General features: G+C 38.0%; 31 protein-coding genes, 1 long non-coding RNA gene and 2 pseudogenes across 46 annotated transcripts; 17 read left to right on the forward strand and 17 right to left on the reverse strand.

Moving 5' to 3' along the window:
- Positions 1-15,764: 15,764 nt before the first annotated feature.
- LOC121801079 lies at positions 15,765-18,604 on the reverse strand (annotated as a pseudogene).
- A 2,142-nt stretch (positions 18,605-20,746) lies between these two features.
- LOC121799742 (putative E3 ubiquitin-protein ligase RF4) lies at positions 20,747-25,558 on the reverse strand. 2 transcript variants are annotated; one of them, XM_042199200.1, is made up of 4 exons: positions 25,252-25,558; positions 24,906-24,949; positions 21,792-23,633; positions 20,747-21,562 (listed from the first exon to the last, which is right to left on the reverse strand). In XM_042199200.1, exons 3-4 carry the CDS (start codon positions 23,451-23,453, stop codon positions 21,068-21,070), a joined length of 2,157 nt encoding a protein of 718 aa, XP_042055134.1. In that variant the 5' UTR covers positions 23,454-23,633; positions 24,906-24,949; positions 25,252-25,558; the 3' UTR covers positions 20,747-21,067. The 2 variants fall into 2 exon arrangements, with proteins under 2 accessions (XP_042055134.1, XP_042055133.1); XM_042199199.1 differs by having other exon boundaries at positions 21,792-23,636.
- A 1,310-nt stretch (positions 25,559-26,868) lies between these two features.
- Positions 26,869-33,722, reverse strand: LOC121799744 (choline transporter protein 1-like). The gene is made up of 10 exons (XM_042199202.1): positions 33,016-33,722; positions 32,140-32,498; positions 31,872-32,017; positions 31,467-31,650; positions 30,455-30,528; positions 30,136-30,249; positions 29,075-29,431; positions 27,871-28,131; positions 27,270-27,497; positions 26,869-27,191 (listed from the first exon to the last, which is right to left on the reverse strand). The coding sequence occupies exons 1-10, from the start codon at positions 33,213-33,215 to the stop codon at positions 27,006-27,008; spliced, it is 2,109 nt and encodes a 702-aa protein (XP_042055136.1). The 5' UTR covers positions 33,216-33,722; the 3' UTR covers positions 26,869-27,005.
- Positions 33,723-36,992: 3,270 nt separating this feature from the next.
- Positions 36,993-42,565, forward strand: LOC121799745. The gene is made up of 5 exons (XM_042199203.1): positions 36,993-37,169; positions 37,860-38,066; positions 38,186-38,419; positions 39,239-41,629; positions 41,790-42,565. The coding sequence occupies exons 1-5, from the start codon at positions 37,130-37,132 to the stop codon at positions 42,350-42,352; spliced, it is 3,435 nt and encodes a 1,144-aa protein (XP_042055137.1). The 5' UTR covers positions 36,993-37,129; the 3' UTR covers positions 42,353-42,565.
- Positions 42,566-42,998: 433 nt separating this feature from the next.
- LOC121801604 (putative pentatricopeptide repeat-containing protein At1g12700, mitochondrial) lies at positions 42,999-44,690 on the forward strand. Its single transcript, XM_042201130.1, has one exon. It carries the CDS (start codon positions 43,065-43,067, stop codon positions 44,631-44,633), a length of 1,569 nt encoding a protein of 522 aa, XP_042057064.1. The 5' UTR covers positions 42,999-43,064; the 3' UTR covers positions 44,634-44,690.
- Positions 44,691-45,204: 514 nt separating this feature from the next.
- LOC121801303 (ALA-interacting subunit 1-like) lies at positions 45,205-47,363 on the reverse strand. Its single transcript, XM_042200771.1, has 8 exons — positions 47,239-47,363; positions 47,066-47,124; positions 46,885-46,959; positions 46,656-46,766; positions 46,507-46,577; positions 46,126-46,426; positions 45,486-45,775; positions 45,205-45,389 (listed from the first exon to the last, which is right to left on the reverse strand). The coding sequence occupies exons 1-8, from the start codon at positions 47,291-47,293 to the stop codon at positions 45,341-45,343; spliced, it is 1,011 nt and encodes a 336-aa protein (XP_042056705.1). The 5' UTR covers positions 47,294-47,363; the 3' UTR covers positions 45,205-45,340.
- A 562-nt stretch (positions 47,364-47,925) lies between these two features.
- Positions 47,926-51,219, forward strand: LOC121801302 (rhodanese-like domain-containing protein 8, chloroplastic). Its single transcript, XM_042200770.1, has 8 exons — positions 47,926-48,383; positions 48,863-48,916; positions 49,126-49,275; positions 49,607-49,766; positions 50,094-50,191; positions 50,342-50,445; positions 50,527-50,784; positions 50,877-51,219. Exons 1-8 carry the CDS (start codon positions 48,048-48,050, stop codon positions 51,019-51,021), a joined length of 1,305 nt encoding a protein of 434 aa, XP_042056704.1. The 5' UTR covers positions 47,926-48,047; the 3' UTR covers positions 51,022-51,219.
- Positions 51,220-52,023: 804 nt separating this feature from the next.
- LOC121801280 (TITAN-like protein) lies at positions 52,024-55,071 on the forward strand. 2 transcript variants are annotated; one of them, XM_042200734.1, is made up of 7 exons: positions 52,024-52,499; positions 52,589-52,715; positions 53,179-53,479; positions 53,620-53,696; positions 53,839-53,881; positions 53,992-54,410; positions 54,714-55,071. In XM_042200734.1, the coding sequence occupies exons 1-7, from the start codon at positions 52,216-52,218 to the stop codon at positions 54,753-54,755; spliced, it is 1,293 nt and encodes a 430-aa protein (XP_042056668.1). In that variant the 5' UTR covers positions 52,024-52,215; the 3' UTR covers positions 54,756-55,071. The 2 variants fall into 2 exon arrangements, with proteins under 2 accessions (XP_042056668.1, XP_042056669.1); XM_042200735.1 differs by having other exon boundaries at positions 52,592-52,715.
- Positions 55,072-57,590: 2,519 nt separating this feature from the next.
- Positions 57,591-64,410, forward strand: LOC121799746 (cytosolic purine 5'-nucleotidase-like). Of its 2 annotated transcripts, none has more exons than XM_042199204.1 (17): positions 57,591-57,960; positions 58,042-58,139; positions 59,836-59,955; positions 60,539-60,628; positions 60,693-60,808; positions 61,063-61,162; positions 61,597-61,668; positions 61,753-61,800; positions 61,875-61,952; positions 62,071-62,190; positions 62,360-62,465; positions 63,108-63,271; positions 63,353-63,487; positions 63,655-63,785; positions 63,859-63,921; positions 64,014-64,092; positions 64,172-64,410. In XM_042199204.1, exons 1-17 carry the CDS (start codon positions 57,699-57,701, stop codon positions 64,241-64,243), a joined length of 1,854 nt encoding a protein of 617 aa, XP_042055138.1. In that variant the 5' UTR covers positions 57,591-57,698; the 3' UTR covers positions 64,244-64,410. The 2 variants fall into 2 exon arrangements, with proteins under 2 accessions (XP_042055138.1, XP_042055139.1); XM_042199205.1 differs by having other exon boundaries at positions 57,839-57,960; positions 58,026-58,139.
- Positions 64,411-64,899: 489 nt separating this feature from the next.
- LOC121798043 (protein TRIGALACTOSYLDIACYLGLYCEROL 4, chloroplastic-like) lies at positions 64,900-70,524 on the forward strand. 2 transcript variants are annotated; one of them, XM_042196863.1, is made up of 6 exons: positions 64,900-64,916; positions 67,856-68,153; positions 68,222-68,435; positions 68,718-69,069; positions 69,408-69,733; positions 70,095-70,524. In XM_042196863.1, the coding sequence occupies exons 2-6, from the start codon at positions 67,882-67,884 to the stop codon at positions 70,287-70,289; spliced, it is 1,359 nt and encodes a 452-aa protein (XP_042052797.1). In that variant the 5' UTR covers positions 64,900-64,916; positions 67,856-67,881; the 3' UTR covers positions 70,290-70,524. The 2 variants fall into 2 exon arrangements, with proteins under 2 accessions (XP_042052797.1, XP_042052798.1); XM_042196864.1 differs by lacking the exon at positions 64,900-64,916 and having other exon boundaries at positions 67,841-68,153.
- Positions 70,525-71,065: 541 nt separating this feature from the next.
- LOC121799748 lies at positions 71,066-74,281 on the forward strand. 3 transcript variants are annotated; one of them, XM_042199207.1, is made up of 4 exons: positions 71,066-71,181; positions 71,400-71,798; positions 71,903-73,759; positions 73,899-74,281. In XM_042199207.1, exons 2-4 carry the CDS (start codon positions 71,443-71,445, stop codon positions 73,990-73,992), a joined length of 2,307 nt encoding a protein of 768 aa, XP_042055141.1. In that variant the 5' UTR covers positions 71,066-71,181; positions 71,400-71,442; the 3' UTR covers positions 73,993-74,281. The 3 variants fall into 3 exon arrangements, with proteins under 3 accessions (XP_042055141.1, XP_042055140.1, XP_042055142.1); XM_042199206.1 differs by lacking the exon at positions 71,066-71,181 and having other exon boundaries at positions 71,194-71,798; XM_042199208.1 differs by lacking the exons at positions 71,066-71,181; positions 73,899-74,281 and having other exon boundaries at positions 71,194-71,798; positions 71,903-73,763.
- A 545-nt stretch (positions 74,282-74,826) lies between these two features.
- Positions 74,827-76,015, forward strand: LOC121801080 (late embryogenesis abundant protein D-29-like). Its single transcript, XM_042200542.1, has 2 exons — positions 74,827-75,400; positions 75,495-76,015. Exons 1-2 carry the CDS (start codon positions 74,827-74,829, stop codon positions 75,665-75,667), a joined length of 747 nt encoding a protein of 248 aa, XP_042056476.1. The 3' UTR covers positions 75,668-76,015.
- Positions 76,016-77,377: 1,362 nt separating this feature from the next.
- On the forward strand, positions 77,378-80,678 carry LOC121800219 (50S ribosomal protein L3-2, mitochondrial-like). Its single transcript, XM_042199803.1, has 5 exons — positions 77,378-77,829; positions 78,413-78,622; positions 78,991-79,095; positions 80,046-80,159; positions 80,277-80,678. Exons 1-5 carry the CDS (start codon positions 77,506-77,508, stop codon positions 80,448-80,450), a joined length of 927 nt encoding a protein of 308 aa, XP_042055737.1. The 5' UTR covers positions 77,378-77,505; the 3' UTR covers positions 80,451-80,678.
- A 25-nt stretch (positions 80,679-80,703) lies between these two features.
- LOC121800218 (pectinesterase-like) lies at positions 80,704-82,829 on the reverse strand. The gene is made up of 2 exons (XM_042199802.1): positions 82,044-82,829; positions 80,704-81,683 (listed from the first exon to the last, which is right to left on the reverse strand). Exons 1-2 carry the CDS (start codon positions 82,613-82,615, stop codon positions 80,825-80,827), a joined length of 1,431 nt encoding a protein of 476 aa, XP_042055736.1. The 5' UTR covers positions 82,616-82,829; the 3' UTR covers positions 80,704-80,824.
- A 2,613-nt stretch (positions 82,830-85,442) lies between these two features.
- Positions 85,443-88,508, reverse strand: LOC121801398 (pyruvate dehydrogenase (acetyl-transferring) kinase, mitochondrial-like). The gene is made up of 6 exons (XM_042200881.1): positions 88,106-88,508; positions 86,827-87,085; positions 86,503-86,683; positions 86,186-86,333; positions 85,882-86,092; positions 85,443-85,803 (listed from the first exon to the last, which is right to left on the reverse strand). Exons 1-6 carry the CDS (start codon positions 88,346-88,348, stop codon positions 85,745-85,747), a joined length of 1,101 nt encoding a protein of 366 aa, XP_042056815.1. The 5' UTR covers positions 88,349-88,508; the 3' UTR covers positions 85,443-85,744.
- A 1,586-nt stretch (positions 88,509-90,094) lies between these two features.
- On the forward strand, positions 90,095-94,627 carry LOC121799750 (novel plant SNARE 13-like). The gene is made up of 10 exons (XM_042199210.1): positions 90,095-90,576; positions 91,057-91,149; positions 91,450-91,543; positions 92,307-92,344; positions 92,989-93,083; positions 93,349-93,428; positions 93,506-93,562; positions 93,641-93,733; positions 93,930-94,004; positions 94,220-94,627. Exons 1-10 carry the CDS (start codon positions 90,497-90,499, stop codon positions 94,325-94,327), a joined length of 813 nt encoding a protein of 270 aa, XP_042055144.1. The 5' UTR covers positions 90,095-90,496; the 3' UTR covers positions 94,328-94,627.
- A 1,572-nt stretch (positions 94,628-96,199) lies between these two features.
- On the forward strand, positions 96,200-101,557 carry LOC121799751 (squamosa promoter-binding-like protein 1). Its single transcript, XM_042199211.1, has 11 exons — positions 96,200-97,235; positions 97,314-97,495; positions 98,208-98,368; positions 98,441-98,830; positions 99,164-99,238; positions 99,318-99,425; positions 99,587-99,704; positions 99,797-99,938; positions 100,031-100,181; positions 100,285-100,884; positions 100,982-101,557. The coding sequence occupies exons 1-11, from the start codon at positions 96,745-96,747 to the stop codon at positions 101,393-101,395; spliced, it is 2,832 nt and encodes a 943-aa protein (XP_042055145.1). The 5' UTR covers positions 96,200-96,744; the 3' UTR covers positions 101,396-101,557.
- Positions 101,558-102,013: 456 nt separating this feature from the next.
- On the forward strand, positions 102,014-103,515 carry LOC121799753 (MATH domain and coiled-coil domain-containing protein At3g58360-like). The gene is made up of 6 exons (XM_042199213.1): positions 102,014-102,158; positions 102,235-102,364; positions 102,435-102,604; positions 102,674-102,965; positions 103,044-103,210; positions 103,297-103,515. Exons 1-6 carry the CDS (start codon positions 102,014-102,016, stop codon positions 103,500-103,502), a joined length of 1,110 nt encoding a protein of 369 aa, XP_042055147.1. The 3' UTR covers positions 103,503-103,515.
- Positions 102,315-102,841, reverse strand: LOC121799758. Its single transcript, XR_006050361.1, has 3 exons — positions 102,740-102,841; positions 102,524-102,617; positions 102,315-102,451 (listed from the first exon to the last, which is right to left on the reverse strand). It is a non-coding gene; the product is annotated as an uncharacterized LOC121799758 (long non-coding RNA).
- On the reverse strand, positions 103,442-104,739 carry LOC121799756 (proteasome assembly chaperone 4-like). The gene is made up of 5 exons (XM_042199216.1): positions 104,511-104,739; positions 104,185-104,253; positions 103,997-104,072; positions 103,855-103,919; positions 103,442-103,701 (listed from the first exon to the last, which is right to left on the reverse strand). The coding sequence occupies exons 1-5, from the start codon at positions 104,631-104,633 to the stop codon at positions 103,636-103,638; spliced, it is 399 nt and encodes a 132-aa protein (XP_042055150.1). The 5' UTR covers positions 104,634-104,739; the 3' UTR covers positions 103,442-103,635.
- A 3,720-nt stretch (positions 104,740-108,459) lies between these two features.
- LOC121799755 (probable E3 ubiquitin-protein ligase RHA4A) lies at positions 108,460-110,507 on the forward strand. Its single transcript, XM_042199215.1, has 3 exons — positions 108,460-108,929; positions 109,012-109,088; positions 110,134-110,507. The coding sequence occupies exons 1-3, from the start codon at positions 108,711-108,713 to the stop codon at positions 110,348-110,350; spliced, it is 513 nt and encodes a 170-aa protein (XP_042055149.1). The 5' UTR covers positions 108,460-108,710; the 3' UTR covers positions 110,351-110,507.
- A 1,213-nt stretch (positions 110,508-111,720) lies between these two features.
- LOC121799754 (EEF1A lysine methyltransferase 4-like) lies at positions 111,721-114,393 on the forward strand. Its single transcript, XM_042199214.1, has 9 exons — positions 111,721-112,018; positions 112,169-112,282; positions 112,484-112,552; positions 112,643-112,662; positions 112,754-112,806; positions 112,911-112,941; positions 113,075-113,150; positions 113,791-113,924; positions 114,077-114,393. The coding sequence occupies exons 1-9, from the start codon at positions 111,814-111,816 to the stop codon at positions 114,101-114,103; spliced, it is 729 nt and encodes a 242-aa protein (XP_042055148.1). The 5' UTR covers positions 111,721-111,813; the 3' UTR covers positions 114,104-114,393.
- Positions 114,394-114,660: 267 nt separating this feature from the next.
- Positions 114,661-126,235, reverse strand: LOC121799752 (kinesin-like protein KIN-12C). The gene is made up of 32 exons (XM_042199212.1): positions 125,594-126,235; positions 125,354-125,509; positions 125,112-125,195; positions 124,902-125,021; positions 124,706-124,819; positions 124,495-124,587; positions 124,252-124,412; positions 124,108-124,182; positions 123,414-123,501; positions 123,228-123,286; positions 123,079-123,142; positions 122,945-123,010; positions 122,686-122,853; positions 122,474-122,578; positions 122,163-122,398; positions 122,010-122,079; positions 121,865-121,933; positions 121,713-121,771; positions 120,499-120,565; positions 119,139-120,299; positions 117,711-118,997; positions 117,529-117,636; positions 117,275-117,438; positions 117,106-117,193; positions 116,948-117,022; positions 116,326-116,562; positions 116,018-116,116; positions 115,855-115,929; positions 115,726-115,784; positions 115,458-115,569; positions 115,091-115,355; positions 114,661-114,998 (listed from the first exon to the last, which is right to left on the reverse strand). Exons 1-32 carry the CDS (start codon positions 126,086-126,088, stop codon positions 114,967-114,969), a joined length of 6,111 nt encoding a protein of 2,036 aa, XP_042055146.1. The 5' UTR covers positions 126,089-126,235; the 3' UTR covers positions 114,661-114,966.
- An 8,712-nt stretch (positions 126,236-134,947) lies between these two features.
- On the reverse strand, positions 134,948-136,044 carry LOC121799784 (1-Cys peroxiredoxin-like). 2 transcript variants are annotated; one of them, XM_042199253.1, is made up of 2 exons: positions 135,938-136,044; positions 134,948-135,852 (listed from the first exon to the last, which is right to left on the reverse strand). In XM_042199253.1, exon 2 carries the CDS (start codon positions 135,812-135,814, stop codon positions 135,356-135,358), a length of 459 nt encoding a protein of 152 aa, XP_042055187.1. In that variant the 5' UTR covers positions 135,815-135,852; positions 135,938-136,044; the 3' UTR covers positions 134,948-135,355. The 2 variants fall into 2 exon arrangements, with proteins under 2 accessions (XP_042055187.1, XP_042055188.1); XM_042199254.1 differs by having other exon boundaries at positions 134,948-135,863.
- A 494-nt stretch (positions 136,045-136,538) lies between these two features.
- On the reverse strand, positions 136,539-142,446 carry LOC121799760 (probable inactive DNA (cytosine-5)-methyltransferase DRM3). The gene is made up of 12 exons (XM_042199217.1): positions 142,340-142,446; positions 141,939-142,003; positions 141,235-141,354; positions 140,960-141,056; positions 140,499-140,545; positions 140,025-140,114; positions 139,424-139,522; positions 138,984-139,083; positions 138,538-138,647; positions 138,318-138,420; positions 138,122-138,192; positions 136,539-138,029 (listed from the first exon to the last, which is right to left on the reverse strand). Exons 2-12 carry the CDS (start codon positions 141,939-141,941, stop codon positions 136,680-136,682), a joined length of 2,190 nt encoding a protein of 729 aa, XP_042055151.1. The 5' UTR covers positions 141,942-142,003; positions 142,340-142,446; the 3' UTR covers positions 136,539-136,679.
- Positions 142,447-146,036: 3,590 nt separating this feature from the next.
- Positions 146,037-150,687, reverse strand: LOC121799761 (YTH domain-containing protein ECT3-like). 3 transcript variants are annotated; one of them, XM_042199219.1, is made up of 8 exons: positions 150,393-150,687; positions 149,583-149,646; positions 149,274-149,412; positions 149,050-149,123; positions 148,499-148,972; positions 147,861-148,391; positions 147,509-147,721; positions 146,037-147,132 (listed from the first exon to the last, which is right to left on the reverse strand). In XM_042199219.1, the coding sequence occupies exons 2-8, from the start codon at positions 149,628-149,630 to the stop codon at positions 146,497-146,499; spliced, it is 2,115 nt and encodes a 704-aa protein (XP_042055153.1). In that variant the 5' UTR covers positions 149,631-149,646; positions 150,393-150,687; the 3' UTR covers positions 146,037-146,496. The 3 variants fall into 3 exon arrangements, with proteins under 3 accessions (XP_042055153.1, XP_042055154.1, XP_042055155.1); XM_042199220.1 differs by having other exon boundaries at positions 149,583-149,659; XM_042199221.1 differs by lacking the exon at positions 149,583-149,646 and having other exon boundaries at positions 150,393-150,685.
- A 551-nt stretch (positions 150,688-151,238) lies between these two features.
- LOC121801081 lies at positions 151,239-155,855 on the reverse strand (annotated as a pseudogene).
- A 4,768-nt stretch (positions 155,856-160,623) lies between these two features.
- Positions 160,624-168,291, reverse strand: LOC121799762 (DEAD-box ATP-dependent RNA helicase 40-like). 2 transcript variants are annotated; one of them, XM_042199223.1, is made up of 9 exons: positions 168,094-168,291; positions 166,528-166,684; positions 165,405-166,456; positions 164,986-165,213; positions 164,130-164,198; positions 163,331-163,600; positions 162,895-163,245; positions 162,189-162,466; positions 160,624-162,015 (listed from the first exon to the last, which is right to left on the reverse strand). In XM_042199223.1, exons 2-9 carry the CDS (start codon positions 166,577-166,579, stop codon positions 160,956-160,958), a joined length of 3,360 nt encoding a protein of 1,119 aa, XP_042055157.1. In that variant the 5' UTR covers positions 166,580-166,684; positions 168,094-168,291; the 3' UTR covers positions 160,624-160,955. The 2 variants fall into 2 exon arrangements, with proteins under 2 accessions (XP_042055157.1, XP_042055156.1); XM_042199222.1 differs by having other exon boundaries at positions 165,405-166,684.
- Positions 168,292-181,980: 13,689 nt separating this feature from the next.
- On the reverse strand, positions 181,981-185,120 carry LOC121797637 (polygalacturonase At1g48100-like). Its single transcript, XM_042196274.1, has 6 exons — positions 184,603-185,120; positions 184,348-184,515; positions 183,795-183,839; positions 183,501-183,708; positions 183,336-183,417; positions 181,981-182,672 (listed from the first exon to the last, which is right to left on the reverse strand). Exons 1-6 carry the CDS (start codon positions 185,002-185,004, stop codon positions 182,171-182,173), a joined length of 1,407 nt encoding a protein of 468 aa, XP_042052208.1. The 5' UTR covers positions 185,005-185,120; the 3' UTR covers positions 181,981-182,170.
- A 9,011-nt stretch (positions 185,121-194,131) lies between these two features.
- LOC121799764 lies at positions 194,132-230,787 on the forward strand. 2 transcript variants are annotated; one of them, XM_042199225.1, is made up of 63 exons: positions 194,132-194,365; positions 195,750-195,831; positions 196,022-196,125; positions 196,949-197,044; positions 197,165-197,212; positions 198,741-198,791; positions 200,161-200,264; positions 200,375-200,492; positions 200,785-200,886; positions 200,977-201,177; positions 201,780-201,937; positions 202,967-203,122; positions 203,780-203,872; positions 203,981-204,329; positions 204,449-204,562; positions 204,708-204,803; positions 205,499-205,566; positions 205,971-206,088; positions 206,165-206,374; positions 206,464-206,691; positions 206,764-206,873; positions 206,980-207,076; positions 208,151-208,249; positions 208,345-208,470; positions 208,612-208,680; positions 209,555-209,983; positions 210,079-210,405; positions 210,529-210,660; positions 210,747-210,860; positions 211,649-211,833; positions 212,397-212,505; positions 212,582-212,725; positions 213,447-213,722; positions 213,874-214,491; positions 215,588-215,806; positions 216,112-216,215; positions 216,787-217,082; positions 217,290-217,374; positions 218,089-218,793; positions 218,886-219,204; positions 219,284-219,442; positions 219,520-219,683; positions 219,791-219,971; positions 220,057-220,326; positions 220,422-220,628; positions 221,045-221,099; positions 221,480-221,610; positions 221,687-222,172; positions 222,260-223,066; positions 223,179-223,255; positions 223,795-224,242; positions 224,334-224,420; positions 225,336-225,488; positions 225,569-225,753; positions 226,199-226,735; positions 226,902-227,079; positions 227,157-227,299; positions 227,402-227,528; positions 227,876-228,097; positions 228,324-228,680; positions 229,265-229,417; positions 229,495-229,782; positions 230,115-230,787. In XM_042199225.1, the coding sequence occupies exons 1-63, from the start codon at positions 194,351-194,353 to the stop codon at positions 230,256-230,258; spliced, it is 12,633 nt and encodes a 4,210-aa protein (XP_042055159.1). In that variant the 5' UTR covers positions 194,132-194,350; the 3' UTR covers positions 230,259-230,787. The 2 variants fall into 2 exon arrangements, with proteins under 2 accessions (XP_042055159.1, XP_042055160.1); XM_042199226.1 differs by having other exon boundaries at positions 218,886-219,111.
- A 4,349-nt stretch (positions 230,788-235,136) lies between these two features.
- LOC121799765 (eukaryotic peptide chain release factor GTP-binding subunit ERF3A-like) lies at positions 235,137-241,857 on the forward strand. Of its 4 annotated transcripts, none has more exons than XM_042199227.1 (20): positions 235,137-235,368; positions 235,455-235,496; positions 235,680-235,751; positions 235,958-236,032; positions 236,147-236,209; positions 236,604-236,696; positions 237,321-237,432; positions 237,655-237,700; positions 237,816-237,887; positions 238,319-238,381; positions 238,472-238,626; positions 238,708-238,772; positions 238,878-239,028; positions 239,138-239,243; positions 239,559-239,694; positions 239,993-240,057; positions 240,155-240,319; positions 240,704-240,776; positions 240,865-240,937; positions 241,405-241,857. In XM_042199227.1, exons 1-19 carry the CDS (start codon positions 235,335-235,337, stop codon positions 240,918-240,920), a joined length of 1,644 nt encoding a protein of 547 aa, XP_042055161.1. In that variant the 5' UTR covers positions 235,137-235,334; the 3' UTR covers positions 240,921-240,937; positions 241,405-241,857. The 4 variants fall into 4 exon arrangements, with proteins under 4 accessions (XP_042055161.1, XP_042055163.1, XP_042055162.1 ...); XM_042199229.1 differs by having other exon boundaries at positions 236,150-236,209; XM_042199228.1 differs by having other exon boundaries at positions 235,961-236,032.
- A 1,265-nt stretch (positions 241,858-243,122) lies between these two features.
- Positions 243,123-245,796, forward strand: LOC121799768 (30S ribosomal protein S1, chloroplastic-like). Its single transcript, XM_042199233.1, has 7 exons — positions 243,123-243,566; positions 243,864-244,139; positions 244,327-244,407; positions 244,729-245,010; positions 245,088-245,198; positions 245,305-245,391; positions 245,497-245,796. The coding sequence occupies exons 1-7, from the start codon at positions 243,270-243,272 to the stop codon at positions 245,596-245,598; spliced, it is 1,236 nt and encodes a 411-aa protein (XP_042055167.1). The 5' UTR covers positions 243,123-243,269; the 3' UTR covers positions 245,599-245,796.
- On the reverse strand, positions 245,766-260,395 carry LOC121799767 (E3 ubiquitin-protein ligase UPL6-like). Its single transcript, XM_042199231.1, has 26 exons — positions 260,104-260,395; positions 257,352-257,449; positions 257,067-257,194; positions 256,733-256,844; positions 256,284-256,464; positions 254,856-255,035; positions 254,375-254,554; positions 253,384-253,456; positions 253,111-253,229; positions 252,673-252,974; positions 252,466-252,562; positions 251,876-252,019; positions 251,638-251,721; positions 251,440-251,526; positions 251,180-251,320; positions 250,926-251,051; positions 250,370-250,468; positions 249,878-249,945; positions 249,114-249,180; positions 248,343-248,513; positions 248,075-248,164; positions 247,788-247,868; positions 246,920-246,993; positions 246,527-246,598; positions 246,343-246,432; positions 245,766-246,257 (listed from the first exon to the last, which is right to left on the reverse strand). The coding sequence occupies exons 1-26, from the start codon at positions 260,260-260,262 to the stop codon at positions 246,191-246,193; spliced, it is 3,090 nt and encodes a 1,029-aa protein (XP_042055165.1). The 5' UTR covers positions 260,263-260,395; the 3' UTR covers positions 245,766-246,190.
- A 7,917-nt stretch (positions 260,396-268,312) lies between these two features.
- On the reverse strand, positions 268,313-268,847 carry LOC121801082. Its single transcript, XM_042200543.1, has 2 exons — positions 268,832-268,847; positions 268,313-268,719 (listed from the first exon to the last, which is right to left on the reverse strand). The coding sequence occupies exons 1-2, from the start codon at positions 268,845-268,847 to the stop codon at positions 268,313-268,315; spliced, it is 423 nt and encodes a 140-aa protein (XP_042056477.1).
- Positions 268,848-278,877: the final 10,030 nt, after the last annotated feature.

Consider the following 278,877-nt stretch of genomic DNA (forward strand, 5'->3'; position numbering starts at 1 on the left):
TAAAGATCGTTTGGATCTACCTAGCCTCTAAGTTGGATTTTATGTAGTTTCCTTGACAATTTGGATGGACTAGTTTAATTATTTTTAACTTCAATAATACCTTTAAAATTATTATTAATATCATTAACCTCAGACATTATTAACCTCTCTACCGCTTGACCAACTCACACACACAATATAGCTCTTCTCTGTAGTTATATGACAGTATAACAATATAGTTTTTTTTTTTAGTTTTTAAAAGTATTCCCTATCAAGTCTTATAAATTTGTTTAATATATTTTCCTAAGAGTGTCCAAAATGACATATAGTTAATATCTGTATATATTTTATAATAGAGTAATATATAAATACGAGATTATGGAAAGCTGTGTGGACTAATGAATCTCGAGTTTGGTGGGCATTATTTATTCTTGAAAACCACTGAATAGCCAATGACATCTCAACAGGTGTGGATATTATCGACTTGGTGATATATAATTAAGATTCTTTTTGTGCTTATTATTGGTATTTAAGCCTTTAAATATATGTTCTTAGTACGTCATTAGCAGACAGGTGCTATGCTACTAATATCATCGTTTCAAATTTATATAAAGTGGAGATTAAATCAATTGTAGCTTTTTGAGTTATTCCAAAGGGCAAGAATGAGTGCTGCTACAAAATTGAAAATTCATCATATCATTTTCAAGGAGAAGAAATAATATCAAGAGGGCGTGCCTTATATTTGATGGAAAATGATGCATATTCCATTATTTTTAGCAAACTATTTTTTCTTATTTTCAGCCTGTTCGGATCAATATTTCTCTTATGTGCCGAGATATCTCAAGAATCCATTTCTATTTTATTTGCTAAAAATAAATGCTGCATAAAAATATTGTGATCCAAAGATATCTCAAGAATCCATAGTCATTTATAGTTGTATGAATGAGATGTTTTCAGTTATTCGTAATACATGATTGATTTGAAATTTGCTAAAACTTGAGAGTTAATTATTATTTTTAATTGCAGGATCAAATGGATCAGCGATTATATACTATCTGATTCAATGCAACCCCCTTCAAATATTTTAATTTTAGTTATTTTAAGATGTCATAAAAAGTAGATTAGGATAAGATGAAGATCATATAGTAATATTTTAACTACATAATCTCTTAATTAATTGAGATTATGGAATGTGTGAGGGATGCCAACGGGCAGAGGCTTCTCTAGAAACATTAATTAGCTTTATGATCACGACATCCACGTTGTCGAATCTAATGAATCTCATAACAATTTATGATATACTATTAGTGCAACAACTAGGGATTTTCTAATATTTTCTCTCTTTTCTAACTCATTACTATGTCTTTGGGTTTAATGTAGCCATTATAAAAAGGAAGTTATAATGGACTCGTGCCAAAGGTTTTATTGTGGGCTTCTACACTTTAAATACTATTTTGATCAAATCTCTTGTGATATGAAAGTCTTTAGTTTATGTTATCAATTAGATTGCTATAGATATGGTAGAATTTATTTGGTCGAGTTTCTCTATCCTGCAAAAGTGGTATTTATTCTGTTACATCTATTCACATGAGTCTTCTTGATAATAATACTGTTCCAAGATGTGGAAAATTTCAAATTTTTTATGTGTTTTGGAAAAATATTTCCATGAAAGGGATTTTTTTTATTTGCTTTCTATAAATTGGAAAAAATGTCAATCTTATTGGCGTTTTTAAAAACGCCTATTACTATTAGGATGACGTGTTATATACGCTATATCATTGGCGTTTTTTCAAATTATTATGTATGAAAATAGTTATTTTAATTTCTAAAATAATTGAAACCTGTACTTCAATGGTGAGGAGCCCTTTGTACGAAACTGAGACTTGGGGTCAGAACCTGCTATTGACTAAAATATTTAAATTCAGAAACCAAAAGGTGATAATGTGAAACTGAAATGAATGTTGGCAATAACTTTGAAAATACAATTAGATCTCTAGATATAGTAGCTATGTTATGTTTTGACTAGACATGATACAAACATTGATAATTATTATAGTTTTGGTTAATTAATTTATCATTTTTTTATGAATAAATAAATTAAATAAAATCGAACCAAACGTTTACATCATACACTCGGGCATACCCGAGGAAAGGACAAGTGAAAAGCCACTCGTCAGCTAGAGCAGAGTAACATGGTAACGACCAAGAAACGAAAAGCAAAGGGTTAGGCCCCAACAAGAACAACCACATTTCGAATCACCCATCTAAACCCAGAGTGGGTGGGCCTCGTTAAAACCCCTTGGGGATAAAACCACATGGGATAAAACTCCCCAAGGGGAAAAAGAGTACTCTGATGAGTGACACAAAGTGTGTCGACAACTAAAACATCCAAAAGCTGTGAACACCATCATCTGTCTGGAAGGTGGAGAAGAACCTGCTCGTGTGGAAAGTGTGAGTACAAGATGTTGTAGGTAGCTTCTTTGATCCCAAAGATGACCCTATCTGTGTCCCATCCCTTCCCATCGAAGATAACCTTGTTCCGCGTTCTCCAAATGATCGTCACTGAAGCCATGAGTGCAATCCTCTTCGCCGTCTGAACAACATGTGATCCTCTGATCTGCCGTCCTGCCCATTTGATGACACTCCTGATCGTCATCGATCTCCTTGCAATGCCAAGACAAAGCATGATCTTACCACAAACTGCCCAAGTCTTCGAGCATTTGAAGAAGACATGGTCTGCTGATTCCTCCTCCCGGCGGCAAAGCTGACAGGTAGGGTCCATGTTCTCCAAGAAGTGGAGGCGATCCCGTGTGGAAAGGCTTCCTCGAAGTGCTAGCCAAGTAATGAATGAGTACTTAGGAGGGACAAAGTCCTTCCAAACATACTTAGCCCAGAAACGCCTCTCAGCTCTCGGCCTAAACCACTCATATGCCTCGTGAACCCCTTTTCCCGCGAACCAAGTACTCCAGAGTGCTGTGATCTCGTCTCGAGTGCATCTGTCATATTTAGATGTTTGGTAAATAGGTTACAAATAAAGATAAAAATGAGTATTGTCAATATTATCCTCATTAATTTAACTTAATGACTCTAAACTATCCTTATGTTACCTTCATTTTGGGTGATTTGGTGACAATGAAAACAACCCAAGCATACCATTTCTTATTATATAAAATGCTAAAAATGACATGTAATCATAACTTAAATTTATTAATTTTATTTTTATTATATATATATATATATATATAATATCCGAGCATATCATTACTTATTATATAAAAATGCTAAAAATGACATACTAAATAAATATGATCATTACTAAATTGTTTACTTTTATTTTATTATACTATATTTTATGTATATTAAAAATACCCAATATATCATAACTTAGCATGTCTCATTTTACATTAATTATATGAATTATTATATACTCCATCTGTCCCCAAAGAATATGCATTTTGGGTTCGGCACGAGTTTTAATGCAAAATTAGTAAAGTAAGAGAGGAGTAGAGAGAAAAAGTAAATAAAATATTGTTAGTGGAGAATGGGTCCCACCTTAATAAAGGGAAGAGTTTCCAAAATTAAAAAGTGCATATTCCTGTGGGACGAATTAAAAAGGAAAGATTGCATATTCTTGTGGGACGGAGGTAGTATAAAATAACTCTTGTTTTACTATATTATTGCGCATCATTAATTACATTAATTATTATTCGTTATATTGAAATATAATTAAAGTATGTATGTATATAAATTTAATGTATATAAAATTGATGGGTAAAATTATATTTTCCTACAAGTAACTAGGTGGACTAGATATGTAACCTAGACAAATGGGTAGTTACATTGCTACTTGAAACATAGGCTTTTGAGTGGGCTTCGTCCGAGTCAGATACAAAACACGGGTTATGCAGATTTGTAACATAGCTACCAAACACACAACTAAACCCGCTTACAACTCATTATCTAGCTGTGACATAGCTACCAAACGGTGTCTTACTGTTTTTTCTATTTTTGTTCCCCTTATTCATTAAAACTCGTGTCATCTTAAATGTCTTTATTTTTATTGGACGGAGGGAGGGAGTATATAAATTGAAGGTCCAATACCTATCTTGAATTTCCAAGTATGATGACCTCCATGAAATGCCATAGTTAGGTAGAAAATAATCTGAAACTGAATGGAGTAGCTACTTTGAATATCTTTGACTGAGACCTTTGTCCTTTGGCATGCACTTCCATATTCTCTTGTAATTATCATGACAGGTAAAAAGTTCTCTGAACTCTATTTGAATAATGTCTTTCTCACCCACCTTGTAATAAAGGTGGCTGGATTGTAAAATTGGTGACAGCACCATAAGACAAGTGATAACCAATCATCTTGAACAATGAGCATCACTCATACCAAATAATCAAGTCTAAGTTGGATCTCATCAATATAACTCATGACTACTAAAAAGTTCACACCTAAATATACATCTTTCTGCTAGAATGGTTGACTTATCAAACTATATCATCCAATAACTAAAATACCAATTGATTATTACCAAAGCTATCAACAAAGAAAACTCCACAATTTTAACTAAGGCAACAAATTATAACTGTGCTATCAATCAGTAGCACTGAGACACAAGGCTCAATGCCCAATATATAAAATCCAAAAATAAAAAAGAAAACATCTGTTATCAAACTTGTCTTATAATCACTTGAGCAGTGTGAGATGCTTTTGGCATACTCATCACCTTCTCCTCTGCCAAACTGAACATCTCTGGTTTCAGTGGTTTGCCTCTAGCGTTACACGATTGAATAAATCGAATAACCATGTTTTCAAGAACACCTCCATTTCTCAAAAGAACTCGTATAACTGGAATTATTGAGACGTCGCATATCAACCTATTAATCTCAACTCTCTTTAGATGGAGCAGAGGCGGATTCGGGAAATTAGACTCCTCGCCACTCTCATCATCACTCTACAATGTTTAGTTCAAGTAAATGTATCAAACCGATAATCCGAAACAGAAAAAGAAGAGCAAATTAACCAACCTTATAGCCTACATGAAGAAATAAGGTCTCCACCTTAGGAAACATCATCTCAACAAGATGGAGCACAATCGCGAAGGGATAGTTTAGTAATGGTGGAACATGAATACAGAGGCGGGGGTGCCGAGTATCTGTGGAAGTGATTGATTGACGGAGTATATGTAGAGATATATAGCTCTTCTACTTGCTTTTCGATGGCGAAAAGCAGCCACGAATCGACGTCGCTAGCATCGCCAGTCCATAGCAGCTTCCAATTAAATTTGCGCATCCAAGAAAGCCACTCATAACTAAAGTAAACATGTAGGTTGAATTTGAGAATGGTGGGAGAGAGAGTTTGAGTGTTGTTGGGAGAGGTCGAGGCAGGGGATGGTGATGGTGGTCCATAGGTTTTTCCAACGTTTGGAGAGAAGACTCGTGGCGACGGCACCTTTTAGCTGCGTCAATGAAAGAATTTCAACGATTAACGAGTCTGGTAACTCGCTAATTCGATCAACAACACACTTTTCTTCCTCCATCTCAACAAATTTTCAAACTGATAGGGTACGTACTAAACAAGCCCAATAGCAGTGACGGCCCATCAGCCCAAAGCCCAAGGAAGAGTATCAGTTCGGCATTACCAAAGAGTTCGGCCCCAGCCTACAGCTCGGTAAAAGCCGACCAATCAAGCTCTACTCTCAGATCGGTAAAAGCTGCTCGGCAATAGTTCAGCAGTTCGGTCTCAGTATTCGACCGAACTGGGAGATAGTGGACTCATGCAGAACCTCCACGACCTCCACTACACGATCTATTTAGTGGTGTCAACTCATGCAGGATCTCATGCAGGATAGCGGACCAAACAAAGAGATAGTGGACCCATGCAGGATCTCATGACCTCCACGACATCCACAACCTAGTTAGTGGTGATGTAAGCCACGACCTAGTTAGTGGTGATGCAAGCCACGATCTTAGTTCAATGTATAAATAGAACTTAGATCAGATAGACTAGGAAGAGGAAAGCTCTCTAGACATCAAAGATCATATAGCAAGTCTGTATTTGTAAGCTGTAAACCAGATCAAGCAATACAATCTTGCCCTCCGTTCTTCCCGTGGACGTAGATTTACCTCAGTAAATCGAACCACGTAATTCCTTGTGTCGTGATCTATATTTTCTTTTACCCGCATTTGTTACCATCAAAAATTCGCCCAACCATCACTGGCGCCGTCTGTGGGAAACAGAGAACCAAATCTGTGATAAAAGCGAGTTTTTGATCCTCTTCCACCAAAAAAATGCATACCAGATCACATAACACCCATAATACCGTTCGTGATAACCATGAGGAAGCTAGTCCAGCCCGCAGGTCTGGAAAACAGCCTCGGGAGAAATCTACTTCCAGTTCTCACGGAGAAGGAACAAGCCGCTCAAAGACTCATCGCACCGAGTCTTCCCAGCAGCCCGATTTGAACGAGGCTGTCAAGTTGTTTTTGGCCGAGAAGCAGGAAGAATTCTTAATTTTCCTGCAAAAGGGCCAAAAGCCGGAGACGAAAACGGTGGATTCTCCCTCCTCATCCAGACATGAAAGTCACTACCGCAGTAGTGCCGTGTCTTCCAGGAAGAAGAATCCTCAACCCCGACATGTTCCTGTTCCTCCTCGGTACCGGAATCACAGGAGAACTCCATCTCCTCCATACCGAAGAGATGTCGGGTTCGCCATGTACGGAGCATTGAAGACTCCGTTCTCGGACGATATCACCCGAACTCCCTTGCCACAGAACTACCGAACTCCGTCGATGACTTATGACGGGTTAGTGAATCCTCATGACTTCCTGGGACGCTATCAGTATAACATGGCGAACCAGGGTCTCAATGAGGTCCATATATGCAAGCTGTTTCCCGAGCTGCTTATCGGGAACGCAAGAAGGTGGTTCGATAGCCTCCCCCAAGGCAGCATTAGATCTTACCGAGATCTAATGGATGCTTTCCACAGGAGGTTCTTTCAGAAAGCGGAAGCCCGAATCACTTCGGCTCAGCTGCTTTCTATACGTCAAGGTCGCGACGAAAAGATCAGCGACTTTATGACGAGATTCCACAAGGAATGCCTACAAGTAGATGATCTCAATGATCTACTTGTCATTTCGGCATTCCAAAATGGAATCCTGCCCGGAGCTCTCTACAGAAAGCTCGTGGAATGCAGTCCGCAAACAGCTCAAGAGATGTGGGACATTGCGGACCAGTTCTCCCGTGCCGATGAGGCAGACCGTCGCAAACGGTCTTTAGACAGCTCATCCCGAGGAGACAGGAGGAAGCCCGATCATAGCGATCAGAGACATCCTCGCCGAACTCCTTTTGGCGATCAGGGACATCCTCGCCGAACTCCTTTTGAAAGGATTCAAAGGACTCCGGTGCAAGACCGATTGGGGCCACGTCTCAATCCTGAGAAGCCGACCGCTCAGTTCGTACCATTGAACAAGCCAAAGGACAATGGGTAGAAAATCTCCCTCAAGTCCTATGGTCCTACCGAACTACACCCAAAACCTCCAACGGTGAAACTCCGTACAGTCTGGTGTACGGCACTGAAGCCGTGATTCCGGTTGAGATCAGCGTACCCAGTCCCCGAACTCTAAATTTCTCCTCAGAAATGAATGATGACGGACTGAGAGCCGAACTAGATCTGGCCGAAGAAAGAAGAGAATTGGCCTGCATAAAAGCAGCCAAGTACAAGGAGCAAGTAGCCCGGTATTATAACCAAAGGGTGAAAAAGCTGCAATTTCAAGTGGGAGATCTCGTCTTGAGAAACAACGAAGTAAGCCGAGCAGAAAAGCTGGGCAAACTCGAACCCACATGGGAAGGTCCATATCGGGTGTCAGAAGTCCTCGGCAAAGGGTCTTATAAATTGACCCACATGTCAGGAGAACAAGTACCCCGAACATGGCACATTTCCAACCTCAAGAAGTTCCATTTGTAAGAGACAGTCCGGTCAGTCAGTCTTGTGTCTAGTTCGGTCCTAGGGGTATGTGCTTTCTTTATTTTTTACTTGTTTTTCGTCTTTTTTATTTGTCTATGTGCGTTTTGTCTGTCTATGTGCGTGTCGTCTCTTACAAATGTTACTGAGGTATCTTGTTCTTCGAAGGCTGATCCCCTTTTTAGAACATATATAAGCCAACGATTGTGAGTCCAAGCTTCTAAGGAGGATACAAGACCACAATTCAGCTTAAGAAACAAGCAGTTCGTCTGAAACGAACTGCAACAAAGGGAAAGTCCGATCCACGCGATAAAACTCGCCGAATTAGGACAAGGGAAAGTCCGATCCACGCGATAAAACTCGCCGAATTAGGACAAGGGAAAGTCCGATCCCCAAATTAGGACAAGGGAAAGTCCGATCCGAGCGATAAAACTCGCCAAATTAGGACACAAGCTTAGTCCGGTCAAAGAAATTTACTTCATAAGACCAAAGACGAGTCCGGTCAAAGAAGTTTACTTCATAAGACCAAAGACGAGTCCGGTCAAAGAAGTTTATTTCATAAGACCGAGGACCAAGTCCGGTCAAAGAAGTTTACTTCATAAGACCAAAGACGAGTCCGGTCAAAGAAGTTTATTTCATAAGACCGAGGACCAAGTCCGGTCAAAGAAGTTTACTTCATAAGACCAAAGACGAGTCCGGTCAAAGAAGTTTATTTCATAAGACCGAGGACCAAGTCCGGTCAAAGAAGTTTACTTCATAAGACCAAAGACGAGTCCGGTCAAAGAAGCTTACTTCATAAGACCAAGGACGAGTCCGGTCAAAGAAGTTTACTTCATAAGACCGAGGACGAGCACGATGAAATTTTTTCGCTGAGCTGTAAATACGCAGTGATAGAAGCGAAATGAAGATTTCATTTATTAAAACTTGTTCGGCATACAACTCCGCTGCCCTACGAGAAGGCGTTACGCTATTACAAAGGACTATTCTACTGTCCACGGTTGCTAAAGTTGAGCCACCTATTCAAAAAATCCTCGTGAAGCAGAGTTCGGGCGTTCCGGGCAGCTGAAGAATAAGCAGGTCGACGAGATGCTCTGATCGACCTACCGCCTCTTCCTTGAGTCCGGGAAGTTCTGGCACCTCGGCGGCGAAGAGTCTCTTCACGAAGCATTTGTTGATCTTGCTCACTCATAATCACAACTCCTCTACGAACTTCAGTCCGTCCTTGTCTTGACGTTTCCGGTTGCTCCTGAGTCCGTTCTCGTCTTGACGTTTCCGGTTGCTCCTGAGTTCGTTGCTGATTTGGAGTAGGATTTTGAGCAAGTGGATCAGAGGTTTGAGCTGGAGTGTGAGCATCAGTTGGCGGGAAATGCCTAAGGAATCTCTCGATTGAAGGACGCCGGGAAAGAACGATGTCGTATCGAGAAGCCCAGCGCCGCAATGATTTCACAACTTGTTGGCAAGCCGAGCTCTCCAGCGCATTGTTCCTCCGGAGTACATGAAGCTCCTCCCACAGTTCATCAACTTGATTCTGAACTTCAGAGATGGTCATTCCCCCGCGCCTGCAGATGAAATCCTCATACGCAGTCCTCTCAGCGACGGCAGTGTTCAGCTCGGCCTCCAGATCTTTCTTTTCGGACTCTAAGTCCTTATTGTCGGCCTCCAGCTTCACTAAACAAGCCAAGAGTTCGTCATTCTTCATCTGGTCAGCTATGGCTTTTTTCTCAGCTTCGTCTAAAGCGGAAGAGTACAGCCGCTTCCAGTGAAGTACCTCCAGCTCCTTAAGAGTTAAGAATACAAAGCAGCTATGTCAGTTCGGCATTTCATTTTACTGAGCAGGTAGTAAACCACAACAGGAGTAAAAGAGAGTACGAAAAGCTATACGAAGACACAAGTGTAGAAAGAAGAATTTTTTCATTCATAAGAAAAAAAATTTTTTACACAAGGAGGGCTTCAAGGCCATTTTACAAGAAGGAAGAAACTAAACTAAGAGAAGGGAGACGAAATCATACTCCGCCAGCTTCGTCTCCGGCTCCTCGGTGAGGTTCAGCTTCCTTCTCCTTGTCTGCCTCAGCTTCAGCCTCGGCCTCCCTGCTCCCCCCAGCCTGCTCGGTGCCCCCATCACCGATCAGCAGCACCTCTTGCTCGGCCTGCCTGTCTCTGGTCTGCTGATCAAGCTGCTCGGTCTCACCCTCTCCGTGGAAAATTGGAGCGGGTGAAACTGGCCCTAAGGAGGCAAAGATAGCCTCCATATTCTCGTCCCGATCAGCTCGGCAACTACGAACTCGGTCAGCAGAAAGCAGGACCGAGGACGAAGCAAGCTCCTCAAGGAGCGGCAGACTCTGGAGACGAGCTGCTATCTCTCGGCCGTACAGCGGCAGGACGACTTCGGGCCCTTGCTCGGCATTATCGGTCATCAGTTTCAGCAGATCACCGACAAAGGCCGAAAATTGATTGCTCAGAAAGAGTTTCTCCGCGAAAGCACGGAGAACCTCCCCTTGGGCAACCACGGCGGCAGCATCCCTCCGTTTCGTCTGCTCTCGCTGGATGACGAGCTGGTTTTTGGCAAACTGGGCTTCATCCTGGGCCGAGATCCTAGCAGCTCTGGCCTTCTCAAAGTCTGCCTTAGCCTGTTCGGCCTGGTGACGAGCAGCCGCCAACTTCCTCTGCATCTCAGCATAGTCGCTGGACGCTTTAGAGAGTTCGACTGCGACGAGCTTGCTGAGCATGCTATTCCTCTGAAAATGGAAAAAGGAAAGAGTCAACAGAGGGGCCACCAAAAAAACATAGGAAAGAAGCAAAGCCAAAGAATCAAGAAGAGAAGTTACCTCGGCAAAGTCCGTTGGCCATGCAAAAGGCTCACAGACATGCTCCGAAGGGGGCGCCAAGACGATGTCTCTCTCCGGCGCTCTTGGGGGCTTCTGGGTCTTCCCCTTCCTATTTGCCGAAGTCGACTCCGGCTTTTTTGGATCCGAAGAAGAGGTCTTTTGCCTCTTCGGATTCTTCTCGGCATCAGGCGCCGAGCTGGTAGCCTTCTGTTTCTCCGGCTCCTTAAGCTCGGAGGATTTGCGGCTAATCTTATTTAGCAAGTTCACTGCCAAAAAGCAAGAAAGCAAGGTTAGTTTTCGCCACAAAAGCAGTAAGGCACAAAAAAGAATTCCTCACCCTCGGTCTCTTCGTCCGAAGACGAGGAGTCGAACACGAAGTCGCCCTTGACGAGCTCAGACTCCAGGTACTGCTTCCTAATCATAGGAATCTTATTGAGCTCGCCCTCGAGCTCGTCCAACGGTTATAACCGAGGATGAGGAATCACGGACTTCGGCCCTCTCCAGGGAAAGCCCGGAGCCGCTGTCCTATTATAAAAAAAGAAACGATTTTGCCATTTCGGCCATTTGGTTTTACAAAAGGCTCTAAAGGGCTGTAAATGGATCAAGTAAAACCAAGATCCCTTCCTCTTAAACTGGAAGAAATTAAGGATTGCCCTCAGAGACAGATCCTTATCTAGCCTACGCAGTTCGGCAGCAAAGGCCGATAAGTGCCTCCAAGAGTTCGGAGTCACCTGACCTAAAGGGAGTTGAAAAAAATCAAGCAGCTCTACAAAGGCAGGGGGAAGAGGGAAACGAAGCCCGCATTCCAAGCCGGCTTCATAAACGGTGGCGTAACCCTCCGGCGGCGAGTCAGCCCTATGAAGGTCGTCGGGAATCGCAACCTTCCCCCCAGGAAAAAAATATTTTTCGTGTAGGGATATCACAGTATCCTTACTCAAGATGCTGTGAAAATACTCTACGGTCTTCTCCCCGGATTCTTTCCGGCTAGAAGACCCCTTACCCCCTTTCCTACCGCTACCTGACTCAGAAGAAGAAGAAGACATGGTTCTTACTCTTTGAAAGTCTGAAGAAATTCTGAAGAAATTCTTGAAAGCGGAAGGAAATTTTTACGCAAAAGAGAGAGAATGCAAAAGAAGCAATAGCAAAAGTGTTCAAATGATGAAGAAAGGACGTATTTATCAGATTCGGAGAAGATTTCAAAATCATCGCACCGTTTCGAATCCCACCTTTTCAGGATTCAACGGCCGGATTTTACTGTCGCATTTAATGCAGTCACGCGCAAGGCACGTCCCCTGACGTCAGCCTCCCCCGTACCTTTATCCAGAATGCCGAAGTGACTCGCTTCGCCGAAGTGATTCACTTCGCTTTTCGGGGGGGGTAGTGATAGGGTACGTACTAAACAAGCCCAATAGCAGTGACGGCCCATCAGCCCAAAGCCCAAGGAAGAGTATCAGTTCGGCATTACCAAAGAGTTCGGCCCCAGCCTACAGCTCGGTAAAAGCCGACCAATCAAGCTCTACTCTCAGATCGGCAAAAGCTGCTCGGCAATAGTTCAGCAGTTCGGTCTCAGTATTCGACCGAACTGGGAGATAGTGGACTCATGCAGAACCTCCACGACCTCCACTACACGATCTATTTAGTGGTGTCAACTCATGCAGGATCTCATGCAGGATAGCGGACCAAACAAAGAGATAGTGGACCCATGCAGGATCTCATGACCTCCACGACATCCACAACCTAGTTAGTGGTGATGTAAGCCACGACCTAGTTAGTGGTGATGCAAGCCACGATCTTAGTTCAATGTATAAATAGAACTTAGATCAGATAGACTAGGAAGAGGAAAGCTCTCTAGACATCAAAGATCATATAGCAAGTCTGTATTTGTAAGCTGTAAACCAGATCAAGCAATACAATCTTGCCCTCCGTTCTTCCCGTGGACGTAGATTTACCTCAGTAAATCGAACCACGTAATTCCTTGTGTCGTGATCTATATTTTCTTTTACCCGCATTTGTTACCATCAAAAATTCGCCCAACCATCACAAACCCACAGATCAAGTTTCAGTTTTGGTATGATGAATTTAGGGTTATACCTCCAAATCTCGAAACAAGTCAAACTTTGGTATGGATATACTATACATCGTCATAAAGATTACTAGTAGATGAAAAAGTGGTAACGCTCAATTAGTTAGATTATTTTATTATACTTAAAACATGAATTAATTCGTGAAGTCTAAAATCAAATTAAAATTGAAGAGCTCAACTCCACGCAATACGATTATTTCTCAAAATAATTTCCGAGCATATGTTTGCGAGCAGTGTTGTTTCTCGTAGTGGAACTCTTCTAAATAGTGCAAATTAGGGCAATTATTCTTTCACTCCTCTCTCTCTCCAGCGCCGATCTCCCTCTCTCGATATCCCCCCATTCTCTCTCGCCACCGCCACCGAGAGCCTCCCCGCCCTGCCGGTCTCTCTATTTCTAAGGTGCAATCCCTTTCTCATTTGATTTTGCTTTTGCTTTTGACGAATTATGTTTCGCTTTCGTTAAATTTTGGTGCAATTGGGATGCATTGTTGTGCTTTGAGTTATGTTTCGCTTTCATTAGATGTTTCTCATCTAACGTTTGAGTTATGCTATTAGAGACCTGATGGTGTTTGTGAGTTGGATGTGTAGATTAGATAAATGCGAGATTTACAGCTTCTGCTCGGGAAAGAGTAGAGGAATGTTGATTAGGTGTTCTTATTTTAGATCGATATTCCTCTTGCATTTGATGCGGGAAGAAGCTTGACAAAAAACTTTGTTTTATTAGACAAGTGGACATGTAAAAATGCATTTTAAGCGACTTTTAGGTCATCCGCAACGCTGTCTCTTATTCGTCTCTTAATCGTCTCATCTCAACTCTTCATGGGTCCCACGGTACTTTTTCACTCCATCTCTTAACTAAGAGACAGAACCTGCAACTCTCCATCTCTTATCATCTCATCCCTTAACTATTCATTCAATTTCATTTTTTATTTTTATTTCCAACAAATTCAATTAATAAAAACACACTTCATTAAATAAAATAAAATTACAACTTAAAATCCTAAAAAAAATACATAATTAAATTTGTGGCAAAATAAATAAAAAAAGACATAATTTAAAATACAATTTTATAGAAATTATAAAAACTACTCTGCCGGCGAATCATTTCCCGAGGGAGGCGGAATACCAAGTTGTCCTGCCAGATACACAATGCCGGCATGATGGGCTTGAAATTGGGCAGGCGTTATGCGGGAAGTGTCCGCCATCGTGGCAGTGAAGTACATGGACATTAAGGAGGAGGGCGGCCCTTGGGAGCCCGCCTGGCTTGATTCGCCTAGGCCCCTCCTCCTTCCAGCCGCCTTCGCAGCCTTGGTCTCTTGCGGCCGACGGCGCCCACGGGAGGACCCCCCTACATCGTCCGCCGTGCTCTCAACCTCCTGCGTGGCAACCTCTTGTGCGGCGCTGCCCGAACCACCCCCACTAGACGAGTATTGGTCGCCCGCCTTGTGCTTCGTGTGCTTTGAGGTCGACCCCGAGCTGGACCGGACACCGCCGGCCCACCTTTCCTCATCTTTAACGACCTCCCAAATATCGATATGTCTGAATTCTTTGCCGGTGTCGTCGAAATAGACTCGCAAAGCCGATCTCAGAATGTCGGCTCTCGTGGCTCCGCTTTGGTAATGAGCCGCTTCGTTCTTGTAGATGCCGCAGAATTTTTTGACCTCTCTGTCGACTCGGTCAAAGTGAGCGCGGAGCATCTTCAATGTGCGGCGGCGGGACCCTTCGGCTTAATCTCGTTGTAGGCCTCGGTGACCTTTTCCCAGAAGCACTTCCGGGTTTGTTGATTCCCGACGATGGGATGGTACGAGACGTTGATCCAGGCGTTGTACACAGCCATCGTGTCCTTGCTGCTATACGGATGTCAGCCTACATCCTCCTCCTCCTCGGCCGCCTCCGCCTCTTCCTCCTCGGCGTCGAATGCCCTGGAGCTTCCACCGCCCCGTCCTCATTCCGGAGTGGGTTCATCCGGATAATTCTTCCGAATTTGGGGTAATCCCTGCGAATACCTCGGGGCGGAGGGACGAGCATATGCATCAACATCAAAATGGGGTGGTTGGTACCCTGTCGGCGTCGACGAGCCCTGGGTGTCCGGCGTCGACGAACCGGAACCGGAACCACCCAAGACATTGTACATGCCCCCCAGTCGCTAAACGCGTTGATGTCAAACCCGCCAGAGCCGCCCTCGTTTCCGTCGCCGGACATTTTGTGATGAAAATTGGAGAGGAAATGGAGATGATTTGGGAAGAATAGATGTGTGTTTGTGTGTGTAATGAGGATGAAATAGGAGTATTTATAGAGTTAAAAAAAAAAAAAAAAAAAACGGTCGAAAAAACAGTAATGTTCACATTAAATCTAAAGTACTTGAAAATATTCTGACAAGGCAATACAGAATACTGTGTTCAAAAAGTGCACGAATCTCCCGTTTTACCAAACTGTTAAGCAAATTTGGTCCTCATGAGCAAGTAATGCTATATCAAACATAGTGATGGATCGGTACGGTATATCGTACCGTAAGTGTCATACCGTATATCGTACCAAAAGTTACGATATGACAAAACACCATACCGATATCGTATCGAACTTTTCGGTATACCGGAAATTCGGTAAGGTAGTTTTTTATACCGTTATCATACCGTGTTTTCGGTATACCGTATCGCATTTCGGTATACTATACTTTTGCGGTATACCGAACTGCGGTAGGACATACCGTTATACCTGTTATACTGGAAAATAATTTATTATACCCAAAATATTCAGAAAAACAATTATATTTTTTATTTTCGTATAATAGAGAATTTTATTTTAAATTTTAGTATAAATCTAACATATATATATATATATATATATATATATATATATATATATATAGTATGTTTATATACATAATAATCAATCGGTATAGGGGTATACCACGGTATACCGAAGTGTCAGTATATATCGATAATTCGGTATGACGGTATGTACCGGTATACCGTGTTATAGAAAATCTAATATTGTTACCGTATCGAAAGATTCGGGACGTTATCATACCATCCCGAAAAATACGGTTTACCGAAAAATCAGTATTTTCGGTATTTTTTTTGTCACGATAAGTCCGGTATTTCGATATAATTCCCCACCTCTAATCAAACATTATATGCTGATTTGATCATGTAAACATGACATTCTTCAAGCAGATGTTTAATTATGTCACGTGTCCAAACAACCCATTCAACGGGAGGTGAACCTTTGGGTCCCGTGGTCACGTATACCCCCGAACCGACAACTTCTTTTTCCTTCGTTTCGTCACCCTCATTCTCCGTCTAGTTCCATTTTCGTTTAGACACCCTCCTCCTCCGTCTAACTTCATTCCGTCGTGGATACTGTTCACCGTAAAAATAATTGTCCGTGTAAAATTGCTGTTTTTTTCAGTGGAATTTTTTTTGTCATGGATATTAGACAATGGATTGTGGATTAATAGATTATGATTTGAGATATTGGATATTGGATATTTTTGCTTAGTTCCTTTGCTAGTTTTTTGCCACAATTCGTCTTGATTTTTCTCTCCAATTTCTCGCTATTTTTCCTATATACTTTTCTCATAATTTCTTTTCTATTGTAATTCCTTACTCTACATATTTCAATTGTAATTATTTGCATTGCATCAAAAAGTATATAAACTTTAGTACCAAAAAGATGCTACAATAACTGAAGACCATTAATCTAATCCATTATTTTGACATACCACATTCAAACAAATTGGGCTTTAAATAAACTTTTTGTTTGATTTAATGAAGCCAATTCATAGGATGCACACCTCTTATCCAATTTCAGTATTAATTCTTTTAAAGGTATGATTTTCATACAGATTTGACATTTACAAAATTAAAAAATAAATATAAAAAGTGCCAGCGTGTGCGTTTTAGTGCCTGTGTGTGCATATTACTTGGTAAACCTTTCTCTGATATGAATTCTAAACCTTTTTCAGATTCCTGAATTCTAAACCTTTTTCTTAGTTAAAACTCTATTCACAATGTAGTTTGTATTAAACGCAATAAAGGGGCATCAACAGCAACCAATTGAGGTGCTAATCAGGGCGATAACTAACACAGACACAGACACGCTTTTGGATGGCCGTCCTGCAAGAAGGGCAGTCTGTCATCCCTTGCTTCTCATGGATCAAGTTGCACTGAGCGCAAAGAACCTGATGTGCACACGGGATGAAAACCACAGCGATCTCGTTTGACAAGCACACGATGCACTCCCTCTCTGGTTTCACATCTGGAGCCTCACAGAATTTGCCCTGAAAGACGGCCAACCTTTTCGACGCGTTAGGAAGCGCTGATCTTGGGAAGCCCAAGTTGAAAGCTGCTATCTTCGACTTTTCAGACTCTAGTTTCATTTTGGGCTTTTGTGTTCTCCTTCTCCTCCTGCTTCCACAATGCCTAAAATGGTAGAAAGGTAAAAACTTGTGTACATCAATCCCAGATTATGATTTATTAATGTCAACACAAACACAAAGACATAAGTATTGTGAGTGTGTGTGCATGTGCGTGCGTGTGCATAGTTTGGAAACTAAAATTACTCTATATCCATCAGGGGCAAAATGTTTATACACTGCTAAACTAATTGATACAGAAAAAAAAACCAATTTATGCCATACCTTGAACTGATCCTTCCGGCCTCTAGCTTTTTCTAGTCGATTGTTGAGTGCAGCTATCTGGTGTTTGAGCTCGGTGAGTTGGTCTTGGATGATGGCCTTGTCTGCATCCAATGACTGCATTTTCCTGAGGGTCTCCTGCTCTCTTTCCGTAGCGGAATGCAGGTTAGTTGCCACCCTCATCGCCTGCATATTAGCGGCCTCCATATCATTCATCAACAGAGCATTCTCCTCCTTAAGGCGAGCGATGGTGCAGTTATCCACCTGAATCTGACCCGTAGCATTGGTCATGGCGTATTCAAGTTCCAACAGCTGCTTTACGGTACTATCCACCAAAGCTTGTTTTTCCTTCTTCAATTTCTCCTTCTCTTCTTTCTCTTGCCTAAACATTTTCAGCTCTGCCCGGTCCTTCCCAAGCCTCTGTGCAGCTTGCATGACCTTCTCGTTAGCCCACTCAGTCCATCCTTGGAGCTCCTTCTCGATCGTGCACTTGTGGGGGACTAGTATCCGAATGGCTTCATCTTTAATATCTTCAACGATGTACTCCTGCAGAGTTTCGTCGAACCGGATTGAAGAGTAATAATCCTTAGCCTGGGGAAGTGCTTGGCAGTCTCCAGAAGCTTCCTGGCTACAAGAACCACGCACAGTGCCTCCATCCGCTTGCACGAGGCTCAAATCACTTATTAATAGGCGCCACATCGTTTCTGATACACTCAAGGAAGGCCTAACCTCTCGCAGCACACAAATCATCTCCAGTAATGTGTAGTCTACTCTACTAGGCTCTGCAACCTCTCAAATACACGAAACTTCATTGCAATACTCATCTCCTTTTCCCTCTTTAGTAAGGTCAAAGCACTGTCGACAACATTCAATGCAGTGTCTTTACTACCATTGAACAGGGTGCTAATAAAATGGCCCTCTCAGCAACTTCTTTAGTGTACCCACTTTCAACAATCTTCTTCACTGCACTGCACAATGTTGCACTTAAATTTTTCGTCAATAGTTCTTCAATATGACAGGCCACAGGATTTTCCCAATCGGACCCATGGAATTCTTCTTTGTCCTGCTCCTTAATAGTGTCTTCGGACCACTCCATTATGGAACCCAATTAATTTGTGAAATCAGATACGAATCAGGGCTGCGGTCTCCCGATTTTCGAGCTTGTACACCAACGCCATCCGCATGATGAACAGTGGCCAAACGGAGGAAGACTGCAGGAGGATAGCGGAGAAAGCCTTCCCCCTGAAGGGGGTGTATAAGGACTTCACCTACTGGAACTGCTATCTTGTGCTGAACGACTCCGAGAAGTTCCAAGTAGGTACGTTGGCTGACCGAAGAAGCAACGACTGAACTATACCGGTGATTTCAGCGGCAGCAGCGGTGGTTCCCACGACCTCCCCGAGACGGCCCAGGTGGTCCCGACCCCTCGTTCGTTCGCTCGCCGAACTCGCCCGGTTGGGCACAAGCGGGCTCAACGGGAGGCGAGGGGGGTCGCAGGGGGTTCCCAGGAGGTCCAATCGGCATCCCCCTTGGCCAATCCACAACGGATCTCAAATTCTTCGCGCGTCAACAAACGCGCGCTCAGATGGTCAAGACGATAGCCGAATGGCGGGCGACGGTGGACCCCGTGGAGAAGAGTTTGCTTCAAACATTGTTCCTGAGCATGCAGGAGGATTTGGAGGCGGCACGGAGGGAAGCCGCCAGGAGTAGAAGCGGCGGCGACGGAGGCGGAGGCGATGGTGGCGACGGAGGCGGAGACGATGGTGCCGACAACGACGGAGGAGACGACGACGGAGATGACGACGGAGCAGAGGAGTGAATTATTGTATTTTTTGTTAATTATTGTACTTTTTAAAATTATTGTACTTTTTAAAATTTTAATAGTATTATTAATGTTTCCCGTATATGTCTCGTAAATTAAATTACGTATATTGTGTGATTGTTAATTATTTCATTTTTATATAATTGTTATTGGTGATGTGGCTATTGATGTAGCTGGGCTATTTATGATGTGGCTAGGCTATGGCTGGGCTATTTATGATGTGACAGAAGGATTTTTAGTGTTGATGATGTGGCTGGAGGAGTTTATGGCTAGGAATAGGATATGACTGGGCTATTGCTAGGCTATTCCTATTGTGGATGGCCTTAAAGGGAGTGGGAGCTGCTGAGCCAATACACGACGTCGTTCTGTATTTTAATTCTGGAATTTATTTTGAAATTTTATTTGGCATTTTTTACGCATAAATTTAATTGTAGGCAATAAATTAAATTAACTCTAATTTATAACTTTTATATGTGCGATAAGTTATTGACAACATGTGTAATTGCTTTTTGAATAAGGGTTGTTTATGTCATTTATGACCATATTATGCATCCATATGTAAAGTACTACCAAACATAGGGTAATTACATGTTTCATACGAAATGTTTTACCTTTGTTTTAATTTAGTACAAAAAGTATTAAGTTTACATATTTCATACAAAAAGTTTACTTAGTGTTCCAAAATAATACATTCCGTTAAATATTTTAAACACCGTTAGTTAGTTTATAATATGTCCAACTTATCATCATAATAAAAGAATAATTAGATATTTAATACAACTAATCAGTCTAAAAAATAACAGTCAATATCAATTCTTTCGACAATTGATCGTGATTTTAAAAAATTCTATTTTTTTATTGTATGCTTTATAGAATACGTTATAAAATAAGTCCATATTTCATCTTTACAAAATGGCTAATTTGAGCTTCAAACAGCCAATAAGTCAATATTTAATTTTTACAAAAAAGATTCAATATGTTTTTAGTTGTATTCTCCATTGTTACATGAGAAAGCTTCGACAATAAAATGTAATTCGCTAATTTGATGGTGAAGCGTGGTTATTTTTTTTCTCTGTGTTTTTCATTTTTGTGAGTAATAAAAATAATTGTATTTGAAATAATTAATGGAAAGTTTTAATTTAAAACTTTTTGTACAAATTTGAATCATTGATGAAACTTTTTGTATGTATGATGTATTAGAAATTTGGAAGTAACGGTGTTAGTGGAGACTTAACGTAATGTATTATTTTGGAACACTAAGTAAACTTTTTGTATGAAATATATAAACTTAGTACTTTTTGTACTAAATTGAAACAAAGGTAAAACATTTTGTATGAAATATGTAATTACCCCAAACATGTGAATAAAAATACTACCTCCGTCCATGAAGATTAAAATAAAGACACAGATTAAAAAAACACTTGGTAATTGAAAATGAAACTCATCTCAGTAGAAAGATATATTCACCATGAATTAATAAAGTCTAATTTGAATGGACAGATCAAATGAAAACAAAGACTAATTTTATACAGATTTGACATACCTAAAAAAGTATTTTGTGCCTGCGTGTGCGTATTTGTGCCTGCGTGTGCGCATTAGTGCTTGGTAAACCATTTCCCCTAATTTCATTTATGAATTCTGAACCTTTTATTGATTCTTGAATTCTAAACCTTTATCCTAAGTTCAACTATTTTAAACTGCAGTTAGTACTAAACACAACAAAGGCATCAACAGCAACCAATTGAGGTGCTAATCAGGGCGATAACTAACAGAGACACGCTTTTGGATGGCCGTCCTGCAAGAAGGGCAGTCTGTCATCCCTTGCTTCTCATGGATCACGTTGCACTGAGCGCAAAGAACCTGATGTGCACACGGGATGAAAACCACAGCGATCTCATTTGACAAGCACATGATGCACTCCCTCTCTGGTTTCACATCTGGAGCCTCACTGAAGTTGTCCTGAAAGACTGCCAACCTTTTCGTCGCGTTAGGAAGTCGTGATCCAGGGAAGCCCAAGTTCAAAGCTGCTATCTTCGACTTTTCAGACTCTAGACTCAGCTCCATGACCATTTCCTGAAGCCTCTTGATGTCTTCTGCGCATTTCTGCATCTCCTTTTCGGCTGCTTGCTTTATGTTTTCTGCTTCTACTTTCATCGCAGCCTCTTCTTCCTCTAGTTTCCTCCTCAAGGAATCAATTCTCTTCTGAACTTTTGTTTTCTCCTTCTCCTCCTGCTTCCACAAAGCCTGAAATGGTGGAAAAGTAAAAACTTGTGTACATCAATCCCAGATATTATGATTTATTAATATCAACACAAAACAAAGACATAAGTATGTGAGTGTGTGTGCATATGCTGTGTGTGTGCGTAGTTTGGAAACTGAACTAACTCTAATTCCATCAGGGGCAAGATGTTTAGTTGTTTACACACTGCTAAACTAATTGATACAGAAAAAAAAAAAAAAACTTATGCCATACCTTGAACTGATCCTTGCGGCCTCTAGTTTTTTCTAGTCGATTGTTGAGTGCAGTTATCTGGTGTTTGAGATCCGTGAGTTGGTCTCGGATGATGGCCTTGTCTGCATCCAATGACTGCATTTTCCTGAGGGTCTCCTGCTCTCTTTCCGTAGCAGAATGCAGGTTAGTGGCCACCCTCATCGCCTGCATCTTGGCGGCTTCCATACCATTCATCAACGGATCATGCTCCTCCTCAAGGCGAGCGATAGTGCAGTTAGCCACCTGAATCTGACTAGTAGCATTGGTCATGGCGTACTTCATTTCCGACAGCTGCTTTATGGTACTATCCACCAAAGCTTGTTTTTCCTTCTTCAATTTTTCCTTCTTTTTTTTCTCTTGCCTAAACATTTTCAACTCTGCCCGGTCCTTCCCAAGCCTCTGTGCAGCTTGCATGACCTTCTCGTTAGCCCACTCAGTCCATCCTTGAAGCTCCTTCTCGATCTTCCACTTGTGGGGGAGTAGTATCAGAATGGCTTCATCTTTATCGTCTTCAACGATGTACTTCTGCAGAGTTTCGTCAAACCGGATTGGAGTGTAAGAATCCTTAGCATCAGGAGTATCAGAAACATCGGCTCCGTCCTTCGAACCACCATCGGGAGGCAAAGGGGTTTCTCCGTCCTTCGAACCACTATCGGGAGGCATAGGGGATGGCGAATTGCTTGAAGAATGTTGTATACCATCCGAAGCAGAGGTACTAGTTCCAGCAGGAGTTGGTAATTTGGAATGAACTGCTCCCTTCATCGCAATGCTAGCACATCCAGACTTTACCCTCAAAGACTTCTCCACCATTTTAGTTCCCACCGCAGCAAATTTGGCCATGAAATCTTCCTTCGACATGTGACATACGTAATTCTTCTCAACTGGCAACAGCTTCAGTCCAAGCATTTCTTTCTGGGAATCAACTGATAAGCCTTTCCTATTACCCACTGCTTTCTCATCCATGGTATTCAAACTCAAACAATGCTCCTTTATACAGCTCAAAACCTTATCCTTATCTCTTGGACCATCAAGAAGAAGACGATCTGTTCCGGGACTTGCAAATTCACAATCTTTATCTTCGGGGTTTATCTGTTTTGAAATGCCCAAGTCGTTGGAATCCTTTATCTGACCGGTTCTAGAAGTTTCAGATTTAGACTGGGGAAGTGCTTGGCTACAAGAACCACCCACAATGCCTCCATCCGCTGCACATGCATGGACGAGGCTCAAATCACTTATTAATAGGCGCCACATCGCTTCTGATACACTCAATGAAGGCCTAACCTCTCTAAGCACACAAATCATCTTCAGTAATGTGTAGTCTACTAGGCTCTGCAACTTCTCAAATACAGGAAACTTCATTGCAATACTCATCTCCTTTTCCCTCTTTAGTATAGTCAAAGCACTGTCGACAACACTGAATGCAGTGTCTTTACTACCATTGAACAGGGTGCTATATAAAATGGCCCTCTCAGCAACTTCTTTTGTGTACCCACTTTCAACAATCTTCTTCACTGCACTGCACAATGTGGCACTTAAATTTTTCGTCAATAGTTCTTCAATATGACAGGCCACAGGATTTTCCCAATCGGACCCATGGAATTCTTCTTTGTCCTGCTCCTTAATAGTGTCTTCGGACCACTCCATTATGGAACCCAATTAATTTGTGAAATCAGATACAAATTTCCTTCTATTTCTACCCTTCTCTTTAACCAGAAGAACTGAGACTCTGCGGCTGCACAGTCACCGGTCAATACCACTTCAATTTTGACTCGTGTGGCTTATTCGCACGACAACATCCGTCAGCTCCAACACCTTTAAAGTTTCCTGCTGTGAATGGTCAATGTAATATCAGTAATAGGAGGTTATGACAAATATTTATAAGAAAGTTTATTGTAAAGACAAGGTATTTTATTTAATCTAGGAAGCAAATTCCTATTTATCTTGATCAATATAGAAAATATTATGGAAAAAATCATCATTAAATCCAGGTCAGATTAAGCAATAAATGATGAATTGAACATGCCAGCAAAATGAAGCTATTCAAATTTATTCTGAATTACAGTAACTGGGGTGGGGTTAGATCGCATTAAATTTCACAAATTGATGCTGGGAAAAAACTAATAGACGTGTCCGCTCAGTTAGCAGGATTATAAGAAGATGAACAGCGTGTCAAACAAATTCTTAAATACAATACAACCATGATTAAATACACATTTTGTTGTGTTGCAAAGATAGCGATAAGGCATTCCTTCTTTTTTTCGGGAGGCACCCATTTGTCGTGTTGCATAGATTAAATAAGCCGTTCACAAAAAAAAGAACACCTATCTATATCTGCACAACACGTCAAATATGCATATATCCACCCCTTCCCCCAGCCAAAAATAAAAGAACAAATTACTGTATCTCAGCAACACGACCGATGTATGTCCACGTCCAAAAGAAACAAATGTGTTAATGCATCATGCCAAATGTGTAACTATGAAACCCCACCCAAAATCACAACTAACTTTTATCCACGCAACGGAAGTACGGAACAAATGTGTATCTATGTTAGCACACCAAAAAAAACCAACTAATTTGTACCCAGGCAACACGACAAATGCATATCTATGTAATCCCCACCAAATAACTAACTAATTTGTACCCACAGAACACGACAAATGTTTATCTATGTAACCCCAAAACCCGACTAATTTGTAACCAGGCAACACGACAAATGTATATCTATGTAACCCTGCCAAAAACTGACTAATTTGTATCCACGCAACACGTCAAATGTGTATCTGTGTAACCCAACCAGAAAAACGACTACTCTGTATCCACGCAACACGACAAATGTGTATCTATGTCACGGTTGTACCACATCCAAATAAGTTTTAAAAAAAGGAAAATCGAAAACATAATAGGAATGTATGAATGAAAATTGCTCCCTACTTAATCCAGAAAACAATTATGATTACTTCATCATCCAGGGAAAAGTTGAAAACAAGGTATGACATAACTTTTTAATAAAACCAACAAGCAACAAATATTCATAATTTTTCAAGAATATTCATGATAAATAAAATCTATAATGACAATCAAGAATGAAGCTACCTGCAAAGCTTCGACGAACTGAACCTTTTCATAAACTCCCTTCACTGAAATAGTCGAACAAACCAAGATCAGAAACACGCAGAAATTAAATAAGAGACAAAAAAATAAAATGATTCTTAAGCAAAATCATCAACAAAGCATACCAAAACCAACTCAAAACAAGAACACACAGAAGGGAAAAAATGTAAAAGCTCGAACGAATGAACGGCAGCAACAACAACAACAACAACAGGAATGAAGACGAAGAATCTGACTATTTTTCAAGAATTTACCAAGACTATAATAAATAAAGTTGGCGCAATGAACATCAAAATTGAAATGCTAATAAGTTGAAAAGGGCACTCACAAAATGGTGCGAATTGCAAAGTGATGGACCAAACGCACACTCTTATCTGAGCTGTCAGTATCTTCTCTCTCACTCTCTCTCTCTCTCTCTCTGAAGAAGAAGAGAAGAAGGCGGTGTCTGCTACTTAATCTCGCGACTGCCCATCTCTCCCCCACCCCTGCGACTAAACTTGTCTGGCTTCTCCTACCTTTGCTAACTGCCGTTGTGGATGTGGACGGGGTCGACATTTTGTTCTTTGGTTTGGGAAATTTTGGTTTTTGCATTTGGGGTTGGGGAATTTTTGGGGTGTGGAATCTGTGGATGGATGCTGCCACGATTTGTTATTCTTAATTGAAGAGCATAATTTCAATTTTCAATTTTCAATTTTCAATTTTCAATTTTCAATTTTCAATTTTCAATATTAAAAAAATTAAGAAACTTTTGTAAAGTGTAGTGGTTACCGACACGTGTTAACCAAGCAATATATCATAGTTATGCTTTTGAATATTTGAAAAGAACAATTAAGTGAAGACAACATCTTTTTATCAATTTTACATGTAATCTTGATGAAAATGAAGAGTAGTGCAATATTTTGGTCACACGTACATAATTAAGATTAATCAATTTTCATAAAAAACCAACTAAAATTATCTTGAACATAACCTTATAAACCAAACAAAAACATAAAATTTAATAGTATACTATTAATTAGTTTTAGACGAGGCTCATCTTACTTCATCATCATATATTGTAAGTAAATCAATATTAGAGTTCACACAATGTAAACCTGGCTAATGAAGATGGTTGAAAAACTAAATATAGAAATAAAAATTGTTGAGCGCACTACAATCTCAAAAGAAAGTAGAAAACAATAAAGGCACACAAAAATAAAACAACTATATTCAAATTATTACTTCATCATATATTGTATTAAGGATGAATTCAAAAGGTGTAAAAATGGAATTAAAATAGAGGAACTGAAGATATGATTTGCGAGCATAGCATAGTTGGTGCTCGCAGTGTGGAACACTTATAAATAGCGCAGATTAGGTCGATTCTTCTTTCCACCGCCGATCTCCCTCTCTATTTCCCCCCGCCCTGCCGCTTCTAAGCTGCATTCCCTTTCTCATTTGCTTTTGCTTTTGCTTTTGCTTTTGCTTTGACGATTTTTGTTCGATTTCATTTTAGTTTGAACTATCTAACACTATGCATTTGTTGGAAGGATATGATAAGTGCTGGAGTACTACAGATTCCTGGGGATAGAGAACGCATCTGACAATGACTCGCCTGCATCTGTGGGCCCCGCCGACATTGACCCTATCACATACAATGAGATCGCTGAGCGCCTGATAGGAGAAAAAGTTGAGAAACTGAAGAACGAGATGAGGCTCAGCAGCAAGCTCCAGATGGACGAGTGTATGGCCAACTCACACACACACAACGACATTTTATTTCATATTCTTTTCATCTCCCTTGATCACCATCTAATTCTATCTCGTCTCTCTTCTTCTACTTTTTGTCGTGGATTAATAGATTATGAAGATTTCGTGTATGAAAATTATCATTGATGAACCTGATAATTTATTCAGTTCAAACTCTTTGTAAACAGATCCAGTTGTACGAATAGCATGGCATCCATATTAGATTATATATATATATATATAAGGAACCATAGATGGTAAAACAGCTGGTTAGCAAAAACACAATCAGAATATTGCATGAGAAAAGCAAGTGTGGTCTGATTTATAGCTAATGTGAAACATAATCCAAATTGCTCATTGCATCAGTCTCTGCATCTCATTTTCGTCGTTGAGGGTTTCGATAAGCAAGGGAGGAGCATATTGAGCAGTTCCTTGGTGTTCATCCGAGTCCTGACAGAACGAAAGGATTATCGTGTCGATAGACATCTCCACCACTCCAAAGAAGAGAGTAGCCACTATGTAACCGAACCCCCAGCAAACCTGCATAATCAACTTCATCAGTCGCCTTGCTTCACTTTCTATTAATCCCTCAGAAAATGTGTGAGAGAGAGTGTATACCAGTACAGGAAACAGAGGCGACGTGATCTTGTTGTGTGAAGATTTGTATTTGTGTGTGTCCAGCATGAGAAATGCAAATAGTGCACTGGTAAGGCTTACGCAGAGCTTCCCAAGGAAGAGAATAACGTCTCCTATCACGTTCACTTTCCCAATCCGAAGAATGTTACTCATTATCAACTCTGTTGCAATCTCCGAAGATTTGACAAAACCTTTACCTGTTATAGCAATCTGGAGAAAGGAACATATGAGAAACCTGCATATTTATCTTCAGATGAACCTTAACAAAATAAAAGGAAATAAACATAAGCGGACTACATAACCTCACGACTCAAGTCTCAACACCTTAAGACGTAAGGATTTTCCACTTTGAGATTCAATGTAGCCAAAGCATCTTTACATTTTACGCGGTAAATCAGGAGACACTAATTATAGATACACCTTATCAATAGATCAACAATGACATTTTAGCAACTGGTAGTGGGATCAAATTGGATCTCCATATTACAAAGTCTAAAAAGTAATTATAATGCAAAAACAAGTGCACATCAACTAATTATCAGTAAATTCATAAACTTGACAAACCCAAAACTCTCCAACTTACCATAATGTAAGCATTGTGGTTCACAGATTTGATGATGCATCCAATAAGTCTCAGGCAGCCTTGTGAAGTTTGATACATCACCTTCCCAATCCAGCTTCCAGGCATGGAATTAACATGCTTAAGCTTACGACGAAGAGCTTCAAGTATAAAACGTACTGATTCAACGGAAGACACAATCAGAGAACCAAGAGCAACTGATCCTAGACTGTATCGGGCAAGCCGCTTCATTGAAGCAAAAACAGGAAGGAACGGGATCTCAGGCTGCACATAGAGAGGAAAGGACGATCCGTCATGGGAAAATCTAAACAAATACCCGCTCCGTCCCAGAAAGATTGTCCCAGTTCATTTTTTGCACTCGTTTTGCAAAAATAATAATAAATAGGTAAAGTTGAAAGAGAGTAAAATAAGAGAAAGAATAATGTAGATAAGACTATTTTCTACATTATTCTCTCTTTTACTTTACTCTCTCTCTACTTTAACTATTTATTATTATTTTTGCAAAACGAGTGTGAAAAAGGAAATGGGACAATCTTTCTGGGACGGAGGGAGTATATTATACTATGAATTAACTATCAAAATTATAATTTCAGAAGTAACTAGCAGATGAGTGACTTAGAAACACGGGAAAAAAAGTACTACTACACTAAAAATTTAAATACACTTTATAAGAATAATCATCTAGCGAAGAAAACATTTTTGGCATCTAAAGTTAAACAAAAAAGTATTGTCATTCAATCATAAATGATTATAAAAGAATTCAACTGATCTAGGTGAAATATTCAAACTAATTGATCACTGTCCATTGGCAATCATATTTGGAAAAACTAAATGCAAGTAAGCAAGGATAACCCCAGGACTCACTTAGACCATACTAATAGTATCCTACAGACCAATTTTTCCTTCAATCGGAAGTTGACCATGTGATACAACATCTTATGACTAGTAAGAAAGATGAGACGAGAAACGAAACATGTCCACCACACAATCCGCTTAAAGAAATAGCTCTACGTGAATCCCAACTTACAATGCAATCTCTTTAAGTTGAACATAACAAAGCCTCTTGACGTACCAATAGACTTTCTACGAGGCTATTCTTTTCAAATCACATGGAATGACTATCATACTTATGGCAATGTTAAAACTAGGAGAGTATAATTTATGAAGGTATTCTTTAATAATACTGAAGTTTCTTCCGGAGTCTTACCGAAGTTGCTCCTCGAGCCCAATAATATGAAGCGACTGAACCAGCAACCACAGTTGATGAGCATGCCATGAAAAATTGGGTGGCCCAATAGCAACCAAATAGGTGAAAAAGGATTGCAGCAGCAATATGAGAAGTGTAATGAATGCTATAGCCACAGCAACTATTACAGCTAAGCCTCTTTTCTTTGAGATTATAAGCACAGCAGTTAGCACCACAATCATTTTGTAGTACACTTCCGGAACTAAAAAGATGAAGGGCGGCTGACAACCAGAACATATAGAAAATAGCTAGCACGGCATACGGTATAACTGGGAAAATTATCAATGCCTGGACTTCTCCAATGACCTTAGCAGCAACCTAAATTTATAATTGAACAAGTTAGGACAATAAGATCTGATAAGCAAGTACAACGGGCCAACAGCAGAAATGTATACAACTTCATCATAGTTTCAGTTTCAGGGTACTAATTATTAAGAGGAAAAACAATTATACCCTTAGCTTAGAAAGATTTAGCTAAACATTAGGCACTGCATAAAAATTCAATTAAGCCTTGTAAGACTTAGACGGATTACATCTTCGTATACACAAATGCAAGAAATGGAGAAAGTTCACTTTTCATGGTCCATTTCTTCAAGCAAACTAAGATCCACCATTAATAAGAAAAGAGGGTAGCATGTTTCAGTGATCAATTAAGACCATGAATCTTTTTTCTAGTCCTGTCAATTTGTTTAGTATCTTTTGAAATCAAGTGTTCAATGATCTCATAAGAGGATTGACAAAACGATAAACAACTCAAGCCTCTTTCACATATTAAAGTAAAACTTTTTAGCTCTACAATTCACATTAGCATTACAATATATTAGTCTGTTTTAGACAAGTCTCTACATGGGCCCAAGCACAATGTTGCAAGAATCTGTGGTCTAGGTTAGGTTTGGTGCCTTTCAGTTGACAAATAGCAGAAAATATGTTAGCAATAGGGAACACAAAATGCTCCAGTAGTAGACTAAACATAACTTTTCAACAATAATTCCATTAATACTACAGAAGTTCACATAACTTGCCTTCAAAACAGATGTTGCCATAAGGATACGGCGGACTATAGCAATGGAGGAGAGAAAAGAGACAATCATCAAAACAGTCATGAAAAAAGCAGCTGCATGGAGATGATTCACCTCCTGAAAACATATAAACACAAAAGCATATCGATGTGTAATGATTAAAATAATAGGGTTGAGCTAGGTAATGAAGAAATAGAGATTCAGGATCGGCAGGAAAGCATCTTGCTGTGAAGATTTGAAGAGATTTTACTGAATGCAGAAACTCCAAGTTGAAAATTTGAAATCCAAACTTTACGTAAGACATCAAGAGTATAAGTCCTACCCTTGCTGACACGCGATAATATGGGTCGTGCTCACCAATGATCGGAGAGATGGCATCATTTCCAATCCATCCAGCTGAAGAGCAATAGAACAAGCACGAAGAGGAAATTCATTACAATACAAAACTATATTGAACTAGTTCTTAACTTCAACAAGAGATGGTAACTAGGTAAGCAAGAGATGCTAGTCAACACCAAGGTAACATGAAACAGAAAACAACATACTCGGAAAACATACAGTATAAAATCCTGAAGGCTAAATGATTTTGTTGGTTTTGGCCCTATACATTATTAATGAAAGGTACGAAAACTATACTAGATCTTTGAACAATAGTATTTCACAATCTTAGTTTTTTTTAGTATTCTCAATTCTGTCATAAGTAAAGGCTAGTTTGAAGGCACTTAGAGCTTTTTCCAGAAACTATATTTAGTGTAGTAGAATTTCGGTGATAAATCCTAAATTTACTTGATACAAATATTGCTAGTTTTGAAATAAAAAGATTGTGTTAAGCAACCAATTACACAGAAGTTGCCCTAGTTGTATCTTATCTTTAAATGGAAATAGAGAGAAGATGACAGCTGAACTCTTCTCTCAGTAGATTTCAATCTTGTGCATGCATAGGTTCTTAGCTTATCAAATTTCATTACCTAAATAATGTTTCCTAAATCATTGATGAAGCACCTCCATCACTTACTCACTCTAATACTCTATTCGTAAGTGTATGTAGAAACTAGCAGGGTATCTTATCTATAGGACATGCTACCTTATACTCTCACTATCTACACCAATAGGAGAATATAAGCTTTTATAGTTAATATCATAAAACTATTAGTACTGAAAACTAATATAGTAATATGGAGAAGTTAATAGGGAAAACTATATTTTCCTAGGTTCAGCCTTAACTAATCAAATATATGTGGCAGCTACCTGATCTAATTATTCAAATATAGGATAGGAAAAGCTGAAACGGAAGTTTGCCTTCTCAAAGCAGTGTCAATATATAGTATCCAAACCTTTCAAATAGTAAAACATAGTCACAGATACCATGAGGACATTGAAAACAATGACAGTGACCCACGGCATCCCAGCAACGAAATGACGGATCATTAGGAGCCACATGATTGATAGAAACAAAGGCAGCAATCCTCCGCAAACAAGAAGTACGGGCCAAGCTTTTCCGACATCAGCTACATATCTCTGTGGATGGACAGAGTAGACATATCTTGTAAGTAGAGAATAAAACAGCAGTAGTAGTACAACCAATAGAATCCATACAAATCACAGAATGTTTAGTGCCCAACAATCTTGAAACCATTAATTTTCATATGCACTTGAAGATAGTAATAAGATTAAGTATTGCATAACTTGTATCAAAGAGAGCATATCCTGAAGCATGAAAGTAGAAAAATTCGCCTAACCTTTAGTACTGATGACCGGGAATTAACTGATTTGTGGATAGATTTATCAATTGCGATATCCTCTATAACTTTCACTCCACCCATCTGTTCCCAGTGAGTCAAGGATACATTTGATGCCCTTGCAATGAACTGGCAGGTCCAGTAAACTGACAACAGAACACAAAGACTTATATTTTAAAATTAACTTTTATAAAGAAAATAAGAAAAAATATTCTTTAAATCTACTAGGATTTTCTTAAGCAAAAGGTTAATAGTTGTAAAGTTTTACCATTGACACTGGGAAATATAACAGGATAGCAGGGACCCTGCAGCTGAAGAGAAGTGTTCCTGAGCTCAGGGGTCAAGTCCGCAAAATAATCATAGTTTCTATCAATCCAATCATCCAGTGAAATACGGATATCTCCCTCGGGATAATCACAGACCCAATTGAGGGAGTCTTCAGATGGGATAGGACAGTCCATCAAGCAAATACTCCGAGCATTGGAGAGCTGGAATTTACTGTTCTTCACACCAGTTTCATAAACCTGATTGGGATTTGGCCAATATCTCAGTTCCAATTCACGCAGATCCCGATCACCATGTCTATCGCCACAAACATTCCCTTCATAGTCCAGCCCATAGTTTAGCCTGCCACACAACAATATACATTATGTACCATAAGAAGGAACAGAAAGCAAGGCATAAAAACGTAAGGAACCACGATGAACAAGCAAGCAGAAAAACTATAAAATGATACAGTTATTTATGTTCAAATACAAAAAAATAACTTATTCTTTCTTCTTCGGGTATTTGGTTCCTTGTAGCTGTAAAATCTTGACGATATTAGTCAGAAGGTGCACAAACTGAAACTATTCAAAAATTATGAAAAACTGCATTTCCGGGGCAATCCAAATTTTTGAAAAGTTCAAGATACAATTTTTTCGAAAAAACAGTTTGTGACACGGTAAACGGCAAATGCCAAAGTTCTGTCTCCACTCTCCAGAAGTCATGCCATGAAACGCCCAAATGTAGAGAAGGGAAAATATAACATCTTTGAGTTAGATTGGCTAAAGAAACAGATCAGGATTGCACAAAAAGGTAACTCAGACGCATGTAAGTCATGATGAAAATGTGAGGCAAAGGAAGCAGTTTTTTAGTTAAGTACCTCAATGGGTTCCCTTGGTTGAAAGCGAAGCTGGAGTTAACAATCATTGCAATCCAAAAGGCAATGAAGATGACAAGAAACACCAAATCTCTGCATTTCCTGTTGTGTTTTATGATATCGTTGTTTCCACTCCCCATTTCACCATTAGAGTCACTAGATGATGGATACTTCCCTATCACTGGCCCCAATGGCCCTCTCATACTTCTTTACAATATATCCCCTCTTCTGCAACTAGAAAGGGAATCTCTTTTGTTGCTAATGTATGGATCTATATCTCTATAAAAGGCAACCGCGTCTATCAAATTGAATGATCCCTTTCCCCCTAACAGATTTGCAATCAAACGCGAGCTCCCTATCTCTCTTTTGGTGGGAAAATTGAAGAAAACTAGAAGCAGGGGAAGTTCACAGAGTGTGAAAGGAAACTCGCCGGTGGAGCTCGGAGTTCTGGCGTCGAAGATCCTTGGAAGGGAAAAGCTCCAAATAGTGAAGTAAATGTGAATTTGGTAAGAAGAGTAAACACTGATTTGGAGAAGGTGTTTGATGTTTTACTAAAATGGTAGAGAAATGAGCTCGAAAAGTAGAAGAAACGGAACAGAATTGAAACAAAAAGAAGTGGAAGATGAGGATGAAGAAGAATCAGTGAAGCTGAAGCAGAAGAAGCAGCTGAAGAGTGAAGAAGAGGCGTTGAGAGAGAATGAAAATTATTAGGGCTTTTAATATTTCCTTTATTTTATTTTTTTAGTAACAATATCTGTCTCTGTCGGAGGACATCTTTATTGTTAACCCTTCTTTCCATAATATTCCATTAATTTTATAAAGGCTGTGATTTTATTATCATTTTCCTTCGTCAGAAAATGGTATACGTGCTTTAGGATTTACACAGCTTTTTATTTTTGTCATTGTTCATGTTTACTATATTTACAAATGGAAATATTTATTCCTTTTGTCAACAAAAATCTCATCTGTTAATGACAAAGCATAAGCAGGATCCAGAAAAAGTTTATCATAGAATCGAACGAATTAATAATGAATATAATATATAAATTATTATTTAAAAAATATATTGTAGGATTCAACTTGACATCTCATGCAATAATGTCTAAGCTCCTTGCCGTTATGACAAAGGCTTTGGACTATCGAGATAGTTAATTTGAGGGGTTAGAGTTTGCTTGATTTTATTAGATATTGCATGACTTAGTGTATTTTGCCTAATTTTCTATCAATTGCTTGTTTTGATGAGTTTAGAGTTTTGAAGGAAAGAGGCTAAAATGATTAATACCCGTCCGTCTTTAATAGATATTCCTCTCGTTTGTCATTAATTGTCAAACTTGAACCCAACATGAGTTATAAGAAATATAATAAAAAGTGAATTGAAAAAATTAATAGAATGTTGATCTTATTTTATATCAATATATTACAATAGTTTTATATAGTAGTTAGTGGATTGTGAGGTTCATTAATTATAGTAAAATTAAGTGTGACAAGTATTGATGGATAAACCGAAAAGAAAATTAATGACAAGTAATGACCGACGGAAGGAATACTAATGTCTCCAGTTTCAAAAGCGCTTAGTGTGGGTATCCCGTATGTCTTATCGCAGTTATGTAAAAAAAAGTTATGTCTGTTTTATAAAAGTTGCTCAATTTTTTCCATAAGTGCTAGGATTTTGGCTGAATTTTGGGAAAAAATAAACACTACTTTCTTTTTCCCGATTAATCCATACAAATAAATTAAAAAAGGGGTGACAATCATTTGAATAAGAAGGGTAACTGGGTAAGTATGTCTGTGGAAGTAGTAGTATTTCTTTCACGATAATCATTTTTTTTCATTTTTTTCATTTTTTTCATTTTTTTCAATAGGTAAAGGAGAGGAAGAAAACAGAATGCTTAGGTACATATTTGAGCGAGAGAAAAAGAGAGAGATCGAAACTGAATAGAATACTTATATATTGTTGAAATGGACAGTTGATTAACTATTAAATGTCACAATTACGAAGAGTTATTTATACAAGGCTTAAATATAATTAATTGATTGATAATATTATATTTAATCAAATAGTAGCACTTAATAATCATGGTGTTTTCAATAGAAAAACATAGGTAAGGTATACGGAGACATGACCATATGAAATTATGAGAACATCTTAAATTGAACTCAATGTAAATCTCGATTTCACACCTCACCATCGTTCAATCTACACATTCAAAGGGCTATGTACAAGAAGCAAGACAAAATTGGTCACTTTTATTATGCTTCTGAAATTGAGTGCTAACAAATATCCATTTTGTCAACTATAGCCCAATTAATTTGGGGGCATAGCTCGCTTAATTCAATTTGATGAGCATTTTATTTAATTAACTAACCCAAAAATCTAATTTATCCATTTGGGTCCAAGAAATGAAAACTTAAATTAATCCAAGTGGGCCAAGCAGTAACCCCAGCAACCTTCAATTAAAATAGACTAAGCCCATTTAGTTTTAACTAAAGTTAGCCCAATTAACACTACAAGCTCAAATAGCCCATCTTTCATCCCTTGTATTCTACAGTAGCTCCTAAAAAAATATTTAAAATATTATATTTCAAAATCAATCAAATTTTAAATGATGATGACTTTCTCAGTTCAAATCTACGTTTTACTATACATCAATTTATATTTTCATGAATTTAACTTTATATGCATATTAAATAATATTATTATTGGTCAAATTGTTAATTTTTTAAAAGAGAAAGATTGATTAAAAATAATAAAGCAAAATAAATGTGAAATTGACTTTTCCACATACAATAAATTAACATTAAACCTAAGATTTGAAGTGTTCAAACATTTACAAATGAAGATAGAAGACAAAAGTCATATACTCATATGATAGGCACACGTAGTATTCTACTAACCCAACTATTTTATTGGCACATCACATAGCATGTGAAATTGTTAGCATAGTCTATTATATCAAAATGTAATTAAATAGTGTAGCACCAACAATCTACTTTTCCACAACGGTGTGAATAGGACAAAATAATTTATACTTATTGAAAATAAAATACTTTTGAAGTTGCAATCATTGTTTTTAATTGTTTTTTAATTGTCTTTAATCATATGCAAATATTTAAGTTATTGATGGCGTGGTGCTTTTTGATTGGTCTCCCCACATTGGAAATAATATTAATTCTCTGAATATTGCTATCGGAATGTTAAAACCCTCAACTCACATCTCTGAATATTGCAATTTAATCATAGATAAACATAATTTAATTAATCTCATATACTAGTATTATCTAACTAGCCAAATGCTATCTAAATTGTCTCCTAAACAAATGTTCTCCTCATCTTTTAAGCCCATTGACAACGATGTGAACTACATGACGTGCACACATGTTGAGTTAGCGTTCGTTTCATTTTTGCTTGATAGATCAATGAGTTCCCATTGTTGATTTTCTAACACCTACAACAGTTGTACTATTCACGCGTCCCATTTTTTTTATCTTTTCTTATTTTTTATAATTTACAATTGTGTATATCTATTTATATATACTAGTACTTAAATTCATAAATGAATAATTAAATATACGAATTTTATTAATATTGATTAAATTTATATTTAGTAATTAAAATAGAGTATATCTGTATAAGTTTTACTATTAGTTTAGTAAATTAATGAACCAGTATTGAATGACGAAGAAATGTGACCTTACAAATAACAAATTAATATTTGTAACTAATTACGAAGATCATGGTTGATTGTTTGGGTGGTTTCTACTTCTAGAAATGACATGTACATTTGTACTAACCAAAAGAAGAAAGTCTATCCATAAGTTGAAATTAAAATAAGGTACAAGCAGTTTAAGCCTCTTTGTGTTTAGGCAAATCCTGCACCCTACCGCAGGGAAACACGAGTCCCTTCACTCATCCATGCATAGAAAAGTCTGGGGCTGTTGATAACATGCGCACATGGTGCCACTGCATTAATACTCTCTCTCTATCATAACTCTGCTCGCACTCTCTCTCTCTCTCTCTTAAGTCCTCTCTCTCTCTCTCTCTCTCTCTAGGTTGCGGTTATTGAATTTGATCTCCTACTGTTTCTCTCCCTCTCAATAAAGTTAATTTCTTGAGAATATGGATGTTCAAGGCCACAAGATCACTGCCACTTCTGCCGGTATTTAGTTTTTTTCCCAAGAAAATCTTGTTAGCCTTGTTTTCCTGAACACCGTCTCCTCTATTTATAATCATGTTTATTCAATTCTGTCAACATTTTTGGTAGATGTTTCCTTTTCTTGCTCGGATTTTGCTTGGATTTAGTTTCTTCAGTTGAATGTCGTTTCAGTCTCACACACATTCATTGATCATTTCTCCGCAATTGAGCAGATTTTTGCGTCGACTTTTTCTGCTACAAAGAGACAAAGTACTAGTCCTGTTGATTCTGTTTCTTGATCTCACATTAATTTTATATACACGAACTGATAACAACGACGGTTTTGTATCCCTTTCAGTTTTTTGCACCAACAATTGTATATTTGCAGTCATTTGTTTTTTCTGTTTTGCGGTTTCACATAAGTGTCTGCTGTTTGCTTAAATTATTTGGCCATTTAATGTTTTGTACATGAACTGATAACGACGGTTTGCAATCCTTTCAATTGTTCCACCAACTACTGCAGTGAATTGTTTATTCTGTTTTTGCAATTTCGCATAAGCGTCTGCTGTTTGCTTAACTTTTTGGCCGTTTCATGTTTTATGGAGTGTACATGAACTGATAGCAACGACTGTTTTTGGATCCTTTCGGTTTCATTACCAACTATTTGAGTACTTTGGAGTACCATATTAATTTAAATAATTTTGATTGTTTAAGGGCATGAGGGCCACGGGGTGCATCATTGCCACAAATGTGGATGGCCTTTTCCAAATCCACATCCTAGTTCTAAACACAGAAGAGCTCACAAAAGGGTATGTGGAACAATTGAAGGCTACAAAATCATTCACACAGAAGACCATGATAAGTATTTGGCCTTTTCAGATGATGACCATGCCTCTGATGATGATGAGCATCAGAGCCCAGGTGAGGACATATGATTTGATATGGAGTAACATATGCAGTGGGTTCTAAATTGTCCGGGGTTTTGTTCTGGACTGAATGTCTGTTGTACTATATGTTTATGATTTCTTTGTTCATTGAAGGTCCAAATACTGTGAAGAGAAATGCTTTCATCAGTGGCGGAGTAGGTGCGAAGTCGAACAAATCAGAAGATGATGTGTTTTCTGATGCACCAATGGAGTTTTCAGACAGTGGTATTAGTCCTCAGTTAGAGGCACCTGTTGGGAACGTGGGAGAAATGGGCAAGATTTTGGAGCATAAGGGTTTGGAAGGTGATGTTTACGGGAGTGGAGTTTTGGGGATCAAGGAAGCTGCTGGTAAGCATATGCAAGACTATGCTCTATATTTTAGATTTCCAGACATTTGATTGTTGATGAATGTAATGTTAAGATGAAAATTATCAAGAATTCTAAAATGGAAAATTTCTAGATATGTTAGAAAATGAAATTTTCCATCATGCATACAAAGAGTTCATTGCCTATATTTTAGTGAGTGTGTTTCAAAATGATATGATGTGATTGATTAGTAGCAAGTTTTCTCAATTGAAAATAGTGAGATCAGGATTCAGGAATGCTGATGATTCAATATGCTCATACTTATAACTAATAAAGAGGAATTTCATTTTGTTAGGAGGTTACTGTTCATCTTTGTATCCTCCTGTTTATTTATATGCATGTAATGTTAGGTATAGCTTCGAGGAACAAACTGGTGAAGCTTTGTGATGTTACTTTTGTTTTTGACATGTGAAATACTATGAAATATGGAAATTTCTGCAACAATGATTTGTCGGAAATATCACAGTTCATTATTTCTGACCCCTCTGTCCCCTTTGTGATGCTTTGCTTTCCAAAACATTATTAGTATTTGTAGCTAAGTTCTGCACACCATCATTCTTTAGCATTATGATATTGAAGCACTCTGGCTTAGAAATCACTTCGACTTGTTAGTCTGCTTGTTGGGAAAGTGGCAGGGATAATCTTTTTTGATGTATTCGTCACATCTCTCTTGAATTATTTCAAAGTCTTGAGGTCAAGAATTACGACTTCTATCAGATATCTGATTTCTAGTTAATTTTAATAGTTTGTCATATTTATGCCAACCGCTTTACTCTTGAAATTTTGTCCTAATGAATGCAGAAACTATTGAACAACCCAATGATGCAACAAGTGAGGAAATAAGAAAGCCCAGACCCTTCTCAAACGGAAGTAGCCTCCTAGACAATTCCATGCCAATAAAAGATACTGCTGCAGAAACGGTTTCTGTTGGACTTTCAAATGATTCACAGCCTGAACGTGGTCTTCAAGGTGAGATACTACATGGACCTGATACCAGTATTCAAGTACAAGAACATGGCTCAGCTTCTGTTTCTTTGGACCCTGAAGAACATAAAGTTCTGGATCAAACAATAGCAGCAGGTAAAAGTCCAGATGAATCGTGTGATAAGTGTATTTCTGAAGGTGCCAAAGATGATTCCCCCCCTATATCTGAATCTCTTCAAATGGATGCTCCTGATGCGGTTAATAGTGTGGTCCATTCTGTCGAAAAAAGTACCTCCATCAAAACTTCCGAGGTTGCCCTTGTGGACGAGACTTGTAAAAGCTTAGATGCTTCTGCTTTGGAGAAAGAGCTCTCTCATTCTACTGAGGCTGCCCTTGTGGATGAGACTCGTAAAAGCATAGATGCTTCTGCTGTGGAGAAAGAGCTCTCTCATTCTACTGAAGACATTGGGTCCAATAAATCTGTTTATGGAAGTACTTTACTCGAGGAAAATCTGTTGAATGCGTCTTTGGTTGAGCCTAACAAGAGCACAAAAGCTTTAGATGTTACTGAGCACTCTGACGTGGCTTGTACTGTCTCCTCGATTGACAAAGAAGAGATGCCGAAAACCACCTCAGATGCAAGTGATGGAGAGAAGTCTGACATGACCTGTGGTTATGAATGTCAAAACCAAAGCCTAGAATCTAAGCACTTGAATTCTCTCGAAGCAAATTCTGCCCCTGGTTCCACAGTTAATGCTATTCCATGTGAAGATACTAACATTACAATGGGAAAGAACGGTATGGATCATTGTGTAGAAAGCACTAACATCACAAATTTGGAAACTGGGAACGAAAAGGGTGAAGGAGTTTCTGCAGAAGCAGAAGTGATCCCTGATTCTACACTGCCTTCAGAAAAATTGACTGACCTTCCAAGTTCATGTGTAGCTGATGGTTATGCAAAAAGTTCACAAGAACTATCAGAAAACAATTCCAGTTCATTGGAATTCAAGGATGATGGTTTTGATAATTCCATTAGAGGAGATGGTGCAGATGGTCCTGCTGGAGCAGATTCTGAGGCGAATGAAATTGGTGACCAGAGTTCCTCCGTTGAACACCCAGTGTTACCAGTAACTTCAGAGATGCCGAATACTGTTCATGTGGCGACGAATGTTGTTGAAGTTGAGCCTCTAGATGTTTCTGAATCTGTTACCAAAATAGAAGATGGTAATGCAGTTTTAGTGTCAGGTTCCAAGGCAAATGAAATTGGCAACAGGAGTTCCTCACTAATTTCCTCAGTGGAACACCCCGTGTCACTATTAACTTCAGAGCTGCAGAATAATGTTCATGCGGCAACAAATGTTGTTCAAGTTGAGCCTGTAGATTTTGCTGAAACTGTTAGCAAATTAGATGATAATGCAGTTTCAGTATCAGCAGAAACCCCCGAACACTCCATTTCAATAGAGTCTACACTGCCACTCTCTGATTCAGTTTCGTTAAGGGAAATTGGCGACAGGAATTCCTCGGTGGAACACCCCGTGCCCCTATTAACTTCAGAGCTGCAGAATAATGTTCATGCATCAACGAATGTTGTTAAAGTTGAGCGTTTAGATGTTGCTGAAACTGTTAGCAAAGTAGAAGATGATAATGCATTTTCAGTATCAGCGGAAACCCCCGAACACTCCATTTCAACAGAATCTACACTGCCACTCTCTGCCAAAGATGGTACCTGTGACGAAGAAGACTTTAAGGCATCTGAATCCATCACCAACACTGAAGTAACTTCTGAAGATCATGAAAGAAATGTTGGATCGAGAGAAATTTCAGAAAGCCCTACCCCAAGCGTGCAAGGAACTTTCCCCGCAAGCACATGTTCGAATGATACTTCATTGGATGTTAAGCAGATGCATTCAAGTGATGATCTTACCACATTGAAGTCTGTTAACACTCTTCCTAGTGCAGAACATTCTTTTGATGACAAGGTTTTAAAATCAGAGGAATGTTTCAGGTCTTCTGAAGCTCCAAGTTTAAAACAGCCAGTAATACCTTCAGCTTCAGATATTGAAGAATTTCGTGGAACTTCTGATACAGTTGATGATAAGTCTGTTGTTATTGTTGAAGATGTCACTAGGGTCGATGCAAAGTATGTGAATACTGAAGCTGAATGCAAGCCTGCTAAGCAAACGGATGATGCATCTGCAGTTGATGTATCCAGTAGTTTAGCTAGCCCGTCTGACAGTCTGGAAGCAAACTGTGGATCAGTAGTTTCAGGTACGCCAACTCATCTCTATTATATCAGTTTGCTTAAAACTAGTTCTTTTTACTGGTTTGCATAGCACAGATTAAATTTTTTTGTCTTGTTACATTTTTTCATACTCTCCATAATACTGTGCTCATTTTATCTGACCAATGCTTTTCTCTCAATTGATAGATACATTAGAAACAAGTTCTCAGAAGCACAAAACCCGTTCCAGCAAATCAGATACATTTGAGCCTCCATATTTCATGACTCTGGTTCAATCTGGGAGTGAAGTAGATCAGGTTACTGGAGCTACAGAGATTGAGACGGTGCAGAACAATCAGCAACAGAGATCTGATGCTCTTGAAGCCGTCTGGTTCCCTTCTCTTACAAATGTAGTCACTGAATCCGAAGGCAGAAAGAAAAATGAGGAAATGATAGCCAAAGTTACAAACTGGAGCCCAGTAAAGCAGCAATCCAGTCCTCTGAAAAGTCTTCTAAACGAAGTCAAGTCACCAAACACAAAACAAGTGCCCGTTGCAAATCAGAAAGTTGAGGCTGACACTGAAGATAACAATGTGGGTAAAGTTGTTGCTTCAGAAGCACACAAAACCAAGGATCCGGATACCAACAAGCACCTTGAGGAGTGGAACTCTCCTGCAAGATACCCTATTGAGATCAAGAAAGAAAAGAAGAAAGGACGACCGTTTTGGGTTCCATTTGTATGCTGCTCTTCTGCACATAAGGACCTATGATCCCTTAATCCTTTCTCTATGTTTGATGAGTGTGTGTTTTTACAATTATGTATTAATTGTAGTTATCCAAACTGTGGTGTGATGATCAATGTGGTATATAACTGTGGGTGTGATTTATTGTGTAAGCCTACATTTGAGATGGCTTTGTTGTATGTAACTCGAAATTTATGTTTTTTTTTCGCCTTGGAGTTGAGAAATGTTGTTGGTAGTGTATTGCTGGAGACCAAATATTGGGGTTTGATTTTAAAACGTTAATAATCTTGTAGAAAGATTAAACAGTTTTTGCTTGCAAATTATGTTTCTTAATTGAGTTGATTGCATTCTAATTAATCTGGTTGTAATCAAACTTTTAAATTACTACAATAAAGACATCCTTTCAATTTGTGGTGTTGTATGTATTTTACAAGTCTTTCTTTTTGGAATTTGAAGATGAGATTTAGAGAGTTGATCCATCTAATATCTGAATTCAAATCGATTAATTACTTAGCAAAGTCCAAAGTTTTGGTTTTGTAACATCCCAAAATTTTCGTCTAATATCCATATTTCCCAAAAAATATAGGGTAAAAACTAGTAAAAACTTTGTTAAAGTAGACGATTCCTAGGTCAATAAACAAGGCAAAAAATAAATAAACTGATGAGTAAAATACATAAATCATTGAGATTCTGACGGCTAAACTCAAAATTTAAAAACGATAATACAAATATAGCAAAAATGATGGGTTTAAACGTCACAGATTCTGCAATTCACCTCTCCACCGGTGGATTCGCGGTGAAATCCGGCTTCAATGGCGACAAGATGCCGCCTTTACCGCAGAAGCCCCGAAACAGAGTTGATTTCAGCGGCATCCGAAGCTCGCGCGACGCGATCCGCTCGCTGCGGGAGCTCGCCGCGATATCTCCGGAGCCCTCCATCCGCGTATACAACAATCTGCTGAGCGACATCGCCAAGAAGGAGCTTTACTCGGTTGCACTCCACGTGTTCGACGAAATGCGCCAGTTGGGCGTCGCGGCGGATTGGTACACGATGAACATCGTTGTCAACTGCTGCTGCCTCCTGAAGCGAGTGGACGTCGGATTCTCCGTTCTCAGCGTCTTCATCAAGAACGGATACGTCCCCAATGGAACGACGTTCAACACTCTGCTTAAAGGGTTGTTCCTCGCCGGCGAGATTGGCGAGGCGGAGCTTCTCTTCAAGAAGATTCTGAGCTTCAAGCTATGTGAGATCAACGATGTCATGATTTTGACCGTTGTGAACGGGCTGTCGAAGGCCGGGAAGCCGCTCACTGCGCGTGATCTGCTTCTGGCGTTGGACGAAGCTGGGTACGAGCCTAATGTTCGAGCTTACAACACTGTGATTGATGGCTTGTCGAAGCGTGGGATGGTTGATGACTCTCTGCTTCTGCTGTCGCATATGGTGGAGAAGGGCGTCTCCCCTAGCGTGGTTACTTGTAATGCGTTGATAGATGGATATTGCTCGCGGGGGGAGATGGCTAGAGCCACAGAGCTCTTCGATACAATGGCGAAGACGGGGATCAAGCACGATATATTCACGTATAGTAGTTTGATTAAGGGATACTGCAAGAAGGGGAGCCTTGATGAAGCGTGGCGTTTCTTTGATGAGATCCCGCGCGTTGGCCTCAAGCACTCGACTGTTTCGTACTCCACCATGATGCAGGGGCTGATACGCGAGGGTAGGTTTGAAGACGGATGGAAGCTTTACAAAGATATGGAAGCTCAGAAGCTACATCCAAATCTCCACACCTACAACATCTTGTTGGATGGCATGTGCAGGAGTGATCGGATTGATGAGGCGCTCGAGTTTCTGAGGGTGGTGGAGGAGGAGAAAGGTGCCACTCCTAATGTAGTAACGTATGGTGTTCTGATCAACGGCCTGTGCAAGTGCGGGAGACTGGATGAAGCTAGGAGACTCTTCGACCAGCTCCCCTCCAAGGGGTTGCGTCCAAACACGGCTATCTACAACATGATGCTCGACTCCCTCTACCAGCAAGGCCGGAGAGGGGAGGCGAGGAGGTTGATGGAGGAGATGGAGAGGAGCGGCTGCCGGCCTGATGGCGTGACATACAACATGGCAGTGTGGAATCTGATGAAGAGGAATGAGGTACGAGAGGCGATTCCATTCTTGGAGGAGATGTGTAGGAGAGGATTCGAGGCTCATCCAGCTAACATGTCTGTTTTGCTTCATGAATTAAGAGGAGAAGAAGTTAAAGATGAGAAATTGCAAGACATTATTAAGAAAGTTTGTGCTAAGATTGACAAGTAAATGTTCTATTTTATGGGGTTTGAATACTTTAGTGAAATTACATTTGATTCTTTATAAGTTAGTTTTTCCTTCTTCAGCCTTTTCATTATTTTCTTGATCATATGATTCATATCACCATATAATCCTTTCTTCCCAGATTTGTATAGTTTCTGTCTTTGGAATAATAAACCAATACATAAACAAAATCTCTCCATTTATACTTTAACAGTTTAAACCAATTTACGTTCCATGTTTTGTGTTATCCATGAGAACTCCGTTTTGTGTTATCCATGAGAACTCCGTGAAGGTTGGATCATCGATCTCTTACCACATGTGTTATGGCTGGATTTGCCTTGGCTTCCGATCATGAGTTGCATAAGTCTCGACCACAACGGATAATTTTTTCCATCGAGTTTGAATCCCAACTAGATCTGTTAAGTTAATACTCCACTTTGTTTTGTTTGGCTGGAGGTGGCTGAGTTTCTGACATTTTGATGAGGTTTTTTTACAGGCTAACTGCTTTAGAATTGTATTGGTACTGAACTTATCTTTCTTCATTCTAACACACCTCTCATAGCATTAATAAGACCGCTGAAAAAGTCTGTTAAAAAGGAAGGAAAAATAGCAATCCCATGATGAAAATGTTACAAGAAGTGCTTTATACCCTTATCTCTCTAAACAAGAGAGAGAATCACAGTACTTCATTGTAAGTAACAAAACAGTCAATCCTAGGTTGTATTCTTGTTCCATGACAGATAAGAGGGATTCCCCAAAGGCCTGTACAAAGATGATCAACAACAAGAATATAAGAAATTCATGAAAAAAAAACTTGAAATGAAGAGAAAGAGCAGAAGTGATGAATCAATTAGTTACCTTGGCTTGAAAACATAAAGAAGTGAGAAAATGATAGCTAAAACTAGGCTGGTTCCTCCAACAGCCATGTACATTCTGCCAATGAAGTCATTCTTCCCACCAATCCACGTCGCAGTTGAGACCACCAGCTTCTTCTTCCCATTGAAGGAGTATGCGTTGTAGTTGTTCTGTATTGTCACTGTAATCTTCTCGTTGGCTTCGAGGTCTGTCTCAATCTTCCCGTATAGTTTTCTGAATGTAGGCAGCGCTGCAGTCCGCATCCACACCATCAGATCCTCTTGCTGGTTCATCTGTTTGTGTATACATATATATATAACCAATGATCAGAACACAGTTACGGAAAGGTTCATCATTACTGCTCAAACATGTGACGGAAAATTAATTGCAAGAAAATGAAGAAAAATAACATATGACAGCAGATTCAAAGTTGCAAAGAAAAATAGGCACAAATAAAGTGTATTTTCTGATTTAGTGCTGTATTGGAAGTTATATATGCAAATTGATGGTTCTTGAAAGAAGAAGGCAGATAGTGATAGTGATAATCCCATTTGCCTATATATTCAGACAACAGAACATAGGACAAACAAATCAATATTTGCAAGAAAAGAAGCAAAAATAAAAGTTGATTAGGCATACTAACAGGTATACTCTCATCAAGTTTTCCACCCCCAATCAAGGTGCCATTCTGGAAGTTCTTGGGGTAGATATTGGCGCCGAATTTATGAGTTCTATCGCTGCTCCAAGCGATGTCCTTCTTGTTAATTGGTAAAACAGCATCGTTCTTGGACAACATGTAGGTGTCGTTGAATAAACTCCAAGCAACGAGGCCACATGGAACAATGGGCTTACCGTCACCGGTCTGCCCCTCTGGATCACATTGAGTGGTTCTAGACTCGGCTTTGGGGTTCCATAGCTGACGATCACTTCTACTTTTCACATATCTGCAGCGAGCCAGAGGTTAGTTTCCTTCTCTTTCAACTATTCCAGATTGATCTAATCAAAACGCGATGATTTCACTTACCTCCTATGGTTCTGATAGAAGTTGTCCAGCTGGTAATACACATAGATTGGTTGTCTCATCTTCTTTGGAATCTGTACGGTGAGAAATAGGTCATGTAAGAAGAGATTATGAAAGGTTTAATGGTGAAAAATGAAATGTGAGGAGATTACAGTGAGGCTCCTGATGCAGGTTTTGTCTGTTGCAGGATCTTTGATGTAGCCAACCTTCTGGTTAGTCGATGGGATGCACGCGTCGTCATAACGGTCCACCACCTCAACCACCTACATACATACATACATACATATAAGTGTCTGAATAAGATATGTATGCATAGATTCATGACAATTGGAAAGAATAAGACAATCTTGCAGATGATGAACAAAGAGAGAAGATGATTACATTTTTTGATGCGGAAAGAGAGAGCAGACCGATCGGAATGAAGATTATGGCAAGGCATATGAGAGTTGCAATCACCTAAACAAGAAATGCAAAAGAAAAAAAAGTGATCACAGACAATTTAGCATTGATTTCCACACACCAACAAATCTATGATGAATGATCAAAGGTTGAGAAAACATACCAATGCAGGAGTAAGAATCGGTTTCCAGGCGGGGAGATCTTGCTGAGTAAATTTTGAATCTGCAAGACAATATTTTTTTGACAAACAACCATGAAAAGATATGAAACATGCATGACACAAATAATACATGATTCAATTGGAAAATAAAAGCAGGGGAAATTAGGAAATTTTACATGTGGGCTTCTTGGAAACCTGATTAGATGCTTGAGTGGATCCATCAGAAATCATTTGAAGAGATGAAAATTATTTAGGCGGAAAGATGTTCCTTTTTCAGACAAAGAACGTAATCTGAAATCCTTAAATTTGTGCTTTTTCTTTGAAAGGAAGAAGATCAAGTTATGTAATGATATGTTTGTTATAACTCATGCTTATATTATTACTTGTATTCATCAAACAAAATGGATAACATAAAATAACACACTAGTATAAATTATAGTACTATTAGTAGTTTATTCATTCATAAAAAATAATTTTATTTTTTCATTTTGATCGGTTCACATAATTAGTTTTTATTTACATATAATAAGTTCCTCTTTAATAAGGATATGAATTATTTTACCAATTTTGTATTTAAATTTGGATCATTTCATTATTAAGATTAATTTTTATGGACTAGTAATTTCTTTGACATTACAATTATAATTTTTTAGAACATTTTATCACTTTAATATAGTACTTTCAGTTATATAAATATGGAGTAACTGTATTATGCAAAAGTTTAAACTTTTGGAGAACAACTTGCCTCAAAATCAATTACCCAAACTGGTAATCGAATTCGAGTCCTTTTGTATTTTTTCTTTTTTAAAATAAAACAATTTATTTTATTGAACACTAAGTAGAACACAAGAAGCTATCTTTATTTATGGTTTCTGGAAAATAGTGAGTGTTGTCTGTGAGTGACATTTTGAGCTTCAAATTTGCCATCCTAACACTATACCAATCAACATTTATACAACTCAAGAACAATTTGGTGGCCATAAAAATGGCTTCTTTCCACGCCCTAATCCCTTGGAATCCATTGTTCAGACCCAATTCTACACCCACTGCCACTAGTACTATTTTTAATTTCAACAATGGGATTGGAACCCATTCATTCAGTTGTAAAATTCATGGTGGGTGCAGATTTTATTGGAATTATGGAAAAAGTTTCGATCTTTTTGCGCCTACTTCTTCCAATGGTAACAGACTGGAGGCAGCAGCAGCTGCTGCTGCGGATAAAGAATACGAGGATGAAGAATTTATTGTGGTTAATTTTTACCGTTTTGTGTTTGTCAAAGACCCTGAAGAGGAGCTCTCTAAGCACCTCCTTTTTATGAAGGTTTTCCTCTCTCTCTGTTATTGATTTTTACGTGAATCTTGCTTTGCCCTTTTCTGCAATGTAAGTTCACTTATGTTTTTGAGATTATTATCTGCTGCAGCTTTGCCCAATTGTAGAGTAAATAGAATACATGCAGAGAAAATGCAAGAGATTACAAGTAGTATAATTTAATTGCCAGAAACATTGATCTCTTATTTTGGCCAAAAAATTGGCCTTATCAAGAAATTCCAATATGCATCGTTGCTTCTTCTCTTCTCTTTTTCCCCCCTTGTGTGAGTTGGGTGAGTGGGGTGCTTTCATTATGTAAGATCAGCTCTTTGTTGGGGGATTAAGGATTTCTGGATAAACATTGTTTATTTGTTGAATTAGATCTGTTTAATTTGACACATGATGAGTTCAACTTTTGTTTTTTTCTCATACTTATGTTGGAACCATTGCCATATCAGTAAATAACTATGTGCCTTTGATGCTCAATATAGGATCGTAACATACATGGTCGCATATACTTGAACGAACAAGGGATTAATGCTCAGGTATTCTGTTTATCTTCCTTTCCTCAGTTGTTTCACCATGTGTTGTCCTCAATATTAGTTAGTTCCAATTAAATGCAACATTTTCTGATCATATAGTGTTGAATTGAAGCTAGCTTCTCTGTGGTTAGATTCGAGTTAATTTGTCATTGAGTGATTCTTCACAGCATATATGTTGAACTTCTTGTTGCTTGACTCTCTATCTATTGCAGTACAGTGGACCATCAAAAGATGCTCTTGCATATGTTGAATGGGTTAAGGAAGATCCCAAGTTCTCCGACATATTGGTGCAGATCTCTCCGGCCATAAACGGCCATGCTTTCCCAAAACTGAAATTGCGTTACAAGCCTTCACTTGTACAGGCAAGCTGAATATATATATATATATATATATATATATATGCCTCGTTGTTGTAAATTTTATTACTTTTGATACCTTTTTGACACCAATATACAACTCTCGAGTAAGTTCCACTAGCGGAACTAACCTCTCTCTCTCGCTCTCTCTCTCACTCACACACACACACACATTGTCTTCATTTTGCAACTGTAGTATGCTATGTACATTCTTTGAGTGATGATGTAACTGACTTGAACTCAACGATTGTATGTAGATCCTAGGAGCTGAAGTAGTAAGATTTTCATTGTATTTATAATGCAGAATAGTCATCTTTAGATCTGTTTCTCATGATAGTTGGAGGAGGGCATTTCACATCTCCCTTTGCTCGATCCATCAATGCGGGCTACACCTCTTACACCTTCTGAATGGAGGAGCAAACTGGAGGAAGCAAATAAGATTGAAAATTCATTGGATACATCAAACTCCAACTTTGTGCTACTAGATGTGAGAAATGGTACAGTCCTTTTCCAGTCATAATTAAGTCCTTCTGCTCAAGTTATCCCATGTGTACCCCAGGTTTCCCTCGTCGTTACAGAAAAAGCTATGTGCTTTAGTCATTTAACGTAAACTGTAGAGTTAACCATATTCTTGAGGTTTCCTTATTTGCAGATGTAATAATCTTTCACGAATAACAGTAGCACATGTTCCTACCCCATGTTCTTTGATTTATGTGATTCCACAAGTTTGCCTTCTTTTAGAATTTAGCGAGTTTTAGTATTGTTCCACTTAAAGCCCTCATTCCATTAGTTTTGCAAATAGTTGAGAATTTCAGTTTGATTAGGTTATGAATGGGACGTTGGGCACTTCAAGGGGGCTCATCGTCCTGATGTGGATTGCTTCAGGAGCACTTCGTTTGGCTTATCCGAATCCGAGACAGAGGCAAGCCCATCTCCAACTTGCTGTTAAACCACTTGCTGAATTCTCATGTTGTATGTATGATGAGAGCAAAAACTGAGTTTCTTGCCTTTCTTCTTCAAATTTCAATCAGATTACTGCTAAACGTGTTTAAATTTTTAATTGTTTAATCAGGTTAGACCTTCAGACCCTTTAGCTGATGCTGATAAAGAGAAGACAGATGTATTGATGTACTGTACAGGTGGCATTCGCTGCGATGTATACTCCACAATTCTTAGGTCAACCACATTAACATAACACCACTGGTTATTACACGTTCTCCGTTTCTTGGATTTGCCTGAAATTGTTGGCTATGACAGACAACAGGGTTTCAAAAGATTGTATACTCTAAAGGGAGGCGTCTCTCATTATCTCGAGAATGAAGGTCCTGTGGGATGGGAGGGGAATCTATTTGTTTTCGACTCCCGTCTCTCTCTGCCACCTTCTACATACAAGCCAGAAGCCGGTTCACAGCAACAAGTGTCTCACTCATTTGCAAAATGTTACATATGCTCGTCTCAAGTCTCCGAGTTAAGGCACCGGAACTGTGCGAATCTTGATTGCAACCTGCTCTTCCTGTAAGTTGTGTTTCTTGTTGGTACCTAGTGCTCAGATTGGTGATCTTGAGCATAGTCGAATAATCTTACAATCTGATGCACATCGTGTGCAGATGCTGTTCGGAGTGTGTGGATGGTTTGAGAGGATGCTGCTGCGTGAAGTGCACTGGTGCTCCTCGTCTGAGGCCCGTGCTACCGGGGTACCAAAGATACCAGAAGTGGCATACTTATCGAGACGTTGAGCTGCAGAGCCGGTGAAATCGCACAGGAAGAAGGTAACTGTGATGAGAACAAGAATGGCAATTGTTAGTGGAGATTGATTTGTTTGGTTTCGGAGAGGAGAGGCAGCCATGTTTCTGATGATTGGAGCTTCTCCAAGCACAAAATATGATTTTTGTGGAATACATTGCAATGCATTTCCATAAAATAGATGTTGAGAATTTCGGTATAGTGTCACTAACACATTAGTTTTGCGGCATTCCCCTATTCTATCACAAACATAATTTCGGCTAATCTCAAATCAATTTTATCTCGAGCAATCCAACACGAGCGGTTTTATCCTACCAAACAAAACTCTATACACTGATTTATGTGAATATACTAACATAGATAATGATATCCTATCATTCCACTATTAATAGTTTTAGTAGGGAATGGTATAAATTTTAATGTAAAATTGATAAATTATGATAGAGAAATTAGAATATTGTTTTGGAAGATCATAAATATTTTACGGTTGCCCACGTATAATAAAATTTTACGTAAAATTTGTGATTTTTGAGACCAATTTCAAAGTTCGTGGGAAATATCAAAATTTGACCAACGTTCATGATTTTAGGGATCAATATCTCAAAAAAGTAATGGTCATATTAATATAAAGAGAAAATTGTTGGAAAACATACTGTACGTTTTTGTCAAATTTGGGGATGTGCCGCAATTTTAAAAATCAATCGTAAAAATTATGAATTTTAACATTTTTCTCAAATTTTCATAACGAAATATTCTGATTGCTTATGTTGTTGATTTGACATAACATGTTACAAATTAATGAGAAAAATAATAAAATTCATGGATGGACTAGAGAATTTTTCATATGCCACGTTAAATACAATTTCATCTAAACTAAGAAAAATGTTCAAATATGTGGTTTTTAAAGCTGACTATGAAGTTTCTTGTACGGAAAGTGATATGTTTTTCAATTTATAAATAGTTAATATTCTCTATTATCAACGGAATTAGCTTGAAATTATACCAGTAATATAAACCCAAAATATAAAAGCAACTTCTGATTGGAGATTCAACGTCAAAAGCAAAATTCCAAAACGCTTAAATCCTTCGGCGGCGGAGCTCCGACGCCGACGACCGCCTGTGGTGGTACGGCTCTATTTTACCCTATAACAAGGCGTAAGCTTAATTCGCTTCAGAGTTTTATATCCACGAGCCCTAACCGAGATGAATCACAACAACAAGAAGAAAAAGAGCAAAAACGAACAGCAAGAATTCGAGTTCTGCGAGGTTTGTAGATTGAACCACAACAACGGCCGCCGCCACAATTTTTTTCCAAGCCACAAAAATTCACTCTCCAGCCTCCTCGCGCGCTTCCAATCGAAGATTTCCGACGTCAAATTCTTCCTCAAAACTCCGATGCTGATCCTTCCGGAGCACACGCACCAGAATCGCCTCTGGTGCGTGTTCTGCAATTGCGACATTCTCGAGCTTGATAGCCAATTCGCTTGGTCGGTAACTCTAGAGTTTTGCATCGTTCGCTGCTTTGATATTCTTGCTGTCATTTATGTTGTTTCGTTATTGTGCTTGAGGTCATCAGTAGCAATGCAGTCGGTCATTTGGCCAGTGAGGAACACTTAAAGAGAGTGAAGGGGTTTATGTGGAAATATGGAGGTGGAATGGACCGTGTTGATTTGTTTCGCATTACTGAGGCTGATTTTGCTAAGGTACTTCTGAAAAATATTGAGATTATGGTTTGACGTTAGTGCACTGGTTCCTCACTTGTTTTTGATGAATTGAATTTTTTTTGTTCGCGATGCTATGCCTATTCGCAAACTTGACTTACTTGAAGAGTACATGATGTTTAACCCCGTGGTTTTGGAACATGATGCATCCTATGATATCTAAGAATGCAGTTTGAATTAGTGTGTGACTATCAGCTTCTAATTATGGCTTTTTTATGTGCTATTATTCTGTTGGATGATGTAGCTCTGTCGTCTATTACCGGTGGTATACTTTTGATATTGTTTGAGTTGTTTTAAGTCATTTAGATATCCCCATTTACATATTTTGAGTGTTTTTCAGCTAATTGTTACTTCTGTTATCATTTAGAGGGGCTGTTGTGTTTATAATTGTTTAATTCTCAAGTGATGTATAGCTTCTGTGTCATTTTTTTGTTTTTGATTGCAGTGGGAGAAGAAGTGCAAGTCATTGAAGGCAGAAGCTGCTAAAACACAATCAGTTGGAACATCAAATGATATCCACAATAAACATAATGCTGAAATTGTTAATAGTTCTTGCAACAATAACTTCGATTCTCTTAAATCTTGCATTCCAAATTATGTTGTACCTTTACATAGCTATACGAATGAGAGAACTCCATTGTCCGGTTCGGTGTTATCATCTTCTGTCTCTAAGACTGGCCCTTCATTGTATAACATACCTGGAGGCAGCCAAGTACAAGATGCTCATTACTTGAAGAATTTAACAGGTATACCCACATGCGGTTTTGTTTTTACTTAGTAGTAAAATGGTTACTCAGTTTTAAATGTATAATTTCTGTCATCACAAGTTTGCTGTAGAATAGAACCTATGATAATGTTTCTGATAATTTCTTTATGTCTTTACTAGGTTCTGTTAGTAATCAGCATTTCCCCAACTCTCTTGCTAGGGAATGCTCATCTTATGGTGATGCTAGTACTGGATCTGTAAGTTTACTGTTAAGCATAACCTATCAGACCAACCTTTGTTCCTCTAGATTCATTGACAGATTCGTGGTTGTTACTCTATGGTCTTTTCCTTTGGATTGACAAATATTATTGTTTGTTACTATAAGTGTTTCTACTGCAGGTATATTCAGGAGTAAGAGCAGGTATTGGTGAGGTTTCTCCAGGTAACTGGCCCAAGTTTATTTTTCTTCCCTTTGTTGTTTTTGTATAGACAATACCACTTTGTCCAGCTACTGCATGAGTGGATTTTCTTCACTTCCTTTGTTTTGAACAGGTTTGGTGAATTTGACTCATGTTAGCTCTGCATCTAAAGTTGCTTTAGAAGGAAATGTCCACACTGGAGCACCTCCGCCATGGCTTGATGGAACAAAAGGAGATAACCTTGATCCTGCATTGAAACCAGAATCGAGGGAACCTGTTTCATCCAGAGCAGGAAAGTCAAAGTTGAACCCAAAACGTGTTGGAGCTGCATGGGCAGAGAGAAGGAAACTTGAGTTGGAGATGGAAAGGAGAGGGGAACGTGTTAATAACAACTTTGATGCAAATTGGCTCCCCAATTTTGGTAGAGTGTGGCAGTCTGGCACAAGAAAAGAATCTAGGAAACAATTCCAGATTGAGAATGATGCAATGCGGGAGCCGGATAATCATTTGGAGGCAGTAATGCCAATACAGCCTTACATCAGCAAACGAATGGTAAATTATGCACGTCTCATATGTTGAGCGCTTTTTTATATGTACCTACCGAAACTATGAAGTGGATTTTCTACTACTTCTTCGTGCCAAATTCTCACAGTAGTTACATCTATTTTGAGATTCTGTTCTATTTTCAGAGTGTTTTTATCGCTCTTTCAGTTTATGTTCATCTGAAAGTCTCATTCTTTTGCAATGTGCATACTAAGCTATGAAATCGTGTTGATTCTCTTGTGGACATTTTACCTTTGAATTCCTACCATCTGTGAACTCGTAGAGCCTACTCATCCAATCTTTGATCTGCAGCGTAAGGATGCAACGCATGATACTGTCGGCAAGTCTATATGATGCTGAAGCATACTGCAAAACTATGTGCGAGTGATCATCCTGTATGACGCTGAAGTGTACCGCCAAGATATGCAGTTAATGATCTTCCGGAGAAGCTTGTATGATGCTGAAGCATACGGCCAGGATAATGATTCTCTCTCCTTGGCTCTTGTTAAATTTTGTCAATATAGATTTAATTCTGCCATTTCAATCAAGCATTGTTTTGTCTGAATATAGAGTTAGCACTCACTGTGGTGTGTGTATCCTTTCATTGAAGATGTATCATACTGTGACATGATATACTCCCTCCGTCCCGTGCTACTCGCACGTTTGCTTTTCGGCTCGTCACAAAGTCCTTACACTATTTATAATTTAAGTTAGAATTAATGCATTTAATTAATATGTTAGTTTAAGTTAAGAGCTCTTTTATTAAGTGATGTCTCATTACACCTAAAATTCTTTTTTAATTACACAAAAAAATCAATCCCAAATTTACGGCCTAAAATGAAAAGTGCGAGTAGCATGGGACGGAGGGAGTATCAATTTAGGGATTCTGAGAATTGTTTATCTAATCTATTTTGAAATACATACATGCGAATAGGTACTAATAATTGTTCGAAAATTGTAGTAGTAGTTTTTTTGTTGTCGATTTGAAGAAGCTCGAGGATCGTACGGTAAATAAAAATCAATGTTCAATAACATTTCCAACCAAAGTTGAATAATAGCATTGCACAGCAACTGTATAGAAGCACACCATAGCTTGAACTTCATATATGCACTATCAAGTAAATTCAAACACATACTGGTATTATTCTTCTTAAAAAAATCTTTTCATGCACTACTCGAGTAAAAATCAAAATTGATTCTAAACAATGGCCAGAATATGAATTTGGTCCAAAATATTCGCTTTTTGAAAATCGAGTCCTAAACATTTGAAATCGTTGTCGAAGTGGTCTTTTTTAAACGGAACTGTTAATTTCTCTCAGCATCCAATTAACGATTTTTTTTGACATAATTGGTATAATTATGCATAATAATTTAATAAAAATAAAATAAAATTAAAATAGAGAACTTTGCTTCAGAATTCAATGTTGCCGCCGCCTATCTCGGCTCCCAAATCAGCCCCAGCACCCGCCGCCTCAAGATCAGCAAGCCCCGAAAGGAGAAACACATGAATATCACTATGGAACGTGGCAAGGAGATCACCGACTACTTCCAAGACCAGAAATTCAAATGGGTCTGGATTTGAAGAAAAGTCAAAACCTCCTGCAAATTCCATCTCCTCAACTTGCCAAAATCAACCACAAACATCACTACACATAAAGCAGCACCGCATCGGAAATTTAAAGGAGAGAGAGAGAGATTGAATCGTTGAGCAGCGACAGACATTTAAGGTTCCAGAAATTGATTAAAGAAAGATATGAATTTGGGTAAGATTGATTAAGAATGAGGGAGAGAAGAGAGGGCACTGATGGTGGAGCTGGGAGACGGAGAGAGGATGACAATGGGTTGGACCAAGGCAAGAGCAGCGGCGATGAGGACGTGGAGCAGCAATACTGCTCGACTGACAACGAGCAGGCAGAGGCGACGGAAACGAAACCATCTTCTGGCAACAGCGACGGCGTCGACGGAGAGATAACAACACCGGACCGCCGAGAAAGAAAATTGAGAGAGAGATGGGGAGGACCGAAAGGAATGGGGGTTGATGGCGACAACAATGGTGGATAACAGCAATGCGGGAGAAACACACGATGACGGCGATTTGTAGAGGAGCGAGCAGAGAGAGAATAACGCGATGGAGATAGAGAGTCCGATTTGGGAAGAAAGAAGGAGAGATGGAAGAGAAGAAAGAAGAGTGAGAGAATCGATTTTGGAATTTCTTAGCATTTTTTAAAAAAAAATATTTAATTTTATTTAATTAATTATGCATTAGTATATTAATTAAGTTAAAAAATTATTAATTGGGAGTTGACCGTTAGTTTTTAACGGAACCGTTAAAAAAAAGACCACTTTAATAATGATTTCAAATATTTAGGACACAATTTTCAAAAAGTGAATATTTTAGACCAAGTTAGTACTCTGACTATTTAGAATCAATTTTAGCATTTACTCTATAATCAACTAATAAGTAGTTCATGCTTCAAATATACATGTAGTAATAAACTTATTATTTGACCCCAAAAAAGACATTCATAAATTGTGGTTTCAGTTTGGGCATGCGTTCCTTTGGAATTAGGGTTTTGCTTTTAAAAGCTTTGTTATTGTGGTTTTATTTGGGGGTTATCTCTTTTATAAATATGCCCGATTTCTAAATAAATGTACTACAATACTAGTTCTTAGAAATATTTTCACTTGTCTGAGATAATTACTTAGGTAATACTTCCTCCGTTCCAATTAAATTGGGGTAAAACTTTTGTGCACAATAATTAAGAAATTATTTTGAATGAATTAAATAAAAATAAAATAGAATAGTTCCGTAATAAAAGTATTTATAACTAGACCAGTTATTGTGTTTTTTAGAAACATAATGCAATGAAATTGTTGATGATCTCGCCAATAAAAACTCGGGCATTGGTAAAAACAAACTTTAATCTTGATATTTAAATATGTCATCAAATTAAATCTCCAAATCTAATACTCCTATTCCATTGTAATTCGTATATACGTCTGTTGATATATGTATACTAGTACTATATAGCAACATAAAATCTAGCTTCTATCGTGTATCTAGATTCTAGATTGTTTTTATTAATTATATATTGTTTGCTGATGGTGTGTATATCAGCAAATTAAATCCCCAAATCTAGCTTCCATATGCAGCATATAAACCTAGCTATAGATATGTTATTTTCTCAATATCCATTATCAAATAGTACTATACATTAGTAACATATAAATAGTGCATTAAAATAAAAAGGTTGAATCAAATTCTGTAATTCAGCTTATTGAATTCAATTTCTAACAATGGCGGCTGCACACGATAGTGTGATCCTGGGGTGGAAGATGAGCTGTATGAATATTGCGTTTTCCCGCCCAACTCAATTCTCCTCGGTCATCCTCCATTCCTTTCCCCCTTCAACTAGGGCTGCGAAATTGAGGTGTCGCTCCGCTACTACGGAGGAGGCGGCGGCGGGGAACACTGACATCTTCTCTGTGACACCATCCACCGCCGCGGATTTTGACTACCTCGGCGAGAGCACCAAGGGCGACCTCAATCTCAATTCCGGTACTTCTGATTTTTAAGTCTTTATGTTCACTCATTTTTCATTCCACTAAGCTTTACGATAGTAGTATGTGATTATTGTAGCAATTAATGGGGAGGCGGGTTTGGACGGACCTATTGAGGACGTGGCCAAAATGGAAGCTCAAGAAGCCGAGCATTTGCTTAATCAATTGGGCATTCCGGTTTCCCTTTTTCCTCTACTCCTTATCAATGCCCATTCATTCTTAATACAATTCCGCATGCCTTTTTTTTTCCTGTTTATCTTTGGGTGATATAACATCGTCGAGCCTAAAAAAATTGATCAAGGAATAAGTTCTTTTAGGGTCGGTATACCGTACTGAAACTCTCATATCGTATAGATCCTGATGAGAAGTGATTATATCCCAACATTAACAACCAGCGAAAAAACCTCAAATTCAAATCAGTTTTCCCGGATGTTTGCCTACTAGTATGCATAAAAAGATGAGAATTTTCAGGCACATGCAGCAAATGCATAAAGATGGGACAAAAGTAGAGCTAACTCATCAGTATTCAAAGAAACAGTCAGTAAAAAACTCAGTTTAAGAGAAAAAAGAAAGAACTAACGTGCAAGTCACGATAGGGAAATCAAGAGGCAAACAAGGAACGGTGGCTGGAATCTGGGCGAAAGGGGGCGACACAAAAAGTGGAGACTGAAGAGGAGAGGTTAGAGGAGCTGAGGATGCGAGTTGTGTCATGAAGAGTGAAGGTTGAACTTTTAGGTTAGGGTTTCACTTTTAGAAATGACATAATATTAGAATTTTAGTCTACGACATGAGTTTTAATGTAAAATTAGGTAAAATATGAGATGGAAGAAAATGATTGGAAGATTGAATGTGAGTAATTAAGATAAAAAGAGAAAAAAGTTGTGGGCCATGTTACCAAAATTGGTAAAGGACTAATTTTTATGGACGAATCAAAATGGAAAAACAAGACTTTTGGTTGTAGAGAAAGGGAGTATATATTATAATATTATAATATTATAATTATATTTAATACTCCCTTCGTTTCCCAAAAATAGGAGCTTTGGAAATGTGATGGGTTTTAATGCAAAATTGGTAAAGTAAGAGAGAGATAGAGAAAAAATGGGTAAAGTAAGAGAGATGAAGTGAATAAGTAGTGGAATTAGTGTTAGAGGAACGTGGGGTCTATTTTTCCTAAAATGGAGAGTTTTTATTTTTAGGAAACCTACTAAAAATGAAAGGATTTCTATTTTTAGGAAACGTAGGGAGTATATAATTGTATATATTACGTATATATGAAATTTTTGGTATATATTGAATGTTCAGTATACCACGGTACATTAATAATTCATACCATTACTGCAGGTATCATATCGTACCGAAAATTATGGTATACCGAAAATTCAGTATTTTCGGTTATGATAGATGTGGTATATACCGGTATTTCGGTTTTCTTTCTCACCCTATACTAAAGTAATATGTTGATTACCCAGTTTTATAAGTTTTGAAACCTTTGTCAATGCTATAAGTTCAGATAAGTAGCCGTTTCAAAGTCAGGTTGTCACCTGTAATTTTAATACCTAGTTAGAAATTAGAATTCTCGAACTTGCAGCAACTATGGGTTAACACTACTTAAGAATATAAACTAGTGTTTTATTACTTTCTGCTCGTGACAGTTGCTGAATAAATTACCACAGCTTATAGAAATATTAACATTTACCATGTACTAAGCTTACTAGCTTAGGAGACTTTATTAAAGCATTAAGCTTGTGCAATCTTTTCAAAAGCATCAATTCAGAATAAAAAGTCACAAAGCTCCACACTTTGTTCACAGAAGTTTTTTTCTTTCTAATGATGCTGGAATCTGCTGAATTTTAGTTTAATGGGCATTCTACAGGATCCATTTTCTGCTAGACATTCTGCCCGTGGTATTTTTTGCAGCAGGACTCTTAACCTGCGTTCTATTAGTGCCATTGGCTATGACATGGACTACACATTGATCCATTATAATGTGGCGGTAATCATTCTTCTGCTACTGGTTTCCTTAACTAAAGCTAATTGGATGTCCTTCATTTCATGTGTCCTATGATTATTTTTCTATGAATTGTATGACCAAATATTTGTTTTTAGTGATATGAAACTGGCAACTGCATCATGATGAATGTATCCATATGTTTATCATGAATATCTTTCTCGATTATAGCATAGTTGTCCTTCCTGACCTTCATCTACATAATGATAAGCATAGATCAACAATAACTAAAGTCACAACGAGTAAAAGCTTTCTTTTATATGATTCGGCTAGAGTTTTAAGCTGTATCTTTTGGATGTGGTATAATCTACATTCGTGGGATGAATCTTCCCTTTCTAATGCTTCATCTTTTCTTTTACAATTTCTATAGTTATTACCTAAAAACATATTATCCATTAACTACTGCTAGCTTATGGAGTAAAACATAGGTTGGTCTCCTTATAAATTAACTTCATAAATTTATAAATACTCCAGCACAATAATTATTTAATCATGCATTGGTTTGTTTTATCAATGTGCGCTATTTGAGTTGAAATATTGAATGATCAGAACAATTGTGTCTTTGCAGGCATGGGAGGGAAGGGCTTATGACTACTGTATGGAAAATCTTAGAAATATGGGTTTTCCAGTTGATGGACTTGCATTTGACCCAGATCTGGTATGCTGCATATTTGTGTCATCTTCTTTTCTTATTATTTCCTTTACCTACCTTGTGTTTGTAGGTCATTCGAGGCCTAGTTATAGATAAGGAGAAAGGGAATTTAGTTAAAGCGGATCGATTTGGGTATGTTAAGAGAGCAATGCATGGCACTAGAATGTTATCTACTCAAAAAGTGAGGTTTGTCCCAATCTTTTTTTCCCTGCTTATTCAATATTTGTTGTGAATGGTAAAACATCTTTCCAAACCAATCTGAGTAAATGTGACAAAATTATCAATCAGGTAGAGATCCAAAAAATATATTTTTGACGAACTAATGAACTATTATAACATTTACCATTTAAAGTTTCTATTTTACTGGGTTATTATATTTGTTTTTGGTGGAACTTAAGTAGAAAATCATATTTACTCTATTGAATTTCTTTGAATGGAAGTGAGATATACGGGAGAGAACTTGTCGATCTACGCAAGGAGGGCCGGTGGGAATTCCTGAATACACTATTCTCGGTTTCTGAGGCAGTTGCCTTTATGCAGGTACTCAGCTTCCAGATTTTGCGTCAATGTTAGAATGTATAGCACTCTCAATTTCCTATGTCAGTGATTGGTGTGTCATCCACTTTATAGTTATTTTCCTCTCTTTGGGAAGGCACCTGCATGAGTCCTGTGCCTAGAGGCTGAAGGCTCTATGAACTCTTTTAAACCTTTAATATTGCCAATAATGATTACTTGCAATAATGCAATGATAAGCTTCTATTTGCTTTTAATGTGCAAAGAAGAAGTCAGATTGCAGGGTATCTAACGTTGTACCTTAAACTTGCATGTTGATTTCTTGTTGCTTTTGAGTACGATATAATCAGACCTTTCCATTTGAAGTCTCACTACTTAGGATTTACAAAACAAAAAGTCATGTAGTCAGACACCTATTACACTTTCAAATAGCTCAGTGCAAAGTTGTTCTTACCTTGCAGATGGTGGATAGATTGGATGAAGGTGCTATAGCCGCAGACCTTGGTCCACTTGACTATAAAGGGCTTTACAAGGTTTAATGTTGGAACCATTAAATGGGACTTGACTTAATGCATTATACATGTTATAATTGCTTAAACTTTATGTATTGGATTCAGGCTGTTGGAAAAGCACTCTTTAGGGCACATGTTGAAGGCCAATTGAAGGTTTTACCTTTTATGCTTTTGTCTTTTCAATAACCAGTTTCACATGCATCATCTAATAAAAGGATTCATTACAGAGTGAGATTATGTCCAAACCTGAACTTTTTGTTGAACCTGATCCCGAGTTACCTTTGGCCTTATTGGACCAGAAAGAGGTATATATCCACATCTCACAAGAGTTCAAGCAATGCATGGTTCTTAGTCAATGATTTCTATACTTGTGATTTGTGAAGAATTGCTTCTTAGCAGACTAAACTAGCTGATATGTAACAGGCTGGCAAGCGGCTCTTGCTTATTACCAACTCAGATTACCACTACACTGAAAAGATGATGCAACATTCTTTCAATAGATTTCTCCCAAATGACATGAGCTGGAGAGATCTGTTTGACATGGTAAGTGGACCCTGTTGAGTAGCTATATCTATGATGTGCCTGGACTCTCTGGACTATCTACTTTCAAATGGTTGATCGGTAGTTGTTTTTGTTGGTTGCAGTGATTGTAACTATTGAAGTATTAAAATCTTGTGGCCTGAAATACATAAGTGACCTATTGTTTCTATAGGTGATAGTCTCGGCCAGGAAGCCAGAGTTTTTTCAGCTGTCACAGCCAATGTATGAAGTGGTGACTGATGAAGGTCTTATGCGTCCATGTTTTAAGGCCCAAACAGGTGATTGCAAATGATATTTTAAACCTTCAAATTTATATTGGTCTTTAATGTCATTCTTACACTGTTTCTTTAATTAAGTCGTGAATTCTTTAACTATTTGCATGCTTGGTGCACTGCTATTAGACTGGATAGGTGTGGATATTTTTTTTGGTCAATAGTCATGTTAGAGTCCATTGATCAGTACTCCATCCGTCCCACCGAAGATGACCCACTTTCCTTTTTAGTTTGTCCCAATCAAGATGACTCGTTACTAAAAATGGAAACACCTTTATATCTACTTTATTCCCTCTCTCTTACTTTATTCTTTCCACTCATCACAACAAAATAAATTGTATAAAATCCCGTGCTGCCGAAGGAAGGGGTCATCTTCCTTGGGACATAGGGAGTATTTATGACGAGCTACCCATTCATTATAGCTAGTAGCATGGCTAGGAATTTTGTCATATATAGGAATGACTTCCTTGGACCCAATGGCTAGCTCAAATTCTGCAATAGGAGGGTTATCTAGTTTTTATTAGACTAATTGATTGTATGACACTTGCTTATAATAACTGCTTTTGTTATTGGGACGTGTTTGTTCTCTTCTTTCTGCTTCAGATTGAAGTCTTGGAACAACTTTTACCTATTTATCTTGCATATCAGGGGGAGTATACTCAGGGGGAAGTGCTCAGATGATTGAGAACTCACTTGGCATTCATGGAGATGAAATTTTGTATGTTGGTGATCATATATATACAGATGTTAGTCAATCCAAAGTTCATCTTCGGTGGCGTACAGCACTAATTTGTCGAGAACTGGAAGACGAGGTTTGTAACTGCTCATATATTTTATTGAAATGCTTCATGTACCACCACCATACCAATCCCCAGTTTTGACTCCCATTGCAGTATAGTGCTCTGATCCGTAGTCGTGGCCACCGCGCCACACTGATAGAGCTTATAAATCAGAAGGAGGTCGTAGGAGACCTCTTCAACCAACTCCGCCTTGCTCTGCAAAGACGAAGTAAAGGACGTCCTGCTCAGGTAATTTGACCACCTGTTTGAGCGGAATCACAGGCAATCCAATTTCGAACACATGATCTTTAGCACATGCACGTTTTAAGATGTTTCTTTTGTCTACTCTGGTATTAATGCTGTGATCTGCTGTGAGATATAATTATGTGATTATCTCATACATAATTTTCCTTCAGACCGTGGCTGCTACTCATATGGAAAACAATGAACTCGCTGAGAGCATTCAGAAGCTACTCATTGTGATGCAGAGACTGGATCATAAAATCGCTCCGCTGATGGAATCAGATGGGGAGCTCTTTAATACAAGGTTCTGTATTTGTTTGCTTCGGGTTGAATTATTGTTTCAGAATCTGAAACGATGGCTATTTATCTCGTTTCAGGTGGGGTTTTCTCTCGCGAGCAGGCCTATGGGACAAAAGCCACATAATGAGGCAGATTGAGAAGTATGGGAAGCTCTTTTGTTTGGTTTTTTTTTCCTGTATATCATCATCGTTCATCAATGGTATTAAAAGTTTTTTTTTTGGTAAAACTTCAGGTATGCTGATATATATACCTCAAGGGTTTCTAATTTCCTCCACTATACCCCTTTCATGTATTTTAGAGCCCAAGAACAGGTAATGTCTATTTTCTTTGTTACTTATCTTTGAAGTTTAAATTTTCACATTCTAACTTGTTTTGAATTATTGGATGTAGTCTCTTGCTCATGATTCCTATTCATTCCCTCATCACAAGTATAATGATGATGAAGCAGCTTCAGATGAGTGAGATGTTGCTCTCCATTATTGTGTCATGTTATCGTGTTTTGTCTTATCTAACTTTCCTATCAAACGACGTATTAATTGTGTATAATGGAAAATAGTGGAGTATTTATCTTCTTTTTTTTCACATTTAACTCGCTATCTTTTTATCTATTCTAAGAAAAATCCCCCTAAGTATGCCTAGAAGGACTTGTGATGCTACTCGTTCCGTCCAAGTCATGGACACAATAATTAAAAAAATGATTTTTGATAATTAAGTGAAGCGAGAATAAAAATGTAAAAGAAGATAGAGTAAGTAAGAGAAAAAATAAAATATAAGAATAATTGTACTCCTACTGCCTATCATTTATTTTAAAATGTACTACGTACTACAAAAAATGGAATAGAAGAAATAAGTACAATCTCCATTAAGTACTTATAAAATAAAATACATGTCATTTTAAGATCTAAGACAAAGAAATAAAATGTGTTGGAGAATATAAAACCTATCACTGGATTCAAATTTTGTATTGTACTAGCATTTTTGCACTCATCTACATATGATGCCAATAAATTTTGATTTTGATTTATATGAGAATACATAAAATGAAAAATGCAAAAAAATAAAATGAAAAAAATACTTAAAAAAGAAAGAAGAGTAGGGATTAGGAGTTAGGATTTTAGCAAGAAGCGGAGAATGGGTTTTTTCTCTGTTCTAAACTAAAACTTAGATTCCGTGATTGTATTGGAGTTTTTTTTATTCTGAGTTTGGGAGAGATGCATGACCCTCATGCGTCTCCTTTTAATGAAACGCATGACGATTATGCGTCTTTAAGGGAGACGCATGAGGGTCATGCGTCGCTCTATTTTTTTCGGTTTTTTTAACGACGCATGAGCGTCATGCGTCACAGGTAAAGACGCATAAGCGTCATGCGTCGGTCTTTTTTTTTTATTTTATTAGATGACGCATAGGCGTCATGCTGCAGAAGGATCATAGGCCCGCCCAACTCTTTCCTCTTATCCATGGGCAGTGGCGGACGCAGGAAATTTAATTGGTAGGGGCTGTACTTAGTGATTTTATCCTAATAAAATACTCTCTCCGTCCGCAAATAGGAGTCTCGTTTTTCCATTTTAGTCAGTACGCGAACAGGAGCCGTGGTTCACTTTTACCATAAATGGTAATAGAGCCCCACCTTTCACTAACTCATTTAACTCATATTTCATTTAAAACTAATATATACAAGTGAGACCTATATTCCACTAACTTTTTTCCACCCACTTTTCTTAACACTTCTTAAATCCGTGATGCCAAGAAATGAGACTCCTAATGGCGGACCAAGGTTGTAGTATCTTTTCGCTACATATATAATAATACTGCTCCATGTCATATGAAAAATTGAAAACACAACGATACTAAATATACATAAACATTTTATATAAAACTAGTCCAATACTTTTAAATTATTGAATTTACATAGATTACGTGGAAAGAAAATTAAAATTATATTTTGTATGATGATTTTTGTCGTGAAACCCTATAATTAGATTTTCTATTGGTTGATATTCATTTTAAAATTTTGTTTACAACCTCTAAAGCAGCAATTTATTTAACAAAATGTTTTGAAATGATACTATGAGAGTATATAAGTGAACAGCTGTCAACATTTTAACACATTACACATTTTACAAGGTACTTTACTAATAGGAGTAATATAATATTATTAATATTTATTTTAAAACGTCTTCTTCTTCATTAACCACACGGTAGCCATTGTTGCTGCATTTTTCAACTCTGTAATTTTCGATACTTTACTTTACTTTAGTTCAGCCCCTCCTTATCTTTCAACATTGATCATTTAGGCGTCTAAAATAATATTTTAGTGAGGGCTTATGATGATTTTCAGAATTTTCAAAAAATTTAAAAGTAAAAATATCAAGTAAATGGAACTCTTGGGAGGGGCTTAAGCCCTTCCCCACCTCTTACTGGGTTCGCCACTGTCCATGGGCGTGGGAAAGAATGCCCACATTGAGGCTTTCGTTCATAGGATCAGTTGTGCATGAGCCATATACACTATGTGGCGCCAGGTATATATCTAAATATTTATTTATTTATGCATCTTGGGTTATTTTCTTACATCAATTTTATGTATAGGTGGAAAGGAACAACGCAGATAAGAAATGCTCCTAGACACTCGGTTGAGCATTACCTTGACCAAATATCTCTGATTAGACCTGGCTAGGTGAATATTATTTCAGCTTAGACTTCATTTATGAACTTATTGTGGAGTTAATTTGTCGGTGTTGCCTCAGACTCCACATAGTAATAGCAGTCGTCACATGCAACTTGCTATCAAATTTTATTCCTGCATTAATCCGATATGGGTGTTCTTCATCTCAGTACATAGTACTGCGTTCATTACCAACTTCAGGTACCTCAGAAGGACCACTCGGCAGTTTGTGAAAATATTTCAACCCACTGTGAACGTATTCTGGAAGTGGTTGTTCACCTTGCACGACGGGTTTATACACTATCTCCTCATCACTAGAAAGATCACATGAATCATCACTTAAAATATCATCAGATGATGACGACGACAATGGTGGATCAAGGTCTCCTCGTACAACATGAACATCAACATTATCTTGAACATTCTCTTGAGTATTCAATCCAACATCAGCAGCATCTGCAACATCTGTTTCCTCATTCATACCGCAATCAATGCTCATAGGTTCAACCCTCGTAGATGATCCAACACCATACTCAACAACTGGTGGGATTAAGGCATTTCCAACAGACGCGTACTCAACAAATAATTCAATATGCCGCGTAGAATTTAGGACCTTGTTGAACATAAACAACACACTTTCATCACTGTCAACCCCAGTACATACATAACTCGTACCGGTACCCAAGAAACAATGCCTCCATGATATTTCGATGGAGTGTTGATTTGAATCTATTCTTATCTTAGCACATATCATTGCAACTAATTCAGAGAATGAAGCGCACGAATTCAATATGATGGAGGCTCTCGCACGAGGTGGATCATAACCAATGTCCACTTGAGGAAGTTGAACTATTCTACCACCCCAATATAAACACAAGAATACTGACATGATTTCTGAAAAATATATAAACAAACCAACAACAATTAACGACAATTTTTTTCAATAAACCCTAATTTAGTAAGTTTAAAATGAATTTATCAAAAACCCTAATAATATGCAAATTAACAACAAATAAGGGAGGAATGTTGAAAGATTGAAGGAAACTTACCGAAATATGAAGGGGAATCGCCAAGAAATCGCCAAGGAAATCGCTGAGTTTTGTCTACCTCTCTTTCTCTCGCGTATTCTGTCTATTCTGCCTCTGCCTCTGCCTCGTTTGATTTAATTCGAAATAGAGACGCATAAGCGTCTTGCGTCTCTCCCTAAGACGCATGACGCTTATGCGTCGTCTAATAAAATAAAAAAAAGACAGCGACGCATGACCCTCATGCGTCTCACGCATAATCGCTATGCGTTTCATTAAAAGGAGACGCATGAGGGTCATGCGTCTCTTCCAAATCCGGAATAAATTTAATCACGGAATCTAAGTTTTAGTTTAGAACAGAAAAAGAAAAAAACCCGCGGAGAATAGAGTGATGTTGATGGAAGGTAATTGAGATGACGATGAAGAAGCTAAGATGGGCGATGGAAGGAGAGTTCTGGGAGCTGGACTCTTCGACGCCGGCGACATTGGACGGAGTGGCGCGGCCTGTGGCAGGGGATCTTCCTCTTCCGCTGGGATTGAGCCGCGGAGCGAGGCTGTCGCGTCCCAAACAAATTGATTTCATGCAACGGTTCATGGCGGCGCCGTTCGTCCCCTCGTTTTCCGACGGAGTTGGATTCTCTCTCCAACGCCTCCTCTCTCTCCCCTCCTTTGCCCGCGATGCCTGGTTGGTTAATTAGCTCCCCGTTCTCGTTCTCTCATTCATCAAATTCAAATATTTCATCTCTCTTGCAGTTTTACAACATTGCTAGGGCAATTCAATGTTCAAAAGTTTGCAGCTTCTCTCAAAAAATCGGAGAGCATTTGGAAACACTTTTCCGACCCCCAATTTTACAGCCTCAATCTGTGTTGGGAGTGGTTGATTACACCTCGAGATACTCTGCTGCTCACTTCAGAAGCACAAGCTGACCACAAAACTCCAAGGAAAAAGGCAATTTTTCATCACAAGGCAAGCAACTTATTAGTAATTGATATTCATCTTGATCGATAACAACCAACAGGAAACGATTAGGATGGTGTTACGGGCATTTACTTTTGAGGTTAACCATTATAGATAAAATTAGTACTATAGGTTAATCTTGTCTACTTAGATGGATTGGAAATTTGTGGATATCCCAATGCCCTTGATAACTCCTATCATTTGAGCTAATTTTGGTTATTTCATATCCCATTGAAAAGATTGATTGGAGAAATCCTAGTAATGAGGTTAATGTGATGTTTCTTGTTGCAGTTTCAAAATCATAACCTTACCGTGGAGGCATCTTCTCCATCACTTTTTGTTGATGATGATGGTAATTACTGGGATGTGCCATTCACATTGGCTATGGATGTGGGTTCAATAGCTCCTCATTCCGCCACTAGCTGTCATTTCTGCATCAGCCACAATGCAGGTTCTCCCCGCCCTCTCACCCCAAGCCAAATATCTCCTCCTCCCACTTTACTTCCTGGTCTCTCTGCTAAATCTGCCTTTTCATTCAACAAACACTTTGACATTTGGAAGAGTGAGGCTCCAAAGGCAAGAATGGTGCAGCCATATGATATACTGCTCTCTAATCCTCATGTATCAGCATCAACAATCCTAGGTAATCGATATTCATTTCTCTTGTTTCAAGGTTAAAGCATACACATTTTTACTAACTAGTTATATTGCATTGCTGCTTATCTTGAAAGTTTGGTAGGATAGCTAAGTAGCTAAATCATCTATCTTGGAGTTATATGATAAAAAATGACCTAAAATATGTGTTCTTATCACGTTTTGTTTATGTATCTTCCCTCTCAAACTGGCCCTTAGGTTATTTGTTGAGCATTGCTGCTTATCTTGAACTTGAACAAACCAAACCAATTGCTTGGACCCTTTGATTTGTTCAACATTCTTGTTTTATTTTTGCTTAGTAACATTTGGCTTCGTTTTTCACTTTAGGTACTGTAATTACTACATCCCTTGGTGAAAATTCACTGACACCCCGTGGACAAGATGAGGAAACATTTAGGCTTTGCGCCAAAGGAGCAAATTATGCCGCTTCAGCTGATCTATTTGCATCTGCATCCCTTTCTGCTCAGCTTGGAAATTTCCAAAAGAACTTTTTGGACCTTACCCGCTTTCATGCTCGACTAGATATACCTTCGGGCTCCAAATTCATAAATGGGGCCTATAAGGTGGCTCGGGAACTTTACAATTCTGAAGCACCAACTGCGGAAGCACTTCAGGCAATTACTCCTTCTGCCACCCTCTCATTTCAGCAGCAGGTAACCTTAGCTTTTGACTCTTGAGATTGAATACAGACTGCTAAACGCTTGTTATATTGCACACTGCATCTCACTCTTATACATGTGCTCTGAAATTACATTTCTCGGCTTATTATTATTGACTATTATGTTTGTTTGTATTTTATTTACAAGCACATAGGCAGTATCATTTTCATATCCGAGGCCGATGTGCTTAAGGGTAGCAGGCATTGAAAAGTTTCAGCGCTTGTTTATTTAGTGAAGTCATTAAGGCATAGTTGGTTTTAATTCAATTTTCAGCTCATGAAGTAGACTTGCAAAAGCTGTGCGTGAATATTCCTATATGTGAAGCTTATGTTGGCCTCTCTCTTTGTAAATGCAGATGGCTGGACCTTTCAGCTTGAGAGTTGATAGTGGAGTGAGTGTTGATCTGAAGAAAGAATGGTACTTGAATGTGAATGATCCTGTATTTGCTGTCGAGTACGCGTTGCACGTTCTTGGGTCGGCAAAAGCTGTTGCTTGGTATTCCCCAAAGCAAAGAGAGTTCATGATAGAACTCAGATTTTTTGAGACTTGAGGAGACAGGAAGATGCTTATAGTTTCTTGTATTTTGATAGTAGACTTTGAAACTCTCATATTTTGGTAGTAGCCTTTGATATTTTTTTGACACGGGATTCACTTGTTGCAGCTTCAAAGTGTTCTTTCTTGTAAAGTATGAAGGGAGGCTTTGATATTTCTGCACAACCTATTGTGTTTACATCTCTTGTATTGAATTCCACAACAATGATATTTCCATCATTTCGAGCGAATAATGCACCATAGCAATTTTCTATCCTACATGAATTTTCATACTACTATTTTCTTAGGTTCTATTTTAAAAAATCTTGTAATCCTACATTGACGTTTGGTGAAAATTTATCAAATAAAAATTTAAAAGCATAAATATATTTTCTGAGTTCCAAGTTCCAACCAAAAAAAATCACTTTTTAATCCATCTTTGACCAGATGAATAATTTAATTTGACACGCATAATTTTGGCTGAATAAATTTTTTCTTCAATTTGATTTAGTCAAATTATCTTTTTTAATAAGAAAAATATTTTGAGTATGTATAGCTTATTAGGTCATCAAATTTTTATTCGATATATTTGGATTTCTTAGATTTTATTTTATATCCCCCAAATGAGTATTCAATATTTGACTAAATAAAATCATAAATCAGTTGCTTTTTTGAAGGACAAACCTAAATATATATAAAAAAAAAACTTTTGTCACACATTATTCAGTAATCGATGATAATAGGGGAGCGTAGGATGAAATAATGAACGGCTCCGATTTGTGGTAGGCGATATCGGTTTAAACGGGCTACTTCTCCACCCGACCCGGAAGATGGCCTTCTCTCTCTCCGGAACCCTTTCCCTCTGTGGTGGCATCAACATTGTATCTCTGCATACATCAATTTCATTGCAGGTAAACCTTGCTTCCCCGATTTCATGAGTAATTTTCTAGGGTTAATTTGTTACTTTTCTCTTCTTTTTTCGCTGATTTTGCTGAATTCTCTATTTCTCAACTTTTCTCCGTGGACCGTCCTTTTATGATTTCGATTTACTGTGATTGTTTCTTCACTGCCAATTCCATTATTCTGTTCTCTGCTGTGTTTATGTGATCATTACTATTACTTTGTGTAGAATTTGCGGTTGAAGTCAATTGTTATTCGCTGGGGTTGTGCTTATGGCCACTAAGAAAATCATAGGCATATGCCAATCTGGTGGGGAATTTGTAACAAACAAAGATGATGGGTCCTTATTTTATACTGGCGGTGAAGCTTATGCCCTAGACCTCGACCAGCAAACTCAATTGAAGGATTTTAAGCATGAACTAGCTGAAACTTTTCAGTGCTCTGCTGATGGCATGGCAATTAAATATTTTCTCCCCGGTAATCGAAAGACCTTGATCACCATATCTAAAGACAAGGACCTCAAGCGTATGGTTAACTTCTTTAAGGATGCTGATCAAGTTGAGGTCTTTGTAATAGCTGAAGAAGCCGCTGGTCGGAACGTTTCCAACATGCCGGCCACTGCCAGTAGGTAATTCTACTTTTCAGCTACCTAGTTATATTATCGTATGCGGTTTTTTCTGTATTTTAATAAACAGCTAGCTCAGATTTTTTCGTTTTCCTGAAATTGTGCAGGTCAAGCAGGACAACTGTGTCTGAGACTGCAGTAATTCCTTCTGATGTTCCTTTGGATCTAATGCAAACCGATGATGCAATTGTTTTAGATGAGCCTATTGAAACTGTACCGCTTGCTGCGTGCTCTTTTAGCAATGAAGATAAGCATCGGAGAGCAGCAACTCAGTGGGAGAATATTATCACTGGTGTGGACCAAAGATTCAACACTTTTGCTGAGTTTCGCGAGGCTCTTCATAAATACTCAATTGCCCATGGGTTCACCTACAAATATAAGAAAAATGACAGCCATAGGGTGACTGCCAAGTGCAAGACAGAAGGTTGCCCGTGGCGCATATATGCATCGAGGTTGGCAACCACTCAGTTGATATGCATTAAAAAGATGAATCCTGAGCATACTTGTGGGGGAGCAACTGTGAAAGCTGGCTACAGAGCAACTAGGGGGTGGATAGGAAGCATTATCAAGGAGAAATTGAAAGTTTCTCCGAATTATAAGCCAAAGGACATTGCTAGTGATATCAAGCGCGACTATGGCATTCAGTTGAACTACACGCAAGCTTGGCGTGCTAAGGAAATTGCAAGAGAGCAGCTTCAGGGCTCATACAAAGAGGCATACTCACAGTTGCCATATTTCTGCGAGAAGATAATGGAGACTAATCCAGGTAGTCTAGCTGCATTCAGCACCAAGGAGGATTCCAGCTTCCGTCGTTTTTTTGTATCATTCCGTGCCTCAATAGCTGGGTTTCATCAGTGTCGTCCTCTTCTTTTTCTTGATAGCACTCTACTCTACTCAAAGTATCAAGGAACCTTATTGGCTGCAACAGCTGCAGATGGGAATGACGATTTCTTTCCTGTTGCATTTGCTGTTGTTGATGAAGAAACAGAGGATAACTGGCATTGGTTTCTGTTGCAACTCAAATCTGCTCTCTCAACATCAGAACAGATCACCTTTGTCTCTGACTTCCAGAAAGGCATTAGGGAGTCATTGCTTGATATATTTGGCAAGGAATGCTATCACGGGTATTGTGTACGTTGTCTAGCTGAGAAGCTCAACAAAGACCTGAAAGGACAGTTTTCTCACGATGCAAGGCGCCTCCTGATCCAAGATTTCCACGCTGCTGCATCTGCACGGAAACATGACGAGTTTGAGAGATGTGTTGAGAACATAAAGGCTATCTCGGTTGAGGCATATAATTGGGTTATTAGCAGTGAGCCACACCACTGGGCTAATGCGTTTTTTGGCGGGGCAAGGTATAACCACATGACATCCAATTTTGGTAGAGAGTTCTACGATTGGGTGTCTGAGGTTGATGAGCTGCCTATAACGCAGATGGTTGACGTGCTGCGTGGGAAGATCATGGAGTTAATATACAGAAGACGACTTGAATCAAGCCAATGGGTGACTAGGTTGACACCTTGTATGGAGGAGAAACTTGCACAAGAGAATTTGAAAGCAAGAAACCTCCAAGTATTGCTATCACATGGCAGTACATTCGAGGTGCGTGGTGATAACTCGGTTGAGGCAGTTGATATTGGGAACTGGGATTGTAGTTGCAAAGGGTGGCAGCTGAGTGGATTGCCTTGCTGCCATGCCGTAGCAGTTCTTGGGAATAACGTGTATGATTATTGCTCAAGATTCTTCACAGCAGACTGTTACCGCGCAAGCTACGCAGAGTCTATAAACCCGATGCCAAATGTGGAGAAACCGGAGACAAGTGAGGCTGCACTTGTGACGCCGCCTCCTACAAAACGGCCACCGGGCAGGCCAAAGCTGAAACTGGTTGAATCTGTGGATATTATTAAACGGCAGCTGCAATGCAGCAAGTGCAAGGGCTTGGGCCACAATAAGAAGACTTGCAAGTAAGAAGATTGAATGAGTATCATAATCATATACTAGTAGCATGCATATTTAACTTTTATTGGTTAAAATCTTATTCTTATTGTGGTGTTGGTTGTTTGTTGATTGGCATAATTGGTGTATGTGTTATTGCAAGTGCAGTAAGGTGAATGGAATTGAGGAAGTGGCGGTACAACATCCAGTGTTGGTTGGGCTGTTGGAAGAAGAACCGGAAGGAAACACACTTGTTAATTAAAAGGCATGCATGTGGAGCGAGCTAGCTATAGCTATAGCTTAGTTTTAGTTTAGTTTAGTTTGTGTTCCATTCCATAAAGACACGAGTGAGAGAGACAGAAGAGAGAGAGTAAGTTGATACAAATTGAAGATGATTGTAGGAGAGTTGATTGTTTTTCTTTCTTGTTGAGCAAAATGGTGTTAAAATTTGAGGCTGGACTAGACTCGATGTTAGTGATGTTGATGTACATGTACTAATCAATTTTGTAGTTGAAAGTTTCTCCATTGATTCATTGGAATTGGAATTGGAATTGGAATTGCAATTGCAATGCAGGATATGTAGCACTAATTTGATCATACTCTCTATTGTAACAAACCAATTAAGCATATTCAGGTGATGAATTGATCAATAAGATAAAGTTAAAATTAAAATGTACGAAATGAGATGATAACTTAAATTAATAAATTAGAATGATATATTTGAAAATTTGAAATGATAAAGAATGAGGAGGTTAAGAAGCAAGAGAGTAGTAGAATATAATGGAGATTGAATAGGTGGAAAGTGAGGGTTGTAACCGGTGGCCACGTTTGGAGGCAGTGTGCCACTTGTCCCTCCCACAACGTACGCAGAGGTTTTCGTGTATTTTATTTATTTCATATATACGTATATACACGACCATCCAAATTCAACATCAGCTTCATCGATAAATCTATCATCATTGAAGTCGATTTGTTTGCGATTGTAAGAGGAGAGGGAGAGGCTGTTGATGCCGCATATGTGGGTATTGCTTGTAGTGACGCTGGTCTTATTTGTGCTTGTGCTAGTAGTGGGTAGCTACACGAACTCAGTAAAATCATGAAGGCAACAACAAAGCTAGTGTTGTTCTTGTTGGCGGTGGTGTTGCTAGTGGGCGTGGGAAGCAGCACCGCAACAACCATCAAGGACGAGTCATGGGCCGAATGGGCCAAAGACAAGGTCTCCGAGGGCCTCGGCTTCAGCGCCGACGACGCCAAGGACAAGGCCGCAGACAAGTCCAAGCACGGTTATGATGCCACAGTCGACACCGCCCACGACGCCAAAGACGAGGCTGCCAACACGGCCAAGCACGGCTACGACGCCACAATTGACGCCGCCAAGTACACCAAGGACAAGGCTGCCAACACGGCCGAGCACGGCTACGGTGCGGCCAAGTCTGCCAACGCTGCCGAGCAAGGCTACGATGCCACAATCGATGCCGCCAAGTACACCAAAGACATGGCTGCCAATGCGGCCAAGCACGGCTACGATGCCACAATCGACGCTGCCGAGTACGCCAAGGACAAGGCTGCCAGCGCGGCCAAACACGGCTCTGATGCCACAATCGACGCTGCCAAGTACACCAAAGATAAGGCTGCCAACGCTGCCAAATACGGCTCCGACGCGGCCGCCGGTAATTTATAGTTCTATGTGTTGAATCTGGTTTAGTGTACCGCATATCAAGAGGTTGAGCTTATAGACTGTTTTTGAACTTGATTTTTGTACAGGAAGCGGGCAGTATGCTTCGGAGAAGGCGGGTGGGGATATGAAGAAGACGGCGGAGGAGGAAGTGAGTTGGACGAAGGAGGCATTTGAGGCGGCTAGACTCAAGGCTGAGGCAGCCAAAGATGCGATTGCATCTAATCTCAAATCAAATAAGATCAAGGACGAGGAGCTCTAATCATCCTTCCTCTTTATTTTGTTTATACATTTCAACCCTTTAGTTCTACTTGTAATCTTGCATCACTGGAGGAGTAGTATTTCGTAGTACCCAATAAATATAGTTTCACTTCTATAATTAAGATACCAAAATCAAGAATTCGTACATAAGTATCTAGTATTTCAATGTGACCATGCTTTGAATCGCCCTACATCGGTGATGCATCATTTCAACAATCAAATTCAACTAACTATTTTTTGTTGGAAGTAATCAAGTTCTCAAATCTATCTAAATTTTCTAACCAATTATTGGAACACACCTGATTGTATTGTTTGGGTCCCCAACTGGAGAGGGTCTAATATAAACCTGTATTTGATTTATTTTCACTCTGATCTCTTCATATATTACAATTAACATCTCTCCATATAATTATTGAACACTAATTTACACTTAAAAAATACTACTACTGTGGTAGGACATTTTTTTTGAGGAGTCGTGTCCCTTAATACATTTTAAAAGATGTCATTTCTAGTCTATCTCTTTCTATTTCTTTTCTATATATGGAAAGTTCAAAAATCATCATATAATAATCCAGAAATTGCAATAGAAAAGAAAAAAGGGAGGTTTGTGATGATTTTTCAATAGGATTTCCCTAATCCTCCCTTCCCGAAAGGAAGAGCGTGAAATTCTTTTTCCTTTCCGCAGGGACCAGGAGATTGGATCTAGCCGTAAGAAGCCCTTCTGGAATAAATATTCAGCCGCTTGTGAACCTTCGGGTACTGTTTTATTCAATGTTTGTTCAATTACTCTTTTACCCGCAAATGCAATGTAGGAATTTAAGAAAGTCCCCGGGAGGGCTTAGTTGATCCATGATTTATGTTTCATCTTTCGTTTAAAAGATGCTTTTAACTTTCTCTCCGTCCTTCTAAATTATCTCAAAAGATGCATCATTAGAACGTAGAACCGGAAATGAGATAAGCAATTAGCTTCAATCTTACTAAGAATCAATCTATTTTTGGTTTTTGAGTTAAAAAGTAGTACTAGTATCTAATTTTAGGTTTATGTTAAAATAAAATTAATTTTTTTTTCAAATTTTATGAGAAAAAATAGATAATATTTTTTAAGGTATGAGTTTAGTGTAAATGGTTGAAGTAAACACACAAATATACTAAAATAGTTTGAATTTAATATGAATGGTTGGACAAATATACTAAAATAGTTTGAATTTAATATGAATGGTTGGAGATGTTTTTAATTGTAATTTTGGTTATTTTTTGAAAGATTACTAACGCAAATAATTAAGTTACAATTTTTTTTCTTCTTATAAAGTCAGTTTTTAATATTGGTTAATTTTTTTAAAAAAAGCAATACACGTAATGAAATTAATTTTGTCTTATAAAATAAGTTCATTATTGTGGTGAGAAATACAGTATATCCAAAAGTTAGGAAGTGTCTCATCTCCATTTTTTTCTCTTTTATTTTCTTTAATTTCCCAATCATCATTATTCTATTTTTCATTTGGATTGATAAATTAAAAATAGTATCACTATTCTCTATTTATCTTAATCTGTTTATAAATAAAATTAATTATTAGGAGTATAACTTACAGTACTAATTTTCGTATCGCGAAATCGAGGAAATGTAGTGTAGATAATAGAAAAATTTATAAACAGGGAGAAAAATTGAGGCGATTTCACGAAAGGAAAAACTGTGGGCGAAGTAGAGGAACATAACCCTTGAGCACTAAAACCCTACAACCACACCTCAGGTAAACTCATCTTTCTCATGTCACCGACGGAGCTAAAACCCCAGAATCCCCAACCATAACAACAACAAATCAATCATCAATCAACTCGATAATGGCGGCCGCTTCGAGAGGCCTCGTTTCTCGTGTCAGTCACCTCCTCTCCGCCGGTCCTCCTCTTAGATCCCTATCATTTTCCCAGCGGCGGAGCTTCACCGCCGAGCCAGAATTTGAAACCACCGCATCTCGAATCATCGACCCCAAACCCGGCGTCATGACTCCCGATTCCAGGCGCACTGGCACCATCGCCGTTAAATGTGGAATGACGGCGCTCTGGGACAAGTGGGGCGCCAGGGTTCCTATTACCATTCTCTGGATGGATGATAACATCGTCTCCCAAGTCAAGCTCCCCGAAACCGAAGGCTTTTGTGCGCTTCAGGTTCATTTTTGCACTAGCATTCCCTTTTCTTTGTTGCCATACCTTCCTTGTTCAACAGAATAGTAGTTTCCTTCAGCTAGTTGTTTCTCAGCCTTAGGGTTTACTCTATTTCTATCTTGAACATCAGCATGAATAGTTTGTTTTCTTGCGATGTTTAATATGGTCAAATTGAGGTTTGGAACTTCTGTTTAGAGAAAATTGTAGATCATTATGTGCTGAGTTCAATAATTTTTTTAATTTAGCCGATTGGTTGTGTAATTGGAATAGAAAAGTCAATTCTTCATATTGATGGTTGGTAACCAAGAACAAATGTTGGCCTTAAAATTATTTCTATTTTGAACATCAGCTGAGTGGTTTTGCATTTCCAATTCCTGAGTGCTAAGTTGATAAAATTGATGTTTGGGACTTCACTTTAGGTGCTTGATCCTCGCCTAGTGTGTGGGAACCCTTATGATTTGGAATTTGCAGATATGATCATTCGGGATTTGGTTAATATATTTTGTAGTCTCTGGAAAGTTTTGTTTTTCTTATGTGATATCAACTCCTCAATGGGTTTAACATTTAGTCGTATGGTGGTAGCTAGATTGGATGTGGACAAAAAAAGGAGAAGCATTTGAGAAAGCCTGAAGTAGGTCATTTTAGAGCTCAAGGTGTGCCCATGAAAAGGAAGCTCAGGGAGTTTCCAGTGACTGAGGATGCTCTTCTTCCCGTTGGAACGACACTAGATGTCCGCCATTTTGTACCGGGGCAATATGTTGATGTAACCGGAATTACAAAAGGGAAGGGGTTTCAGGTGACAGTGAACTCCATTTTCACCTATATCCGTTTTCTGCTTCATTCGTAAAACTTTTTCTCTGCAGTTTGTTTCATTAGATTAATGGAAAATTATTAGAAATTTAAGCGGTGATGTAATGGTTAGCAGTAGACTTATGTAATGTGCTTAACTATCTGTATAAACTGATTATCTTGAAGCATCTCTGCTGGAAAAAAATTGTATACTTTAATACTTGTCATGAATTGTCATTTTTCTTGAAGTTCAGTCTTTTCCTTGTCTTCATCCTAGTTTGCTTAAGTAACATATGTTGAGAAATGCATGTCAGTCTTTTAAAAATGACCCTTCTCCATGACCTGAACAACAATAAATTATTGTTTTGTCCATAGGGTGGTATGAAAAGGTGGGGATTTAAAGGTATGCCTGCATCACATGGTGCATCATTGTCACATCGAAGTATCGGCTCTACTGGTCAAAGGGATGCGCCAGGAAAGGTATGGATTGTCATTTATGAATTGTTACGCTTGTAGCCTTATGGAATCTATAAGTTCGTATGTTTTACTAAATTTTAGCAGCATACTGCTGCTCCTTATTCCCTTTCATTTTGTTATTATACTGAACTTTTACATCATATTTGGGTACTCTTTCTATCAATGGATCAAAATCACTACAATTTGGTGGGATGGTTTGTTGCATCATACATACGAGATATTACCGAGCTGTAAGAAAGTAGAAAACTGTTTAATAGATTTGAAGTTGATAACTATCCTTGGTAAACGTGCAATATACAGAGTTGTTTAGAAAAAAAGGGAAAAAGGTCGCTGAGGTGCTTATAGTTCATAGTTGCAAACATGCACCGAGTAATTTGGCATGCTTGAAGTTCCTTTATTTTATGGACTGCCTGGCATTCTTTTCATGCAAGGGACATGTTTTGAACGTTTCAAGCTGCTCTTTTGGTAGCATTGATGCACTAGTTGATCACTTGGTAGTTTCTTGCAACATTTTTCTCATTGATTGTCTTTTGTAATCACTGATCTATTTGCATATCTACTGCTGGAAGTATATATATATATATATATATATATATATATATATATATATATATATATATATATATATATATATATGTGTGTGTGCTACCAGCAAACTTAGGTCTGACTTTAATAAAGTGGTGGCCAAAGAGAGGTATTCCATATATTAGTATATACGATATTAGTGCCTATATATCATTTTTTTGGCATAGCCTGATTGTAAAAGTTTAGTATCCATTACAATAAGGAGATTATGTATCTTAGGCTTTGAGAATCTATAAACCAGTAGGATTATAATAATATATGCGGTTTTAGACTTTCACATTGGTCTGTTTGAGTAAGCCGTTTTAAGGACTGTCCATGGCTTTGTGGTGTTTGCATATTGTAATTTGCTATTCTATCTTTGCTTACAGGTTTTCAAGGGAAAGAAGATGCCTGGGCACATGGGTGTTGAACAGAGAACAGTTAAAAATGTTTGGGTTTACAAAATTGACCCGGCAAGGAACCTGATGTGGGTGAGAGGCCAGGTACTGCTTTCTTTTCCGTCTGCATCCAATGTTCGAAGCAGCTGATAAGTTATAGCTAGTTATGCTATTTTCATCTTTTCCTTTCATAATATCTTTAATAAATTTCCTACTTTTCAGGTCCCAGGCGCTACAGGAAATTTTGTCTTCATAAAAGATGCTGTGTACAAGAAGCCAGACGTCACTTTACTTCCATTTCCTACTTATTTTGCACCAGAAGACGAGGATCCATCACAACTGGAACCTATAGTAGCTGATCATGGTGATATAGACCCCTTCATGGCAGCAGATTGAGGGCTGAACGCTATTTTTTTAATTCGGTTTGAGGCATTAGAGCAAGGTCTGTTTTGAAATGGTGGTTTTATGAATTGTATTTGGTTTAAGGATACGAGCTCTAAATAGAAGATGGAAGGGTTGTGATAGTTGTATTAGAATCAATCCTTGATTGTCTTGTTTTCATGTTTCTCTAATAAATACACAAGGTTTTATGCCAAAATTAGAGAAGTTTGTTTCCAGTTTTAATACCCATATAGTCAAGAGTCTTGAAAATCGTTTATTTATTGATGGAAAAAGGCAAGAATAGTGCATTATTTGAGTACATGCGGTGGGTTGACAGGAAACTAGTAAGATTCATCCTCCTCCGCATCCTATGACTATGCAATGAACATCTAGTAAGCAAGGCCGACGGAGAAGGGGACGGTGGTGGCCGGTAGCCACTGGTCTCCTTGTAGGAAGGGTCCAACAGTGTACCTCTGAGCTTCATCCTTATTAGTCATCACGGCGTACCCCTTCCAGTTCACCCTCTTGTCCGTGGGGCTCCCTGGCCCACGGTTGTTATACTCCCGGTAAAACAACGTGTCAAGAGCGAAGGTGCCAGCCCACGGCAGCCACCCTTCCGGTTGAATGAAATCAGCCAACCAAGACTCCATCACCAAGGTCATCGAGTTCTCCTTCCATGGCCTCCCTAGATAGGTTGGAATCTGCATCCTGACCGGGTCCAGCTTCTTCTCCGGGACGATCTTACAGTTCTGGATCACAATCCCTGTCGGCTCGTTCTTCTTGATCCTCCCTTGGGCAGTCACCGTGTTCTTCTGCTTGTCCATCGGCTTCCTCACTATGATGAGGCAATTCTGCAGGATGGTGGCCGAGTCCCCGAAGATGAAGTCCACCGTGCCCGAGACAAGGCAGTTGCGGTAGAACTGCCGATGCGTCTGGATGTATAGTGTGTCTTGGAACCCATCCATTCGGCAATTGTAGAAGGCCGCCATGTCGGATTGCACGCGTAGTGCCACGGCCTGGTGCCCCTGCGCCCCGGCCGTGTTGCGGAAGCCCATCGACTTGCAGATGAAGCCGTTGCCAATCGCGCTGAACGAGGCGGTCTGGAAGGTCGAGACGCCGTCAGTGAAGCACTTCTTTCCGGTCACGATCGATTTTCTTGGGCCATCTCCGTACATGAATATATTGACTTGATCTTTTGTCACAGTGATATACTCGTCGTACACTCCCGCCTTCACATATATCACATACCTATCACCACATATATAGTTAAATGAACGAATAGATATAAAATTTTCACTCCTAATACAAACATTAAGTTTATAAGATGTATGCGTGCCTTGGGGTGTGTAGGTATGGTATACCACGATATACCGAGGTATGGGAAAATTGATATTGTTATCGTATCGAAAGATTTTGGTACGGTATCATACCGGATTAAAAATTGCGGTATATCGAAAAACCTGTATTTTTGATATTTTTTTAGTACGGTAAATGCGGTATTTTTCCCCACCCTATGCATGCCCCAATTATGCTACCCATTTTTTCCTTATAAACAAAGATAGTAGAGTAGAAATTTGAAAGGACTCGAACTCGAGATATATATATTACCTTCCCTGAACACCGCCTTTAGGATACGCGTCGAGCGCTGCCTGAATGGTCTTATACTGGCCGCTCCCGTCCTGCGCCACCACGGCGTTGGGCTCGGGCTCCCCTCCGATCGCGAGAAGCTTCCGGTCCCCGGGCTTCATCCACGACGGGAACCCGTTGAGCAGCGTCTTCGTTTCATCGGGCAAGCTCTTCCCGTCCAACGACTTGGTAATGTTCGATATTGACGCCACAATCGAGAGCGCATTATCCGTGAGCTCGGTGGCATTCAACAGCCCGTTGGATATCCCGTCCTTGAGCTCGGGCGTTTCGAAGCCGTCTTTACAGGTCTCGTGGTAAGAGAGGACGGCGCTGAGCCAGTTCTTGAGCTCGGCCTCCCTCTCGGCGATGGTGTCGACGCTGCTCTCCCCGACCGCCGTCATGGATTCCTGCAGCTCCTCCACCGCGAACTGGAGGAGCTCCTTGCAGTCGTCCACCGCCATCTTCTCCTGCGGCTTGGTGGCAGCCTTGCCGATCTCGGCGGGGCGCTCCTTCGCAATCTCCACCTCCTGCTTGGCCACCTTGATCGCGGCCATCAGGTAGTCCGTCAGCCCCGCGGACTTGTTGCTCGCCACCGGGGTCAGGGCGGCGCTGCACGACTCCGCGTTGCTCGTGAACGAGCAGATTTTCTCCACCGGGGCTGTCCCCAGCGCCTCCAGCGCCTCGCCCTCGTCCACGCTGCCGCCGCCTTCCGCAGCCGCGGCGAGGTGGTCATGCTGCAGGAAGGCTGCAGCCGCGCATATGATTATCAACTTGCGCCAATTCATGTTTGTTTGATTAAGAGATAATTTTAATTTAATTAGTTGTGATCTTGATCTATATATAGATGTACATGATTGCAAATTACTAGTGGCTTTGCGGATAGTTAGAAATGCGGAGGTGTGTAATTCTAGTACCTACATACTTAATTTAGTACTACCACTAATTTAAACATGGCCAATTTATAAATTTTACATTAAGGGGGCGTAATTTTAGTAGATATTCCCCTAAATTTTAATCAGAAAATATTGTTACCACGATCCTATTAAGTCAAGCGATGCCCATTTTCTTGAGAGATTCAAGCTTGGACTGGTGCAAGATGCAATGCCTCTTTTTTTTCCTTCTCACCTTTTTGTTTTGGATTGGTAGTTTGGCCTGGGCTTGAGATGCATGCATAGTTTTGATGCGTGCAAGCCTCTGATCATATTCCTTTCTACTAGTAGTATGAATTAAGAATGGGATGAGTATTTTTTTGTAGTACTTGCAATTGCAATCTATATATTCAACCACATTTGAATTACATTGATGTTATAGTATGAAAGGATGATCTACTACCACCATAATATGACTCTGCAATAATGTACTACTAACTACACACATTGATTGTAATTTGCAAATCCGTGTTTTGTTTGATTCAGTTTTTGTCTTATTTTCTAGAATATCACATACCAAAATTTGAATTATATACCCAATTTTGATCCTAACACTCATTTTCAGTATATAAAATACTTTTATTTCCCTCTCAATCTTATTTTGTCCCTCAACAGTCAACATCATAGTCGCGGACCCATAACTGTCGACTCCAATATATATAAGGAAACAAATATCTCTTTTAAAGACTATAGAAGCTATGCAAAGAGATCAAGTATGATATAATGTCATTAACAAGTTTTTAGAGCCCGTATGCTTTATATTCATATAGTACTACTTATTTGTAATTCTTTGAGTTTTTATTTGTAGATAAAATGTTACTCCCTCCGTCCCACATAATTTGGGACACTTTGACCGGGCACGGGTTTTAAGAAATATAATGAAAAGTGAGTTGAAAAAGTTAGTGGAATGTGAGTCCTACTTTTATATATTAGTTTTATAATTAAATGTGAGTAGGAATGAGTTAGTGGAATGTGGGGTCCACTACCAAAAATGGTAAAAGTGAAATGGGTAAAATTATGTGGGACGGAGGGAGTATTTTCTTTAAAGAAATGTACATGAAAAATTGAATACATTTTTATTCTCTATTTTTTCTCTGTAATTTTTGTACTATTGTCATGACAAACTTTTTTTTTTTGTTTTTGGATTCAAATTTTGAAGTACCAATCTAGAAAAAATTCCGACAATCATGGAATCAGCGAGAATTTAGTTAAAAAAACACAAGTTGATGGATTGGTTGAATTCACCACACATATCACCTTATGCGCACACAATTTTGGTACGCATAGCATCAAATAATGTACAATTCATAGCATATATCCCAACTCTGCAAAGGTTGTGCACTCGCATAGTGTAATATGGTTAGTATGATTCGATGCAACTCATACCATACGTATCAAAAGTGCGTGCAATGTTAGCACCGTGCACACACAAAATTTGATATGCATAGTACAAAATGACCAAATTCAGACTATGTTTATTAATCTTGTGTGCAAATTCTCAAAGTCGGGCGGATGCATGATTAATCAATTTTAATTGTATTTGATTGATTACTCATTTTTACTTATTTTAGTTTTTTACTAATAAAATGAGATAAATATTGGTTTAATCTTATTTACCAAACCCTACTAAAATTATCTTAAATTTAATCTATATAATTAAATATAGTACTACTTAATATAAAATTCTATATTAGTGATTTACTTTTTAACTAAGATTCATTTTATTTATTACTAGTATATATTCGGTCTCTCACTATTATCTTTGATTTTTTTTTACACACACATCGGAGTTCGAGATACATTGGCAAGCGAACCAGCCTCTTGCATGCCCTCGTGGTCACGTCCGAACTAGCCTCCTCCTGCCCCTCGTGGCCCACGAACTAGTCGCTTAACCCACCCTCAGACGGGTCCAGGCCAAGCACCGGCCTCTCCCTTTCCGAACTAGCCTCCTCCTGCCCCTCGTGGCCCACGAACTAGTCGCTTAACCCACCCTCAGACGGGTCCAGGCCAAGCACCGGCCTCTCCCTTTCCCTGGTGGCCCACGAACTAGCTGCTTAACCCACCCTTAGACTGGTCCAGGCCCGTATGCTTGCAAAGTCCCAAGGCAACAAGCCTTGGGCCCACAGAGAAATTAATCCCAAATTTGCGCCATCCAGTATTCGAACTCAGGACCTCCTGGATGGCGCCATATCCTTGCCTCCCTTCTCAACCAGTTGAGCCAGGAGGCTTGGATACTATTATCTTTGATTATAAAACCAAACTTTACAAAGTCTCAAATACACTACTATGTATGATTGAATTGGAACATGTACATCCTTTATAACCAATGAAAAATTAGCAAGGTGATGATTCTCAAACACACTTTACAATGTAATGGTTGAACATGTATATCATTTTCAATTATAACCAATGAAATGCTAGAAAGGTAATGATTGAAATGGAATATGTATCCTTTTTAACCAATGAAAAATTAGCAACTCTTATTAATATTCATTTGCAAACTTAAGTAATATTTTATCTGGAGCAGTTATTTACACATACATATATCTCCATTCTATTCAGAGGAGCCAACCAAAGATTTGGCCATAAATTAGACTTTTTGTTGAAAGCATAGAGGCTAAAGTTTCTTCAAAGCCCCAACCCCATGCATTTATTTTATTACACTAAAAATAACAACAAAGACCACATACAAGAAGAATACTCATCTTGTGTCTCTATATATCATTCTCAAGAATGGTATTTATCCACTTGAGCTCAAGGAAGGGGTTCTTGAGAATCTCCCAACCGCGACAGATGGAGGTAAGCATCGGTCCCTGTAAAGCCGGATCATACAATTTCAGATCAAATCCAATACAAATTGACATTGGGACACATAAGTGGAGAATGTTTACCATATCCTTCCATGGAGATAATTTGCAGATCCCCTCCAAAGTACCTGGCGTACAAACGGCTAATAGGAAGACCGTAACCATAACCTGCCATAGTTGTTGCTGTATCAGGGTCAACGCCTGACTCATCGAGAGGATTTTTTGCAGTACTATACAGATATGTGAAAATCTTTGAAAGACCGCTTCTGGCTATACCACCTCCTTCATCCGATACCTATAGGCATAAGATGATAAAACAGAATATAAGCATAGTGAATGGTATGAATGTCTCAACCCTGTAACAGGAAGGTATCGAGACTGAGCCTGCCTTAATTGTTACGTCCTCCAATCCATCAGCAACTATTATTCTCACAGGAGGTGCAACCTTGTCTGAGTCCATGTATTGTTCTTGAACAGCACGCAAGGAATTCTTTACCAACTCAAACACCATCAGATGCAAGTGAGTGGGAACGTAACTGCCACAGAAAAAGATTTTGAAACAGTAAATAAAGGGTCGAAATCCAAGAGCAGACATCTAAAAGTTCAGGCACTGCACATCCCACAAGAACGAAACACAGACGATGAAAGAATGCAATGCAGCCTTTGGTGTTAAATATACAGAAAGTGGAAAAGTAAAATACTGACGGAAATGTGAACTTAGGGTCTCCATAGATGTTAATATCTGGGGCACTGCCATATTCTCGCAAGCAAATGGAACGGGCATCCTCACTAGCATTTCTTGCAACCTCAACCGGGGACATTTTTGTATGTATATATCCAACACAATCAGGAGGTGGATCCGGATCATGCAAGGCGACATGCTGCCCTGATTTACCCATAATATTTTTTAATGGAATAAGAAACTGGTTTAGCTCAGTTTTCTTCCAATGCAAAAATTCAGTATCATGATCATAAGGGTGGATGCACCAATAAAAAATAAAATAAGCCGACAGAGGAAGTGGGGCTAACCAATAAGCATGCGGATCCCAATTCTAGACATATAAAACCGATCCAGAAATTGATGGATTTCATCCAGACCCTCATCACCAATTTTACGATTCAGATCTTTTTTCAACTGTTGCACTCCCAAAGCCATCATAGGGACCACATTGTTGTGTCTGACTTTAACCATCTTAATCATTTGTGTGAAATCCAACTCATCGCTGTTATCCTTAATTTCCGGAATGGATCTAACATCACGGAAGGACTCCAAATACCAATCTCTTACCTAGAATAGGAAGTTGGGATACATAAACATTCATATATCAAAATGGAATTTTAAATAACGTGTACCTAAGAAATCGATATCCTACAAATGAACTAGGAATTTTTCAACCTTATAACATACACAAATAATGCAATCTCACATAAAACAACAAACTCAGACTCAGACTTATAGGACACTTGGACAGAGTCACCAGTGACAAAGATAGACGACCTAGGAACAACACTGCCTGCGTCTGTAGCTAGAAAGGGCACGTGTAACTTTAATGCTAATAAAATACACCAGCGAATGACTAAAAACACAATTATTCACCACACACACCAAGACTAAAAACTAGAACATATTGCAATCACAATATCAGTTTTTGGTAAAATGATTCCTAGTAATCGCTTTCTAGACATTTTCTATATTAGATGGATAATTGTTTTCAGATTAACTAGGCCGGCCGGTGCTGTGTTGAAGATTAAATGTCGTAGAAGTCTATGGATTAAAGTCAACTTAAAATGCGTTAATCTCATTAAAATAACAACCAACATTACTACACCAGGTCAAAACTTTCAAACGGTAGTTGATAAAGAAAACACTAGCTGAAGGCTGTCTTCTCTAGCAAAAAGAATGGGATATATAACAAACGTAATACAGATAATAAAGTATTGATGTCGAGAATCTCACTGACACCTTCAGATCGAAGATTGTCGTCTAAGTTTTCCTCTAATAGCAATTAAAAAAGACAAGGTCTGTACCCCTTTTCCTTTTTTTCTTTAGAAAGTAAAGGGAAAAAAAACAATTTTTTAGTTAAAGCCGCTGTAGATTGGGGCAATATAGTAAGTAGTATTCCTCCCTCCACAGATACTAATGCAAATCAATTACGAAACAGCAAACTCCAATCAGCCTCACAATTACTTCAGATTCAAACATGCCAAAACAAATTGGGCCATGCCAGATCAAGCCAATCAAAATTTATCATTATCAAAAGGTATGAGAAGAATGATCAAAATTCCGATTGAATTTAGGGAAAGTAACCTTCAAAACGGCGGGTTTGAGGGAGAGGCCGTAGGGGAGGGACTCGAGCTCGACGGCGCGGCGGGCGATGCGAATTGGGAGCTCCTTGTGGAGGAATTGAGCAGAAATGAGGAGATTGCGGGGCGTGGGGCGGGAGCCGAATTCCGTCATGTAACGGAGGCTGACGCCGTTCTGTTTCATGGCAGCCCATCTCCGAGCCTCTTCGATGAGATCCTTCGACGCTTTCTTGATCATCGCCGCCATCAAATCTACCCACTCGCACTCCTCTATCTTCTTCTGTTTTATCGTTTCTCTTCTAATTTTTCATTTTTTCTGCAAATAATAATACTAACTTGTTTTTCATTCCTTTGGCCTTTTCACAAACATGTGATGCATTTAAATGTTCTTTCGGTTGAGAAGTTATCAAACTCTACTAATATTTGATGATTTATATTCATTTGGATGGATAATTATCATAATAGCAAATAGTGTCAATTATTGGTGTATACTAAAACCACGTTAAATAAATTTTCATTTATTTGTTCATATTCTACTACATTATTCATTTTTCTATTTTACATTATTTTCGTTAATAAAGCGTGACTCAATTAATAATGTTAATTGTCGGAGACTAGTGGATTATTGTATTTTATTAATAATAAATAAAAAAACATGGGATATTATATTAAATATATAAAATCATGAGAGTGATTTAGCAACTCATTACAATATATAACCCATTGGGCAAAAATTTGGACAATAATTTCGCATAACACAAAAAGAAACAACTGCGGAATATATTATCATAATTCATAAGCGATAATACCTTAATTCTAGATTTCCGCTTGGACCAAAAATGTGAGGGATTAGCATTCTGCACTGGAATTTTGTCTAATCCGATTCAATCTGAAAATCTAAAATTTTATTAAAAATCAATCTGAATCGATCAGAAATCCAAACAATGAAATTCTGTTTGATCCCCTAAAATATCAAATTGCATAAATATATATACAAATCTAAAAACTTAATACCAAGATAAAAAAAATGTAATGCAAAACATCATTAGAATTGTCCAAACATTCATTTTTTTTTTCTAAAAGTCATAACTGATCCAAACCGAATTTCAAATTTTGATTTGATTCAAATTGAATTTTCAAATTTCGAATATATGTTCACAAAAAAATTTCGAATATATGTGCACTCCTAAAAATATTGTCCAATACTAAGATGCTTACCTTTAACAACTAAGTGTAGCGTGAAATAATAAAAATTGGCTACATTCTATTATTAGTTGTTATGGAGATTTACAGAGAATGTGAACAATCGGATTTCCTGAAAGGCGTGAAACACTTTCAGATAAAATCAATTTGGCGGTTCTATCAATATTTGATCGGATACAATTCAGGTTTCGAAGATATTCGTATGTTGATTCTGTGATTCCTTTTTTTCGAACCAGGAATGATCTATAAGAAGGAGGTTGAAGATGAAACGTTGCATCCCTTCCTTTCATAACTGTAAAATAACAGTTTTGGCGAGTTTTAAATATTGTAATTTGATCCTTCAATTATCGAAAATTACATTTCCGGATGAAGATTTCTGTATAGCAACTTTAATGGAAATAAAAAAATTTCAAGCTAACCCCAGCCAAGGGCGGCCGCCCCTTGGACCCCGCTCTTGGGTGCGCTGCCCCCGAACCCCCGTCCAATCATAACGAATTCAAACAAGTGTGCACTCTGCACTTTCAACTTATTTGATGTCTCATTATGATCATATTGATCGAAACAAGTTAATCCAATTACACTAAAATATCCAACGATGTACTTAATTATAATTTGTAAGCATGAGTCCATGCAACAGTCTAGTCGTCAAAGAAATATAATTAAAAAAAAGTTTTGGGTAAATTACCTAGATTTTAGTTAATCGTTCAATGGTTGAGTTGTGTTGTATAGAGAAGAAGAATAATTGTTGATTAAAATAATAAGTAGGTTTGGTAGAGTTAATCAAGATCACGTTTACAGCATTCCATTGCGCTAATCTTCTCTCCTTCGGAATTCTCTTCCACTTTCTCTTTCTTCTTTCTCACCGCATCTTCACCTGAGCCCTAAACCAAAATCTCAATTTCAATTTCGGTTTCCTCTCTGTCCACTTCAATTCAACCCATCTCACTCCGAATTCTGAATTCTATTCTCGTCCTCTGCTACTGTAATTCAAATCCTCTCACTCACGCCTCTTCCTGCATTTGTTTCTCCCCCCCCCCCCCCCCCCCCCCCCCCCCCCCCCCTTCATGGCGATGGACTGAATTTTGTGGTAAAGCCTTCAGCTTTATCTGTTTAAGGGAAATTCCTACCCGCCCCATCTCCTCAATTTGTTTAATTTCAGCAACGGGATAGTGAAACGGGAACTAGGGCACAAATGGCTAACCCGGAGTTAAGTATGAACCCTCAAATGGAGCAGATCCATGGCGAAATTCGCGACATCATGCGAGCGCTAGCGTAATATCTCTATCTCTCTCGTATTCACAATATATATCACGACGAGAGCAACGTTTCTTCATTTTCTCTTCTATTTTTATGTTTTATGTAACTGCTGCTGAGTTATTAGAGACATTTGAAGTAGGATGTCGTATATTCCTTCGTATAGTTAAAGATGGATAACAGACTAAATGCAGTTTCCCTAGCAAGACGTTTCTCTTCCTTTTTGGTTCAAAATATGGAGGACTTATGTTTGGTGAAGTAGTCTCATTACGTGATACAGAATGTCTTCTTCCAGTTTGCTTGCACCTTTTCGGCCTCTGCAATCTAATTAATGCTCTTCAACTTCTTTAAAGCTTTTACCTTTTATTTTTTGTTTCCCAACATGCAACTAACTGATGAATTGTAGTCAACTTGTCATGTGGGGATTTCTTTTGTTGCTACTGTCAGTGATACTAACTTATTTAAGATACTCATAGCCACTTCTTGATTACTAAACAGAAATGGCTTCCAAAAGCTGGATAAGATCAAAGACTCAACTAGACAGAGTAAACAGCTGGAGGAGCTCACGGGGAAGATGAGGGAGTGCAAAAGGTAAGTGCACATTCTGGGATGTCATTTCTCTTTATGACTCTCATTGATGTGGAATGAGTTATAATATGTTAATAAACATTCATGCGGTGTGTGTGTGGGGGGGGGTGCATTTAATAACTATTACGAGCTGTAATTCAGCCTTAGAGGTGGCGTTTCCAGGATGATTACTGTAACTTCTAATATCAATGATTAAAATATCATTTTTCCTTTTTTGGGGTTAGTGCCTTAAATTTATATTCTGGCTTCTTAGATATGCTTCTTTTGAACACCCTCCACTTGTTGACCTCATATTTATTCTAGATTGGTTAAAGAATTTGATCGAGAAATCAAAGATGAGGAAAGCAGAAATCCTCCAGAGATTACCAAGCAGCTCAATGACGAGAAGCAATCCATGGTAATTACAGTGCATTTGAGTTTTCCAGTTACCCTCGTGTCCTTATAGTTTTAACATTATGTTCTTGAACCATTCATGTTATATTTCCTCCATATCATCGTGGTTCACTAAGATTGTCTAGAATTACTAGAGGACGTGAATGATAAATATTGACTAAGGGAGCATTTACTTGTTTTTGTGCAAGAATTTAATGTCTTAATATACTCAATATCAAATCTAGTATTAACCGCCAAGTATAAAGAGGATGTATAGTAACTGGATGGGCTACATTGCCAGTGGGTAATGTCATTGAGTATGGTGGTGTTGGTGGTTTGCTATAGTCTTCTTTTATGTTCTGGATGCGGCTGCAGTTCATCATATTTAAAGTGTGGTTTTGTAGGTTTCTTTGAACACTTAGAAGTTGATGCCCAATGCAATACCTGTGTGGAATGACTTATTTTGTTTAAATAGTACTCCCTCCGTCCCAACTAAGTTGAGTCATATTCCTTTTTGGGACGTCCCAACAAAGTTGAGTCATTTCCCTTTTTGACAAAAAACAAAACATCAAATCACTCTTACTTTATTTCATCATCTACTTTACTATCTCTTTATCTCTCCTACTTTTTCTCTTTCCTATTTTATTTTACTTTCATTTAATTTATTTAACACAATTTCTTAATCTCCGTGCCCAAAAGTTTTGTACCAACTTAGATGAGTCGGAGGGAGTGTTTGGTTTTGGGTGTATTTAATGATTTATGTATTCTTTTATTTATTTTGCTTGCAGATCAAAGAGTTGAATTCTTATGTAGCCTTGAGGAAGACGTAAGTACTCTATCTCAGTTCAATATTTGGAGTTCATATGTAGCCTTTCTCTGAACAAGATCTTAAAACATATATTGACATGTTGTCACACAATATGTGAATGACACTTTAACCATGGTCACCTCTATACCGTAATTCCATTTTGTTCATTGTATGAACTTATAGGGATCTGGCGGTTATTATGCATTGATAATAGTATATGATAATGGTTTCAGATACTCTCCATCAAACTATATTTGTTCTCCATTTCCATTGTGTTTCACAGTAGGTCTGTAACTCTAGAAATCAGGTTCGTGTGCGTAATGATTTATGCTAAATGGTTTCAGATGCTCTTCATTATATTATTGGTCCGCTACATGTTTCAGGATAGGTGCACAGTTCTTGCTTGTGTTAAATAATACTGTGAAGCTGGTTCGTGTTCATGTCAGATTTATCTAGGCTATATTTTGACAGAATCTTATCCATCCTATGGGATTACTCACATGTTCGCAAAACTCTATTTCTGTAAACAATTTAATGTTCCTCTTCTTATGAAAATGGATGGAGTAATGCGATACCGCATCAGCTATTTTATTTCTATATCTCTGTAAGTATGTATGTTCTTACTTTTTACTTTTGCTGCTCTATCTTTTATGTTGACTCAGTTACATGAGCACATATGGGAACAAGAGAGTTGAACTTTTTGATATGGGTGGTGCCAGTGATCCCACAGCTGAAGAAAATGTATTAGTTGCATCAGGTGCTATTACAGACTCAGCCTAAACTTTTCTGGTGATAACATGTGATGATACATAGGAGATAAAGTGAGAAGAAAATGTTATGCTGTCAAATTTATAGGGGAATAGCCACTCTTTGTATCTATTTATGATTTTAGTTTCTATTATTGCTTCCGAGAATAACTGCAGTATAAGTTCTCGTTCAATTAGCTTTGAATCTTCTATTCGATAGTTCTTGTTTTGATCTTTATTGCTGACTGTTCTTTCCATCTTCATTTATTAATGTAGAAATGTCAAATCAGCAGCTTATTGATGCTGGAATGAAGTCAGTGGATGAAACTGACCAAGCTATTGAGCGCTCCAAACAGGTGGAATAAAATTTACATCCGTTCTTGAATGCTAGATTTGGTTTATGATGGAATTTTAACTTCTGGCCTATTGTTAGGTTGTTCATAAAACTCTTGAAGTGGGAACACAAACTGCTACTACACTGAAGGGCCAAGTGAGTGAACCACATACTAATGTTATCAACCTTAATTACTTCACTGTGCATCACTGATGTGTTTTCCAATGCACACAGACTGAACAAATGGGTCGTGTAGTCAATGAACTGGACACAATCAATTTCTCTTTAAAAAAGGCTTCACAACTTGTAAAAGAGATTGGCAGACAGGTAGACTTGTCAGAAATTCTAATCTGAACTCTATCTATCATATATTGTGATATTTTGCTAGTTAGTACTATTCTGGCATGAGACAGTGGTACTAATTTGTGCACAAATTTCTTTTTTCACATCTGGATGAATTAAAACCTTATAGGACTAGATTGACTATTTCTACTTTTAACAAGGCTAAAGTATGTGTTTCCAGGTGGCTACTGACAAATGCATCATGCTGTTCCTTTTTCTGATTGTATGTGGGGTTATTGCCATAATCGTTGTGAAGGTATTTCCCGTACCTCTGTTCTGTCTTTCACAATCTCAATTGTACCCTCGTTCTTGAATGGTTAGGTAACTCTTGCTCGGTCATATATTGGGAAAGAATATCTTGATTTCTCTATTCTTTTTTGTTTGTATATATATGACATCTTATGTTTGAGATGATGTGTTGTTCGTGACAAGCATGTCAACTGACGATCTGGAGTCGTGTATTTTGATCAGATTGTGGATCCAAACAACAAAGACATAAGGGACATACCCGGACTAGCGCCTCCTGCTCCTACAACAAGAAGATTGTTGTATGTAAAGCCGACAGAATTTTTTGAGTAAAAAATCGACATCTCAGAGGCAGTACAGATTATTGAGAATCATTGTGATCCTGGTGTGTTTTTTATGAGGTTGGTTGCTTGAGTTGTGCATATGAGTGTGTTAACTTCTTTTTGTAAATTGTGGTACCTTGACATTTCACTTGTACTTGTTCCATTGTGTTGATTATTGGTGTGAATCGCATTGCCATTACTCTTGGTGTAAAGATTTTGGGAGAGCGGTTGCATTTGTACCCATTTCATTATCCTAAACTAAGAATTTCATTAATTTTGGTTTTATGAAATCATCACAATTCATTGAGCACCATGTTATTAACAGCTCATCATTAGGTTTCTGTTTAAGTCTACATTATTTGCACTATTCAGCAGCGGTTTCTTTTTTTTTGGGCAAATTTGGTAGATATCATAACCTATCTTCCAATATATAGTATAATTCATTTATGTATTATATCACCAAATGGCCTAATTTAAATTTAATATATGGGCTTAAATTGGTTAGGAATAATGTTAGGTTTGTGCTAACCAAAATCAATGCTGCATGGAAAGCCACCGTTTGTGGTTTTATTACTATCAAATTATTGAATGAAGTTACACTAAAGTAAAAAAAACACTATCATTGAGGCAATGAAAATATTTAGTAGAGCGTGCTTGTATTCCTGTATAATAGTATAATATTATTTATTTGTTAGAAAATTGCTGTGTCTTGCCGCTTTCTAGAAAAAATTAGACTCGGTCGCAGACCTAAAAAGGGCAACTAACAAACCTCACAGACAATTATTTGGTCTTTCTAGGTTATTAATATATACACAATATCCAATTTGCACTTAATCATCTTTTAAACTTTATAATTGGTATGTACAAATTAGTATGTGATTCGCATCAATTGGAATGATTATGAACTTAATCATGCTCCCTAATCTAAATTTGGCGTTTTGGAAAATTAAGAAATTTATATTGTAGTGGATGAGAGGGACACAGCATACATTTCATTGAGTTGAGCCGACCACCAAGTGCATTGATAGATAAAATAAAAATAATAGAGGCGTCTTAAAATCTTAATTCTTGTATTATTGTTATTATTATTGTGGATTTTCATTTGACTGGTCATTTTCTTTCCTAGGACCCTATAACAAACAAACACCATCAATTCAGACTTCTTCAGTCACTTATTTTTATACCAAAGGGCTATGAATTTGAGTTTGAATGATACACTTCATGTCAACAATATAATGAACAAACAAGATATTGTTATATAGGAAAAACACACACACAAAACATAAATTCAACTAATGTACCTTTTTTTACCTTGTGAAGTTGACTTAAATATATTACTAGTATATACATATAGTATTTGAATTATTTTTATTTGAGTCCGTGAAGTTTATAGTGGGTGGCAATAAATGAAGTACTAGCAGAGTTGAAAGTGTGGCCTCAATTGTTCATCTGCACTATTGCGATATAGACAAATGGGATATATTCCATCATTTCAATTATTTTTCATCTTATCTTATTTTGACTGCAGAAAAAATTTAAGGAATCTTATGGAGCATAAGCTTTAAATCTAACTCACTTAAAAATCTATACAAGCTCTACCTCGCCACTCTCTCCAAATAATTTAATTTGTTAAGTTCTAATTAATTAACTAAATAATAATATTTAGAACACAATTAATCATGATAAGATGTGGCCTCGCGTGCACGCCCAAGAAACACTCTAATTCAACTACAAATCGATTTTAGAGCGGAATGTTATTTTGAAATAATATAAAAAAAATTTTAGAAAGTCGTTGATGTGTAAAAGTCAGAGTATTAGAACTGTTGCAGTAAATTCTCCTCATACTATAATTCAGTGAAGATGTGGGTCTTAGATTCTGTGAAGTGTGCGTCCAAATCAACACACCACTTGTTCATCTGTACTATGTTTTGCTTTCGTTTTCACTTTAATTTTCCGACAAGAAAATTAATAATCTTGGGTGAAATGATTTTTAATTTTACAAGAAACGCATCAGACGCAGTGAATTAAGCCACAATTTCTTCATTTTATCTCCTCCTCTCTCTCTCTCTCTAAAATCGCCGGCGATTTTTCGGACCTGACACGTCTGCAGATCAAATCCTCGAGTGCAATTTACTTATCCGCGAGAACCCAACAACGTGAGTTGGTCTAATGGAAAATTTTCCCTTCCCTTTTTTGGGACCAAAGCTGGAGTCTTTACGGTTTAGTTGATCTATCTTGCCTTCCAAATTTGTAAATAGAGCTGTTATTTGGCATGTGGGTTGCTCTTGTCTGGGTCCAAGGATGTTTGGGTGTGATTTTCTTGGATTTCTGGGGTTGTAGCGAGGCTGATTGAGATTGATTCCTTTCATAGCGTTTCAAAGTTTCAATCTTTTTTTACTTGTGGGTGTTTCTTGATTTTATTGAAAAATGGAGACTAAGTTTGGTGGAAAGCTGCATAATTTCTATGGGCCGGTGGTGCCTGAGGTGGGGATCAAGAGTAACGAATGGGATTTGAATGATTGGAGATGGGATGGTGATCTGTTTGTGGCTACTCCTGCTCCTACAGATTGTACAACTAGGCAGCACTTGAACAATGGTGAAATGAATGAGAGGGAGAATAGGGATTTGGAGAAAAGGAGAAGGGATGTTGAGGTTGAAAAGGAAGATGTTTGTTCACTTAATTTGAAGCTGGGGCAGGAAGAGTATGAGTTGGAAGGGAAGAGTGGGAAGAAGAGTAAAGTCTCCAGTGGTATCCCCCCGGCACCTACTCGTGCTGTTTGTCAAGTAGAGGATTGCAAGGCTGATTTGAGCACTGCAAAGGATTATCACCGTAGGCATAAAGTCTGCGACGTGCATTCTAAGGCTACAAGTGCTATGGTGGCGAATGTTGTGCAAAGATTTTGTCAGCAGTGCAGCAGGTCCAAATGATGCTCATACTCTCATATTTTAGGCTGTGAGCTGTTTATTAGATGGTGTAAATCTGTATAGTGTTGCAGGTTTCACATTCTTCAAGAATTTGATGAGGGGAAGCGGAGCTGTCGCAGGCGGCTAGCTGGCCACAACAGACGGCGTAGGAAAACACATCCTGAGAATGTGCTAAATGCAGCCAACCAGAATGATGAGAGGGGGAGTAATTACTTACTCATCGCTCTGCTGAGGATACTCTCCAATCTGCAACGTAAGTGAAATCACCAGTTTAGAATTTAGTGCTAGTTTGAGTGTGTTAGCTTTTGCATTGCATCAATGTGAACACACAATGTTCTTGGTGGTTACCCTAAAGGCAGCAAAACCTAATAGCTAATGTGTATCAGCTGTGTTTATGAGCTTACTTCCATAATATATTTTGCAAATTGTACATTATTAATTTGGGGGAAAGCTTGGGAGTCTTGAAAGCATAACTATTTTTTTGTGAAAATGTGTGTTCTTCTAGAATTATATCAAACAAAAAACATGGTCTTCACTTCCACACATAATGACTCAGCCTTTCTCTGAAAAGAAGAGTATGCTAAGTTGACTCTTTGGTAGAATAATTCTTGCTCTGGGATCATATGATGCATATTCATGTTGGGGGCCATTTTGGTTGTTCGGGTAATGATGAGAGCCATCAATTGACTTGTAGGGCCGATTTTCATTACTGGTTAGTCAAACTGTTGACATAGTAAAACTGAAACTAGGTTCATCAAAGATCTATCTTCCTCAAAAGCATATATCATATAGTAATAAAGACTTATAAGTTGAGGGTATTAGGTAGTATATTATAAGGTGTGAAAATTATATGTCCCAAAATTTAATTGAAATTTCATTAGATGTTGTTTGTCCAATTATTTGTTTCCTTGTTTTATCAGCTTGAGCTTTTGAGTAGCATCATAATTTAGTTACTTAACATGCAGTCAATAGCTCCGATCATACCAAGGATCAGGATCTACTGTCTCATCTCTTGAAAAACCTTGCAAGTGTTGCCAGTACAACAAATGAGAGAAATCATACTGAATTGCTACCTATATCTCAGGACACACAGAATGTGGCGACGTCTTCAGGGTCTGCTCAAAAGGTGAAAATCTAATCCACAAACTTCTGACGACGTGATTGTGTTTTGTTTCTTCTGACTGAGTTTTACCTCCAGGACCTTCCTACTGGTACTGGCCGAGATGCATCTGATTTGACCAAAACAAGGGCATTAACTGAAAAGACTGCAGGTGAAGTAGTGCTTAATGCATCCACTTCAGGAGATCCTTTACTTTTCAGAGCGAACACAATCAACTCTGTTCAAGGGAAGACAGATACTACAACGACCCAACTGAGCAATATTGATTTAAATAGTGAATATGATGGCTCTCAAGACTGCTTGGAGGATCTTCCAGATCCTTTTTCCCATAAAAATCTTGGAGATATGTCTTGTGCTGGCCCTTTATGGTTATGTAAGGATTCTCAGCTGCCTAGCCCACCTCAAAATAGTGGGAATTCAGGTTCCACACCGAGCCAGTCGCCATCTACATCTAGCGGAGAGACACAGGTCTCATCTTAAACCTTCCTGCAGAAGATGCTACCTCATAATGGGAAGGGGGACTGGGGTGGGGGTAACTGAGATCAAAATCGCGTTTTCTATAATTGGGGATGTTTAGCTACATAAATGTTACTGTGTGGTTCGAGTATTATGACAGGCTTCAGTGCACGCATAAGTTTATCATCATGAGATAAACTCTTGATAAAATCTGTTCCTTCTCAATACTGATTTCTGACAAAATTGATTCCTATCATTATAGTATTTCTCGAGATAGAAAGTAGCCAATATAAACAGTTCCTTACATGGCAGGATATAGTTGTAATTTTCAAAATTGGTTTGCAGAGTCGCACAGATCGGATTGTCTTCAAGTTGTTTGGGAAAGAACCAAATGATTTCCCTCTTGTTCTGAGGAAACAGGTGCATTTACTGCTTCTACGGTCAAAATGTTTTCAAGTTTGCTTTTCATTTCATTTTTGAAGGTATTGCTTGGTTTCAGATTCTTGATTGGCTTTCAAGTAGCCCAACAGATATGGAAAGCTACATCCGACCTGGTTGTATTATCCTGACAATATATTTACGCATGGAGAAGTCTTGCTGGGACAGAGTAAGTTTGATTAAAGTAGAAGAATTGGTTTTATTTCCTCAGTCATTAGATCGTCATAGTCTTACTTTCATTAGATGAACAGGATTGACACTAGACCAACATGTCATGTCCTAAGTTTTATATATATTGCTTGTAGCTGCTAACACTAATGTTGTTTGCAGCTATACTGTGATCTCACATCCAGTTTGAGAAAACTTCTTGATTCATCTACTGATCCATTCTGGAAGACAGGATGGATATATGCTAGATTACAACATCGTGTCACATTTATTTATAATGGTATATTCAGATTATTGATTCTATGTTTTTATTGCAATTTCTTGTACAATCTTTATTGGATGGTAAGGCTGACAAATGTTTATATGCTTCAGGCCAGGTTGTGTTAGACACACCCCTCCCTATGAAAAACAATCAAAGTTGCAGAATATCGAGTATCAAGCCAATTGCTGTTACTATGTCAGAGAGTGTCCAGTTTGAAGTCAAAGGATACAATTTGACTCGTTCCACAGCAAGGTATTCTAGTTTGACATGTATCGGTTTCTTGGCGTTGGATACGGTTTTTGTTTCCCTTTGATTTTTTTGGTAATAAATCTAATTTGCATCAGGTTACTATGCACTCTAGAAGGGAAGATTCTAATTCAGGAAAATTGTGCTGATATGAGAGAAGGATCAGATGCTTTGATTGAACATGATGAGATTCAGTCATTCAACTTCTCTTGTGCTGTACCAGACATTATTGGAAGGGGCTTCATTGAGGTGGTGCCACTTTGGCATATTCTGCTGTTTATCTCCTGCTGATTTCTATCTCGTTGTTCGTCCCACTCTCTAACCACTGACTTTATACAACTATTGGTATTAGGTTGAAGACTACGGTCTCAGCAGCAGCTTCTTTCCATTCATCGTCGCAGAGAAGGACGTCTGCTCTGAAATTTGCACTCTGGAAAGTTCTATCGAGCTTCCTGATTCAGCTAATACAGATGATAATGCACTAGAAATCAGGAACAAAGCTTTGGATTTCATACACGAAATGGGTTGGTTGCTCCACAGAAGCCACTTGAAAGTTAGGTTAGGTGATGTGGATCCATTCCCTTTCGAACGTATCAGGTGCCTTCTCGAGTTCTCCATCGATCATGACTGGTGCGCTGTAGTGAAAAAGCTATTAACCGCTGCATTTGATGGTGTTGTGGACTTGGGACTAGAACATTCCAATATAGAAGCTTTGCTGGATATTGGCCTTGTTCACCGAGCTGTTAAGCGAAACTGTGTAGCCATGGTGGAGTTTCTATTAAGTTATCACATCGACAAGACAGGAGAGCGAGAACATAAGCTGCTCGACGAGGGTTGCTTTTTGTTCAGGCCTGATGCCATGGGGCCCGGTGGATTGACTCCTCTTCACATAGCAGCCAGTTTAGAGAGGTGTGAGGATGTTGTGGATGCATTGACAGAGGATCCTGAATCGGTACGCTCGTTTAATCTCATAGTAACATTTCTTTAGGTGATGGTAGATTAGGTTGACAATACATATATGATTGATTGAGTAAAAATTTGTTGTGCAGGTGGGGATTGACGCATGGAAAAATGCTCGTGACAGCAGCGGGTTGACACCCCACGACTATGCATGCCTCCGTGGTCATTACTCGTACATCCACCTAGTGCAGAGGAAACTGAACAAGAAACGGGGAAAAGGGGACGTGGTGGTTGACATCCCCAGAGTGTTAGAGAAGAGAGAGAAGCAAAAGGTGGCAAAATATGCGCCTTTGGAGAGTGAGAAACATTGCAGGCAATGTGAGCAGAAACTGGTGTATGCAAGGCATAGAGGGTCCGTGAATATATACAAACCATTAATGGTTTCACTGGTCGCGATAGCTGCAGTGTGCGTCTGCACAGCGCTGCTCTTCAAGAGCTCGCCGGAGGTGTTTTGTTCATTCCATCCCTTCAGGTGGGAGCTGTTGAAGTATGGATCCCAGTAGTGAGAGAAGGGAGTTCATGTTTGATTATGATGTGATGATTGTTCTCGTCTAAAAATATAAGTTATTTTGTTGATGCTTCTCGTCTAAATGTAAGTTGTTATAGAGATGAATTGATGAAGATTTTAAAATACAATAATACACAAATGTCTTCACGACTTTAAATCTTTCTGATTTATTCGGTATTAGGGATGGGAACATGAAAATGTGTTGGAAAATGTAGTGTTTATTGTTGGCTGTTTACGAATTACACACCAAAATCCTTTTTCTACTCAAAGTAGAATCAGGCAATCAGCACCATTTATCAAATTTCTAAATTTTAACATTTTCCCAAAAAATAACCATGAATCAGCTTGCTGAATTATTAGGTGTATTATGGTTTAATTGAGGTGGATTTTAAAAAAACGCTAAAAATAGAGACCTGAACAAGGTAATGGATTAAATCGTGATTTCTCAAATTCAAATGAAGGAAGCAAATTTATTATAATCAATTAGTAAGAGATTCTTAGTGTGAGTATAGGCATCGACATAATTTAAGAGGGGAGTTGAGGAATAATAGATTGGCATGCCATAGCCTATACCTTGTTTCCTGTTTTGGACATCAAGAGAAGAATAAAACCAATGCAAAGGATAGCTTTTCTACTGCCTTTTCTCTCATATAAGAACCTCACCATCCTCCATCACAACCACCTCTCTCTCTCTCTCTCTCTCTCTCTCTCTCTCTCTACATACCTGATGGGAGAACTATCATTCCCTGGACAACAAGGTCGCTTCCTAAATTCAGCTACTATATCTCATTCTTGATTTTACTCATAACACTACTAGTCTTTATTTTCCAATAGGGGTGTCGAGATCAATTTCAGAAACGCCTCCGACTCACTACATATTCAAACTTCAACTATTCTCACAACTTGTCAACAGCAAGCTAGAGAGCTACACCTCCAACGATTTCCAAGCCGGCGGCTGCAAATGGTAGTTTCTCACCCAACTATAACTCCAAATCCCATCATCATCTATATACGTTCGTTTACTCTGTGTGCAGGAAGCTCGTTCTTCTCCCTAATGGCAACAAAAACAAAGGCATCACCGACCACATCTCCCTATACTTGGTCATTGTCGAGCCAAACTCACCCGCCCCAGCTTGGGAGATCCGAGCACTTTTTCGTCTCTTTCTACTTGATCAGAACAATGACACCTACTATACTCTTCAAGGTAAGGTATCCAACTAGAATGAATACCACTATCAATTACCATAATAATAATCTTGTGCTCTTTTATTAGACACAGCAGAAAATGGGAGACGGTTTCACAAGATGAAGCTAACATGGGGATTTGATAAGTTCATACCTCTTGATGCCTTCAAGGATGCGGCCAACGGGTATCTGGTTGATGATACCTGCGTGTTTGGGGCAGAGGTCTATGTGTGCCAAGAAACAATAGCTGGAAAAGGAGAGTGCTTATCAATGATAAAGGATCCAATAGCATATAAGCATACCTGGAGAGTCGACTTATCTTCTAGCTCAACTGAAGAATACGTAGAATCTAAACCATTTGTTGCTGGTGAACATATATGGTAATAATTTCTCATTCCTTTACATCCATCATCAAATTCTCTGTGATGATTAATATGTTCTCTATCAAACTCTTCCAGGAAGATGCAACTTTATCCTAATGGAAAGGGCAGTGGTATTGGCAGCTATGTGTCTCTTTATCTGACTTTAGCTGAACCAGCAAACTTACCCCCGGAATCGAAGATATATGCAGAATTTACACTACGCATACTAGACCAACTTAATAACAAGCACTACTTTGGCACATGTAAGATATTCTTCCTTCACCTAGTGTACACTCTCGACACATGAGAAGAACAAGAGGTCTAAGGCATTAATACTTTTCTCTTGCAGCTAATTATTGGTTCTGTGAATCAAATGCAACAAACGGATGGCCAAGATTTGTCTCACATGGCTATTTGCATCGACCAATAACTGGCTTGCTGGTTAAAAATATATGCCTAGTAGAGGCAGAAGTCAAAGTCCATGAGAATGCAAGTTATGCCCAAAGCAATATTTTATATGTCAAAGCACATTGTTTGTCTCTAGATATTCATTAAAAAACTGTTCAATATGAATAAAAATCTCTGCAAATAGAAATGTACCCGAAACACAACATTGAATATTCCTACCAAATACTAGCACATAACAGGGAAACAAAGGGGCGACAGTCCTCTTGATGAATATATTTCTTCAGATTTGTGGCTTTGTGTATCCTAGACTAATAAGCTTGTGCAGTAGCTTTTTCTCAGCACTTGCCTGAACCCCAAGAAGTCAAGTTAAACACAGAACGAAAGATTAGCACAAACAATTATGATATTGAGATAAAATGAAGTCTGCAATTGCATTTAGTAAAAGACTAAAGAAATACTTGAAACATAAACACTGATAAAGCAGATAGGGATATCTAACCTCAAGCATGGGGTTATTCTTTGGTAAATTACAAGCAAGAACAACATTAAGGCCAGTCTTGAGAACTGAAATATAAGAAACTTATCAGCCGATGAAGCGGATGATGCAGAAACAAACATATCTATGGTCTAAAAGCAATTACCTAATCGGCGTGCAATACCAAAACCTGTATTATCAGAAGACCCCCCAATTAGAGAAGTCACACCAACTGCATTGCTCTGTTCATAAACTCAAACATCAGAGCTAGCAATGTGATGTGGAATCGATCAATTGAGAGGAAAAACTCTTGATTCTCAACAAACATACACAACATCAAGTAGTATAACTTACTGGTCGTGTGGGAAGAGCTGCATAGAGATGTCCGAAGCTGGCAGAGTTGCAACCAATCCATACATAAATCTAGACAAGGAGGAGCTTGCTTGTAAGGATGAGGTAATGCAAATACTACATTAAAACATAAGAGAGGGTGAGGGGGAGAGAATTCGGCAGAAAAGGGGAATTTTCCAACTCGTGAAAATGAAGGAACAGAATTCACACTATTGACAAGAGATAGAGATGAATTCAGTTAGATGCAAGAGTGAACTAAAACCCTAATTAGAAGCATAATCAATGGAAAAAGCAAGCAAATAATCAGAATTGCAGAATTGAAGGAAAACCTGTTTTCGAAGACGAATAATCTGAAAGTGGAGCAAAACGTCGCCGTCTGATTCCTCAGAAAAGCAAGTGAGTTGAACACCATCGCTCTGGCAGCCATCATTCTCAGTCTTAATTTGCTCCATTTCTGTAATTTCGATTGATTAACAGAGAAAATATTGGCGTGGGAAGGATTATAGAGGAAGGATGTTGGTCAATGTGTGTATCTCTTCAGTCTATGAATGCGACGAAGACGAACCCAGTTTTCCATTAGGCCATCCAAAATAGAAATAGCCCAGCAATAGCCCAGCCATAGCCTAGCCACTGCCACATCATCAGCACTAAAAATCCTCCTGCCACATCATAAATAGCCCAGCCATAACCTAGCCACATCATAAATAGCCCAGCCACATCAATAGCCACATCACTAATAACAATTATATAAAATGACATAATTAACAATCACACAATATACGGAATTTAATTTACGAGACATATACGGGAAACATTAATAATACTATCCACATCACTATTAACAAATATATACAAAATGAAATAATTAACAATCACACAATATGCGAAATTTAATTTACGAGACATATATAGTGTTTCGGAAAAAAAAAAAAAAGTGGTGCGAATGAAAATGACGAGCAAAGCGCGTATATATAGTGTTTCGGAAAAAAAAATTAATTTTCGCGCTAGGCGGTGCGCTGGGCGATCCGGGCGCTGCAATAGCGCTGAACGGACCGCCCAGCCGACCGCCCAGCGCCACATAACCGCCCAGCGCTGCGCGGTTTCTCTCTCCACTCAGTCGCTGGGCGGCTGCAATAGACCGCCCAGCGAACCGCCCAGCGCCGGCGCTCAGCTGGGCGGTCGCTGGACGCCTATTGTGGATGGTCTTATAACATAATTTGTCATATTTCAGTTTTACCATTTTAGTAGTAGACCCCATATTCCATTACTATTCACATTTTATCATATTCTACTAACTTTTTCAACTCACTTTTTATTACATTTTTTAAAACCTGTGCCCGGTCAAAATGTCTCAAATTATATGGGACGGAGGGAGTAGCATTTTTAAATAAAAAAATTGGTGCAATTTTTAAAATTCCTACTACTCCTTATTAAAAAAATAATATTCCATAAGTTTAAAATTACATTAATATTTTTAATATAATTATTTAATTTAAATATGATTAATGATTTAAAAATTTACGTGGACAAATAATTATTACTCCGTACTATTATAGATCGGTTACTTCGTACAATATAATACCAGTACATAATAAATATTGTGATATTTAAGACTTTCAGAATTCAGTATATTAGACATAATAATATTGATATATATAAAATACTAAGCAAAAATAAAATTATTTAAGATTAAATTAGTCATAGGGGTAAAAATGTGATTGAGAATCCCGAGACACATTGTCATATAAATATTTTGAAAATGGATAGAGATATATATCACGATCCTTGTTTTTAAGAGACAAAACAACCAAACAAGCTATTCGAATAAACATGACATCTAGTCACGAGCAATAATGGGAACCAATCAGATTAACTTATTATTTTCCCTCTAATGATTCACGTGAATCAACCTACATGCACACAATATTCCACAAAAAATATTTATATAATCTTGATGATGGCAAAACATATATTTTGATGCATTAAATCAATAATTTGGATTGTGTATCATTGATTTAGAAAAAATTCCGTTACCTCTGAAATATTAGGATAGAAATTTCATAGTTTAATTTGTACTAGTACTTTCAATACTTGCAATGTTTGTCTTTTACTTGGGTGGGAATTAAAATGGTGTGCTTAATCATAAATAATCGATTATTATAGGGAGAAAGTCGCACCATTTAGAGTGTTTCGAAAATACATCAAAGATTTGATGTAACACAAAAGTAATTATGCGACAAGAATCCGCTACTAAACGATTCAAACGAAGTGATTATGTGCGATTAATTTGAATTTTGAAACAGCCACGCAATCTGTGAATAATGATTATTAGTTGCTGAGTGTGAGGAAAATAGTAAAGTTACGAGCTGCCGAGAAGAGTCCCGAGCTGCCGAGAAGAGTCCCGAGCTCGTAACTGCCGAGAAGAGTCCCGAGCTGCCGAGAAGAAGGTCACAGCTCCCGAGCTTCAGGAGCCGTCCGATCAAGCGCGCCATCTGCAAGATTGAATGTCAACCGTAGATTCAACTAGCCGTTGGATTTGTAACAGTTTTTTGTGTTTGTTTCAGCTTTCTAGTTTGTTAGTTGTTAAGCTCTCTTATTCGGTTCTCATACATAAGAACGAGAGAGAGATGTTTTCAGTTTGTAACAGATAACATCCATTTTAGATTTTTCTCAAGAAAGCTTTCCAAATTTTTCCCAAAGTGTGTTCATCATTCTTGTTCATTGATTCTTGATTGTGTTTCTCGATACTATTCTAACACAATCAATTAAATTATTAAAAAGTATCGAATAATTCAGATAGTGCTTACTTAGATACGAAGTGTGACACATTAATAATGCATGCATCTTTCATCTTCATGAAAGGTTATTTTGCTAATTTGTTGTGTGATTAGATAAATCTTAAGACATAAAGGCAAAAGTTAAAATCACTTATTTTTTGTGAGTGTAACTAATCAATAAGATAAAAGGGCAAATCTTTCTTTTCGTCAAATCTACAAATATCTCTAGTAGTGGATTCTCATGGCCTAATTATCTATTTATTTGAATAACAAGATTTTTCCTTCGTCACACCACACTAAAAAATGTATACACATCACAATATTAACTACTATTATAATATACATACAAATATATAATGAAGCATTTAAGGTTAGTCTAAAGGGCCTAGCTGCATATGTTTGAGATGAAATGATGCATTTAAAAAAAATGATTTCAAAACTAATTAAATTATTTAATATTAGGGTAGGATTAAATTGCTAGGGTCCATGCATGCATTCCTGCCTGTGGGTCTGAAGAAGCATGTAATGTTTGGTCTAGGTATTAATAAGTGCTTTTGCAGTGGACCAACTACTAATATATCTATAGCAGTGAATTATCTTAACATATAGTACTCCCTATATTAGTAAATTACCATGGCCATCATATTTTTCATGAAAATATCACCAAATACGTACAAAAATTATTGCACTAGTAGTAAAATTATTAGCACTCGGGTAAAAATGAAATTATATCCCATACGAGATTTGAAGTCGTGCTACGTTTAATTAGGAGAGAAAATGAAAAATATATCCATTATTTTATTGAAGGAATTTGTGGTGTTAAATTGATCCAATAAATGCAATATTTTATTTTATTTTATTTATACATATATTGATTGATAAAATAAATAAATGTAACATAGTTGTGATAGATTGATGGAGTGGAAGAATTTATGTGTGCACCCACCATTATCTCACGAGCGACAAGAGGGAGGCCTATTTAACCCATTAACATGCTCGACCATACATTATACTATATATAATTATATTGTAAACATATAATTATAATTATCCGTAATTCCTAGTGGAAAAGCTAGGTCTAGTCTTTATTTTTTCTACCATCTCATGAAAATATGCAATTTACTTTGACTACCTACATCATATACATAATACATATACATCATCTTTGAAATATATACACTATTTCTTTTCATTAAATTATTGATTGTTGAAATAATTATGTTGGTCAATCACAATTCATATCAATCCCTGTTAGAAACAAACAACAAGATCAAAATGCCACGTCTAATCTAAATTAATTAGCTTATCACGGACAATATTATGGAGTTCATTCCATTGTCTATCTCCAACATTAAGAATACTCAATTAATTAATTAATTTATCACGGACAATAATCATATGTCCGTAGCTACTAAAATTTGATACATCATGATAATCATTATAAAAATTATTATTAAGCTTTTCCTGACAAGAAAAAATGAAAAAAATTATGATATAACTAAGATGAATGATTAATGGGACCGGGCATGCCATGATAACCTAAAGTGGGAGTGTCACATTTCTCACTTAAAAATAAAAAAGAAGAAACAAGGAATATTTAGTTTGATCTTCTAAAGTTCTTTCCAGGCGTATTATAGCCACTACTACCCTTTAATCCTTCATCATCAAATTCATTTAAATTTTCTTTCTCTCTCTCTTCATTCCATAAGTACATGCAAAATGAATAAGGAAATTAGTTGCAATTAATCAGCAATGAAGTCTCCTCCCAAATCTCAGAGCCCTCCTCACCAATACCCTCAAGAAATCCAGCTTAAGCTATATCAAGCTTTTATATTTTCAATTCCAATCCTTTTCTCAATCATTTTATTTCTCTTATTCTACCTTTTTTACCTCAAGAGAAGAGCAAACTCCACTTCCTCCGCCGCCGCACCTCCTCTTCTCCCCACCGCCGCCGCGGATGCTACTGCGCCGGTACGTACGCATACTATTCATTTTAATCAATCTCTCTCTAACATTAATAATTATTTAATGAGATTTTAATTGATTTTGTTAGTTGGATTTGAAAATTGAAGTGAAGAACATGCTCTGCCAAATCCTCTACGATGACTCTATGAAATCAAGGGATTCATTGTAAGTGCACAAAACACTACACAACTAGCTAATTAATTTAAGATATTTTTTGTAATTATTACTTTATTAATGTATATGTATATGCATGATCATGATATATATGATTAAACAAGCTATAGGAGATTGGAAATGGACGATGGAGGTTTAAGGGTTGGGGGAATTTTTCACTTTTTGGGCTGCCAACATATGTAAAGTGGCTTTAATTAGATAGGAACATATGCTAAGACCCACTATAGATGCTTCAACACTACTATATATGTGTGTATATGTCTCCTTTTCCTTCAATCATTATTTAGTGCTACATGTCCACAAATTTATTGCTCGTTTCATTTTTGTGTTACAACATTGTGTTATGTTATATACCATGTTCCCTTATAGGGCTGTAACTGTAAATGAGTCAAGCCCATCAAAATTATAGGAGGTTCGAATTGACTCGAGCTAGAGGTTGACATGAACATTGTCTTATTCGGGCTTGAACTCAATGGTATTCATATAGATCATTTTCGAACCCGTTAAAGCTCGTAAACAGTTACTCAAGTTCAACTGAATGGTCGTGAACGGGCTTAATTGAAGGTTCACAAATAAGCTCGATTAACAAACTCGCTAACATGTTCGTAAACCAACCTATCCAAATATGTTTCTAGCCCAACGAACCAAGTTTTTTCGAGCTGGACCTCAAATAGCTAGTGGCTTTGTTCATTTAAACCCCTATTGCATCATCAACATCTTTAACTAGATAGGTTGATCAGGAGCGGTTCCAGGGAGAATTTTTTTAAAATGAAAACTTTTTAGAACTAAAAACCATTTATGTGAGTTGACATTGCAAAACATATAAGTTCCTGATATTGATTCATGAATTGATATTCATGAATAAGTGAACTGATATTAATTATTTGCAAATTGGTTAGTTTTTCTGACTTTAAGAAAAGTTCTGCAATGAACCATCTCCAATATCGATGTTTCGATATACACGAAAAAATTGAATACTAGTACTAGTACTTTATAATGCTGCAAAATGATCATATATGAATATATATATATATAGGTGTTGTGTTTGCTTGGGAGAGTTCGAGTTGAAAGAGGAGTTGCTTCAAGTGCCGGCATGCAAGCACATTTTCCACATGGACTGCATCCGCCACTGGCTCCATAACCACTCTACATGCCCACTCTGTAGAGCCCCCGTTGCGCCCTCCTCCGTTGCTCCCACGCACCAACACCATATAACCATAACATCTGAGGGATCAACAAGTATTGTTGCCTAGTTTGTGAAGTTTCACCTTTAAAATGATCTGCATACATTAGTAGTAATAGATAGTTAATTGTGTTGTAATTGCAAAATCGAATGCATGCACAACTCCTACAAAGGTAGTAGTTGTGCAATTTTGAGATACGAAATAAAACTAATACGGGTTAATTGCATATCGGTTAACATATTGGATTCTAGTTTTTTTTACAATCTATAAATTTGATGACTAAACTAAATACATAAAGTTTGATACATTCTTATATTATCCATGAATTCAAATTACGATCAAATCAACATTGGTGTAACAGTGGAAATTGAGTATCTGAAAATTATTTTTGGGGGGTTAATTTGACAGAAAGAAAATAGATAAGAGAAGGATTCACGTGGAAGAAATATTTGTTTTGAAAATTTTTAATAACCAAAACAATGTTGTTTTAACATTGAACTCTCTCATGTAGTATATTGATCGGTCGCCGTTTTGAATTCGTGAGAAATTTCAAAATTCATCTTATTTAAGTATTAAGACACTTTTATTACCGATATGGGAAAAATCAAAATTCACTAATAGTCGATTGATAAGTTCACTACCAATCCAAATTAACTCATTAGATAAATGGAGCCACTAGTTCTTTGGAAATTCACTAATAATTGAATATTAGCAAATTCAAAATGAATTGATGAGATCTTAATTGTGTCTAAAAGGTTAAATAAATAAATGTAGTACTAATACATTACATATGATAACCAACAACCAACAAGCCTGATCTATAAATTAATTTGGAAAAGTAATCAAGGGTGGTTTGTAATTAATTCATAATATAAGGGTGTTTGTATAATTTGCACTCATCGTGAATCTCATCTACGATCGCCAAATCAGCTTATTTTGTTACTCTCTTTATTTCTGTTTTCCTATATCTCAAGGTTGCATTCTAGGATTATCCATAAACTTCTAATCAAAAATACCTTTCTATGATGACATATTGTGAGTACTTAACTTCATAAAAAAATCTCTAAGAATGAGAGAAATATATTAACTTTGATGACCAAATATATTAAAATCAGACGTATTGAAATATTTTACAAATTTCAAATTTTGTATATCGACATCAAACAATAATAAAATATTTTATATAAACTATGTAATTACATACCCCTCTGTTTTAATCAAATGAATTAGTATATGATAATTTCTACGTCTACAATTATTTTCACTTTTGTTATTTTAGTAAATAAATAATGTGGTCCACTATCTCAATGTACTCCTATTTTATTACAAAATTAATATATACAGTAAAATTTATATATCCATTAATTTTATAGCTCATTTTTGTTTATATGTCATAATTGGTGTTGGTGGGAGTGAAAGATAATAATAATAATACTAACAATTTAAGTCGCACGTAAAAAATCATATCTCATCTCATCTCATCTCTTGTGATCTGCCTATCAATTGATTAAATTATTTAGCTGCTTAAGGAAATGACGGCGGGCAAATCTCCGGCGGCCGGCGGCAGCACCACCAGCACCCAGGCCTACGGAGAAGCATGGTATTGGGACAACCGCTACTCGCAGGATCCCTCCACCTTCGATTGGTACCAAAAATACCCCTCCCTCGGCCCCCTCATCCGTCTCTATATCCCCACCCACCACCACCCCATTCTCGTCGTCGGCTGCGGCAATTCCGGTCATTTCCTTTCTCTTTGTCTCTATTTTCAGCGATTTTGAAATTGATCTTTTTTTTGCACATTGATTGATCAACGAAAACGATGTTTTTGCCGTGATTGATTCAACGGAATTGGCGCCTTATAGGCTGTGATTTTCTCCCCCTCTGCAGGTTTTAGTGAGGAAATGGCTGATGATGGATACAATGAAGTGACCAATGTTGATATCTCCAGAGTGGTGATCGAAGCAATGCAAGCCAAGTACTCGGATAATCCAATGCTGAAATGTATCTTTCACTTACAGTAGTAATTATTCTTAATGAGGTTGATTTTGGAAACATTTAATGTTGTATGGCTGTTGATTGATTACAAGATGGAACTCTTATGATTAGGAGAAGAAACCAAAGATTCTAATAGATTTGTTACTAGTATTTTCTGGATTGCAAAGTTAGGGCAGGAATGGTTTTCCTTAATGAATGTGTCAACAGATATGGTTATGGATGTACGAGATATGAGCGCCTTTGACACGAGATCTTTTGCTGCTGTTATAGATAAAGGTATTGTTTTTGCCTTAATTTGTGTCTCTTAAAATTAAACAATGTGTGTACTTTGTAGTATTTTCTGATGCTTTTTGGTGCATTTTCCAGGGACACTGGACTCTCTTTTGGTGCGATTTCTATATTGCTTTGGATGTTCATTTCTCATACTTGTTAGTATTCCTATTAGTTATGAAGAATTGTTTTTCTTTTTCCATTCAGTGTGGCTACAGCTCGCGACAAAATGCTGCTAAAATGCTTGAGGAGGTCTGGAGGTACAATTAATTGACTTCAAAATCTTTGCCCATTTTCTAATTCTCATGTTACTTTATCAAATTCACTCTTTCAATAAGTTGAAGCAGTTGATGACAAACTATAGGGTACTCGAGGATAAAGGAGTATATATTCTGGTAATCTACCTCATTTGAGTGTTGTCTTCTCTTTTTAGTTGTTTTATTTTAAGCTTTTTTTGAGCATGTTTCTTTCCCACCCGTTGTATTGGAAAGCTTCTTGAGGTTTTAGTTAGGTTTTTTTATTTTGCAGATCACGTATGGGTCTCCAGTTTATCGACTACCAGTATTGAAAGAGTTATCTTGGAATATTAAGCTTCATGTGATAGGTTTGTTAAAACTTTATAATGGTCATACTTTCTATCTTTGTTAAGGTTTGATTCCTTTAGATTCAACCACCATGGTTGCTAAACTTTGGTTATTGAACTGTTTCCTTGCTTGGGGAGACACTCTACTTTATACCTTTAGCTTTGGCAACTTTGTCGCTTATAGTTTCCATGCTTACGATTACTTTAGAAAATCTGCTCGTGTGCACATAAGCTTCAATACACAATAAATTACTAAATTCAGAGAAGTAACAGTGGCACATGCTTTCGCTTAGAAGTTCACCTCACAATCCCTCGTCAAAAAACAATTGTATTAGTGATTCTTGATGTTGAATAGCTCTATGCATTGGTTTGAATAAATAAATACATAAACTTAAATATTTGAAAGAAAATATTGTAAGGATTGAAATTGAAAACAAATAGGAAAATTTGAAGAAAATAAATACTCCTATTTGTATTATCTTAAAAGGTTTGGAATGAGGGAAATCAAATGAGGCATCTTTTCCGTTACTTTTCATATCAATACTCGTTCAACTAACTATTTCAATGGTTAATTCGCTAACCTCATATGAACTTAATATTATGAAATATTAGTTCGAGCGCTAAAGCTCTATTTAATATGTATATACATTATCACATGCAGGGAAGCTTCAATCTGGGAATACTTCAAATTTGACCAGGGATCTGACAACTCCAATTCCTTTAGATGCAAATGGAGGCTCAACAGAAAGTGTAGGAATAAATGCTGATGTTCACTATATCTATGTGTGTATTAAGGTACGTATTGGGAAAAAATCCATCTAATATACAGTAGCATTTAACTTTCTTGAATGTCGGTAAGCATATACGTGCAAATACCTTAGCACTACTATGATATTGTCCATAAAATAGTTGCTGCTTTTGAAATATAGTCTCGACATGTTCTTCAGGATGAGTCTGGGAAGAACAAAGCATGAGCCAGCCGTTTGGGGGAATTGCTTCAGATGTAACTGTATTCCATAGTAGGATTATCGCTAAACCCCTAGTTTTATACGTGATTGTGATTAATAAATTAAGCTGAGATTGTTGCCTGCTATTTTGAAGAGTAAAGTCCTTTAGTTTGGTCAACCACTAATAATACGGATGCGTTGCTTGGTGATTATAATATTTGATTATGGTTGTGTATTAGGAGACAAAATGCTGTCTTTTTTTCCCTTCTATTGTTTTGCCTTTCTAATGTTAAGTTTGAATATAGCAGTATTATTTATGTCACGAGTCATGAACTACAAAACGATTTTCCAGTTATTTGACGAAGCTTTGATAGCTTTTGGTTGTTTTTATGGAGACTTTGCTAATTAAAACTTCAGATAAATAGTTGGATGACAAAGCCCACTTATTGGTAAGACAGTTTTTCTTCAACAAATGTGTCAGGAGTTTGAGGCACCTTCTAGGCCTGAGTTTTAGTGTGTAACTGTAACTCCAAAAAAAAATCGTCTAACTTTCTGTCTTTCTTGTTCCTAAAATACAAGTAGAATAAAAATCCAAACCTCACACATTACTTTCTTTTGCAATGATAATACAATATATAGTGTTTTCAATAAACCCTGTCTAGTTACAAACAAAACTTGCTGCCGTCGGATGAAATATGATTTCTATTGCCAGAAGATTTATGAATTCTATTGCCAGAAGAATTGGAGGAAATAAGAGGAATGACGCAGCTAAATTACAATAACTAGCTCCAACAATTTACACTATAAACACACACCCCACGATAAATAACTCTATGCATACCACAGATAGGCTGTTCGAAGACAGCCACGTCCATCTGTTCATGCGATTATCACGAATGATTCTGATAACGGTTTTTGTAACCTGTAAACAATTGTATAAACTAGTAACTAACAAGAAGCATGTAACAATATCATTTTTTAAATAAATGCTCTCCAACAGTCTGAAGAACTCACCTTTCAACTGAGCATTTGCCTGAACTTTGGCATCCGGGGGGCAAGTGCCATCAGGCCTAGGATACTGAGCAAGTTGATTATTGACTCTTGAGAGCACTTTCTGTGAGTGGGCCAACCTCTCAGAAAGATCGGATCCAAATGACCTTGAGAAACTTGAGTTTCTGGGTTGGTTCCGACTTGAAGGTTGGGACTCTTGCATGCTGAATAGCTTCCTAACCATGTCGTCTAGTTCAGCAACCCTCTTTTGTAGATTCCTCTTGTCCATCTGTTTGCATATTAACAGTAAAATCCACATAAGTTAATGCTTCTTTTATATGAATAAGGAGATAATATGTGTTATACAAGATCAAATAAAAGTGTCTCGTACCTTAAGCATATCATTTTGTGCGATTAACATCTGACCTCGTTCCTGTAATTGTTCCAAAGCAATTTGAATGGTAAGTCGGTCCGTGTTTGTTTTATGGATTTCTGAGATGCATCTGCAGAGAAAGGAAAGATGGGGTGAGATTTAAAGTGACTTCATGGAAAATCACTAGCCAGAGAATGCATAGCATAACTGTACCAAACGTTCTTTAAACAAGCATTTAAATTTTCAATGATGTGATTTATGTTTAGTATGACTAACTGAAAATCACCTTTCTCGTTCTTCTTCTAACTCACGAACTTCACTCCTCAGGTTGACAATTTCGCGCTCCTAGTCATAGAAAATTAAATGTTATCCAAGGTATAAATCAAGAAAATCACCACAAAGTTGTCGAATATACCATAGCAACAAAATCCTGTCTATGTTGATGAGCTTCCTCAATCAACTTTTGCAGTTGATGCTGCTCAATGATAGTCTGCAGGAACCGAAAAATTAAAACATTAGATCCAAGGAGAACTTCATTTTTTTTTTGCAATATCTTGAATATCCAAGCCTACACTTACAGCATAATTCGATATGTCCAACTTGACACTGAGTAAATCACGAATGACATCGTGTGTCATGCTTTCAGCACTTGCCAGCTTAGTATTCAGTGTACACACCTGACATATAAAGTATAGGCATTAACTTTTGAAAAGGATTCACGACAAGAAAAAATTGTGTATCAAAAGGAGATACCTAGACAAACACGAGCAGGCAAATGTAATTATGAGGGAACCACAATGAATTAGTCTTTACTAAAAACATTGTTATGTATGTTAGCAGGCTGACAATTTTTGAAAATGGCTGACAGCTGAGATAGTCTATTTACCTCTTTATACCTACTGGCTGCCAGTGCCTCCAGCTCTTCTATACGAAGATTAGCACTTGACAACTCCTGATCCTTCTCTTGGTTCATCTGCTGGACCAGAGTACTGATGCATCTGAATGGTGAACTCGAACCTCTAGTTCTTGCTGCAATTTTATCAGCTCGTTCTGAGATGCACCCAGAAGATACATTTGCTGCATCTGTTTTAACTTCATCAACCATTGCTTCCAAAGTCTTATACTGTTCACAAGACATAACACACAATTGTAAATGAAAAGATTCTGGTAGGACAAACACAGAATACCAACCAAGACACATCTAGGTTCAGAACTTGCTGGATGATATTTATAGAGAGGTCACAACAACATTTCACTCCTTTGGAAGTTCAAGTCGATGATTCTAGACTGTCTGCCTACTAATTTATTTTCTTTTTGAGCAAAATCCCAGATTTACCAGGGGTTAGTTATACAGAATACTATTGGCCAAAAACAGGTTTCTTTTTTCAACAATATATGGTTAAGATATAATTAGAAAATATACTATTGGCCAGAAATAGGTTTTCACTTGGTATGTATTCCCAACAACAATCTGAACTACAAGCAGAGGATCCCTCTCGAGACTTTACCCTTTGTTGATACTGAGATGCCTGTGCTTCAGCGTGCAGAATGAGTTCAGAAATATAATCTTTGAACCGTCTGATCTGCAGATATGTCATACCATATTCATTAGCATACAGGAATACAACATTAGTCTAAATCTAGGTATAATTAGAAGTAACCAAACCTCTTTAGCTTGTTTTGAATTCTCCTCTTCAAGAAATCTTATGCGGCTACGGTTCTCACTAATTTGCTGAGACCTGTGATGCAACTTCCTGAAAATAAAAATTTGAAGTCTGCAAACAATTTTGAGCGTATAAATAATACTATGAAGAGTAAAGTAAAGATTCCTCTACCTTGAACGTTGTTCATCAAATGCTGCAGAACAAGAGCTCTCAGAAGTCATACTTTCAGTGATGTCTTCAACAGTTAATAATCTGTCTCTAAGTTCTTGAATTTCCAACTCCAATGAATCTCTTATCAGCCTCTGTTGTTCAACTTCTTCTTCCATTTCGAGCACCTTGAACATGACAGCACAGAGGTAAATCTCATTTACAATAAGCAGGTATAAAATATTAACTCATATTCCCAACTACAAAATTGGACTTACTTTCTTCTCCAGTACATTTATAGTGCTCTCAAGTTCCTCCACAGAACGTTCTAAAATCTTAACCTCCTCTTCCTTTTGCTGAGCATTCAATTTGCTGGTCTCTAACTCCTGAGAATTCAACCTGATATCAGAAGCAGGTTGTACAAACTCAGAGAATATCTGAAATACTTCGAAAATGTTACCTGTTTGGCTTCCACGGCGATAGCTTGGTTTTCATCAGCTAAAGCAGATGCAATATCCAACTTTTCTAGCAAAGAGGTTAACTTTTCAAGGAGAAGATCTCTCTCAGCAGTCACCTCTGTTAAAGCACCTTCATAATCTTCCTGTGACCAAACAGGTTGTATCTCTTGTAATGAAGATAACCGTATTAATTCTTTCTCCAAACTTTGGATAGCTTTTCTCTGATCTTCAAGTAGCTGCTCAGCTTCAGAGTTTTTCAAATATAGATCTTGCGAGAGATCCTTTAATGCAATATTCTGCTCTGACAATACATTAATTGTCCCTTTTGCCCGAGTTAATTCAGAGTTTGAGTTGAGTAAGGCTTGCTCAGCTTCAGACAAGTGATCTTCAAGTTTGATCTTCTGAACAAGCATGTCGTCAAGTTCAATAATTTTGACCTGCAGCTCCTGCCGAACATTGCTCATGGCAACAATTAACTTTTCCAATTCATCCTTGATGTCCATCCTGTCGGAAGCAAATTCTTGGAGCAAGCTGAAATCAAATAGTAACCCTTTCAATAGAACATCTTTTCGCTGGAGCTCTCTCTGGAGTACAGAGTGCTCATTCGAATTATTACCATCAACCAGTTCAAACCCTTTGATTTCCTCACTTGATACACTTGCAACCTGCAATCCTTCACATGTATATTTTACAGGTTGAAGAACTGGGTTACGAACAAGACTTGCATGATTTTGTTCTAAGTTATCATAAGCCATGGACTGTTCTTGGACTATGGATCTAAGAGAATTTGGAGTTGAGCTTTGGATTTTTTGGGAATACTCTCTGATCTGTAACTGTAGCACGTGAATGGTAATATCATTCTGCAATGCTTTGCACATTAAGTCCTCCAAGGATAATCTGAAGCTACTAAAGCAACCTAGAGTCTCCTCAACAACTCTTTTAGCATCACTGCAGGTTGTCTCAAACAAATTTTCAACTTCTATTTGCATTGCTGGAAAACTTTCTTCGAGGAAAGTCAGCATACAACCCTTTTCATTCAACCTAAGCTGGGATTTTTTCTCCCCGTCTCTCATAAGAAAACATGATTTTAACTGTTTTGTCCCATCGCTCAAGCTTGCACTATCAAATATTAATTCCTCGGCTGCCTCTTTCCACATTGTTTTCAATGTGTTTGCATTTTCATTGGCCTTGAGCATTTCCTTTAAGGTGTGATCAGCCTCTTTCATGGCAGCAAAAGCCTCCTCACATTTTGCAAAAAAGCTACTTGGATATGTGTCCTCAACAGCCAACTGCATGTGGCACAATATGTCAGGTTTACAATCAAGAAGAAAAATAAACTGTTTTCTAAACCTATGGTATGGCATTAAATGAAGGGAACAATCTACATCAGATATTGCTTACATATATAGTCAATTAATTTGATTTCTTACCTCTCCGAAAGAGTTTATGCATGCTTCAATTCTTCCACTTTCAGGTAGATCAAGTCCTCCACCTGGAAGGGTTGCCATATGAATTTGTTTGTCAACATCTGTTGTTGCAAGAGCTTCTGTAAGTGCTAATGGTTCATTACGAACAACTTCAGAAGTGCTTGTAGAACAATATATAGCCTGGGTGTTTCTAGACTGGGATCTATTTTCAGGAAACTCATCAACTTGAGTCGATTGATTTGGCATTCTAAACATCTGGCTTTCCTCTGTCTCTGAAGTGCTATCAGGCCGCTGAAGCTCAGTTAGAGCAATCGCTGCTCCCCTTAAGGAGTATAAATTATTTTCTACATGCCTCACAGTGTTCTGTGCGTCTTCCAAACTTTTTTGAAGTAGCAAAATGGTTTCCTCCTTTTCAACAGACACTTGAGCTGCTCTCTCAACGTGTTCATTAATCCAATCATTAACATTTGGAAATGATGATGAGATACTCTTTATATGATGAGATGCATTTCGCAGGGATCTAGAACCATCAATGAGGAATGTAGTTAGCTCCAAGGTTGCCCTTTCCCACTCTGCACAGAATACTCTTAATTCCTCCTCTTTAGCTGCTACACTGTTTCTGAGACTTAAGTTCTCCTCAGTCATAGAGCACAAGCATACATCAAATTCTGATTGAAGTCTATCTATTTCCTCCTGCAAATGTATGATAGTTCTTGTAGTTTCCATTTCAACTTCACTACGCACCATTTCTGTCTGGTGATGTTCGGAAGATTGCATTGCATGATCTTCAATATGTTGTTCATTAAGTATCTTTGCTTCCTTCAGCTCCTTCGTCAATTTTTCCAACTTAGCTTGCAGATCCAAGAGGCTAGTGCCTTCAGATTTTTCAATATTGTCATGAAGGAATTGATTTCTCTCGAGCATTTTCATCAAGCTCCGATTTTCTGTCTGGATAGATTCTAGTTCTGTGAGTAGCTGGAACTGATCCGATTTCATGGTTTGGATCAAAGCTTGTGCATCCATCAGTTGTTTCTCTAAGTCGTTGCACTGAATTTTAAATCTGTATACTTTCTCATCATTTTTTTCATCAATTACTTCATTCTCCTGGAGTCGGTTGGATGTTACTTCATCAGCACAATCATTACCAAGTGACAGGTTATCCATCTGCAAGATATTGTTCAGAAAAACTTCAATGTGAACTGATTTTCCCGTAACACTCTTCATTCTTACTCAGCCATGCAAATTAAAACAGTAATAACATGTTTCAGATCTTTAGGTTCTTCAAGTTAAATTATAGCCTTGACCAGTTGCACCACCATAGAATCCTTCCAAATAGTACATACAGAGTATAATTTATGCTTACAGAGTTGAAAGTATCCTGGCTAGAGGCCCCTCTGTTTAACAGTCGCTGTTGTAACTCATCAACATCCCTGAAAACATCAATGTGTATAAAATGTTCAGCTCTGACTCAAAAGCAGTTCTTTTAATAAGGAAGTAAACAAGAACAGAGTCATTTGTATGTCATGAAAAGGGTATACTTAAAAATAATAGGACAGCTGACCACAAGCCAGAAAAAATAGCAAATCCATATCAAATACAATCGAATGTAGAATTTATTCCAACCATTCACGAATCAAAATATTAACTACGTATTAAATTAATAGGTATCAATAATACTACTTCCTCCTCTTTTTTCCATTTTGGTTTGTCAACGAAAATTAGTCCTTTTTTTCATTTTTGTTAATATGTTCCACCACTCCCCCCCCCCCCCCTCCTCTCTATTTATTCCTATTTATCCATCTTCAACTAACAATACTCCAATTATTTTTTTCTCACTCCTACTTTACCAATTTTACATTAAAACATTTGATGTCCTACATCGACTTGGTGAAGATCAGACATGCCCAAGGTTCAAGAACCGCCGATTCCGGTTTCGGAAAATCTCGAATCGGAACCGAACATTGAGCGTATTTCGCAATTACGTTTTCGGTTCGAAAACCGCCGGTTCCGGTTGTAGTTCTGGACCACCGGTTTTTCAGCGGTTTTTCAAGGTTCCAGTTCAATTTCACGGTTTTTCGCAGTTCCAACACGGTTTCGGTTCAAGATTTTTTCGAACTTAAACCGGCCCGCGGTTCAAAATGTCACGGTTTCGGTTCCATTTTAATGTTGTGGTTCTGGTTCGGAACCGTAATCGGCGGTTCCGATTTCACAGTTAACCGCCGGTTCACTGAACCTTGGGCATCTCTAGAGAAGATCACATCTAATCTACATAAGTATGGATAACCCTCTCTCTTACGAGGCATTTTAAGGGGTGAGTGGCTCAATTCTAATACGGTATCACGTGGGTATGCAAGACAAGAGATAAAGAAAAAAAAATCCATCATCGCCTCGGGCCCGCTCTGATACCATATTAGAAATGGGTCACCCTCCCCACTTATGAAGCCTTTTAAGGGGGTGAGTGGCTCATTTCTAATATGGATAAAGCATATCAAAACAGGCAAGATAATACACGTAAGAGTTTTGCAATTGCCTGGATGAGTTCATTGAAGGTCATCAAATCTGAAAACATAGATTCACCTGAGTAATTGCGTATTCATGTTCTTGCATAGTTCTAACTCTTTTGTGGCTTCTGGTTCCTGCATTTTTAGTTAGATATGATACAATTACAACGAGATTACACCACATTTTAGTAAATTGAATGTAGAATACGCATGTGCTATGTTGTTAACCTGATCTCTTTTCATTGGAGAGAAGTGGTGGTGAATGTGGCCTTTTCCAGCTTCAAGTGATTCCAAAAGCTGCAGATATGAGACATTGCAATAAGAATGTCATCATGGGGAAACACCTGACATTATTTATTACACTGCACAGTACCTGATTGCGCAATTCAGATATTTCAGCTAGCAATGTTTCTCTTTCACCCTGTTCATAGAACTCCTGAAACCTGTGATGAGTGGAGGGAGGGAGTTAGATACAACCAGGTCATAGCATAAGCATCAGAGAAGTACTAATATTTATCATGATTACAGTCTGATTTGCTCGAGCAATCTGATATTCTCCATTGCAAATCTTATGACTTCTGGATTTTTCTCAATTTTTGCTTGTAGCAGCTGGTTTTCCTCTCTTAAAGCACTGTTTTCATCTAAGTAGTACTCATCAGCTGATTTCAACCCATCAGACAACAATTCCAATCGTTTTATCTTGTCTTCTCGGAATTTGAGCATCATCTTCGTATGCTGAGTTTCTTCCTGTTGCTGGTGAGACTGGACCAGATTCATAAATAAGTATAACTGTAGAAACACAACTATAACAAAATCTATGAACAGTACAATATGTACCAGACGATTTAAATGTTCAATTTCCACTTTCAGGTTTCTGATTTCTGTCTCAGCCAATTTCTCTCGTCGTAGAGCACTGTGAAGGTTTGCTTTTAAGTATTTGTTCTGCAGTACATAATATAGCAAACAAGCCCATAGAGCATTTGTCAATGAATGGAAGATACATACTTTTCAGGTGATTAATTGTAATTTCATTCACATTATAAAGCTACCTTCGTATTTTCTTCATTCTGAGTCACACACACATCATGAACTTTAATTTCCTCAGAAGGCTTACGAACGTCAGAAACATAACCCAAGCAAGCATGTTCAGTTCCAGGAACAATGTCTCTGAGTTTCATTGGCTTGTTCTGGTTCTTCATCAAGAAAGACAGCTGACCCTGTTTAAAATTTAAATAAATCACTAAATGTCAAGTTCACATGTGTTATGTGTCACAATTTACGCTTGTGAACTAGCCGCATGGTTTCAACCTTTAACTGTTGGATTTGGTGCTGCAATGCAATGACACCCGCAGAAGCATCTTCATTTATTTTTGCCTGAAGAAAATCAAGTATTAATAACTGAAACAAACTTTCTGTAAAACAAGTTAAATAAGACTCTATACATTGTTTTGGATTAGCTTAGCGCGTTGTGCAAACTTCAAAGTGCTCAAAGTCTCATTTGCAGAGCTGCAAAACAAAATAAAAAAATATTTTAGTCAACTTTCAACAATAAATTAGTTGCATGCTAAATTCCAGTTTATCATCATCCTACCAAATTGATGGGCTGACATTTGCTATGATGGTTGTCTTTGAATTTCCACCTAGAGAATCCTGTATGCAGAACAGTCAATGAAACTACAAACCCATTTTATACAAGCCTGGTGAAAATAAATCTTACAGCACCTACTACTTCAGAATATTTGATTTATATAGTGCAAAAAATGTATATATATCTGACCTGAAGAAGGAATGTCAGCCTGGAGTCTCTATAAGGCACATGTCGATGTTTCCCTTGTGCTAAATCCACCAAAGACATTATGACCAGTCTAAATATACAAATGACAAAGATTTAGAGTGAAATCGCTAAGTAAAGAAAAAATTTAGAAATAAAGAATAAGAATCGACAGAGTATCTTCGGAATGAAATGACCAGTAGATACACAGACTCACAGAGAATGGTACAGCAGAGTGAACAGATGGACACTGGACAAATCGATAAACTTAAGTAAAACTGAGCACGGAAGACTTGTACGTATCCGAAATGGAGCTTAGTTTGTTTTTAATATATGTTGAAAATAGCAGCCTCATTTTCCATTATGGCCTGATCAAAATTTCTAATATACAGTATAGATTAGAAATACTCCTATATTGATTCTGAGTCCAAATAACATTTGAACAACATGCTATTTCAGTTGAGGATGATTTACTAGGTTAGAAGCTGAGAATATAACTAGCTAATCTAAGACAACTGAACATGTGGGCATTGATATGATAATAAACCAAAGCGATATAGAAAATATTCGACATGCCATGTATAATCTAAAAACGAAGACAAGTTATATTGATGGTAAACAACGTATTAGCATATGAAAAGGACTAAGGAGAAGTTGTATCGATAGAAAAACTATTTAGTACAAGTTAAGAAACTAATACCCTAGAGTTGATAGTGACTTGTTAATATTTGCAGCTTCTTTCAATCGATCTCCTTCTGCCCCTGAGCTCTTCTGCCTATCAAACATGAATATTATTCAAATGAAATAGTCCGCCAAATTGACATTATTGCTCTTTAAGACATACCTCTCAGAACCAGCAAGGTCTACCAAATTCAATCTTCCAAATCTAAAATGGGCCATTGAATCCTTCTCCCAACGGCTTTCAATAACGCAGGTGAAAACACTATGAGATCGACTACTCTCGCTATTCATATAAGTTGCAGCTATCTTCCTGTTTGCAGCTCCCTGCCCATGATATAGTCAGATCAGCAAGTTTTTGTGAGGAAAAAATAAAGAATTTGCTGTAATAAATAACTTAGTGTATCACCTGTTGTAAAATGTGCAGCACATCATTAACTGTTCTAACACGGCGCTCACTAAGATTTTCAACATATACCCCTTTCTTCAAGTCTTCTCTAAGCTATCCTTATCGCAACAAAAAAAAGTTTTTGCATCACAAGGAGATATGCAATTTTCCGGTTATTTGCATAGTAAGCATTTACCATATACACATTAATGACAACCATAACTTTTGCTACCTGTAGATTTGTAGATGAAGGTTCAAGAAGGTCAGTTATATGCTCGTTGTATATCTCTAGGAAAGAACATTTGCAGCTGTATGTTAATCTCTCTTGCGGCCTACTCTCTTCTTCCTTAAATATAAAAATACAGATCAGGATCTGATATATAAAAAACACATAAGATCCACCAGACAGGAGTAACAAGGTTATCAACCTTTCTGATCCTTGAAAATAGATACTCAAAAATGCGCGGTGTTATCCCACAGTCCTCACCAAGCCTCCCGTCCATATTATCAATGTCGCCCATCATTGTATATGTCTTTCCACTACCAGTCTGCAAAAAAATTATCTTAGACTCTATTATTCTGTCAAACAACCACATCATTCATACGGTCCAGTAACAAACTTCCACGGTGATACCAACCTGCCCATATGCAAACATGCAGCTGTTATACCCAGACATGCAATTATCCACCATGGGTAGTCCAGCAACTCTAAATAGTTTTTCCTACACAAAAGTCAAGATTATCCAAGTCAATACGAAGAGCCATTGTTTGAATACCGTGAATTATTGGAATCTAAGTCTAAGTTCACAGATGCAAGTCCCTGCATTTCACTTCCATTTCAAGACTACTGAATAAAAATCGTTTGCAAACAAACAGGCACCTGTGATATACTTTCACAAGCTATATGATCAAATGTAAATCTGGTTTCAGGGTGGCCTTGCCAAACAACTGTCTGCGGACTTTCTTGCCTCAAGCATCTCCCATATCCTTGTGAAACCATCTCAGAGCTATTCAACGGTCTCATTCGAATCAAAACCTACATTACAACAAAACAAGAACCCGAAAATTAGAAAACAAAAACCATTTACCCTAAATCACAACGAAAAAAACTGAATCAGACCTGCACATTATGGTCATTCCAGAAGGAGGGATCGTCATCAAGCTCAAAATGTGGAACCTCAGCCAACAACTGGTGAGGCGTCGCAATGGAAAACCTCCGAGAATCGGAATCGTGGTGCAGTCTTCCTCCGCCATTACCAAATTGAGGCGGCAACCTTGTGAGCGTAGAGGCACCGATACAAACCCTATGCACACTTCTCGGGGGAGTGCTCTGAGCTGAATTAGGCTCTGAATTAGAAGGCTTTGTTCTTCCATTCACCTTCGGAGTTCTCATAAGAGACGAAATGAGCTGTCTCTCTCCCATTCCTTCATGCTTTCTCCTCCGAGACAACTCTGGCTTTTCTTCAGATTGGAGTTGAGATTGCTGCGATTGGGATGGGTCGGGAATCGAATTGAGCGGAGGTCTAGAAGGACCGGGAATCGTCTGACTCCAGAGGCTCTCAAATTCATTCTCGTCGCCGGCCGACTGCGCCGGTCTCCGGCGAATCGGCGACATAGGTGTAGCTGTGATTTGAGGCGGAATTTAGCAGAAAATGTATCGAAAATAGGGAATTAATGAAGCGTTAAAGTTGATGCATTGATTGATGATAGTTTTGGGAATTGGGAGGGCTTTGAATTTGATTGAAGGTGAATGAAGGGATGAGGAAATGATAATAGAAAAGAGACCGCTTCAGATTCAAATTTCAAATTTTAACGGATGAGTATGCTGGGCCACCCCTCAGGTTTCTGTAATTACATTCTTACCTCATTTATTAGAGGAGTACTAAATTTAATTTTGCTCCAAATTAATTAGGGCAACTTTGGGTTGGGATTACCATTTAAATTATGGGCCTGATATGTTGATATGAATCTTAGCAAGTAGACCAATGATTTCACAAATATAGGAAGTGTTTCAATTGAGAAATATATTAAATTGAGAATTTTGAGAACTTATCAATTGAAAGGAGCATTTATTGGTGGCATAAACTATATTAGTTGTCGATTGATATTAGTTGGCAGTACAAAATATATTAGTTGGAGTAACTAATATGTGTTGGATAGCGAACTGATATGTTGTATGGTAAATTAATAAGTTCTACTTTAGGGCATGTTTAGTGTATCGAATGTGACCAGATTTGGGGTTCTTTTCATGCATTTATGGGCGTTCAGCGTGCAGGTATTAATTCTTGGATACCCTCTGATTAATGCTTAGCTCGCACTGTTCCACTCGGTAAGGCCATTCACAACGCTGTCTCTTATCCTTCTCTTAACCGTCTCATCTCTTAACTATTCATGGGCCCCACTGTACTTTTCACTCCATCTCTTAACTAAGAGACAGAACCTGCAACCCTCCATCTCTTATCCGTCTCTTAACCATCTCATCCCTTAACTATTCATTCAATTTCATTTTTTATTTTTATTTCCAACAAATTCAATTAATAAAAACACACTTCATTAAATCAAATTAAATTACAACTTAAAATCCTAAAAAAAATACATAATTAAATTTGTGGAAAAATAAATAAAAAAGACATAATTTAAAATACAATTTTATAGAAATTATAAAAACTACTCCGCCGGCGAATCATTTCCCGAGGGAGGCGGTGGAGGAGGAATACCAAGTTGTCCCTCCAGATACACAATCTCGGCATGATGGGCTTGAAATTGGGCAGGCGCCATGCGGGAAGTGTCTGCCATTATGGCGGTGAAGTACATGGACATTAAGGAGGAGGGCGGCCCTTGGGAGCCCGCCTGGCTTGATTCACCTCGGCCCCTCCTCCCTCTAGCCGCCTTCGCCGCCTTGGTCTCTTGCGGCCGACGGCGCCCACGGGAGGACCTCCATGCATCGTCCGCCGTGCCCTCAACCTCCTGCGAGGCAACCTCTTGTACAGCGTTGTCCGAACCGCCCCCACTAGACAAGTATTGGCCTCCCGCCGTGTGCTTCGTGCGCTTCGAGGTCGAGCCCGTGCTGGACCTGACACCGCCGGCCCACCTTTCCTCGTCTTTGACGGCTTCCCAAACATCGACATGTCTGAATTCTTTGCCGGTGTCGTCGAAATAGACTCGCAAAGCCGATCTCTGAATGTCGGCTCTCGTGGCTCCGTTTTGGTAATGAGCCGCTTCGTTCTTGTAGATGCCGCAGAATTTTTTGACCTTTGTCGCGTGAGCGCGGGACCCCTTCGGCTTAATCTCGTTGTAGGCCTCGGTGACCTTTTCCCAGAAGCACTTCCCGGTTTGTTGATTCCTGGCGATGGGATCGTACGAGACGCTGATCCAGGCGTTGTACACAACCATCGGCGTCCTTGCGGCTGTACGGATACCGACCTACATCCTCCTCCTCCTCGGCGTCGAATGCCCTGGAGCTTCCACCGCCTCGTCCTCCTTCCGGAGTGGGTTCATCCGGATAATCCTCCCGAATTTGGGATAATCCCTGTGAATACCTCAGGGCAGAGGGACGAGCGTATGCATCAACATCAAAATTGGGTGGTTGGTACCCTGCCAGCGTCGACGAGCCCTGGGTGCCCGGCGTCGACGAATCGGAACCGGAACCACCCAAGACATTGTACATGCCCCCTAGTCGCCAAACGCATTGTTGTCAAACCCGCCGGAGCCGCCCTCGTTTCCGTCGCCGGACATTTTTTATGAGAATTGGAGAGGTTAGATGAAAATTGGAGAGGAAATGGAGATGATTTGGAAAGAATAGATGTGTGTTTGTGTGTGTAATGAGGATGAAATATGAGTATTTATAGAGTAAAAAAATTAAAATATAAAAAAATAATTTATTGCGTAAACGTGACGAAGCCCACTCGCGGGCCGGCGAGTGGGCGTCACGCGTGGCGCCAGCTCGCGCCACGTGGTGCAGGCGCGTGACGAGACAGCCCGCGAGACGTCTCGGTGGGACGGGGCGCTGCAACGCGTCTCGCCGCCGTCTCGTCTCGTCTCAGCGGGACGAGATACGAGCCACCCGCGGGACGCGTTGCGGGTGGCCTAATAGTGAGAAGTAATTTTTGCCGCGTTTGTGATTTATGAAAATGCTTCGGGCTTCACACCAAGAAATGAATGGTGCTTTTCCACCTCTATCTCTCTCACTTTCATTTTCCCCCACTTCCTCTGCTTCTACTGAAATTAAGTGATAATGTAACGGATATTTTGGTCAACTCATAAATGGAATTTTTTTAAAAAGAAATTGAAAAGCAATGTGAACACAACTAGGGTTGGAACGGTACGGTATACCGCGCCGAAATGGCCATACCGCATACCGTACCGAAAAGTGCGGTGTGGCCAAAATGCATACCTTTACCGTACCATTTTTTTCGGTATACCGCATACCGGTTACCGAAAAGTCGATATACCAAAATTCTGATACCGATACCTTACCGACATTTCGGTATACCGTACCGTGATTTTGTTATACCGCACACCGAAAAGTCGGTATACCAAAATTCCGATACCTTACCGACATTTCGGTATACCGTACCGTGATTTCGGTATACCGCAATATGCGGTATACCGAAATCATGGTACGGTATACCGAATACCGCATAAAAATACAAACTGGTATTGCTGCAACTTTGCAGAAATCACTGGACAACTACTTTCTTCCTAATTGTGCAGATACTTCTTCCAATCCTATCCATTAAAGAAACTAGATTAAAACAATAAAAACCATAATTCAAAGTAATAAAATCCAGCCCACAAAAACAAACTAGTAAGCATAATATTGCAAATTGAAAAGGAATATGCTAAGCACCTAAGTTGGATTCACCAATGAGAGAAAGCTGCGACTGAGAAGATAATAGAGAGAGTGAGAGTAATCGCGCGAGAGAGAGAGAGAGTAATCGAGGCAGAGGTTGAGAGTTCGCCTTTTGAACTTCTTCTCGGCGTTCAAGTTAAAGATACTTCTTCTCGGCCTCTCACAGGATTGTCGGCGGGGAGCTCAGCGGCGCTAAGCAATGGTCGAGCTCGATGTACTACCGTGCTGGATAGAGGAAGAAATGGTGGTGGTGGTGTCTCAATTTTGGATTCTCAGGAAGAATAGTTGTGGAGGCGGAGAATGGAGATAGTTCTAGGGTTGCAAGAATTCCTCCCCAATTATGTATTATGTTTAATAAAATTATATAATAATATATTTTATAAAGATAATGACAATCATTTCTGAATTCGGGCTTTGCATATTTACAATAGAATATATTGAAGGCGAATATTCAAATTTTTATTTATGAAAAAAAACATTTAATCACTTTATTTTAAACATATATTTTTTCTTATAGAATGGAGTTCTATATTTTAGCTCAGTAGCTAGTGTTGAATGGTTAGATTTGTGTTCTTATTGTGGAATGATTTAATACATGAGATGAGAGTGATATTGACATTGATTTATTTCGTTCTTAATCACTATGGATAATCTGATTAAATGATACTTTTGCATGATAAATTGATTGTTTGAGTTCTTTGGTTGGATAAAATGATACTTTTGCATCATAAAATGATAGTTTGAGGGGACAAAATGATAGTTTCAAATGATAAAATGATACTTTTGCATGATAAATTGATTGTTTGAGTTCTTTGGTTGGATAAAATGATACTTTTGCATCATAAAATGATAGTTTGAGGGGATAAAATGATAATTTCAAATGATAAAATGATACTTTTGTTTCATAATGATAGTTTTAGATTTTTGGATGATAAAATTATACTTTTGCATCATAAAATGATAGTTTCAAATGATAAAATGATACTTTTGTTTCATAATGATAGTTTTAGATTTTTGGATGATAAAATGATACTTTTGCATCATAAAATGATAGTTTGAGGGGATAAAATGATAGTTTCAAATGATAAAATGATACTTTTGCATGATAAATTGATTGTTTGAGTTCTTTGGTTGGATAAAATGATACTTTTGCATCTTAAAATGATAGTTTGAGGGGATAAGATGATAGTTTCAAATGATAAAATGATACTTTTGTTTCATAATGATAGTTTTAGTTCTTTGGATGATAAAATGATACTTTTGCATCATAAAATGATAGTTTGAGGGGATAAAATGATAGTTTCAAATGATAAAATGATACTTTTGTTTCATAATGATAGTTTTAGATTTTTGGATGATAAAAAGATACTTTTGCATCATAAAATGATAGTTTGAGGGGATAAAATGATAGTTTCAAATGATAAAATGATACTTTTGTTTCATAATGATAGTTTTAGATTTTTGGATGATAGTTTGAGGGGATAAAATGATAGTTTCAAATGATAAAATGATACTTCTGTTTCATAATGATAGTTTTAGATTTTTGGATGATAAAATGATACTTTTGCATCATAAAATGATAGTTTGAGGGGACAAAATGATAGTTTCAAATGATAAAATGATACTTTTGTTTCATAATGATAGTTTTAGATTTTTGGATGATAAAATGATACTTTTGCATCATAAAATGATAGTTTGACTATGCGAGTTTTAATGTAAATTATCATTTTAATGTAAAAAATAGTTGGAACGTCCAAATGAAATGATACTCCATATTTATTCTTTTTAATAAAAATGAAATTTTAATTTTCAAGTACTTTATTTATTTTTCTTTATTCTACCTCATTAGTGGATTAACTCTTAATCCTAATTTCTCGATTAAAGAAAAATCCAAATAAAAATTAAAAACCCAGGTATATATATGCGGTATATACCGTATTTGCGGTATACCGCATCATACCGAACCATACTGCAATTGCGGTATATACCGTAAATTTGCGGTATATACCGCAATTGCGGTATGGTGCGGTATGATGCGGTATACCGCGGTATATGCAAACTGCATACCTTTACTGTACCTAAAACTGTCGGTACGGTATGATATCGTACCGAAAAGTACGGTATACCGAAAATTCGATATTTTCGGTACGGTAAGTGCGGTATTTCGGTATATTTTCCCAGCCCTAAACACAACTCAGTTCTTTGTCACTGAACTCCGTATTTGAGATTCAATTATGTGGGCCCATCACTAGCAAATCTAACCAAAAATAATTTCTACTCAATCCACCTCGATCAACCTGAACAAGTCCTAAAAATAGTCTTATTTTTGGACGACATTAATTTAATGATGAATTAGTAAAGTATTTTACTATGAGAAAGATGAGAAAAGGTAAGAGAAAAATAGACAGTAAAATATGAGAGATATGAAAAAAATAAGTAAAGTACAAAAGAAAGTTTTCATTTTTTAAACGAGATTATTTTTATTGAACTAAAATGGCAATGGACTATTTTCGTCTCATTAAACATGGTCCCATTTTTGAATGCCATGAAATTTTAGTTTAAGCTATTATGTGTGTGAAAGTGGAAACTAAAAAATAATTGGGTGTATTAATAGTGAAAAGCTAATTTTTTTATTTTAAATATGAAAATGGCATATAAATTTGGACAATTAAAAAGAACGAAAAGCAAGATGATGTTTTAGAGCATCTCCAATGGTAATAGGTCAGTCATAGGTCAGCTATAGGCTAGCCACAAACTTCTTTTGCCACATTATCAGCACTAAAAACTCCTCCTGCCACATCATCAGGACAAGCAACTGGACAAGGAATAGGCTAGCAATAGGCTAGCCACAATAAACAAAATTATAAAAAATATATAATTAACAATCACACAAAATACGGAATTAAATTTACGACACAGATACTAGAAAATTCAATAATAATATTTAAATTAAAAAAGTATAGAACTCCAACTCTTCGTTCATTTGCCGTTCGTACTCCTCAGCATCACCACCACTACCACCACTACTACCACCCGCGTTACTCATTTCACGTTGTTGCTCTTGTACAGAAATTAAAATGGAGAGAAAACTCGTTAAAACAAGTTGTGCGAATGAAAATGACGTGCAAAAATTGAGATGACAGATAGGGAGCCTGCAATGGCGGTCAGCCGATCGGCAAGCGGATCGGCCAGCGCCCGAAAATCGGCGTCGGGTCACCGATTTTTTCGCCGAAATAACGTTCGCCGGTTCCAATGGTTCGGCGAGCCGACCGGCCAGCGCCGGAAATCGGCTATCCTGTCCGCTTGCGGCCATTGGAGATGCTCTATGGGTACTGTAGTCTGTATATAATAGAGTAAGATGGTGGGCTCCTCCGATGGAACATGATGCGTAAAATCTGATATTCTCAATTTCCATCGATGCAAGTGGTAGTAGGAGTATTTCTTTTCAAACCATCTAATTAGGAGTAACATAATTAATAAAATTATGTCCATTACTGCACAATAGCACTTCCATCGAAATCATCAATCAAGAAAATACAAGCAGCTAAGTGATAGTACAAATAAAGAAATGTATTCATTGACATAAATAAAAGCATATCCGTTGGCAAATTAGATTTATGTAACTTTACCATCCAAGGAGAAAATTGGTGGGATTTAAATTTCAAACTGAATCAAAAATATTTAATCTTAGTGGGACCGCAAATTAATGATTCACCCGATATCAATGCATCATAAATTGAAAAAAATATATAGATGAGGTCGAACCCAATTACCCAACCCATTGAGTATGAACATTTTAGAATTGTCACAATATCATCTTTGAGTTGAAACTCCATGCACACCACATTCAATTCAAGTCGAACTTTTGGAGAACAAATACGTCATCCCATTGAGTTGAAAGTGGTCTTCAAAAATCTTGGCATTAATGATCAAATTTTATTCTACCTACAACATGTCAGCAACTAACATAATGTTTGGTACCCTCCAATTTCAAATATAGTACAAAACGACCCTCTATCTACGCTCAAACTACAACCAAGTCCTTCATTTTCTAAAAAATTGAATATTTGACCACTAGATTCCAAAATAGTTATACTACTACTAGTAGTCTAGTACTCCACTAAAAGACCATGCGTACGTGTCTCTCAGAGCATCATTAACGCCGCGGGCCGGACCGCACCGCACCTGGGTCCCGGCCCGCCGCCCCGCGCGTTAAACCCTCCTGATTTGCGGCCTGGGACGGTCCAGGTGACGCAGTCGCGTCCCAGGGTTCATCCCGGGCGTTAAGCGTGCTCGTGTTGCACGCGCTGCGTCCCGGCCCCGCGTTGGATGTCTTCGGGCCGGGCCGCAAGTCCCCTCCATTTTTTTCATTTTATCTGCCTATATATACTCCATTTGTGCACCATTCTTCCACACTTTTCCCATTTTAATCCTCTTGAATTTTTTTTATGACTGGTATTTTTATTTTCTAAGATTTTTAATTTTCTTTGTCTAGGATTTGTAATTTTCTTTTTTTTTCGACTTAACAATGAATTTTCCTTGTTTGAATTATTCAACGTATTTTATTTTACGAGTGAAATAGGTTCTAGTTTAAATTATTCAACGTTTTTTTTATTTTACGAGTGAAATAGGTTCAAGTTGTGAATAATGCAATTTAATAGTTGTGGCCTGGGATGAAACCTGCAGGGTTGGAGGAGTTGTGGCCTGTGACTCAAATTTAGGGGAACGATGACGTGGAGTGGACTTGGCTTGAATTGGGGACAGGTTAATGATGCTCTTAGAAAAATCCTAGAAACAAAACTATAGTACTATTACTATTTAGTAATATACTTGTACTGGCAAAAAGAAGAATTTCCAACTCCAAAAGTGAACGAGTATTAAGATGTCAACTAATTCATTCTAATTACGTAAGTTTAAAATGCCTACAAAGTGAAACTTAAATCCAATACAAGTCCCACAATATCTAAATTTGGATACAAGTCCATATTACATTTCTTATGTCCATGAAAAAACCGAATTTATGAGAAATACACTTCTTGAAAAACCTCGCGTTGATTGGATATGCGTTAGACAATAAGACAATGGAAGATCTATTCTCTTCGATGCTTGAATTGTGTCATGCATATGAACACAGAATTACCCTTTCCTGTTTATCTGATTCTAAAATTTCTAAACTTCTTTTGGACAAGTTTTTTGTTAAATTACATTGATAAGATGGATGTGTATGAAGTGAAGGATACTAAATTACAAAAAAAAAAACACCCTCTTGATTGATAAACATACATTCAAACAAAATACAACATTCATATTAGTCGACATTGGTGAACCTCAAGCAGGGGCGGATCTACCCTATAAGAGGGTAGGGCTTAAGCCATTACCCATTTTTTTATTTTTTTATTTTGTATTTATAAATTTTTAAAAATTTTAAAAAATCATGTTAAGCCCTTATTAAGGTGATGCTAATGTAGAACAAATTATCTTGAAATAATTAATAGAAAGGGCTGAGATTAATGAAAGAAGTAAAAATTTGCAGAGCATTAACAATGGTGGATGATTATTGTGAGGAAGAAGATGACTTTAAAGTTAAATAATACATATACATTTACATAAAATTAAGCCCATCACAGGAAATAAATAAAATTCAACCCAAGAAGTGTTAGACAAGTGAGTATAAATAAAATTCAGCCCATACAAAGGTCCAAAATAAAATTTGTTTTCAGCCCAAAATAAAAAATACTACTCAAAATAACTAATTAAAAATAAAAATAACTCAATAACAAAAAGTAAATAAAAAAAAACGAGAAAAGCAGCAAAACTGAAAATCCCCAATTCCAAAATATCTCTGAAACGTCTCTTCGCCGGCGGTGCCGCATCGCTCTATCGAGGCGAGGCACGATGCTGCGGACATTCGCCGCCCGCGCCATCCGAAGGCCCGGAACGCCGCTTCTCTGTTCTACACGGCGACACCAGCGTTGCTGCCTGCTGCACGGAGACACGGCGACACCAACGCGACAACGGCTCGACTGCACCTCAAGCCCTAGTGGAGCCCTTACTGGCAATTTTTTCTGGATCCGCCCCTGACCTCAAGTAGCCCTTGTTGGAAGGGACATCGGCGGTCTTGTAGCCCTGCGGAAACATCCTATTGGCCTCCTCATTCGACACGCTTGGCGATATCACCACCGCCTCCCCCTTCGCCGCCCTCTGCAGCGACTCCGCCACCCTCACCACCTCCTCCATGTTCCTCCCCACGATGTGCAGCGCCCGCGACGGGACCTGGTTCCCGGACGAGTCCTTCTCGTCCGGGTCCACCATGTTCAGCTCCTTTATGATCCTCCTCTCCGGGTCGGCCGCGATGGGGTCCGTCACCTTGCACCCGTTGCAGTACGCCTCGATGTCCTTGATCCACGCGTTGTGGGACTCCACGTCGTCCGCCGACAACCCTAGCAGCTTCACACCGAGCTCGGAGAATTTGTCCGCATACGCCGCCATGGCTCCGAGCTCCGTCGTGCAAACCGGAGTGAAGTCACCTAGGAATTCACTTGAATTAAATTAAATTAAATAGAATTGTCAATTGATCATGTACAAATTAATAAAGTGATTGAATTAATTTACCTGGATGAGAGAAGATGATGGTGAAGGAGTTGGGAGTGTCTCCGATGGTAAGCCCGGGGATGATTTTATGGTATATATGTGTAGTTTATTTTTTCTTTTTTGTGAAGAGAGATTGGTTAGTAATAATAGTGAGTGGTGAAATTAGACTTATATCTAGTGAGAAGTAATTGCATGAAGGGAACGTGGCAGTTGAGGTGTAAGGTTTGCATGCATTATCTCCCTATATACGTGGAAAAAAATTAAGGTAATGTGAATAATTTAGTAAAATGCAATGTTCATGTACCAAAAATAGTAGTAACATGATTATTCGTACGTAGATGAACGAAAAATAAAATATGAGATAATTATTTATAGATGCATAGAAAATAAAATGTCAGACAATTATTCGTGGACAAAGAAGTACTAAAGCCAAATAAGGCTAAAAGAATACAATTGTACTCTATTCATACATAAACAGTTGAAATAATATATATTTTGCATTTTCAAGAGATTTATAGCTATATTATTATTCTTTTAAATTCAGAGACCTAAAAGATGTAGGTTACATTTTTGACACCTAAGAGATGTACATTACATTTTTGAAGTTCACTTAAAATTTATATAAAGTGAAATAATAATGATAATAATAATCCTTAAATATGTTTCTTAAACTACCATTCATTTGCTCTTGTGAGTCAAATGAAATTCAAATTGAGAATGGAGATGTCTGAAAGATGCACTTTCATCAGCATAATTAACAACTTCACCTATATCTATCCATTGTAGACCTCACACGCTGCAAAATCCTTACAAATTCCGCAAACATTGAGAAATCTATCCCACTCAAGCTGTCACTATCTGCACCTGAATATGGATTCTGGCACACAACCAAATCAAATCCCTTCATTTTCTTCATCACTTCTTCAAACTTGCTGCTTGACAACTTGCTGATGCTCTCCAGCTGAATAAGCTCCCCACTCTGAGCTGAATTCTCCCACCACTTCTTCACCATCCTCCGCTTCGCCTCGCACGCCTCCACCAAGACGACACCCTTCAGACGCATCCCCAGCCGGTGCAGTGCCACCTCGGCTCCACCGATGCCACTGAAGAAAGACAGCACTGTCACCCCGCCTGGATACATCCGCTTCAGCACCGAGAGATGGTACCCCAACGTGTCTGTCTGGAACGAGAGGTTGAGCGACTGCAGCCTCTCTGCCGGGGTATATCCCGCGATTCGGGTGTGATGCTGTGGATACCCCATAATCTGCTCAAGATGTTCCGGTTCGAGTGGAGATAGCCTGTTCTTCCCTGCCCAAACAAGATTCTTGGCCTGGCATTGTTGGAGAATCTTCGTTTGCAAGTCTGCAGAAGGAGGGCCGTTGCAATCGGACAGCGTTCTTCCCAGTTTCTCACATAGGTAGGGTAATCCAGTCGATTCACAGCTGATTTCGCCAAGTTGCTTCCGAGTATCCCACGATGGCCACCATTTTTTCGCATATGGGATGGCTTCTGCGAGAGTAGTCGGTCCCCTTGGCATAATGTGGAATCGATCTTCAGTCGGGAGGTTATGTACATAGCCTTCCTTTCTGTTCAATGCTGAGAAGAGCCGAGAATCAACAAACTCCGGCTGAACTGAGTATAAGAACTGCGATATCTTGCCCCAAGAGTCGTGAGACAGGCTCGTGACGTTCCCATAAAGGAAATACGGGGGTTTAGCCACCACTCTAGTAAGACTCCTGGAAGGGTTGACTGAGGATATTGGGGGCTTCCTATCTTCAACAAAACTAGTGAAACAGCCAGCTCGTCTCGGTGGGACAGATGCAGGATTATTGACTGAAGCGTGTTTTCCAATTCCGGCTTCTAGCAACATCCGGTCAACAGCACTGCCCGAGTCTTCCATGAATTCTTCTTTTGGTTTCTTGAAATTGTTTGGCTCATCGTCTATTTCTACTTGCGGCATCTTGCCTTTCAATTTCTTGCCTTTCAATTTCTCGATTAAGTCAGAAGTCCCTAAACGAGACGCTGTGTCTGAACTGCATTCTTCGGTTTTAATGCAGATCGATTCGCACTCTTCCATCTTTCTTTTCAAAGCCCTTTGGACACTAGGGTTATACTGCAAAAGAATATTAATAAACAGAAATTATGATCCTTCCATAACAAGGGGATCTATAAATGAAGAATGATAGCATTAGTAACGATATAGACCTTATCGGGTAATGGGCAAGTACCACCTGTAACAATCGATTCAGCAAGTAGTGTCACGGGTGCTTCCGAACCTGAAATATTATAACATGGCATAAGATATTAAATCACTTTCAGAAAAGCTATCGTGCTTTCACGACGACTCTTTCTAGCACAATCGAGTGAATGAATATTTTGCCAATTTGCATAACTATCTCACCACATCTCTCAAAAGCTCCAGAAATTTCATTTTCAGTAAAGCCCATTTCGAGGAGTTGGAGTGACTTCTCCATGATACCAAATAACACCTCATTGTTGCAGTCCTGCAAATTTGCAGCTGAGTTTAAGACACAAGGTTCTAAAAAATAGCAAACGATAACCATGACAGCCATCCGAAATCATCAGATCTAGCAGATAATAAAAAGTATATAAGCTACAACCTCGGTTTCCTCATCTCCAGGAACTGGATTATTTGTATCTTTTTCATACTTTCTAGCCATCCGAGCAGCAAAGATGAAGTCCATTAGTTTACCAATAGCAGCATTTTTACCTGCAATCCAAAGCCATAGTAACCAGTTAGACGAAACTGCGAGGTTCTCTTTTTTTTGAGCTAACTGTGAGGTTAATTTACAGCTAACTTCTTATAAAGAAGACTTGGCTGTAAAACTGAATATAATTAAGAACCAACAGGAATGAGAACAAGGAAAACTTAGATCAACAAAAATGCTGATTAAAAACAACTATATTCGACATTCTAAGAGTAGAACGCACAGCACATTCTCATGTTACAAATTCCTAATCCTGGGGAAACACTGACAGCACGAATAGGTTTACAAAATGACACATGTTTCGGACTGAATGCTGGAATGGGGAAAGTTCTACGAACCAAGTCTTTGCATGGCAAACCCAACTTCATCCAAAGAGAAATTCATTTTTAGCAACGATGTCGTTTTCTCTTCAATGACACTATCACCAACATCAAATTCCTGAAAGAGCAGTTATTGCACCAAAATCAGAATTATCAGAGTATAACAAGAGGAAATCTGACTTATTCAATGAAAGAAAAAAGAGTAAATTTAATCCTTCAGAAGTAAATAGGGAGTATATAATTAATTAGCACTGGGGGCCATAGAGCCAAAAAGCTAGGAAAACACTTTCATCAAATATAACATGCACACATCACACAGAATGCTGTTAAAAGCAACTATCCAACACCAAGACAACAATGCCTACTACATCAGTTGGTAAAAAGGAGAATTCACTTTATGTTACAATTGACATCTAAATGAAACAAGTACGGAGTAATAGAAAAATATCGATGTTTACCACTTTTACAGGAATATCAGTCCTAACATAGGCATTCTCCTTCGTATCTTCACCAAACAATCTATCAAGAGAATCTGATGAACCCGGTTTGCGAAGATCCTGGTATATTTCAAAATACGTCAGAAAACAGCAACTATACCTTTCAAAAGAAAGCAAAAGACTAAGTAAGAGAACACTTAAATGTGCATCTTGCAACTACACTGTGGTAACAGATAATACTAGACTTCATCTGAGGTGGGAACTAAAAGTAGCTAAAAATAACTAAAGAAGTTCGTTATAAACTCAAGGGGTTAGTTATTCACTTCATACACATCCATATTATGAACATTAAGAAGTGAGAAAATGTAAGCCGCTGTAGCTAAAGGCTACAAAAAACAATTGATAATAAAAAGTAGGAAAGACTGAGGTAAGAACAAAGATCTAGTATGATTCCTGGTATAAACAATCAAAAATCAGAAAAACTGCACGCAGTTTTTAATGGAAATCTTTATCAGTACAAAAAATCCATCCTTTGCAAGTGGAAATGTCTTGGATTTGTCAACTATTTAAATGTAGACATGATTGAAAGGATTCATATAGAGACAAATGAGAACGAGCATACCTCTCCAGGATGAACGTTTGCAGCTAAACTATCATTCTGTCCCCCGGAAAAGCTATCATCAAAAACTTCATTCTTTGGTTTCGGAAGGGCCTGTTCAATTAGGGACGGACAGCATAACTTCATAAGCAGAGAAAACATAATAGGATAGATTCGGTTGATAAGCATGGCACAATTCAGCATCCTAGTCAATTGAAAAAAAAAAACTTTCTAATTTAAGCATTATAAGCTGCAAAAAGAATGAAGTCACTCATTGAAATATAGAAGCCATCCATAACTTATCAACATTCTATAATGCAAAGGTGAGAAGTCAAAAGATTGAGTTTCAAATTGGCTGAAGTCTAAATTCAAAGGAGAATTATATTATAATACAAGGTGGAAAACAAACTTGTGTGTCATATTAACCCAAAATCCAAATGTATGAAAAGATGGTAGGTTATTAGTTATTACGTTTATCTTGCAAGGATTAACGCTTACCGAATATGCAAAAAGAGCTTCCAGTATCAGTTCGGAATTTCCTTCACCTATAGTGTAAGGGAGATATTAGTTGCCTGATACTCCCCAGTCCCACAAGAATATGCACTCTTTGCTTTTTAGTCCATCCCACAAGAATATGCCCTTTCTAAATTTGGAAACTCTTTTCTCTACAATGAGGTGGGACCCATTTTCCACTAACAACTATTTCTCTCTTACTTGACTAGTTGTGCATTAAAAGTCATGCCCAATCAAAAGTGCATATTCTTATGGGACGGAGGGAGTATGTCACTATTGAAAAACAACAATGCTACAAAATTACATAAGAGATAACTACTTCAAAATCTTGATCTCGTTGAAATTTCCAGTACAATAGTTCAGAGACTTTCTCGAAGACAAAACAATGGTAAACAGCAAAGCTTAGATTAACATCAATTCAAACTGTCTAGGAGCAAGCTACAAACCCTTTTCCTTTATTGCTTTGTCGACAAGAGCTGGTGCAAACCCCATTCCAATGAACGATGATCTTAAATTAGTCCCAGACGAGCTTGCCACGTCGTCCTACAGTGCAGCCAAAGAAGACAATGAATTATACAGTGATTAAAAGATGCAGTAATTAAAATATGCAGAGCTACTGCAGAAGTGGCCTCAACCTCACACTTTCAGCATTGAACTTAATCAATACTTGGTTTTTTCCAATACTTAATGAAGTCACTATATTTATCAACAATAACCCTACCTCCCTGGGCATTGAGGGTAAATCATAATCCAAATTCTCATCCTTGGGTATAACTCCAGCATCATTTTCCGGCAAAAAAGAATCCTCGTCATCTGAAATGTCCACTACATCCACATCACACTGCAAACAGAAGAATTTTTTTAATTTTGGATTTTATTTTTTTTTAAGGCAGAAAAATGTTAGGACTGTCAACAGCACATTAGTTTGATATTGTGCGCTTTGAGCCAAGCCCTTTTTAGGTCACTCTCAAAAGGCTTCAAACTAATTAGGGTTGGACAACAATTATGAAGTATATTGTTTCCAACAGTACCCATTCTCTGGTATGGGGTGAGCTTTCAATCTAACAAACCTCCCCTCAAACCGAGGCAACATCGAGAACGTAGTCGACACATCGAGTCATCGATTCATTCTGGGCCCGACTAGAACATGGGTCATTTTTGGGCGTGGGCTAACACCAATCTTTCAAGGCCAAACTCAGCCACCTCGGCTCTGATACCACTTTACACTTGTTAGGACCATCGAACATTAGTTTAAAATAGTTCCCACGGATTTCTTTTTGGGTCACTCCCAAAAGGTCTCAAACTAGTTGACATTTGACAACACTTATATAAGTTCCCTCATTCTCCGATGCCGGACGGATTTGCAATCCAACAATACGGAACACCAAAGAAACAAAATAAAGCTCAAATAATTTACGCTCTCACCATCTTAAAAATAAGTCTCGCGCCCAATCAATTGAAAAAGGACGAGCTTGCTTGTCGCACTAAACCTGCAATCCAGAATGACATTATACGCTAAGCAGGGAAACCGAAACATCAACAAAATCCAAATTGAGAACCACAATTTACCAGCTAAATGCAATGAACAGAAAATCACACCATAAAGATAGATTTTTTATGAAAAAACTAATAAATTGAGCCGGGGTGCATGCAAATTAACTCATTAAAAAGTAGTACATCGATGAAGAAAAATCATTGCTTTTTTCGACTTGATTTGCTCAGCAAACAAAAAAGGTAGAAATAGAAATAAAATCGGAGATATAAATGAAAATGAAAATAAATGGAAGAACCAAAATTAACGGGGGTTAGAAGCATGAAGTACTAACGGCGGCAGAGAGATCGGCGCGTGGGGAATCGCCGCGGTGGGGAAATACAATGAATTGTTGTGATGAGGAGTACTGAAAAAAGTGAAAAGCTGGGTATTGTAGAATTTATTGACCCTCTTTTAGAAAAATTCATCCTAATAAAAAAATGAATAATAATGTTTTAATTAGTCAATTTTGAAATTAGAGTATTAAATGTGAATTTCAGTTTTTCTCAATTTCTCATATATGCATAAATGGGCATCTGTTAATAAAAGAAAAAAAATAAGAAAATAAAAGAATAAATAACTTATTATAATAAAATGCTCATTGTGATTTTTGATTTTTTTTTACTTTAACTTTGACTAAATTTTGTAATTAAATGGTTATTATTCCTAAAAAAACAAGACAAATAGTACTCCCCACGTCCAGTTGTAACCGAGACGCTTGTTTTGGGCACGAGATTTTAATAAATTATATTAAAAAAGTATAATATAGGTGTGAGAATAAAGTACGAGGAAAAAAAAGTTGATAGGTGGAGAAAGAAAAAAATATGTGAGAGAATAAAGTACGAGAGAATAAATTTGAGGAGTGGAGAGGGAATAAAGTAGGTTGAGGAGTAAATAAAGTAGGTGAAAGATAAAGTAAGAGAACAAAAATGTAGTACTCCATTTGTTTCTCTTTAGTAAAGGCGTTTCATTTTGAGCGCTTGTTCGGGAGAAATGAAAAAAAAATAAGAGGAAAAAAAAATACTCCCTCCGTCCCAATAAATATGAAACGTTTGCTTTTAGACACGGGATTTTATGTAGTGTTGTTTTGTGAATTAAAGAAGAGAGACTAGAGTAAGAGAGGGGGAAAAATACATAAAAGTTATTTCTATTTTAGGAAACCTTTCATTTTTAATGGAACAACCCAAAAAGGAAAACGTTTCATTTTTAATGGACAGATGAAGTATAAAAAATATGATTCTCCATATTATTCTCTGTTATTTTATTCTTTCCCTATTTTAATTATTTATTATTATTTCTCACAGTGCTCAAAATAAAGTCTCTACTAAGGGTGGCAAAATGGGTAACGGGTAATGGGTTATTCCCATTTCGACCCAATACCCGCCGGGTATTGGGTGCCCACTACCCAACGATAACGGGAAACGGGCCGGGATCGGGTAGTGTGTTTTAGAGTTTTGCGGGTACGGGTATACCAGCTACCCGCGCGGGTGTACCCGCTAGTCCCTATAATACCCGATATTATTAGTATTAGCTATATACAATCTTTTAATACTTTATAAAATCCAAAAGTTCTAAGAGTTTTTTTAAAATATTTTTATATTCTAACAAATATACATTTGAAAACTCACCAGAACAAGTTATAGAGTGCCCCCCAACTTTTATTCTCAATCTATTCAAAGCTTACAATCAAAATTGATACAATAAATTTTGGTTTGCATTTAATTTTGAATTTGGAATTTGGAAATGTGCAAATTATATATTAAAATATACAAATGTTGGAATCGTATACCCGGTCAAAGGACTTTGACCAATAATATTTCCAACGAGACATTTAATTTTGTGAAATTAAATACTATAACGTCGATCTACGTTCGGAATAGATGACCGTAGTATATTCATTTTCTCAAATCCGATTCCCGGTGAGTGAGAAATAATGGATTAAAGTCACGCAAAATTGCGAGCTAATTAAATAAGTTATGAGAGAACTCATGGGATTAATTATAAGTTAATTATCTCACGTTGAAAGTAACAAGCTTATTAAACAAGTATTTAATAAGTAAGATTATTACATGTAATAATTCTAGTGGACTAAGATGGGCTGTAGTGTCCACACGCGCGCCCCGCCGCCGCCCGCCCCGCAGCGAGCCTCGAGCCCGAGCCCGTGTCCTTGGACTTGGATCTTGGATCTTGGTCTTTGGACTGTACTTTGGGCCTGGTCGTGGGGCTCGACCCAAGGTTGGTTGGTCTAGTTCTTTTTAGAGCATCAACGTTTCCACGTCAGCGAGCCAAGCGGGATGACACCTCGTCAGTATGACGCGGTAAAGCCTACATGGCTGACACGTCGTGAACGAACCTAGACGTGCAGCGCGTCCCTATACATCCGTCCAGGGTTAGCCTCTCCAGCTCTCGTAACGGTTTGTAACGCTTGTAACGGTCGGGGGTTACAGCCTCACAATGATGACAGTCATCATGGCTGGTTGACCCCTGCAGTGGTCTGAGCCTATGAATAGGCTAACCATTCCATGTATCTCTACACCAATTCACAAGCATACACAGCATATGCTCTCTCCCTCTCTGCATTGTCTTTTCTGTCGAAGCTCTGCCTCTCCTCCATCCAGCTCGCTGGAGCTCTGCTAATAGCGGTGCTGCTTCATCAGAGACGAAAGTCGTTTTATCTTTGAGGACGACACGCCAATCCTAGAGCACTACCGGGGCGTATCTCGTCTTGCGGAAATAGGTCTCATCGACTCGGCTTATTTCCTCCTTTACGGTTTACTGTTTCGATTTCCACTTTGTAATTTCGTTTCAGTTGTTCTTTTGTATTCCTTCTTTTGGGTTGTATTACGCCCGGTTTTATCTCTTGTAATCCAGAACCGACAACAAATATGATGTACATACATACACTGATCATATTTTGATTATTTTCAGTAAGTGAGACTAGAACTCACCACATTTGTGTATAGTTGAAAGTTTGAATTTTTGCATGAAGATTAAAGAACATATTAGAAAACAAAAATATGAAATCATAATGTGCCAACAATCTCAAAATTCATTACCATTAAAAAACTCAAAGCATAAATATTAATTGCTTTCATGAACTCAACCTTTGGTTTGAAGAACTTTATGCACGATTGAAATGTCATACTCAACATCTGGGTTACGGATCGGGTACGAGTACCCGCTATGTCGGGTATCGGGTAATCCCGATATGTTGCGGGATGGGTATTGGGACAACAAATTTGGCTGAAATAGGGTGCGGGTACCCGCGGGTAACCCGTTTCGCCACCCCTAGTCTCTACTACATAAGGACAAATAAAGTAATTTTTATTAAAAAGAAAAATAGCTCATTTTACAGTGGATGGAGAAAGTATTCGCACTTTTGACTTGCATTTTTTATAGCAATTATGTTATTAATTTTACGAAACACATACTTTTATACTAATGTACCACTTCATTTTTCTATATAACCGTGCCCAAAAACTTAATTCAACCGTATTTTTTTTTGTTTTTCTTTGAATGAAATGCTAGTAATCCAAACAATGTAAAAAAGTAATGACAAATCAAATTTCTTGGAATGGACAACCATTTGTTGCCAGTGTCAGCGACAGGGCTGCTTAAACAATGTTTTTGTTATAGGTTGGTTGACTGCACTCTTTTGTACGGTTACGAGGCGATTCCAATTCGTGGAAGGTGAAGTTTTGACAACTTTTTTTTGGGACACCAATTTCCCGAGTATTATTCATGTGCACAAGGTTAGTCTGATAACTATTTATTAAAGAACCATCAAACTATTAAATAGACACGTATGTAATCAGACCGCTTCCATGAATAGTTTTACTTATGTATTTACGTAACCATTTCTTCTCTACCTAAATTTTTTAACACTACTTGACCAGATTCATCAGAAACATAAAGATCGAAGGAATAATTATAAATAGTACAAATTATAGAAACACACAATATGAACTATGAAGTCGTTCAGACAGAGAGCATGAAAGTAAATTTTTTATTTTCTTTTTCTCTTGGATATAACTTCTGTAAAGATGGAAACCAAAAGGCAAAAAACAGGAAGTTAAACGGGAAATACAAAAGCAGCATCACCCTCAGCCAAAGACCAAGGCCACCTCACTCCCGCTAAAGAAAATGGAAAAAAAATAACATCAGTATTTAACATTTCAATTTAGTTAAAAGGAATCTCTTCATTCTTCTCACCCAGACGAAAGAGAGATGAAGAAAACTGTGAGCTATTCGCCCCCGGAGGTTCTAACGCTGAAATTCCAAAACAGAAGCCATGACCGAGTATGATACACTCAATTATACAATAGAAACGCAGAGCTCCCCGGGGACTTCGTCAACAACATTTCAAACAAATAGGTAAACCATCCAAATCCACCTTCATGCGGCATAACTCCACCCCACCCCACCCCACCCCAATGCACTGTCCCCCTCCACCTACTCATGGAGGAGATTTCTTGGATCCAGAGGAATTGTTCCCACAGTCAAAAAACCAGAAGACTCCTTATCAACAACTTTGACCGGCATTGACCCTATTGTGACAACATTTACCATCTCGCTGTTTGTTTTGTTAGATACTTCCCTAGTAGGCCCTGAACCCGGCTCATCTGAATGTATGTTCAATCCGCTAATTTTGAGTTCATCAACTGCATTCAGCACTTTATCCACTGAATCCACTGAGCCTTCACAGCTCTCAGGGACACTTGCTACATTGTTTGGATTAGTACCTGAGGAATTTTTCCCTTTGGGCTCAGCACGGTTGTTCGTGGAGCAAGTTGATGCAGCACTTGGAGGAACTTCCCTATTGTTCACCATACTTGAATTATTGGTATTATGTTTGGCAGCATTTGCATCGCTAATAGGAGGAAAATCGTGAACCGTCTGAAGCTTCCGAGGAGGATCCAATAATGGAACAAGATACGGATTTTCATAGCTCTTAATGAAAAGCCTAGCTCTCTCTCCCTGCAAAATCCGCTGTCTATTTTCATAGTACATGAAGTCATCAAGTAGGGATGTCTTTGACGTGTGGCCTTTGAATATTTTAAGCATGTCCAAGCCTTTCTTGAAGCTTATCTGAAATCATCAAAAACATAATTCACGGCAAATAATTATTCCAGAAATCTAACAGAAACTTCACTTAACATATACTACAATACAACTGCATAAGCAATATTTTTTCATTCCAAGTTTCCAACACCCTAACCTTGCACAGTTCAGCACAACCGACTAGCGTGCCATATGATTAAAACTACTATGGCTTCTTTTCTACTGAGTAACTATCATATGAAAACTAGGAGCACATAATCTATAACTACTAAGGTTGCACCTTATTGGGCTTTTGATGAAATGGGAGCTTTAAAAAACAAAATAAAACACTTCTTCACACAATTTATGGTTTAGCACTTGCTTTTAAGAAGATACAGGACAAAGAAGCGAAAGCTATAAATACCTCTTGTGTATCTCTGCTGTTAGTCACTGGCTTGTTCTCATTGTTCTCCAATATGATGTGCCTAAAATTTGGGTTTGGCAAATCCTTTATGATGTGCCACTTCACAGGAAAGCTTCCGCTCCATTTATCTTGCTGCCAGAAATCCATATCTCTGTGGAAATCCACTGGGCCAGTCATTTCTGCAATACCACAGAACTGGCCACTTGCATTAACCTTAATTTCACAGAGAGAGAAAAGTATCAGTCAATACCACCACATGAATTAAGGGAAATAAAATACTCAATCTCATAAAAACATAAAACAAATCATTAGGAAGTAGCTTTAAATATAATGCGCAAAAACAGTTACTGACAGAAAAGAAGAGGAAGATGGGGCAGCCTCTAGAGTCTCCAGCAGATATTCTCTTGGCATCTTCATATGCAGCATTAAGCTTCTTGTTTCCATTGGGAGTGGATGACCACACATTATACTTGATACTCTTATGCACATCATCCTCGCTATATGACTTGATCACGAAAAACTTTGCATTTGCATATTCCACTGGAAAATCAACTCTGTTATAATGATCTCTAGAGATAATGATGTTTCCTTGAGCATCAGGATTTCCAGCCCTTGTAGTATAGGCTTTAACAACCAATTGGTTCTTTGATTTGCTCATCCTGGACTCACTATTCTGGTTGCTCAATATATCAAGACCAGCTCTTTCATCAAGAGCCCTCCCACTGAGTATGTTGGGCTTCACTTTATTTACAGATGCATGAGAATAATTGCTCGATTCGAAAGTAGATGATCCATTTCCAGAGGTAAAAGCAGTCTTCAACTGACTACTGACAGCTGATGCTTTCCCACGAAAACCGTTCTCTGTGCCTTGAGGGCCTCTAATCTAAAAATAAAATTGTGCAAGAAAGGTATAAGCAATGGGTGCAATAACAATATCAACTATCCACACAGACACAGCTAGTTCTATAAAAGAAAAAAATGAACTCTGACCTGGGAAATCTGTGGTGCAGCTTGATTAGTAATACTACCAGAAGTATTACTTGATGGATGCTGCTTGCCAGTCCCCACATTAACCCTACCTTCAGACGTCTTCACAAAGGAGTTTTTTCGGCCAGAGGCATCACCCATTGCGCTTAAAGAGGAATTAGGAGTATTCTGAGCCGAATTACGTTTAGAACCTAGACCATCAGCCTTGTTAAAAGATCCACCAGTATCAATGAATGAATCTACAATCCCATTAGCAACAGCATCAGGCCTTGGCTGGAAAACTACAGGCAGATATGACGCCGATGTAACAGGATTTTCATACGAGGGAAGGGCATAGTATTGTTGTGCTGGTATAATTGATCCATCAGCTCCTATTACAGCACCAGGAATATAAGGATTGTATGGGTTAAAAGGAGTCTGCCCATATCCATAATTGGGAGAATAATATGCATATGGCATGTTCTCATTTGTCGCAACCTGAGAGAAAAGAACTAGATTTAATATCTTTAAACCCCATGGAGTATAAAACTGTGTATTAAAAGTAAGATACTCACCGTATAATGAATGTCTTGATTGTCTACACCGAAAAACCTATGCTGATCTTCCCACTCCATGGTTGGTTCATAGCCTAAAAAACAAAGGAAATGTCATTACATTCAACTATTAAAGGTACCTATTACCTAAGACCATTTCTTATACTGCCAACTCATTCTATTAGTGAGTATTAAAGTATTATATGCAACTCAACTTTGATACGGGAAGTAAAATCAAATTATACCTGTACAAATGTACCCATAGTTGGTGCCAGTAGGATAATACAAGCCCTGGTCGATAATATAGTCAGGTGCTCCCTCGTTATACATGGATCCGTATAGTCCAAACTGATCAGGCTGTGGGTTTGGCTCAGCACCTTGAATCTATGAAAGTCCAAAATTGTTATAGTTAGAAGAAAGAAAAATGATATCCAAAATGTATTAAAAGAACAAAGCAAGAGAAGCACGCACACAAGGTTGCTCCCCTTTAATTGGAGAATTGAACATATGACCAGACATAATGGAAGACTGAGCAACTCAACTAATAAAATTACCAGGTAAGTATCAGCAAGTCCTTGATCAGGAACTTTGTACACTTCCATCCCAGGACTTGCCACCCTAAAAAGACAAACTGCTATGTTTAAGACTTGGTAGCTAAAGGAAGGACTGTAGCCTTGGTTCTAAAACATCAATTAGAGCAACTAAGTGTGATGACAAAAAGGAAATCAGATATTAAACTTCAACTAGAAGACGCAAATTAAAGAAAATTACATTTAAAGCCACCAGAGGAATTGAAAATAAAGCACCAATTATTGCAACATGTGAATGTTACATGAGCAGCAACTTTAGGAGTGCATTATAATATTGCGACCGACCTTAATGTGGCTACGGTTTCTTATACTACTTAGGATTATAACTATAACATCCCTATGAAGCAAAAAATAATTTACTGCAGTGCCTAACAGCCTTATTAAAGGTCAAGCGCAATGGAAAGACAATGAGTTCAGCTAGTGAGAGCTCAACACCACTACAGTCCTAACTTTGTAATCACCCAAAACAAAATCTTACTGCGTAACCCCCTCCGCAAGATTCATGAGCACATTTTCTTTACTGAACAAAATTTATAAAAAACAGTTCACAATCCAATCAATCTACAGCAAAGGAAACACGGTCAACGCTCACAACTCCCCCTAACTAAACAGAGCAATCGACAAAAACACGATCCGCACAAAAACATTCAGGCATAAAAATAAACAGGAATCAAAATTAAATTCAAAACACGTGAATAAACCTAAATCACAAGAGCGTGGAATCTTCAACCAAGGAACAAAAGAAAATAGGGATAGGACGGAAGAGAAACACACCGAAGGAAGGAACAGATTTAATCCATGGTGGATGAAGAAAGCAGTAGAAGGATCAAAGTAGAGAGCGGCGGAATTGAATTCCTAATTTCTGGTAACATGGGTATGAATTTCCCCAAAATCTATCAGCGAGAATTAATTGCAGTAGTGTCTAATTTTCCCCCTTTGCCCACGCGTTAGAACCCTAGAGAGAGAAAATATAAAAAAAAAGGCGGTCGAGTGCGGAGAAATGAAAGCTTGATAGAGAGAGATAATTGGGTGGCAGAATAGGAACAACGTCTACACGAAGAGGAATCTTGTACTCCCTCCCACCTTAATAGCGAAGTAACATTCAATATTTCTTAATTATTTAATACGTCCTATAAGTCTAGGTCCATGGCTTATTTAGAAGATTCCAAAATCCAAACACTGATAATGCATAAATAAATATTCATCAATTAGACAGACAGCTCAGCATATATAAATATAATGGAGCGAGATGAGTCCAGAATTCATAACACTAATTATAGTTGCACAATAAATATATTTTGAATCAGGCAACCTGGCTATTGCTACAGATGATTTGATTTCTCCGTCAAAAAAATCTCATCGTCCGCACCAAGGTTGTCGACAATCTGATCTTCCGCAAGTTCAGCGACGACTACTATGGCTCCATCGTCATTGGCTACAAGGAGTAGTTTTAGTTCGAGCACCTTCTCACTTACTGTGTGCGCTCAATTTTCATGGTCTCAGCTGTTAGATGTAAAAATGTGGTATCGACTGGCGGTTTTATCCAGATTGTTTATTGATTGAGAAAGAAAACAAATTGGTTGGTTGGTTGGTTAGTTTAATGGGAGTATACACGCCTGATCAAGTCATAAGCTATAGAATTTCAATCAAAAAATATATCAAGATACAATATTCCGTACAATACAAATAATAGAAAATTGGCATATATTACATTAAAAACAGCACAAATAAAACCAAGAAACAAATAAATGCATGAAGTAAACAGATAGGCTGAAAATTCTAGGGGAGGTATATATATTATACCATACAATATATCACCAGAATTAAAATATTAAAAATAAAATGCTACAACGCGTTAATTCTCATATCATATCTCCCGCGAAAATAGTAGGCACGAAATTGAGCCAAACCCCCAAATTTCTTCCAACCACAACTTCTTGGGAACAACTTGACAGAGAGAGAGAGAGAGACCGTTAAAACTCGACAATCGGCATATACCCCTACGGCTCCGAATCCGGGGGGCTCGGCATGGTTGCCCCAGCGGGGAGGCTGAGATCACCGGTTGAAATGGCTGGAACTTGCTGCGATGCAACGGGAGCAATTGGCAGCGTTCCAATTCCAGCATCTGGTTCCATCGGATCAAACTTGGATTTCCTTGGCTTTCTCTCGTATCTCTCATAGCTTCGACTCCGGCTTCGGTTGTATCTTGGGCTGCGACTGCGACTGCTCCTTGGACTACGGATACGTGACCAGCTTCTGCTCCGGCTACGACTTCTGCTATAACTCCGGCTCCTGCCGCGGCATCTGCTTCTGCTGACTTTGAGGGGTTTGAGCATTCACCGGCTGCAATGCTCTAGCACCTGGGATAAGATTCATCTTAGGAGGTGGCCCAAGTGGCAAAAGAGGAGGCAGAGACGTGGGTTTTTCGTACTGAGTAACATTTGTCTCAGGATTCCAGTAATATAAAAGACCTGTACTTCCATCAATTAATCCTTTCCAAGGTTCAGGTAATGTTGGATCATCCGGAGCATATCTGGGCCCAAGTGTGCTAGGCGATGCCTCGGCAGTGGCCATTCTAGTTCAACTAACTACAGCATATAAGGATCCCAACATCAATACTAACACCATGACCACAATTATAACAAATAACAATTCATTGTCAGTAACATAATTCCAGAAATGAGACGTGGAAATTGAATATTTGATTGACTTAAAGAAGTAGGAGTTAGAGCAAAGATGCGTACTAATAAAAAAATTGTAAAACAACTTTTTGTCCAGAGCAAAGGTATAAGGATTACAAAACAGAAGCTCTCCTCCTACCCTTATTCCGAAAAATAAGCATGTGTCGGACCCATATTTCGAAAGGTAAGCGAATTGAATCCCTTATCTTGAAAGGTCAGCGAATTTAAACCCATATTCCGAAATTTCTCCCTACCAGCTGATATAACTAAATAATATATAACAAAGAATCTTCATCATCCTACTCACATAACTAGACACCAAAGAATCGCAATAAAATCTAAACTCATGCCAATAAACCAATCTTCGACAACAGCAACCAATTAAAAGAATAATTGTAGTAAATCGCTAATTAACCCATTTATAACCCAAGAACTTCAACAATTAGCTGATAAACGAATATAGCAAACTGAATACAGCCTATTCTCATCAAATATTTACCCATCTCGTCAACCGTTAATCCCTAAACAAAATGTAATCGAGCACAAGACAACAACCATGAATGAATTTAATTGGGAAAAAACACTCACCTCTGGGGAGAGAGCCCCGAGCTGGTAGAACAATCTGTAGAATTCCACCCCCTCGAAATCGAAGAGGAAAACTGTTGCGTCCCGTTGCTGCAGAGAGAGGAGAGCTATTGTTGTATGAAGATCGAGGAGCTAGATTAATAAGGCTTATTTTTGATACAGATGGCTGAGTTAGGGTTCAGAGTGGGAAGTAATCACCTACGACGCTCTTATTGCGAACCCGCCTCTCCTCCTTTGTTAACCAATGAGTATTAAGATAATGTAAAATATTAGGGGTATAACTTTACCAGTTTCGAATACAACCCATTGGAATACATGCCCAATTTTTAAATCCAAGTTATAAAAAAGTAAAATAAACAGAGCATCCTTCTCAAAATAGAGATGTATTGTTTATTTTACTTTTTTATAACTTGGATTTAAAAATTGGGCATGTATTCCAACAAAGCTCTATCTTAATACCACCTATAAATGAAGCTAAGGGCCACGGGCCAGTAAATCTAGCAGCAAACAAACAACATTTCTGCAAAACCACAAATTTCTTGGCATACCATTATGTTCTTCATAATTACTGAATTTGCAAGAAATACAACTTTTTCAAACATATACAATAGAATATGCATTTCCAACCAAATAGATTATGTCCATAACTCAAACTATTATCATACATTAGAGTCAAATATCATACCAAACATTTTGTATGATAGAATATAGACACCAATTTTCTTATGAAATATTTTGTAATTGCCGTGTTAATGATTCAATCAGCTAAAATATCTCATGAGCATACCTGATTGCGTAGGACCAATGGCGTTGACTGGGGCGCTCGAGACTAGTTGTTGATATAAACAGACATTTCATCCAAATTATAACTTGGCTTGCTGAAACTTTTGGTATATGGACTTCGAAACCAAACCTCTGTCAGTAAGAGTACTCCAAAACACGTCTAACTTGGTCCCATCATCTGCGTACGAAGCACTAATACTATTGAATATTTTGAGTGTCACCATTAGTCTCCTCTTATACATTTAGTCTAGGAATGCAGAAGCAGAAACGGCATCCCCAACTCTGAAGTGTGCATAAGCCAGACTCGAGTAGATCACAGTATCTCCTAAAATCTCCCTCGTTTGCATAGCTCCAAATACTCTTTCCGCACAACCAATTCCTTCTTTCTTGCACAATCTTCGTATCATTGCTCGATATACACTGATGTCAACACAAATGCCCCCCTGCACTAGCTCATCAAGCAACGCCAAAATAGCCTCATCATCATTTCTGTTGCAGTAGAAATCCACAAGTCATGTGTATGTGCAATAACTTGGGGATAATCCAGCCCTAATCATATCAAATAACATCTCTTTAGCGCTGTTTATCTCCTTCGATTTACAGTACCCATGAATCAATGCCTTGTAAGTAAACTGATCAGGCCTCAGCCCCGCCTCCAACATCCTATTTCTAAACTTCAAAGCAGATCTCATATCACCTATCTTGCAATAAGCATTAATCAACGTGTTACAAGTCACAACATCAGGTTCGATTTTTCTATCACCCATCTCATTCAATATCTTATTCGCATCCCCCATCCGGCCCTCTTCACATAACTTCCGCAGAAGTGCATTATAGGTAACTACGCCAGGAAACAACCCGCTGGCCTCCATTTCACCACGCAACTGCAATACTTTGCCAATATCACCAACTCTGCAATAACCATCAATCAAGGTAGTATACGTGACATGGTTAGGCGCAGCACCTTTAATCTCCTTAAACAGCCTCAAAGCCTCCCTCATCCGGTCTTCTCTGCAATAACTATAAACAAGTGAATTGTAAGTTACAATATCCGGACACACTCCTCCTCTTTCCATCCTATCTTGAACACATAAAGCCTCATAATGCATACCCTTTTTGCAGTACAAAGAAATCAATGTATTATACGTGAAAATATCAGGTACTACATTGTTCGACTCCATTTCAATCAACAACTCCTCCACCTTCTCTGCATCCCTCTACTTACAACAAGCATGGATCAACACGTTATAAACAAGTAAATTCGGATGAACCCCAATTTTAACCATCTTGTTATACACTTTCCACACCAAATTAGTCAGCCCCTCTTTCACCAACGAATTCAAAAGCACAATACAAGCATGCACATGCGGCTTATATCCGCATACCCTCATATGCTCAAAAACTTGAACCGCCTCTGAGCTCATCTTTGAATCAGCATAAAATATCACCAACCAGCTCAAAACATGAGCATTTACATCGGAATCGCTGCAACTATTCACAAGAGCATTTAAAACAGTCGGAGACAACAAAAAATCTCTTCTTGCAATCTTCTCGACCAAATTTTGAGCAGCCCTAAAAAGGTTTTGTTTCGTGAGAGTACAAATCATGGTCCAATAAGATTGCAACGAATGTTTGTAATGTGGGATTGTTTCCACCCATTTGAAGAATGACCATGAAACTGAGAACCCATTTGCAGAAAATTCAGATAATACTTGGTTTATAACAGATGATGTCACGCTTGAACCAATCTTTGGTTTCAAGAGTTTGTCCCAGTAGCCCTTAACTACGATTGCACATACGGTTTTAACTAGTAGGCTCTCACTCCTAGCAAAATGTAAGTATTCCATCAAAAATCAAGATTTTCCGAGATGCCAGCCAATTGATCTTCTGTATTGCTATACTTCACAAAATTCGCGAAATCGGTAGATAATTTGACTTACCAGAGATAGTAAATTGGTGTGAGCTGGAGCACGAAACGTTTCCCTCGAGCGTCTTCAATGTGTTTGATGAAATACTTGTGTGAAGAAGATTCAGCATCGGCGAAGAAGAAGTTGAGCTGGTGAACAAATACAATTAGGGCTTCTTGATGTTGTTGAGATGAGGCAGGAAGAGAGCGGCCAGAACAAATCCACAGAGGCAGTGGCGAGGAGCGAGTGAACAACGGAAACAGCGCCAATTTTGTTGATGATCAGGTGCTGAGAATAAGGGAGAAAACAAGGACTATGGGTAGTTGTTGATCGGTGAGTTTTACAGCGAGAGAAATTGGGAGTTACTACTAGATAATTAGAGATTGAGTGAGAAGGCCAACGAGAATTTGTAATGTGATGACAACTATAGCAACTAAGTGTGATGACGAAAAGATAATCAGATATCAAACTTCAACTAGAAAACCCAAATTAAAGCCACCGGAGGAATTGAAAATAAAGCACCAATTATTGCAACTTGTGAATGTACATGAGTAGCAAATTTAGGAGCGCATTCATAATATTGCAACCGGCCTTAATGTGGCTACGATTTCTTATACTTAGGATTATAACTATAACATATCATCCCTATGAAGCAAAAAATAATTTACTGTCAACCAACCACTACAGAGCAGTGCCTAACAGCCTTATTAAAGGCCAAGCGCAATGGAAAGACAATGAGTTCAGCTAGTGAGAGCTCAACACCATGCAATCACCCAAAACAAAATCTTACTGTGTAACCCCCTCCGCAAGAAACCTAAAATTTATGAGCACATTTTCTTTACTGAACAAAATTTATAAAAAAAACAGTTCACAATCCAATCAAACTACAGTAAAGGAAACACGGTCAACGCTCACATCTCCCCCTAACTAAACAGAGCTATCGACAAAAACACGATCCACACAGAAACATTCAGGCATGAAAACAAACAGGAATCGAAATTAAATTCAGAACACGTGAATAAACCTAAAAATCACAAGATGACAAGAACGTGGAATCTTCAAACAAAGAACAAAAGAAAATAGGGATAGGACGGAAGAGAAACGCACCGAAGGAAGGAGCAGATTTAATCCATGATAGATGAAGAAAGCAGTAGAAGGATCAAAGTAGAGAGCGGCGGAATTGAATTCCTAATTTCTGGTAACATGGGTATGAATTTCCCCAAAATCTATCAGCGAGAATTAATTGCAGTAGTCTCTAATTTTCCCCCTTAAACCACGCGTTAGAATATATACTTACGCGTTTCAATTTCATTAGCTAAATGAAGAGGTAAACTAATATAACTCGTATATTTATCTTTTATTCATGAAAAATCATTCTCCAAAAGAAGAGATAATTGACAAAGTATTATACAGTTTCCTGAGATAAAATCTTATAAGTTATAACTATCATATTTGTCTTCTTTTTATGAAAAACTCTTCTCTAAGGAAAAGGTATTTGAGAAGACATTACACTTTATGTTTTTAATGCATTTTATACTATTATTTTATTTTTAAAAAATAATTTACCTTTCTATATGAAGTAACTTTTTTCTTTGAAATGTGTTACTTTTTAAAGGGGTAAATTTCACTTTTTTAAAAAGGTAAATACATAATACACATTTTCTATATATTCTTGACAATGTTTTAAAAATCGGACCGACAAGCGAACCGGCGACGTTACTGGTTCACGGTTCAACCGGTCCAACCGGTCGAACCACCGGTCTAACCGTTTTACTGTTACAAATATATTAAATTTAGTAAATGATTTACAATTAATAATATATCACAAAACATTAAACCTTATACATAATTAGTGATGTATAAATATAAATAATATTAAAATTTAGTAAATATATTCAGATATATATATTAAATATTAGTTAGTCTAGATAAAAATTTAATATTTCATGTATTAAAATAGATAATGTTTATATTAATTTAAGAAAATTTATTTCGTAAAATAATATATAATTAAATACGAATTAAGTGCTTATTAATTAGTTTAGATAAGATTATTCATTAATGTCAATAGCTAGGGTATATAAATTAAGTATGTAATATAAAAAATTTATTTATAATAAATAATGAATCTTATATGGTACTAATAATAATATAGGTGGTAAGTAGAGCATCATTAAAATATAAAGGATGATAATTATATATATTATAATTAACAATTATATTAAAGAATAATAAAATTAAAATGAATTATTAGTTTTTGTAGATAAAATTAATGGTTAATGTATAAAAATATTTAATGTTCAAACTGTTCAATGAGCTCATGTGGTGGAGTGGTAGAGGTCTTTATTAACTAGAAGAGAGGTCATGAGTTCAACCTGTACCAATAACAAATTTTAAAAAATTTTGAAAAAAAAATAGAAAACCGGTTTCCAGTTCACGGTCCGACCGGCCGGTTCCACCGGTTCACGGCGGTTCAATGCAGTGGTGGTTTAAAGAGGTGAACCGGACCGGACTACCTACCGGTTCGCGGTCCGGTCGAATCGGACGGTCCGGTCCGGTTTTTAAAACATTAAGACCATCCACAATAGGAATAGCCCAGCAATAGCCCAGCCATAGCCTAGCCACTGCCACATCATCAGCACTAAAAATCCTCCTGCCACATCATCAAAACAAGCAAATAGCCCAGCAATAGTCTAGCCACATAATATCCACATCACTATTAACAAATATATACAAAATGAAATAATTAACAATCACACAATATACGGAATTAAATTTACGACACAAAAACAAGAAAATTCATTAATATTAATAAAATTTAAAAAGTACATTAATTAAAAAAATTACATAATTAAAAAAACCTAACGGCGGTCAATCCTCCGTGCCCATAACTCTTCAATTAAATCCTTTTGGAGTCGAATATGAGCCGTCGTTTGGCGCATGTCGGCATGTGCTTGTAGGAGGTCAGCTTCATCGTGAGGTACCCCACTCCGTACGTTGGGGGCGGCCACGCCGTGGCTTGGACCGGCTTCATTATCGTCGTTGACCCAATTGGTCAGTTCGCCACCTTTATCTTCGACAATCATGTTGTGCATGATAATACATGCGTACATTATATCAGCAATGCATTGGACATTCCACAAACGCGTTGGACCCTTAATTGCCGCCCATCGAGACTGGAGCACACCAAATGCGCGCTCCACGTCCTTGCGCGCCGACTCCTGCCGTGCCGCAAAGTAGGCCTTTTTCTCATCTCCTGGGCATCGGATCGTCTTCACAAAGACGGGCCACCTAGGGTATATCCCATCCGCCAAGTAGTAGCCCATATCATGTTGGTTGCCGTTGGCGACAAAACTGATGGCCGGACCGACGCCCTGGCACTGCTCGTTGAAATGTGGCGACGAGTTGAGGACGTTGAGGTCGTTGTTCGAACCAGCTATCCCAAAATACGCGTGCCAAATCCAAAGCCGGTAATCAGTTACGGCCTCCAGGATCATCGTGGGATTCTTTCCCTTGTAGCCGGACGTGTAGAATCCCTTCCAGGCTGCGGGACAGTTCTTCCACTCCCAATGCATACAATCTATGTTGCCTAACATACCCGGGAACCCATGCTGACTCCCGTGCATCCGCAACAGATCTTGGAGATACTCATCCCACATGTCTGCCGCGCCTCCGTAGGGCAACTGCCGGATTGCCGCAGTGCACTTTTGATTAGGTGTGTGGCCGGGTCTGCCAGCCGCATCGTGCCTGAAGCGGAAATACAGATATCGAGACTCCAATGCGTTGACAATACGCATAAACAGGTCTCTGCTCATCCTAAAACGACACCTGAAAAGGTTGGCGTTGAACCGAGGCTCCTGTGTGAAGTAGTCTTCGTATAGGCGCTGATGTGCAGCTACGTGATCCCGATCAATCACACTGCGGCGGTGGACCACTGGGGGAGGTCGAGGTATCGCCGGCTGCAAGGCCCTTTCCATCGATTGGTTTATCGCGTTGGTCGTATAGACGTCCAACGCTTCGGCCATTCGACGTTCGTACTCCTCAGCATCCCCTCCGCTACCACCACTACCACCACCAGCGTTACTCATTTCGCGTTGTTGCTATTGTACAGAAATTAAGATAGAGAGAGTACTCGTTAAAACAAGTGGTGCGAATATATAGTGTTTATATAGAGGTGCGAATATACTCGTTAAAACAAGTGGTGACGAGCAAAGCGCGTATATATAGTGTTTCGAAAAAAAAAAATTTAATTTCCCGCTAGGCGGTGCGCTGGGCGATCCGGGCGCTGCAATAGCGCCGAGCGGATCGCCCAGCGCCACGCGACCGCCCAGCGCTGCGCGATTTCTCTCTCCATTCGCCCGCTGGGCGACTGCAATAGACCGCCCAGCGAACCGCCCAGCGCCGGCGCTCGGTTGGGCGGTCGGCTGGGCGGCATTGTGGATGGTCTAATAGCTAGCAAAGTAACAATCAATATTTCTCATTATTTAATATACATGCTATAAGTCTAGGTCTATGGCTTATTTTAGAAGATTCCATACCAAAATCCAAACAATGATAATACAAAAAAAATAATTATCAATTCGACAGCTCAGAATATATAATTGTTGGAGCGATGACTCCAGAAATCAAACTCAAATTATATTTGCACTACAATGATTAGAATTTAGTTGCCTAAACGAACGAATTAGTATCAAACTAATTGATAATAATTTTTAGTTCATATACTATTAGTTGGCTAAAATTGATTATAAAACTATCATTAAACATTTTAGCAGTACCTTTAGATCGTTCTCCAGATTGAAAATTTTTGAGTTATTGGTCAATGAGATTTGGGATCATGCGCCGTTTTAAAATTATAAATCATTATTTAACCAAAATTATAGTGTTAAAAAACAAAATTTAATGGGAGTATTACCCGCCTGATAATAAGCTATAGTTTCAATCAAAATATATCAAGATAGAATATTCCGAATATTACACCCATACAATACAAATTAAAAAAATGGCATATAGTATTATTACATTAAAAAATCCTCAAAACAACACACATAAAACCAAGTAACAAAAATTAGCATTACCATCATCAGCATCTGTAAATTTTTGGGAAACCTCGACAGTTCTTGCAAATAAATGCATGAAGTAAATAGATAGGCTAAAAATTCTAGGGAGGTATATAGTATATTATACCATAGAATATATCAGCAGAATTAAAATATTAAAAAATAAAATGCTACAACGCGTTAATTCTCATATCATATCTCCCGCGTAATAGTAAGCACGAAATTCAGCGCCAAACCCCAAAATTTCTTCCAACCACAACTTCTTGGGATCAACTTCAAAGAGAGAGACTTGTTGAACTCACAATCGGCATACACCAACCCCTACAGCTCCGAATGCGGGTTGCTCGGCACGGTTGCCCCAGCGGGGAGGCTGAGATCACCAGCTGCAACGGCTGGAACTTGCTGCGATGCAACAGGAGCAATTGGCAGCGTTCCAATTCCAGCATCTGGTTCCATCTGATCAAACTTGGATTTCCTTGGCTTTCTCTCGCATCTCTCATAGCTTTGACTCCGGCTTCGGTTGTATCTTGGGCTGCGGCTGCTCCTTGGACTACGGCTACGTGACCAGCTCCTGCTCCTGCTACGACTTCTGCTATAACTCCGGCTCCTGCCCCGACTTCTGCTATAACTCCGGCTCCTGCCCCGGCTTCTGCTTCTGCTTCTACTTCTACTTGAGCTCCGACTAACATCCCATGTTCGAACTCTATCAGGACTGCGGCTGAAACTCCTACCTCTACTTCTGTCTGAGTTGCCATCTCTTCTGTTGCTATCAAATCTTCCTCGCCCCCGCCCTCTAGCACCACGACCTCGTCCATCAAAGTTATTGAGACGATCGTGTCCACCACGACCACCTCTGTCCCAACCACCCCGAGGACCAGAAGCACTGCCAAAGCTGTCATCCCTCCCACCACCACGACCACCAAAATTTCCATCCCTCATACTCATCCCTCCACGCCCTCCAAGGCCGCTGTCTCTCATCCCTCCACGCCCTCCAAATCCACCATCTCTCATTCCACCCCATCCACCAAAGCCACCATCCCTCATCCCTCCGCGTCCACCAAACCCACCATCTCTCATCCCGCCACGGCCACCACGACCACCAGAATCCCAACGCCCCCCACCACCATCAGCAGGCTCAAAACGATTCATCATGCCACGATCCTTGCCAAACCCGGGCCCACCTCGTAATGCTATGTCCCTTATTTCAGGAGGTACAGCTTGGTTGGCACCCTCCAAAACTTTGACAAGATCAGGAGCATGTTTCCAGTCCTGCTCTGAGAAGAATGTAAATGAGATTCCAGTAGCACCAGCTCTCCCCGTTCGTCCAATGCGATGAACATAGTCTTCAACACCAGTAGGAAAGTCATAATTGATCACTACCCTGCAGATATGAGAAAACCAACAATGCAGCTAAAAACACAGAGCTTGTGACAAAAAGTAAGAGGGCAGGTATTTAAATGTTTCAACTAAGGAATCTGATATAACCCAATGAAGTAAACCAAGTGCTGCACTTCATGACATGAAAACTAATGCAGCACAAGTGAAGTTCCTGACCTTATATCTCTTATATCAAGCCCTCGCGCAGCAACATCAGTGGCAACAAGAATTGGAGACCGTCCATTCCGGAACTGATTCAAAACCCAATCTCTTTCTCCTTGAGATTTGTCTCCATGAATTGCAGCAGCACCAAAATTACGCCCAAGACTACGAGCAAGATGGTCACACAACTTTTTAGTGGAACAGAATATAATGATTTTGGAGCCAGGTTCTTGGGATCTAAGAATTTGCTCCAAGCGTCTCTGTTTGTCCATATCAGGAACTAGTTCAACATGCTGCAAAGAAGTGCATCTTTCATCAATGGAAAGAAAAAACTAGGAAGAAAAGGAAAACCATTTTCAGTCATAAATTACAAGTTATAAGACCCAGAGATAAGTAACATTGAGACACCATAAAATGAGCTTTAAGATCTGAAGAAACAATTAAGGTCCAAGATTATAACAAAAGTAACTGACTGGCAATGGATAGAACCAACGCAGCCAATGTTGTGTTTCACAACTAAATTGGCCCTCAATTTTATAAGAAAGGATACATATTGGTTTAATACACATGATAATTTGACCAAACAAATATATCAGTCAAAATCATGCATAGAACAAACAGCAAAATATAAATCCTAATAGTATGAACATTCCCAAAGACGTGGAACTTATCACTCAAAATTCAGATCCAATTACGATGCCAATAAAAAGTCACAAAATACCTGTGTAATGGACTTATTTGCAGCCAGTTCGTCAACACTGCCAATATTAACCTGAACAGGATTCACAAGAAGGTCACTTGCTATTTTTCGAACTTCTTTTGGCCATGTTGCCGTGTACATAAGAGTTTGCCTTCTTGGTGGAATCTCATTGACAATCTTGCGAATTTGCGGCTCAAATCCCATGTCCAGCATTCTATCAGCCTCATCCAGAACAAGGAGGGAGACCTGCCTAAAGTCAATCCTCTTCATTTCAAGGATGTCATTGAGTCGGCCAGGAGTTGCCACAACAATATCTGCTCCCCGGTCTAGCTCTTTCAATTGTGCGCCTTTTGAAGCACCGCCATACAAACACTGAAAATGGAACAAGTCAGCCATCCAACCATTTGAAATTGTGACTGAATTATTACATAAAAGAATATAAGGACAGACTATCTACCGTGCAAGAGACTCTAGATGATCGGCCAAATTTAATTGCTTCATCCTGGATTTGAGTGGCAAGCTCCCGTGTTGGAGCCAAGACCAACACAGTTGGGCCATTCTGAGGGTTGTTACGTAGTTTCCTAAGGTGAAAGAATGCTGGGATCAAATATCCCAGTGTTTTCCCAGAACCTGTCTTTGCAATAGCAACTATGTCTCTGCTCTGTTCTGCAATAGGCCATGATTGTGCCTGAATCGGTGTAGGAGCAGCAAAACCAGCAGCATGCATCTGCAATGATATAAGTAGAAGACAAAGGCTCAATACGATTGATAGCTAAGACGCATGCAACTCGATACGATATGGGCAGTTGAGCCTACACTAGACATAAGATGTTGAAGAACAAGAAAAACAAATTGAGCACAACAAGGAAACAAAGTGAATGCTCAACAAAACTCAAAGGTGTGCAGTTGCTTACTGAAGCAACTTGAGGCAAAAAATGGATCAAATAAAAGAGAAGAAGCTGAGCGAATAAGCTACAAATCCCAGTCACATATAGTGTGAATTGGATGAAGCAGTAGTGCTATAGAAAGGCTCCTACAATCCATTTTGCAGCCTCAAAAAGTCAGAATAGTTGCTGCATAGATATGAGCATAGCACTGCAGCGTACGACATGTGCTCCTCCTCTGGAGCAGATATCGCACCTGCGATAAGTTAAAAATGATAAGCTAAAAGTACGATTTTTGTGAATGAAACAAGAAAGGGAGAATTCTTTCATGGATATCATTAGAGTTAAACAAATGTAGATTCAACTACTTACTTCCTGCAGCAGCTCCGGTGGAAAACCAGCAGCCTCAAATGTCATAAATGGAGGAGGAACATTTTCGCCCTGAATATTTTAAATCAAGTATTGTCAGCATACAAGTTCCGAGTAGAAAGGGTATATGAGCATCCTAAAGATTAAAACATATATATGTAATTATGTACTCTCTCCGTCCGCCATTAGAAATCCCAGTTACCATTTTAATCCGACCACCATTAGGAGTCCTGGTTCACTTTTACCATAAATGGTAGGTTGACCCCATTTTCCACTAACTCATTCTCCTCACATTTTATTATAAAACTAATACATAAAAATGGGTCACACATTTCACTATCTTTTTCCACCCACTTTTCTTTGTATTTCTAAAAACTCATGCCGAACTCAAATGGGACTCCTAATGGCGGATGGAGAGAGTATATATATTTGATATAAAAAAGAAGATGAAGAACAACAAGAATGAAACAGAAAGGGGAGATGCAAGAATGCACTAAGTACAATTATTTAAACAAACAACCTACATGCGTATGAATCAGTTGAATTATTATTTACTCAAAATTCAATTATTAGCTTTACAATTCATGAATGACATGGTGCTTTACCAGTATCAGAGACATGCTTTATTCAGTTTGGTTGATGCTAGTTGCTAACAATCTGCAGTCTTTTGTTTAAAAATTAGCTCAAAAATTTATCTGAAGAAACACTAATTCCATAATTCAGACTTTCTATATAGACAAAATGAAGAATTTTTTTACATGATTACAATTAGTCACTCATACTGTTTCATGCATCATTTGACACAATTGAATTCGCATTGTTAAAAAAAGTAGAGTAAATAATTCATAAGAATACAAACCGAGGCTGTCACTTCATGCTTTTGTCGGTAAATATCTGCAGCAGATAAATGAATAGAATCTGAAGGTCCCATCATAGCTACAGGAGGCCTCACAATAGCAGTGTTTGGGAATTGATGGCCACCTGGGGAATGACCAAAGCCACCAGGCAAAGGAGGGCCCCGGACATTCAATCTCCCTGGAAGATTTGGTGCAACATTTGGAGAAGGGAAGTCTCCAATTCTAGGGTCCTGATAAAAGTAAGAATCATTGAATCAGTCAACCAGCATCATCAAGCTGCTTCTGACTTGGTGCTTTTGCAATTATATAGTATAAAGCATGCTTCCCATGCATATTAATGTCAAACTATGATGATTATTCAGTTAAATTATCATCATACTGCTTCTGACAAGTACATGTTCTTGTATCTAAAGTAATTCACCTGCTGGTTTCTGGACAGGGGTAATGGCGGTTGATTAGGTACAACATTGAGATCTTTGGGGGTGTTGTAAAGATACGGAATTTTAGGCCTTCCGAATTGGTTTTCTTCATAGGGCATATTTGAAACAACAGGCGACTGGTTCTGCTGCTGGCCATGCATCGTACCTGAGCCAATATGATTTTGAAACCCAGAAACATGTTGCGGGTGTGCCAATTCTGTCCCTGTCTGCTGCAAATGCCCTGATGGGTTGTTTGGTTGCACGTTAACAAGTGATCCACCATACTGTGCATTTTGGTTTGCTTGCATGCTCATCTTCTGAGGCAAGTTCTGAGCTGATGAAAACCCAGCCTGGTTTACTTGCTGATTCTCAACATCATCTCTAGGGGGAATTCCAGCTTTCTGCTCTCGGAGATGAGGAAATTGTTGCCCCTGCATCAAATGCTGGTGTGCTGGAGAAAACCCAGGCTGTCTTCCCTGCTGAGAATCAGTATCATCTCTCTGGCCAAGTTCAATCTTTTGGTCTTGTTTCTGAGGCAACTGTTGCCCCTGAATTAGATGCTGAGAATGTTCTGAGGAACTTGGTGGCCCTTGTGAGGGCATCTTCTGTTGATGCATTGTATATTGTGGATGCTGGTGTGCGAACTGGAAACCATGAGGAGGTCCCATCTGTGCACCAGGGTACATTTGTCCCTGCTGAGCATGTGTCATTGGCTGCATAAAAGGATAAGGAGCTTGATGCCCCTGTTGCATTGACATTGGGTGCATTGACTGCAGATGCCCATGTTGCCCTGACTGCATAGGCATTTGCCCCAACTGAGACGGCATTTGGTGACCAGGTTGTTGCGGCATTTGAGGTATGACTTGTTCTGGAGCTAAATGGCCATGTTGCATTCCAGGCCCCAAATGAGACCCCTGCAGCTGCCCAGGGGGTGTCTGTGATGCTACCTGTGTCTGCAAAGACGAGCTCGAGATCTGCCCATGTGAAGGCTGTGCCTGTATACTCTGCTGACTTTGAGGGGTTTGAACATTCACCGGCTGCAATGCTCTAGCACCTGGGATAGGGTTCATCTTAGGAGGTGGCCCAAGTGGCAAAGGTGGAGGCAGAGACGTGGGTTTTTCGTACTGAGTAACATTTGTCTCAGGATTCCAGTAATATAAAAGACCTGTACTTCCATCAATTAATCCTTTCCAAGGTTCAGGTAATGTTGGATCATCCGGAGCATATCTGGGCCCAAGTGTGCTTGGCGATGCCTCGGCAGTGGCCATTCTAGTTCAACTAACTACAGCATATAAGGATCCCAACATCAATACTAACACCATGACCACAATTATAACAAATAACAATTCATTGTCAGTAACATAATTCCAGAAATGAGACGTGGAAATTGAATATTTGATTGACTTAAAGAAGTAGGAGTTAGAGCAAAGATGCGTACTAATAAAAAATTGTAAAACAACTTTTTGTCCAGAGCAAAGGTATAAGGATTACAAAACAGAAGCTCTCCTCCTACCAGCGAGAAATTTCGGAATATGAGTTTAAATTCGCTGACCTTTCGAGATAAGGGATTCAATTCGCTTACCTTTCGAAATATGGGTCCAAGACATGCGAATTTTTCGGAATAAGGGTTTTACACCTTTTTATATTTATTCTCTTCATTTTTCTTATTATTTCCCTTCCAATAATTATAGATTTACTAAACTATCCTTTAACCCATCTCTCAAAAATTTCATTTTACCTCTCTGTGTTACTAGATTTTCTGGAAACTAGCCCGGATTAATCGAGTTCATTGGTCTAAATGAAGAAAGGAACAGATTATTCAAATTCCAAATGGTACTGCTTAATGTGAACAAGTTGTATTTTATATTCCATCGCAACCCTTTCTTTTCTCAATCAACTTAAAATCCAGTTCACAATGTTACATAGTATTGACAATGTGATGAAATACCATATGACTCTAATGTTGTTAATGTTAATGCAGCTTAACGTCAGTATATTTTATATGACCATTTACTGGATATTGATAGGAATTCATGCTTCTTAATTATGTGAAGTGAATCATCACTCTCTCGTGAGAATTTGAGAGAGAAGATTGACTTTTAAGAGTGGAGCGCAAATAGTTTGGAGGGAGGTAAACTGAACTTTTTGAGAAATGGGTTAAAGGATAGTTTAGTAAATCTATAATTATTGAAAGGGAAATAATAAGAAAAATGAAAAGAATAAATATAAAAAGGTGTAAAACCCTTATTCCGAAAAATACGCATGTGTCGGACCCATATTTCGAAAGGTAAGCGAATTGAATCCCTTATCTCGAAAGGTCAGCGAATTTAAACCCATATTCCGAAATTTCTCCCTACCAGCTGATATAACTAAATAATATATAACAAAGAATCTTCATCATCCTACTCACATAACTAGACAACAAAGAATCGCAATAAAATCTAAACTCATGCCAATAAACCAATCTTCGACAACAGCAACCAATTAAAAGAATAATTGTAGTAAATCGCTAATTAACCCATTTATAACCCAAGAACTTCAACAATTAGCTGATAAACGAATATAGCTAACTGAATACAGCCTATTCTCATCAAATATTTACCCATCTCGTCAACCGTTAATCCCTAAACAAAATGTAATCGAGCACAAGACAACAACCATGAATGAATTTAATTGGGAAAAAACCCTCACCTCTGGGGAGAGAGCCCCGAGCTGGTAGAACAATCTGTAGAATTCCACCCCCTCGAAATCGAAGAGGAAAACTGTTGAGTCCCGTTGCTGCGGAGAGAGGAGAGCTATTTTTGTATGAAGATCGAGAAGCTAGATTAATAAGGCTTATTTTTGATACAGATGGCTGGGTTAGGGTTCAGGGCGGGAAGTAATCACCTACGACGGTCTTATTGTGAAGCGGCCTCTCCTCCTTTGTTAACCAATGAGTATTAAGATAATGTAAAATATTAGGGGTATAAATTTACCAGTTTCGAAACTACCCTTTGGACCAATTTACATTGTTAAGTTTTCATTTGAGGATTGGTATATAAACATTGGGTTTTTGTAAATGTTTGGCTATTGTAGTATGGAATGACCAAAACACTATTCACCTAATTTCATAATTCCAAAATTAACTTTGTGGGATTATATTTTTTTCGATTAAACTTACATCTCTCTTTGCGGATTATGCCGCCGTCATCTTAAATACTCACCTCTATGGAGAGAGCTCTGAGCTGGCAGAACAGTTCGTTGAATTCCGCCCCCTCGAAATCGAACGAAAAACTATTGAGTCTCGTTATTGCGGATAGTGAAGCGTTGTAGTTGTATGAAGATCGAGGAGCTAGATGAATAAGGCTTATTTTTTATGCAGCTAGTTGGGTTAGGGTTGAGCGGAAAGTAATCACCGTAACACTCTTATAGTAAAACTGGCATGTCATCCTTTGTTAGCCGAATGAGTATTTAGATAAAGTGAAATACTTTCTTCTCTCTTTTCTATCGCTTAACCAAGTATATTTGCATTTTGCAGATGTCACTCTTACTGTATTCCTTTTACTATTTTACTTTTATTTAGAGCAAAGCTCACCAATCATCTACTCCGAGTAGCATGCTTTTGGGTCAAGTTAATTCAATAAATTTCAAAGAAAAGAGATCGTGGAATATCTTCATATTATGTTGCTTTATACTTGTAATGTGTCGTAGGAGAATGTTATTGTCAAAGCTTGGATCCATAAGTTTAGTGTGGATTCGTTTAGGAGGAATGGTTTATTGTATATCGTCTTGAAATAATGCTCGAAATTATATGGAGTATAAATCATCAATAGATCGCATGCTCTAAAAGCAATACCTCGATACCTAATTTGGGCACCAAATGATCGAATGGCGAAAACTACGCACAAAATGTGTTGTGCAACCATAACAGTGTCGTACAAACCACAATAGAAAATGGAGGACAACTTTTATAGAATTAACCACTCAAAAAAAAGGCTTTGCCTACTTTACAAAAATGGTGAATTGTTTGCATCTTATTCCCATGTATATCAAGTTTTAAACATAAAATTGGTGTTTCACAAGGTTAATTTTGTCTAAATGTATTTAAACATAAATATGTTGTTATCAACTCAAACTAAATAATTTAACATGATTATCAACTAACCTGGTCAACCCCGATCTAACTACCAAATGTGTTGTGCTTCTCAAATGACGCTAATGATCTTTCCCCAAATGTTAAAAACGGAATGAAAATGTCAAAGCAACCGGATTGGAAGGTGGAATAGAGAGATTTTGGGAACGTAATTGAAAATCAATGAGTTATCCGGGAATAAAGACATGTAACTTATCGCATCTCCTTCGCACAAAAATGAAACTTTGTTTATCATTACAAAAAACTCAAGTTGATGCCTAAAACACGGGTCATCAAGAAACACATGTGTGCAAAACAAACAACTCATAATGTTCATTTTTCATTCATTTGCTTCCCATTACTAACAACGTAAACAGGTCTATGCTTCTGCATTGCTAGACGAAATGTATAAGAGGAGACTGATGGTTACACTCAAAATATTCAATAGTATTAGTGCTTCATACGCAGATGATGGGACCAAGTTAGACGTGTTTTGGAGTTGATGGATCCGCGAATTTCTGATGTTAGTAAATGCTGGTAGAGAATGAAAACTACGACACAAAGAATTTACGTGGTTCGATTTACTGAAGTAAATCTACGTCCACGGGAAGAAGGGAGGGCAAGATTGCATTGCTTGATCTGGGATTACAGCTTACAATACAGACTTGCTATATGGTATTTTATCTCTAGAGAGCTTAACCCTTTTCTATCTGATCTAAGTTCTATTTATACATTGAACTAAGGTCGTGGTTTGCAGCCCCACTAACAAGATCGTGGGTGAGCAATAACTGCTCAATAACTGCTTCGTACCACTAAATAGATCGTGGGTATAGCGGAGGTCGTGGAGGCCTTTCATGAGTCCACTAACTCCTAGTTCGGTCGAATGCTGAGACCGAACTGCTGGACTTTACCGATCAGCTCTTGCCGATCTGAGAGGAGAGCTTGACTGGTCGGCTTTTACCGAGCTGTAGGCTGTGTCCGAACTCTTTGGTCGTGCCGAACTCTTTGGTGCCGAACAGATACTCTTTCTTGGGCTCTGGGCTGATGGGCCGTCACTGTTATTGGGCTTGCCATTAGGGTTTAGTTCGTACCCCATCACTACCCCCCCCGAAAAGCGAAGTGAATCACTTCGGCGAGGTGAGTCACTTCGGCATTCTGGATAATGGTAAGGGGGAGGCTGACGTCAGGGGACGTGCCTTGCGCGTGCCTGCATTAAATGCGACAGTAAAATCCGGCCGTTGAATCCTGAAAAGGTGGGATTCGAAACGGCGCAACGATCTCGAAATCTTTCCCGAATCTGACAAATATGCTCTTTCTTCCTCATTTGAACACCTTTGCTGTTGTGTCTTCTATACTCTCTCTTTCTCGAGAAATTTTCTTCCGCTTTCAAGAGCTTCTTCAGACTTTCTTCACCTCCAAAAAGTAAGAAAAATGTCTTCTTCTTCTTCGGAGTCGGGTAGCGGTAGGAAAGGGGATAAGGGGTCTTCTGGCCGGAAAGAGTCCGGGGAGAAGACCGTAGAGTATTTCCATAGTATTTTGAGTAAGGATACTGTGATATCCCTACCCGAAAAATACTTTTTTCCTGGGGGGAAGGCGGTGGTACCTGACGGTGATCATAGGGCTGACTCCCCGCCGGAGGGGTACGCCACCGTGTACGAGGCCTGCTTAGAATGCGGGCTTCGTTTCCCCCTCCCTTCTGCCTTTATAGATTTACTAGATTTTTTTCAGCTTCCTTTAGGCCAAGTGACTCCGAACTCTTGGAGGCACTTGTCGGCCTTCGCTGCCGAACTCCGTAGGTTAGGAAGGGATTTGTCTTTGAAGGCGATCCTTAAATTCTTTCAATTTAAGAGGAAGGGGTCTTGGTTTTACTTGATCCCTTTACAGCCCTTTAGGGCCTTTTGTAAAACGAAGTGGCCGAAGTGGCAAAATCGCTTCTTCTACTATGATAGGACCGCGGCTCCTAGTTTTCCCTGGAGAGGGCCGGAGTCCGTTATCCGTCATCCTCGGCCTGAACCGTTGGACGAGCTCGATGGCGAGCTCAACAAGATTCCCATAGTTAGGAAACAATACACGGAGTCTGAGCTCGTCAAGGGCGACGTCGTGTTCGACATCTCGTCTTCGGACGAAGAGGCCGAGGGTGAGGATTTCTCTTTATCTTTATGCTCTACTGCTTTAACGAAGAAAATCTGACTTTGCTTTCTTGCTTTTTGGCAGTGTACATGCTGAGTAAGGCTAGCCGCAAATCTTCGGAGTCCAAGGAGCCGGAGAGGCCGAAAACCACCAGCTCGGCGTCTGATGCCGAGAGGACTCCGAAAAGGCAAAAAACCTCTTCGGATCCGAAGAAGCCGGAGTCGACTTCGGCAAAGGGGAAGGGGAAGGCCCAGAAGCCCCCGAGAGCGCCAGAGAAAGACGTGGTCTTGGCGCCTCCTTCGGAACATATCTGTGAGCCGTTTTTATGGCCCACGGACTTCGCCGAGGTGAATTCTCTTCTTGATTTTCTGGCCTTGCTTTTTTCTTGTATTTTTTGTGGCCCCTTTGTTGACTTTTTTCTTTATCCATTTTCAGAGGAACGATATGCTCTCCAAGCTCGTCGCCGTCGAACTCTCCAAAGCGTCCAATGACTATGCTGAGATGCAGAGGAAGTTGGCGGCTGCTTGTCATCGGGCCGAACAGGCTGAGGCTAACTTTGAGAAAGCCAGAGCTGCTAGGATTTCGGCCCAGGATGAAGCTCAGTTTGCCAAAAACCAGCTCGTCATCCAGCGAGAGCAGACGAAACGGAGGGACGCTGCCGCCGTGGCTGGCCAGGGGGAGGCTCTCCGTGTTTACACGGAGAAACTCTTTTTGAGCAGCCAGTTCTCGGCCTTTGTCGGTAGTCTGGTAAGGCTAATTGCCGATAAGGGCGAGCAGGGGGCCGACGTCGTGCTGCCTCTGTACAGCCGAGAGATAGCAGCTCGGCTTCAGAATCTGCCGCTCCTTGAGGAGCTCGCTTCATCCTCGGTCCTGCTTTCTGCAGACCGAGTCCGGAGTTGTCGAGCTGATCGGGACGAGAACCTGGAGGCTATCTTTGCCTCCGTGGGACCCGTTTCACCCGCTTCGACTTACAACGGAGAGGGTGAGGCCGAGCCGCTGGAGCTGGAGGCCGAAGTCGAGCGGGCCGGGCATCCGGAGAAGGAAGCCGATCAGGAGGCGGAGGCGAGGCCGGCAGGAGGCGAGGCCGAGGCTGAGGTAGCTCAGGAGAAAGAAGCTGAACCAGACCAAGGAGCCGGAGACGAAGCTGGTGGAGTATGATTTCGTCTCCCTTCTCTTAGTCTAGTTTCTTCCTTGTAAAATGGCCTTGAAGCCCTCCTAGTGTAAAAATTTTCCTTGTGAATGAAAAATTCTCTACACTTGTCTTCGTATAGCTTTTCGTACTCGCCTTTATTCCTGTTGTATTTTACTATCTGCTCGGTACAGCTGCCGAACTAATATAGCTGCTTTGTACTCAAGGAGATGGAGATACTTCACTGGAAACGGCTGTACTCTTCGGCTTTAGACGAAGCTGAGAAAAGAGCTATAGCCGATCAGACGAAGAATGACGAGCTTCTGGCTCGTTTAGTGAAGCTGGAGGCCGATAATAAGGACTTAGAGTCCGATAAGAAGGATCTGGAGGCCGAGCTGAATACGACCATTGCTGAGAGGACTGCGTACGAGGATTACATCCGTGTGCGCGGGGGAGTGACCATATCAGATGTTCAGAGTCGAGTTGACGAACTGTGGGAGGAATATCATGTACTCCGGAGGAACAATGCGCCGGAGAGCTCGGCTTGCCAACAAGTTGTGAAATCATTGCGGCGCTGGGCTTCTCGGTACAACATTGTTCTTTCTCGGCGCCCCTCCATAGAAAGATTCCTTCGGCATATCGTGCCAACAGATGCTCGCACTCCAGATCAAACCTCTGGTTCCCTTGTTCAAAATCCTACTCCCAGTCAACAACGAACTCCGGAACAGCCGGAAACGTCAAGACGAGAACGGGCTCAGGAGCAACCGGAATCGTCAAGACAGGGACGGACTGAAATTCGCCGAGGAGTTGTGACTATGAGCGAGCAAGATCAGCAGATGCTTATTGCAGAGACTCTTCATCGCCGAGGTGTTAGGACTTCACGGGCTCGGGGAAGAGGCGTTGGGTCGAGGATAGCATCTCGTCGACTTGCTTATTCTTCATCTGCTCGGAACAACCGAACTCGGCTTCCAGAGGATTTTGCAGATAGGTGGCTTAACTTCAGCAACCCTGGACAGTAGAATAGTCCTTTGTAATAGCGTAACGCCATTTTGTAGGGTAGCGGAGTTGTATGCCGAACAAGATTTGAAAAATGAAATTTTGTTTTCGCTTCTAACACTGTACTTACAGCTTAGCGAAAAAACTTCATCGTACTTGTCCTCGGTCTTATGAAGTAAACTTCTTTGACCGGACTTGGTCCTTGGTCTTATGAAGTAAACTTCTTTGACCGGACTCGTCTTTGGTCTGATGAAATAAACATCTTTGACCGGACTCGTCTTTGGTCTGATGAAATAAACATCTTTGACCGGACTCGTCTTTGGTCTGATGAAATAAACATCTTTGACCGGACTCGTCTTTGGTCTGATGAAATAAACATCTTTGACCGGACTCGTCTTTGGTCTGATGAAATAAACATCTTTGACCGGACTCGTCTTTGGTCTGATGAAATAAACATCTTTGACCGGACTCGTCTTTGGTCTGATGAAATAAACATCTTTGACCGGACTCGTCTTTGGTCTGATGAAATAAACATCTTTGACCGGACTCGTCTTTGGTCTGATGAAATAAACATCTTTGACCGGACTTGGTTTGTGTTCTAATTTGGCGATTTGTCGCCGGGATCGAACTTTCCCTTGTCCTAATTCGGCGAGTTTTATCGCGTGGATCGGACTTTCCCAGTTAACCGAAGTGGTCTTATGCAGTAAACCTCTTTGACTAGACGTGGTCGTCCCCGGTCTTATGAGGTAAACTTCTTTGACCGAACTTGGTCGTCCTAATTCGGCGAGGTTTATCGCGTGGATCGGACTTTCCCTTATTGCAGTTCGTTTCAGACGAAGTGCTTATTTCTTAAGCCGAATTGTGGTCTTGTATCTTCCTGAGAAGCTTGGACTCACAATCGTTGGCTTATTGCAGTTCGTTTCAGACGAAGTGCTTGTTAAGCTGAATTGCGGTCTTGTATCCTCCTTGGAAGCTTGGACTCACAATCGTTGGCTTATTGCAGTTCGTTTCAGACGGACTGCTTGTTAAGCTGAATTGTGGTCTTATATCCTCCTTAGAAGCTTGGACTCACAATAGTCTTTAATAATCGATCTAAAAAGGGGATCAGTCTTTAAAGAAAAAAACTTTAAACTTTTTATAAAACGACAAGTAAAAGGTACAAGTAAAAAACAAACAAATAAAAACATGTATCCCTATGACCGAACTAGACACAAGACAGACTGACCGGACTTTGTCTCTTACAAGTGGAACTTCTTGAGGTTGGAGACGTGCCATGTTCGAGGTACTTGTTCTCCTGACATGTGAGTCAATTTATAAGACCCTTTGCCGAGGACTTCTGACACCCGATATGGACCCTCCCATGTGGGTTCGAGTTTGCCCAGCTTTTCTGCTCGGCTTACTTCGTTGTTTCTCAAGACGAGATCTCCCACTTGAAATTGAAGCTTTTTCACCCTTTGGTTATAATACCGGGCTACTTGCTCCTTATACTTGGCTGCTTTTATGCACGCCAATTCTCTTCTTTCTTCGGCGAGATCTAGTTCTGCTCTCAGTCCGTCGTCATTCATTTCTGAGGAGAAATTTAGAGTTCGGGGACTGGGTACGCCGATCTCCACCGGAATTACGGCTTCAGTGCCGTACACCAGACTATACGGAGTTTCACCGTTGGAGGTTTTGGGTGTAGTTCGATAGGACCATAGGACTTGAGGGAGATTTTCTACCCATTGTCCTTTGGCTTGTTCTAACCGAGCTTTTAACCCTTTCACCAGAATCCGGTTCGTTACTTCCGTTTGTCCGTTTGCTTGGGGATGGGAGACCGAAGTGAACCGCTGTTGAATGTTCAGCTCTTGGCACCAATTCTTGAACGTCTTGTCGGTGAACTGAGCCCCATTATCCGAGATGAGGATGTGAGGTATGCCAAATCGGCACACTATGTTCTTCCAGACGAAGTCCAATGCCTTTGAGCTCGTTATCGTAGCTAATGGTTCAGCCTCCACCCACTTCGTGAAGTAGTCCACGGCAACGATAAGGAATTTCATTTGCCGAGGAGCTTGAGGAAGTGGTCCCACTATGTCTATGCCCCATTGCATGAAAGGCCAAGGGCTTTGCATAGTGTATAGATCGGTCTGCGGCATCCTTGGGACATTTGCATGAATTTGGCACTTCGTACACTTCTTGACGAGCTGCACTGCCTCTTGTACCATGGTTGGCCAATAATATCCCCATCTCAGAACTTTTTTAGCTAAAGCTCTGGCTCCGATGTGGCTACCGCACGATCCTTCATGAACTTCTCTGAGGATGTAGTCCGTCTCTTCTGGTCCTACGCACCGCAATAACGGCTGGAGGTAAGACTTTCTAAAGAGGACTCCTTCATGAAGTTCGTACCGAAGTGCTCGGCACGTGATCTTCCGAGCTTCTCTCTTATCCTCGGGCAATTGTCCTTGATCCAGATACTGCAAGATCGGCGTCATCCAGTTCGGCGAGCTGGATACTGAATGTACCTCGGCTTCATCAATGCTTCGATGCATTAATTCTTCCGCCTTTGAGCTCGGATCTGAGGCCAACTTACTTAAGGTATCTGCTCGGCTATTTTCCGCTCTGGGAATGCGGATTATCCGAAAATAGGAGAAACTTCGGCTGATGCTTTGCGCTTTGTCCAAATACTTCTTCATTCTCTCGTCACGAGCTTCACTTGTACCCAACATGTGATTTACTATGACTTGTGAATCACAATGGACTTTGAGAGATTTGACGAGCAGACTTTGCGCTAGCTGGAGTCCGGCCAGGAGGGCTTCGTACTCGGCTTCATTATTAGTAGTGGGGAATAGGAACCGAAGTGAGTAGGTTACCTCGTGTCCGTCGGGAGCGACAAGTAAAATACCAGCTCCACTTCCCATCTTGTTTGAAGCTCCATCTACGAATCCGCTCCAGCAGTCCGGCGGCTCTACTTCGGATTCCAAGGGCTGTGCTAGTTCGGCATTGGCAGAATCCTTCTGTTCGGCAATAACAGGAATTGCTTGATCGAACTTTGCTTCTGCAAGAAAATCTGCCAAGGCTTGTCCCTTGATGGCTTTCCGAGGTAGATATTCAATTGTGTGCTCTCCCAACTCTATAGCCCACTTGGCGATTCTGCCTGATGCTTCTGGTTTGGTCAACACTTGCCGAAGTGGCAGATCAGTTAAGACGCATACCTTGTGAGCATAGAAGTATGGCCGCAGTCTCCTTGCTGCATTTACTAATGCCAGAGCAATTTTTTCCAGAGGTTGATACCTTGTTTCTGGACCTCTTAACGCTCGGCTTGTAAAGTAGATGGGAAGCTGCTTTAGGCCTTCTTCTCGTACAAGCACCGCGCTGATGGTTTGATCCGATGCCGCTAAGTATAAGAATATTACTTCGGCTTCGGTTGGAGCAGAGAGAATAGGAAGCTCGGCTAGATAACTTTTGAGTTCGTCAAAGGCCTTTTTCTGCTCGGCTCCCCACTCGAACTTTGGTGCCTTTTTTAACACCTTGAAGAACGGCAGTTGCTTTTCGGCTGCTTGGGAAAGGAATCGATTCAGTGCGGCTAGACATCCGGTTAGCCTTTGCACGTCATGTATGGACTTCGGCATTGCCATGTTCTGAACGATTTGAACTTTTGAGGGGTTTGCCTTGAGTCCGTCCTTTGAAACCCAACAACCCAGAAACTTTCCCGAATCTACCAAAAAGGTACACTTTTGGGGATTAAGTTTGAGGTTGGCTTTCTTGAGCACGTTGAGAGTGGACTTGAGGTTGTGCTCGTACTCCGAAGTGCTTTTGCTTTTGACGACTATATCGTCAACATACACTTCGACCTCCTTTCCAATCAGGTGCCGAAAAAGCTTGTCTACCATCCTTTGATAAGTGGCTCCGGCATTCTTTAAACCGAATGGCATCTTTTTATAAGCGAAAATGCCGAAATCAGTAATGAAGGCCGTTTTTGAAGCGTCAATCTCATCCATTAAAACTTGATGGTATCCTTTGTACAGATCAAGAAAACAAAAAATTTCAAAGCCTATCAAAGCTTCTACTTTTTTATCTATGTTCGGAAGGGGATAGCAATCTTTGGGACAGTGCTTATTTAGATCGGTGAAATCTATGCACATCCGCCATCCCCCTTCCTTTTTCTTGATCATGACAGGATTGGCCACCCACGAAGGATACTTCACTTCGAATAACACATCCGCCTTCAATAATTGACGGACTTCGTCATGGATGACTTGACTTCGTTCTGCCGCAAAGAGTCTTTGCTTCTGTTTTATCGGCCGGACTGAAGGATCAATATTTAACCGATGAGTGATTACCTCGGGGGGCACTCCGGTCATGTCCAACGGAGACCATGCAAAGACGTCTTTATACTCCTTGAGGAGCTGGATGTTTTTTTCCCGAAGTAGGGGCGTTCCCGCGAAGCCGATCTTAACCGTTCTGGATGGATCGTCTTCGTACAGCTGAACTGTCATCGAGTTCGGCTCCGGTATGACTTCGGTCATCGCCTCTGACTCCGGCTGCTGTGATTGCTATGCTTGGTGGTGCCGATCTGACTGCTCGGCACTTCTAAGCGCAATTTGCAGACATTCCTTTGCTCTCTTTTGGTCACCTTGGATGACCGCTATCCCTCCTTTAGTAGGGATCTTGATGGTGAGGTGATAGGTGGAGCAAACGGCCCGAACTGTGTTGAGCCAGTCTCTTCCCAGGATGACGTTGTACGGGGACCGAGCTTTCACCACGAAAAACTCAATCATCGTACTGGAGCTAGTAGGCGCTTTCCCCACCGTGATCGGAAGGCTGATAATACCTTCAGGGCGGGTGTCCTCCTGGGTGAAGCTCTTCAGGGGAAGCGGAGCCGGACTGAGCCGAGCTGGGTCCACTTCTAGTTTGTCGAAGCACTCTTTAAAAAGAATGCTAACCGACGCTCCTGTATCCACAAACACCCTGTGGATCAGTTTGTTTGCCACTCCGGCTTGGATGACAATGGCGTCTTGGTGAGGAGAGATGGCCGGGACGGGATCAGCAGCCGAGAACGTAATCACTTCGTCCTGCTTCAGCCTTTTATGCGTTGGCTCCTCTCGATTGGAGCCTCTGCGTTCTGACTTTAGGGACGACTTGGTCTTCCCGGCAGGGAGCGCGTCAATAGTCTGGATTACTCCATCATATTGCGGCTCGTCATCGTCTTCGGGATCCGGCTGCCTTTTCGGATCCTGAGGAGCGCAGTTCGCACCACTCTGCTTTTAATTCTTCTTTGGCTGCTTGCTTCGGTATTTTTTCAATGTCCCTGCCTTCACAAGAACATCGATACCTGCAGCCAAGTTTCTGCACTCCTCAGTATCGTGACCGTGGTCTTGATGGTAGGAGCAGTAGCTATCCTGTGGTCGGCGCGCGGCTGATTTCGTCATCCGCTTTGGCTTTTCGAATAGGTCAGAGTGCAGTTCGAAAATTTCCGCTCTCGGCTTGTTCAGCGGTACGAACTGAGCGGGCGACTTCTCGGGATTGAGACGAGGTCCCAATCTGTCTTGCACCGGAGCCCTTTGAATTCTTTCAAATGGAGTCCGGCGAGGATGCCCCTGATCGCTATGATCGGGCTTCCTTCTGTCTCCTCGGGTCGATGAGCTGTCTAACGACCGTTTGCGACGGTCTGCCTCATCGGCCCGGGAGTACTGGTCCGCAATGTCCCACATTTCCTGAGCTGTCTGCGGACCGCACTCAACGAGCTTCCTGTAGAGAGCTCCGGGCAGGATTCCATTTTGGAATGCCGAGATGACAAGCAGATCGTTGAGATCGTCTACTTGCAGGCATTCCTTGTGGAATCTTGTCATAAAGTCGCTGATTTTTTCGTCGCGACCTTGACGAATGGAAAGCAGCTGAGCCGAAGTGATTCGGGCTTCCGCTTTCTGAAAAAACCTCCTGTGGAAGGCATCCATTAGATCTCGGTAAGATCTGATGCTGCCCTGGGGGAGGCTATCGAACCACCTTCTCGCGTTCCCGATGAGCAGCTCGGGAAACAGCTTGCACATGTGGACCTCGTTGAGACCCTGGTTCGCCATGTTATATTGATAGCGCCCCAAGAAATCGTGAGGGTCCACGAGCCCGTCGTAAGTCATCGACGGAGTTCGGTAGTTCTGTGGTAGGGGAGTTCGGGTGATGTCGTCCGAGAACGGAGTCTTCAGTGCTCCGTACACGGCGAATCCGATATCTCGTCGGTATGGAGGAGATTGAGTTCTCCTGTGATTCCGGTACCGAGGAAGAACTGGAACATGTGGGGGACGGGGATTCTTTCTCTTGGGAGATGCGACACTACTGCGGTAGTGACTTTCTTGTGCGGAGGGAGAAGGAGAATCCGCCGTTTTCGTCTCCGGCTGCTTTTGGCTTTTTCGCAGGAAGGTTAAGAATTCCTCCTGCTTCGCCTCCAAAAACTGCTTGACAGCCTCATTCAAATCGGGCTGCTGGGAAGACTCAGTGGGACGATTTTTGGAGCGGCTTGTTCCTTCGCCATGAGAACTGGTGGTGGATTTATCCCTAGGCTGTTTTCCAGACCTATGGGATGGATTGGCTTCCTCCTGGTTCTCACGGGCAGGAATACGGGTATTCTGCGATCTGGTATGCATTTTTTGGGTGGAAAAAATGGATCAAAAATTCGCTTTATCACAAATTTTGTTCTCTGTTTCCCACAGACGGCGCCAGTGATGGATCCGCGAATTTCTGATGTTAGTAAATGCTGGTAGAGAATGAAAACTACGACACAAAGAATTTACGTGGTTCGATTTACTGAAGTAAATCTACGTCCACGGGAAGAAGGGAGGGCAAGATTGCATTGCTTGATCTGGGATTACAGCTTACAATACAGACTTGCTATATGGTATTTTATCTCTAGAGAGCTTAACCCTTTTCTATCTGATCTAAGTTCTATTTATACATTGAACTAAGGTCGTGGTTTGCAGCCCCACTAACAAGATCGTGGGTGAGCAATAACTGCTCAATAACTGCTTCGTACCACTAAATAGATCGTGGGTATAGCGGAGGTCGTGGAGGCCTTTCATGAGTCCACTAACTCCTAGTTCGGTCGAATGCTGAGACCGAACTGCTGGACTTTACCGATCAGCTCTTGCCGATCTGAGAGGAGAGCTTGACTGGTCGGCTTTTACCGAGCTGTAGGCTGTGTCCGAACTCTTTGGTCGTGCCGAACTCTTTGGTGCCGAACAGATACTCTTTCTTGGGCTCTGGGCTGATGGGCCGTCACTGTTATTGGGCTTGCCATTAGGGTTTAGTTCGTACCCCATCAGGAGTACTCTTACTGACAGAGGCTTGGTTTCGAAGTCCATATATCAAAAATTTCAGCAAGCCAAGTTATAATTTGGATGAAATGTCTGTTTATATCAACAACTAGTCTCGAGCGCCCCAGTCAACGCCATTGGTCCTACGCAATCAGGTATGCTCAGAAGATATTTCAGCTGATTGAATCATTAACACAACATTTACAAAATATTTCATGGGAAAATTGGTGTCTATATTCTATCATACAAAATGTTTGGTATGATATTTGACTCTTATGTATGATAATAGTTTGAGTTATGGACATAATCTATTTGGTTGGAAATGCATATTCTGTTATATATGTTTGAAAAAGTTGTATTTCTTGCAAATTCAGTAATTATGAAGAACATAATGGTATGTCAAGAAATTTGTGGTTTTGCAGAAATGTTGTTTGTTTGCTGCTAGATTTACTGGCCTGTGGCCCTTACCTTCATTTATAGGTGGTATTAAGATAGAACTTTTTTGGAATACATGCCCAATTTTTAAATCCAAGTTATAAAAAAGTATAATAAACGGAGCATCCTTCTCAAAATGTAGCAGCTCAAAAAATTGTCTTGATTTTATGACTCTGTTGATTCATTGTGATAACAGATGTCATGCCATCAAATAGAAGAAAATGGAAGCAATCAAGTGAAACAATTTGGAATGCAATAATCATTCTATGTTACAATGATTTCTTCACGCACGTAAATTGGCTACGCTGCTATTGATTCATCAAATCCTCACAGATTCTCCCTACTTTGTTATGGGCAATATCAAGACATCCAACATGCTTGTTGAATTATTTGTTATGATATAATATACATTAATTTGAATCTTGATATGAGTAGTGTAAGGGTGAGTATTAGCCAAGATGAAACTTAAATCAATGACATTTAGTACATCATATGTACCATTAATTTAACTAGTTATAAAGAGGAGCTTCATGTCATTTACATAGTAACACAAGAAATTCATACGATGTCATCACACTATATGGGAGACTATTCCCAGAGGGATGAATCAAAACCATCAATTATCTCTCTCGATATATAACTATACATATATTTGTATCATATGCTTTAGCTAAGTTGATATAAATATTAGCAACCATACAAAGAATTCTCAGCTAGTGTTTGAGGCGTCCCATCAAGCAAACAATCGATTGGAGGTATGGTGAGTGTTTCTTGTACTCCATACGCATTCCAACAAAAGGGATCGTCCACCAAAACGCCCTCGTGGGGAAGGAGCTCGACCTCTGACATTGTGATGTTCGTGCATGCAATGCTGTCGCTGCATGCAAAGTGTATCGGCGGGCTCCTAACGTCGTAGGTTCCCTTTATGTTCTTGTATGTCACGTCTGTCAAGTATACAGCCGATGTCTCGTTCCTGCACTCCTTGGTTAGACAATAGTACTGATCGATGAGCACACAGTTTCTCACGTTCTCCATTTGGATGTTCTCAAAGAAAATGTTGGAGACGGACCCCGTCCCGCCCTGCCATGTTTTGATCCTTAGCCCATTGTCAGAGTCCCTTATGAATGCGTTTCGAACTGCTATGTTCGATACACATGCGCGAGAATTGTGCACACCCAAGCTCCCTATGCTACATTTTTCAGATCAATTTTTATTAGTAGAACTCGTTTAATTTCAATTAGAACGATTTTTAAATTGACAAGCAAAATTATAATTTAGTCAAATTTTAGTAGAATTACCCTATAAAGACCTCTATACTATATTCCATGGCAAACAACTTATTATACTCCCCCCGTCCCATGCTACTTGCACTTTCCACTTTGACAGTGTAAATTTGAACATGAATAATTAGTGTAATTAAATTATAATTTTAAGTGTAATAAGACCACACTTAATAAGGAACACACTAACTAACTCTAATATCTTAATTAAATACTATAATTTTGTATTTAAAATAGAAATAGTATAAATAGTTTGGGACAGACTGAAAATGAAATGTGCAAGTAGCAAGGGATAGAGGGAGTAATATATTTCTTCGGATCAAATCCATACATTACTTTACATATGCATTTAAAAAGAAGCAGATTCTAGAGGTTCATGTCTCCTTTGGGAGCGTGACAGTATGTGAGAATCAAACAACGCACATAAAATGACAAAAGGAAACATAGGTGCTAGTAAAGTCAGTAAATTTGTGTCCAAAAACTAAGGATTCATACTCATGTAAATGAATAAAATAAATAAATAACACTATATTATTAGCATACTCCTTCATAACAAATAAAACAACACAAACCTGATTCCGTGACTGGGCCCACATGTGACGGCTTCGATATCAACGTCCGAACAACCCGGCCCGATTGAGATGCAATCATCCCCTGCACATAGATTCAAAAAAATTAAAAATTAAAACAAAAATAAAAAATGCACCCATTTCAGATCGAGTTCTAGTTTTATTTACCGTTAGCGATCACGGAGTTGTATATGCCAACAGCTTTCGTGTTCTCGATATGAATTCCGTCAGTGTTGGGGCTCAACTTGGGCGAAGATATCGACAATTTATCGATCAACACGCCCTCGCACCCGTCGAACTTCATGTGGAATTTAGGACTATTTTGGATGCGCAAACCGGTCACTACCAAGTTGGAGCTCATGAAGAAACGAATTAGCTGCAAAATAATTATAATTAAAAGTTTATTAGAAATAAAAAAAAATTGTAAAGTATTAAACAGAAAAGATGTAAATGTACACCCACCGCAGGGCTGTCACATGGTCCAGGCAATGTCGATCCATTAGGGCCCTGATAATAGCAAAGAACCAAAATTTCAACTTTTTTATAATTAAGTTATACTACTTATACAAGTAAAAACAAATTAATTAGAGAAAAAAGTTAAAGAAAGCTATGGACTTTTATAAGATTGTGAAGATAGGGATTGGACAAGTAGAACGTGCGATGTCGATATCGTCAGTTACGAGATGAAATATAGTGTCCCATGATTTATTTTTGCCATCATATTTTACTATTGTATTTATTGTTTTACTGTAATATATTTTCTAAATGAGATTCGTTGCAATATTATGATTTATGAATCATGCTTAACTTCAATTTCAAAATTTTGAAGTTTAAATCCATAATAGTGAAGCATCAACTAATAGAAGTAAAATTTAATAAGAGAAAATAATCAGATGGCCTAATTGGATTTGAATAAATCTTAGCAATTACTACAAATTTAAATCAAACATGTAAAAATTGAAAATTGAATTTAAAAAAAAAACTAAATAAAGACTTGAACTTGGACACTCTTTACCTTATGAGGCTTGCAGGGAAGATCCCACCATTTCTGGCCATTGCCTTCTATGGTTCCAGTTCCGGTGAGTGTCATATCATCGAGACGATAGAACACCAACCACTGCTGGTGGCTGTCCTTTTCCGGCCAGCACTCCGGCCCATCCGGTGGCATCACCACCCCATCAATCTTAATTAAAATATATATATCAGGTTCGAGTCCACCTAATTATTTATTCACAAAAAAAATAAAAAATAAAATAAAAGCTAGTCTTACTTGGAAAACAAGTCCGGGCTGGCAAGGCCCGGAAAAGATGGTGGAAGTGATCATGAACACGAGGCCCGAGGGGGCGAGAACGACAGCGTTCTCCACCTGGCAGGCCGCCTTCCAGGCGGCCCTGAAGGCGGCCGTGTCATCGGTGGAGCCATCCCCGCAAGCCCCAAACTCGGTCACGTCGAAAATGCAGGTCGTGTTCGTGTCTGTGTCGGGTTGAGTCGGGCCGTAGCTCGGGTCGGACGGGATGGAGGGCGGGTAGGTAGGGGTGGGGGCAGGGGCAGGGGAGAGTTTTCTTGAATGCTTATGCTTCTTGGGTGAGTGGTGATGCATCTTACCATTTGTAAAATCAGCAACATTTTGAATTGCAATGATCAATAGAAACAATATATGCAGAGGCTTCATTGGAGCAAGAATTGGAATAGGGAATTTTTGAGACAGATGGCGAAAGTGAGGAAATAGATGTGTTTGAATTTAGAGAGGGAGGGAGAGAAGTTGACAGTTGAGAGTGAAAATGTGAGGGGGTGAGTGGAATTTATATTACAAAGTTTTCAGGTGACAAAGGGTTCTAATGCAAGAAACGGACACGTGGCGATAATGTGTTGATTCTCACATCATTTTCCTGCAGCCATTCAAACTTTTTAATGGAGAAAATTGTTTTGGTGCATTATCAGCCTGCTCCAATTTCTGTTGCTTTTTGGAATTTCAATCTCAATATATCTTATAGTGATTTTGCATTTGACTGTTTCTTCATGTTTGTATTCTCTCTCTCTCTCTCAATATGCACTTTTGTTCATGTGAGAATAGCTTGTGGTTTCTTGATAAATGTGTAGTAACCAAGATCTATTTCTGAGCTTTTTTTAAATCAAATTAATGTAGTTATTGTCCATTTCTTGGTTTGCAGCATATTATTGGCCATGATCCTTTTGATATTATCTACGATTCATCGCTTTGCTTTGAGTACGATTTCATAATTTTCAATTTTTCATGCACATTGAATGTGTTTGGGATGTACTCATAAAGATAAAAGTGTTACTCACAATTAAGTAGAAGGCGACACGTGTGCATGAAAAACATAGGGAATAAAATGGCAAACAAGTAAAAGAGAAGCAAATGTAATGCGCGGGTGTAAAAGCGAAAACAATGTGTGCTCTCGTGACTCTTTATTGTTGTGTAGCTATTTGTGGTGGCCATGGATTTCACACACTATGTTCACGGGCTATCAATTTGTGACCCCAAATTAAATCTCATTTTATTACTTGTATGTCCATATTAATTACCAGCTACAACTGACTATTACTTATTCCATTCTATTTTATATTCTCATTACCAACAACTGCCTCCGTCTGCGATATTTACTCTCGTTTTAATTCGGTGGGAATTTTCAAAAATTAGGGAAGTTGATGAAAAAAAATGAATGAAATGCGGATCATTTTTATATTAGATGTACGTTACAATTACGAGTGTTATAATTTAATAAAATGTGTGATTTATTTGTTCAAATTAAAATAGTAAATAGACCTTTAACTACGAACTTACTGAATTAATAAGATGAAACGTTATATCACCAACGAAGGGAGCAGAATTTTAAAAAATAACCGACTGATTTATTTTAATTCGAGGGACACAAGAAATAGTCCGCTTATGCTATTTTGTTTGTCCCTTAAAATTAGTTTACTTCCATTTTTAGTAGTAATATTTTCTTTCTAAATCTAATGATGCTAGGCTCATCATCCACTAGTAATTCTCTAATTAAATTTGTAGTTCTATTTATATCTCTTTTTATTTTATTAATTTTGAATCAAAACTTGTGTCTTTCCTAAAATTAATAATTTTAAGGGAATGAGGGAGTAATACCAATTAACAAAAATAGTGTAGGTATACCTACATGATTATAGACTACAGTGATATTAAGCGCACCCACCGAGCTCGAGTTTATTAGTAGTAGGAAACATGGATTAAACTATACAAGTTGTAATATTAATATGAACCAAACATTTGATACCGACTAGTCTTTGACATGGGACACCTAGTCACTGTTATACAATCAGTATATGTTTCCTGGATCTTATGAGATAGTCAATAATAAATCATTACTATGCATTTGATTTAAATTTTATACACTCTGATACAGACCAAATATGAGAACTCATCCCAAAAGATTAGTCTGTTAGGAGAGAGAGTCAATTTAGTCTATATACCCCACATCAGTTGTTCTCACAACCGATGTGGGAATTGGGTCCGTAACATTCAACCCTCCTTTAAGGGCCAACGTCCTCGTTGGTCACGGCTGGTTCTTTGCCAGGCCACCACTCCGAGTTCTCGTTGGTCACGGCCACGTTGGTCACGGCGGATTCTTTGCCCGGCCACCACTCCGTGGGTCACCACTCCGAGCGGTCGCAAACGCACTCGTTGGTCACGGCGAGTTCGTTGCCCGGCCACCACTCCGAGCCGTTTGGGCTCTCAACGAGAGCACCAATTGATACAGACCAAACATGAGAACTCATCCCAAAAGACTAGCCTGTTAGGAGAGAGAGTCAATTTAGTATATATACCCCACATCAGTTGTTCTCACAACCGATGTGGGAATTGGGTCCGTAACACACTCGCATCCGATTATTTGTAAAGTTAATAAATTGCATTATTTTTATTGTGGTTTTTTGGTGAGATAGATAAGCATTGATGTCACGTGTGAGCATTCACTAGAATGTGATTGCAGAAGCACAAACTCAGCTACAGCACTGCATGTATGTTTTTTTGCAGCTTCGTATATTTCCATTGTTCACGAGTATATATACTATCTATGTCAGGTATACATATCATCACAATAATGATGAGCAGATGCTGAAAATTAGTTTGGGAGAAAAAAAAGGATGATAAGAAATGCTAAAATAAAGGGGAAAAACCACACTACATAAAAATAAATTTTGTTGTGAGTTTGGTGTACAATGCAAATAAGGCACAATATGTTTGAGGCAACAAAAATTATTAATAAGAGCTCTGCCAATTTATAGTACTATTTAATTTCTTATTTATGAAGTGTTCTTTTATTTAATCTAACTTATTTTAGCCAATTTTTTTCCTGTTATCAGCAATTTCAGCCCATTCTCATCCTCAAATTCCAGCATTTCGGCAGTGGATCGGATTGGTAATGATTTAAGATAATTTTCGACAATTTTCAATAATTTAAGAATAAGAAAACAAAAAGATTTAAGTTTTGATAGAGACTTTTTGGCCATCCCTTTTCCTTAGTTTGTCTTGCCATGGCTTGGATCTCAATATCGATATTGATAATGATAGGATGTAGTGTAACACATTATTTATTGTTTGATAGATGTATCAATATTTACAATTGTGATCTTCAAGTGGTATATAGAATCACACAAATATATTATGATGTTTTCAGAGTTTTATTTCATAAAGATCTACATAATACTACGTCATAAATATAATACACTTTATCATATCTATCAAACGAGATATGTGATTCATGTGACCATAAAGTGAGAATTAATTGTGAATATGCGAAAGGATTAAAGCGTCTGGAAATTGGGATATAATTGGAACTGCCAATTAATTAGCTAATCCGTATTTAATTAGTGGAGTTGGTATCACCCAGTTACAGATTTGCTTAAAGCGGGAATATTATGCTAACTAAGTTTGAAAATATTTTTTTGGATTTTATTTTCAGCCTTTAACCCTTAAAAAAGGGAGTATTATTTCCAGCAAGCACTTCGACATCAATGCTTTTATCTATTGTTTCGAATACTACCAGCTTTTGATTCTGACTGCCTTTTTATAATCTACTTTTAATTTCTCGAACACAAACTATGTGCTACTAATTGCCCATGTACATAGTTCGGTTGATATTTAGGATTGTAGTACTTGCTTATACTACAAAATAGTTGGATTTATATTATTTGCTCACTTTCTTTGTTTCATTGAGGTACTTTTTTTAGACGCAAAATTTGAAAAATTTGTGTTAATTGGGTTAACTAAAGAGGAAAAAGTATGAAATATAATAAAGTACTCCACATAGGTTAAAAAAACAAATTAGGAAAAACAATAAAGAAAGCAAGATAGAGATATATTATTTTTTGCTATAACAAGAAAATGACTCAACAATAGTTGGGTCACAAAAAAAGTATTTTTTTGTGTATAACCGGTAGAGTATAAAAGTAAAAAAAAAATTGAAATTATTATTAGTGGGGAATAAGACACAATATTAGAGGTATAAGTTTGCCATAAATAGAAGATTGACTAATTTTTAAGGATGACCAAAATAAAAAAAAAACTGAAATTATTGGTGGTGGACGGACATAATATTTTATGGTAGTAATGCACCAATGCTTTTTTTAAAAAAATAATTAGTTGATTTGTAATATTGCACCAATGTATATTTTAATGCTGTAAAAAATAACACAAATTCTGAAATACGCTTTAATCCGCTGGAAAATTTTAATCCTACTAAATTTACTAGCTGCAAGTTAAAAGTTGAAAGTTTATGTATTTTTTCACCATATCAGGTTAGTGATTTAAACATGCATTGACCAAAAACCGATGTATATTTTACTAGGAGTACTAATTAGCCCAAATTAAAACCAAATCACACGCTCTTATCTTGTTAACAAAGGCAAACATACATCATTTGATAGGAAAGCGAACAACTAGTTAAGAATGATCGGACCACCATTATCACACCACGTGTGGCTTTGGGCTCCCCTGTCACTGAATGTACTCACATCGCATGCAAACAATTGATATCAATAAAAATATTAAATGGGGTAATAAAAGAACAAATACTATACACGTAAACAATTTTAATGACTGAATAAGGAAAACTACTACCTAAGTGATTACGTCTTTGCTAATCACGGGTCGTTCATCGCAATCATTATTTTATATAACTAACGATTAATGATTGATTAAGAAGCTGTCTCTGTAAAAACTCTCTTTGTTTTTGTTTTGTTTTTTTTTTAAATTTTCTTACCAAATTGACATGGGGTTTCTTAAATCAACAAATCTATGTGACCAAATTTTATACAACCAAAAATTAGTTTATTTGAAAAAATAGGTTTATTTATGCATTTAATTAAAATATATAGATGCATATATAGTACATGAAAAGTGCATAATATTATGGTCATATATTTATGATTTGTGTATAATTTTTTTAATTTTTTGAAACCATAAATGTAATTAGTGTGTACTTTAATTCAAATTTTAAAAACAATAGAAAGGAAATTCAAATATAAAAATAAAAAATGAGGTTAAAGGCTAATAAGTCTTTTTAACTTATCCACTTACTTCATTTATTATTTAAATATATAATTAATACATCAAATTATTAATATAACTTTATTTTGGTTATACAAAATTTGATTGTTTATCGTCACTATTCTTAAATTAAAAATTGTTGTCTTTTTGCCATTTTAAATCTTTCACTTTCTTTCTTTTTTGCCTCTTCAGCCTTTTAAAGAGATGTAATGTAATGTTACAATTGGATGACTGAAACAATGAATTAGATAGGTCCTATTTCATGGCACGCAATATAAAATTGGTTGTATTAATTATAAGCAAAATATTATAAAAATCAATTCGGGTCGATATTGGAAAAATCACAGTGGGTCGAAAAATACAAGATTTATCACCCAAACTTTTAATGCTTTACAAAAAACAACCTTCATTTTCTCTTAAAAATCCCGAATATTGTAAAAAAGTTTAATTTATATACAACTTGATGGAGTATAGCTTGACGACGAAATATTGAGCCTACTCGTTGGAACTCTAGTTGGATTATAATTTAATTGAGATGAATTATTTTTGATTTGTTAATAATATTTTGTACATGTTCATAACTTGTACATTTTTCTTTAAAAAATCTTCATATCTGACAAAAAGCTTGATTAATGCCTAAGGTTGTTGGGAACACTCTCATCCATAAAAGGAAATAAGCTTGCAAGCTAACTCAATGCACTACCACCAAATTATTGCAGTAAGAAAAGGCGATTCCGTCGCCTTGGCGGCCCCCACACTCCGGCCCGACATCATGTGAAAGGGTTCAATCAGGGTACGCAGTAGCCCGTTAAGGGGGAGACTCTAACCCACTGGCTGCCAGAAGCCCATCTCCCAAGGCCTCACACTTGTGCCTGAGAGATGGAAGCAACTATACGACAGCAGTGGGATTCGAACCCAGGCTCATTGCAGCAAGATCTGCCCCTCCGTGGCCAAATGCGCTACGCCCCTGCGGGCACTACCACCAAATTATACCAAATGAAACAGAATAAACTTTTTCCTCAAAATTTGAGATTTTTTTAGGAAAAAAGTGTATTGGGAATTACTCCCTCCCTCACGGAATAAGAGTCATATTTAATTATGACACAAGTTTTAATAAAAATATGAGTCCCACTTATATATATATATTAATTTTATAATAAAATATGAGTAAATAAGTTGATGAAAATGTAAGATTTATTTATCATTTATGATAAAAATGAAATAAGACTCTCGTTATGGGACATGGAGAATAATTTCTAAAAGACATTGAAAGTTGGTGGCATAATATAAAATTAATGTGATTTGTTTGCACATACAGGTAGACAAATTCAAGGAACGAATGTTGGCTTACTGGCTGTACACCCAAATCTCCTGTTTATTTGATTCACACGAGTACACACCATAACAATCAGTTTCTAATTTGTCATTCAATAATAATGAAATAAATCAGGAATACCTAATCCAGTTTGAAAAGTCACTCAATCATAGGGTTTTGATAATTGAGATTTTGATGATTAAGATTTGTCGCAGAGTATGTAAAATTCAATCCATCCCCAAAAGGCCCATATGCCACAAGTTTTAACAGAAAGGGCCCATTCATAACAAACACAATTTTAAGCAAAAACACAAACAACCTACATTTTTTTAAAATTATATTATAAATTATTGATTTGTTTAAAAAATATCATACGTCCATCACCCAACAGCTTGCCGGATGCTACTGCAAATTTTTTGACTAAATGGCGTAGTAAGGCCATCTGCAACGTTATCTCTTATCCGTCCCTTAACCGTCTCTTAAATTATTATTATTGGACCCCATTGTACTTTTTACTCCATCTCTTAACTAAGGGACATAACCTGCAAGCTTCATCTCTTAAATTACTATTCATTCATTTTCATTTCTTATTTTTATTTCCAACAAATTCAATTAATAAAAAACACACTTCATTAAATAAAATAAAATTACAACATAAAATAAAAATACAACTTAAAATTAAAAAAAAAAATAAAAAACACATAATTAAAATCCTAAAATATAAAAATTACATAATTTAAAATACAATTTTATAGAAAATAAAAAAAACAACTCTGCCGGCGAATTATCCCCCGAAGGCAGTGGAGGTGCACTGAAGCCACCTGGAGGCGGAATACCAAGTTGTCTTGCCACAAACTCAATTCCGGCAAGATAGACTTGGTATTAGGGAGGCGTCATGCGGGAAGTGTCCGCCATTGTGGCGGTGATGTACATGGACATTAGGGAGTTCGAGGGTGCCCCCGAGCCCGACTGACTTGATTCAGCTCGGCCCCTCCTCCCTCTAGCAGCCTTCGCCGCATTTCTCCCTTACGGCCGACGGCGCCCACAGGAGGACCCCCCAACATCGTCTGTCGTGCCCTCAACCTCATGCGAGACAAACTCTTGTGCGGCGCTGTCCGAACCGCCCTCACTAGACGAGTATTGGCCACCCGCCATGTGCTTCGTGCGCTTCGAGGTCGAGCCCGAGCTGGACTGGACAACGCCGGCCCACCTTTCCTCGTGTTTGACGACCTCTGAAACATCAACATGTTTGAATTGTTTGGCGATGTAGTCGAAGTAAACTCGCAAAGCCGACCTTCGAATGTCGGCTCCCGTGGCTCCGCTTTGGTAATGAGCCGCTTCACTCTTGTAGATGGCGCATAATTTTTTGACCTCTCTGTCGACTCGGTCAAAGTGAGCGCGGAGCATCTTAAATGTGCGGCGGCGGGACCCCTTCGGCTTAATCTCGTGTTAGGCCTCGATGACCTTTTCCCAGAAGCACTTCCGGGATTGTTGATTCCCAATGATGGGATCATACGAGACGCTGATCCAGGCGTTGTACACAACCAGTGTTTCCTTAGGGCTGTACGGATGCCGGCCTAGATCCTCCTCCTCCTCCTCCTCCTCGTCCGCCTCCACCCTGGAGCTTCCACCGCCTCGGCCTCCTCCACCGCCTCGGCCTCCTTCCGAAGTGGGTTCAACCGAATAATCCCTCCGAATCTGGGATAATCCCTGCGAATACCTCGGGGCGGAGGGACGAGCGTATGCATCCACATCAAAATGAGGTGGTTGGTACCCCCCGGCGTCGCCGAACCCTGGCTGTCCGGTGTCGACTAACCGGAACCACCACCCAGGACATTGTACATGCCCCCAGTCGCCGAACGCGTTGATGTCAAACCACCGGAGCCGCCACCGCCAGAGTTTCTGTCGCCGGACATTTTTTGATGAGAAGTTAGATGAAAATCAGAGAGGAAATAAAGATGTTTTGGGAAGAATAGATGTGTATTTGTGTGTGAAATGATATGAATTAGGAGTATTTATAGAGTAAAAAAATAAAAAATAATAATAAAAAAGAAAAAACGGTCGAAAAAATGGAAATATTATCGTTTTTCATTTTTTATTTTTTTAAAATTCGAATAAAAAAAATAATTTATTGCGTCAGCGTGACGATGCCCACTCGCTGGCCAGCGAGTGTGCGTCACGCATGGCGCTGGAGCACGCCACTTCGCGCGGGCGCGTGGCGAGACGACTCGCCATTCGTCTCGGCGGGGTGGGGACAAGACGAGACGCTGCAACGCGTCTCGCCGCCGTCTCGTCCCGGCGTGACGGGTTACGAGCCACCCGCGTGACGCGTTGCAGGTGGCCTAAGTACTTTTAAAACACATCCTCCATGTTCCGGTCATGGAATAGATAAAATAAATCAAAAAATAAAAAAAGCCCTCTCCAACAGAGATTTTTTCTTTCAATCATATTTCGATTGTTGATCATTAAAACACCAAACCATCAAATAACACCAGATCATCAAATGTAAATACAGTTTTCGATACTGGTTATCCAATTGCAGAAGTGACAAATGAATCTAAAATATTTTGATACAAATTTACAAAGTTGATAGTTTGTCTAATTAACTGCTATAAATTCGCACAGAGTTTAAGATTTACAGCAATATGGCCAAAAAAGAAATAATAGTATTAAAATAAACCTAAATCTAAACGCAAATTAGAACATTAAAAATGAAATAAACAGAACAATACTACTCCGAAATATATGACACCTTGTAAAATAAAATAAAAATTTTATATTCGGGCCGGGCAATAAACTAGGCATAACTCATAAGCACCATGAGCCCAAACAGCAATAAAATGCCGATAATGGATCCGGGTCAGATCCGACCCGTCAGCACCGCAAATGTTTCCAAAAAGGGCAAACGCTATGCTTGGAATACACAGCACCTGGAAGACCCCACAACCGTTTTCTTCATTTTTTTCACACACAACACACACTCGGGCTCCTCTCCAATTCCTCCCCGCGTTTCGCGCAATCGTCAAGGAGAATCGATTGATTACCCAAACCAGATCGAATACTCGCCCATGGCGCTTTTCCGCCGGCGATCGTCGCTTTATGCTGGAATAATCTCCTGAAAACCGTCGCCTCAACCGATCAGCAGCTTGGTATTTCACCATGTTTGAAGCACATGTGGGTTCATCCTCTCGCCATTGTTAATTTGTTTTTAATTTTATCTATTTAATTGCGTGGTAACCATTTGGAGCTGTCAACGTAACTGATTTTGATTGTTTATTGTAATTTTGTGTGTTGCTATTCTCCGTGGGAACGGAATGGAATGCATGGGAGATGGTTTTGTTGCGGTGGAATGTGTGCATGGGGATAGTGTGAAATGATTAATCGAAAATTTATGATTCAATGGCGAGTGCTTTTCTGCAATACTATTAGGTTAGAAATCTGTGGAAATTTGATTAGACGGTGGATGAAGTATTAGTGTGAACACTAATAGGTTGGAATGTGTGGAATTTGATTAGACGTTGGATGGAGTCTTAGTATGGAAAATAATAGATGTAAAATGTGCGGAAATTGGATTAGATGTTGGATGAAGTCTTAGTACGACTACTAATAGGTTGGACATGTGCGGAAATTTGATTATACATGCGATGAAGTCTTAGACCGAACACTAATAGGTTGGAAATGTGCACAAATTTGATCAGATGTTGAATGAGGTCGTAGTAACTTTTGAAAAGTTTGGTATGGTGTAAGGTGTCAATCTGAACGTGTACCACCAGATTAGGTTTCTTAGTTTGTGTAAAAGCAATAAAGTATAGTAAGAAAATTTGAAATATGTTGTGACTTGTGAGTCACCAGTTTTAAACTACTGAATGATTGTGATGTCTGCCTTGAAGGATTATAATCCTTGTCCATCTAATTATAGATTAAGAGCTTTGTAGACAGTAGCTTGATATATATTAGCAATTTGGGATTCATATTGGTTAAAATATTGATGCTTCGCTGATGTTAGTAGACAGAGGAAAGGACAATGCAAAAAGGACAATGAAGATAAAAATTGCAGTGGTTTGCTGCCCCTTCATAAGAGGAACATTAGTTCTACCTGCAGGATGAATCTAAAAACTGCTGAGGGGATCATGCTCAATATAATTGCATCGGTTTTCACTTGCTCATTTGACACATAGAACGAACAGTGCTCTTAATCATAAAATCTGATTTTTGGGGTTAAACAGGTGGAATTGTTTGAAGCTATGATGCTTTTAAGGCGGTTAATCTCTAAGGAGACAGACGAAACCAAAATCTCTTTATTTTATGTTATTTATTTTATATTTGCATTATACTTTATTTCCCATGGTAACATGATTAATGCCCTGCATTGCAAATGCACTCTCTTAGTCTTAATATTATCTGAGTGACCGTTGATTTATTGTCATCTAGCTTTCATGTTATCAGAATGACTTTCGGAGTATGCTTCTCACATTTGCGGATATTTATTCTCTGCGGTGAGTTATTTATGAAAATCTTCAAGTCATTTAGGTTTATGTCTTTTTAATACTTTTTATAGGTCTTGCATTTGCTTCGGAGATACTTGGGTGAGTATGTCCATGGGTTGTCTTCTGAGGCCTTGAGAATCAGTGTTTGGAAAGGTATGTTTTTGGTAACCAGTATAATTTATCATGTTTATCATTTAAGTTCCTTTAGCATTGTAGATATTCAGTAGCTTATTATCTTATTTCACTTCAACTGAGGCTTCAGTTTTGATAATAAAATTTGAAGAGTTGGTTTCAAGTTTGGACACAGAGGATAACGTTTAGTATGTTTTCTGCATTTTTTTAGGTGATGTGGTTCTTAAGGATTTGAAACTGAAATCAGAAGCATTAAACGCACTGAAGCTTCCGGTGACTGTCAAAGCTGGTTTTCTTGGTACTATAACCTTAAAGGTGATTTATCGTTTGCGGATAAAATTTTTGCTTGATCAAATACTATTGCTGCAAAATTTAGGACTTGTATGAACTATGAAGTATGGACCAACTATCATTAACCTCATGATAATAAATTCTTCATCATTTACTTGTCTAGGTGACTAGATGTTAATTATTTTCTGTTTAGCTGCTCCATTTGGTGAATTTGTATATATTTGGTGAATCCCCTGGCGAGGTCTGGAAGAGGATTAAGGTTGGATCCATTCCACTCTAATTAACACATATCCCTTTTTGGGATGTCCCACTCTGTTTGAGTGAAAACATTACTCTCTCTACTTTATTCTTTCTCCTATTAACACTAAACCACATTGCATAAAATCTTGTGCCAAACAAAAATGTGTCTCTTTGAGTGGGATGGAGAGCCTATTAGACTTTCGAGTAGTCATTTAGTTTGGCCTTTACATATATTTGGGATTCCCATCCCCTTTCTGTACTTGTATGTTTCTTTCTTAACAAATTAAATTTTTTTATTTCCTTTGAACTTTTGTTACTCTTCTCATTTCACACAATTTGAGAATGTTCCATTGATATTATGCAACCAGTACACAAGCTTGCGAATTCAGCCTAATTCTATTATGACTTATTCCATCTCGGGGAAAAAGAACAAGGATCTAGAAATCATGGTGCTAAGAAAAAATGTGGTGTAAATTGATCATCTTCTTGGTGACTATGATTGTCTTTACTGAAGTCTATCAGCCTTCCCTGACACATATGTTATGGCTCAAGAATTAGGATAATTTATTGGTGCCTTTTTTTTTTGGTTTTCTGTTATGATTTTAAGGTACCTTGGAAAAGTCTTGGCAAGGAGCCAGTTATTGTTCTCATAGATCAAGTGTTCATTCTTGTAAATCCCGCATCTGATGGAAGGTTTCTGAAGGTACATATTATCTCATGCCTTACCTCTTGAAAACCTAATTACATTGATGCATGATTTATGCCCAACATTTGATTTAATTTTAATTCTCTGATGCACTCCTGTTCTTTTGTTTTATCTAAGGAAGAAGATCGTGAAAGGCTATATGAGACTAAACTGCAGCAAATTGATGTGAGTAGGGCTCTTTTTCTAATTTACATTTGTCTTATCAGAATATGAGCTGACCGCTGAACCTGAACTGTTAAACAAATGAGGTATTGAACACCTTTGATAAAGCTTACTCATTAAACCTCAGAATTGGAATCTGTTGACCTTAGAGAAAAGTAGTTATGTATGTATTTACAAATTTGATTACAATTATTGGCATCTGAGCTTGGGTGCCTTATCTAATTTTCCTAATACTTCACCTTCCTATAAGTAGTTTCCATTCGGTCTTTAGCTCCTCATATTAACTTTTATGTTGTATGTGGGAATCCATTTCACGTGTTGTCCATTTAGTTACTGTTTTGAAGCTTTTGCAAGCTGCAGTTGTACTTGGTGAATCTGGTTCTGAATTTTTTTTCTTCATTTCATGTATGTTTTGTTCTGGGAATGAGCGGCTGCTTTTTTGTTGCCTTCTCTTTCCTTTACTTTTCCCTTTTCTCCATCTAACTTACCCAACCTGCCTCATATTCATAGATTGGGATATGTTAGCTAGTTATCTGCATGTCTGTGCTTCGAGTATGATTTCACATGATATATTTTCTTTTGTTACTAAGAAAGTTTCTGTCTTTTCAAAACTCAGTGCGATAGCTTAATCAGTAAACGCATATATTCTCAAGTGATCACAATCCATCGACTATCACTTTCAAAAGTCATATTGTATATTGAGAATGAGGTCTTCCATCAAATGTTTTTATTATTGCATTTATTCATTTTGACTTAAGTCCAAAAATTGGTCCCTGCACATTTGCCCGAAAAAACTTTGGTCCTACACATTAAGTGTGATATCTTTTGGTCCATATTTTACGATTCTGTCGAAAAGTTATGGTCTAACAATATTTTGACTAAATTAGTACCTTAATTGCATTTAAATTAAAAATTAAAAGGTGAATAATATACTTTCATATTTCTCTTTAATATTTGTGTTTTTTCTTCTTCTAAATTTAAGCATGGTGTTCCGTTGCTAACTTTCTTAAGTTTCTAAACTCATCAATGCAATGTATTAAAAATGTCAACACGATGGCATATAAATGACAACATAAACTTAGTTGATATTTTAAACACTGTGATGACATTGATATTTAAAATATCAACACAGTATATTAAATTAAAATGTCAATGCAAATTAGTGTAGACATTTTAATGTGATCGTGTTTACATTGTTAATACACTGCGTTGATGAGTTAACAAGTTATCAATTTAAGAAAAGTTAGCATTATAACACACCCTTTCTGAACTTATGTAATTAGAATGATAGAATTCACTTATTTTGTCAAAATGTTGTTGGCCATCAACTTTTTTGACACGAGTTAATATGGACCTATACATACTGTTTAGGACCAGAAACTATCACACTTAATGTGTGGGATCATAATGTTTTTTCGAGCACCAATTTCGAACTTTAGCCTTCATTTTTACCCTATCATTATTGAATTTCATTGTCTTTCTTGATAATTATTCTCTATGTTATTGGTGACACATTTTTTACTTGATGTAGGAAGCAGAATCAGCAACTCTTGAAGCATTATCAAGATCGAAGCCTGGAAATGTATGACTTGCACTCTGCAACTCTTTTTTCCCGGGAAGTTTAGAGAAATTTTAGTGCTCATGAAGTTTATATATTTGGTTTAACCTTACACATTTTGCTTCCGCTCTCTTCTTTCATTATTTTTTCCTCTTTCTAGGGACCAGTTTTTATCATTTTGGGGGGGAGGGGGGGGGGGGGGGGGGTTCATCCCTTGACTATCAATTTTTTATCAAGTTAGATGAAAAAGAGGTTGGCAGAATAATGCAAAGATGCTTGTTGTATATGCCTTTCTTGTTGGTGTGTGCTACGTCTATTTTTTTTGGAAACGTCGTGAACCCGTTTTCCTTCATCTTTTTCTCATGAAAGTTTCTAACTAAGCTTGGCTTGTTTTGTTTTGTATGAACCAAAACTTGTTCAGACCTATATAATTATTTCAAAGTGGTTCTTGGGAATGAGGATAGGTGCTTTGGAGAGCCATAAAGGTCATTGTTTGCTTGTCCATTTAGTTGGGTTTAGGAACTCAAGGAATTTTTAATTCTAGGAGCAATTTTGTGTTAAAGAGTGTAGGAATTGAGTTCCCTTGACTATCAATTTTTTTTATCAAGTTAGATGAAAAAGAGGTTGGCAGAATAATGCAAAGATGCTTGTTGTATATGCCTCTCTTGTTGGTGTGTGCTATGTCTATTTTTTTTTGGGAAACACGTGAAGTCGTGAACCCGTTTTCCTTCATCTTTTTCTCATGAAATTTTCTAACTAAGCTTGGCCTTGTTTTATATGAACCAAAACTTGTTCAGACCTATATAATTATTTCAAAGTGGTTCTTGGGAATGAGGATAGGTGCTTTGGAGAGCCATAAAGGTCATTGTTTACTTGTCCATTTAGTTGGGTTTAGGAACTCAAGGAATTTTTAATTATAGGAGCAATTTTGTGTTAAAGAGTGTAGGAATTGAGTTCTCTTGTAATTGCTGATTAGCTCTCTTGTAATTGCAGGCTTCACTATTAATTGTTTTAGGAGGTAGATGTCTTGTTTGTTGTATGTATTTCCTCTTTAATATAATAAATGCTTTTTTTTATGACAAAAATTCATTCCTCTAATATTTTGTTTTGCATCATTGGTTCCACGTGATTATAAATAGCACACAATATGTTGAACTGTTATGATTTGTGATGCTCTTTTGTAGAAAAAGTATATTAATGCAGGTAACAACATTATCTTGTGATGATTGATTCTATGTAGCGTGGAAAAGATATTGAATTGAAGTTCTGCTCTCATCTTCTCAATATCTTTCATGCCATCTCAGCCTTTGCATTTGGATTATAAAGCATTACATTGTTTCAGGAATTCATGTTTTTTTGCAGTTCACTCATATATTTATTTCATATTTTGCAGTCAGCTGCTGAAAATTCTTGGCTGGGTTCACTAATATCTACAATTATTGGAAACCTTAAAATCTCTATTAGCAACGTTCACATTAGATATGAGGACTCTGTGAGGTTAGCTTTTTTTATTGGAGTTAGTAACACCTTATCATCTTGCCAATATCCTTTCTGAGCTTGACATTCTGTCTGCATATATTTCGTTATTTTTCCAATTTTTCTTACAGCAACCCAGGACATCCATTCTCTTGTGGCATCACCCTTGCAAAGCTTGCTGCTTTTACAATGGATGAGCATGGCAATGAAACCTTTGACACAAGTGGTGCTTTAGATAAATTGCGCAAGGTATACTTCAACTTTTTTCTTCTATTGGTGATTTCTTTTGTATGTACTCAATTAAAGGTTAAATTCATCTGTGAAGTAGTGCATTGGAGAATGTTAGAAAATAATTTTTGAAGATTCTGAATTCAGTGAGTGCCATTCTGGAATTACTATTGCTTATAAATGCTAGCACAATACTGAAACACGGGTTCATTTTGTTCAAGACACATGAATAATAGCATGTGTTGATTGCCAGTGGCACATAATATATTGAATGTAATTGGTCTTTTTGTATTCTTGGATGGTTCCATTATAGTCATTGCAACTCGAAAGGCTTGCTGTGTACCATGATACCAATCGTGATCCCTGGAAGTTGAACAAGAGATGGGAGGATCTTAGCCCTAAGGAATGGGTTGAGGTAATCTCAAGCTAATTATGGTCTCTCATAAATCTATCCCGTTCCTCTTTCTCACATTATTTATCTTTGTTTTCTATAATGTTCTGCTAGGTTTTCCAAGATGGCATTAATGAACCTTCAAAAAGCAGGGATCCAGCATCATCTTGGGCCCAGGAACGAAACTATTTAGTTTCACCCATTAATGGAGTTCTTAAGTACCATCGTTTAGGTAACAAGGATAGAGAAGATTCAAATGTTCCATATGAAAAGGCCTCACTTGTCATTGCCGATGTCTCTTTGACATTTACAGAGGTACATATCGTGAGCTAAATCTCAACCAGTATTGTGTATGAGGTTATCGTTACCCAACAATATCTAGTCCTCAAGAAGCTGACACACACACATATGTTGTTTGTGATATTAAAGGGAATTGAGATTTGGCAAGAAAGACTTCACTATCGATTAGCATTGTTGATTGTCTCCACTATCTCTGGCTGCATGGCAAATGTTTTGTTCTTCAGTTCATCTTAATGCCAGACTTCTACTTTTTTAGATTTTATTTTTGGCCTTGCTTGCATAGTATAACTAGCGTCCTAGCACTTGTTATTCTCTTTTTGGAACAATTCAAATTTGAGTACATAATGAACAGTTCATTTCACTTTAGGTAGCTTGATTAAACACACATCAAGTACTGTTGAATTTATCACCGTGCCTAGTGGTTTGTTAGAGGTCCAAGTCTTCCTTTCATTTCATACTGTTCGACACTGGAGCATCGTCATAACGTTTTTTCTGTTTCGTTTCATTTGTGATTCCTCAGACCTTTATACTTCTATTAATTTTTCAGTTATTTTTTTTCTTGTTTCATGTAGAAAACATATGTGGTTAGCTTCAAGTATTTTTTTTTCTCATTTCAGGCTCAGTATCATGATTGGATTAAACTTATGGAGGCCATATCTGCATATAGAACACGTGTAGATATATCTCATTTGAGGCCCATGGTGCCAGTTAAAGATAGTGCGGCATTGTGGTGGCGTTATGCTGCTCATGTTGGGTTGCAGCAGAAGATGATGGGGTAAATTTGATGTTCAGATGGCCGCAAATAGCTATCTAGCAATGATATATAATACTTGAACTGAACAAAAAATGCGGTGTTTATGAGTTACCTTTTCTGGCAACATCTGGGATGGATTAATTAGAACGACTATGATATAAAGCTAGTCCAAAATTTTAGAATAAAGATTTATTGGCATCCACTTCAGAATTGTCCTAGTCCCTTTGGCTTAAATGTAATTGATGGATTTTTAAGGATCAAGAGGAATATTTTCAGGTGGAACAGAGTTAAGATGGTTTGAGTCAAAATGAATATAAGCCTATGTTTGTGATTTAGCTAGAGCTAGGAGTTGTATTGCCTAAATAGGATGATATCTATCTTTTATGGATGACTCATCTCGTGTACTGTCTTTTTCTTTGTTGATATGATTTGTTTTCTCTTTTCAGAAAAAAGGACAATATATTTTACTGTAATCAGGAATAGTCTAGAAAATCAGAATTATATCACTACCTTAGGTGTGGATGTACTTATATATACACATGAGTGCTATGAAAAAAGCTACTTTGCTCTGTGATTTGATTTTTTTGAACATATTGTAAGATTGCAATTTAGAACTGGAGAACAAATGTTTCAGTTTGGTGACTACGTAGTAATTCTGAAGGGTACACATAATACTTAATTTCATGGTATATCAATTAATAATGTTATAATCTTGTTGTAATTGGTGTACTTGTAGAAATGTGCTGATACATTGATATATGGTTGGTAAACTAGGTGTATGTGTCTCAAAGAATTAAATGGTGTGGTTGCTCATTATGCTTAGTAGTATTTCCATCAGAAAGTCCAGTAGTATCATGAGCTACTAAATTGCCAGGATTATCGTCAAGAACTTCCAGAACTCCTCTTTGGTTACTGCTATATAGCAAAATTTTTGGGCGGTGTATACCAGTTCCTGAATTCATTTGATTTAATTTTGTGGATTTCAACATTCTGTAATTTTTACTTTCATGTGATATATTATATTGTTTATATTATTTTGTGTTCTGACAGTTACCGATTTTCATGGAAGCAAATCAAGCATCTATGCCATCTTCGTAGACAATATGTGCAACTATATGCTGATTCGTTGCAAGGATCAGATATTGATACAGATGAACTAAAAGAAATTGAAAAAGACCTTGATGCCAAAGTTATTCTGTTGTGGAGGTATGTACCTGAAATATCCACATATACAAATTTTCTTTCCTGGATGAAGTATAAGTTTACAGAAGAAATTAATTTGTTCCCTGCTCTTAGAAGTCCTAACTACAGTCTATGCACATAGGAATATATGCTGATAAAGTAAAGGGTATTTTGAGATGAAAGAGAATTCAAATAAATCTCTATATTGAGAGGAACACTATCAAAAAAGACGAGAAAAACAACCTGCAAGCGAACCTTCACCAAACGTCATACGCTGATTAGGAAAGTTTCTTCCTTACAAGCAGAAAAACTGCCCACTCAACCAAGATGATTTCCATAACATCCTAAATGACTAAACTCCAGTACATGAATAACATAAAGAATTTGTGCTCTTGAAACAAAAGCTTGGTCCATCCCTTTATTCGAACACTAATAGAGATAATTAATGGACAGGTTGAGATATGCGAATGTGATCCATCGAACAAATTAACATATATAGTAGTATTATATTTGTTGCATGAGCTTTATTGTCTTTTCTTATTATTGCTTTAGGTCATTGTTTGAATACATGTTATTTCATGTAAAATGCTTAGTTGCCTCGACTGGTTTGGTTGTTAGAGCCCTGCCCTGTAATTTTGAGCCTTGATTAGAATCATTGTCTTTTTCCTGATCATTGTTTAGGTTTCTTGCCCATGCAAAGGTTGAGTCAGTAAAATCAAAGGAAGCTGCTGAACAGCTAATGCTTAAGAAAAAAGGGTGGTTTCCAGGAAGATGGTAAGTAATGTGCTGTTATAATACATGTGTATCCCATGTTAGTTTCCTGTATGAGCATATCTTATATGTTTTTCCTATATGTATATATGATGATATTTTTGCAAGCAGGCAAAGCACTTCAGTTGATGACCCTGCTAGTGAAAATTCAAGTGTATCTGGGTCAGTGGAAGAAAAATTAACTAAAGAAGAATGGGAAGCAGTCAATAAATTGCTAAGTTTTCAACCAGATGAGGATTTGGCTCAGACAGGGAAGGATGTGCGAAATATGATACACTACATGATTATTGTATCTATCAGTAAAGCAGCGGCTAGGATTGTTAACATTGATAACATTGAGATTGTTTGTGGTAGATTTGAAAATTTGAATGTGTGTACGAAGTTGAAACAAAAGAGCATACACTGTGATGTGACATTGCAATACTATGGTTTCTCTTCACCTGAAGGAACCCTTGTGCAGGTCTGTTTTCTTAATATCATTGTTATTGTTGAGTTCTTAATGTCTCTTCCACCGTTTCTTCTCGGGACTATGGTTGGTTATTCAATTTTGTTTGTGATCAATTTGGCTTATTGGAACAGAGTGTCTCCAGTGAGCGGAAGGTGAATGCTTTGCAAGCTACTTTTGTGCATGCTCCAGAAGGAGAAAATGTAGATTGGAGGCTTTCCGCAACAATATCTCCATGTCATGTCACAGTAATTCATCCTATCACGTGACTGGTCTTGTCCCCTTTTTGTTAGTTAGAGCATCTTTATATTGTGACTGGTCCTGGCCCCTACTCGTTTTTAGTAGTATTTCTGTTATATTAATGAAGTATTGTTTACTGCAAAATAATTGCAGGTGATCATAGAAAGTTTTGAACGCTTTTTACATTTTATGAAGAGGAGCACTGCTGTTAGTCCATCTGTTGCATTGGAAACCGCAACTGCCCTGCAGGTAATTTTTCTTATAATTTATTCAATCTTACCATGAGAAGCCTGGTATCTCGAGGAGGATTTCGGGCTAAGCTTATAAGGTCTTTAAAAAGATCATAGAAGATGTCTATAAACTCCTTCATAGATTCATTTATTTTTAAGATTTTAACAAACATATTGCAAGCTCTCAAAAACTAGGATGTCACAAATTACTCAACTCCCTCCGTTTTTTAAAAATAGCAACTATTTCCATTTTGGGTTGTTCCTTAAAAATAGAAACTTTAGAATCTTTCTATTTTAGGATATGGACCCATCCACTAACTCTACTTTCACTACTTTTTCTCTTCCTCTCTCTTTACTCATTTTTCTTTTCCTCTCTCTTACTTTACCAATTTTTCTCACTTACTTTACCAATTGTGCATTAAAACCCGTGCCGTTTCAAATGTTTCTAATTTTTGAATACAGAGGGAGTAACTGTTTTTTGAATATGTACAAAGGCTTATTCTGGGAAGTATTTATATTTTAAAACTCTATAATTTTGTACAATTGAATGATTTAACTGTTTAATTGCAGACAAAAAACATCTTATAAGCCCCTAAAGTAACTTAAAAATCTTTTCTATATGCTTAGCACATGCTTTCAGCTTTCTTAGTGGACTGTTTGCTTTACAATGTTTTCTGGTTAAACTAACCTTTGAGAAATTACTGCACCGGACAGTATAAAATTGAAGAAGTAACTCGGAAAGCTCAGGAACAATTTCAGATGGTTTTAGAAGAGCAGAGCAGGTCAGCTTTGCATACTTATTATCTAGACAGATTTCACTGAAGTGATGCCCTTTGGCTATGTTAGTTATGCTGTGATTTTCATTCTCTCAAACGAAGCGATTTAAGCTGATTATACTTGTTCAATTTAAAATGATTTTTGATGATGAATGTTTGCATTAGGAGAAGGGTTTTTAATGTGAAAATCAGTTTTATATTTCAATTACGAAGCACGATAGTTATTCTTTTTGCCAGACTTATGCACCCTTTTGCTATTCTTTATAGCTTTCTACATCTCCATATTGTTGTGCTAATTTGTTATGTGATTGGACTGGTGTTGTATCTCCTAAATTTACTAATGCAATCAATAATGATTGATGTTATAGTCTGTATGTTATTTTTATTCTCATTCAGTCTCATATCATCAGATTTGCTCTTGACATTGATCTTGATGCTCCCAAAGTTATCGTTCCTATAACTAGTGGATCTAATGCAATTGACAGCCATCTTCTTTTAAATTTGGGGCATTTCACATTAAAAACCAAGGTATCCCATTATTCTTGTTCCTGGATTTGCTTCTATGTCATGTTGGAATAGTAAAAGTATTTTATCTTCTGAACAGGAGGACGGCCAGCTCCATGACCACAGCGACAATCTATTTTCTCGTTTTTATATATCTGGAAGGGATATTGCAGCTTTTTTTGCAGATTGTGTTTCCAGTACTCAGCCTTTTGACTGGGGATCCCGACCTTCATTTCCTTCCTCTTCACAAGATGCTGACAAATTTTATTCTCTTATTGATAGGTGTGGAATTGCTGTCATTGTTGACCAGGTATATTTCACAAACATGCTATGTAAACATATTATCATGTTTTGCATCTTCAGATTATTTTTAGTATTCTAATCTCTACTACTGCTCAGATAAAGGTACCTAGACCCAATCATCCATCAACACGTATATCTGTTCAAATCCCAAGCCTTGGCATACACTTCTCGCCAAAACGATATTTCAGGCTCAATGAATTATTGAATTTACTCAATGGTGCAATGCATAGTGATGAGCAGCATAAAGTAGAACATCTACAAACTGGTCATGTCCCTTGGAGTCCACTAGATCTGGCAACTGAGGCGAGAATTCTTGTTTGGAGGGTATGTTGATATCTTGAGACCGTGAAATATTGTTAATCGGTAATGTGTGTTTGTGACCTTATTATTATGCAGGGAATTGGCTATTCAGTTGCTGCCTGGCAACCTTGTTATATTGTCTTATCTGGATTACACCTTTATGTGTTAGAATCTGAAAGTTCCCAAAGCTATCAACGGTGTACAAGGTCTACATTTTATTTCTCTTTCCCTTTAATTCATTGCCATGGATTGACATTCACTTTTGCGTTAATAAGATCCCTATTTTCCATGTACACCATTTGCGGACTGCAGCATGGCTGGTAAACAAGTATGTGATGTTCCTCCTACAAATGTTGGTGGTTCACTTTTTTGTATTGCTGTGAGCAGTAGAGGCATGGATATCCAAAAGGTCAGTATGCCTAAGATTTTAATAACAGTACTTGTCAGATCATCTTTTGTCACATTTTATTTTTTACTTGTGACTTATTGTACCTATCATTTTAATCTAGCATGATGAACTGATGATAGTTTTACGAGACAGTCCGGTGAAAGATTGTGGCTGAAATCATTTGGGATTTAAGTCATAGGCTGTATTCTTGCTTGTCCTTGCTTTAATAGAATAAAATATGATTTGTTAGTACAATGGGATATCCTAATGAAACTATGAAAGTAAACTTGTCAATGTTATCTTTTACAGTTTGGTTGTTAGTTTTCTTTAATATTGATATTTCTCTTATCTATTTAATGGGTAGGTTCATTTGTTAGTTTCTGAGTAGTTACTTGTTGGTTTTTATGTCCATTGCATGTCTCAATCTCATTATATCCCTCCAATTATAATTTTGTTATGCTTTTATATTCGTGTTTTACATGCAAAGATTCATGATCAGTTAGCTTTATTCTAGTTTTGTAAACTGAAGCTCTCATTATGAAATTTGTGATTGGCAGTATTTAATTTTATGTAATCAAGTAAAAAGACAATCAATGAAATCCGTGTTATTTCTATACTTGTATTTATCTGCCCGTTTAATTTGGGGTTATCGCATGTAAACATAAACTTTCATTCAATTCTAGTTCTTCACATGAACTAAAAATTCTAACTCTCTTATCAATTGTTTTAATTTTTCAAATGGTTGTCAATTTCCCCTAAATTAACAATGAGGTGGACGTCTAAAATTTCTACATGGCTTAAACGAGTAAACGACCGATGTAGTAAACGACATAGTTGGATGTCTACATCACTTTAGCTAGTTATGATGACATTAATTTGCCACTTCAGCTAGCTACGTTGGCATTAATTCGCTGGAAATCGACAACCATGTGAACGACAAGAACTATTGACATTTTGTGTATTTGGTGGCATACATTTTAGTTCATGTGCAAAACCAAAATTTGGTGAAAGTCCATGTATTTAGGCACACTTACCCTTTCTTATTACGGAACCTTTTGAGACTGCTTTATATATTTATTTTCTTATGCAAACTAGGCTCTGGAGTCTTCTGGTGCCCTGATAATAGAGTTCCCTAATGAAGAGGAAAAATCAACTTGGTTGAGAGAACTTGTGCAAAGCACCTATCGAGCATCTGTGAGATGTGAAATCATTTAACTGTTTTTTTGCAATCTTCTTTTCTCTCAGAGAAAGTGCTTGTGTTATATTCTGACTCTGTTATTTGGACGAAGGCTATTCTCGATGGCCTAAGGGACGGGCTAGTTGATTTTGCTGAATCTCGGGCCAGTAGTGATAAAGCAGCTGATCTTGTCCTCAATGGATCTGTGGTAGAAACTAAACTGTCAGTATATGGAAAGGTCAGAATTGGAATTCTGTTCCTAGATGTAGATATGAATTTTGTCATTGCTTTTCATACTTACCCCTCTACTTAGTTTTAATTGAATTCCCCTTTATTTCATGGTCTGAGAATCACCATCTTTCCCTTTCTTCCTAATTAGTTTGGAGGCGAGGAGTATGAGAGGGTACAAGAAAAACTCATTCTCGAACTTCTTGCTGGTGGAGGAAAGGTTAGTAATATTTGGTTTGCCCAATCAGGCAGAGGCAGAGCTAACTATTCTTTATATTGAAAACCATTTCCATTTTTTGTGAGCGATGTAAACTAAATTATGAGCAAGTGGAGTTCTAATTTTTAAACAACTTGTAACATTAAGTTCACATCTCCTTGGTTATCTGTGGAAATAATCAGCAGAACCTGCCCATTGTTGGCTCTTGCCTAGCCTTCTGCTTGGAGAGTATGCCTAATCAGTCACATTGCTTATCTCAAGGAATGAACTATTTCATTATTTGTAGTTTTCAACTAAAATGTTATAGCTTCTCATCATTTTTAGCCAGCTGTGGTAAATTGGTTTGTATGTGGTTCTGTGAACTGAATCACAACCGATGTTCTTCATTTTGGTCGGTTGACTAGATATTGAGCTTCTTTATTCACATACTTCGACATGCTCCTATATCTTTCAGAACCTTGTACATTCTCAATGAGAATTGTAAGTTTTAGTTGCTTTTTTTTGTTTTGCACTATCAGATGCATCTTTTTATGGTGAAATAACTGATAAGAAAAACAACAGTTGTTTTCACTAAAGCTGACTCTGAGCAGCTTTCCCTGGATGTTGAGTGTTCAGTAAACTCTAGTTGATTCAGTTCACATTTTGATGTAAGCACTTTGTTTTGTTAGACTTTCACGTATTGATATGGTATCTTTGTTGTGTATAAATTGTGCTAGTTAATACATACATTTGTTAATATTGTACTCCATATTCATTTTCATGGGACATGATGGTATTTCTTACATGTTATTGACATTGGAATATCTGATTCTCTTATATTGTACTCCGGGTAGAATGTCTTGCATGTTATTGACATTGGAATATCTGATTCTCTTAGGTGCATGTCTCAATTTGTGCAAGTGATTTGACGTTGAAAGTGAAGCTGAATTCGTTGAAGATTATGGATGAACTTCAGAGTTCTCTATATGGACATTCTCAGTATTTCGCTTGTTCAGTTAACATTCATCAGCATCCAAGTAGCAACCCTAATTTAGAACAACTGGGGAAGGACATGCTTGCAGCTGGAGTTGAGGAGGATGATATCCTCAATGATGCAGAAGACGACTTCAATGATGCACTGTCAGATTTTATGACTTCACATGACAATGTTGACACTATTGTCCATGAGATGGATTCACCTAGTTTAAACTTTGTTGCAAACGATGTTTTCTATGAGGCCTTGGGCTCTGATGATTCTGATTTTGTATCTGTCACATTCTTGAGAAGGAGCCCTGGTTCTCCTGATTATGATGGTGTAGATGCACAGGTAATATCCGAAAACACAATGTGATAGTAAACAAGAGTAGCTACTGTGCAAGCTCTTGATATCTTTGTTTCTGAATTATGCGGTGAATTTTTCAGATGAGTGTTGAAATGGCAAAGCTGGAATTTTATTGCAACCGGCCCACTCTTGTTTCTTTAATGGACTTTGGTGTTGATATGAGCTCCGTAAATAGGGGAGCAAGTAGTGCGGACAGTGAAAATTCGTCAGATGGACCTTCAGGGGAGAAAGATAAGGGAGAAGAACAGGAGCATGCACCATCCATTAAGGGACTACTGGGTTATGGAAAAGGCCGGGTTGTTTTCCATTTGAACATGAATGTTGATACTGTCACTATGTTTCTCAATAAGGAGGATGGTTCTCAACTGGCTATGTTCGTGCAAGAAAATTTCCTTCTAGATTTTAAGGTATTTAGTAATGACTTTTGGGTGTTTGAAATATATGGATTAATGTTTTTTATGGAATCTTGTAGTGCATTATTTACTTTCTTTGTCATGGTTAATGATTACAACTAATTTTTCCTCATTAAGGTTCATCCAAGTTCACTTTCTATAGAGGGTTCTTTAGGAAACTTGAGGGTGTGTGACCTATCACTTGGGCCTGATCACTGGTGGGGCTGGCTTTGTGATTTGCGCAACCAGGAAGCTGAATCCCTTGTACAGGTATATAAATGTTTTGCTTTGACGGTCCTTCCTACTTCATGTTTCCAACTAATGTTGCTTCCTTTCTTCCTTTGGCCCCTTTCCAGTTTAGCTTCACTTCTTTCAGTGTTGGAGATGATGATTATGAAGGATATGACTTCAGTTTGAGTGGCCGGCTCTCTGCTGTTCGTATTGTTTTTCTTAACAGATTCGTCCAGGAGGTATATATTTTGGCCTTGTAATCTTCCTCTTTGTTTGCACATAATCTATACACAACTCCCTATAGGAGAGGAATCAAATGAGTCCCCTGCTTATTGTGAGCCCGTGAGTCCCCTTTTTTTACTACTGCTACGAACATATAAAATTACTGAATCTGTTGTATAATTTACTGAACTCAATTTAAAAAAATAAAATTTAACTGGGTTTGAAACCTGGAGAATTTTTGTGTTGTTTTTAAAGTTCAGTAAAGTATATAGTGGATTCAGTGGATTTCAGCAATTTAATATGTACGACTCGGTAATAAGAAGGGAATCATAATAACCAAAAGAAATTATATACATTTATCTTTTTTTTGTAAGAAACAAATTTTATTCAATACTAACACGCACAATAAGGTAACGAGATGCACACCCAGTCTCCAAAAAAAAGAAGCTTTAATCTAAAACATTTAGCTTGAATCTCCAGTACTATCATTCACAGAAAAATCCTTCGATTCTCTTAAGAGTTGGGAATGCACATTTGCTAGGTTTATCTTGAGTGCCATATATCCTTTTTACCAAGAGGATGAAAACCCCCACCCAACCCCCTGGTATAATCCATTTAAAGACAAAATATTCAAGGGCCTCTCTAATCCATCCTTTTAAATATCAAGAAAGTAAACATGACCTTATTGTGACAAACTCTTCTTGGCAACTTGGTTTGCATGAATGAAATGGAAAATGAAAGGCCAGTTCATAATGTTTTTCTTGTTTACAGAATTTCTACCATTAATCTGAATGTTTACATGCAGATAACGGCTTACTTAATGGAACTTGCCCCTCCTCGACCTGAAGAAGCAATAAAACTTGTTGACAAAGTCGCAGGAATCGAGTGGTTGATTAAAAAATATGAGGTTGATGGAGCAGCTGCCATAAAGCTCAACCTTTTGTTGGATAATCCAATTATTTTAGTTCCACGAAATTCACTGACCAGAGAGTTAGTTTTCTTTCTTGTTATTTCTCCCTCTGTTGGAATAAAGGTTATATATTGGTTCATTTACAAAAATGAAAACATTCTTTCTGTGGACTTTCTAACTCTTTGTAACACAATGATTTGCTGCTTCATCAAGTTCTGTTGCTGCTTTGATCTGTGTGGCTGGTCATGGTACTTTATCTGTGCATTTGTGTTCTCTTAAATTACCTTAGACACCTTGAGATTCTCCCTATTTCTCCACATTATGCAGAAGAATGAAGTGGCTTTGTACGAGTGAACTAAAACACCTTTTGTATCTCTCAGTTTTTATTATAGATTAACACTTTCTTACCTTTCTCTTTCTACCACCTACTTTTATACTACTACTTAGAACCTTCTGAATTTTCTAAAAAGTGTGGCTTTAAAGTATTTCCCCTTTCCATCAGGATATGCTAATTTTGTTCTACACTCAAGTACTATGAATGTGCTGATGCTAGTGTTGTTTGATTGATGCCGAGTGCTTTTATTACTAATATATTTACTTCTGTTTTGAGTGGACATGTTAATTCAGTTTCTGTTGTCTACAGTTTCATCCAACTTGATCTTGGCCTTCTGCGGATAAAAAATACGGCCACTTGGCATGGAAGTCCTGAGAAAGATCCTTCTGCTGTCCATCTTGATGTTCTTGATGTAGAGGTTAATATATTTATTCAAAGTATTGTATTTTTCCTATGGTGGCTTCGCTTCCTCTGATTCTATTTCTTACAAACAGGTTTTGGGAATAAATATGGCTGTGGGAATTGATGGTTCTATTGGCAAACCAATGATAAGGGAAGGAAGAGAAGTTCACCTTTTTGTTAGGCGCAGTTTAAGAGATGTCTTTCGCAAAGTTCCGACATTTGGTCTGGAAATTAAAGTAACCACTGTTCCAATTACTTCTTGTCCTGATTTTATGTCGTCATTAGTTCTCCATGGAAGATTATGTGATTAAGAGTTTTTATTGTTTTGACACTTTCTTCTATTTCCTATGCTTTACACCAAAACATGTTTGACTGTAGTTGTCTTATAAGCCCAATTTTCTGGATATTTGATTTGCTGATTAATTTTTTTTTGTCTACTGATGAACTTCCTTGAGGAAGAACTTCGGTCTTAAATATGTTCACACATCTATCTTGATATAGAGGACCATCTCAATATCATCGATATTGATTTTTAATCGAGCTGATGTTCTTTCTGTAGCATTTAGGCCGAATGACTCTATAAAATTACATTGATATTTTCACCAAATGCATCCTCCTACATTTGTACATAAACAGTAGGAGTTATATCATTTGAGGGGATGAATTTGCCTTTAATTAGAGGATGTATAATATTGCTTGGATTTTAAGGTTTTGGGATTGGGTTGAGTATAGATCAGTTCTTTTCTCTGCTAGGCCATGGGGGGTTTGCTACAGTTACTTAGAATGTCAAGATGAATTAGAGGAGGTATTTATTTGATGAATATCCATATATTTATTACATATTTGTATCGTTTATCTTGCATATTGCTATAATGGCTTTATACTCTGTTATTTTAACTCGAGATCTTACCACCTTTTCATTTACCTTGACACTTGTATCCTCATCTTGTGGAACAGGTTGGTTCATTGCATGCTGTGATGTCTGATAAAGAATATACTGTCATTCTTAATTGTGCCCTTATGAACTTGAGTGAACAACCAAATCTTCCTCCTGGTTTCCGCAACAGCAACTCTTCTGCGAAGGACACAATAAAATTGCTGGCTGATAAGGTGAACATGAATAGCCAGGTCCTTTTGTCGCGAACTGTTACTGTAATGACTGTTGAAATGGACTATTTGCTGCTAGAGCTGTGCTATGGGGTTGACAAGGAATCGCCTTTGGCTCATGTCATTGTGAGTCTATTTTTTATTCTTCCTTCTGTCTATTCAGTTTCTTCCTTCTGTCTATTCAGTTTCTTCCTTCTGTCTATTCAGTTTCTTCCTTCTGTTTTTTAATTCAATGCGTATATCTTTTTTGCTTATGAATTTGTATCTTATCCTGCAGCTTGAAGGTCTATGGGTATCATACAGGATGACATCATTATCCGAAGCAGACCTATATGTTACTTTACCTAGGTTTTCAATTTTAGATATCCGCCCCAACACGAAGGCTGAAATGAGATTGATGCTTGGTTCGTGCTCTGATGTCACAAAGCAGATGTCTCCTGAACAAAACGTTGATTTACCAAATTCAACAATGTTCTTAATGGATGGAAGATGGCGAGTCTCATCTCAATCATTTGTAGTTCGTGTGCAGCAGCCTCGTGTTCTTGTTGTTCCAGATTTTCTTCTGGCCGTTTGTGAGTTTTTTGTGCCAGCATTGGGCACCATTACGGGCAGGGATGAAATGATGGATCCCAAGAATGATCCAATTTCTAAGAAGAACAACATAGTGCTTTCTGCTCCTTTGTATACACAAACTGAAGATGTAGTGCAGCTATCCCCAAGTCGACAACTTGTAGCAGATTCTGTTGGGATTGATGAGTACACATATGATGGCTGTGGTAAGACAATACGCCTTGCTAGTGGGAAAGAAGAGAGTGATTCACAATTTTTCATACATCGGCCTATTATTATCATTGGGCGGGGAAAGCATTTAAGGTTCACCAATGTGAAATTTGAGGTAATGTTACTTCTTCTAATCTACACACTCTGTCGTTTTCTTGGCTATTTCTTTGTTAGTTGTATTGCTAACTGGCAACTGTGTTGCCATATATTAAATATGGATTGTGGTTTTTTCCTTTTCCCGTGTTGTGATGCTTCCTCTTTTGTTGGATTTAGGTAGCAAATAAAAAAAATTACTATTGAGATGAGGAAATGCATGATTAGGAGGCTGAACTAAGTTAGGGGCTAGGAAGTGTGAACACAAAGAAACTGACCACTCTCTCAGGCTTGAGAAAGCAATGTTTGACAGTTGGAAGAAAATATCACACATTCCCTATGTGGGAAGATAGGAAGACACTAGTGTACTGACTAGATAGTGTTAGCCTACATCTGATATGATTCTATTTCCTTCAGAGGAGTATATACTAAGATAGGATTCAATAAAATCCTTTATTGGAGGAGATGTTCTATAAATCAGCTCCTTTGCAACAACAATCTTTTCTGTAGTACATAGACGATTGCTCTAACCTTCTAGCTATCCTGGATAAGTATACTGAGTATGTTTTTGACAGCTCCCTGTGTACAACAACACCCCACCAATAAAAAACATAAAAATAAATAAGAGAGGCAGAGAGAGAGGGAAATGATTATGGAATACTCCCTCCGTCCCAAGATAAGTGAAGCACTTCTTTTGGGCACAGGATTTAAGGAATTGATATTTAAATAGTTAAAGTGGAGAAGTAAAGTATGAAAGAGAGAAAGTAGAGGAGTGAAGAGAGAATAAAGTAGGTGGAGAATAAAGTAAGAAATAGAATTTTTTGCTAAAAAGGGAAATGGCTCACTTATAGTGGGACATCCCAAAAAGGAATACGAGTCGCTTGTCTTGGGACGGAGGGAGTATATTTTTTCAAAACAACACTCACTCAAAAACTCTTTTGCTGAACGTGTATATTTGTAATGCTGAGGGGCTATTCACTCTGTTCAATGTTTGCCATTTTAATGTCTCAGCTGCCTCTTTAACACCTCTATCTAACTTGCCTCCTGTCGGATCCATGCTAGGAAACACAAGAAGTTTGTATAAACTAACAGTGTTATTTCTGTTTGCTAATTCTTAGAATGGCTTGCTTTTGGGGAGGTATACATACATGGGCAATGATAGCTCCTATTCAGTTTCTGGAGAAGATGGGGTTGACATTTCTTATCGAGATGATAACTCTCTGGATAGAAACCGTCAAGACTCAAATAACTTGGAAGAATCGTCACACATCTCCCACACTTCAGGGACAATTCAATCTGAATCTAGTGCAATGCCAAGTCTAAGTTTTGAAGCACAGGTAGATTTTCATAATCTATGGATTCTAAGTTCATTGACGTTGTATTTCTTTACGTTTTTTTGCGTGCATTACAAATCGAACTTGCATCTATGCAGTTGTCTTTCTACATGATAGTCAAAGTGTCATATTGAGAAACACGAATAATGCATAATCTTACATTTCCTGTGTATATTACTGTACAGTTGATGTTATGCAGTTGGGAATGAGAACTATCAGCTCTTCTTAATGCAGTTTGATTCTTTTGTTTAGCGACCTTATCTCCATCATCTGTATTCTGACTCTCTATTTTTCCTTCTTCTTATCAGGTTGTTTCTCCGGAATTCACCTTCTATGACAGCAGTAAGTCATTCCTCGATGATTCTTCACATGGTGAAAAGCTTCTTCGTGCAAAAACTGATGTTAGCTTCATGTAAGTGTTCGTCCTCTCTAATTTAGAGTAGAGAAAGACCTCCAAAAGGGAAAGTCCATATATATTCAGGAAATGTGTGATGTGTGAAACTCACTTGATAAAGTCTGAACCCCTAATTACTCTAAAAAGCTTTCTCAAGAATTTAGGTCTAGACCCAACCTTGTATTCAGCCCAAGAAACTCATCATCCCTGCCCCTTTTGCACCTGACTGCGTTGGTCAGTGATCTACTGAACCCCAAACAAAATGAGGTAGCTCTATACCAAATGATAAGGACCAAACCCTAACTACACTTAAAAGCTAGATCTGGAGTGTAGGTTTGGACCCAACCTTTCCAGACCAGCAGACTCATCTACCCTCCATGCTGCCGAACACATCATTACTGCATCACTCTTTTGGGATATAAATTTTGTTACTGTTCTGATATAGATGAGATATTAATCTTCATGTTCCATATGTATGGGTATTGATTCCATGTGTCTAGAACTGTTTTCATTGGTCACTGCAATTATTTATTTCTTATTCTTCTCTTGTGATATAATATAACAATATTTCTTGTTTATTTTTTGGCAGGTTTGCATCAAAAGAAGATGATAAATGGATAAGGTGCGTAGTGAAGGATTTAACTGTGGAGGCTGGTTCCGGGCTTGTTGTACTTGATCCCGTCGATGTGTCTGTGGGATATACTTCAGTGAAAGATAAAATGAACATATCGATTGTGTGCACAGACATATATGTCCATCTTTCTTTGGGAGTTATTTCCCTTTTACTTAATCTTCAAAATCAAGCATCTGCAGCACTGCAATTTGGGAACACCGATCCCCTCGCCCATTGTACAAATTTTGACCTAATATGGTCATCTCCCAAAGGTTGTTTGTTGTGTTCCCATATATTCCGTAGGATTGTTTTATTGCTATTTTTGTTGTTGGTATGTTATTATGTTTTTATTTGGTTTTCTCACTCTGTACTTTCTCCCCCCATCGCCATGGAAGAAGAAGTATGTAAGGAAAAGACCATAAATTTCCCCTGTGATGAAGTCTTATTAAACATATTATTTTCTTTTTATTTGCTCGCAGACAATGGCTGTCTCAGCAACCTGACATTTTGGAGGCCTCGAGCTCCATCAAACTATGTTGTTTTGGGAGATTGTGTCACATCACGGTATTTCTGAAATGCATATTACTGTATTTTAGATTTAGAGTTACTTCTGTATAGAAGCTCGTTGGGTTTGCTTAGTTTTATCTTGTACTATCTCTATGCCATTATCTCCCCTGCAGTTTGGATGGGCTTTGTTGCGACTTAGAGAAAGTTTGTTTGCACTGTGAATGTTCTGTTTCTTAACATCCCCCCTCATCCTCTGCCCTACCTTCTCCCCATCCTTGTGAAATTAGTAATGGTTTTTGTCATCTACTATTAGAAGGCTAGTCTCTACAGTTGGCAATGTAGGTGAAGTCCTTAATATTACATACTCCCTCCATCCCCACGGGTTTTAATAAGGGTCTACATTATTGTAATGGTATAAGTTGTTAATGGTAATGGTATAAGTTGTAAATAAAATGATGTGTAGGGGTAATAAGTTGTTTGTATTTTTCAAAATTAGAAAGTTCATACTTTTCAGGGACGGGCGAAAAAGGAATTAGTTCATACTCTTTAGGGACGGAGGGAGTATCTTATATCTCTGAAAATTATGACAATTATTGGCTCTTTATGCAACTCTTTTGGTTTGGACATGTGTTTTTTGCATGTGCAGTTGTTTTCACTGTCATGGTCTAGTAACTCTCATCAATAAATACATTATTTGGTAGGTTACAGGATTTCCCTCGCGGTTAGCTATCTTGATGTATGCATTTATTGATTCATTTTCTTGCTTTGCAGGCCAAGTCCTCCTTCACAGTCGGTTCTGGCTGTGAGTAATGCATATGACCGTGTAAGGAAGCCCCTTGGTTTTAAGCTCATTTCTTCATTTTCAAGCATTCAAGGCCAACAGTGTGGTGAAGTCCCCTCAAACATTGACAATGACTGCTCTCTTTGGCTACCTATTTCACCTCCTGGTTACTTGGCATTGGGATGTGTGGCACATGTTGGAAGTCAACCACCTCCAAATCATATTGTTCACTGTGTTCGTTCTGATCTAGTGACGTCAACAACAGCTTTTGAATGTTTACTCAATTCTCCTGCCAATCATATGTTTGAATCTGGATTTAGCATATGGCGACTAGACAACTGTCTTGGATCATTTTATTCCCATCCATCGACTGTTTGCCCTTCCAAAGACTTTTGCTTTGATCTGAATTATCTTCTTTTGTGGAACTCTAGCCAGCAGCAATCTTCATCAAATGAATCTCTCTTGGATTTTAATAGCAAAAAAGAATCAAGCCTCCAGTCGAGTAACCATAGTGAAACTTCATCTGGCTGGGATGTTATAAGATCTGTTTCTAAACCAAGTGCATATTATATGTCAACACCAAACTTCGAGCGAATCTGGTGGGATAGGGGTGGCGACGTTCGTCGACCATTCTCCATATGGAGACCTATTCCTCGCCCTGGATATACCATTCTGGGTGACTGCATAACTGAAGGGTTAGATCTTTTTATGTAACTCATATGCTATGTATATCATAAGTCTAGATGTATCATTTGTTACTTATTTTCGTGTTTGGTCTGCTTCGCAGCTTGGAACCTCCTCCACTAGGCATCATTTTCAAAGCTGGTGACCCTGACATTTCTGTAAAACCTTTACATTTTACGAAAGTTGCTCATATTGGGAAGAAAGGCCCGGAGGAAGTTTTCTTCTGGTACCCTGTTGCCCCTGCTGGTTATGTTTCTGTTGGATGTTTAGTAACGCTACGTGATGAAGCACCCTCTCTGGAATCTGTTTGTTGCCCAATAATTGATTTGGTTAGTCAAGCTAACATACCTGAGGTGCCTCTATCAAAATCGTCAAGTTCGAAAGGACCTAATTGCTGTAGTATTTGGAAAGTTGAGAATCATGTTAGTATCAGATTTAAAAAATTGTTTAAACAGTCCATTCACTTGAAACATTTCTCGTTTACCTTGTTTCTTTCTGCAGGCCTGCACATTTCTTGCTCGTTCTGACCTTAAAAAACCAAATATCACATTAGCTTTTGCTATTGGTGATCAAATGAAGCCAAAGATAAGGGATAATGTGAATGGTGACATGAAAATAAGATACTTTTCCCTCACTATTTTGGACAGCTTCTGTGGAATGGTAGATTAATTTCCCTTGCATGTTAACTATTGCTTAATTTTGTTTTCCTATTTGATCTTATACTTCTTGTTTACCAGATGACTCCTTTGTTTGACGCCACAATCACCAACATCAAGCTAGTAATTCAAGGTGGTCTTGATGCAATGAGTGCATGCCTGGTTTTTCATCTTGCCGCTTCAACATTCAATGTCCAGTTAGAGGCATGGGAGCCATTTGTTGAGCCATTTGAAGGAATATTCAAGTAAGACTTTTTTGGTCCCATTTAATTTTACTTTTGGTCGCAGCACAATAACTTATATGTGAACCATCAGCAATCCTATTGCACTAATAAATCATCCTTATTGCAAGTCTTGAAACGTGTGAAACCAATCTTAGCCAACCAATAAGAATAGCCAAAAAAATGCGAGTTTCAGCAGCCACTATACTGAATGTGAATCTTAGTGCTGCCAATGTCGATACCTTAGCACAAGCCACTGCTTCATGGCGAAAGCAAAGGGAGTTCGAGGAGAAAGCAATGAGATTGTATGAGGTCTGATGATTCCTATTTTCACCCGTGGACACTCTTTCAGAACTTACTTTTACTCGTGTTTCATACTGCTTGCTTGCTTGTGCAGGAAGCTGCTGGTCCTGATGAATCTGTCAAAAAATCATCCCAGTTGGCTTTGGATGAAGATGATTTTCAGACCGTGACAGTGGAAAATAAACTTGGTTGTAATGTATATCTGAAAAAAGTGGAGGATGATTCTGATACGATTAATTTATTGCCTGACAATGAACATGCCACTTTGTGGATACCGCCTCCAAGATATTCTGACAGATTAAATGTTTCGGATGAATCAAGGGAACCTCAGTGCTATGTTGGAATTCAAATAGTTGAAGCAAAGGTTGTTGGCTTACGTTGTTCACAAATTGATAAATCTATTTCTTTAAACACATGAAATTGATTTAAGTTTTCAATTGTCATGGTAATTTTCTACAGGGTTTACCGCTTGTTGATGATGGAAATAGTCATCTATATTTCTGTGCTTTGCGCTTACTCGTGGAGAATCAGGAAGCAAATTCGCAAAAGGTTTTTCCTCAAAGTGCAAGAACAAAGTGTGTTAAACCAGTAACTGATAAAGTAAATGATTTTGAAGAAGGCACAGCTAAGTGGAATGAACTCTTCCTCTTTGAATTTCCTAGAAAGGTATAAATATCGAACTCTCTACAGCTAATCTTAACCGTTAAAATATTTGAGGCAGAAAACCCAACGATACATAATAACTGAAGATGAAAAAACGCCAATGTGTGTGGGTTGTGGTGTTTCTTTTTAACTTTCGGTAGTTAAGAGGAGTAGTAAGTATGATGGAGAATTTCACTTCCCACTCCTCCCAAAACCCTGCCTTTGGGTTCAGGAGCTAGAAGAGTAGGCTTATGAGGCTAAGAGGCAGAAGCATTGCCTTCAGTGATGCTTTACTTTACATTTTAGTTTTTACATGCTTAAGAATAGTGGGCTCTTTTGGTTCATGAGGAGGATTGTTTTGGTGGCAATTATTGGTCTGCTTTAAATTTTTTTCTATTTGGCTCGCTTCAATTACTTTAAGTTATGTATAAGTCTTGTAGGGAGTGGCCATGCTGGAGGTGGAAGTGACGAACCTTGCTGCCAAAGCCGGTAAAGGTATCAGCCAGTTCTTCTAGCAACTCTAGAAATGATTCTTTATTACTTTTTTAAATTTCGATTGACACTGTTTATATAATCCATATACTAATGGTGATGGGTTACCTTAATGTTAAACAGTGCATTTGGCGTACATTACCAGTACAAATAAATTTTTTTTTTGTGTTTTTCTTATTAATCAACCCGATGTGCATTTTTTTTTCTTTGAAGAATTGTCCACTAGAAATAAACAATAATTATTTTCATGGCATATAATTTAACGTTGATAGCATAGCCTACTGGGGTTGTAGTCTTGGTTATATTAGTATCACTTGAATATATCTGGGATATGCTTGTCGGACTTCCTGTTGATCTATCACCTCCTTTTTGGTCAATACCAGGAGAGGTGGTGGGTGCATGTTTAATTTCTGTTGGAAAAAGTATGGGCATGCTGAAAAAGGTTGCTTCTGTTAAAATGCTCCATCAAACACCTGATGTTCAGAGTATTACATCATATCCACTACGGAAAAAGGTTCGTGAATTGGTATCCTATTTTGGCTTAAGTTCCTAGTGTATCTTCTTCACTTCTTGACCTTTTCTTTGTTCAGGGCCACAATTTCGGGGAATTGCATTCTGGTTCCAACCTTTTGGTTTCCACTTCTTTCATTGAGAAGAGCATGGTTGCTGATTTTGACAATAAACAGGGAGATACAAACGGATTAGACAGAGATATGGGTTTCTGGGTTGCACTTGGCCCAGAAGGTCCATGGGATGGCTTTCGTTCATCACTTCCTTTATCAGTGATTACCAGGAAACTAAAAGATGATTTTGTGGCTTTAGAGGTCTCTATGAAAAATGGGAAGAAGCATGCTGTTTTCAGGGGTCTTGCTACTGTGACAAATGATGCAGATATCGCACTGAATATTTCAACATGCCATGCGTCAGTGATTTATGATTCTTCTAGAACAAGCCGGAGTAACGTTCTCGTTGAAGAAATTTTTGAAAACCAGCAATGTCAAGCATCTGGTTGGGGTAATGATGATGACAATTCTCCATTACGTTGGAGTACTAGGGATTTCTCATTCTCATCAAAAGTGAGTTTATTTATAACTATTTTAAAGGTCTTGGTGTTATCGTGCAATTAATATGTTTTTCTTACTTTGTTCTTGCTTTCCCTGAAGGAGTTCTTTGAACCTCCTCTTCCCCCTGGGTGGAAATGGGCATCAACATGGTCTATCGACAAATCCCAATTTGTTGATACAGATGGTTGGGCTTATGGGCCTGATTATCAGACTTTAAAATGGCCTCCAAGTTCTCCGAAATCAGGGACAAAAAAAGCCTTTGATGCTGTTCGTCGAAGAAGATGGACCCGTACAAGGCAAGAAGTTGATGAACGGGCCGTAAAAAACCAAAATTTTCTTGATATTACCATATGTCCAGGTGACTCTGCAGTTTTACCATGGAGAAGCACATCCAAAGATTCTAACCAGTGTCTACAAATTCGTCCATCCACTGACCATTCTGAAATTTCCTATGCTTGGGGCCGTCCGGTATCACTTGAGAAGGATTCATCATCAGTCGATCATGCTTCACTTTCTCGTCAAAGTACTATGAAGTCTGTGAATAAGACCCAAACTTCTCCACTAAGGCTGGATCATTTAGAGAAGAAGGATCTTCTTTGGTGTTGCCCAGGGTCTAATGGTGGATTATTTTGGCTCTCCGTTGGCACAGATGCATCAGTTCTTCAGTCAGATCTTAATACTCCTGTTTATGATTGGAGAGTATCAGCCAGTGCTCCATTAAGGTTGGAGAACAGACTTCCTTGTTCTGCAGAATACAAAATCTGGGAAAGACTAAAAGATGGTAAAAATATAGAAAGACAGGTCGGTTCTGTATCATCACGAGGAATTGTACAGATATACTCTGCTGACATACGGAACCAAATATATATAATGTTAACTCTTCAGTGTGGCTGGGTTATGGAAAAGGTATTTCACTTTTTTATGTGCATGAGCATGTTTCTGAATGTGCATAATACTCTTGTTTCACATACTTATCTGATGAATTTCTTCTTTCTGTCTCTTCACATAATATAATCAGGACCCTGTTCTTATTTTTGATATGGCAACTGCTACTCATGTTTCATCATTTTGGATGCTTCACCAACAGAGGAAAAGGTGCAGTCTCTGAATTCTTTGATGTCTGTTTCGATATTTATATTTTTCCCTTTTTCCGTCAGCTCTTACATTTGAGAAGTTGGATTTGCCTTATTGATCAAGTATTTCATGTGAAGAATGGTGGCAGTGGCACATATAATGATTTATTTTCTTCCTATTGGATGTTATGTTCAATATACTCCGTATTTGTTTGACAGCCACCAACTTCTCATATTGATGTATTTGGAGGGTATCCCAGCAAGAACAAGTCTTCTCATCTATTGATCTGTTGAACAATGATGTTAGATTGTCTGTACATTTTGTTTAGAAGTCCTATGTGACACTGAAGGCCCTGGGGACTTTTATCTTAATATATTAGAAGTTATGATGTGATTTATGAACCCTACAACTTAGGTACAAGTTGTGAGTGCTTAAATGATCAAATAGATTTTTTATAAAGACCCAATGGATAATGTCCTGCCTTAATGAGGTTTGGTAGCTGATTTTATTAGGAATTGGTTTATCTTTATTATAATTCCTTCGCCATTCCTTTGATCCAGGAGGTTACGGGTCAGCGTTGAGCGTGACTTGGGTGGGAGTACGACTGCCCCTAAAACAATAAGGTTTTATGTTCCCTATTGGATAAATAATGATTCCTCCCTCCCTCTAACATATAGAGTGGTGGAAACTGAACCAATTGAAACTGGGGACAAGGACTCTTTTTTGGGCTCCAAATCTTTTAAAAGATCTTCATCGAGATATGCCTCGACCTCAATGAGTGGGGGACATGTTGATATGAAGAGAAATATCCAAGTACTGGAGGATATTGAAGATACCAGTCCAATACCAAGTATGCTTTCTCCACAAGACTATGTTGGTCGTGGTGGTGTTATGTTGTTTTCAACACGAAATGATATGTATTTGTCCCCAAGGGTGGGCATAGCCGTTGCTCTTCGAAATTCTGTTAATTTCAGTCCTGGGGTATCACTTCTTGAACTGGAGAAAAAGGTGATATGGTGTCTATAAATCTAGGTTTTTTCTGTTGCATGATTATTTATTTGGCTTACATCTGTATTTTTCCATTAATTTGTCTCTTTAGCAAAGAGTTGATGTGAGGGCACTCGGTTCTGACGGAACTTACTACAAGCTTTCAGCTGCGCTGCAGATGACATCAGACAGAACAAAGGTAGAAATGCTTAAACCCAATTATGGCATTAAATGTTAGTGTCACACTTGTGGGTTATCTGCAATTTACTTTTGTGAAGTTGAATTGATTAGTTTATTCATTGATGTACAGTCCTCTTTAGCAGATCTAAAGATTTCATTCTTTTTTTTAAATTGTGGCCGAGTGAGATAGAGCATGATGAAGAGGGCATTCTGCCCTCCAGCCTCTGTAGAGAAGCATATAAAAGAGACATTCTGGAGAGAAATATATTATTTGTATTAACCAGTAGAGACTCTCGTGTATATATAGAGAGTAGAAACTAGGTTACAGCTTAATCCTAAGATAAGTAGTACAAAATAAACTTATTATACATGTGGTGGCTGTTATCTCACGATTAAATATGTATTATGTTTGGTTCAATTAGACCACACAACTTAATCCTAGATGAATAATCATATGATGATTAGTCATAGGCTCATAGCCACCTCCCTCCAACTAAAATAATCCCACAACTTAATGCATAATTGGTAAAGTAAGAGAGAGATAGTGATTGAAGATCCCACACGTGCGGGGACGTGTTAGAATGTCTTAAATTCTGTCTCACGTCGACTTGGTGAAGATACCATCTACTGTATATAAGAGTGGATAACCCTCCCCCCTTATGAGGCCTTTTAAGGGGTTGAGTGACCCATTTCTAATATCTTTCATCTCTATGTAAATATCCCTGCCAATTTATGGGTACATGTTAATAGTGTTCTCGTACGGAAGGATGATATTTTTATTTATAATTGTAATCTTCTTCAGATTCCAAGGGTTATAAGGAGAAAATTTGTGCCAATGTGCATGAAAAAAGAGAGCTCCTATCTACTAAGTGCTTTATTTTCAAGATTTATTGCATAGTTTACCTTTAACAAGGCAAATCAATTATCTATGCAGGTGGTACATTTTCAGCCACATACAATGTTCATGAACAGAGTTGGGTGTAGTGTATGTGTGCAACAATGCGATACTGAGTTACTGGAATGGCTTGATCCTACTGGACCTCCCAAACATTTTGGATGGCAGTCTGAAGTGCCTGAACTGATTAAGGTGTGTAGTAGTCATCCATACCCTTTATTTTTGCTTTCCTTCGAACCCGAGTTCTAATTTGTATCTATCGTTCGCTGAAGCTGCGAATGGAAGGGTACCATTGGAGTGCACCGTTCACCATCGGATCTGAAGGTCTTATGTCTATATGGTTGAGAAGTGAACAAGGAAGTGAACACATGAATCTTTCAGTTGAAGTAAGAGGTGGGGCAAAGACGTGCCGCTATGAAGTTATACTGCGTCCCTGCTCTTTCTCAAGTCCTTACAGGTGATTCTCAAATCTTACTTCCTTAAATCAACTTCATCTTCTAACAAGTAACAGTAGTGTACTTAGGTTTTTTCTTTTTTTTTCCTAAACTTTCTGCAAATCAGTTTTCCTATGAGCATTAGAAATGACTTTGACTAAAATTATTTCCTGTCATCATTCAACCGCAAATGCAATCTAGTACAAATTTTGCTCTTATTGGAAAAAAAGGAATTCCAGATATATATTGTTTTTGCACTCTACCCTTTTATGCTGCTTGTACTCTGTGGCCTTTCATGCATATTCCTGCAAATAATGGAAAACCCACATGGATAAATGTCTGTACAAGATGATCATCTTTTGAGCAAATAATTTAGAATCCACAGTGGCGGTTACTTATTAGAGCATCAATTTAAATGTTAATTCCTGCTACTTTAGTTTCTATATTTCTGATGCAAGCCTTTTGCAGGATCGAAAACCACTCTTTCTTTCTATCAATACAATTCCGTCAGGTCAGTGGTTCCAGCGACTCTTGGAGATCTCTACTTCCTAATGCTTCTGCTTCTTTTTCATGGGAAGATATTGGTAGAGAACGATGTTTAGAACTACTGGTAGATGGAGATGATCCCTTGTCATCACAGAAGTACAACATTGATGAGATCAAAGATCATCAGCCCATCCCAGTTGCTGGAGGACCTAGGAGAAATCTAAGAGTAACTATCATCAGGGAAGAGAAGGTAAATGTGGTCAAAATCAGTGACTGGATGCCTGAAAATGAAACACCAGTTCCTCTTAACCGGAGTGCTTCATCGGTACAACAAATATGTGAAAGTAGCTATCAGCTTGAGCCACCACCGTTGGTCTCAGAGAGTGAATTTCATTTCAGTCTTGAGGTTTGTGAGCTTGGGTTGTCCATTGTTGACCATACACCCGAAGAGATATTATATCTGTCGCTCAAAACGTTTGTGCTGTCATATTCCACTGGACTAGGCTCGGGTATAAGTCGGTAAAATTCTCAGCCATAGCACTCCAGCTTCCTTTTGTAATATGTTCATTAGATTATTTCTGTTACTTTGTCCTTATTAGTTTTGATGAAGGATCTACCTTTACCCTTTTTAATATTGATCACTACTTTATATGTTTCTATGCTAATTTTGGAATTTATAACTCAGGTTAAAAATGAGAATGGGGGGTATTCAGATAGATAATCACCTGCCTTTGACTCCAATGCCAGTTCTCTTTCGGACACAAAGAGTTGGGGAGGACTCTGAATATATTTTGAAGATTTCAATAACCCAACAGTCTAGTGGATCCTTAGATTTGTGCATATATCCGTATATAGGTTTTCAGGTGAGTATATTTAGTATAATATGTTGCATAATCTTGATTTTCCAGTGCTAAGAAACCATGGGGAAATATTTTTTCAGGGTCCGGAAAATACTGCCTTTCTAGTCAATATTCATGAGCCAATTATCTGGCGCCTTCATGGGCTGATCCAGCAGGCTAATGTATCTAGAATCTTCGATTCTGAGACCAGTTCTGTTTCAGTTGATCCCATCATACAAATTGGGTATGCATGAAGCAACGTCTTGTGCAACTATTTTATTCTTCTGTTTTCATAATGTTTTTGAAGAAATATGGTTTGATCCTACTGCTCTGTCTGTGTTTACAGTGTCCTGAACATGTCAGAAGTCCGTTTTAAAGTAACCATGGTTATGTCACCAACTCAACGGCCAGCAGGTGTCCTTGGATTTTGGGCTAGCTTAATGACTGCTCTTGGAAATACTGAAAATATGCCGGTCAGCATGACTTACCTGTCTTCTTCTCTATCTTACATTTAATGTGATGTTAGTGAGTGCTGGTCATGAGTTCAACAACTTAGGTTCCATTTCTGAGAACTTTTATTTTTCATATTTCAGATATATGCATTACTCCCTTTTGCTGCTGTTTATTTTTTCTCTTTCTCATATGTATCTTATTTTCCCTAGGTGGTTTCATTTGATTTGTTTCAGAACATAGTGCTTGTACATGAATCATCTAGTTTTGAGGACTAGACTTTTGTGATTTGTTAAATTGTGTATAATCTTTCAAATTTGTATGTAGAAGTGATATTAATTGTAGTGTCTTTGATATTTGCTTTAATCAGGTCCGGGTAAATCAGAGATTTCAGGAACATGTTTCTATGAGACACAGTGTTCTAGTCAGTAATGTTGTCTCAAATATCACAAAGGATGTACTAAGTCAGCCACTACAGCTTCTTTCTGGGGTTGATATTTTGGGAAATGCAAGTAGTGCACTTGGACATATGAGCAAAGGGGTTGCTGCCTTATCAATGGACAAGAAGTTCATACAAAGTCGGCAAAGACAGGTCTGAATTAGTTATGCCTATTCGCTGTGACTCTGACCTCTAGATCATTATTTTTTTTAATTTACTCTTGACCCAGCACAGTCCATATTTAAGAATGGGTAAATACCATTTAACATTCCAACGTTTGTGACTTTTTCATTGTGTGGCATTTTGTCTTTCTGCTGTTTGCACATAGATAATTTGTGTTAATTATTGTCCTTCAAATTACGCATCCTCTATCTTGCAGGATAACAAAGGTGTGGAGGACATTGGCGATGTCATAAGAGAAGGTGGTGGGGCTTTAGCTAAAGGCATATTCCGTGGAGTCACTGGCATTTTAACGAAGCCTCTTGAAGGAGCAAAAGCATCTGGTGTTGAAGGCTTTGTACAGGGTGTCGGAAAAGGAATAATAGGTGCTGCAGCACAACCTGTCAGCGGTGTTTTAGATCTTTTGTCCAAAACTACAGAAGGCGCAAATGCAATGAGAATGAAGATTGCAGCAGCCATTGCTTCTGAAGATCAGCTACTACGCCGAAGACTACCCCGGGCTATTGGTGGTGATAATTTACTCAGGCCTTATGATGAGTACAAAGCAAAGGGCCAGGTACATTCTCTTCTACTCAAATGTTTTATGACATTTTCGAATTGGTGCTGCTTTTTGGTGTGTTTGCTGCATAAACTGGCAACTTAAAAATGCTTTATCAAGATAAGATGATTTGTGGTATTATGTGAGGTTTTTTGGTTAATCAATAACTTGGCTGAAATACGTCGGACTTGCTAGAATTACTTTTTAGTCAATATTCTGATCAGGATCAGTTAAATGGAGTTTTTATGGTTCGTACTGTGCCTGACATCCCCTCCATTTTTCACAGTGCTTACCTAAGTCAAATTTGTTTTCTTCCCCTTGTTCCACTGTCAAACTATATATCTATGATATACTCATAATCTAACTTTTGAGCGGATATAAACCCAAGATCCTATCTCTTTTGCCAATTATAGGTCAGCCTAAATATTTTACCAGATAAGGTTGAAATGCTGATGCCTACCTTTTGTGTATGGTATTCTCGATAAATAACTATGTCAATTTTGTGTTGCTGAGTTCTATTGCAAGTTCCGCTTCTAAGCTCTCTCTGTTTCTTACTTTGGTAAGTATGACATGAACTATACGAATTCTTTTTCATGGTGAAGGCGATACTGCAATTAGCGGAATCTGGATCGTTTTTGGTTGATATGTTCAAGGCCCGTGGGAAATTTGCTTTGACAGACGCCTACGAGGACCACTTTGCGCTTCCGAAAGGCAGAATTGTTATGGTCACTCACCGGAGAGTTATTCTGCTTCAAGTTAGTTCGATTCTATCAATCTGCATGTTTTTTGTCATGTAAACCATGTTTCTGACTGTTTTGTTGTGCTGTTTCAGCAACCATCCAACCTTATTCAACAGAAAAAATTCAACCCAGCCAGAGATCCATGCTCGGTGATCTGGGACGTCGTGTGGGACAGCTTAGTGACAATGGAGCTGACTCATGGGAAGAAAGATCATCCCATTGCTCCACCATCACGCGTTCTTCTGTATCTGCATAGCAAATCTGCTGACACGAGGGATCAACACCGAATTATAAAGTGCACTCGTGATTCTAATCAAGCATTCGAGGTTTATTCTGCAATCGAGCTAGCAAGATCAACCTACATGCCAGACCTGTCAACGGTTTGATTTCATTTCCGACCACTTCCTCTTTTCAATTGATACAAATAGAGAATGTATGAAGATGCTTCGCATTAGAGGTAGTCTTGTGTTAGACGTCTGGGTCAAGATCCATCCGGTACATAGCCATATCCCAATCTAAACACAACCAAACACTAACAAATTACAAATATGCACCGGATATGAGCTTGATTCCGGATGTGGGTACCTGTCCCATCAGACGGTCAGACATGCGTTTTTGTTATCTCATAATGCACCACTAGAGCGTTCTCTGCTTGAGAGTATGTTTCCTAAGCATGTATTTTTCTCCTTACACACAATTCAATCTTTTTCAGGCTTCAAAGAAAAGCAAGGTGACGAGACCCTACGCTCCATCAGTCGAACATCCAAATCTTAAAGGAGGGGGGTACATAATGTCACCACAGATGCCTTCACCCGTATCCTCATATTCATCTCTCGGATCACTGAACAGTGACTGATACAGCAAAAGTAGCTCATCTACACATTCTTGATAGGCGAGGCGGAGCTGACAGAGAATTGAGTATTAAGATGAGACACCTTACGGCTTGGTGATGGGTGGAACCCCACCGTACTCCTACATAGAGACAATCACAAATTTTACAGCATGCAACGTTGAAAATACGTTGCTGCTCTCGACAGAAGAAGAGGGTTCTGAATCAGCAGCCAATGCTTCCTGAGGTGAGCGAGGATACAAATAATGCACATAGAGAGCGCAGTCTTGCTTTTGTAAGAGAATGAGCGTTATTTTAGTCACATATCAATAGTTTCATGTATTTTTATTATAGAATCATATTACGTATATATATATATATATACATACATATTTATTCTTCTCCTTTTTTTCAATAGATACTATACAAGATAGTGCTGCCCTTGTATATTTAGCGCTCAACGAAAGAAGGCACTGTATCATCTTAATTTTGAGTACATTGTTTCCCACTTTCTACCCTGATATTATTATTAAGAAATAGTGTGTCATTTTATGTACATTTTCAGTCTTTAATCGTGTTCATATTTTTGAAAAGCAAAATCTACCGACAAAACACAAATATTCATGGTCGGATAGAGGTTCATTTGTTATCAGGAGGTTTCAATTGTCCTGAATAAAATAAAAAAGTTCTAGTATTTGTATTAAAGTGATGCTAAAGATCCACATTATGAAGGGCACGCACCACTAAAAATAAAATATAAATGAAAATTTTCAAAATATTTGATTATGTTTTATTTCAATTTTGTAAACTAAATTTGAAGGTTTAGATTTTTAAATAGTGATACATTACTACAATTAAAATGGATGGAAAATAGTACTAGTACTCATAGTTTTTTTTTTCTCTAGTAAATTTTGGTGGAAAGAATGATAAAAAAAATAACAGTCATAAGTATCAAAAAATATTTGAACATTAATTGTAATTATTAATTTATCATTATTATTTTTAAGAATATTTATTAAAATGATCACTGTTACTATTTTCTTCTCCAAAAATCATTAAAGAGTAATTAATGTCAGATCATTGTATATATCAAATACTAATCAATCTTAATTTCATTAATGTCGAATAAACTTGTTTCTGAATTTTCATCTGGTCCATATGGAATGCAATATGCATTGAGAATGAAAGGAAATGCATTACTAATTAACCAAAAATGTAATATTACAAATCACCATTTTTCTATCTCTTACTTGCCTAATTATACCTCCAATCGAACTATAAAACTGTTTCCCCAAAACACACACAACACAGTTTATCAAATTACACATCAAAACACAATGGTTTCTCCAATTTACTCCTTTCTCTACACTTTGATTTCCCTAACATCACTACTCTCAAATTCAAATGCCCAATCACCACCAAATTTGATCAACAATATCTGCTCTCAAACACTAAATCCTTCACAATGTTTGCAATATCTAAATCAACTCTATAAAAACGGTGATAGTCTACAAACTCTCACTAAAAAAACAGTCCCAACCACCACCAAATTCTTGTTTCTAATCTACGATGAAATTCATGTACGTGAAATAGAAACAATCGACAACCCAAGTTTGAACCAAATTTACAAGAAATGTGGAGCGGCATATACTGCAGCAACAAACTCTGTTGATCAAGCAAATCAATTCTTCCAATCCGGTGATTATCAAAAGTTGTCGAATTCAGCATCCAATGCCTTGAATCAAGCTCAGTCTTGTGCAACTTTTTTTGAGAAGGGTTCCGAGCCATCTGATTTCAAGAGCCTCGATCTACAAGGTCAAAATGTTTGCAGCATAGTTTTGGTTATGTCCAAGCAGTTATTGGCCGGAAAAGTTTGAGTTTATATTTTAGTTTGATAATAAGAAAGTGTTATGTTTGATTGTTTATAATGTTGAATGACAACATGTTGCTTCTACTTTCTGAATCTTCATTTTCAATATTTAAACTGCATCATATTTTTTTTCTAATTTCACCAATATACATAGTAGTAGTGTAAAAGTTGACAACGAAGGGTGAGTGTTTTTTTTGATTGACATTGTTTTATTTATGTAATAGAATGTGGATACGCTTGATAATTTTTTCTATGCAATGCAGTGGCTTCGTATATATAAGAGGAAAAGTTAATTATAATTTCTGTCATTTTTAAATTTGTTTATTTTTTAAAAATACAACTAATTTATACTCAAATCTATACAAATAAATTGATGGTGATAGATCAATATCCAAAGTATTGAATACTGGCGTTTATTGCCAGTGTTATACCGCTTTTGAAATAATGTCGCAATTTGTGCGAAATTTATTATACATATGATCTAAAATGATCAAATTTTAAATGTTACGACATTATTTAAAAGATAACATTATTTGTGAGTTTGGGAAAATAAGTTTTACCACAAAATATCAATAATCCAAAACGTTTGAGTGAAAAAAAATTAGCAATACAAAAACACAATTCCAATTATCAAAACAGAAAATCCGTAGAATGAAATGAGAAGTTCAGTTTATTTATTTTGATGTATGGGAGGAAATTTTTTTTTATCTGGACTATAATGGAATGCAATATGCAATCTTAGTTATAATGGAACGCAATCTCCAATCAAACTATAAATAACCCTAAATCCTAAACTCCACCGAAATTTGCATGTTTCTATTTAAGACTTACATTTTGGCTCATCTTGAATGAATAACATGTGAAGTATGGTCTTATATTGTATAATTTGTTATGTGTGTTGTTGAGTAGTGATGAAAAGACTTAGAACATCCACAGTGGGGCACCCTAAGGGACGCCCTAAAGCCCGCCCTATGCACCGTTACGTCAGCATTTTATCCTCCTGCCCTTCCACCTGCAGTGGGGCGCCCTAAGGCGCGCCCTAACGGGCGCTCTAAGTATTTTCTTCCATTTGAATACTTAAATAACTACAAAAATTGAGAAAAACCTTCATTTCATTTATAAAATTAATACATTACAATACGGATTACAAAAAAAATACGCAAACTCAGCGACGACGGTTACGGGTTCACACTTCTTCAACCATGTCGTTCATGAGCTGCGCATGGTCGTGTTGGTTGCGCATTGAGGCATGTCTAGATAGAACCTCATTGAAGCACGTCGGTAATCCTCGAGCGGGGGGCTCGGTCGCCATGCTGGAGGAGCTAGATGCACTTTCGTCATCGGTCCAATCGGTGATGCTCCCACCTTCATGTTCGACTATCATGTTGTGCAAGATTATGCACACATACATGACATCGGCGAGGACTTCCTTGAACCAGAGACAGCCCGACCCTTTCAGTATTGCCCACCGTGCTTGGAGCACACCAAATGCCCGCTCCACATCCTTCCGCGCCGCCTCCTGCTTTTGCGCAAATAAAACTCTCTTCTCACCAATTGGGCAGCTGATCGTTTTCAAAAAAACAGGCCACCTTGGGTATATGCCATCGGCCAAGTAGTACCCCATGTGGTATTGGCACTTGTTGGCGGTGAACTCGATGGTTGGGCCGTTGCCGTTGCATTGCTCGGTGAAGATGGTGGATGAGTTGAGGACGTTGATGTCGTTGTTCGACCTGGCTACACCGAAGTAAGCATGCCAGATCCAGAGCCGATGGTCAGCGACGGCTTCGAGGATCATCGTCGGGTGGCTGCCTTTGTATCCACTAGTGAATTGGCCTCTCCACGCCGTCGGACAATTCTTCCACGCCCTGTGCATACAGTCGATGCTCCCTAGCATCCCAGGAAAGTCGTGCGTCGTCTCGTGCATTCTCATTAGGCCCTGACAATCTACAGCTGTCGGCTTTCGCAAATATGTGTCGCTATAGGCCTCCACAACTCCCCTACAAAATCTCTTCAGGCACTCGCGGCCTGTTGTATCCCCGACATGGAGGTACTCGTCGAACATGTCAGCGCTGGTGCCGTAGGCCAACTGACGGAGTGCAACTGTGCACATTTGCAACGGCGTAAGTCCGGGTATGCCGATGCCATCTTCCCGATACTGGAAGTATTCATCGCTTGACTGTAACGTCTGGACAATGCTGAGAAAAAGGTAACGAGACATTCTAAACGGGCCCCACCGTGGTTCATTTTGGTTTGTGAGAGATGGAGAAACGTGAGAGATGAGAGAAATGAGAGATGTGAGAAATGTTCGTATGAAAAATAGAATGACAGTCGAGATTTAAATAAACAAATTTCGAATTAAAAAAAAAAAAACGCATGGCATCGTGCATAAAAATGGATGAGGCCACATATAGAACGAACCTGATCGAGCAACATTTCTTGTGGTTCATTGAGCAAGGGGTTAGCGAATGAGCATCCAATAAACACTCTTGCCGACAGAGACTATGCATGAGCATTTAATTGCCACTCTGGGTATATATAACAATTTTGCATTAAAACTCATGTCGTAACCAAAACGCATATTCATTAGGGACGGAGGGAGTATAAGACATTTAATCATAGACAAGGGGAATATTACTCTAGTCTCTCATATACTTTACTCTCTATTCAATTATATCTACGAGTCTACGATCATGTTTGGTTGTTAGGAAAGTAAGGTTGTTAGGAATCATATTCCAAAGATTCATATTTGATGTAATAATAATCTTAAAATTATAAAATTAAGATTCACTTAATAAATTATTAATTAAAATAAGTATAATAATATATTATTTTATTTATTATTATAATGATAATTTAAATAATTAGATTAGGATTTTCTTAATTTATCACTTTATATTATATAATCATAAACATATATATATATATATATATATATAATATTATAATAATAATTATAATTATTTGGGCCTCACTAATTAAAAAAAGTATAAAGCCCACTAAGGCAACCATTTAACCTCAAATTTGGGCCTCAGAAACCCTACCCGCTACCCCTCCCCACCCCCTTACCCAAATCACGAACTAGTTTACTCCTTTCTGGATCATCATCAACACCTCCACCGCCCCACCCCAAAAAATCTCCCTTCCGCCGCCTTCTGTTTCTAGTCAATCGAATTTGGTTCACTTTTTTCCTAGTTTTGAACTTACTGCGATTTGGTATCACTTTTCCGCCAGCCATGTCGGAAGCGGCCACCACACATCCGACGCAGGGTCCGATAGCTTATCCAATTACTGCGATTTCGTATCACGCTTCGTTCTTTTTTTTTCTTCTGCTTATTGATTTGTGTATTTTGTAGATATCGCGGATGATATCAAGGCTCTGCAACTCGATTCAGCTGGTATGTTACTTCCCCCCCTTTCTGGATAGTTCTTCTAGAATCTGATCTGTCTGTGATATTCAATTTCTGTAACTTGTGTTACGATGCGTATGAAGAACTGTTCTTGTTGCTGTTATTAATTTGTAAATGTAACACTCATGATGCCGGCTGTTTTTTTTTTTGTGAATTCTGGTTGAATGATAGCTGAGGATACTGTGATGGCTAACACAGAAGACTGGAAGCATGATATAATTGTAAATCCGGATACCAGCGGAGGTAGATACTGTGAAGACTACTGTTAAAATTAATGAGTTATTTGCACTTGTTGTTGCTTGCTAACGAATCTATTATTATAAATATATGTAGCTTAATAACAACCTTCTTTGATACTGTATTTTGCAAGTGGTTGTGGTATGCAAATTTTTGTGTGTAACTTGATTTTACTTTTTTTTTCTCTATCGGGGTTCGTTGGTGATTGCTAGCAGAGGATACTGTGATGGCTAATACAGAAGCCGGGAAGCCTGATACAGCTGTAAATCATGGAAAGACAGATGTAGGTATGGATTAACAAGTAGCACCATGTGGTCCTAGGGTAGTTTGATTTATATCAATCTTGTTGGTGCCTTACTATCTCTCGCTTTATGTTGCTTAATTTTTGTTGATTGCTGCAGAAGATGCTGTGATGGCTACATCAGAAGATGGGAAGCATGATACACATGATAAAACAGATGGAGGTAGGTGGACCTACTAGTATATAATTTGTTGGATTCTGGCTTCATAAGTTATGTTCACGGTGCCTGTCTGATTAACTTGCATCTCCTAAAGATTCTGTAAGAGCATTTTTTTGGCACATTGGATTATTTTCTACAGCTCTTGGGTTCAGCCTATGTCGAATTAAGACTCTTACCATGGTAGTTTTTTGATAATTCGTAAGCTATAGCATGTTGTAATGTATTTCTGTATTCCACTAATTTATGTTTTTATCCCACCTACCTCATAAAAGTCGTGTACTGCCAATATAATACGAATTAATCTCCTCAGTCCTCGCGAACATGTTACTGGTTTTGTTTTCTTTCATAATGCTTTTGTTTATGGATTTGTTTTTCCATTTTCTTTTCTTTTATCCAGGCAAAGAGAAGGAAAGCATTCCTTCAGATGATGTCGAGGATGGGGATGAGCAGACAAAGAGACACTTGAATGTTGTATTCATTGGTCATGTTGGTAAGAGAATTTCCTTAAAAGCATTACCTCTCTATTGCTTGGCCAACTCACGCACACTCTAATACTCCCTAAAGTAATTGGATTGTCCTGTCAGTTCTGTAAACTCTGCGGTCTTTTTGGTTATCATTCTATGATAAAGAGTTCTCCATTGGTTTCCACTGATCTTCATAAGAGATTATTCATTATATGTTAATTATTTTTAACTTTCGTTTCTTATGAGCTATATCAGTATTGTGTTATATGGGAAAACTGGATGCTTGTTTTCCACTTTTCCTAGGTTGAGGAACTGCTACAAAAAATAAAATACTCCCTCTGTCCCAATAGATATGAAACATTTGGTTTCTGACATGAGATTTTTTTTGTGTGTTAATGAAGAGAGGGTAAAGTAAGTGAGAGGAAAAAGTAGATACGATGTTTCCATTTTAGGAAACGTTTCATTTCAATGGGACAACCCAAAAGGAAAAAGTTTCATTATTAATGGGACAGATGGAATATTAAATTAGTTAAGGATGAAGAATCCGAATATGAAAGTTCATGTAGTCACTGTAGATATCATGAAAGTTCATGTAGTCACTGTAGATATCATGTGGCAGTATCTAATTAGAAGTCCTATTTTTTCTGCAGATGCTGGGAAGTCCACGATTGGAGGGCAAATTCTTTATCTTAGTGGGCAGGTTGATGAACGCACAATACAAAAGTATGAGAAAGAAGCTAAGGACAAAAGTAGGGAGAGTTGGTAAGTAACTTTAGTTGAATCAATTCAAACCAGTGCATTGCTCACATGTATGCTTGCATTTTGTTTTCATGCGGAGAGATGTCACCCGTGAATCCTTTTGATAAAAAAATGCATGTGTATTGTTTGTGTTACCATTTTTGCTCATGGACGTTGATGGGTTCACTCAAAAATCATAACTTGTTTGGTCGTTCGCTACTAAGCATTTTGTTATAAACATATCAGGTATATGGCTTATATCATGGACACAAATGAAGAAGAGAGGGTTAAGGTATGTATCTGTGGTTTAGGCTGTTTTAGCTTATACCACTTACCCCTGCAGCCATGTGTTTCTTAAAATAACTCATCTGCTGAGCACATGCATGAATTTTTTTCTCAATATATAGGGGAAAACTGTTGAAGTCGGAAGAGCTCACTTTGAGACTGAAACCACAAGGTTTACAATATTGGATGCCCCGGTAACTCCTAAAGTCTCATATTATTACTCTTTTCTTAAAAAATGTGAAATATTTAGATGATATTGACACAACAATGATCAATCATCTATGTTACATCTCTTTGGCGGTTACCTATCATTTGAAATTGATATATGTTCAGAAACAGGACCTTTTTATGTTGATATTGCATAGTGATACATATATATCAGTGAACAAGTTGGAATTATGCATACTGTTCAAATGGGTTTTGATGAAATATCTTAATTTTTTACCGCCAACTTATGTGAAACTATTTCTCCATTTCATTCATTATTCCAAAGTACAGCAACATTGTATAATGTTTTGTTTTTCTTGGAAGTACATCATTAGCTATAGGATCTATTTGGATGGCAGCCCTTTGTTTCTGGTATTCTGCTGCCTCAGCAAGAGGTCTTTTAACTTTTGATTTCCAGGGACACAAAAGCTATGTTCCTAACATGATCAGTGGAGCATCTCAAGCAGATATAGGTGTACTAGTAAGTAGTGCTTCATAATTTGTTGTTATACTTGATGGTATTTGTGATTCTGTGTAGTCTCTATTACTGATACATGTCGTCTCATACTAGGTGATTTCAGCTCGAAAGGGAGAATTTGAAACTGGTTATGAGAGAGGTGGACAGACACGTGAACATGTCCAACTAGCAAAAACCTTGGGAGTTTCTAAGCTTCTTGTCGTCGTCAACAAAATGGACGAGCCTACTGTGAAGTGGTCAAAAGAGAGGTGATTTAGTGGTTTTGATGATTCTCTTGTTTGTCAGATATTATTCTTGTATCTAACTTTCTTATGTATTTTATCTTTCAGATTTGATGAGATTGAGTCAAAAATGTCTCAATTTTTGAAATCCTCGGGTTATAATGTGAAAAAAGGTAATTTACCTTTGAAAGTTTGTTGTTTTAAGTTTGCTTCTCAGTTGCAGTTTTTGTTTCTTCACTTAATTTACTTCTGTTTGGGTAAAATATATAATTTTGCAGATGTTCAGTTTCTCCCAATATCTGGTCTTATGGGCACAAATATGAAGAGTAGAATGGGCAAAGATATATGTCCATGGTGGAATGGTACATGCCTTTTTGAAGCTCTTGATGCTATTGAAATTCCACCACGTGATCCCCAAGGCCCTTTCAGGTGAAAAGGAGTTTTTTTACTCTCCACTGACTTTCTTAATGCACATGACTTGACCTTTAAATCTAGTTGAACTGGTACTTTTGTTTATATAAGCTTTCTTCTTTGGCAGAATGCCTATTATCGACAAATTTAAGGACATGGGAACTGTTGTCATGGGGAAAATAGAATCTGGAACTGTCCGTGATGGCGACACTATGGTAGTCATGCCTAATAAGGTACCTTTTCAAATGCATATCTTCATGTTTTGATACATCTGATATACTCCATCCACCCACAAGAAGTACGCAACATTTGCTGCGCCCGGTGTCCACGAGAAGTATGAAAGTTTCCTTTTCCGGACATGATCCCACACTCTATTTATATTTTGACATTACAAACATCTTAAACCAAACTTTTTCTACACAGTGGGACCCATAGTTATACCCTACCAATCCTTTTCTTGAAATGCTGCGTACTATTTGTGTATGGAGGGAGTATGATATTTTCTTTAGTTTGTAGCTATTAGCTGACATTATAATATATCCCTCCAGGTACAAGTTAAAGTTCTTGCCATATTCTGTGATGAAAATAGAGTGAGGCGTGCTGGACCTGGTGAAAACTTGCGTGTCAGGTTGTCGGGGATTGAAGAGGAGGATATTATCGGGGGTTTTGTTTTAAGTAGCGTTGGTGAGTTTCTTGGTCTAGCTTTCTGTCATTCTCTTCCTTTCCAGTCTTGTTTATATTAGGTGTTCTTTTTCTTCACCAAGCATCAATATCCTAATCTAATTTTGATTGGTTAAGACATTCAATTCTGACCTGCGGCAAGCTTATTCTACTGTGAAGAAATGTTTATGTGGATATGAATTTCATGATTGAATGCAATTAGCACATTTACAAGAATTCAATTGTATTGATTAATTAAAGCACTGAAGTTTGGTGGTGATCAGTGCTTAGGTTATACTAAAAACATTTTACACTTTTGCAGCAAGACCAGTAGCTGCTGTATCGGAGTTTCTTGCCCAACTGTCGATTTTGGAGTTACTTGACAATGTACAACTTACATTTTTATTCATTCGTTTCTCTTATTTCTGTTTTTGTTTTCATGATCTTTGTTGTTAACTGTACTTGTTGTCCCTTCCATCCTCAGGCAATTTTTTGTGCTGGTTACAAGGCTGTTCTACACATCCATTCTGTTGTGGAAGAATGTGAGATTGTTGAGTTGACACAGCAAATTGATCCAAAAACCAGAAAACGTTTGAAAAAGAAACCACTTTTTGTTAAAAAAGGTGCTGTTGTGGAATGCCGCGTTCAGGTATTACATTTGTAGCTCGGGTCATATTTAATCCATGTGTCCTTTTCTGGCATAAACTGCATTCTCACAATATAGAATTTATATTAACTCATCATCTTTAGTGAGTCTAGTGACTATAAAATACGCGCATCTTGAGTAAAACTCCCTTCAAATTTGCTACTGCTGTCCCTAGATTTTGTCCTTTTCCCAAACGAAACCTGAGTTACTGTATTATTGATGCTATTGAAGAGTCTGTAACTGACTGGTTTTGGTCAGTAATTTTCATATGCATCTGTATTTTGAGGACATCTGTGTATTCAATAATACTATATTTTTGTTTTAGCTTTATGGATGACATCTGTGTCTTCAATACTAAAATCTGCTTTTGTATCATTCTCTCCATAGGTGAACAATATGATTTGCATGGAGAAGTACTCTGACTTTCCACAGCTTGGGCGGTTTACTCTCCGCACTGAAGGTTAGTGTGGCATTATGTACTGCTTCTACTGGATTGGAACTGTTCCTCCAAGAATATTATAAAGTAACCACTGTACATTTTTCAACAGGGAAAACAGTTGCTGTGGGAAAAGTAACTGGGCTGACTACAAGTGAGAGCGCCTAACAATTTTGTCTTGAGAGGTGGGTATTTTTCACCTTGTTTAATATCATATTACACTACAGCTTCATGTTTGTCGTATTATATGGAAGTTAGATAGTTTGGGGCTTGCAACTCCAACGCCTTATGTTGTCAACAACTGTTCATATTTTGAACCATGAAAGTGTCTGCTTGGGACATTCTTGATAGGTTATGATTGGATACTCATGAGCTGTGGTGTCACTCTTGCAGTCTTGCTTAGATACGTAATCTTGGCGTGCATAAAAATAAACTCCTTCTGTCCCCTAAAAATTAGAAACGTTCTATTGTAGGAAACTTCTTTCTCTCTAATGAGGCGGGACTCATTTTCCCCTAAACACTTTTCTTTCTCTCTTACTTTACCAAATTTATATTAAACTTGTGCCGTTTCAAATGTTTCTATTTTTAGGGGATGGAGGGAGTATCATAATAGTTTGCAAAACATAACTCTATATATATTTTTTCTGGTTAGGTGGCTGATTTCTGAGCTTTCTGGTGAAAAGAGGCAACACTAGGGCACCTGGTTGTAGCATCGTTTCCTTCAAATGAATTTGAGGGTGATTAGAATGAGATCGTCTGGTTGGTTGCTCTATTCGGTGGTTTGTCATTAATTTGGTTGAGAGAGTATGTGAGATGTGGCTCAGTTGTAAGTTTGTGCACTTCTTATTTATCCTAGAGTCCTCTTCGTAGACTGTTTCGATATATACATTTTATGTGATATTTATTATGTACTTACTCCGTGTTTTCTAAACAATTCACTTTCATTTATTATACTTATAAGCCTCTTTTGGGTTTTGCTCAAAATTGGCTCCAGATGGCTATGGCTTTTGAGTTGAGGTTGGAATATTGAAAAACTCTTGTATTAGTATTATGTTGATTTGTTAGTTTTGATACCAATGTATATTACTTGCAAATTTGTTTCTTAGACTATCTCTAATGGTACAATGAAATCAAAATTTGAGTAAGCAATTAGCTTCAATAATACTTAATGGTACTCTAGAGCCAATTCTGTCTTTAGGTTTGGAACAAAAGAAGTTTCAATTCATTTTTTCAATTTCTATCAGTAAAGGAGGTTCTTCCTTGTTGCGTAATAGTTGTGGTGTTACTTTTTTTGTGTGGAGATTAAGAAAAAAATCTTTATGTTGTTAAATTGAGAGAGATGAATAAGTAAAAAGAATAAAGTAAAAAAGTGAATAAAGTATTTTTTAATAAGAGAAAAAATGAAGTAGGAACTGGAAAATTAGTTAATTATAGACATATAGGAAATGATTCAATTATGAAAGAGTTTTCAAAAATGAAAAAAATGACTCAAATATAATGACTCGATTAGAAAATATGATTTTATGTTTGAGTTTTAGTAAAAATAGTTGGAATAAAATAAATAGGTTTGAGTTTAGTGTAAATAGTTGGGTAAATTCAATATTTAATGTGTCATATATTAAAATAAGTTTGAGTTTAGTGTAAATGATTTATTAGTGTATTAAGATTAGGATGTTCTTGATTGAGAACTTCCTAGTTTAAGATGGATTCTTCTTTAAAATACATAGGTGAGGTTTGTTTTTCTAGAAAGATTAAGATGTGCATTCGAAGCATACTTAATGGGGTGGGTATAGGAATATGAGCCCTTTTAATTTATTTCAATGGCAAAACAATTATGAGTTTAATAAAATACATGGAGTATAATAATTGAGTATATAGATAACCTGATTGACTACTTATTATCATCACTAGATTTGACCATTTCACCCTTTTAGTTGATAAATCACGTAAACGGCTTATATAATTACTAGGATTTGGCCATTTCACCCTTGCGGTTGATAAATTATGTAAACGGGATTGTTAGTAGAGAAGATAGATAAGACAAAATATGATAAGAATATACATTTTATTTCATTTTTGAGTAACAAATGGATCAAAGAAGAACGATAAATGAAATTTTTTTCAAGAGATAGAGATCTAAATAGTCAACCGTGGGTAGTTAACAATAAAATGGTAACATCTAATGATCCGACTAAACAATAATGCTGGTGCTATTTCATTCATTTAAATACTTCTAATCCATTCAAATCTTGTTATCCCTATCAAGCATTCAAATGGGCCAGATATATCTACATGGGCCAAGCTCATACCCGGCCCATTATAAGAATCCGTTTAATTTCAATGCCCAGAACAACAGTGCCCCCCCCCCCACACCCTCTCCTCCTCCTTCCTCACCTTATCTCACCTTAGCATTTCATAATCCAGAAATTACATTTCAATTTTCTCACACACACACACAGTCGAGAATTCTCCGCTTCTCCTCATCACGAGCAATCGAATTTGAGCGCCGCGAGAGGAATGGCATCTTTGGCGCAGCAAATTGGCGGGCTGAAGTGCCCGCCGTTTTCAGCAGGTAGGAAGAATAGCAAATTCTTATCCAACGCGAAGTCGGTGCTTCCGCGGAGGAGAAGCGTGATTACAGCGGCTTCAGTCATTGCTAACGCCCAGACGAGAGAGAGAATGAAGTTGAAGGAGATGTTCGAGGACGCCTACGAGCGCTGCCGCACCGCGCCCATGGAAGGCGTCTCCTTCACCGTCGAAGACTTCAATGAAGCCCTGGAGAAATACGATTTCACCTCAGAAATTGGCGCCAAGGTCTCAATTCTGTACCTTCTCTGTTCAATTTGTGGATTCTGTGTTTGTGGTAGCTACTCAATTGACCGTTTCCGTCATGTTTGAAGTTTATAGGATTGAGGTAACCTAGTTAGCATTTTAATTTCGAATAGGAACTCGATACATTTGTTTTTTTGTCATCATGATTTGCTAGCCCTCAGTTGTTATACTGATAACCATAAGTTTTACGTATAGCAATCTAATTTCGTCTTTCTGAGTTTGTTTGTATGAGAGAGAGAGGTTGATCCATCTGGCTTGATTTTGGGTTTGGATTTTCAGGTAAAAGGAAAGGTTTACAATACGGACTCAAATGGAGCATTGGTAGACATAACTGCAAAGTCATCAGCATACTTGCCTCTAAGAGAGGCATCCATCTATAATATCAAACACTTAGAAGAGGCCGGCATTGTTGCTGGTGTAGTTGAAGAATTTGTGATTATTGGAGAGAACGAGGCTGATGATAGCTTGATATTGAGTCTTCGTTCGATTCAGTATGATCTTGCGTGGGAACGGTGCAGACAGCTTCAAGCTGAAGATGTTGTTGTGAAGGGTAAGGTAAGTAATTTTTACAATTCTGCCAATTACAGTTTGCTGTGGTGTTTCTGTTAATCTTATAACTCAACATATACATAATCCATTTGCTGTCATTTTCTGATAGCCTGCTATAATCTGCTCTTACTTCCAACAAAAAAAGTTAGGACATCATTTCACTCACCTTCTTTATTTGGGCTTCAATGAACAGGTAGTTGGTGCTAACAAAGGTGGTATCGTGGCACTGGTGGAGGGTCTTCGTGGTTTTGTTCCATTTTCACAAATCTCAACAGTTAAAATTCTCTTCCATCCTCATGATTCTTTATCATGGTCAAATGTTGTTATTTGGTTGCTTGGCATTGACAAGGATTTAGAGGATAGTGATGAACCGTAAATATTTTCATCTGATCATCTCATTTTGATGTCCCATGTTTATTATTTTTTAAGTAATGATCACACAAGTATTACTTCAGTTTACGTTATGCATAGTTAGTGCATGTTTGGTAGGGAAGATAAGTAAACATAACACGATAAGAATACACAATTTAAGTTGTTTTTGTTCATATAACTCCGACATAGATGAGTTATCTAACGTTTCTTGATATTGCATCAGAAATCGGTTGCAGAGGATCTTCTAGAAAAAGAACTTCCTCTTAAGTTTGTGGAGGTTGATGAGGAACAGTCGAGGCTAGTCCTCAGTAACCGCAAGGCCATGGCCGATAGCCAGGCACAGCTTGGAATTGGTTCTGTAGTAGTCGGCACTGTTCAGAGCTTGAAACCTTATGGTGCCTTCATTGACATTGGGGGAATTAACGGCCTTTTGCATGTCAGCCAAATCAGTCACGATCGTGTCTCAGATATAGCAACCGTTCTTCAGCCTGGTGACTCTTTGAAGGTGCATATCGCCATTTTTATGTCCCTGCAACATAGTCCCAAGGGTTTCATATTCAACTCTCGCATCTTTCTTTGTAGGTTATGATTCTTAGCCATGACCGGGAGAGAGGTCGCGTGAGCTTATCTACTAAGAAGTTGGAGCCTACTCCTGGTGACATGATTCGCAACCCCAAGCTGGTTTTTGAAAAGGTCAGATTCGCATAGTTTCTTCCCCTGCAAAATATATGCTATAAGCTTAATGTTTTGCCTTGGATACTATTGATGTGTGCATGAGTATTGTGGTTTGTGCTGACAGGCCGAAGAGATGGCTCAGACTTTCAGGCAACGAATAGCACAAGCAGAAGCCATGGCTCGTGCTGATATGCTAAGATTCCAACCTGAGGTAATGGGCATTCTTCCTCGGGTTTGGGACATGGGATGGGTTCGGTATCCTTCCTTAATAGTCGATGTCTCATATTTAAGCTAATCTCTCTCTCTCTCTCTCCAGAGCGGATTGTCTCTGAGCTCTGAAGGGATCTTAGGACCTCTGACTTCAGAGCTGCCAGAAGACGGTATGGACTTAAGCAACACCCCCCCAGCGTTAGATTAAAGAACGACGACCTCATCTTATTTGTTTTCTTCTACTTCCTATGATTCATTTAAGGGTTTTTAACCTTTCAAATATATGTAAATCGATCTACCATTGCTGCTCGTACCCATCACCTTCTAAATTGCAATGTTGTTTCAACTTTATCTTTATTCAACGATTTGGCAAAATTCAATAAAGCATCTGCTGGTATTGAACAAATTGTTCATGTTTGCATATAATAATATGGTTGCATCTACTGTGTTGATAGATATCAAATTGAAATTAATTACAATGAAAACAGTTTACAAACAGGACCACTTGCGCATGCCCTGCTGCAATACCCAAAATATACACAACTGATGCTCCCCCAACCATATTCATACAGTTATCTACAACGTCTCGCTAAACTTGCAATCAATCCCCACCTGCAAACGCGTGTGGTTGAACTCTATAAGACTGTTGTTGTAGCAGAGCATGACTCATTACCTTGAGTCGGAGTTGTGTGGCTGTCTCCACGGAAAACTGTCTCTTCTGTTGGACAGTTTACAGTGAGTTGAGAACTTGTTAGGAAAGCTTGAAAGCAATCTTTTTGCTGGATGGTAATCAGCCTCGTTCAACTCAAGTCGAAACCAGCATCAGAGTTTATAGCATAGATTAGTTTCTGCTCCATTTGCTCTTTGCTGAACAAACAAAATAACCATTAAACAAGACCCCTTGTCATTAGCAATAACATCTTAGCAGAGAGGCGGCTGAACTTATACAAACCTTCTATATGGAGGAAGTTTGAGAAGATTCATGCAAGTAGCAGAAGTTGGCAACCGGTCGAGAGCCTCCTCAGATGCATTACCAGCAGTCCTGTTGGAGAAAAGAGGGGAACATATGCATATGTATAAGAAAATTGCACATAAAAAGATGGACTAATTAAAGGAAAAATGTATTATGGTGCCACCTCTGTATGCAAAATGTAGGTTCCAAGTATTTAAATCCAAGCAAAGGCCCACGAGAACATCCGGTTGCAAATCTGAGAGCATAGATGAAGAGAAAGTGTTACTAATACCACAACATGGATGCAGCAAGTATAATTACATGGTCACTGACCAATGGAATTCACCACAACTTGCAGTAGTCAAATTTCAACCATTAAAGTTCGATATTTAACATAGAAACTTAAATAAGAATCACAGGAGAACATTTCTTCACATTTTGTACAAAATGTGAAGAAATGTTCTCATTACCAGGATTATGCATTCTCATATAAACTAACAGCATAAAATTACATTCGACTTCACAGAATAGCAAACGTTAGATAATTCTTCTAAACTGGATCAGGTGAAAGACTTACTTCAAAAGTTTTCTCCGATTTTCCAAGCTAAGGTTCTGAATCACTTCCCAGAACATTTCGATAACATAGTGGTCCTGACAATAATAATTTTGAAGTACGTAGTTAGAAAGTTAAACAGACAACGAACAAATATAAAGGCCAGCAGACACAAACACTAATATTTGGAGTGAATTCACCCATTAGGAATGGGAATAGAGCAGAGCATATTCGGGAACTACTTTACAAAGTGTGTATGTGAGTGTATATCTGTAGATGAAGCAGGTGTAGTAGATGAAGCAGGTGTAGTAGATGAAATAGGTTGTTAAAAGAGGAAATATAGGAATAAAGCAAGATTTGGGAGAACAGTAGTTACTATTCCTATGAACACAACAACAAACATGAGTAAAACTCAAATTGAAGAACACAAATCTCAAAGAAAACAATACTCACTCCATCCCACAAAATAGTTCACCTTAGTGTGTTTTGTGAGTGGAAAAATGGTCTCACTTTTTTGTTTTTTTATGTTAGTTAATCTAGATAATGGTGGGCCATGTTTGTTTTTTTTTTGGTAAATAGGTATGCAAAATGAGGGTAAAGTATGAAGGAAAGGTGTCAAGAAAATGAAAGTTAAGAAGTGTGCACCATTTTGTGGGACATCCCAAAAGGGAAAAGTGTGCATCATTTTCTGTGACAGGGGGAGCAATAACTACCAACATTCTTTGCGTAAACTCAACACTCAAGAAGACAAAATAAGAACTGGAGGTTTTCATGTGCTGTTTGCAGAATTGAATGACAAGGTAAACACAATGAGAGAATCATGCAGAATTGAATGACAAGGTAAACACCATGAGAGAATCAAAATAGTTGAAGTGGAACCAGAAAATCTTACCTCGTGATAGCCTCCAGTGTAATTAGTGTGAGCTCGAAGATCTTCCACATGGAATCCATCTACTGAACCAGATATTAGAAGCTACAACAACAACAACAAACAAGCATTTAGGGGAAGCTATGATGAAATATCCTACTGAATAATATTGTGACCAATGACAAATACATTTTTTTCTCTAGCATTGAAAATCAGCAAGAAACAAATTAAACCAAAGCTAAACAATTTTCCGATGAATACGGAACAACCCACCCTATTGTCAAACTAAGCAATACATAAACTCAGTTTACCTGAAGTTCATGCTCATTAAATATGTCGATCCACTCTTTTGGTATTAACTGTTGGAATCCTCTCAAAAAATGTGAACTTTGTTGACGTATCTGCACAACAGTCCCAAGAATGGAAGCAATTGATATCAAGACGAGCTTTAAACAATTTTATCTTATTATTCTGGAAGGTATGTAAGATTTAAATATTTAGTAATTTCCCCTTTTACTTTTGGATGGCTTGACATGGATATAAGTAATTAGCTACAGACCAAAACCAAGAAGCATCTACCTGAAAGTTCAACCGATGGTTGGCTACTAGATGAATGAAAGTAATGACATTCTCATTCGTTACTCGTTTGCTTTTTCCTTCTGGAAGCAGCTCTTCTTCTGTTTGCTCACCATATTCATTGTTATCGATTACAAAGTACAATTCTAACTGCGTATTGTCACCCCCATAGTTCTGCAAGTCATCATAAAACATGAAATTATAGAAAAACATAAATAAGACTGAATTTGATACAAAACACTACACTTGTAGAAGCTTAGGGGATACGTCCTTGCATATCCATCACCAGGGATTTTGTGCATTACAAGAGATTTTTTCTTATAATGTGATTTTAAGTTCCATTATTTGTAAAAGCAGCTGAAGGACAAGAAGCATATAGTAGAGGCCGATGGAAGCCTATAATCTACCTCTACTTTAGCATCTCTTAATACAATTTCCGCTACCCCTCGTCATATTTGGAGTCAGTTTATATACAATAACCATTTTGCAAATCTTCCAAGCTTTATGATCAGTTCCCGCTCAAATAGTGCAACTATCATTCAGGCAAAGTCTTCAAAGATCAGATGATTACATCTTTTCCCTGTTGTCTAAGACTTGATGGGGATAGGATAGCAGCATAATTTTAATTTTTAAAGAGTATTTACTTGAACTAATAGGTACAAAAGATAGGGTATGTTTTTGGAGGAGAAAGAGCATGTGAACTCATTGGTACTAGAAATGCATGAGGTAATATATCATGATATTTATTAGTAAAGGAGGTGTTAAGGAAATTACCTTCAGGAAAATCAAGTGGCGATACAATTCTGGATCCAAGGAAGGCAAGTCATTTAGGTAGTTATACCTGAGCAGTGAAAAAATAAGCTACTCAATATATTGAACCACACTCCAAAGAATAATTTTCCTGATAAAAAGTTCAGAGACTATGAATCCACATTTTAAGAGTGGAATATGAAAATTTTGCAACAAGATGTTAGCAGTCACTATTAAGCTACCAAAATTGTGCTATGAAGGTGCAGGGAAATATAGTTGCTGTTAATGGGCCCCAATAAAGCCAGTATTTCTCATCTCATGACAGCAGAAGACAATTATTAGCCCAGATCTAAGAACCACATGTTTGCAATTAAATACATACCCTTTTATATCAAAGACATGCACACCCTCAAGCTAATAAAAGTTACAACCTCAGTACGGATAGTAAGCTTTAAACCTACTGCTAAAACATTCGAACAGAGATTTAGAGCCTAACAATAAAGCAACTGAAGAGTAAAAATACTGAAGGATATCTGACAGCAAAGTGCTTTAACAGGATTTATAAAAAGGGAACATCCAAATGCTACATATTTAGAAGGTTCAACCTTCGATCACAAATGCCCTACTTCCCTATATTTTTGGATTTCTTTCCAGGGAAATTGTCCTTTCATACATTCATGACTCATGACTCCACATCAATTAGAACTAAAGCATAGCTAACAAGTATGTAGAACAAGCATATTGCGTATATACTAATTCTACAGCAGGGCCATTGAGCAGGAACTTACTTTTGCTTCAATTTGCTCAAGAAGAATGTTGCAAATGGTATATCCACCAGAATGCCCTCGAACATTGCCTACAACAAATTTTTGTATCAGCATATCGCCAAAACACAAGTGAAAGCAAATCTACTCACTGGAACACTGATGAGCATTTTGCCAGGTGCGTTAGGTAACTAAATGAATACATACACAAATAAAAGAAAGTTACATAAAATAAAAGACAACAAGAAAAGACATCAATATTGATGAAGAAAGAAAGCAATGACAAGTAGAAAGCAGAAGAACATCAATTTCTCAGTCAACTTTAGTTTAGGAATCACAACTTGAGCGTGTAAAATAACTCCCAAACTCAACTCTTATAATTGAGCAAAAATCATGACGTTGTTCACAACAATTATCTCACAGCTCACATGATATAATAGAGAATGTAACTATTGAGCAGCAACCAGGAAATACTAAGTGTGATGTTAGCAATTTAAGACATGAAACCATTAATACCTTAGCAAGAATAGTTCCGAGAAAGTGAAAATACTCAAGATGCTGTTCATGTACCAGTCCAGATCCAGGATTTGGGTACAGGAGGTGATCCGCAGTTTCCTGAACATGCAAGCCAGCTCAATACGGAATAAGAGAACAGAAAGTACCATGTAATACAAGCAAGATCATGTCATATAAAAAAGGAGGAAATGTAAGAAATAATAAGGAAAAATAAAAGCAAGCAAAGGCACATCAATTTCTCGGACTGGTTAGCTTAAGAATTTACATTTCATGTGTTACATCTTCGTAGGGCCAAGATAAGCATAACTCTGATTAAATATGTAAAGAAACAGATAGGGTACAGAGGACTTTCTGGTTAATGGTTATCACTCATTCACTACTGCCACTTCAGGCGATCATAAGTGTTATTATTTGGAGAATAGTCAAATCGCACCTTAGTATAGCATAAGTACAAAAGTTGGGCTGCTAAATTCATACATTGACGTATACAGAATACAAGCACATAAAAATAGCAACATAGATGAAAAAAATCTCTCAATCATGAAGAAATCACAACCTTAAACAGTCCATACTGGATATCAAAAGCTGCCCGAGTAATGTTTTCCATGAAATCTTTGAAAATACCTCCACCATCAATACCAGCCTCCTCAACTCCAAGTTCATTAACAAAAGTTATACGGATCTGGATGAAAAGAACAGGAAGATCAAATAGAAAAGGGCATTAGATCAGAAAATCATGCAAGTTAATAATGTTGAGCATATGTTGCAGAGAGAAACAGGCACAACATGCAGAGAGATATAGAGACTTACCACTCCCCGAAGATCATCTTCAGCCAATGCATTTAATTGGCTGAAAGAATCCTCTAATATATGATCTCTTCTTATTTTGAATCTGTTTCTGGTAAAAATTGAATGAGCACTATTTCTCTCTTTCATAGTTGCTAGCTGTGACTGCAGGAAGTCAATATCAAGTGGTGGATTAAAACAGAAATAGTTCTACAATATTTATCAACATCCATCAACGCTACATTATAGCTAAAAAGGAAACATAGCACAACTTAAACACTTACATGAAATATTTTAGCTCTGCTTGTAAAAGGTACCAAGAAAGGAGCCTGTTTAAGAATGTCATTCGCCCGTGTATTCTCTGTCAGTGCCTGAGATGATTGATCGTAATATCAGTAAATAGTTGTGGAGGAGATGGTAGCAATAAAAATAAAATCATAATGATTTTAATATTGTGTCCAACATCATTGACAGACTATTACCTGAGACATAAATAAATCACTGGGAACATCTGCATTGAAGTCACTAGGGGAGGTAAATTCCCGTCTGTTATTCCAGTCTTGCAACTGTAAACAATATCGGTTCAGAATGACTATATGGAGCACGATATAATTACATATGCACAATAACAGTAAGATATGGAGTATCAAACAGACACTCAAGTACTTAAGAAAAAAATTCCTAAAATCTGTAAAACTCTGAGCATGAAACCTAATGTACCTGTGACATGAGCTCAGAAGCAACCACACAAACCCTGTGTTGAAGAAATTCTATGGGCTGCCTCTTCATAGCAGAAGGACCATCACCAGACTTTGAGAAATCGGGTGTTACCACTGGATTAAGCCAAAGAATCTGCCACAAGGCCTAGACAAAGGAATGAATATTGAGTTAACTTATAACAAATGAAATAAGAATATTAAAGCACCAAACTATAGAATCAAATGACTCATGACTGCTGAGTGATTATTTTTCTTTATAGGTATTAGTGTACTTTTAAGGCTCCAAAAGCCTCCAGAAAATCATCAAATACGCAGAAACTAAATTTTCTATGGACTACGAAACTAATAACTACTATGGCTCAGAAAACCAGAGTATGGAAGTTGCTGCACTCACTGATCTGTTTGTATCCGTTCATGGTATCATGGCTCATATAGCAAGAACAACTATTTATTGAGTCAGGACATAGTTCTAAAGTGACATTACTGGTCCATATACCTACGTACTATGTAGAAGTTTGAGTTAATAAGCTAGATAACTTAGAAACTTAAATGAAGCATTGTACGAAACAAAATAGATGGTACAGCATTTACCTGTCTCAAGATTATGATTAACAATCTAATATCCTTCAGCGACAGTGGCTTCTCTTGTTCATAAAACTCCTCATTGTCAACAATCGTTAGCATGTGCCTAATCCACAAGCAATAAGTTATCAACTTAACTTGAATAATAAGCCAAATATAATTGGGTGCATATCATGCATTACAGAATTTTTGGAATCAACAAAAATTAATGCATACTTGTAGACAGGGCAGAAAACTGCTAAAGGCAGTAGCCAACCAGGAGCATTGGCAGGCATATAAGCTGACCGTTCAGACAAGGAAGACCATGAATTATTCTCATTCAATCTCTTCATGAAATTCCATAGGATGGGAACCAGCTCTGTCCTATAAGCTAGTACAGTCATAATCCGCTCTAGAGGCAAAGTGTTGAAAGTCACGTGCAGAAAAGAACAAGCCGCATCAACAGCAGCCACCTCTTTGTCATCAGGTCTTCCTTTACGTGAATTTGTAGGAACAAGCGCACCCAATAAGGCATTAATCTGTGTAGTGTAGGACAAAAAAGAGGGTGAGAGCGAGGGATGGAGGGAGAAACAGAAAGTAAACATGTTATCTAAACTTAAGCAAAAATAAGTATTACTGTATCTGATCATACACAAGATAAAACATCTTGCGTACCAATTGTAGAAGAAATCGAGAATCTAAAGCATTAAATATCTGTTGTTCCAGGTCCCTATTCAAAGTAATTTGTGACAGCTCATCGCCAACCAGCATTTCATCTTCATTCATGGAAGAATCTGAATTTAGGAGAAAAAATGTTATAATGGACCAGCTCATTTATATAAGAAAAACAAATGTAACTTAAATAGAAAAATGGCTGTAGTACTACTGTACTAGTATCTTATATAAAAGGTACAACAACTCTGCCAAGCACATAGAACAGACATGTACCTCCTTGATTTGGTGTTCGGAGAGGAGGAAGTGCTTGGACTAAGTATGTTGAAATGGTAGCAAAATCTATAGCCTGACAGATAGAGATCGAAAGCCATGAATTCAGAGCCACATGTGCAAGTCAACCCAGAAATAAGGGATAGGGTTAAAAACATATCAGAGCAATCAACTTCCATCAGCTAGAAAGAAGGTAATGACACAGAATTATAAGCAAAATGACAACCAAACTATGGCAGATGTAAATGTATGGCTCCTAAGTCCTACCTACAAGGTGGTGGTAAGAACACAAAATAGTTGATCGGTGATTTATAAGATAAAATAGTTCAGGACAATGTGCACCCCCTCTTATATGCAACCTCCTGTCTGTAACAAAGTTACATAGGCTATTGAGTTGAAGAAAGTGGAGCTGTTACCGTCTGTTAAGGGACTGTTACTAGGTGTAGTTAACACTGTGGCAGTTTTAAAATGGAGGAAGTGGCATCATGCTATGTTTATTTCATAATTGTTGCATTTGCTTCTATAAGTACTCCTTAAGATTAGAAGAGGCGTTTATGTTTTATCAAGTATTGTATTGAATGCATTAGCCGAGGCTTTCCGATGAGAAAAGAGGGCCTTCACATTTTTATTACTTTTCCTCACAAACACTGTCTGACTGTCGACTACAGATTCATCTCCATTGCTTCTTTTCTCTAACAACCTCCCCCCAAGTGATCATTATAAGAATGGGTCATTTGAGAATTATGTATACAATAAACAGGGGTAAAAGACAGGACTCAGGTGGAAGTTTGTTGCAGAATAATTTATGAGCAGAGGAAAGCATACAGAGTTCCCATAACAAATGCAGCAATGCCACCAATGGTTATGAAAGATTCAGAGATCCAATGCGGACACTTAATAGCAGCTGACAATATTACGTACTGAAAAACATCTATTAAAGCTTGTAGCATTGAGGTGAAGAAGGAATCCATTAAGTAAAAGAAAGTTACTTTACCCAAGAAAATGAACCATGCTGAGCAATAGCAACCCCAGCAACTTCCAACAGATTTCCTAGAAGGCAAGCATAACTTGGAAAATCACTTGATATATCACCAGGCAGAACATTGGTATGATCTTTCACACATGATACCATTTGATGAAGATACTGTTGACTCAAATGTGGAGCAGCAAAAATCTGGATATGTAAGATAAGTAAGCCAAATAGTCATCAAAAACACACATAAGAAATGTAACAATAATTTAACTGCATAGATAAAAAAACATATACAATGTGAAAACAACTGTTAAAAGTTACTTTGCTAAAACAAGTATAAAGGAAGAGGCTTATGTCTCCAGAGCCAGAGAGCCACTAAACTTGGCCCTAAAACACATTCACCTAAATACTCACTGCATGGAACTCAGTAAATCACGTCTAGGATGGACGAGGAAGTACTAGCGGAAAATAAAAACTAAAAGGAAAAGAAGGTAGAAACTACCTCTTTCAGGTGTGGGAACAGCCGCCACAAAAAAGGAACCACAAGTATCTGGGATGAGAAGCTCCTTCGAGGATCACTACTTGAGCATGTACAAGATGCTTGATCAACATTGGAAATTAATAGGGCAAGAAGGCTCTCCAATGAAGGGATAGTCCCTGTAGAGCCTTGCAAAAATTTTTTCTACAAAAATTAAAGCTTGTCAATGTTGCTCATTGGTATGCACTCAAGACTTAAAATCTGTATGGTACATGTATATGTAACCAACTATTCATGCAGTAAATAGTCAAAAAAAATGCCAGGCACCTAGCCATGTCTACATAATGTACGTACCCTTATATAAGTTTCATCGCCAGCACAATAAAAGTTGGAGGAATCAATTCAACTAAAATTAAGTTTTCCTTAGCCATCCTAATCAATTCCATGTAATAACAGTGTTCACCTACCTACCGCTAAGTGGAAAGCTTTGAACTTTAGCAAAGTATGGCCCAACTTATAAATTTTTATTTACAATAATGGGATTCAGCTTTGACTCAACTTGAAAAAATTTTACATGTAAGCATGAATTGAATTATAGACATAGTTTTCAAAAGTTGGCATCGATATATACCGATCCAACTATGTAAATTAAGAATTCTTTTTTTCTAATATATTTACCTTTTAAGGAATTAAATATTTCGAAGTACTTATAAAATGACTATTTCCCATTTCTACCCAGATAAGGATTTTTTCAGTTCAATAAATGATAAGGAACATCTTTGCATCTATGCAAAAGAATGAAGTTCTGAACAAAGTCCAGAATATTTTTTTGGAAATTATTGAACATAACTTTGAACCTAAATTAAATTTTACTACGACAACAAGAAGGGGTACACATGATATTGATATATTAATATAATTATTTATCTAGGCTGTATACAAATTCATGGAGATTAAGCTTATGGGACATCTCAAATGCTCCTATTCTGCATAACGAAAAGATCATACTTCTGTAGAGTAAACAAGAATACTTTTCAATTTACTGCAGTTCTGAACTCTTGTTACTCTTCAAGTGGTAAACAATTTTCCACAAATAGGAGACGGAATGAAAAGTTTGTTGGTGCAGGACTGCATAGTTCTCACTCTTCTTAAAATATATAATTATTTTATTAAAAAAGGTCAACACATTCTAAGTTCGTCCATAAATTTATAATCCCAAACCCACATTACAGTATGAAACAAATGTGCAGCCTTCATCAACGAACCTCTACATTACACAAAAATTTGCTTGCAAGTTGCAAAAGAAAGCACGCATACAACCAAAACAAAGAATAGATATCAAATTACTTGTGATTGTAAAGATTAATTGACCGAAAGGTAGGATAAACCACATAAAGCAAAACCTACACCACATGTACTCAATTAAATAACAGAAAAATTCATGCTGATTACCTTCTCCAGCAGGAAAATTTCTCTGAGCATGGAGAACATGTTTCTATCTGACAAATAGCATACTATGTTATATGCCCAAGGTAGCTTTGGATCAATCAATGAAATAACAACATCTAGTAACACATTCGCTGATTGATTGGACTTCTCAGGTGCGGAAAATAACTGATCTTTCAAACGATCCCTATTTAGACCAAAAGGATAGACTCATTAATTAAGGTAGATAAGCTAATAGCCTGATTCAACATCTTGTGATTCATAAAAGACTTGAACATGTGATTTTCATCAATTAGGTAATTATTCAGGTTGACTTACATATAAATCTAACGTCATTAATGCTTGAGACAGAAGTACGAGAATGTAGGACGCTCATATATTTGACAAAATGGGAAGAGTTCAAGAGTCGATACAAACTGCTGTGTAAAAGAATAAAAGGACTCCTAGTTACAAACCTATTTTCGTAGATTGCACGAAGGCAAGCGTAAGCAAAATTTTTAACCCTGTACTCCACCAGAGCACGCTTGGATGAGTAATCCATGCCAGCAAAGAGGCTCACTGCATCACCTGCAGCAAGAACAGGCAGACTAAGTAGGCAAAATCAAGCTATTAACTGAAAATAGCAAAACCAACCACAAAATATAAAAAGCAGAACTGAAAATCAGTACAATTCATGAAAAACAAGGAGTTGCACGAACACCAAAACTAGGCACTAAACAAGCAAATAAGCATTTAATTTTACAACTGAGACAATCAAGAATGATGTGTGAGGATAAGAAGAAAACACACCACTATCACGAACAAATTCTAGAAGCAATCGGCATATCTCCACAAGGGCGGAAAAATCAGCTACATATATCGGGTTAAAGAAGAAAAGAAACTGGTAGATAAAATCTGAATCTGGTCCAAAGCATTGCCTGAAAAGATTGATAAGCAAAATAAGAGGCGGACATAGGATGAATGTAACAGAAGAACAAGAAACATTAACGGATAGATAATACTTGAACTGAAAATAACAACTGAATTCATACTCAGGACAGACATTCAAGGCAAAGATTTAATATAATTCTGCACCTGTTAACATCTTGACAATACTGCCCATAGTTCAGGAAAAACTTATGACGGACTTTGGAACGTTCACCCTCGACCACCTGTCTTCCTCTGAAGCATTTCTGTGGGTAACAATTAGTCAATATCCATACAAATCTTGGACTTTACAGTCACAAGAACTCATTTCAAACAAGAATTTGGATACACTAACATTGATCTCCATGAGATGAGAAGAGAGATACAAGTAAAATATACATCCTGTTAAGGCTGGACATAAAAATTACACTAACATTTTAATGGTGTAAATCACTAAAATTACATATCACACACACTGGACATAAAATTTATTGTTGTACTATTAGCCTAACAAGAAATAATTGAAGTACTATTAGTTTGAAAAGCAAGACTCAGGCATGAGTGATGAGAAGCAGTGTTGTCAAAATGTCGTTCGGGTCGCTCGGGTCGCCTGGGTCGAGACCATCACCGCCCCAACATGGGTGGGTTGATCGAGATACAGGGTCGCCTGGGTCGAGTGGGTCGCCCTAAACATATGCTATCTCTGATTTTCTCAAATCTCTCACCTGTTTTCTGACTCTCTGAATCACAATTCTCTATATATATGCATGCACCACATCAAACTTTTCAAACCTACTTTCTACACTTTAGAATTCGGCCTCTTCACTCCTAAACAAATAAACAATTCAAAGATCTTTTGCTGCCACCCTTCATATATTCCTTTGTTTTGATATTTTCAGACAATGGAATCAATTATTTATTGTGTTATGACTTATGAATTGTTTTGATATTTTGATCATTTCTATTTTCCACTCTATCTCTATTCACATGAATTGAGTCTACATTTATATTATTTAATATATTATAAACATTAGAGCAATATATTTATTTTATTTAATATTAAAAGGCAAAACAATTAGCCTAGATTTGTGGGTCTCTCGACCCAGTCGACTCGTCGACCCGCGACCCGAATTTTTACCTCATCGACCCGATGCGCCCCGCGACCCTAACAACACTGATGAGAAGGGGATTTGCAATAGTTTACAGGCACTATTAGAAGAGCAGAGGGTCTTCTGACTAAAAGCTAAATTTTGGCCCAGGCCCTAGGTCACGTACAAGTACAACCATCACAGAGACAATTATACCACTTTGTAATGAAATGAACCTTCACAAGGAACTAAACATACATCTTATACTTAAAGGAAATAAACCTTTTACCACATTTATGTCAGATTCTCTCAGGAAAAGAGAAATTCGACTATGAAAGCGCAACACATGCCTGCCTATATAATGGAAAATATTTCTAACAATGACAAGGACGATATAAACCTTACCTAGGAAAATACTAGCTTCTTTCCCAATGAATAGACTGAAGCACAATAGGTGATCCATCATTCCTTGTGAGGTGTCACTAGACTCTCTACTATATTCAGTTCGAAATAATTTCAAATGAGACTAGAATAATCAAGGAAAATTAGAACCATCGCCTCTAACAAGAGCTCCTAATGTTGGTTTTCTTAAAAAGGCTGCATTTGCTCATAAATTGTTGAAAGCTATAATATATCAACGGCAAGGAAGTTCTCATGGCTGTGATCCTAATTCCAGTTGTGAATTTATGTCAAACATATAGGAATAATTGCATTAATCCTACCTCACAAACTCAACATCACATAAGCACCCCGTATTCAATATTTTGAGCTCGGAAAGTTGGAATTACTCGCAATCAATTACTGAAGCCAAATAGGGGTGTGCATTCGGGTTTCGGTTCGGTTTTTTGCCAAAACCGAACCGAAACCGAAAAAACCGAATTTAGTTCAAAATCCAAACCGAACCGAACCCGAAAAACCGAAAAAACCGAAAACCGAACTTAAAAAACCGAAAAACCCGAAAAAAAAAAACTGAAAAACCTGAAAAAAATAAATATAATATAAATATATATTTATATATGTGTATTTTATTTTATTTTATATATACTACTAGAATATTTATATATAATATAAAATTAATAATACATATAATATATATTATATAGTAGAATATATTAAAAGAATATATATATTATATATAATATAATATATTAAATTAATAGAATATATATATAATTCGGTTTTTCGGTTTTTTTCTTCGCCCGAACCGAACCGAAAAACCAAAATTTTTTATTTTTAAAACCGAACCGAACCGAAAAACCGAAAAAACCGAACCGAATTTCAAAATTTCAGTTTTGTTCGGTTCGGATATTCGGTTTCCGGTTTTTTTGCTCACCCCTAAAGCCAAACAAAACGTCACATTTCGCCCATGCAAAACCAACAGTCAGCTCACTCATCCATGAACAATCAAACATAACAAAATCGGCTGCTTTGCTTACAAATTGTTGAAAGCAATAATGCATTGAATCAGTAAGGAAGTTCTCATGATCACGGTCCTTATTCCAGATTTCCAGTTGTGAAGTTCAATTGCGACAAACATAAAGGAAGAATTGCACCAATCCTAAAACATAAAGTCAGCCCCTACGCTTGTAAACCTTAATATTCCAATATTTTCCAGTCCAGATGGTTCAAACGCAAAACATCAGAGAAACACCTCATATTCAATCGTCTGAGATTCTAATTCTCGCAATTAATCACTAAATTCTCGCAAAACCACATTTCCCCCACACAATTCCCCAAAAAAGGTAGCAATTGCACCAACAGTCAGCTCACTCGCCCACAGCAATCAAACAGCACCACAAATTAAATTAAAAATAAAATAATTATAGAAAAACCTGAATTATCAGAGCAGCCGAATTCTGCTGCCGCAGCCACAAGCGTTTGTTCCTCTCCAATCGCGTCTGCTCCAGAAGCTTCTGTCGGTCTCGCTCTTTGGAGCTCCGACCGCCCAAATCCACCCGTTTCCGCGTCGTTGGATCACCGCTGAAAAACATATTTTCCTCCTCTTCCAAATTCAGGGCGCCACCAATCCAAAACCCTAATTCACAAGGCACAAGCTAGACTTGTTGATGAAGAAATCAAGCGGAAGTCTCCTAGTCCGAAGAAAGGTATAGAGAAAATCGTAGTTTACAGTGATTTAACAGTAACAAATGCATAAACATTGTTTTCATATAAAAGTAGAATTTTAAACTGTAGCATTTAATTGTTGCTTTTCATAAGCCCATCAAATGTTAGATTTGGGCTACTTTTTCTGTATGGGCTTCTTAATATTTTAATGAGCCCAATAAGTTTTTTAGTCCAATGTCAATGAAGCCCAAAAGTGCTGGTACGTTTAAATAGAGAGCTAAGTTAGGATGTTAATCCCGCTCGAAATTCCCGGATCGATCTCAATGGCCCATTAAATATAAAAGGATATTAGGTTGTAAATTTCTTAATCGATTATAAGTTCAATCCGATTAGCCTGCAATCAGAGTAGGGCTGATCTAACACTCTAATTGTATTCAACTAATAATTGGAGCTCATTTGGAATGAGTTATTAAAGCATAATACATAGTTACTACACTCTAATATCTTGTTTGATAGTAGTACTAAACACACTTATAACTTCAATACCTGCAAATACTATTTATTTGTGGAATTCTGCATACCACCTTCTCATGTGATATAATTAATATTAAGTTTTATTTAATTTTAAGATATAGTACTATAAAATAATAAACGACTATATATTACGGATATGTAAATTTACTCTATCAAACATGTTACGAAGATATTACTATCATATGAAGTATCACAATTTCCACACATTATCGCATCCTATATGAGTTGTAGAATGATATACACTCTCATCTCTTTTTGAAAAATCAAAACAAAAAAAAGGTTGGCAATTGGAGAAACCTATGAGTTATTTTATTTTTAATCTTTTAGTGTGGATGAACAAAATTCAAAACTAAATAAATAATTAAATATTGTTGATAATAAAGCAAAGGATGGGAAGCAACCATGATACAAAGTGGAGTTAAGCCCACCCGTTGAATGTCAAGTTGTAATTAGGTTTTCTTGCAAAAGAAAATTGTATTTCTATAACATGCTGCGCCAAAAATAAATTTTCAATTTTCATAGAAAAATATATGCATATACATAATATGATGTCAAAATATATGACTATATTATTAGCTTTCCACAACAAACTCCTAGGTTTTGTTGTGTGTTGTTGACCATAAACAAAAGTGGCAAAATGGAAAGCCAATGAGATTTGGTTTGACATTGCAATTGACCCTTTGAATTTTGTTATAATAATGGGGTTGTAGATGAATTGAGAGTGACCATCCTTAGCATGCATTATGCCTCAACTTGCACATAACTTTTTGAATATAAATATCTCATTCAAACGAATTAATCTAATTCCACGTTCTTTTTATTTAGTATTTATCCAATGAAATTTTATTTTCATAAATTTATTGGTCATTATTTAGACGTACTAAATAAATATTGCACAAAACTATTCATTATTAGTGCGTATAATATATGTATGACATCCTAATATCTTGTTTGACCTAAACTACACGATTTTTTTATAAATCAAAAGCCTTAAAATAACATACTGATACATACCACCTCCAGTTTGTCATTTATCATATACAAACCATAATGAAGCAAATTAGATCTATCGATTAATTTGATTTTAATATATCATAGCGACAAACTACGATAATGATATGTTATTTAATAGTAAAAGATATTTAAGTTATATATATAACACTTAATCTAATAGTAAAATTTGAGAATCCAAAATAAAATGTATATGTATTTATGAAATTTGAATAGTCATCAAACCGTCCACTCTACTATTCAAATCACCTCAAGAGAACAACTAATTTTGTAAGGTGATTATAATACTAAAGCACTAATTGATACTTTGGTTATAGCCCATTTAAGAAAAACTATTCATTATTAATTTAATGAAGTTGAATTATGATCTTGCCAAAGAAGGAAATGCTTAAGGAATTTTTTTTCAGTCTCCATACACGTTTGGTCAATTACATGGTGTCGTTGACATGGTAGACCTGCATGCTTAGTTGATTCATAAACACAAACTTATTAAAATGTAATTAATAGTGATAAAGAACATTTATGTTACAAACTTTCGAATTAGTTAAACCTTAATGGTCGGGCAACTTGGCTTAAACTGCCAATATAATAAAATTAAAGTAAAATTAGACCCGCAATGTTAAATGATTAAGAAAGTAAACTAATCCAAACATTCTAGAACTGTAACACTACATCTTAAGTAGTTTAATATTTGTGACATGTATATTAATTAAAAATAGTACAACACTAATTAGTTTTATATTATCTAAAATGCAACTGTGAATCAGCTTACATTTTTGTGTACCAACTTTTTGCCTACAGTTTGTCTCATTTGTGAAGAACGCCGATTTTTGGTTGTTGAGTTCATACATAGGATTTTTTGGCTTTTTGGCAACTTTTCCACCATTTGTTTTCTTGACACTTAATTCTAATCCAAATATAGGAACTTTTTCAGCATAAGTGGGACAAGCTTTAACAATCAACAGGCACATAAATTTTTTATATGATTGCTTTTTTCTTTTCTTTTTTTTGTTATGAGAAAAAAAATTCGTTATCGTAATTTATAGCCGATTTAGAATTCTGAAAAACAAAATCGTCATCGTAATTTATAAATCTCATTCATGTACAACAGCAATTTATACACCAATGCATTTCTATTGTTTTTTTGAGTTTTAGAATTCTGAAAAACTAAATATTGCTATATTACCTACCGATTTAAATGTGCTAAAAAATTTGTAGCCATTTTCTTTGAGGTGCCAAAAGTTTGACTTTTATATATATATATATATATATATATATATATATGAAAATGATCAATACAAAACTTGATCTCAATACAAAATCCAGACCAAATCCTGACCATGAGATTTGACAATCCAATTGTCACGACCGCATTTTCTAAGGATAGAAAACACGGTTGATCGCGACTAGGGGAGGGTTAAAGAAGCGGGGAAGAAAGGGGAAGAAAGGGGAAAAACATCAAAACTTGACCATAGCTCCAAACAAATGGGAATAGCTCGAAATAAAATCAGAGTTTTGAACAAAATAGACTTGAGTCTTTTAAGATGCACAACGGAAGTAAATGAACGCGGTTCCATGTATGAAGACATGAACCTCCGAGAGTCAAAATCTGACTGAATTAAATGTCTGGTCTCAATAGCACCTCCTCCACCACTTCGCTGCTCAACCTGCACATTTAGAAATATATGCAGGGCTGAGTACAAAAAGTACTCGGTGAACACATTGCCGAAAATTACACATATACATTTGAAAATATTGTCAAGCCATCATCACAGTAACACTCAGGGGTTTATTGAAAAGGCCCGGGCTTACTAAAAATATTCACATTGGACTGCAGTCCCTTTTTCCTGTACTTAGCCATATCTGATCACATTGTGCCGTCGAGATGGTGTTCTCACACGGCCACCTTCTCTGCCCATCATGTCAGAGGTGTTCTTGTGCCGGGAAGGTGGCCACCTTCCACGGTCACCTGCTCTGCCCAACATGTTAGAGGTAGCTTGTGTACACTAGTCCGAGCGGGGACACCACCCTCACTGGGACCCGAATTCGACTTATATCATTCATAATTCACTTGGCCGTAGCCAACAGATAGGCATCATACACAAAACATTTATGGCAAGACAACATCATTAAAATCACGAACATGCGTTCTTGTTTTCATATAACACAAAATTTGTATTTTAGTATAAGAAAGCTCACCTTGATCGTTTAGTTTCTCTAACTTGAATTTTTCCTGACTCCACCCTTAACTCACGAAGATAGCCTTTTTAAAAACAAACAACGTACTAATAAGACTCAAGAAAATCACATACTTATATGAATGCATGCCCCTACTTTATTTCTTTTATCATTTGTTCACCGATAGAAATTTTTAGAAACTTGCATATTAATTAAATTGGGAAAAATAATTAATAGCACTTCTTTATTAAACTTAATTATTTCTGTGACTTGAGAACGTCGTCTCCCTCTTTCTTTCCATTTCCTTAGCGGCCGCCCGAGGCGTCGCGGGGCGATGCCGGTCGGCTACTTACGCCCATAATTCCTTCGTTGGCTCCTCGTATTTCCTTCCACGATAATATCGAACAAAAATTCCCAAAAAAAATATTTAAGCGTATAATTAAATTATCGCAACTATTTCTCTTCGCAAATTATATTTCTTTCATACTTAGGATAAAATTATTCATCCTTCAAAAATTATTCCGAGAATTATTAAATAATTCGTCACGATTAATTATCGACCCAACGATTTAATTAAAAACCCAATACTTAATTATTTACCTCACCTCTTACTTGTCATTTAATTTAAAAGCTCCAATTAAACAAATAAAGGAGCCCAATCTAGCAACCATCCCATTTTAATTAATTGGCCCAAGAAAACAAGTAAAGGCCCAAATTCTTTTATCAATACAATTTCCCAATTTTGACTCCCATTTTCCCCAAATCGGTCAACTCTCTCTCCCCCTATCTTCTTTCTTCTTTCTTCTCTCTCTACCCGCCTCCCTCAATCGTAGAAGCCATCCCCCTTCCGTCGCTCTCTCTCCGGCTCGACGCCGCCGTCGGAGCTGCCGCGGCGGTCGCCAGGAAGTCGCCAGCTACTGCTGCCTCGCCGCCTCTGTCCGTTCGCCGTCGCAGTCGCCGGGAGAAGCTGCTGCCGCAGCGAGGAGGAACGCCGCCGTCGCCCGCTGCAGCTCGCCGTCGGCCACCACTGCTGCTTCGTCGCCGTCGGTCGTCGCTCCTGGAATGGAGGCAACCCAGCCGCTGGAGCGGCCACCCTCCTGCCGTCGCCGGGAGTCCAGCCGCCGGCCAGGCACCGCGCAGCCCCGAACACGCCCGGAACCACCCCGAAACGTCCCGCAATCAACCCGAACGGCCCCGAAGATAAGTTCCCTTTTTTCCAATTATGCTCTTTCGTTTCAGTTTTCAATTCGCAGCAAGGGGGTTTCAATTCGTGATGTTCGATTGGTTTTGATTGTGTCATTGTTCGAGTTATGTTTGATTGTTGATTTAATTCCGAGTTCAGCGTGGGAGTGGTGAAAGAATGATATGCTGTGGAGGGTATACTAAAAGTTCATGACTTGGAATTGGGAAGGGATTTTACCTCGACAACACGATATTGATTGTGAAATTGTAGGACCGAAAGGAGTAGCCCACTGGATTTGCAGATTCAGTTTCTGTAATTCAATTGATTAAGCTCTCAGTTCCTTGAGTAGAAGTTGAAAGAATGAGTTTTGTTTTTCTTGCTGCAGAGTTACGTCTCGTTGCAGAGATGTGAGAGTAGGGGAAATCTGATCTAGGAAGAAAAAAAAATATACTAGAGAGAAGATGGCTGATGTGGGGTGAAGAAAATGATTCTTATATCTATACATATGTATTAAGGATGACTATGAAAGTGGCTTAGCTAGCAAGTTGTTGGTAGAAAGTTGTCTGACACATTCCTATCTCAATTTATTCTCCTTTGTCAGTAGGAGATATGATCTATTGTTCTAATTAAAAGCAGCATTAAATGTTATGTGAAAAAAAACGATCCTCTGAATTTGCCCTCTTTTTATTTTATTTTATTTATTTATTTATTTATTTATTTTGGTATAAGAAAAACCCTGTTTAAGTTCGTGGCTTTGGTGTAGGAAAACAAATAACATCCATAGTCTTCCCTGATGATGTACCGAACTTTCTTGGAGTGCGAGCACGACCGTTGAACGGGCTGCGTGAACTTTTCTCTAATTGTAATAGATGAGGATTTGATAAATTTGTATAATAGTAATTTAGCGGACTTCGGAGATATGCCGGACATTATAAATTTTTATTTAGTGTTATTTTATTTATTTTTACTTGAAATATTCGTTCGAGAACGAAGCAACGATTATTTATAATTCCAAGATCAATTATTATACATGAAAATGACAGATTTCGAATACTACAACGATCACTTATTATTTATCTTTAGGCTAATAATAATAATAAGGTACGAAAGTTCGGGTTGTTACACCAATGGTCAATAATTAAACAAAAACACGGAGGGTCATTGTAAAGGAGTTTTAGGTCATATTATAAACTTTGGGTTTGAGGTCATGTTAAGATCATTTCATGTCATCCTTACTATAATGACGTAAAAATAAGCTTACAATGACCTAAAAATGACTTTTGTATGCTTGGTTCTGCATTTTTGTATTAAGAATGGTTTTGCATGGATCAAAACCCTATATATATATATATATAGAGGTTAGTGATCAAGATATAACTAATCTTAAGTGTATAACTAGAGAACAAATCTCAGCCACTCATCTTAATGGAATAAATATTATTTATTTTAATAATATAAAATAGGCCAAGGGTAATTTTGGAAATTACAATATGATAAGTAGGGAGGAGGGCGCGATCTGAAATGGGCGGATTCGAAATCGCTGGGGATTCTGTCGCCGAGCATCCTGTATTTTCCGGCGCTGATGCTGAGCCCGGTGACACCGGCCATCAACTAGGAGGATGGGGCGATCGCGGACAAGAAATTCTACTTCCATCCGTCGCCGCGGACCGAGCCGGAGCCGCTGCAGCTGCTGATGATGATGATGATGATTGGTTCCTTGATTATTCCTTGATGATGATGATTGGTTCCTTTTCTTGCATTGACACCAATCGCAAATCTCAATTGGCTCCGCATATTCGCTGTAGTAATTGCTGCAGTAGCTGTGGATTCCATCTCTTCTCCGATTATTATTAATAAATTAATTATATATACATGTAAATAAGGAAGAAATCTCCAATCAAAAGGTAGTAAATTAATGCATGAGATGAATAGAGAGAGAAACATACGAGTGCTGGAAGCGGTTGCGGCACTTTGAGCAGTGGAAGAGCTTGTCTGGGAACCCCATATCGCCACACATACTACACACATCTACCATTTTTATTGGGTTTTACCAAAATCAGATGAAAATTAAAGATGTCTAAAGAGAAAAAAAAAAGATGTAGAGAGAAGAAAACATATCACTCTTATTCTAATTTTACTTCACTCTTGTTTACAAAACACATCACTCTTATTATGATTTTACTTCACTCTTGTTTACAAAACACATCACTCTTGTTTACAAAACACATCACTCTTATTCTGATTTTACTTCACTCTTGCTTACAAAACACATCACTCTTATTGTGATTTTACTTCACTCTTGCTTACAAAACACATAACTCTTATTCTGATTTTACTTCACTCTTGTTTACAAAACACATCACTCTTATTCTGATTTTACTTCACTCTTGTTTACAAAACACATCACTCTTATTCTGATTTTACTTCACTCTTGTTTACAAAACACATCACTCTTATTCTGATTTTACTTCACTCTTGTTTACAAAACACATCACTTTTATTGTGATTTTACTTCACTCTTGTTTACAAAACACATCACTCTTATTGTGATTTTACTTCACTCTTGTTTACAAAGCACATCACTTTTATTCTAATTTTACTTCACTCTTGTTTACAAAACACATCACTCTTAGCATGATCTTATTTCACTGTTGTTTACAAAACACATCACTCTTAGCATGATTTTACTTCACTGTTGTTTACAAAACACTTCACTCTTAGCATGATTTTTACTTCACTGTTGTTTACAAACACATCACTCTTACCATTATTTTACTTCAATTTTGTTTACAAAACACATCACTCTTAGCATTATTTTACTTCACTGTTGTTTACAAAACACATCACTCTTACCATTATTTTACTTCACTGTTGTTTACAAAACACATCACTATTAGCATTATTTTACTTCACTGTTGTTTACAAAACACATAACTTTTAGCATTATTTGTACAAGTCTTTTGATTCATTTGACTGAATTGCAATCTCATAAATCCTAAAGTAGCTACTGGAAGTATGGTATCGATGGTGATTTTGGTAATCAGGTGCTCCTTGCAACAAACATTTGTTACTTAATCCATGATTATAGTGATCAAATAAGAAAGAAACACATCATGGCACGCATACTCGACCTGCTCCCACGTGAGATCCTCATCCTCCCAGTCGCTCCTTCCCACAGCATTATCCTTCCCCATCCTGTAAATCCCCAAAACCTCATCCGCCAGCTCCCCCATCGACGCCCCCAGCCGGCACCCTCTCAGCTCGTGCGCCGGCTCCCGCACATCCACAAGCTCCCCCACCTCGAGCGCATCAGCATCGCCGCGTCGCTGTGGTTCCACAGCCCCACCAGGATCACGTCGGGGTCGACGAGGAAGCAGGAGAGCACGGCGGGGGGCGTGGTACAGCTGGAAGATGAGGCAGTTGGGCAGCACGCAGAGCTGGAGCGTGGCGGCGCGGGCGGGGACCCACCACAGGACGCCTAGCCCCACCACGAGAGAGGAGTTGCGGTGGTGGGAGCGGTAGCGGTGACAGTGGTGCCGACGTGGTGAGAGTCGCAAGGGACGGTGTAGATCTCCGCCATAGTGTGTTACTGCTACTGCTATCCATTTTTTTGACAGTGGTGGTAATCTAATTTTTTCTGTGCAATGACCATTATACCCCGCCTTGTTATTGTGAAGTAAATTTGTGATAGATGGAACTAATTTTTCCTTTAAATTCAAAAATCACATGTATTAATACTAGCCCTTGATTTTCTTGATCTTGTGCCTGTGATTTGTTCTCTAGTTATGTGCTTAATGAGCACTTGTCCTAGATCACTACTATATATATATATATATATATATAATATATATATTGGCGCTCTCATCAACTCCATCATGTGTGTAAAATCTTCTTAGGTAGCATATTATACGTGTATTTTATATTGATGATGACATCATTGTATTTTTTTTTTAGCATATTTATATTGATGTGTGTTGGAAATATTGAAGCCTTTTAGACGGGCAAACTCTTGCTATTACAAAAGAACCAAAAACTGGAAGGTAAGTAAAACAAAGTAAATACAATAAAAGGAACAAGATGCAAACTATATTCTTCTTCAAGTCGAGTCGAGGTATCCCTCTCTCCGTAAGACGAAATACGCCCCGACTAGTGCTCACGGATTGGCGTAATGTCCCCAAAGATGAAACGACTTTCCTCCTATCGAGTTGAAGCACCTCAAACTCGTAGGCTCCGGCGAACTTGAATTGGAGGCGAGAACCGAGCAATGCAATGCTCCTAAGATGCGAACTAGAATGCTTGAGCTAGAGAGAAGAGAAAGTGTATGTTGTGGTGTCCTCTTCCTTCCAAGATCAAGCCTATTTATAGGCCAAATGAAGGTACTTGAAAGGCTTGACAATCAAGACATGACATAAAGAAAATGGAGGTTACTTAAGTTGAAAGGCCAAAAGCCTCTCTCTTTTCCCCACATTTCTCACGTTTTCCTACAATCCCCCACATTGGTTAGAGCGCTGCAAGCTCAAACCAACACCAGACACAAATGCATGTATGCATACTCTTTTTCTCAGTTCTCAGGAAACGATACTGTATTTGGAGAGGTAACTCTTGGTTTTGAACCTTCCATAGTCAACACTATCGGACATACCGGCGGACTAGTGGACGCGATGCCTTGAACTATTCCTCCTTGGTGTATGCCTAGTCAATAGCATCAACACAATATTGTCTCAACTCCATCAGTTCTCACGTTTGTGTCCGTTTCGGCCGTGGAACACCTCTTTGGAATTCATAAGTGACTCACACACACGAAGCGGCCTCACTTCTCACTTATATAGGTGATTCTTTCATGAGTATCCTGCCATACTGCATCTCCTTGAGATTTCAAGAATCATTAAAAGTCAAAAGACTTAACCTCTTACCACGTACAGGTAGATTTGTATAGCTTCGTTTTCCCATTGAACCAATTCCATGGGATCTCCAATCGTATGGTTGGGTTACCACTATACTCATCTTTTAAGATGTGGTTTTCAGTCCCATTCCTTTTAGCAATTTATGCATTTGATCACGGTTTAAACCTTTTGTTAACGGATCCGCTAAGTTATCCACTGACTTTACATAGTCAACTGAGATAATGCCACTTGTGATCAACTGCCTTACGGTATTATGTCGCCGAATAATATGTCGAGACTTACCATTATAAAAGCCACTTTGTGCCCTACCTATAGCTGCTTTGCTATCACAGTGTATCAATACTGCGGGCACTGGCTTCTTCCAACATAGAATACATTCTAGGAAATTTCTGAGCCACTCGGCTTCTTCCCCTGCTTTATCCAAAGCGATAAACTCAGATTCGATGGTGGAACGAGCAATACACGTCTGTTTCGTTGATTTCCACGAGACAGCACCACCCCCACAGTGAACACATACCCACTTGTCGAAAATGAGTCTTTTGAATCAGAGATCCAATTTGCATCACAGTACCCTTCAAGTACTTGGTGATATCTTGTGTAATGCAACCCAAAGTTAATAGTATACTTCAAGTATCTCAAAATTCACTAGGTGACCTTCACCTATGAACTTTTCATACTTGGTCAGTATAACCTTTTCACACTCAAATTCTAGTGAAAATCCATGATTTACTAGAAGTGAGCCTGACACCAAATTATTTCGGAACATATTTCTCACACCAACCACCTCAGAAGAGGCTAGGTTTCCCATGCGTACTTTTCTACCTCCAACAGATTTGTAAGTAGAAAAAAACGCTTCTCTCGGAGCACACATGACATGTGGCACCCGTATCAACAAACCATTCATTTGGATTATTACCATGGTCCACGTCAGAGACCACTGCGATCAACTCGTGATCTTTGTTGTTTATAACAACACGTTCAAATAATTTGTACAATATTGTTTCCAACAATAAGTACACAATTATATTGAACCAAATGTGCATTGGTATATTCATCAACCCATGCATCCCAATTAATACTACCAAATCTAAATTGGTCTTGCTTGTCAAATGACAAACGATAAACAACATTCTCAAGAGAATAGATCTCAAGGAATTAACTACTCCATAGCGCATCGACATTGCGACCGTTCGTTGCTTTATTCCAGCTTTGAATTTCATGTTTCCTCCAGCATCGGTCGACATGATTTCAACAAGAGTACAATATTTCGTCTTGCGATTGTTGGAAATATTGAAGCCTTTTAGACGGGCAAACTCTTGCTATTACAAAAGAACCAAAAACTGGAAGGTAAGTAAAACAAAGTAAATACAATAAAAGGAACAAGATGCAAACTATATTCTTCTTCAAGTCGAGTAGAGGTATCCCTCTCTCCGCAAGACGAAATACGCCCCGACTAGTGCTCACGGATTGGCGTAATGTCCCCAAAGATGAAACGACTTTCCTCCTATCGAGTTGAAGCACCTCAAACTCGTAGGCTCCGGCGAACTTGAATTGGAGGCGAGAACCGAGCAATGCAATGCTCCTAAGATGCGAACTAGAATGCTTGAGCTAGAGAGAAGAGAAAGTGTATGTTGTGGTGTCCTCTTCCTTCCAAGATCAAGCCTATTTATAGGCCAAATGAAGGTACTTGAAAGGCTTGACAATCAAGACATGACATAAAGAAAATGGAGCTTACTTAAGTTGAAAGGCCAAAAGCCTCTCTCTTTTCCCCACATTTCTCACATTTTCCTATGTTGTTACTGACGATATATTGGTAGATATTGGTGATCTTTATTAATTCAATTTGTAATACTTTCCTAATAAATTAAGTGTTTGGTTATTCGAGATTTTTTGGATAATAAAAAGTACAAACCATCTTAGGATGCGGGAACAAACATTTCTTCTCTTTCTCCTTGTTGGGTTGTAGCTCTTGAAATGTTGCTTTATTACAAATATCTCAAATGAATCACGCTATGACATACTTCTCCTGTTCCTTAAAAATAGATTAATTTGTTTGGCCAATTCTTAAAATCAGACCAATTCTATATAAGAAAGTTTTTTTTCTTTCCAATAAGGTGAATTTCATTCTTCACTTGCAAACTTTTTTTATATATATATTTCTTACTTTACCAATTACTTTCACTGTCCCATTAAAAATGAAACGTTTCCTAAAATGAAAACAACATCATCATCTTTAATTTTTTTCTTCTCTCTTGCTTTACTCTCTTTTCATTAACTCACAAAACACACTACATAAAATCTCCTACTGAAAACTAAAGTTCCATATGCATATGAAGTGCATATTAAAACTCATATCGTTTCAAAATTAATCTATTTTTAGGGGACATATGACAAACACAGATTTTGCATGTTTAAGGACTAGATTTGACTTGTTTTAAATGTCAATCATGCAAATTATATTCTTAAATTGCATATGTTATACATTTGGTATTTTTGACGTGTTTGTTGATAAATGATAGAAAAAGATGGAAAAAAGTGAAAAAAGGCCAAAGTGCAGCAGCCTCTGTTCGAGCCCATTCTGCCAGCGATTTTGAAGTCCAGTCAGTGCTTACTACATGCTATTTTCTTCGTCTTCGAAAGAGCTTCGCGTGGATATCTTGCATGTCTCAATCGAAGTTCTGTGGAGAAAGTTATGATAATTCTACAAATGTTGCACAGTACAGTCAAAGCTGACGGGAATTTATGCGGAAATTCAAGGAATAAAAGAAATTATTATATTGTGAAGCCAAATCTCTCCTATTTCTGGTAGGGCACGAAATTTATCAAAAATAAATCTTTTTCCAGCCTATAAATACCTCTGAACCTAATTCATAATCTTTATCTCAGAGCCTCCAATCCTTCTCCCTCTCTACACTTCTTCCATTCCATATTCCACCCTTAAATTCATCCATCTTCCATTGGAGCGGAGTTCTGCGGATCCAGGCAAGAGAAGACTGAAGATTGAAGATTCAACCTTGGGTTTTATCAATTTCTTTCATGTCTCGTACTTTATTTGTAGTTTTTACTTGTATATGAGTTAAACATCAATTGTGGAATTTTTGGTGAAGATATTCGATTGATTTTCCTTGTTAGCTCTTGTAGTTATTTGATTTATCCTTGCGCTTTCTATATTCAATTGATTAGCTACCTCTTGAATACATGTTAGAGTTGATTAGAGTACTCGGGAGACGAAATAGTTGACTTGGAAAATGGATAATTCACACTTTAATTCAATAGAACTCGGGAGAGTTGAGGTTTCACGTGAGGTCATTGGTCTTAACGATCTTTTAGGAGTTAGATGTTAGAGATTTAAAGGGGACGTTGATTTCAACACCTAATCTACGGTTTTCTCACCTCGGGAGAGGGTTTAATCCAGTTAAGTGACCGACTTAATAACTCTAGAGACCATAATTCAAGAAAGTCGATTGTGTTTTGGATCCTAATATTCTACATTCCTATGCCTGCTTTGTATCATTGTTTATATGCTTTCTTTTTATTTGTTTATTTATTTTTCAGTCTAGTTTAATAAAATCAAACCAAAAAAAACATCCGTGTCTTTAAATAATATATGACGCTTAGTATATGATAGTCAGTTGCAATCTTATTCCCTGTGTTCGATATCCCGGTACTGACATTTAGCTATACTAGATCTACCATGTAAACTTGCAGGTATTTTTAGTGCTAATAAATAGTGCATACACATAAAGAATAGAATATATAGATCATAACTTTTTATCAAACATTCTAAACAGAGTATCCAACAAATTTAGGAAGCACGTCTCCATGTCTTTAGGGAGACAAATGGAAATACTTTAGCATTCACAACAATAGTAGTACCAAATACTGCTAAATACTCGATAGAAAAATATGTGTTTGATGGCCTTTAGTTCTTCTTTGCAAAACACACATCTATGCTCTCCAATTCTCACCACACCAACTTTAAAGAGTTTTTCATTAGTATTGAATCTTCCTTGAATGATAAATCAGACTTGAAATTGTGCTTGTGTTGGTGCAAGGTGTTAGGGTTTATATTCTGTAAATCATGTTTCGAGCTGCTTTGTTTAGATAAAGATCTACACCCATTTTTATTCAATAGTGAGAAGAAATAACTGTCATATTGTATGTTTTGTTTATTTATAAATGTTCAGTTTTATAAATGATAACTTATATAAGCAAACAAGTCTAAAGTCTTTGCATTGGAGACCGAGTTAGTAATAGAACAAGTCATTACATTAGGTGACTCAATCAGTTTCTTGAAGAAAAAATAATTTTACAAGCTTGATATGTTTTGACAATCTATCGTGAAAGGTTGCACTGTTAGTCCAAAAGTTCTCTTACCTAAAAAATTAATAAGATTGATATAACATTGAATTGATCTAAAGTTGAGATTGACTTCTACATAAAAATGAGGTTTATGTGATTTGTATTTCTTAATCTTAATTTAATATTAAATTGGGTTTAATTCATGTCAAATTATTAGTTATCATGTTATACTTATAGGTTTTCAAAAAATTAATTAAATGATAATTTTCCAGTTGAGGTTGGCCTTTTGTTGTAGATAGGCGTGGCCGTGAACTACAAGTTCGGGTCAAGTCTGTCGACGACTCACAGTAATTAAGCTTTGGTGTACTTCGTATAAATTATTTACAAATTAATTTGTTTATTTTAGAAATTTTGATTAAATTTATTTGTTAAGTTAATCAAATACGTTACAATATTAAAATATAAGAAACATTACAATATTGTGGATCAATTCGTTAACATCATTTTAACTAATAAAATTGAGTTGACCGTTAAAATTTAATGATGCCATCATTTTGAATTAAAATAGATCAATTTGTGCAATTAAAAACGAAAAAAATATCAATTATAATATTTTGGACTAGATTACAAAGTAGTATAGATTTAGAGACAAAAATAAATAACTGACTCAGGATTAATTATCACAAATAGCGGAGCAATTTCATTCGTAGATTAGCAAAATTCAATCAAAATGCAAGAAACCTCCCTTTTAAAACAAAAGGGAAAGCTCCTTTTAACCTCCAACTAAATAAATTGTGAGTATTTACTTACTAATTTATTTAATTTTTCCTTTTGAAAAACTGTAGCTTTGGATAAAACAGCCACCTATGAAACGTGTCGGTGCCCGGTTAGTCTCTCACCGTTATGAATATGGAGCCCACATGGAATGTGCAATTTGATCAAGTTACAGTAGTTTTGATAATTTTATCATGATTTTTCATTTGGTTAATTATAATTTCTATATTAATGCGAAGTACATTAATTATGCCAATTCGACGAGCCACCTCGACTTTTCAAAGCCAAAAACATATGAACAATGTACAAAATTGATAGTTCATGGCTTCAGACGACATTTTTTTATATGAGTAAATCAATCGAATTAAATCATAATTTGGAGTATGATAGGGAAATGCTTGCATGATTTGAAATAAGTCATTTTTAATTATTTAATTTTAAAGCTTTGCAAATCTTAATGAGACGTCGTTTCAAAGCGTGGACTAGGAAAAACATCAATCCAAAACATGTAGCACTGAATCTGGATAGTTTGCATCTAATCTGAATGTTGAATTCTAGTCCATCAACATCAAAAAATCTGTTTGTTTTATCACCAAATATTGCCAAGCTGTATGACCTGAATTAGGTAAATCTTAAATGAAAAATGTATGTGTCACGTGTTTATTGATTTAGGTCTAGTAAATTTGATGCTGTAACGAGTGAAATATTGACCTTATCATATTCTATTTGCCTTTGAAGATCCAAATTTTCATTAGGACAATCTTGGACTAGATTTATTGGTTGAGGTTACCTCTTCTCCCTTGACTTGGTCTATAAGATTTGCTATAGTCTATGTATGCATGTGCAATTTAATACGACGAGTAATAGATTATTTAGATGTATCGCGCTAACCGGAATAGAGGGAGTAATTTTTAAAAGGTCGTTGATTCTTTATATATTTTTATAATCATCGACTGGTGAGATTTTCACAGAATAAAATTTGCTTCATAAAGGGAACTTGTTGACGTTATATTGAGAATTTTATAGATTATGATTTGCTAGAAAAAACAGTTTAATTTGGAAGAAAATGGAAATAATTGAGTAGGAAGCCTATTTTATTGGTCATATTTTTTTCTCTAATTCTATGTAGGGAGTTTTTGCATATGACATATTCCCTCGGTCTCATTTCAAGTGATTGACTGCTTTCGGCATGTATTTGGGGAAAATGATAATAAATAGTTAGATTGGTGAGCAAGTAACGTAAATAAGAGAATAATGTATTTGCTTTTCCTAAGTGGAGACCTGAGTTCGATTCCTCTTCATCTCATTTGTGATCCCTATTTCTGTTTTCCCTTATTTACTTAGATTAGTATTCTGTTTCTATTTTGTATACTAATTCCGTTAACTTATATTACCTCTGTCCGCGGCAAAACTAGACAACATTTCCCACAGAGGGAGTAAGTTTTTTTTTATGTTCTTTCTTTATTTTGTGGTAGTTTATATATAATTTTTGTATTATTTTTTATATGTTATGGTTATTATTCATATAATTTGTATCCCAATTTAAAATGTCTGGATTCGCCACTGACTGGGACAGAGAGAGTATATGATTGAGAGAGAAGAGCAAAGTGTAAAATATTTCCTTAGCCCAAACACCAACAAGCGACATCCACGAGTCGGCAATACCTTCGACCTTCTTTAGCTGACGAATTTTGGCTCCAAAAATTTTGTTTTCTGGAATAAAGTAATTCGTCAGATATTTGAAATAGTATAGTCAAACTAAATCTTGAGCCCGACCCTATTCGATTCGACTCGACGATATCCACGCGTAACTCAAATCCAAACAACACGTCAGCAAGGACATCATCGTGCTTGATGTGAATGTAAGTAGCCGATCAAACAGTATGGTTGCTGTTGGCAACCCTTACTCATCATTGTTACATATTTGACTATGATTATGACATGAAACATCTACATTTACCACATCCTTTTCATTAGCACTAGCAAAAAATGACACGATTTCATAATTAAATGTTATTATGTGTATATAAATATTAGTTGGCCTTTGGTCCCCTCTCTAGACTCTCTGTTTGCATTCCAAATGTCACAAAATGAGAAGTTTGGACAATGTAAATCAACTTAATAGTCCAGATTTAGTGGATTATCAGATAGATTTTCTTATCACCTACTCAGATATCTTCCTTGCTGACTTAGAGTTTTACAGAAACTAAACCAAATTCGAATTATGTAATTATGTGTATGTGTGTATAATTATGCGTTCCAGAAAAAAAACAGAGAAGGTAAAATGCATAAAAATCACACCTACAATAATATAATCATGACTTCTCAGTTACATGAGACAAATTGAAACATAAAATTTTAATATATATGCATCAACTGGGTTGTGATAAGTTGAGAACTATAGAGAACTTATCAGTTTACTGATTCATTAATATCAGTTGACGTTACATAATATATAAATTCCTGAATCAATATCAGTTTGTTGATTCAAGAATATCAGTCAGATTTTGTACCGCCAACTGGCAACTTATATAAATGAATCAACAAACTTATAAGTTCCCGTGTTCTCATTTGAATTTAGTTCTCAATTAATAACAACTCTAACGTCAACACACCTATATAACTATAATCATCGTACAATGCACGTTTCTATTATTTGGTATTGTATAGAAAACAACTAGTGAATCAAGAACAAGTGCAGATGATGCAAGATTAACGATGGATTGAGGAATAAAATAAAATACTAAAACTATGGCCAATGTCCTTTGAGTAATTCGGATCCAAATTGCTTTGTTTGTCAATAATTCATTGATGTGATATATATATATATATATATAAGGGTGTGTTAAGGTCCTTCGCAGCTTTTCAGTCCAAGCTTCTTTTTAATCACATCACTTGGATCCTTGAATTGGATGGTTGTGATGATCTGCATTATTACACTATAATGGTGCATTATTAATCGGTGTGCATTATTCAACTGAAAATCTGCATTATTACACTATAATGGTGCATTATTAGTCGGTGTGCATTATTCAACTAAAAATCTGCATTATTAAAAAGAACAATAGAACAAAAGATACAAAAAGGAAATGATATATATATATATATATACGAACTTCCTAGATGAGGACGTCTAGTTACATATGTTGAATCACATACAGTATAATAAACTAAATATGAAGCACCTAAATAGTTATAATAAGGTCGATAGTAAAAACTTTTGTCTTAATTAAAATCTCGTGTTTGAAAAGCATTTTGAAGCATGCATGATTGCATTTTTAAAGACATGTTAAATAATATAGGAAAATATGAAACTCGATCGACTGGAGTGAGGACAAATTGTACATGTATGAAAACACCAATATTTTATTAAAAAAAAAGAAAAAGCATAAAAAAGGGGGGAAATTAATAAGAAAACTATTTAAGACAGCTACATGGCTACGCGCATAGTTGAAAAATGTAGAAGATTTTACAATGCAAAAGAAAGAAAAAAAACAGCCAATTAATATTGTTAATTAGATGAGACAATAATAATGTCGCCTTAACCTTTTGATGGCTGTTCTTTTTTCATATTTTGCTGCGCCAACAATGCTTATAATTAAGGTAACTTCACACATTTAAAAATTTGGTTTTAAACTAGTTCATACGTAAAATAT

The sequence above is a fragment of the Salvia splendens genome, chromosome 4 (genome assembly GCF_004379255.2).
Source record: "Salvia splendens isolate huo1 chromosome 4, SspV2, whole genome shotgun sequence".
NCBI lineage: Eukaryota > Viridiplantae > Streptophyta > Magnoliopsida > Lamiales > Lamiaceae > Salvia > Salvia splendens.

What these genes read in the sequence shown, in the direction of transcription:
- LOC121799742 (XM_042199200.1), bottom strand. Translation starts at nt 23,453, where the DNA reads ATGGAGTGGTCCGAAGACACTATTAAGGAGCAGGACAAAGAAGAATTC. An exon ending in GCCGCAAGGATCAGTTCAAG is followed by an intron (nt 21,563 to 21,791) that starts GTATGGCATAAG and finishes CCACCATTTCAG; the next exon opens with GCTTTGTGGAAGCAGGAGGA.
- LOC121799744 (XM_042199202.1), bottom strand. Translation starts at nt 33,215, where the DNA reads ATGAGAGGGCCATTGGGGCCAGTGATAGGGAAGTATCCATCATCTAGT. An exon ending in TGGCAACATCTGTTTTGAAG is followed by an intron (nt 29,432 to 30,135) that starts GCAAGTTATGTG and finishes TTATAAATTTAG; the next exon opens with GTTGCTGCTAAGGTCATTGG. An exon ending in GGGCTCGAGGAGCAACTTCG is followed by an intron (nt 28,132 to 29,074) that starts GTAAGACTCCGG and finishes CTCTATGTGCAG; the next exon opens with CCTGAGATCCCGTTCCTTCC.
- LOC121799745 (XM_042199203.1), top strand. Translation starts at nt 37,130, where the DNA reads ATGGATGTTCAAGGCCACAAGATCACTGCCACTTCTGCCG. An exon ending in TGATGAGCATCAGAGCCCAG is followed by an intron (nt 38,067 to 38,185) that starts GTGAGGACATAT and finishes TGTTCATTGAAG; the next exon opens with GTCCAAATACTGTGAAGAGA. An exon ending in CTGTGGATCAGTAGTTTCAG is followed by an intron (nt 41,630 to 41,789) that starts GTACGCCAACTC and finishes CTCAATTGATAG; the next exon opens with ATACATTAGAAACAAGTTCT.
- LOC121801604 (XM_042201130.1), top strand. Translation starts at nt 43,065, where the DNA reads ATGATGGGTTTAAACGTCACAGATTCTGCAATTCACCTCTCCACCGGT.
- LOC121801303 (XM_042200771.1), bottom strand. Translation starts at nt 47,293, where the DNA reads ATGATTTCTGATGGATCCACTCAAGCATCTAATCAGGTTTCCAAGAAG. An exon ending in CTCTTTCCGCATCAAAAAAT is followed by an intron (nt 46,767 to 46,884) that starts GTAATCATCTTC and finishes GTATGTATGTAG; the next exon opens with GTGGTTGAGGTGGTGGACCG. An exon ending in CTTTATGTTTTCAAGCCAAG is followed by an intron (nt 45,390 to 45,485) that starts GTAACTAATTGA and finishes ATCTTTGTACAG; the next exon opens with GCCTTTGGGGAATCCCTCTT.
- LOC121801302 (XM_042200770.1), top strand. Translation starts at nt 48,048, where the DNA reads ATGGCTTCTTTCCACGCCCTAATCCCTTGGAATCCATTGTTCAGACCC. An exon ending in ACAAGCCTTCACTTGTACAG is followed by an intron (nt 49,276 to 49,606) that starts GCAAGCTGAATA and finishes TTCTCATGATAG; the next exon opens with TTGGAGGAGGGCATTTCACA. An exon ending in GATTGCAACCTGCTCTTCCT is followed by an intron (nt 50,785 to 50,876) that starts GTAAGTTGTGTT and finishes CATCGTGTGCAG; the next exon opens with ATGCTGTTCGGAGTGTGTGG.
- LOC121801280 (XM_042200734.1), top strand. Translation starts at nt 52,216, where the DNA reads ATGAATCACAACAACAAGAAGAAAAAGAGCAAAAACGAACAGCAAGAA. An exon ending in CTTGATAGCCAATTCGCTTG is followed by an intron (nt 52,500 to 52,588) that starts GTCGGTAACTCT and finishes TGAGGTCATCAG; the next exon opens with TAGCAATGCAGTCGGTCATT. An exon ending in CTGAGGCTGATTTTGCTAAG is followed by an intron (nt 52,716 to 53,178) that starts GTACTTCTGAAA and finishes TTTTGATTGCAG; the next exon opens with TGGGAGAAGAAGTGCAAGTC.
- LOC121799746 (XM_042199204.1), top strand. Translation starts at nt 57,699, where the DNA reads ATGGCGGCTGCACACGATAGTGTGATCCTGGGGTGGAAGATGAGCTGT. An exon ending in ACTATAAAGGGCTTTACAAG is followed by an intron (nt 61,669 to 61,752) that starts GTTTAATGTTGG and finishes TATTGGATTCAG; the next exon opens with GCTGTTGGAAAAGCACTCTT. An exon ending in GGAGAGATCTGTTTGACATG is followed by an intron (nt 62,191 to 62,359) that starts GTAAGTGGACCC and finishes TTGTTTCTATAG; the next exon opens with GTGATAGTCTCGGCCAGGAA.
- LOC121798043 (XM_042196863.1), top strand. Translation starts at nt 67,882, where the DNA reads ATGACGATGAAGAAGCTAAGATGGGCGATGGAAGGAGAGTTCTGGGAG. An exon ending in TCCTTTGCCCGCGATGCCTG is followed by an intron (nt 68,154 to 68,221) that starts GTTGGTTAATTA and finishes TCTCTCTTGCAG; the next exon opens with TTTTACAACATTGCTAGGGC. An exon ending in ATCAGCATCAACAATCCTAG is followed by an intron (nt 69,070 to 69,407) that starts GTAATCGATATT and finishes TTTTCACTTTAG; the next exon opens with GTACTGTAATTACTACATCC.
- LOC121799748 (XM_042199207.1), top strand. Translation starts at nt 71,443, where the DNA reads ATGGCCACTAAGAAAATCATAGGCATATGCCAATCTGGTGGGGAATTT. An exon ending in ATGCCGGCCACTGCCAGTAG is followed by an intron (nt 71,799 to 71,902) that starts GTAATTCTACTT and finishes GAAATTGTGCAG; the next exon opens with GTCAAGCAGGACAACTGTGT. An exon ending in CACAATAAGAAGACTTGCAA is followed by an intron (nt 73,760 to 73,898) that starts GTAAGAAGATTG and finishes TTGCAAGTGCAG; the next exon opens with TAAGGTGAATGGAATTGAGG.
- LOC121801080 (XM_042200542.1), top strand. Translation starts at nt 74,827, where the DNA reads ATGAAGGCAACAACAAAGCTAGTGTTGTTCTTGTTGGCGGTGGTGTTG. An exon ending in CGGCTCCGACGCGGCCGCCG is followed by an intron (nt 75,401 to 75,494) that starts GTAATTTATAGT and finishes ATTTTTGTACAG; the next exon opens with GAAGCGGGCAGTATGCTTCG.
- LOC121800219 (XM_042199803.1), top strand. Translation starts at nt 77,506, where the DNA reads ATGGCGGCCGCTTCGAGAGGCCTCGTTTCTCGTGTCAGTCACCTCCTC. An exon ending in AAGGCTTTTGTGCGCTTCAG is followed by an intron (nt 77,830 to 78,412) that starts GTTCATTTTTGC and finishes GGTGGTAGCTAG; the next exon opens with ATTGGATGTGGACAAAAAAA. An exon ending in CAAAAGGGAAGGGGTTTCAG is followed by an intron (nt 78,623 to 78,990) that starts GTGACAGTGAAC and finishes TTTTGTCCATAG; the next exon opens with GGTGGTATGAAAAGGTGGGG.
- LOC121800218 (XM_042199802.1), bottom strand. Translation starts at nt 82,615, where the DNA reads ATGGCCGCGATCAAGGTGGCCAAGCAGGAGGTGGAGATTGCGAAGGAG. An exon ending in AAAGGCGGTGTTCAGGGAAG is followed by an intron (nt 81,684 to 82,043) that starts GTAATATATATA and finishes ATGTGGTGATAG; the next exon opens with GTATGTGATATATGTGAAGG.
- LOC121801398 (XM_042200881.1), bottom strand. Translation starts at nt 88,348, where the DNA reads ATGGCGGCGATGATCAAGAAAGCGTCGAAGGATCTCATCGAAGAGGCT. An exon ending in GACCCTAAGTTCACATTTCC is followed by an intron (nt 86,334 to 86,502) that starts GTCAGTATTTTA and finishes TTTCTGTGGCAG; the next exon opens with TTACGTTCCCACTCACTTGC. An exon ending in TGGAGGACGTAACAATTAAG is followed by an intron (nt 86,093 to 86,185) that starts GCAGGCTCAGTC and finishes TTATGCCTATAG; the next exon opens with GTATCGGATGAAGGAGGTGG.
- LOC121799750 (XM_042199210.1), top strand. Translation starts at nt 90,497, where the DNA reads ATGGCTAACCCGGAGTTAAGTATGAACCCTCAAATGGAGCAGATCCAT. An exon ending in AAATGTATTAGTTGCATCAG is followed by an intron (nt 93,084 to 93,348) that starts GTGCTATTACAG and finishes TTATTAATGTAG; the next exon opens with AAATGTCAAATCAGCAGCTT. An exon ending in TAAAAGAGATTGGCAGACAG is followed by an intron (nt 93,734 to 93,929) that starts GTAGACTTGTCA and finishes ATGTGTTTCCAG; the next exon opens with GTGGCTACTGACAAATGCAT.
- LOC121799751 (XM_042199211.1), top strand. Translation starts at nt 96,745, where the DNA reads ATGGAGACTAAGTTTGGTGGAAAGCTGCATAATTTCTATGGGCCGGTG. An exon ending in TTTTGTCAGCAGTGCAGCAG is followed by an intron (nt 97,236 to 97,313) that starts GTCCAAATGATG and finishes ATAGTGTTGCAG; the next exon opens with GTTTCACATTCTTCAAGAAT. An exon ending in CTTCAGGGTCTGCTCAAAAG is followed by an intron (nt 98,369 to 98,440) that starts GTGAAAATCTAA and finishes TTTTACCTCCAG; the next exon opens with GACCTTCCTACTGGTACTGG.
- LOC121799753 (XM_042199213.1), top strand. Translation starts at nt 102,014, where the DNA reads ATGCAAAGGATAGCTTTTCTACTGCCTTTTCTCTCATATAAGAACCTC. An exon ending in GTTGCTGGTGAACATATATG is followed by an intron (nt 102,966 to 103,043) that starts GTAATAATTTCT and finishes AAACTCTTCCAG; the next exon opens with GAAGATGCAACTTTATCCTA. An exon ending in CAAGCACTACTTTGGCACAT is followed by an intron (nt 103,211 to 103,296) that starts GTAAGATATTCT and finishes TTTCTCTTGCAG; the next exon opens with CTAATTATTGGTTCTGTGAA.
- LOC121799756 (XM_042199216.1), bottom strand. Translation starts at nt 104,633, where the DNA reads ATGGAGCAAATTAAGACTGAGAATGATGGCTGCCAGAGCGATGGTGTT. An exon ending in TTATTCGTCTTCGAAAACAG is followed by an intron (nt 104,254 to 104,510) that starts GTTTTCCTTCAA and finishes CTCCTTGTCTAG; the next exon opens with ATTTATGTATGGATTGGTTG. An exon ending in AGAATAACCCCATGCTTGAG is followed by an intron (nt 103,702 to 103,854) that starts GTTAGATATCCC and finishes CTTGGGGTTCAG; the next exon opens with GCAAGTGCTGAGAAAAAGCT.
- LOC121799755 (XM_042199215.1), top strand. Translation starts at nt 108,711, where the DNA reads ATGAAGTCTCCTCCCAAATCTCAGAGCCCTCCTCACCAATACCCTCAA. An exon ending in CCGCGGATGCTACTGCGCCG is followed by an intron (nt 108,930 to 109,011) that starts GTACGTACGCAT and finishes TGATTTTGTTAG; the next exon opens with TTGGATTTGAAAATTGAAGT. An exon ending in ATGAAATCAAGGGATTCATT is followed by an intron (nt 109,089 to 110,133) that starts GTAAGTGCACAA and finishes ATATATATATAG; the next exon opens with GTGTTGTGTTTGCTTGGGAG.
- LOC121799754 (XM_042199214.1), top strand. Translation starts at nt 111,814, where the DNA reads ATGACGGCGGGCAAATCTCCGGCGGCCGGCGGCAGCACCACCAGCACC. An exon ending in CGTCGGCTGCGGCAATTCCG is followed by an intron (nt 112,019 to 112,168) that starts GTCATTTCCTTT and finishes CCCCCTCTGCAG; the next exon opens with GTTTTAGTGAGGAAATGGCT. An exon ending in GGATAATCCAATGCTGAAAT is followed by an intron (nt 112,283 to 112,483) that starts GTATCTTTCACT and finishes ATGTGTCAACAG; the next exon opens with ATATGGTTATGGATGTACGA.
- LOC121799752 (XM_042199212.1), bottom strand. Translation starts at nt 126,088, where the DNA reads ATGTCGCCGATTCGCCGGAGACCGGCGCAGTCGGCCGGCGACGAGAAT. An exon ending in GGAATGACCATAATGTGCAG is followed by an intron (nt 125,510 to 125,593) that starts GTCTGATTCAGT and finishes GTTGTAATGTAG; the next exon opens with GTTTTGATTCGAATGAGACC. An exon ending in ATTCAAAACAAGCTAAAGAG is followed by an intron (nt 117,023 to 117,105) that starts GTTTGGTTACTT and finishes ACATATCTGCAG; the next exon opens with ATCAGACGGTTCAAAGATTA.
- LOC121799784 (XM_042199253.1), bottom strand. Translation starts at nt 135,814, where the DNA reads ATGGCGGCGTATGCGGACAAATTCTCCGAGCTCGGTGTGAAGCTGCTA.
- LOC121799760 (XM_042199217.1), bottom strand. An exon ending in AAGCTCTTTTTGCATATTCG is followed by an intron (nt 140,115 to 140,498) that starts GTAAGCGTTAAT and finishes CTAATTGAACAG; the next exon opens with GCCCTTCCGAAACCAAAGAA. An exon ending in CTGGAGATGAGGAAACCGAG is followed by an intron (nt 138,421 to 138,537) that starts GTTGTAGCTTAT and finishes GCAAATTTGCAG; the next exon opens with GACTGCAACAATGAGGTGTT.
- LOC121799761 (XM_042199219.1), bottom strand. Translation starts at nt 149,630, where the DNA reads ATGGAAGTGTACAAAGTTCCTGATCAAGGACTTGCTGATACTTACCTG. An exon ending in CTATGGGTACATTTGTACAG is followed by an intron (nt 149,124 to 149,273) that starts GTATAATTTGAT and finishes TTTGTTTTTTAG; the next exon opens with GCTATGAACCAACCATGGAG. An exon ending in CTGCACCACAGATTTCCCAG is followed by an intron (nt 148,392 to 148,498) that starts GTCAGAGTTCAT and finishes TTTTATTTTTAG; the next exon opens with ATTAGAGGCCCTCAAGGCAC.
- LOC121799762 (XM_042199222.1), bottom strand. Translation starts at nt 166,670, where the DNA reads ATGGCCACTGCCGAGGCATCGCCAAGCACACTTGGGCCCAGATATGCT. An exon ending in CCCTGTCCAGAAACCAGCAG is followed by an intron (nt 165,214 to 165,404) that starts GTGAATTACTTT and finishes TACTTTTATCAG; the next exon opens with GACCCTAGAATTGGAGACTT. An exon ending in AGCATGAAGTGACAGCCTCG is followed by an intron (nt 164,199 to 164,985) that starts GTTTGTATTCTT and finishes TAAAATATTCAG; the next exon opens with GGCGAAAATGTTCCTCCTCC.
- LOC121797637 (XM_042196274.1), bottom strand. Translation starts at nt 185,004, where the DNA reads ATGAAGCCTCTGCATATATTGTTTCTATTGATCATTGCAATTCAAAAT. An exon ending in AGCCCGGACTTGTTTTCCAA is followed by an intron (nt 184,516 to 184,602) that starts GTAAGACTAGCT and finishes ATTTTAATTAAG; the next exon opens with ATTGATGGGGTGGTGATGCC. An exon ending in GGGCCCAGTCACGGAATCAG is followed by an intron (nt 182,673 to 183,335) that starts GTTTGTGTTGTT and finishes TGAAAAATGTAG; the next exon opens with CATAGGGAGCTTGGGTGTGC.
- LOC121799764 (XM_042199225.1), top strand. An exon ending in TTTGGAAAGTTGAGAATCAT is followed by an intron (nt 219,205 to 219,283) that starts GTTAGTATCAGA and finishes TTCTTTCTGCAG; the next exon opens with GCCTGCACATTTCTTGCTCG. An exon ending in GGAGAGTTATTCTGCTTCAA is followed by an intron (nt 229,418 to 229,494) that starts GTTAGTTCGATT and finishes GTGCTGTTTCAG; the next exon opens with CAACCATCCAACCTTATTCA.
- LOC121799765 (XM_042199227.1), top strand. Translation starts at nt 235,335, where the DNA reads ATGTCGGAAGCGGCCACCACACATCCGACGCAGG. An exon ending in TGTATTCATTGGTCATGTTG is followed by an intron (nt 236,697 to 237,320) that starts GTAAGAGAATTT and finishes TTTTTTCTGCAG; the next exon opens with ATGCTGGGAAGTCCACGATT. An exon ending in TTGTGGAATGCCGCGTTCAG is followed by an intron (nt 240,320 to 240,703) that starts GTATTACATTTG and finishes TTCTCTCCATAG; the next exon opens with GTGAACAATATGATTTGCAT.
- LOC121799768 (XM_042199233.1), top strand. Translation starts at nt 243,270, where the DNA reads ATGGCATCTTTGGCGCAGCAAATTGGCGGGCTGAAGTGCCCGCCGTTT. An exon ending in CCTCAGAAATTGGCGCCAAG is followed by an intron (nt 243,567 to 243,863) that starts GTCTCAATTCTG and finishes TTGGATTTTCAG; the next exon opens with GTAAAAGGAAAGGTTTACAA. An exon ending in ATGTTGTTGTGAAGGGTAAG is followed by an intron (nt 244,140 to 244,326) that starts GTAAGTAATTTT and finishes TTCAATGAACAG; the next exon opens with GTAGTTGGTGCTAACAAAGG.
- LOC121799767 (XM_042199231.1), bottom strand. Translation starts at nt 260,262, where the DNA reads ATGTTTTTCAGCGGTGATCCAACGACGCGGAAACGGGTGGATTTGGGC. An exon ending in AAGATGATCTTCGGGGAGTG is followed by an intron (nt 251,052 to 251,179) that starts GTAAGTCTCTAT and finishes CTTTTCATCCAG; the next exon opens with ATCCGTATAACTTTTGTTAA. An exon ending in TTAATGAGCATGAACTTCAG is followed by an intron (nt 247,869 to 248,074) that starts GTAAACTGAGTT and finishes TTGTTGTTGTAG; the next exon opens with CTTCTAATATCTGGTTCAGT.